Raw genomic sequence first — 288,358 nt, forward strand, 5'->3', positions numbered from 1 at the left:
CCTCCTTTCTCAACTCTTCTGTGTGCCACACACCTCCTTACCCAACTCTTCTGTGTGCCAAACCCCTCCTTACCCAAATCTTCTGTGTGCCAGACCCCTCCTTTCTCAACTCTTCTGTGTGCCACACACCTCCTTACCCAACTCTTCTGTGTGCCAGATCCCTCCTTACTCAACTCTTCTGTGCGCTAGACACCTCCTTACCCAACTCTTCTGTGTGCCACACCCCTCCTTACCCAACTTTTTTGTGTGCCAGACCCCTCCTTACCCAACTCTTCTGTGTGCCAGACACCTCCTTACCCAACTCTTCTTTGTGCCAGACCCCTCCTTACCCAACTCTTCTGTGTGCCAGATCCCTCCTTAACTAACTCATCTGTGTGCCATATCCCTCCTTACCCAACTCTTCTGTGTGCTAGACCCCTCCTTACCCAACTCTTCTGTGTGCCAGACACCTCCTTACCCAACTCTTCTGTGTGCCAGGCCCCTCCTTACCCAACTCTTCTGTGCGCCAGATCCCTCCTTAACCAACTCTTCTGTGTGCTAGACCCCTCCTTACCCAACTCTTTTGTGCGCCAGACCCCTCCTTACCCAACTCTTTTGTGCGCCAGACCCCTCCTTACCCAACTCTTCTGTGTGCTAGACACCTCCTTACCCAACTCTTTTGTGTGCCAGACCCCTCCTTTGGCCTCTTTCACACTTGCTTTGTCCGGAACCGGCGTGTACTCCACTTGCTGGAATTACACGCCGGATCCGGAAAAATGTAAGTGTACTGAAAGCATTTGAAGACGGATCCGTCTTCAAAATGCTTTCAGTGTTACTATGGCACCCAGGACGCTATTAAAGTCCTGGTTGCCATAGTAGAAGCGGGGAGCGGGGTAGCGGTATACTGTACTTACAGTCCGCGCGGCTCCCGGGGCACTCCAGAGTGACGTCAGAGCGCCCCATGCGCATGGATGACGTGCCATGTGATCACGTCATCCATGCGCTTGGGGCGCCCTGATGTCACTCTGGAGCACCCCGGGAGCAGCACGGACGGTAAGTATGCTGCTCCCCCGCTCCCCACTACACTTTACCATGGCTGCCAGGACTTTAGCGTCCCGGCAGCCATGGTAACCATTCAGAAAAAGCTAAACGTCGGATCCGGCAATGCGCCGAAACGACGTTTAGCTTAAGGCCGAAACCGGATCAATGCCTTTCAATGGGCATTAATTCCGGATCCGGCCTTGCGGCAAGTCTTCAGGATTTTTGGCCGGAGCAAAAAGCGCAGCATGCTGCAGTATTTTCTCCGGCCAAAAAACGTTCCGTTCCGGAACTGAAGACATCCTGATGCATCCTGAACGGATTTCTCTCCATTCAGAATGCATGGGGATAAAACTGATCAGGATTCTTCCGGCATAGAGCCCCGACGATGGAACTCTATGCCGGAAGAAAATAACGCAGGTGTGAAAGAGCCCTTACCCAACTCTTTTGTGTGCCAGACCCCTCCTTACCGAACTCTTCTGTGTGCCAGATCCCTCCTTACTCAACTCTTCTGTGTGCCACACACCTCCTTACCGAGCTCTTCTGTGTGCCAGATCCCTCCTTACCCAACTCTTCTGTGCGCTAGACACCTCCTTACTCAACTCTTCTGTGTGCCACACCCCTCCTTACCCAACTCTTCTGTGTGCCAGACCCCTCCTTACCCAACTCTTCTGTGCGCTAGACACCTCCTTACCCAACTCTTCTGTGTGCCACACCCCTCCTTACCCAACTCCTCTGTGTGCCAGACACCTCCTTACCCAACTCTTCTGTGTGCCATATCCCTCCTTACCCAACTCTTCTGTGTGCCAGACCCTTCCTTACCCAATTCTTATGTGTGCCATATCCCTCCTTACCCAACTCATCTGTGTGCCAGACCCCTCCTTACCCAACTCTTCTGTGTACCAGACCCCTCCTTAACCAACGCTTCTGTGTGCCATATCCCTCTTTACCCAACTCTTCTGTGTGCCAAACCCCTCCTTACCCAACTCTTCTGTGTGCTAGACCCCTCCTTACCCAACTCTTCTGTGTGCCAAACCCTTCCTTACCCAACTCTTCTGTGTGCCACACCCCTCCTTACCCAACTCTTCTGTGTGCCAGATCCCTCCTTACTCAACTCTTCTGTGCGCTAGACACCTCCTTACCCAACTCTTCTGTGTGCCACACCCCTCCTTACCCAACTCTTCTGTGTGCCAGACCCCTCCTTACCCAACTCTTCTGTGCGCTAGACACCTCCTTACCCAACTCTTCTGTGTGCCACACCCCTCCTTACCCAACTCTTCTGTGTGCCAGACACCTCCTTACCCAACTCTTCTGTGTGCCATATCCCTCCTTACCCAACTCTTCTGTGTGCCAGACCCTTCCTTACCCAATTCTTATGTGTGCCATATCCCTCCTTACCCAACTCATCTGTGTGCCAGACCCCTCCTTACCCAACTCTTCTGTGTACCAGACCCCTCCTTACCCAACGCTTCTGTGTGCCATATCCCTCTTTACCCAACTCTTCTGTGTGCCAAACCCCTCCTTACCCAACTCTTCTGTGTGCTAGACCCCCTCCTTACCCAACTCTTCTGTGTGCCAAACCCTTCCTTACCCAACTCTTCTGTGTGCCACACCCCTCCTTACCCAACTCTTCTGTGTGCCAGATCTCTCCTTACCCAAATCTTCTGTGTGCCAAACCCCTCCTTACCCAACTCTTCTGTGTGCTAGACCCCTCCTTACCCAACTCTTCTGTGTGCCAAACCCTTCCTTACCCAACTCTTCTGTGTGTCACACCCCTCCTTACCCAATTCTTATGTGTGCCATATCCCTCCTTACCCAACTCATCTGTGTGCCAGACCCCTCCTTACCCAACTCTTCTGTGTACCAGACCCCTCCTTACCCAACGCTTCTGTGTGCCATATCCCTCTTTACCCAACTCTTCTGTGTGCCAAACCCCTCCTTACCCAACTCTTCTGTGTGCTAGACCCCTCCTTACCCAACTCTTCTGTGTGCCAAACCCTTCCTTACCCAACTCTTCTGTGTGCCACACCCCTCCTTACCCAACTCTTCTGTGTGCCAGATCCCTCCTTACTCAACTCTTCTGTGCGCTAGACACCTCCTTACCCAACTCTTCTGTGTGCCACACCCCCCCTTACCCAACTCTTCTGTGTGCCAGACCCCTCCTTACCCAACTCTTCTGTGCGCTAGACACCTCCTTACCCAACTCTTTTGTGTGCCACACCCCTCCTTACCCAACTCTTCTGTGTGCCAGACACCTCCTTACCCAACTCTTCTGTGTGCCAGACCCCTCCTTACCCAACTCTTCTGTGCGCTAGACCCCTCCTTACCCAATTCTTATGTGTGCCATATCCCTCCTTACCCAACTCATCTGTGTACCAGACCCCTTCTTACCCAACGCTTCTGTGTGCCATATCCCTCTTTACCCAACTCTTCTGTGTGCCAAACCCCTCCTTACCCAACTCTTCTGTGTGCTAGACCCCTCCTTACCCAACTCTTCTGTGTGCCAAACCCTTCCTTACCCAACTCTTCTGTGTGCCACACCCCTCCTTACCCAATTCTTATGTGTGCCATATCCCTCCTTACCCAACTCATCTGTGTGCCAGACCCCTCCTTACCCAACTCTTCTGTGTACCAGACCCCTCCTTACCCAACGCTTCTGTGTGCCATATCCCTCTTTACCCAACTCTTCTGTGTGCCAAACCCCTCCTTACCCAACTCTTCTGTGTGCTAGACCCCTCCTTACCCAACTCTTCTGTGTGCCAAACCCCTCCTTACCCAACTCTTCTGTGTGCCACACCCCTCCTTACCCAACTCTTCTGTGTGCCAGATCCCTCCTTACTCAACTCTTCTGTGCGCTAGACACCTCCTTACCCAACTCTTCTGTGTGCCACACCCCTCCTTACCCAACTCTTCTGTGTGCCAGACCCCTCCTTACCCAACTCTTCTGTGCGCTAGACACCTCCTTACCCAACTCTTTTGTGTGCCACACCCCTCCTTACCCAACTCTTCTGTGTGCCAGACACCTCCTTACCCAACTCTTCTGTGTGCCATATCCCTCCTTACCCAACTCTTCTGTGTGCCAGACCCCTCCTTACCCAACTCTTCTGTGCGCTAGACCCCTCCTTACCCAATTCTTATGTGTGCCATATCCCTCCTTACCCAACTCATCTGTGTACCAGACCCCTTCTTACCCAACGCTTCTGTGTGCCATATCCCTCTTTACCCAACTCTTCTGTGTGCCAAACCCCTCCTTACCCAACTCTTCTGTGTGCTAGACCCCTCCTTACCCAACTCTTCTGTGTGCCAAACCCTTCCTTACCCAACTCTTCTGTGTGCCACACCCCTCCTTACCCAACTCTTCTGTGTGCCAGATCTCTCCTTACCCAACTCATCTGTGTGCCAGACCCCTCCTTACTCAACTCTTCTGTGTGCCAGACCCCTCCTTACCCAACTCTTCTGTGTGCCAGATGTGGCGAAACCAACCTCGCCACTGGGTTTTGGAGAGGGCTGTTTAAAAGCCTCTTGCCTCCGGATTATGGCCCATAGTAACTTTAAAGGAGAAGACAGACCGGACGCACAGCTTAAATCTGTCTGTGGAATTGTATTTTATGTTATTATGCGTTTGGTTAAATTTTATGTTATGTGAGGCACCCAGATAGCTAATATTATTGTATTCGTGTATTCTGAGTGCCATTCACCTAATGATATGCATTCAGACTTGAGCTATCTGGGGATATGTTAAATGTCTGTGTTTGCTGTGGGGGTGTGACATTGTGTGTTTAAATGGTGATGTCTGTCCTGTTGTCTCCACATGTGTATTGGCGATCTCCCTTTGTCCTGAGAGATAATTGGATTGCCTTCGGTTGTCTCCGGGACAGAGAGGAGGAAACCATGATGCATTGTGGGGATATGTTGTATCTGTCCTGTGTCGCAGTCTCCCTTCTGGTCCTCTGGGGGCGGGAACGATTGGTTGCTGTATTTACATTGTATGTGTTGTAAATTACTGATTAGTTGGATTTCAAAACCCTGTGGGCAGTACTATGTTTGTTTTTTATGAATAAAAGAGGCTGTATCTGAAGTACAGGCAGACCACTGCTGACCCTCAACACGGAGCCTTGTCTCGTTACTGGGGGGATTCCCTGTATGCTGTTAGAGACTGATTGCCAGGAGTGTAAGCTGATTGTTTGCTTTGACTGTTCGTCTGCTGGCAGCTATTCGCGAGGTTCCAGTTTGGAGTGCTATTTTGTATCCAGTTCGGGAGGTTGGTGTTCTGCAGTAGCTGTGCCTGTCTCTCAGAAAGGGGCATATCGCCTAAACGGATTTTAACCCCTTGTCTGCTGAAACGGTCCGTTACATTGGTGGCAAGCAGCGGGATCGTTCCTACAGCCAGAAGGACAGCTACAGGAGACACCATTTCTGTGGATTCTACAATTTAAGGGCAACGCATGTCCCAGTACAGCAACCCTAAAAGCACCAGGATGGAACCAGCAGTGTTATACGAGGAGGAGGACCTGGATGGCCGGGATGCATTAAGGAAGGGCATCTGGTACCAGGCCCTGGATAATGTACAATACCAGCGGGGTGAGAGTCTCCCCAGTGAAGAGCAGCGGTTGCAGAAGCAAGTGGCCCTGCGGATGCCCTTCCTGGGAGAGCAGCCCCTGGAGGAATGGGTGAAGGAACTAGAGCATCAGGTATGGCAGGAGCTATGGCTGGAGGATGCCTACCAGACGCTCTGGTGGTATATGGCACAGTATATACCCTGGACAGCTGAGCATGACAAGCCAGAGGGAGAGGAGTTTGATGGTCCTGGCTTGTTATGGGAGTCCTTTGCAGAGCCTGACTTCGGGAGCCCTGCACAGTCCAGACTTCAGGACATTTTCTATGAGAGGGAGGCTAGGCATGAGTGGGATGACCCCCATGAGGTAGAGCAAGACCTGGCTCACCTAGCAACCCTGGAGTGGGAACTGGAGCAGGACTACCGAGATCTCTTCCACTCCATTGGGAAGGCTCAGCAGGACAGTAAGGTGACAGACCCAGATCCAGACCCATTCAGCTGGGCAGATATTGTAGAGCGTTACTGGGAAGAACCCCAGGTGGCCAGTAGAGATGGGACCGAGGTCTCTCCACCGGTCCTGCAGGGAATTGGAAGCCCAGTGTCCATTCCCCAGTGGCAAGCTGAGTTACAGGGGGCAGAGGTAGTTGTTCCTGTCCCCCAGCAGCAGAGTGATATGCCGGGAAGGCAGTGTGAAGTGCAGGGAGAGGAGAGCAGCGGCCTCCCTCCCCAGCGGCAGGCTGAGTTACAGGGGGCAGAGGTAGTTGTTCCTGCACCCCAGCAGCAGCATGATTTGTTGGGAACTGGGAGCCTAGTCTCCATTCCCCAGCGGCAGCTTAACGCACCAGGGGGAGACAGTAAGCCCCACAACTGTGCAGATGGGACTGTGGTCTCTGCACTCACAGCACAGGGGGTAGGGACAGTCGGTCCTGTCCCCAGCAACAGGGCTGTTTAGCCAAAGAGGAGACAGTCGGTCTCCCCCTCAAACAACCAGATCTCCAGCCATCTCCGCAGGGATACCAGGAGGAGGAGGTAAGCGAGCCCTCCCCTTCCCAGCTACTTCCCAACCGAGTTCTGGGGGCAGGGGATGAGCCTGCAATACCCACTGATCCCTTCCCAGCGGAAGAGCTGGCATCAGGGCAGAGAGCCGCTAGCCTCTTCTCCACCGACCCCCTTGTTACAAGACTGGCTTTTACCCCCCTCACCCCAGCAGAAGAGCTGGCATCTGGGCAGAGCGCAGTCGGCCTCTGCCCACCAAGTACCTACAGCTCCAAGCTGGAGAACCACAAAGCAAGGAGTAGCAGATGCCCACTCAACAGCTGGGGACATACAGAACAGAGCCAGGCCCTAAGATTCAACAGGTCCAGTATTGGGTTGTGGGTGGGCTGCCAGACTAACTCAGGTACCGACCGGCGTGAGGTCAGGTATCTGGTTAGTCTTCCCTGGGGGGGGGGAGATGTGTGGCGAAACCAACCTCGCCACTGGGCTTTGGAGAGGGCTGTTTAAAAGCCTCTTGCCTCAGGATTATGGCCCCTACTAACTAGCTTAAATCTGTCTGTGGAATTGTATTTTATGTTATTATGCGTTTGGTTAAATTGTATGTTATGTGAGGCACCCAGATAGCTAATAGTATTGTATTCGTGTATTCTAAGTGCCATTCACCTAATGATATGCCCTCAGACTTGAGCTATCTGGGGATATGTTAAATGTCTGTGTTTGCTGTGGGGGTGTGACATTGTGGGCCAGATTTATCATGACTCTGACAGCTCACTCCACTTTCACATATGGCTAAAGTCAGTTTTAGCCAAGTCAGATTTATGATCGCCCCTTTAAGACTGTAATAAATGTGGTTTGACGGTAGCAGTTTATCCGTCAGTAAGCAGCTTTTCAAAAGTCGCACGTTTTTATGAAAAAGTCGCATGTTCTATTAAAAAGTCTCATAAGATAAGCATGGTCCTGACTGGAGTGAAGTTGCGACTTTTTTGCGACTTTTTAAAAAAGTCCCAATAGTAAATCTGTCTAGAGATTCATTTACATACGAAAACGCGCCCACTTTCAGAAAACTGGCGAGCATAGTGCAGAGCAGAAAAAAGTCGCAAATTTGTGCGCAGTTTTAGCCTTTGGGACTTTTTTGCGACTTTTCCACTCCACAAAAGTGACTTTGCCTAATGATATATCTGGCCCTGTGTGTTTAAATGGTGATGTCTGTCCTGTTGTCTCCACATGTGTATTGGCGATCTCCCTTTGTCCTGAGAGATAATTGGATTGCCTTCGGTTGTCTCCGGGACAGAGAGGAGGAAACCATGATGCATTGTGGGGATATGTTGTATCTGTCCTGTGTCGCAGTCTTCCTTCTGGTCCTCTGGGGGCTGGAACGATTGGTTGCTGTATTTACATTGTATGTGTTGTAAATTACTGATTGGTTGGATTTCAAAACCCTGTGGGCAGTACTATGTTTGTTTTTTATGAATAAAAGAGGCTGTATCTGAAGTACAGGCAGACCACTGCTGACCCTCAACACGGAGCCTTGTCTCGTTATTGGGGGGATTCCCTGTATGCTGTTAGAGACTGATTGCCAGGAGTGTAAGCCGATTGTATGCTTTTCCTGTTCGTCTGCCAGCAGCTATTCGCGAGGTTCCAGTTTGGAGTGGTATTTTGTATCCAGTTCGGGAGGTTGGTGTTCTGCAGTAGCTGTGCCTGTCTCTCAGAAAGAGGCATATCGCCTAAACGGATTTTAACCCCTTGTCTGCTAAAACGGTCCGTTACACCAGATCTCTCCTTACCCAACTCTTCTGTGTGCCATATCCCTCCTTACCCAACTCTTCTGTGTGCTAGACCTCTCCTTACCCAACTCTTCTGTGTGCCAGACCCCTCCTTACCCAACTCTTCTGTGCCAGACACCTCCTTACCCAACTCTTCTGTGTACCAGACCCATCCTTACCCAACTCTTCTGTGTGCCAGACCCCTCCTTACCCTACTCTTCTGTGTGCCAGACCCCTCCTTACCCAACTCTTCTGTGTGCCAGACCCCTCCTTACCCAACTCTTCTGTGTGCCAGACACCTCCTTACCCAACTCTTCTGTGTGCCAGACCCCTCCTTACCCAACTCTTCTGTGTGCCAGACCCCTCCTTACCCGACTCTTCTGTGTACCAGACCCCTCCTTACCCAACTCTTCTGTGTGCCACACCCCTCCTTACCCAACTCTTCTGTGTGCCACACCCCTCCTTACCCAACTCTTCTGTGTGCCAGACACCTCCTTACCCAACTCTTCTGTGTGCCAGACCCCTCCTTACCCAACTCTTCTGTGTGCCAGACACCTCCTTACCCAACTCTTCTGTGTGCCAGACCCCTCCTTACCCAACTCTTCTGTGTGTTAGACCCCTCCTTACCCAACTCTTCTGTGCGCCAGACCCCTCCTTACCCAACTCTTCTGTGTGTTAGACCCCTCCTTACCCAACTCTTCTGTGTACCAGACCCCTCCTTACCCGACTCTTCTGTGTGCCATATCCCTCCTTACCCGACTGTTCTTCTACATTTTGTACTCAAAATAGACTGTGATCCTTGAACTAGTGAAAGTGAGTGACAACCTCTGGTGACCCCATGTTTGAAGGTTGTCAGTTTGGGTGCTATGACCTTTGTCTTGTCATGTATGACCTCCAGTAATCTGAACCATGTCCTGGTTTGTTCCTGTCAGATACATTGTATCTCGCATTTTGTACATTATATGGGACGCGGACAAGTTCTAAGCAGAACCTTGGCCTCTGATAATCATCTTCAGAAGGCTGAGAGTTTTTGCCCGGCTTTGTGCGGAGGGTGAGATCATTCCTCTCCCCGGTTTCCTTGTATAACCTTGTGATGCTGATATTAGCCGGTGATTTATGCGCCATTCCGCGAGGTGCTAGCGATACACACATATTCATTCTTTAGCGGATCGCACACACTATTATGTTACAGCTCGGGGGAGGGGGGTTATTACTTCTTCTATTATTATTTTTTTTATCAGAACAAGAGAAGGAACATTTGTAAACCTGAGCGAGGAGAAATATCATTATTGAGAGATCAAGTCCCGGGGCGAGATGCAGATAGAGGAGAATGGAGAGCTTTCCGCTGAGACTGCGAATGTCTTTATTGACGGATGAAGGGTCTATAGAAAGAAATGACTCCGGAAAATCGTCCGTCACTGAGAGCCGCGTCTACCACAGCATAAGAGCGTTACATCGTGTCAGCGAGATGAAAACCAAGAATAAGAGCTCAATGATCAGCAGTATAATAACAAGTTAGCCACACAATACAAAGACCGAGCCGCTATAACATGGGCATGATTATATATGTACACCTGCTGCAATCTGGCATCTCCTGTATATAATGATATATGTACAGCTGGTGTCAGTTATACATCTCCTTGTATATAGCGATATGGAGCATGCTGGTATAACCTGGGCATCTCCTGTATATAATTATATAGGTACAGCTGGTATAAGTTATACATCTTCTGTATATAGTGATATGGACCATGCTGGTATAACCTGGGCATCTCCTGTATATAATTATATATGTACAGCTGGTATAAGTTATACATCTTCTTGTATACAGTGATATGGACCATGCTGGTATAACCTGGGCATCTCCTGTATATAATTATATATGTACAGCTGGTATAACCTGGGCATCTCCTGTATATAATTATATATGTACAGCTGGTGTCAGTTATACATCTCCTTGTATATAGCGATATGGAGCATGCTGGTATAACCTGGGCATCTCCTGTATATAATTATATATGTACAGCTGGTATAAGTTATACATCTTCTTGTATACAGTGATATGGACCATGCTGGTATAACCTGGGCATCTCCTGTATATAATTATATATGTACAGCTGGTATAACCTGGGCATCTCCTGTATATAATTATATATGTACAGCTGGTATAAGTTATACATCTTCTTGTATATAGGGATACGGACCATGCTGGTATAACCTGGGTATCTCCTGTATATAATTATATATGTACAGCTGGTATAAGTTATACATCTTCTTGTATATAGTGATATGGAGCATGCTGGTATAACCTGGGCTTCTCCTGTATATAATTATATATGTACAGCTGGTATAACTTATACATCTTCTTGTACATAGTGATATGGACCATGCTGGTATAACCTGGGCATCTCCTGTATATAATTTGGGTTTTCATGAGCTGTGGCCAAAATCATCAATATTAAAACAATAAAAGGCTTGAACTACTTCAGTTGGTGTGTAATGAATCTAAAATATATGAAAGTCTAATGTTTATCAGCACATTACAGAAAATAATCAACTTTATCACAATATGCTAATTTTTTTTTAGAAGGACCTGTACAAGAAGATGTATAACTTATACCAGCTGTACATATATAATTATATACAGGAGATGCCCAGGTTATACCAGCTGTACATATATAATTATATACAGGAGATGCCCAGGTTATACCAGCTGTACATATATAATTTCCTATCTAAAAAAATTAGCATATTTCATCCGACCAATAAAAGAAAAGTGTTTTTAATACAAAAAAAGTCAACCTTCAAATAATTATGTTCAGTTCTGCACTCAATATTTGGTCGGGAATCCTTTTGCAGAAATGACTGCTTCAATGCGGCGTGGCATGGAGGCAATCAGCCTGTGGCACTGCTGAGGTGTTATGGAGGCCCAGGAGGCTTCAATGCGGCGTGGCATGGAGGCCATCAGCCTGTGGCACTGCTGAGGTGTTATGGAGGCCAGGATGCTTCAATGCGGCGTGGCATGGAGGCAATCAGCCTGTGGCACTGCTGAGGTGTTATGGAGGCCCAGGAGGCTTCAATGCGGCGTGGCATGGAGGCAATCAGTCTGTGGCACTGCTGAGGTGTTATGGAGGCCCAGGATGCTGCAATGCGGCGTGGCATGGAGGCAATCAGCCTGTGGCACTGCTGAGGTGTTATGGAGGCCCAGGAGGCTTCAATGCGGCGTGGCATGGAGGCAATCAGCCTGTGGCACTGCTGAGGTGTTATGGAGGCCCAGGAGGCTTCAATGCGGCGTGGCATGGAGGCCATCAGCCTGTGGCACTGCTGAGGTGTTATGGAGGCCCAGGAGGCTTCAATGCGGCGTGGCATGGAGGCCATCAGCCTGTGGCACTGCTGAGGTGTTATGGAGGCCAGGATGCTTCAATGCGGCGTGGCATGGAGGCAATCAGCCTGTGGCACTGCTGAGGTGTTATGGAGGCCCAGGAGGCTTCAATGCGGCGTGGCATGGAGGCAATCAGTCTGTGGCACTGCTGAGGTGTTATGGAGGCCCAGGATGCTGCAATGCGGCGTGGCATGGAGGCAATCAGCCTGTGGCACTGCTGAGGTGTTATGGAGGCCCAGGAGGCTTCAATGCGGCGTGGCATGGAGGCCATCAGCCTGTGGCACTGCTGAGGTGTTATGGAGGCCCAGGATGCTTCAATGCGGCGTGGCATGGAGGCATCAGCCTGTGGCACTGCTGAGGTGTTATGGAGGCCCAGGAGGCTTCAATGCGGCGTGGCATGGAGGCAATCAGCCTGTGGCACTGCTGAGGTGTTATGGAGGCCCAGGAGGCTTCAATGCGGCGTGGCATGGAGGCAATCAGTCTGTGGCACTGCTGAGGTGTTATGGAGGCCCAGGATGCTGCAATGCGGCGTGGCATGGAGGCAATCAGCCTGTGGCACTGCTGAGGTGTTATGGAGGCCCAGGATGCTTCAATGCGGCGTGGCATGGAGGCAATCAGCCTGTGGCACTGCTGAGGTGTTATGGAGGCCCAGGATGCTTCAATGCGGCGTGGCATGGAGGCAATCAGCCTGTGGCACTGCTGAGGTGTTATGGAGGCCCAGGATGCTTCACTGCGGCGTGGCATGGAGGCAATCAGCCTGTGGCACTGCTGAGGTGTTATGGAGGCCCAGGATGCTTCACTGCGGCGTGGCATGGAGGCAATCAGCCTGTGGCACTGCTGAGGTGTTATGGAGGCCCAGGAGGCTTCAATGCGGCGTGGCATGGAGGCAATCAGCCTGTGGCACTGCTGAGGTGTTATGGAGGCCCAGGAGGCTTCGATAGCGGCCTTAAGCTCATCCAGAGTGTTGGGTCTTGCGTCTCTCAGCTTTCTCTTCCCAATATCCCACAGATTCTCTATGGGGTTCAGGTCAGGAGAGTTGGCAGGCCAGTTGAGCCCAGTAATACCATGGTCAGTAAACCAGTTACCAGTGGTTTTGGCGCTGTGAGCAGGTGCCAGGTCGTGCTGAAAAATGACATCTTCATCTCCATAAAGCTTTTCAGCAGATGGAAGCATGAAGTGCTCCACAATCTCCTGATGGCGGCTGCATTGACCCTGCCCTTGATAAAACACAGTGGACCAACACCAGCAGCTGACATGGCGCCCAGACCATCACTGACTGTGGGGACTGGACACTGGACTTCAGGCATTTTGGCATTTCCCTCTCCTCAGTCTTCCTCCAGACTCTGGCACCTTGATTTCCGAATGACATGTAACAGTCCAGTGCTGCTTCTCTGTAGCCCAGGTCAGGCGCTTCTGCCGCTGTTTCTGGGGAATGCGGCACCTGTAGCCCATTTCCTGCACACGCCTGTACACGGGGGCTCTGGATGTTTCTACTCCAGACTCAGTCCACTGCTTCCGCAGGTCCCCCAAGGTCTGGAATCGCTCCTTCTCCACAATCTTCCTCAGGGTCCGGTCACCTCTTCTCGTTGTGCAGCGTTTTCTGCCACACTTTTTCCTTCCCACAGACTTCCCACTGAGGGGCCTTGATACAGCACTCTGGGAACAGCCTATCCCTTCAGACATGTCTTTCTGTGTCTTACCCTCTTGCTTGAGGGTGTCAATGATGGCCTTCTGGACAGCAGTCAGGTCGGCAGTCTTACCCATGATTGCGGTTTTGAGTAATGAACCAGGCTGGGAGTTTGTAAAAGCCTCAGGAATCTTTTGCAGGTGTTTAGAGTTAATTAGTTGATTCAGATGATTAGGTTAATAGCTCGTTTAGAGAACCTTTTCATGATATGCTAATTTTTTGAGATAGGAATTTGGGGTTTTCATGAGCTGTGGCCAAAATCATCAATATTACAACAATAAAAGGCTTGAACTCCTTCAGTTGTGTGTAATGAATCTAAAATATATGAAAGTCTAATGTTTATCAGCACATTACAGAAAATAATGAACTTTATCACAATATGCTAATTTTTTTAGAAGGACCTGTATATAGTGATATGGAGCATGCTGGTATAACCTGGGCATCTCCTGTATATAATTATATATGTACAGCTGGTATAACCTGGGCATCTCCTGTATATAATTATATATGTACAGCTGGTATAACCTGGGCATCTCCTGTATATAATTATATATGTACAGCTGGTATAACCTGGGTATCTCCTGTATACAATTATATATGTACAGCTGGTATAAGTTATACATCTTCTGTATATAGTGATATGGACCATGCTGGTATAACCTGGGCATCTCCTGTATATAATTATATATGTACAGCTGGTATAAGTTATACATCTTCTGTATATAGTGATATGGACCATGCTGGTATAACCTGGGCATCTCCTGTATATAATTATATATGTACAGCTGGTATAACCTGGGCATCTCCTGTATATAATTATATATGTACAGCTGGTATAACCTGGGCATCTCCTGTATATAATTATATATGTACAGCTGGTATAACCTGGGTATCTCCTGTATACAATTATATATGTACAGCTGGTATAAGTTATACATCTTCTGTATATAGTGATATGGAGCATGCTGGTATAACCTGGGTATCTCCTGTATATAATTATATAGGTACAGCTGGTATAACCTGGGCATCTCCTGTATATAATTATATATGTACAGCTGGTATAAGTTATACATCTTCTTGTATATAGGGATACGGACCATGCTGGTATAACCTGGGCATCTCCTGTATATAATTATATATGTACAGCTGGTATAAGTTATACATCTTCTTGTATATAGGGATACGGACCATGCTGGTATAACCTGGGCATCTCCTGTATATAATTATATATGTACAGCTGGTATAACCTGGGCATCTCCTGTATATAATTATATAGGTACAGCTGGTATAATGTAAGCGTTGTGTGTGCAGAGAATTAGGTGTTGCGATCTGTGTGTCTGCTCCTGTGATTAGCAGATGTTTATGACCCTGTCCTCTGCTCCGTCTTCTCCTGTCCAGTGTCCTCTGCTCCGTCTTCTCCCGTCCAGTGTCCTCTGCTCCGTCTTCTCTCGTCCAGTGTCCTCTGCTCCGTCTTCTCTCGTCCAGTGTCCTCTGCTCCGTCTTCTCTCGTCCAGTGTCCTCTGCTCCGTCTTCTCTCGTCCAGTGTCCTCTGCTCCGTCTTCTCTCGTCCAGTGTCCTCTGCTCCGTCTTCTCTCGTCCAGTGTCCTCTGCTCCGTCTTCTCTCGTCCAGTGTCCTCTGCTCCGTCTTCTCTCGTCCAGTGTCCTCTGCTCCGTCTTCTCTCGTCCAGTGTCCTCTGCTCCGTCTTCTCTCGTCCAGTGTCCTCTGCTCCGTCTTCTCCCGTCCAGTGTCCTCTGCTCCGTCTTCTCCCGTCCAGTGTCCTCTGCTCCGTCTTCTCTCGTCCAGTGTCCTCTGCTCCGTCTTCTCTCGTCCAGTGTCCTCTGCTCCGTCTTCTCTCGTCCAGTGTCCTCTGCTCCGTCTTCTCTCGTCCAGTGTCCTCTGCTCCGTCTTCTCTCGTCCAGTGTCCTCTGCTCCGTCTTCTCTCGTCCAGTGTCCTCTGCTCCGTCTTCTCTCCTCCAGTGTCCTCTGCTCCGTCTTCTCTCGTCCAGTGTCCTCTGCTCCGTCTTCTCTCCTCCAGTGTCCTCTGCTCCGTCTTCTCTCGTCCAGTGTCCTCTGCTCCGTCTTCTCTCCTCCAGTGTCCTCTGCTCCGTCTTCTCTCGTCCAGTGTCCTCTGCTCCGTCTTCTCTCGTCCAGTGTCCTCTGCTCCGTCTTCTCTCGTCCAGTGTCCTCTGCTCCGTCTTCTCTCCTCCAGTGTCCTCTGCTCCGTCTTCTCTCGTCCAGTGTCCTCTGCTCCGTCTTCTCTCGTCCAGTGTCCTCTGCTCCGTCTTCTCTCGTCCAGTGTCCTCTGCTCCGTCTTCTCTCGTCCAGTGTCCTCTGCTCCGTCTTCTCTCCTCCAGTGTCCTCTGCTCCGTCTTCTCTCCTCCAGTGTCCTCTGCTCCGTCTTCTCTCCTCCAGTGTCCTCTGCTCCGTCTTCTCCCGTCCAGTGTCCTCTGCTCCGTCTTCTCTCGTCCAGTGTCCTCTGCTCCGTCTTCTCTCGTCCAGTGTCCTCTGCTCCGTCTTCTCCCGTCCAGTGTCCTCTGCTCCGTCTTCTCCCGTCCAGTGTCCTCTGCTCCGTCTTCTCCCGTCCAGTGTCCTCTGCTCCGTCTTCTCCCGTCCAGTGTCCTCTGCTCCGTCTTCTCTCGTCCAGTGTCCTCTGCTCCGTCTTCTCTCGTCCAGTGTCCTCTGCTCCGTCTTCTCTCCTCCAGTGTCCTCTGCTCCGTCTTCTCTCCTCCAGTGTCCTCTGCTCCGTCTTCTCTCGTCCAGTGTCCTCTGCTCCGTCTTCTCTCGTCCAGTGTCCTCTGCTCCGTCTTCTCTCGTCCAGTGTCCTCTGCTCCGTCTTCTCTCGTCCAGTGTCCTCTGCTCCGTCTTCTCTCGTCCAGTGTCCTCTGCTCCGTCTTCTCTCGTCCAGTGTCCTCTGCTCCGTCTTCTCTCGTCCAGTGTCCTCTGCTCCGTCTTCTCTCGTCCAGTGTCCTCTGCTCCGTCTTCTCTCGTCCAGTGTCCTCTGCTCCGTCTTCTCTCGTCCAGTGTCCTCTGCTCCGTCTTCTCTCGTCCAGTGTCCTCTGCTCCGTCTTCTCCCGTCCAGTGTCCTCTGCTCCGTCTTCTCTCGTCCAGTGTCCTCTGAGCAGCACTTTCTGCCTCCACTTTATTCTGTATTTGCGTTCTGCAGCGTCAGGTGTTGTGCTGCTCCATGAATTCATTATATTTCTGACAGGCACATTAATATCAGCACTCAGCGGACGCTCTCTATATTTAGACGCTCTCATTATATTGGTCACTGTCCGACCCTTCGTGTCTGCTCCCGACTCTGCAGAGAATGCGAGGGGACGTGATGACACCTGCACCGCGTCTTCTCCGAACACAGTCAAAGAGAACGAAATTCTGCTAATGACAGCTCTAACTGTACGTAACTCACCTGAGCTCCCACAAAGCACTGCATTCCCAGTGATGTCACCGCTGATCTCTGGTGAATGGATAGGCGGCATTCCCAGTGATGTCACCGCTGATCTCTAGTGATGGATAGGCGACATTCTCAGTGATGTCACCGCTGATCTCTAGTGATGGATAGGCGACATTCTCAGTGATGTCACCACTGATCTGTAGTGAATGGATAGGCTGCATTCTCAGTGATGTCACCGCTGATCTGTAGTGAATGGATAGGCTGCATTCCCAGTGATGTCACCGCTGATCTCTGGTGATGGATAGGCTGCATTCTCAGTGATGTCACTGCTGATCTCTAGTGAATGGATAGGCGGCATTCTCAGTGATGTCACCACTGATCTCTAGTGAATGGATAGGCTGCATTCTCAGTGATGGCACCGCTGATCTCTAGTGAATGGATAGGCGGCATTCTCAGTGATGTCACCGCTGATCTCTAGTGAATGGATAGGCTGCATTCTCAGTGATGTTACCACTGATCTCTAGTGAATGGATAGGCTGCATTGTCAGTGATGTCACCACTGATCTCTAGTGAATGGATAGGCGGCATTCTCAGTGATGTCACTGCTGATCTCTAGTGAATGGATAGGCTGCATTCTCAGTGATGTCACCGCTGATCTCTAGTGATGGATAGGCTGCATTCTCAGTGATGTCACCGCTGATCTGTAGTGAATGGATAGGCTGCATTCCCAGTGATGTCACCGCTGATCTCTAGTGATGGATAGGCTGCATTCTCAGTGATGTCACCGCTGATCTCTAGTGAATGGATAGGCGGCATTCTCAGTGATGTCACCACTGATCTCTAGTGAATGGATAGGCTGCATTGTCAGTGATGTCACCACTGATCTCTAGTGAATGGATAGGCTGCATTCTCAGTGATGTCACCGCTGATCTCTAGTGAATAGATAGGCGGCATTCTCAGTGATGTCACCGCTGATCTCTAGTGAATGGATAGGCTGCTTTCTCAGTGATGTCACCACTGATCTCTAGAGAACGGATAGGCTGCATTGTCAGTGATGTCACCGCTGATCTCTAGTGAATAGATAGGCGGCATTCTCAGTGATGTCACCGCTGATCTCTAGTGAATAGATAGGCGGCATTCTCAGTGATGTCACCACTGATCTCTAGTGAATGGATAGGCTGCATTCTCAGTGATGTCACCACTGATCTCTAGAGAACGGATAGGCTGCATTGTCAGTGATGTCACCGCTGATCTCTAGTGAATGGATAGGCGGCATTCTCAGTGATGTCACCGCTGATCTCTGGTGAATAGATAGGCTGCATTGTCAGTGATGTCACCGCTGATCTCTAGTGAATGGATAGGCTGCATTCTCAGTGATGTCACCGCTGATCTCTAGTGAATGGATATGCGGCATTCTCAGTGATGTCACCGCTGATCTCTAGTGAATGGATAGGCGGCATTCTCAGTGATGTCACCGCTGATCTCTAGTGATGGATAGGCTGCATTCTCAGTGATGTCACCACTGATCTCTAGTGAATGGATAGGCGGCATTCTCAGTGATGTCACCGCTGATCTCTAGTGAATGGATAGGCGGCATTCTCAGTGATGTCACCACTGATCTCTAGTGAATGGATAGGCTGCATTTTCAGTGATGTCACCGCTGATCTCTAGTGAATAGATAGGCGGCATTCTCAGTGATGTCACCGCTGATCTCTAGTGATGGATAGGCGGCATTCTCTGTGATGTCACCGCTGATCTCTAGTGAATGGACAGGCGGCATTCTCAGTGATGTCACCACTGATCTCTAGTGATGGATAGGATGCATTTTCAGTGATGTCACCGCTGATCTCTAGTCATCGATAGGCTGCATTCTCAGTGATGTTACCACTGATCTCTAGTGATGGATAGGCGGCATTCTCAGTGATGTCACCGCTGATCTCTAGTGATGGATAGGCTGCATTCTCAGTGATGTCACCGCTGATCTCTGGTGATGGATAGGCTGCATTCTCAGTGATGTCACCACTGATCTCTATTGAATGGATAGGCGGCATTCTCAGTGATGTCACTGCTGATCTCTAGTGAATGGATAGGCAGCATTCTCAGTGATGTCACCGCTGATCTCTAGTGAATGGATAGGCTGCATTTTCAGTGATGTCACCGCTGATCTCTAGTGAATAGATAGGCGGCATTCTCAGTGATGTCACCGCTGATCTCTAGTGATGGATAGGCGGCATTCTCTGTGATGTCACCGCTGATCTCTAGTGAATGGATAGGCGGCATTCTCAGTGATGTCACCGCTGATCTCTAGTGATGGATAGGCGGCATTCTCTGTGATGTCACCGCTGATCTCTAGTGAATGGATAGGCGGCATTCTCAGTGATGTCACCACTGATCTCTAGTGATGGATAGGATGCATTTTCAGTGATGTCACCGCTGATCTCTAGTCATCGATAGGCTGCATTCTCAGTGATGTTACCACTGATCTCTAGTGAATGGATAGGCGGCATTCTCAGTGATGTCACCGCTGATCTCTAGTGATGGATAGGCGGCATTCTCAGTGATGTCACCGCTGATCTCTAGTGATGGATAGGCTGCATTCTCAGTGATGTCACCGCTGATCTCTGGTGATGGATAGGCTGCATTCTCAGTGATGTCACCACTGATCTCTAGTGAATGGATAGGCGGCATTCTCAGTGATGTCACTGCTGATCTCTAGTGAATGGATAGGCAGCATTCTCAGTGATGTCACCGCTGATCTCTAGTGAATGGATAGGCTGCATTTTCAGTGATGTCACCGCTGATCTCTAGTGAATGGATAGGCTGCATTTTCAGTGATGTCACCGTTGATCTCTAGTGAATAGATAGGCTGCATTCTCAGTGATGTCACCACTGATCTCTAGTGATGGATAGGCGGCATTCTCAGTGATGTCACCGCTGATCTCTAGTGATGGATAGGCTGCATTTTCAGTGATGTCACCGCTGATCTCTTCTCAGTGATGTCACCACTGATCTCTAGTGATGGATAGGCTGCATTTTCAGTGATGTCACCGCTGATCTCTAGTGATGGAAAGGCGGCATTCTCAGTGATGTCACCACTGATCTCTAGTGATGGATAGGCTGCATTCTCAGTGATGTCATCGCTGATCTATAGTGATGGATAGGCAGCATTCTCTGTGATGTCACCGCTGATCTCTAGTGATCGATAGGCTGCATTCTCAGTGATGTCACCGCTGATCTCTAGTGATCGATAGGCTGCATTCTCAGTGATGTCACCGCTGATCTCTAGTGAATGGATAGGCGGCATTCTCAGTGATGTCACTGCTGATCTCTAGTGAATAGATAGGCTGCATTGTCAGTGATGTCACCGCTGATCTCTAGTGAATGGATAGGCTGCATTCTCAGTGATGTCACCGCTGATCTCTAGTGAATGGATATGCGGCATTCTCAGTGATGTCACCACTGATCTCTAGTGAATGGATAGGCGGCATTCTCAGTGATGTCACCGCTGATCTCTAGTGAATGGATAGGCGGCATTCTCAGTGATGTCACCACTGATCTCTAGTGAATGGATAGGCTGCATTTTCAGTGATGTCACCGCTGATCTCTAGTGAATAGATAGGCGGCATTCTCAGTGATGTCACCGCTGATCTCTAGTGATGGATAGGCGGCATTCTCTGTGATGTCACCGCTGATCTCTAGTGAATGGATAGGCGGCATTCTCAGTGATGTCACCACTGATCTCTAGTGATGGATAGGATGCATTTTCAGTGATGTCACCGCTGATCTCTAGTCATCGATAGGCTGCATTCTCAGTGATGTTACCACTGATCTCTAGTGAATGGATAGGCGGCATTCTCAGTGATGTCACCGCTGATCTCTAGTGATGGATAGGCGGCATTCTCAGTGATGTCACCGCTGATCTCTAGTGATGGATAGGCTGCATTCTCAGTGATGTCACCGCTGATCTCTGGTGATGGATAGGCTGCATTCTCAGTGATGTCACCACTGATCTCTAGTGAATGGATAGGCGGCATTCTCAGTGATGTCACTGCTGATCTCTAGTGAATGGATAGGCAGCATTCTCAGTGATGTCACCGCTGATCTCTAGTGAATGGATAGGCTGCATTTTCAGTGATGTCACCGCTGATCTCTAGTGAATAGATAGGCGGCATTCTCAGTGATGTCACCGCTGATCTCTAGTGATGGATAGGCGGCATTCTCTGTGATGTCACCGCTGATCTCTAGTGAATGGATAGGCGGCATTCTCAGTGATGTTACCACTGATCTCTAGTGATGGATAGGATGCATTTTCAGTGATGTTACCACTGATCTCTAGTGAATGGATAGGCGGCATTCTCAGTGATGTCACCGCTGATCTCTAGTGATGGATAGGCTGCATTCTCAGTGATGTCACCACTGATCTCTAGTGAATGGATAGGCGGCATTCTCAGTGATGTCACCGCTGATCTCTAGTGAATGGATAGGCGGCATTCTCAGTGATGTCACCACTGATCTCTAGTGAATGGATAGGCTGCATTTTCAGTGATGTCACCGCTGATCTCTAGTGAATAGATAGGCGGCATTCTCAGTGATGTCACCGCTGATCTCTAGTGATGGATAGGCGGCATTCTCTGTGATGTCACCGCTGATCTCTAGTGAATGGATAGGCGGCATTCTCAGTGATGTCACCACTGATCTCTAGTGATGGATAGGATGCATTTTCAGTGATGTCACCGCTGATCTCTAGTCATCGATAGGCTGCATTCTCAGTGATGTTACCACTGATCTCTAGTGAATGGATAGGCGGCATTCTCAGTGATGTCACCGCTGATCTCTAGTGATGGATAGGCGGCATTCTCAGTGATGTCACCGCTGATCTCTAGTGATGGATAGGCTGCATTCTCAGTGATGTCACCGCTGATCTCTGGTGATGGATAGGCTGCATTCTCAGTGATGTCACCACTGATCTCTAGTGAATGGATAGGCGGCATTCTCAGTGATGTCACTGCTGATCTCTAGTGAATGGATAGGCAGCATTCTCAGTGATGTCACCGCTGATCTCTAGTGAATGGATAGGCTGCATTTTCAGTGATGTCACCGCTGATCTCTAGTGAATAGATAGGCGGCATTCTCAGTGATGTCACCGCTGATCTCTAGTGATGGATAGGCGGCATTCTCTGTGATGTCACCGCTGATCTCTAGTGAATGGATAGGCGGCATTCTCAGTGATGTTACCACTGATCTCTAGTGATGGATAGGATGCATTTTCAGTGATGTCACCGCTGATCTCTAGTCATCGATAGGCTGCATTCTCAGTGATGTTACCACTGATCTCTAGTGAATGAATAGGCGGCATTCTCAGTGATGTCACCGCTGATCTCTAGTGATGGATAGGCGGCATTCTCAGTGATGTCACCGCTGATCTCTAGTGATGGATAGGCTGCATTCTCAGTGATGTCACCGCTGATCTCTGGTGATGGATAGGCTGCATTCTCAGTGATGTCACCACTGATCTCTAGTGAATGGATAGGCGGCATTCTCAGTGATGTCACCGCTGATCTCTAGTGAATGGATAGGCAGCATTCTCAGTGATGTCACCGCTGATCTCTAGTGAATGGATAGGCTGCATTTTCAGTGATGTCACCGCTGATCTCTAGTGAATGGATAGGCTGCATTTTCAGTGATGTCACCGTTGATCTCTAGTGAATAGATAGGCTGCATTCTCAGTGATGTCACCACTGATCTCTAGTGATGGATAGGCGGCATTCTCAGTGATGTCACCGCTGATCTCTAGTGATGGATAGGCTGCATTTTCAGTGATGTCACCGCTGATCTCTTCTCAGTGATGTCACCACTGATCTCTAGTGATGGATAGGCTGCATTTTCAGTGATGTCACCGCTGATCTCTAGTGATGGAAAGGCGGCATTCTCAGTGATGTCACCGCTGATCTCTAGTGAATAGATAGGCTGCATTCTCAGTGATGTCACCACTGATCTCTAGTGATGGATAGGCGGCATTCTCAGTGATGTAATCGCTGATCTATAGTGATGGATAGGCAGCATTCTCTGTGATGTCACCACTGATCTCTAGTGATGGATAGGCGGCATTCTCAGTGATGTCACCGCTGATCTCTAGTGATGGATAGGCTGCATTTTCAGTGATGTCACCGCTGATCTCTTCTCAGTGATGTCACCACTGATCTCTAGTGATGGATAGGCTGCATTTTCAGTGATGTCACCGCTGATCTCTAGTGATGGAAAGGCGGCATTCTCAGTGATGTCACCGCTGATCTCTAGTGAATAGATAGGCTGCATTCTCAGTGATGTCACCACTGATCTCTAGTGATGGATAGGCTGCATTTTCAGTGATGTAATCGCTGATCTATAGTGATGGATAGGCAGCATTCTCTGTGATGTCACCGCTGATCTCTAGTGATCGATAGGCTGCATTCTCAGTGATGTCACCGCTGATCTCTAGTGATCGATAGGCTGCATTCTCAGTGATGTCACCGCTGATCTCTAGTGAATGGATAGGCTGCAATTTCAGTGATGTCACCGCTGATCTCTAGTGATCGATAGGCTGCATTCTCAGTGATGTCACCGCTGATCTTTGGATACGCCTACACATAGATTCTAGAAGTCCCATCTTTTGTCCAGGGCTGTATTATTTATTTCTGCACACTTATTACCAGTAGTTAATAATGGAGGCGTGAATCTGAGCAGCGGCGCCGGAAGGTGATGTCAGAGGTCGCGCTGCCGTACTGAGATGATTGTGTAATCGGGGTCAGGTGAACTGTGAAATGAACTGCGGACGGTCTGCACTTCACAATCAAGACAAAACATGTCACATAATGACTCCCGGGATCCGAGATTTTCTGGTTCTGTCAGGTGTGAAACAGAAGTGTAAAAATCTGTACAACGGCAGCAAAGAGCCAGGAGACGAGCGGCGCCACTGATTTATTCATACTGATATTAACCACTTCATGTTCTGTCCTGCTGATGAGGACCTGAAAACTGTGAGAACTGATATCTGACATATCAGTACAGGATAAATAATGTATGTACACAGTGACTGCACCAGCAGAATAGTGAGTGCAGCTCTGGAGTATAATGCAGGATGTAACTCAGGATCAGTACAGGATAAGTAATGTATGTACACAGTGACTGCACCAGCAGAATAGTGAGTGCAGCTCTGGAGTATAATACAGGATGTAACTCAGGATCAGTACAGGATAAGTAATGTATGTACACAGTGACTGCACCAGCAGAATAGTGAGTGCAGCTCTGGAGTATAATACAGGATGTATATCAGGATCAGTACAGGATAATTAATGTATGTACACAGTGACTGCACCAGCAGAATAGTGAGTGCAGCTCTGGAGTATAATACAGGATGTAACTCAGGATCAGTACAGGATAAGTAATGTATGTACACAGTGACTGCACCAGCAGAATAGTGAGTGCAGCTCTGGAGTATAATACAGGATGTAACGCAGGATCAGTACAGGATAAGTAATGTATGTACACAGTGACTGCACCAGCAGAATAGTGAGTGCAGCTCTGGAGTATAATGCAGGATGTAACTCAGGATCAGTACAGGATAAGTAATGTATGTACACAGTGACTGCACCAGCAGAATAGTGAGTGCAGCTCTGGAGTATAATACAGGATGTAACTCAGGATCAGTACAGGATAAGTAATGTATGTACACAGTGACTGCACCAGCAGAATAGGGAGTGCAGCTCTGGAGTATATTACAGGATGTAACTAGGTGATTTTCCTAGTCTATGACGTAAAGTCATGGTTTTATTAAAGACACGGAGGCTCCTATTGCTTTCTCCTTCTTTACTGTCCACCAATAGCAGCAAAGAAAAGTTTACATAACATAACGTAACCATAGTAACATCACCCTCCCCTCACAGTCCATATAACAGGCGGCTTCTCCTATAGATCCTCCTCTTTCTTTACGAGCCTGACACCATGACCGGAACCACCGAACACGAAACCGGAACCTCGAATCGGGAAACGACCCGCACGGATCCATCGGAACATCCTAACGAACGCCATCAGTTCAGATCACTGGAACATCTTCATTGAAAGCCAACATGGCCATAACCGGAACAGAGCAACTGAAGCCCTTAGAGATTCAACTTCCTCCTGAAAGTAATAAACATTATATAGCCAGATCAAGCAACGGACAGGAGAATACAGTGCAAGTCATACGCTATCCTGCCAGAAGAAACAGATTAAGTCAACTATGCAAACATAGCATGCAAATCAGACTGAAAACCACAGAAAAATACCAAAATACATCATAAGGGAGGGAACCCTAGGGCGGGCAATACTCGCCTTCGTGTCTTTAATAAAACCATGACTTTCCGTCATAGACTAGGAAAATCACCTAGTTTTACAGCAAGACACGGAGGCTCCTATTGCTAAGTTTAAAGTTGAGAAATAACAGCAGAAAACAAATGTGGAGGCGGTCTAAAATAATACTCCCTGAATGTTGAAGCCGAAGACCAGTCCGCAAGATGTAGAATATCCTCCAACCGTGCCCCCGAAATGGCCAAGGCGGTAGCCGATGCGCCCCTAGCGGAATGAGCGGTAAATATGGAGGTATCAATTCCTGCTAACGACATAACCCACTTTATCCACCGCGCCAAAGTAGGGCTGGACACAGGACCGAACGGATGCCAAATGGACAGGAAGAGCTGAGGAACCGAAGACGACCGGTAAGTACGCGTCCGGGACTCATACTCCCTCAAACAAGCCACCGGGCAAAGAGCCGGTGAAGATGGAAAAGATGGATAAGAGACCGACCTAATGTTGGTCTTCGTACGTCTGGAGATATTGAAGGTGACCCCTTCCGGAGTAAATGACCTGGCGTCGTGATCAATCGCCCGAACATCCGAGACCCGCTTACAGGATATAAGGAAAAAGAGAACCAATAACTTGGCAGACAACTGCCGTAACGTGAGATCCGGGTTACCTGGCCAATTGGATAAAAAAGACAAAACCGAAGACACGTCCCAAGTCGTGGTAAAACGAGGCCGGGGAGGACGAGACATGCGGGAACCGCGAAGTAAACGACACACGGAAGGGTGCTGTCCCGCAGGGACACCATCAAAACCCTGATGCGTAGATGAAATAGCGGACCTGAACAAATTAATCGTCCGATAAGCCTTACCCGCCTCAAAAAGGGAAGTAAGAAAATGTAAAAGATGGGTCACAGGGGCCGAAACGGGATCCAAGTGCCGTTCCACGCACCAACCAGACCAAGATCGCCAGGCTGCCCGATAAGATTTTCTGGTGCCGGGAGCCCACGCGTTGTCCAAAAGGCATCTAGTTGCCTCCGAAATATCGCCGACTTCTCCAGGCGTCCTGAGATTCGGCAAGCTATCAGCCGCAGGGATCCGTCCGACAGGAGCGGGTGGTGCAATCCCTGAGGGTCCTGGAGGAGATCCACCCGAATCGGGAGAAGAAGAGGCACATCTATCAGGAGACCCAGCAGAGACGGAAACCAAGCCTGAGTCCCCCAGAAAGGGACCACCACCACCAATTCGGCCAGCTGACGACGAACGTGTAACATCATCCTCGGGATCATAGCAAATGGCGGGAATGCATACATCAGCGGACCGGACCAGGGTTAAAGGAACGCGTCCACTGCCTCTGCCGCCGGATCCGGGCGCCAGCTGAAAAACCGTGGAAGTTGGGTGTTGAGACGAGAGGCAAATAGGTCTATAGCAAAAGGACCCCAGTTCCTGGATAACTCGGAAAAGGTCTCCGGAGCCAGCATCCAATCGCTGCTGTCCGTAAGGTAGCGAGAGCCCCAATCCGCCCGACTGTTGTGGAGTCCCGGGAGATATTCCGCTTGAACCATGACCTCCCTGGAGAGACAAAAAGACCAGAAATCTTTCGCCAACCGAGCCAAGGTAGCCGAGCGCGTACCTCCCAACCGGTTGATGTAGCACACCGCAGACACGTTGTCCATCCGCAAACGAATGCACGCCTGAGCCATCCCGTTGGTGAAACATCGAATGGCAAAGGAACCGGCAAGAAGTTCCAACGCGTTGATATGAAGTCGTGCCTCTTCTGCGGACCACCGGCCGCCCGTGGAGATCCCGTTGCAGTGGGCACCCCAGCCGTGAAGACTGGCGTCCGACTCGACAGTGAACTCGGGTTGTAAACCGAATATCGCCCTGCCGTTCCAGGTTGTCGATCCACCACGCGATTTCTTCCCGAGATTCCAGGTCCAGGGTCAGAGTGTCTGCGAAAGCAGCGCCAGAGCGGAGGTGCACTATCTTCAAGCGCTGAAGGGCCCTGTAGTGTAAAGGGGCCGGAAACACAGCTTGGATCGAAGAGGCCGATGATCCTGGCCAGATGGCGTAGGGACAACAGAGGCATAGACAGGGCATGTCTGAGTTCCTTGCGTATGGAACGCAGCTTCGTCGCGGGTAGAGAGAGGGATTCTGACACCGAATCCACGGTAAAACCCAAAAACTCCATCCTCTGCGATGGAACCAAGCACGACTTCTCGTGGTTGACGAGAAAACCGAGACGGGAGAGAAGGTCCGTCGTCCAGCGAAGATGTACCAGCAGAGTCGAGGCCGACTGGTGCATGACGAGAATGTCGTCCAGGTATATTATGAGGCGGACCCCACGACTGCGGAGCCAGGCCACAACCGGTCGCATCAGTTTCGTGAAACACCACGGTGCTGAGGGAAGGCCGAAAGGGAGGCAAGAGAACTGCCAGATCTCTCCCTTCCACAGGAAACGCAGCAAGTCCCTGGAGGGGGTGGACACTGGGACTGTCAAGTAAGCGTCCTTGAGATCTAGTTTTACAAACCAATCGCTCGGCATAAGGAGATCTCGGAGTAGATGGATGCCCTCCATCTTGAAGTGGCGATAGCGGACAATCGCATTCAGAGCCCGCAGATTGATAACTGGGTGCATCTGACCCCCTTTCTTCTGGACCAGAAAAATAGAGCTGATGACCCCCCTCGTGCATGGCGGGGCCCTCTCGATCCCCCTGCTTGAGGTAGAGGGAAAGGAGTTCTAGGTCTACCAGCACGGTGTCGGGGCGAGAAAGTAGAGAGGTGGGGGGGGGGGGGAATCAGGTCCGGCGAATCCACGAGTTCCACGTGGAAGCCTTCTATAGTGGATAAAATCCAAGGGTCGGATGTTATTGCCGCCCAAGCAGGGGAAAAATGAAGGAGTCTGCCCCCTATGCAATGATCCAAAGAAACCCCAATCGGGGGAGGACTTACTGAAAGGACGTCGAGAAGACTGATTCCCTCTGTAGGATCTGCCACGCCATTGTCCACCTCTGGCAGGGAAGAAGGGGGATGGAAACCTCTGTTCCTGGAAGGCGGGGCGTTGATGGAAGGAGCCTCTGCCCGCGTTGCGGGCTTGAAAATTGGAACGGCCAGACAGGCGGCCCCTACTACTGCCGACCCTGGCGGAGACCCGTCCCTGGTATACTCTCCTAATGGAAGATTGGGCCTTATCTAGGGCAGTAAATGCTCCCACGAACCGACTCAAATCCTTAATAAAGGAGTCGCCAAATAGATGACCCTGGGCATCTGCGCCTGATTCAGTTAGGGCCAGATTGGCCAATTTCGGATCTATTTTAAATAGAACGGCCTTACTTCTCTCGATTGCTAGAGAGGAGTTGGCGTTGCCAGCGATGCAAATCGCTCTCTGGATCCAGCCTCTCATCTCCTCTGGGTCAATAGGGGACCCATCTGATCTGGCATTCTCAGCCATCTCAAATAATTTGGCCAGAGGACTAAATACATCCAGGAGCTTGTCCTGACAGCTACGCAGAGCTGAGTCTAACCCCTTACAGGGATTCCAGCCGGACTTGGCAAGAAATTGTGTGACTTTGGGATCAACCACAGGGGTGTCACATACCTTATTAGGTACAATGGGTCTGGGGCCTTCCGCCTTCATCTTATTGCGCGCCTCCTTGCTAAGGGGGCGGCGGACCCAGTGCTCCAGGTATTTGCCAACATGGTCCGTCGGCAGCCACTCCGCCGATCTGGGATGGTGGAGGGCGTTAGGGTCAAACATGGGCTCTCCCAAAGGGTCAACAAGGGAAGAAGCCGGAGTAACCACAGAAGAGGAATCCTTCACTTGAGAAGTGGAAGGAGTGGGGCAGTGTGGGGCACTGGGCCCCGAGTGCGTTTCTTCCTCAGAACCTGCACTAGCTTCAGCAAAAGCCTCCTCATCTGACCCGATCTCGGCGTCAGAATCGCTTAATTGTTGCGCTCTAGCGCATTTCCAAGGCCGCGCCCGTTCTGCCTGGCGCGGAAAGGCTCTCTTACGCGATCTATGCGCGTGTTCAAGGGTGGCCGGAGGCGCACCAGTCAATTGTTCCTGTGGCACAGGAATATTCACTGTAGGAGGTTGCTGAGCTGTGGGGACCGCAGGCTGCACAGACCCTGAGACAGGGTGGCCAGCCAGTGCTTGTGCAATAGTCTGCGACAGCACAGAGGACATAGAGTCCATTGCAGCAGTCATTGCGGCTGAGACAGAGCGCTGCAGCGCTACTGCCTGGGTGTCAACTTCAATAAGGGCATCCCTCTCAGGGGATGAAGGTGCAGAGGCCTCAGGGGCTGGATCGGATAGAGGCATGGCTGATGCTAGATACAGGCTAAACTAGGGCTCAGGTGGGGATATAGGGGAACCCAAGTGACCGGATGGAGGCTATATAGTAGGGCAAACTGCGCAAATAAGATAAACAGGGTTAGTCACCCGATACAGAGGAGCGCCGGAGCAGGCGACTGGATCGCAGGACGGATGCGGTGAAACAAGAATGGCCGCCGAAGTCTCGCGAGACCCGGCGGGAAGAAAACAGAAGAAATTAAAATGGCCGCCGAAATCCCACGAGAACAAGCGGGAGACGGCCAAAAGGAGAACCAATATGGCCGCCGAGATCTCGCGAGATCACGCGGCCATAGGAAAAAGACCGGGGAGAGTGCGGGAAGCGATGCGCCGATGGAGGTAAGACGGAACCTGAAAGAAAATACAATAAGGGCGCACAGTGAAACCGCTAGAAGCGGAACCTATGGGGGGGGGGGGAAACAAACAATAACGCTAAGGAAATAAAACCCCAGCAATGCGATGGTCGCAGGGAACTAGTCCCAAGCAATGACCAGCACCATAAACGCTAACAGCAGCGCAGAGAAAGCAAGTGACTAATAAATACAGCAATTAAAATAGAATGCACAATTTAGACACAGGAGCTGCCAAAATGAGTACTTATCTTGGTGGCAGCAGCAAAGAAAGAGGAGGATTGAGAGGAGGAGCCGTCTGTTATATGGACTGTGAGGGGAGGGTGATGTTACTATGGTTACGTTATGTTATGTAAACTTTTCTTTGCTGCTATTGGTGGTTCAGTAAAGAAGGAGAAAGCAATAGGAGCCTCCGTGTCTGGCTGTAAAACTCAGGATCAGTACAGGATAAGTAATGTATGTACACAGTGACTGCACCAGTAGAATAGTGAGTGCAGCTCTGGAGTATAATACAGGATGTAACTCAGGATCAGTACAGGATAAGTAATGTATGTACACAGTGACTGCACCAGCAGAATAGTGAGTGCAGCTCTGGAGTATAATACAGGATGTAACTCAGGATCAGTACAGGATAAGTAATGTATGTACACAGTGACTGCACCAGCAGAATAGTGAGTGCAGCTCTGGAGTATAATACAGGATGTAACTCAGGATCAGTACAGGATAAGTAATGTATGTACACAGTGACTGCACCAGCAGAATAGTGAGTGCAGCTCTGGAGTATAATACAGGATGTAACTCAGGATCAGTACAGGATAAGTAATGTATGCACACAGTGACTGCACCAGCAGAATAGTGAGTACAGCTCTGGAGTATAATACAGGATGTAACTCAGGATCAGTACAGGATAAGTAATGTATGCACACAGTGACTGCACCAGCAGAATAGTGAGTGCAGCTCTGGAGTATAATACAGGATGTAACTCAGGATCAGTACAGGATAAGTAATGTATGTACACAGTGACTGCACCAGCAGAATAGTGAGTGCAGCTCTGGAGTATAATACAGGATGTAACTCAGGATCAGTACAGGATAAGTAATGTATGTACACAGTGACTGCACCAGCAGAATAGTGAGTGCAGCTCTGGAGTATAATACAGGATGTAACTCAGGATCAGTACAGGATAAGTAATGTATGTACACAGTGACTGCACCAGCAGAATAGTGAGTGCAGCTCTGGAGTATAATACAGGATGTAACTCAGGATCAGTACAGGATAAGTAATGTATGTACACAGTGACTGCACCAGCAGAATAGTGAGTGCAGCTCTGGAGTATAATACAGGATGTCACTCAGGATCAGTACAGGATAAGTAATGTATGTGCACAGTGACTGCACCAGCAGAATAGTGAGCGCAGCTCTGCAGTATAATACAGGATGTAACTCAGGATCAGTACAGGATAAGTAATGTATGTACACAGTGTGTAACGGTCACGTCCACACACACACAGGGGGTAGGATAGTAACCACTGCGCTCTACCCTTACCCCTGGCCCTGCCTACTTGCCTCACGAGTCCAGATGACAGGGGACAACTGGACGGCAGTCCCTAACTTAGAATACGTGCGTGAAGGACAGACAAGACAAATAACGGATAGTGAACGGACCGGGTCAAAACCAAGAGGACAACGCGGGGATAAGCAAAGAAAGGTCAGGAGAGTCAAAAAGTACCAAAGGAGTCCGCAAAGAGTAGTCAGGTGGGAGCCGAGGTCAATATACCAGGAAGGATGTGCAGTACAGGAGGAGCAGGCAAAGGATCGTCAGGGAACAGGATCAGGTAAGTACACAGGTATCCAACAACTGCCAGGAACCTAAATTAACAGGCAACCTGTGGCCAGCAGGCTGCCTGCATTTATAGTGGGGAGTGAGGGTCATATTTCCTGACCGACAGACCGACCAGTGATCAGCTCGGCACTCAAGGCAGACCTAGAAGCAGGGAGCCTCCCAGCTAGCAAAGCCGCCCTGGGAACGAGGTCAAACACAGATCCTCGCTCCCGAAGCTAAGCAGCAGGTCTGCGGCTGATGGGAGACTGAGTGCGCCTTCGGAACCCTGTTACAGTACCCCCTCTTTTACGAGGGGCCACCGGACCCAAGACTTCAGGTGATGGGCTTTCAGGGTGTTTTAAATGAAATTTTCGAACAAGTCTAGGAGCATGAACCTCCCTGGCAGGTACCCAAGATCTCTCTTCAGGTCCATACCCCTTCCAGTGAATCAGGTACTGCAAGGAATTACGCACCTTCCTGACATCCACTATTTTAGACACCACATACTCGACAGCATCATTAACAAGAACCGGCAGAGGCGAGGCTTTCGATGGTACTACCGGTTCAAAATATTTTTTAAGTAGAGATTTATGAAATACATTATGAATGTGGAATGACTCGGGCAACTCCAACCTAAATGATACCGGGTTAATCACCTCCGTGATCTTATATGGTCCAATAAAACGAGGAGCAAACTTTTTAGAATCTACCTTAAGAGAGAGATTCTTGGGGGACAACCATACCTTATCCCCAACCTGAAAATTCACCCCCCTTAAACGTCTCCTATCGGCCTTGAGTTTCTGAGAACTTTGAGCCTTTTCTAAGTTCGATTGAAGCCGGGCCCAAACTGTGCACAGTTCAGAGGAGAGCCTATCTGCCTCAGGGTTAGAGGAGGAGACGGATGACCCAGAATGAAAACGGGGATGAAAACCATGGTTACAAAAGAAAGGTGAAACCCCAGCAGAAGAATTGACACGGTTATTCAAAGCAAATTCAGCCAATGGAAGAAATTTCACCCATAATTGCTGGTCATCAGCAACATACAACCTCAAGAATTGTTCCACAGACTGATTAAGGCGTTCAGTCTGCCCATTACTCTCAGGGTGGTAGGCAGAGGAAAAAGACAATGAAATTTGACATTTTTGACAGAAGGCCCTCCAGAATTTGGACACAAACTGCACACCCTTGTCAGAAACAATATTTTCCGGGATACCATGCAATCGAACAATTTCTTTCACAAAAATAGACGCCAGGGTTTTGGCATTCAGGAGTTTAGACAGGGGAATGAAATGGACCATCTTGCTAAACCTATCGACCACTACCCAAACTACAGTCTTACCCTCCGCCGGCGGTAGGTCAGTTATAAAGTCCATTGAGATATGGGACCAGGGTCTACTGGGAATGGGTAGGGGTCGTAGGTTACCAGCAGGGCGAGTCCTAGGTGTCTTGGACCTGGCACAAACCTCACAGGCTGACACGTAGGACTTGACATCCCTAGTTAGAGTGGGCCACCAATAAGACCTAGAAACCAGATCCTTAGTGCCCTCAACACCCAGATGTCCACAAAAGGCAGAATCGTGACACTCACCCAACAGCTGGAGACGAAATTGTACGGGAACAAACAACTTATCTGTTGGGGTGGATACCGGTGCCAGATGTTGTTCAGACCTAATGCGAGCCGAGATATCCTGGGTTAGAGCTGCTATGAAGATTTTTGCTGGTAGGATTAATTCAGGCGGTGCCTCTGTAGGCTGAAAAGCATGGAAGCTCCGAGATAACGCGTCTGCCTTCACATTTTTACTTCCCAGCCTGAACGTAATGGAAAAATCAAAACGAGTAAAAGACAGAGCCCATCTGGCTTGACGGGGATTCAACCTCTTAGCAGACTCGAGAAACATAAGGTTTTTATGGTCAGTGACAACAGTTACACAATGCCTTGCCCCCTCCAGAAAATGCCTCCACTCCTCAAATACCCATTTAATGGCCAGCAGCTCCCTATTCCCTATGTCGTAGTTTCTCTCAGTGGGAGAGAATTTCCTGGAGAAGAAGGCACATGGTCTCAGGTTAGTGAGGCTAGCAGGACCTTGTGAAAGGACTGCTCCTGTGCCGTCCTCGGACGCATCCACCTCCACAATAAAAGGTCTCTCCTGATCAGGCTGGATCAGAATGGGAGCGCTACTGAATGCCTTCTTTAATTTTTCAAATGAAGAAATGGCCTCAGTAGACCAATTCTCCAAATCGGCCCCTTTCTTAGTAAGGTATGTCAACGGTTTAGCAATTACGGAAAAATTCATAATAAATTTACAATAGTAATTGGCGAAACCTAAGAACCGTTGTAAGGCCTTTAAGGATGAAGGTCTTAATTGCTAGTACCTTACCAGGATCCATCTTGAAGGCGTGAGGAGTCAGAACATGCCCTAGAAACAGAATCTCCTGTACACCAAAGACACATTTCTCTTGCTTAGCGGATAGCTGATTCTCCCTCAACACCTCTAATACTTATTTAACATGAGACACATGAGATTCGAAATGAGGAGAGAATATCAAAATGTCGTCAAGATAGACAATAACAAATTTACCTAAGAACTCCCTAAGAATGTCATTCATGAAGTTTAGGAACACAGCTGGGGCATTGCTGAGTCCAAAAGGCATCACCTGATATTCAAAGTGTCCTGCCGGAGTATTGAATGCCGTCTTCCATTCGTCTCCCTCCTTGATTCGGATTAAATTGTATGCCCTTTTCAGGTCAATCTTGGAAAACCAGGTTGCCCCCAAAACCTGGTTAAATAAATCCAGAATCAATGAGAGGGAGTATCTATTCTGGACAGTGATTTTATTTAATCTCCGGTAATGGAAACATGGCCTAAGACCACCATCTTTTTTCTTAACAAAGAAAACCCCCGCCCCCATAGGAGAGACAGAAGGTCTAATATGCCCTTTACCAAGGCTCTCCTTAATATAATCTTCCATGGCCTTGCATTCGGGCTTAGAAAGATTATAAATTCGCCCCTTAGGAAACTTGGCCCCCTCTACTAGCTCTATAGTACAATCATAAGGTCTATGGGGGGGTAGAACCTCCGGGTTGGTGATGAGAATACATCAGAATATTCCCTAATAACAGTGGATAAAGTATCAGACTTTACTGAGACCCCAGCCTGTACCACGGACAAGAACGAGTCACACTTAGGCCCCCATCTCACCAACTTCCCCTTAGACCAATCTTTAGTGGGGTTATGTAGTCGGAGCCAAGGCAACCCTAGTACCACCTCAACCGATAGGTTCTCCAGGACAAAAAGGGAACATCTCTCTGAGTGGCACACACCAACGGTTAGAGAAATCTCTGAGGTACATGAGCTCACCGTACCACCAATAAGAGGAGTAGCATCAATAGCCATGACATGGATAGGAGTTGGTAAAGCAAACATTGGAATACCCAATCTTACAGCGTACTCAGAATCAATAAAGGCCTTACCCGGCCATTTATCTACCCCCAGAGAAATCGTAATGGGTACCAAAAGCTTACATTTAGAAAACTCAGGGTGTACCTGGTCTTTAGGTTGCCTTGTATTAGGAGACTTGACAGAAAGGACCTTCTTAGGACACTGGTTGATCCAATGGTCAGGATCTCCACTGTAAAAGCATTCTCCACGTCTGCGGCGAAGATTCCCTCGGGTCATGCCAACCTGCATGGGTTCCTCAGTGGAGACCTCAGCATTGTCTCTGGGATAGGCCTCTGGCTGGACCACCATCTGGGAAGAGAACTGTCGTTCCTGTCGTCTCTCTCTAACCCGTCGGTCAAGTCGGACAACAAGGGTCATCATCTCCTCTAAGTTGATAACTGACCAGAAGATCCTTTAAATTATCAGACAGACCTGACCTGAACTGACTCTTCAGGGCTGGTTCATTCCATCCTGAGGGGACACACCACCTTCTGAATTGGGTGCAATAATCCTCCGCAGGTAGATTGCCCTGAAACAGTGCCTTTAGAGCCGTCTTGGCTACTAGAGCCCTGTCTGGTTCATCATAGAGGGTACCCAGGGTCTGAAAGAACCCCCCCACAGAAGTTAAACAACTGGCACCAGCAGGTAAAGAGAACGCCCAATCCTAGGGATCACCCTGTAGTCGGGAAATGATAATGCCCACGCGTTGACTCTCGGGGCCAGAGGACACGGGCGCAAACGGAAGTAAAGTCTGCAACTCTCCTTAAAAGAGAGAAACTTCTTCCGGTCTCCAGAAAAGGGTTCTGGGAGCCCTAATCTGGGGCTCAAAATGCGGACTGGAGGCCTGAGGAGTGGAAGAACCTTGCCCTAACTCAAAAGAACTGAGTTTCTCTCCTAGCTCCTGCACCATCTGCGTCAAATTAGAGACATGGTCAGTCAGGGTCACCAGAGGATTCATTATACAGTGGTTATTGGGCCTGTTAATCTGTAACGGTCACGTACACACACACACAGGGGGGAGGATAGTGACCACTGCGCTCCACCCTCACCCCTGGCCCTGCCTACTTGCCTCACGAGTCCTGATGACAGGGGATAACTGGACGGCAGTCCCTAACTTAGAATACGTGCGGGAAGGACAGACAAGACAAATAACGGATAGTGAACGGACCGGGTCAAAACCAAGAGGACAACGCAGTACAGAGGGATAAGCAAAGAAAGGTCAGGAGAGTCGAGAAGTACCAAAGGAGTCCGCAAAGAATAGTCAGGTGGAAGCCGAGGTCAATATACCAGGAAGGATGTGCAGTACAGGAGGAGCAGGCAAAGGATCATCAGGGAACAGGATCAGGTAAGTACAAAGGTATCCAACAACTGCCAGGAACCTAAATTAACAGGCAACCTGTGGCCAGCAGGCTGCCTGTATTTATAGTGGGGAGTGAGGGTCATATGACGTGGCCAGCGTCACATGACCGACAGACCGACCAGTCAAGCACCGAGTGATCAACTCGGCGCTCAAGGCAGACCTAGGAGCAGGGAGCCTCCCAGCTAGCAAAGCCGCCCTGGGAACGAGGCCAAACACAGTTCCTCGCTCCCGAAGCTAAGCAGCGGGTCTGCAGCTGATGGTAGACCAAGTGCGCCTTCGGCACCCCGTTACACAGTGACTGCACCAGCAGAATAGTGAGTGCAGCTCTGGAGTATAATACAGGAAGTAACTAAATGATTTTCCTATTTCATGACGTAAAGTCATAGTTTTATTAAAGACACGGAGGCGAGTATTGCTATCTCCTTCTTTACTTTCCACCAATAGCAGCAAAGAAGAAATTTACATAATCATAACAATAAAGGACCCTCCCCTGACAGATCCTATAATAAGCAGTGTCCTCTTCCTCAACTTCCTCTTTCTTTACATCCGCGACACCAACTGTAACTGTAACTGGAACCGGAACTGGAACCGGAACTGGACCCGAGAACTGCAACCAACGGGACCAACGAACAGCAGAATTAAGCCAACCAGGCTAACACCTCAGGAAACCTGGAACCATGGAACAGACCAAACACCATGGAGAATTCAGCCTGAAACAGAGCAAACAATATAGCCAGTGTAAGAAACGGATCAGGTAATGAACGAAAAGCGACCCTGGAGACAGTAGCACACAGCCAGGTCGGTGAAAACATAGGACAATAAATAATAACATGATATACATTAAATATATAAATATCAACTAAAGACAATGTAACAGTCCAACAATAACACCCCACAAAAAAAAGGGCGGGCAGGAGAAATATCCAGGGCGGGCAATACTCGCCTCCGTGTCTTTAATAAAACTATGACTTTACGTCATGAAATAGGAAAATCATTTAGTTTTACATCAAGACACGGAGGCTTATATTGCAAGTTCAAAGCTGACCAATAATGGAGGAGAACACATGAGGAGGCGGTCGGAAATAAAATTCCCGAAATGTGGAGGCCCTAGACCAATCCGCCAGACGCAAGATGTCCTCCAAACGAGCCCCCGAAACCGCCAGGGCAGTGGCAGCCGCGCCCCTGGCCGAATGAGCGGTAAAGACCGTCGTATCAATCCCAGCAAGGGACATGACCCACTTCATCCAGCGCGCCAAAGTGGGGCTAGACACAGGGCCAAAAGGATGGCGAATAGAGAGGAACAACTGTGGAACGTCCACAGAGCGGTGAGCCCGAGTGCGCATATTGGTCTTGGTGCGCAAGGTAATGTTAAAGGTGACGCCCTCCGGAGAAAAGGACCGAGCATCATGGTCCAGAGCCCTGACGTCAGAAACCCGCTTACAGGAAATAAGGCAAAAGAGGGTCAACAACTTGGCCGAAAGCTGACGGAGGGAAAGAGCTGCGTTCTCAGGCCACGCAGTGAGGAAAGAGAGGACCAGAGAAACGTCCCAAGTGGTAGTGAAGCCCGGCCGAGGAGGCCGAGCCAAGCGAGACCCACGCAGCAAGCGCGACACCAAGGGGTGCTGACCCGCCGGAACACCATCAAAACCCCGGTGGGTTGAAGAAATCGCCGACCGGAACAAATTGATGGTCCGATACGCCTTTCCCGCCTCAAAGAGAGACGTAAGGAACTGCAATAAATGGGTCACAGGCGCCGAAACGGGATCAAGGTTCCGTTCCACGCACCAGCTAACCCAAGATCTCCAAGCTGCCCGGTAAGATTTTCGGGTGCCGGGAGCCCAAGCGTTATCCAGGAGGCGTCTAGTTGCCTCCGAAACTCCCTCAACCTCTCCGGGAGTCCCGAGATCCGGCACGCCAGAAGCTGAAGGGAGCCGTCGACCAGTAGGGGGTGGGTCACACCCAGAGGGCCCTGGAGGAGATCCGTCCGATCCGGGAGGAGGAGAGGTACATCCACCAGGAGTTCCAGGAGGATCGGGTACCAGGCCTGAGTCCCCCAGAAGGGGACCACCACCACCAACTCCGCCATCTGACGACGAGTCTGAAGCAGCATCCTCGGGATCATGGTAAAGGGCGGAAACGCATAGTGTAGAGCCGAAGTCCAGTCCTGGAGAAACGCATCCACTGCCTCCGCTTCCGGGTCCGGGCGCCAGCTGAAGAACCTGGAAAGGTGAGTATTGAGCCGCGACGCAAAGAGGTCTATGGCGCAAGGGCCCCAGATGGTCGAAATCGAGCAGAACGTCTCCGGAGCGAGCCTCCAGTCGCTGCCGTCCGTGAAGTACCGGGAGTTCCAATCCGCTCGGTAGTTGTGAAGACCCGGGAGATATTCCGCCTGCACCATGAGGTCCCTGGAAAGACAGTAGGACCAGAATTCCTTCGCGAGGCGAGCCAGAGTAGCCGACTGAGTGCCGCCCAAGTGATTGACATAGCGGACCGCCGACACATTGTCCATGCGCAAACGGATACACGCATGGGCCATGCCATTGGAGAAACTCCGGATTGCGAACGAACCCGCCAGAAGTTCCAATGCGTTGATGTGAAGACGGCTCTCTTCCTCCGACCATCGACCACCCGTGGAAATGCCTTGGCAGTGGGCACCCCAGCCCTTGAGACTCGCGTCCGATTCCACCACGAAATCCGGTTGGAAACCGAAGATCGCTCTGCCGTTCCACGCCTCCAAGTTGTCTATCCACCAACGGAGCTCCTCCCGAGCCTCCTGATCCATAACCACCAGATCCGCAAAGGTGGCACCGGCTCGAAGATGGGCGATCTTCAGACGTTGTAGGGCCCGATAGTAGAGAGGCGCCGGGAAAACCGCTTGAATCGAAGACGCCAACAGACCAATGATGCGGGCCAGATGGCGCAGCGACAGGGAGGTAGCCGCGAGAGAGTGTCTCAACTCCTTGCGGATCGCCCGCAATTTCTCCATCGGGAGGCTGAGGGACTCCGAAACCGAGTCCACTGTAAAGCCTAGGAACTCCATCTGACGAGATGGCGTGAGGATCGACTTCTCGGGGTTCAGCAGGAAACCGAGGTCCGACAAGAGTTGTGAGGTCCACTGAAGGTGTTGCAGCAGCGTCGACTGACATCGATGCATAATGAGGATGTCGTCCAGATAGATGATTAGACGCACACCCCGATACCGCAGCCAGGCCATGACCGGACGTAACAGTTTGGTAAAGCACCAAGGTGCTGACGACAGGCCGAACGGGAGGCACGTGAAACGCCACACTTCGTCCCCCCAACGGAAACGCAGAAGATCTCTGGATGCCGCGGCAATCGGGACCGTCAGGTACGCATCCTTGAGGTCCAATTTTACCATCCAGTCCCCTGGAACTAATAAGTCCCGAAGGAGGTGGATCCCCTCCATTTTGAAATGGCGATATCGCACCACAGAGTTCAGGGCGCAGAGATTTATCACTGGATGCATCTGGCCGCCCTTTTTCTGGACTAGAAAAATGCTGCTGAGGACACCCCCAGAGGTAGGGGGAGCCCTCTCTATTGCCCTCTTTTGGAAAAGGGACCGGAGCTCGATGTCTACGAGTTCTCTGTGTGGTTGGGCCAGACCCAGTGGCGGGGGAGGAAGGATGAGCCCTGGGGATTCCGTGAGCTCTATGTGAAACCCCTTCACCGTAGTCAGCACCCATGGGTCTGACTTAACCGTGGACCAAACATGGGAATAATGACGGAGTCTGCCCCCGACACAAGGATCCAAAGAAGTCCCCACTGGGGATGGACTTACCGAAGGATTTGCGAGGGTTCTGGTTTCCTCGAAACGACCTTGATCGCCATTGGCCGCCTCTGGCCGGGAAAAACGGAGGAGGAGGGCTTCTCTGCTCCTGGAAGGGTCGTCCTTGTGAATAGGAGCCTCTGCCCGAACTGCGGGCTTGAAATGCGGAACGGCCGGACAGACGGCCCCTACCACTGCCGACCCTAGTGGAGACCCGACCCCGGAACACCCTACGCATGGAGGATTGGGCCTTGTCTAGCGCCGTAAATGCCCCCACATATCTACCGAGGTCCTTGATAAAGGAGTCCCCAAAAAGTAGACCATTAGCGTCCTTTCCTGCCTCGGTAAGAGCCAGATTAGCCAGTTTCGGGTCAATCTTAAAAAGTATGGCTTTACGCCGTTCAATGGCCAGGGATGAGTTAGAGCTGCCCGCGATACAGATGGCTCTCTGTATCCACCCAGAAAGCTCCTCCGGGTCTATTGGAGAGCCGTCAATTCTGGCCGATTCGGCCATCTCAAAAATTTTGGCCAGAGGACCAAAGATCTCTAGGAGCTTGTCCTGGCAACTCCTCAGTGCCGAATCTAACCCCTTACGGGGATTCCAGCCAGTTTTGGCCAGGAACTGGGTCATCTTCGGATCCACCGAAGGCGTCTCACAGACCTTGCTTGGCACTAACGGTCTGGGACATTCGGACCTAAGCTTACTGCGCGCCTCTTTACTGAGAGGACGGCGCACCCAGTGCTCCAGATAGGTGCTCACGTGAGCCGTTGGCAGCCATTCTGATGACCTAGGGTGGTGAAGGGCATCAGGGTCAAATAAGGGGTTGCCAGAGGGATCCACCAGGGAAGGTGCCGCACTAGGGGCGGTGGTGGCAGGACCCACAGACCCAGAGGTGGAAGGCACAGGGTCAGCAGTGCCAGGGATGTCATAATCCATTTCCTCCTCAGAACGGCCGCTCAACTCCGCGTTAGCCTCCGCCTCAGAATCCAACTCTGATTCTATATCACTGTTTTGTGCTCTAGCACATTTCCATGTACGCGCCCTTTCTGCCTGGCGCGGCAAGGCTCTTTTGCGCGATCTATGCGCGCTATCAATGGTGGCTGAGATCACACTGGTCCGTTTCTCCTGTACAGTAGGAGTATCACCAGCGGCAGGCTGCGGATGAGTTACAGGCGTCAGACTAGAGGGGCCAGGAGCATGGGCAGATAAGGCCTGAGATATTGTTTGGGATATCATGGATGACATGGATCCCATGGCCTCAATGATTGCGCTAGACACAGAGCGCTGCAATTCAATGGCCTGTAAGTTCACATCAGCCCTACCGGGGTCCCCAGATGGGGGTGGGGTAGGCCCAGATGGGGATCGGTCAGAAGACATATTTTGATATAAATGCCGATCACACTAAGCACACTATGATCCTAGGGGGAGCCTAATAAGGGCAAAGGAGAGCTTCCCTGAACCTAAAACTACCTAAAGAGGGGTTAATCACCCCAGAAGCCGCAGGGAGAGAAACGCCGCCGTCCGGTGTAGATGCCGATCCGAAATCCCGCGAGCGCATGCGCGGGAGGAAACCCAAAATGGCCGCCGAGATCTCGCGAGATCTCGCGGCCGCGGGAAGCAAGCAGAGACCAGCGCCGGAGCGACGCGATACTGTGGAACGCAGGGGGAGAGGTAAGAGGGGGAGGGAGCACCACCGGACGCAGGACCAGGCCGCAGCAAGCAGGCCAGTGACAAGGGCGAGTCGCCGGACGTCACCCGCAACCGGAAGAAAAACCGGCACGAACGCAGGGCGAACTAAAAGAGGGGAAGAAAAAGGGGGGGGAGACCCCCCAAAGCAGGGAAAAAACGGGGGTTCAGCGGAGCATAAATAATCCACAGGCCCCAATGACAAAAAACAAGGGCCAGGGGAGACAAAAAACCCAAACAACAAAAGCCACAAACATGGTGTCCTGGGCAAACGAAAGCCCAGAGATTAACCCCTCAATCACAGCAACAGACAAAGCATAGATGTTACTTATCTTTGGTGGAGCAGCAAAGAAAGAGGGAGTTGAGGAAGAGGACACTGCTTATTATAGGATCTATCAGGGGAGGGGCCTTTATTGTTATGATTATGTAAATTTCTTCTTTGCTGCTATTGGTGGAAAGTAAAGAAGGAGAAAGCAATAGGAGCCTCCGTGTCTTGCTGTAAAACTCAGGATCAGTACAGGATAAGTAATGTATGTACACAGTGACTGCACCAGCAGAATAGTGAGTGCAGCTCTGGAGTATAATACAGGATGTAACTCAGGATCAGTACAGGATAAGTAATGTATGTACACAGTGAGTCCACCAGCAGAATAGTGAGTGCAGCTCTGGAGTATAATACTGGATGTAACTCAGGATCAGGACAGGATAAGTAATGTAATGTATGTACACAGTGACTGCACCAGCAGAATAGTGAGCGCAGCTCTGGTGTATAATACAGGATGTAACTCAGGATCAGTACAGGATAAGTAATGTATGTACACAGTGACTGCACCAGCAGAATAGTGAGTGCAGCTCTGGGGTATAATACAGGATGTAACTCAGGATCAGTACAGGATAAGTAATGTATGTACACAGTGACTGCACCAGCAGAATAGTGAGTGCAGCTCTGGGGTATAATACAGGATGTAACTCAGGATCAGTACAGGATAAGTAATGTATGTACACAGTGACTGCACCAGCAGAATAGTGAGTGCAGCTCTGGAGTATAATACAGAATGTAACTCAGGATCAGTACAGGATAAGTAATGTATGTGCACAGTGACTGCACCAGCAGAATAGTGAGTGCAGCTCTGGAGTATAATACATGATGTAACTCAGGATCAGTACAGGATAAGTAATGTATGTGCACAGTGACTGCACCAGCAGAATAGTGAGTGCAGCTCTGGAGTATAATACAGGATGTAACTCAGGATCAGTACAGGATAAGTAATGTATGTGCACAGTGACTGCACCAGCAGAATAGTGAGTGCAGCTCTGGGGTATAATACAGGATGTAATTCAGGATCAGTACAGGATAAGTAATGTATGTACACAGTGACTGCACCAGCAGAATAGTGAGTGCAGCTCTGGGGTATAATACAGGATGTAATTCAGGATCAGTACAGGATAAGTAATGTTATATATTTTTGACTCTGCTTTTCATGTCGGTGGCTCTCATTTTCGACAGAAGAAGGCAGAAGTTTTATGAATTGCACGCGATAGGGGGGTCCCTGTAACAGATTTTGGTTTAGGGCCCAGGCTTTTCAGGTTATTCTGTATGATATCCAGCATTACCCGGTCATCACTCGGAAGCAGATTCCTATGTAATTCATCAGTCATCTGCTCGTCACTCTGTGCATGGTGGGCGCTCGTCATCTGTCTCCGAGGCTCTCGCTCGTCGTGTGGTGAAGTTACAGGATAAATCACCTTTTATATGAAACATGGAAGAAATCTGACAGTCTTCTCTATGCTCGCCCCATACACCCCACTAAGCGGTCATGTGACTGACACCATCATGTCGCCTTCTAGAGGGAACCCTGCAGACATCTCCTCTGCTGACACATGATGCAGGATAACATATACAGTGTTCATTTTAGGACATGGTCAGATATTATAGTCAAGTATTAAAATAATGCCAATGTGACATCTGACCCTGACCCTGACTCTGACACCTGACCCTGACCCTGACACCTGACCCTGACACCTGACCCTGACACCTGACCCCGACACCTGACCCTGACACCTGACCCCGACACCTGACCCTGACCCCGACACCTGACCCTGACACCTGAGCCCGACACCTGACCCCGACACCTGACCCTGACCCTGACTCTGACACCTGACCCCGACCTTGACTCTGACACCTGACCCTGACCTTGACTCTGACTCTGACACCTGACCCTGACACCTGACTCTGACACCTGACCCTGACACCTGACCCTGACCCCGACACCTGACCCTGACCCCTGACCCTGACACCTGAGCCCGACACCTGAGCCCGACACCTGACCCCGACACCTGACCCCGACACCTGACCCTGACACCTGACCCTGACTCTGACACCTGACCCCGGCCTTGACTCTGACACCTGACCCCGACACCTGACCCTGACACTTGACCCTGACACCTGACCCCGACACCTGACCCTGACACCTGTCCCCAACACCTGACCCCGACACCTGACCCCGACACCTGACCCCGACACCTGACCCCGACACCTGACCCCGACTCCTGACCCCGACACGTGACCCCGACACCTGACCCTGACTCTCACATCTTTAAAGGTTGTTTGGACGGCACTACGTAAATATGTTCTGGTGCTTGGCGGTAAAACTGATAAACGTATATTGTATAAAACCGCGGCACTCAGGTAAGTAGATGAATAATGCTTTTTTATTCTTTTTTATCCATCCAGGATAATTTATAGACTAAGGCCAACGTTTCAGTCTTGTCCCGAGACCTTGTTCACGGCCTAAAATAAGACAACAATTGTAGTATATGTATCAGCATGATTGTATATCTAGTAGTACAAAATCCTGGATAATAATAAAGATATACATCAACATGCAATGATACGATCAGATATATGAAGTATACAGCAAATTAGAAACTCTCATATGCAGAGATAACTTGTATAAACTCAGGAACGATTGGACGTCACATACCCAAGGGAGGTCATTAGTAATGGAGGTAGGATGCAGAGTAGCACAAAGGTCAGAAGATTCCTAATATGTAAGGTGAACTCGGGACCTGTAAAGAAGTTTATATCTCAATGTAAATATATAGGTTAGTCTTAGGGAAGGTATATACTGTATCTATGTGTATATGTATAAATGTATCCATATTCACATATTGGTGGTAAGCCACTGCAATGGATTATCAAGCTAAGTTCCTGGACATCTACATTATACCCTGTAGTCACTAAACAAAATCTAAACAGAGTGGACCAAGGTGCGCCAAAGTAGTCTATTTATTTTTCTGGATGGATAAAAAAGCATTATTCATCTACTTACCTGAGTGCCGCGGTTTTATACAATATACAGTTTTATATTCAGTTTTACCGCTGAGCACCAGAACATATTTACGGAGTGCCGTCCAAACAACCTTTAAATTGAATCTGCAATTTTGTGACTGAGCACCCTCCCGATGTCTTCTACTACATTCTCTTATGATAACTCTATAGCAGAAGAGATTGTTTCTCAAGTGAACACATCAAGTCATTTCCTACATATACCGCATAGCGAGTTCCGAAGACGAGACTGGGAACGAGAATCAAAGAAACTCATCTCGGCGGAATTACATTGCACAACGCTTGCAGGGTACCACAGACAGAAGAAGATCCCAAGAGGCCTTCGGGTCCACCTTCGTCCAACCCTTTTTCCTTCCAACAGTGACTATTGTAATAAATTCGACATTATCGTCCTGAGCATTGAGTTCCTCTAGAAATCCATCACTGAGTCCAAGGAGAAGTTGGCGGCAATTGAAACCCAATTGGTATCCACCGTCCCTTCAGAAGAATGGACCGAACTTAAATCCAAAACAGAGAAAATTTTGGACGAACACCGAAATTTTTTGGAGAACAATAAATGTAATAAATTTATTCGGGATTCCGAAGACTACCAGCTTCAAAGAGTATACCGTTGGCAATGGCAAAATACTTTGAGGGGCAACGATTTTACCTCCTTCACGGGCTACGCATCATCCTCCTCAGGAAGCGGTCGATCTACTGGATATCGGAACCAACGTTTTTTTCAGCGACGCGGATACTGACCGGGGAGACGACGACCCACCGTATACGCCGAGGAAGGGGCCACCGCCGATCAAAACCAGACGGGATTACAGACACGCTCGCAGGTAGGAATACCGTTGTGAACATTTCATCACGAACACAATCACCTGCAGAACTTACCGTACTTTCAAAAGGCCTGTCATTTTGCCCATATGGCACTCTTCGCTATTTTTCCTTAGAACAAGAGCTAAACGCACTTTTCTCAAGCAGCTGTCTCTGTGCTGCCGCCTACTATGACGACAACCACAGAACTATCAATTAAATCCCTCAACTTGACAAATAAAAGTAACTTCATGCCCCCGCAGAAGCCTTTATTAATCTAGTACAGCAAGACATTAATAAAAATATTAAACAACTTAAAAGTAGGACCATACACCCCCCCCCCCCCCGTAGTTTGAAGAGTGAAGAACACATAGCACTTAATACATTAAGAGAAGATAAAACGATCATTATAAAACCAGCTGACAAGGGTGGGGAATCGTTGTTATGGATACCTCAGCATACTTATCCGAAATTAATAGACAGTTAGCCGATATACTTACCTATGAAAAAGTGGCCTGTAACCCCAAAGAGAAGTAAGTGCCCTACTTGACCAATACCTGTCTGGGGGTACTATTGATAAGGCCACATATACTTTCCTCATAAACGACAGTTTTTTATATATTGCCTAAAATACACAAAAATCTTACCAATCCTCCAGGTAGACCAATTGTAGCTTTAACAGACTCCGTTTCGTCTCCAATTTCAATTTTTCTGGAAAAAGTACTCACTCATCTGGTGAAACAAACACGGTGCTTTTTACTAGATACCAGTCACTTTCTGTCAATTATTTCCAATCTGGTTGATTTCGCCCCCGAGTCCCTTTTAGTCACACTTGATGTTAACAGCCTGTACAGCTCTATCTCTCACGATAGGGGAGTCCCGGCTGTTTTCAGGCACAACCGTTCTGTGTGACATTACTAAAGTATATATTACAAAATAGCTATTGGAGATGACTACTACATTCAAAAACGGGGCACCGCTATGGAGGCAAATGTAGCGCCACCGTATGCAAATACCTTTATGGCTAAATTTGAAGAGGATTTTGTCTATCCCCATCCACTTTTTCAAGCAAATGTTAACACTTGGTATCGATACATAGATGACATCTTCTGTATCTAGAAAGGGGACACCACATCATTTTTAGATTTTCTTGATTATATTAATAGACAGGACCCAGACTTAACTTTCACCTCTCATGTTGATCTACAATCCATCAGCTTTCCCGACAACGTAGTTATTATAACACAGACGGGCAAACTTACCACGGATTTACATAGAAAACCCACGGATCGCAATACCCTACTCCATTATTCCAGTTGCCATCCTAAAAATACCAAATATTCACTTCCTCGCTTCTAGTTTAAACGAGTAGCTAGAATTGTTGAAGATCCTGTGCTTAAGAACCAGCGTCTGACCCCACTACACTTCTCCAACAGGAGCTCTCCCTGGTCCAGTCCAACTCCACCATTATACCCAAATTGCCACCCTCGCCACGTGTTTCCTTGATATTGACCTACCATCCGTTTGCACCAAAAATTCTGTCAATAGTCAAAAAACGTTGGTCCATTTTACATCAATCTTATCCAACTGTCACTGAATTCCAACATCCGGTCCGCATGTGTTACAAGAGACCGGCTTAACCTATAAGACAAATTAGTACATGGCGACATAGGTCCACTTACACCTAGATTGAGACAAACCACTCAAAACACAAATCTGACATCCGGGGCCATAAAACTGAACTTCCTATTCCATGTCACTTCATCTCCGCAAAGCATCACATCAATCAACTTCAATTTCAGGTTTTGGAACATGTCCCGATGGCAGGACGCGGAGGTAATCGGATTGACCTTCAAAACAACGTGAATCCTTTTGGATTTTCGAATTAAATACATTGTCACCACACGGGCTGAATAGGGACTTTGACTTCTGTGTTCTATAAATTCGGCCTGTATAAACTTTTTGGATCAATAATTCTCAAAGTTTTAATTCTAAGTATAACCTTGGAGTAGATTACCTCGATTGATGTGGACTTAGGTTTTAAGTGCTATATGTTAAAATGTGGTTATTACAAGTACAGTGATAAGTATTATTACATCAATAACATTCTCCCCTTTCTTTCCCTTCGCTTTCGACAGACAAAATGATCCCCACAGGCCACAGTACATCTACAGGTGGTACATCTACAGGTGGTACGTCTACAGGTGGTACATCTACAGGTGGTACGTCGTCTTTCCACATAGAATAGTCTGCATTTAAGTGCTTGCATGTCCTCACATATATAATTGTATTGACTGTGTATACTTATATCCATATCCACTCTCCTATTCACTATATTGCCCTGTTGCCCATATCATTTCATGTTCCAATAGGCCTAATAACTACTTTCTCGTCTCTCTATAGCTTATTATGCGAGCGGTAATCCATATTGGCATGATCGGCCCCTTTTTGTTTTCATGCTTTAATCCCACTATTAGCGCCGACTGCCAATGCCCTGTATCGCTCTATTTGAGCTTTCGCGCATGCGCAACGACGTCACACGTTCCGCGACGTCACGTGCACCGGCGCGATGACGTCAGACGCACGGCGATACACGCCGATCGCTTTTTTACTACTTCCCAGGACGCGGTTCACTTTGAACAAGCCATCCAGCGCACCAGAGCGTACCTGTATTCAGGTATAAGCTACAGAGATCAACCTTATGTTTCTACTTTGGCGCACCTTGGTCCACTCTGTTTAGATTTTGTTTAGTGACTTACAGGGTATAATGTAGATGTCCAGGAACTTACTGTAACGGATCACCTGGCACCCCGACTGAGTACCTCCGTTGCTAGATGCTCCTAGTGCTTCCCAAGGACTCCAAGCACTCCACTTGACACCGTACGCACTGCAGACCCCACGAACCGCCGTAGCTTGGTTGAGGTCTCACCGTCTCCTACCCACCCTGGACCTACGACAAGGCTCCAGGCTCCAGTGGGTGAACCTCTCCTACCGCCAGAGAGCAGGAACAGCTCTTACAAGAGCTAGTAGTTATGCAGGGGGAGTATAGCAAATCTTCAGCGTATAGCAATCCCCCAGTTTTGATCAGTTATCCAAACACCAGTCTCAACATGATGAAGGATAAAACAGGAACACTTTATTGAGGGCTACCCGCCCGTATTTATGCAGGTCCCCATCTGGTGGACATGCCCCCAGGGGACCAGAATGGAGACTGCGACACACAGAACAGATACAACACATCCCCACAATGTATCATGGTTTCCTCCTCTCTGCCCCAGAGACAACCGAGGAATAATCCAATTATCTCTCAGGACAAAGGGAAATCGCCAATACACATGTGGAGACAACAGGACAGACATCACCATTTAAACACACAATATCACACCCTCCCAGCAAACACAGACATTTAACATATTCCCAGATAGCTCAAGTCTGAGTGCATATCATTAGGCGAATGACACTCAGACCACACGAATACAATTAAACTAGCCATCTGGGTACCCTCACATAACAAAATACAATTCCAAAGACAGATTTAAGCTGTGCGGCCAGCCTGTCTTCTTTAAAGTCAGTATGGGCCATAATCCTGAGGCAGGAGGCTGGCAACCAGCCCCCTCCAAAACACTGTGGCGAGGTTGGTTTCGTCACACATCTCCCCCTCCCAGGGAAGACTAACCAGATACCTGACCTTACGGTCAGTACCTGAGTTAGTCTGGCAGTCCAACCACAACCCCATACTGGACCTGTTGAATTATGGGGCCTGGCTCTGTTCTGTATGTCCCCAGCTGTTGAGTGGGCATCTGCGACTCCTTGCTGCCTTGTGGTTCTCCAGCTTGGAGCTGTAGGTACTTGGTGGGCAGAGGCCGACTGCGCTCTGCCCAGATGCCAGCTCTTCCGCTGGGGTCGCTTGTGGGGAGTCCGGCTCTGAAGAAGAGGATAGGGGAGGGCAGAGGCCGACTGCGCTCTGCCCAGATGCCAGCTCTTCCGCTGGGGTAGCCTGTGGGAAGTCCGGCTCTGGAGAAGAGGATAGGGGAGGGCAGAGGCCGACTGCGCTCTGCCCAGATGCCAGCTCTTCCACTGGGGTAGCCTGTGGGAAGTCCGGCTCTGGAGTAGAGGGTAGGGGAGGGCAGAGGCCGACTGCGCTCTGCCCAGATGCCAGCTCTTCCGCTGGGATGGGGTCAGGAAATCCTATCCCCAGGACCTTGTTGCAGATCGGCTGTGGAGAGGAGGAATCGCTTACCTCCTCCTCCAGGCATTCCTGCAGGGTTGGAGGGGGATCTGAACCGGCCGTCCAGCATCCCGGTAGGCCTGGTGCAGAGACCGCGGTCCCATCTGCACCATCGAAGTTAGGGGTGCTGTCCCCCTGTGGTTGGGGATAGAGACCGGTTGTCTCTTCTCTTTTTACAACACACTGCTGCTGGGGAGTCAGACCGACTGTCTCAACTCCAGGTAATGCTGGCTGTAGTTGGGGATCTGGGCCGGCTACCCAGCATCCCTGTAGGGCCGGTGGAGAGACTTCGGTCCCATCTCTACCTGCCGTCGGGAGGTCTTCCCAGAACCAGTCAATGAAGTTCCCTACTTTGGGAGTTGGTAGGGAAGCAGGGGGTATCGCCGGCAAGTCTTCCCAGTTGTAGGAGGGCAGATCTGGCTCTACTTGTCGAGTAGGTTGGGGATGAACAGAGCTGAGCAGGTGTTGGTAGGTCTGCTCCAGCTCCCACTCCCTTGTTACCAGGTGGGTCATGTCTTTGCTCACCTCCCTTCCGTCAGCATAATAATGCATGCCCATCCGGTAGTCGTAGATGTCCCAAAACCTAGACTCCTCCGTGTTGCCAAGATCAATGTCCTCCTCCAAGGCATCCCATAGTAACCGAGGTCCATCATAATCCTCACCCTCGGGTCTGTCGTGCTCAGCCATCCAGGGGGAATGTTGAATGACATGCCACCTTAGGGCCTGGTAAGCGTCCTCTAGCCAAAGCTCCTTACATACCAGGTTCTGGAGCTCTGTTACCCAGTCATCCAGGGGCTGCTCTCCCAAGAGACCCATCCGCATCGCCACACGCTTCTGTAGCCGCTGCTCATAACTGGGGAGACTCTCACCTCGCCGCCGCTGGGCATTTTCCAGGGCATCATACCAGACTTCCTTTCTGTCTGCATCCCTGTAGTCCGCGGCTGCCTCCTCCTCGTCATAGAACGCTGTCCGAAGACTAGCCGATTCCATCCTGCTGTAGCCAGAGGCGCTGTACGGATACTAGCGTTGCCCTCAATATACTCCACGAACGGTGTCTCCGAGCTGCTTCTCCTCACACTAGGACGCCATCCCACTGCTGCCACCAATGTAACGCATCGCCTGGCACCCCGACTGAGTACCTCCGTTGCTAGATGCTCCTAGTGCTTTCCGAGGACTCCAAGCACTCCACTTGACACCGTACGCACTGCAGACCCCACGAACCGCCGTAGCTTGGTTGAGGTCTCACCGTCTCCTACCCACCCTGGACCTACGACAAGGCTCCAGGCTCCAGTGGGTGAACCTCTCCTACCGCCAGAGAGCAGGAACAGCTCTTACAAGAGCTAGTAGTTATGCAGGGGGAGTATAGCAAATCTTCAGCGTATAGCAATCCCCCAGTTTTGATCAGTTATCCAAACACCAGTCTCAACATGATGAAGGATAAAACAGGAACACTTTATTGAGGGCTACTTGCCCGTATTTATGCGGGTCCCCATCTGGTGGACACGCCCCCAGGGGACCAGAATGGAGACTGTGACACACAGAACAGATACAACACATCCCCACAATGTATCATGGTTTCCTCCTCTCTGCCCCAGAGACAACCGAGGAATAATCCAATTATCTCTCAGGACAAAGGGAAATCGCCAATACACATGTGGAGACAACAGGACAGAAATCACCATTTAAACACACAATGTCACACCCTTCCAGCAACCACAGACATTTAACATATCCCCAGATAGCTCAAGTCTGAGTGCATATCATTAGGCGAATGGCACTCAGACCACACGAATACAATTAAACTAGCCATCTGGGTGCCCTCACATAACAAAATACAATTCCAAAGACAGAGTTAAGCTGTGCGGCCGGCCTATCTTCTTTAAAGTTAGTATGGGCCATAATCCTGAGGCAGGAGGCTGGCAACCAGCCCCCTCCAAAACACTGTGGCGAGGTTGGTTTCGTCACACTTACCTTGATAATACATTGCAGTGGCTTCCCACCAATATGTGAATATGGATACATTTATACATATACACATAGATACAGTGTATACCTTCCCTAAAACTAACTTATATATTTACATAGAGATATAAACTTCTTTACAGGTCCCGAGTTCACCTTACATAATAGGAATCTTCTGACCTTTGTGCTACTCTGCATCCTACCTCCATTACTAATGACCTCCCTTGGGTATGTGACGTCCAATCAAGTTTATACAAGTTATCTCTGCATATGAGTGTTTCTAATTTGCTGTATACTTCATATATCTGATCGTATCATTGCATGTTGATGTATATCTTTATTATTATCCAGGATTTTGTACTACTAGATATACAATCATGCTAATACATATACTACAATTGTTGTCTTATTTTAGGCCGTGAACAAGGTCTCGGGACAAGACCGAAACGTTGGCCATAGTCTATAAATTTTCCTGGATGGATAAAAAAGAATAAAAAAGCATTATTCATCTACTTACCTGAGTGCCGCGGTTTTATACAATATACGTGACTCTGACATCTGAGTTTGACTTATGCTCTTCATGGGTCAGGGTCAAAGTGAGAAGGAGTTATAGATATACTATGTATTTGTCTGCTAAATCACACAACCAAAGTAGGTCTATTGCTGCGCTTATAGCTCTGCGCCTAAAATGCTGTAAGCTGATACATTACATATATGAGCGCAGAGCTGGTAGCTCAGTGGTAAAGCAGTTGCCTCCTACCCAGTGTTTCTGTGTTCAAAACCCATTTAAGCTGCAATTTTTTTTTTACATTTTATTAAGCCCTAGATAAGACGCAAATTTAAATGATGTGTGACGCTGATATCTGACTTCCTTCACTTGTCAGGGTCACAAACGATTTTAGGTTTACTGTGGTTTTTGGTATACTACATCTCATAGATCCAAAAAATCACCACTTTTGGTGTCTAAAGCTTTAGCTCAGTGGTAAGACACTTGCTTGGCATTTAGTGTTCATGGGTTCAAAACCCTTTTCAGGCTATTAATATTTGATATTTTATTGAGCTCTAGATCAGAGACAAATTCACGCGCTGTGTGATGTAAGTCGTCCTTTTTTATTTTATTAGGAGTACATGGGCAGCACTATAGTAAAGGGGGCCCTAATTTACTGTATCTTCATCTATTTCCAGGTGACTGAGGTTTTATTAGTTTTTTGTTGTCTTGGAACAGTCACTGTACAATATAATAATGTGTTCTTATTTCTTAGGAAGGAGTCTAATTATCAGATCTGTAAATCACTTGATTGCAATTATTTGTCGGCATCCACCCAAACATAAGCTGCAAAGATATGACCACTCGGGGTCTCACTAGTCCGCTGTGGTCAGGCACGGTCCAGCTCTCCCAGCAAATCCCAGCAGGAGGAGGTGCGGGCCTGTTCTGGAGTAGCTGACGAGGAGACTTGCCAGATTCACTGCCTCTTCACAGCAAACCAAATGATCTTACTGTACGTCTGCTCTCCTCCACTACCTTACATGGCTTATACACTGATTCACCTCTCTAGTGTGTACGCAGTTCCATATTAGCTAGAATCACTGTATTTCTGGGACCCCTGAGATAGTTGATTAGTCCCTGTATACAGAGCTGTGTCCTGGATTATACATATCTACTGTATATATGTGTATTATACACACTATGTACTATAGCTTCACCACACTGAGATCTGCTCAGAAAGCTGATCTACATGTCACTGCTTTATCCACAGACACAATATCTGATCACACAGATGGCGGTACTATGTGACAGCTTCTAAGTATAGGAAGCCATGTGTAATGTTATAGCTTGGAGGTCACATTCATGGCTTTGCATGTAGATATCCCAGGATGAAGTCCCCAGAAAGACACATGTTTTTTTCTTTAATAGCATATACTATAATAAATAATATGTCATTAACCCATAGGATACCAGCGCTGTACATGTATATCGCTGGAAACACGGTCACAATTCCCAGTGCGGCACAGGTACAGCGCTCTGATCGTGCGGCCACAGCAGCTACTCCCGCCCGATCAGCTGCAGGGGTCCGGCAGGCACTGATAGTTGGACCCCCGCTGTATGCACCGGCATTGGTGAAAACACTGATGACGGCTCATTAACCCTTGCACTGCCGCGGTCAGCGCTGACGGCTGCACGTGCGGTATCCTGCCGGGTGCAGGGTGTCCATCGGGTCCCCGTGGTGCTGTCACGTCGGCCTGCTGTCTAGCCCTGTCAGTCAATGGCAGAAGGGGGGGTGTGCAGAGCACAGGGGGTGTGCAGAGAACAGGGGGTGTGCAGAGAACAGGGGGTGTGCAGAGCACAGGGGGTGTGCAGAGAACAGGGGGGGTGCAGAGCACAGGGGGTGTGCAGAGAACAGGGGGTGTGCAGAGCACAGGGGGTGTGCAGAGAACAGGGGGTGTGCAGAGAACAGGGGCTGTGCAGAGAACAGGGGGTGTGCAGAGAACAGGGGGTGTGCAGAGAACAGGGGGTGTGCAGAGCACAGGGGGTGTGCAGAGCACAGGGGGTGTGCAGAGAACAGGGGGTGTGCAGAGCACAGGGGGTGTGCAGAGTACAGGGGGTGTGCAGAGAACAGGGGGGGTACAGAGCATTGCTCAGAATATTCAGCCCCTCTGAGGGCTCGAATTGTTTATTTGCATATGAATAAAAACACAGATATCTCTGCAGCTGTTTATCGTACATAATCAGCACAATGAGCCCTACCGGGCAGTACGTGTGGTCTAATAGGGGGATTCTGGTGACAGAGCCTCTTTAACCTCTTACAGACACAGCGAACAGGTACGCCCTATGTATTTTCGATCACCGCTGCGCGGCGGGCGGTGATCGGAACGGTGTGCCTGCTGAGATCATTCAGAAGGCCCCCTGTGACAATGCCAAGGGGGGTCCTGTGACCCCCGTATCGGTGATCGCTGCTAATTGCAGGTCAATTCAGACCTGCGGTTTGCAGCATTTCCAGGTTATTCTGGTCTCTGGTGACCCGATGACCTGGAATAGGAGGGTGATCAGTGGTGTAATATGAAAAAAAAACTAAAAAAGTCATATTCAGTGAAGCCCACTGTGCGAATCTGGATTCCTGGTGGGCCAACAAAGTCAGGAATCGCAGGCTCAAAATGCTCTGGGGTACTCCAGCCAAGTTCACCGGCAGGTGGCTCAGGTGAACTTGCCTGGTGGGCCAGAAAACTAGTACGAGCCCCAGGGCTGCTCATACTAGTGTGGGTCACAGGGTCCCTGGCATGGTGGTCCCCCTGCTCTGCCTGGCGGCGTCTCTGCCGCCTTGGGGGCTCATCATCATGATGATGAGGAGAACGAGGATGACAACAGGAAAGTGGGGTCTTCCTCGTCCTCACTGGGGCTCTCGGAGTCGGAGAGCAGCTGGGCATATGCCTCCTCGGCCGAGAACATCCGGCGGGACATCTTAGACCGCTAAAGGGGAGTGCGTGTGTGTAAAACTTTATTTAGTGTGTGGGGGGGGGGGACGGTGTGTTTTTATGTATACCCTACCCTAACCCACCCTAACCTAACAGAGTCCCCGAAACATTGTTCACACCCAAAAAACTTGCTGATCAGTGGTACGAAACTGATTAGCGGTGGGGTGGGCGATGCACTAACAGTGGCTAAGCGCTTTTTTACGGCTAAGAGTGCCGGCCACAGTCAGCGCACCAACAAAAAGAAAAAAAATCTGCTTGCGCCCCCAAAATATGTGTGTGTGTGTGGGGGGGGCAGCTGCAGCACCCCTGGGGGGACGGGTGTCGCACAAGGTGCTGTGGATCCCAGACACCTTCAGATCCGGGTGCTAAACACAAAAAAACTATTTTTTTTCCCACTATCCCTGCCTAACCTAAAGCTCTCCCTAAATGTTCATATGCCAGATGGCACTTTTTGGGGTCTAAGGGGCCACGGATGGCGGCGGATTGTGTGGGATGCAGAGGGCCCGGCACAGGGCTCCTCTCTCCTTGCTCACATAGAAGTCTGAGCTCCAGGACGTTATCTCCAGGTCAGCCCCTCCAGCCGATCACAGGCGATCCTCACCCTCCGTCACCGCCACCTCACAGGATCTACGGAGGGTGATTGGTGGTGTATATTACACCACCGATCACCCTCCTATTCTGGGTCATTGGGTCACCAGGGACCCGAATAACCTGGAAATGCTGCAAGCTGTAGGTCTGAATTTACCTGCGGTTAGCAGTGATCACCGATACGGGGGTCACAGGACCCCCCTCCGCATTGTCACAGGGGGTCTTCTGAATGATTTCAGCAGGCACACCGTTACGATCACCGCCCGCCGCGTACCTGTTCGCCCGTGTCCGTAAGAGGTTAAAGAGGCTCTGTCACCAGAATCCCCCTATTAGACCACACGTACTGCCCGGTAGGCTCATTGTGCTGATTATGTATGATAAATAGCTGCAGAGATATCTGTGTTTTATTCATATGCAAATAAACAATTCGAGCCCTCAGAGGGGGGGGGACGAATATTCTGAGCAATGCTCTGCACACCCCCCCCCCTGTGCTCTGCACACACCCTGTTCTCTGCACACCCCTTGTGCTCTGCACACCCCCTGTGCTCTGCACCCCCCCTGTGCTCTGCACACACCCTGTGCTCTGCACACCCCCTGTTCTCTGCACACCCCCTGTGCTCTGCACCCCCCCTGTGCTCTGCACACCCCCTGTGCTCTGCACACCCCCTGTTCTCTGCACACCCCCTGTGCTCTGCACACCCCCTGTTCTCTGCACACCCCCTGTGCTCTGCACACCCCCTCCCGCCATTGACTGACAGGGCTAGACAGCAGGCCGACGTGACAGCACCACGGGGACCCGATGGACACCCTGCACCCGGCAGGATACCGCACGTGCAGCCGTCAGCGCTGACCGCGGCAGTGCAAGGGTTAATGAGCCGGCATCAGTGTTTTCACCGATGCCGGTGCATACAGCGGGGGTCCAACTATCAGTGCCTGCCGGACCCCTGCAGCTGATCGGGCGGGAGTAGCTCCTGTGCCGCCCGATCAGAGCCCTGTACCTGTGCCGCACTGGGATTTGTGACTGTGTTTCCAGCGACATACATGTACAGCGCTGGCATCCTACGGGTTAATGACATATTTTGTATTATAGTATATGCTGGGATATCTACATGCGAAGCCACTAATGTAACCTCCAAGCTATGACATTACACATCTATACTTAGAAGCTGTCACATAGTACCGCCATCTGTAGGATCAGATATTGTGTCTGTGGATAAAGCAGTGACATGTATACTAATTAGACTCCTTGCTAAGAAATAAGAACACATTATTATATTGTACAGTGACTGTTTCAAGACAACAACAAAAACCTCAGTCACCTGGAAATAGATGAAGATACAGTAAATTAGGGCCCCCTTTACTATAGTGCTGCCCATGTACTCCTAATAAAATAAAAGAGGACGACTTACATCACACACCGCGTGAATTTGTCTCTGATCTAGAGCTCAATAAAATATCAAATATTAATTTATTAAAAGCCTTAAAGGGGTTTTGAACCCATGAACACTAAATGCTAAGCAAGTGTCTTACCACTGAGCTAAAGCTTTAGACACCAAAGGTGGTGATCTTTTTGATCTATGAGATGTAGTATAGCAAAAACACAGTAAACCTAAAATCGTTTGTGACCCTGACAAGTGAAGGAAGTCAGATATCAGCGTCACACATCATTTAAACTTGCCTCTCATCTAGGGCTTAATAAAATGTAAAAAAAATATAGCGGCTTAAACGGGTTTTGAACACAGAAACACTGGGTATGAGGCAACTGCTTTACCACTGAGCTACCAGCTCTGCGCGCATATAACACGGTAATGTTTTAGCTTACAGCATTTTAGGCGCAGAGCTATAAGCTCAGCAATAGACCTACTTTGGTTGTGTGATTTAGCAGACAAATACATAGTATATCTATAACTCCTTCTCACTTTGACCCTGACCTATGAAAATCATAAGTCAAACTCAGATGTCAGAGTCAGATGTCAAGGGTCAGGTGTCAGGGTCAGGTGTCAGAGTCAGGTGTCACGATCAGGTGTCAGGGTCAGGTGTCAGAGTCAGGTGTCACGATCAGGTGTCAGGGTCAGGTGTCAGGGTCAGGTGTCAGAGTCAGGTGTCACGATCAGGTGTCAGGGTCAGGTGTCACGGTCAGGTGTCAGGGTCAGGCGTCACGGTCAGGTGTCAGGGTCAGGCGTCACGGTCAGGTGTCAGGGTCAGGTGTCACAGTCAGGTGTCACGGTCAGGTGTCAGGGTCAGGTGTCACTGTCAGGTGTCAGGGTCAGGTGTCAGAGTCAGGTGTCAGGGTCAGGTGTCAGAGTCAGGTGTCAGGGTCAGGTGTCAGAGTCAGGTGTCAGGGTCAGGTGTCACAGTCAGGTGTCACGGTCAGGTGTCACGGTCAGGTGTCAGGTGTCACTGTCAGGTGTCAGGGTCAGGTGTCAGAGTCAGGTGTCAGGGTCAGGTGTCAGAGTCAGGTGTCAGGGTCAGGTGTCAGGGTCAGGTGTCAGGGTCATGTGCCAGAGTCGGGGTCAGGTGTCAGTTGTCACATTGGCATTATTTTGATACTTGACTATAATATCTGACCATGTCCTAAAATGAACACTGTAAACATAACTATGTATGCACCGCCTGTGACACCACACATCCCAGCATGTCATGCAGCCTGCCGTGTGCTATCAGTGTTCACATGTATTATGTATGTGCTTTGTATAGATTTTTCTGCTTATGGGGTTCTAGTTAAAGGGATCTTCCCATCTCAAGGATTTGTGGCATAAATGTGTCAGGTGGAGGTGTGCCGTCTCTGGCATCAGTCAGACACTGGCGTCAGGTTGACCAGGTGGGGCAGCAGGATCAGTGGTCATAGTCTGAGCAGGGGCAGCCTCTAACGTGGTCCACGCTGGAGCTGCCATATAGATGTGCCTGGCTGGTCTTTATACAGGCCTGGACTCCTGTATGGCTGCTTTGAGGATGCACTGGCTAGGCCAGACCTCCCAAGTGTCCTGCTTCTGGACCAAAGTCCTCCTTTTTTTGATGTAAGATATAGATTTGTATTATTTCACTTACAATATTGACCAGGAAAGTGTTTCTCTGGTTCCTCTCTGGATATTAGACCCCACCTTGTATATTATTTCATTATTTGATGCAATTTGGATTTTAGACATTTCTATAATTCAGATAATTTTTGCTCAGAACTAATTTTTGCTCAGAACTAAATATACAGGATAAAGTGACTTTCACACAGTGAACCATAAGCGTCCCTCTTTGACTGTCAAAAAGGTTTGTGTGTGTGTAGGGGGGGGGGGTGCTCGGCTGCTCCCTTCAGCCTTTCCACTTCTGCCTCATTTACTCTGCAGCGATAGTGGTGCACCTTGTAGGTAAGTGTCACTCACCTCTACTTCCAGCTAGCTACTTACGGGAATTGCAGCATGTCACCTCCCGCGCTTACCTGGATCTCCTGTGTCAGGCAGAACGCTCCCCTGCCCTGGGATGCCCCATAACTGGAGCATAGCTTTGCCTCTGTTCAGACCACGCATGGACTACTGTGTACAGCACTGGGCAGCTGTGTATACGAAGGACACAGCAGATCTGGACCTAATCACAATGTACAGACATCATCCTAATACCCTGCCTGGCACTATGACAAGATCCTCTGTGTGTGGAGGAGAGGTTTCATCATCATCACCATAGACGGGATTCTTTACTGTAAGAGCTGTGAGGCTATGGATATACAGTATTGTGGTGGGTGATTCATTGTACAAGTTCAGGAGGGGTCTGGAATTTCGAAGTTTCCAAGGGGAAGGTTTTAAGGGGAAGGGGCGATGATCCAGGGATTTATTCTCATTGTCAGAGTTGGAGTCAGGAAATAATTTTCCCTTTAATATGGGGTAATGGGTGTTCACCTCAGAGGGTGGCTATCCTTCCTCTGGATCACACATTAGGAGCATAGTTGGGCCTGTGTCTTTTCCGAACCTTTTCAACTATTTTACCTTTTTAGGGAACGTGCCTCTTTCGCGCCAAAAAGACGGAATGGTGAATTTCTTTCCATGTAAAGCTTCTGGAATCCCTAAAATCAGGCGCACTACCAGTCTCCAGAGACAGGGGGAGTGTGAAATAAAGAACGGCATGGTGGTCGGACTGGGCGCCAGTTAAAGGGGATGTCCCACTAGTAATATTCTACCAGGGGCGTAGCTAGAAATTACTGGGCCCCATAGCAAAAAAAATTTTGGGCCCCCCTCCCAGATCTCCCACCCCCACATACCCTCCAGGACCTCCCACCCAAACATCCCTCCACGACCCCTCCCTAGATCCCCCGTAAGTGTCATCCACTAGATCCCCCTGTAAGTGTCGTCCACAGATCCCCCCGTAAGTGTCGTCCACAGATCCCCCCGTAAGTGTCGTCCACAGATCCCCCCAGTAAGTGTCGTCCACAGATCCCCCCGTAAGTGTCGTCCACAGATCCCCCCGTAAGTGTCGTCCACAGATCTCCCCCGTAAGTGTCGTCCACAGATCCCCCCGTAGTGTCAGTCCACAGATCTCCCCCGTAAGTGTCGTCCACAGATCCCCCTGTATCATCCACAGATCTCCCCCTCAGTGTTATCCACAGATCTCCCCCTCAGTGTCATCCACAGATCTCCCCCTCAGTGTCATCCACAGATCCCCCTGTAAGTGTCATCCACAGATCTCCCCCTCAGTGTCGTCCACAGATCCCCCTGTAAGTGTCATCCACAGACAGATCTCGCCCTCAGTGTCGTCCACAGATCTCCCCCTCAGGCAGGCAGCATCACTTTGCTGCCTGTGCCGTTCGCAGCGCGCCCTGCGGGGGCCGCATGACACAGCTTTGCGGGCTGCATTTGGCCCGTAGGCCGTAGGTTGGGCATCACTGGCCTAGAACATCACACTGCCTCCACCAGCTTGTCTTCTTCTTATAGTGCATCCTGGTGCCATCTCTTCCTCAGGTAAGTGACACGTGCTCTCATAGCCGTCTTTTTTATGTAAAAAAAAAACATTTAGTGGACCAGACTACACTCTTACATTGCTCCATGGTCCAATTCTGATGCTCCTGTGTCCATTGTAGTTGCTTTCAGTGGTGGACAGAGAGTCAGCATTTTTCCTTGACCGGTCTGTGGCTACACAGTCCCATGTGCAGTAAGCTGTGATGCTCTGCATGTACTTTTAAGCAATTTGTGCTGCAGTAGCTTACCTGTGGGATTGGACCAGATGGGCTAGACTTTGACATTGAGTTGTGTTAATGAGCATTAGGTACCATGATTGCTGTCACTGGTTCTTCCCTCTATGGACCACTTTTGGTAGCTGCTAACCTTTGCATACCAGGAATCTAAGACCTTAAGAGCTGCCATTTTGGAGAGGCTCTGACCCAGGCATCTAGCCATCGCAATTTGGCCCTTTCTCAATGCCACTCAGATTCTTACACTTGTCCATTTTTCCTGCTTCCTAAACTTGCAAACCTAAAACCCAGAACTACTGGGCAGACTCCTGTAGTCATTGACCACCGCTTTCATTGTTTTCTTGTCTCGCCAGAAACTATAGCAAGATGAGTTCTTATAAGTTATTATCTCCAGTTCATATGTGGAGGAACCTCTTCCATAATCATTCTCAGGTAGTGTGTCCTCTCTGAGTCTCCACTGACTGACACTGCCGGCTGCCGCCTGCCGCTTCGGTCGGACAGACTCAGACAGTGACAGACTCAGACCCACTCCACTCCCCAGCCAGCCCTCACCTCAGCCACTTGAAGTGTTGAACCGACCGACATCTGACCGAACCATACCTGTACTGCGCGCGCTGAGCCAGCCACCCACACTCCAGCAGCTTCCTTGCATGTGCCGCTCCTAGTCTGCGACTCCGCCTCCTCCACTTCCAGCAAACCGCCGCCCAGACTGCCTCTCTACCTCCGCCCTCCAGCTCCGAGTCAAACCGCCCCCTATCACAGCGCCACCCATGCCCGGCCCACTCGCCACATTTATTTATTTTTTATCCTCAGTCGGCGGCAGGCCCCCAGTGGAGTAGGGCCCCATAGCCATTGCTATGGCTGCTATGGCGATCCCTACGCCACTGTATTCTACCCTTTCCAAGTGAGTCCCTGGATCTGAATAATCTTGCATGTAAATAACAATGTATCATAGCTACTTATTCACTGAAATCTATCTGTGTAGAACCGCTTGATGTTCGCTCTTTTTCTAATTTCTCTGTCCTGCTCGCTGAGGTGGACGCACATGCTCAGTTCTATCCTTCAACTGCCACCAGCTGCTGCAGAGAGGACACGACCTCTGGGAAAGGACACGCCCCCTGAGCTGCCAGATGGAAATAAATCCAGCAGAACAATTGGAGCAATGAATGGAGGTACAGGGCTGCAAGCTGCAAATACATCGCTTCAGCTCAAGGGCTTCTTCCAACACCCCCTTCTGATCCCAATCATCATATCCAACAATATCTCCGTCCTGCCCGACTTGTGCAGTGGTGCTTCCGGGTTTGCATGTATGAATCTCTCAGTAGTGCAGCCTCAAAGGAACTTATATTTTTTTTTTTTCAAATACACTGAACGTGTTCGCCCTGACATTGTGCAAGTGGAATAAGCAAAATTCGTTTTGTCAAAACCCAAGCATAGCCGTCTGCAGCGGCGCCATGATCCGCCAGCCAATGTTTTCTAGGAGCCCTGGAGATGACAGTAATTTACGTGAAACAAGACGAGGGGTTGTTGTTGTTCCAGACGAGTCCCCGGAGCCGGGACATCGTGATTGTGCGTCCGATCTAATAGAGAGCAGCGCGCTGAGCGAGGTATGGCGGTGACGCCTCGTTCCTTTATAGTCCGCATTTACTTCATTACTCCGCTTTTCTCAGTCGTAATCAGCATGCAGATCAGACGCCTGGATCCTTGACAAGTCGGAGGAAAATCTATGCACTTTGAAAGGACGAAGAGACTGTGAATAAGCCGGTGAATGGTGCACGTCTGAGCCTTCCTCCCGCCGCTCCGAGGATTCAACTTGTTTTTAATTTTCAAACAACTTGTCAAAGCCGCCCCGAGAAACACAGAAGAATATGGATTAAGAAGGATCGGCCTGAGCACTTCAATTGATAAGGAGCTAAAGCAGGAGACTGCGGGCGGCTCTGTCTTAACAAAATTATTTTAAAATGGTCGATTGACTTGTGACTTCTGTGAAGAGAATCTCAGCTTCATTTGAGGGTGGAGGACGTGCGCTGATACATTGTAACAATTAGCTGCAGGCCGCCATATTACATCTCACTTCTCATAGACATCAAGGGCGTAAATGTAGATAAAGGCGCTCAACCCCCATTAGGGCCAATTTCCTAGGGAGAACATACAGACCCCGTGGGGATGTTGTCCCTGGTCAGATTCAGACCTCCGATCCTCTGTGATGGAAACACATTGTTACATTTTACTTGCACTGATACATTGTATCAGTCTGGAGATTGAATGTGGATTGTCTGACTGGATGCAACTGTATCAAACCAAGCTAAGGATTCCAGCTTTGGGTTGACAAGAGCTTGTTGACAGCAATCAGAGATCTTGAAATTGGTGAAGAATTTGTCAGAATTATATTATATTATTAAACTCTATTTAAAAAACCCTATTTTAACTGAATTGTTCTTTCACGTGGCGATGAGGAATGATGACTGAAACGCAGATATCTGGCAGACATAGCATCTACAGTATGTAAGATTATACGGGGCATATAGGCCCCTATGCAGCTGCCGGGGGGCCGGGTTTATACTAGTCGGTGGGCTTCCTCTCTGCACAATCAGCAGTGTTAATGGTTAATTGGCCAGAGGGTCATACATTGTGCATCCTCTATAATGTGGGGAGCAATAATAAGGGCCACACCATCCTGTCCTGAGACATCAAGGCCAGAGCATGCAGCAAGCATCATGGAACGCCATAGCTGCTGATATACAGAGGACCAGCTTCACTACATTGTAGTTAGCTAGCAAGTGGAAGTGAGTGACACTCATCAATTGGCGCACTGCCCAAGGGACCTAGGTAGAAGTTGGAGCAGTGACACAAGCAGCAGAAGGGAGTTTTGAGCATTGTCCAAGTCCTTGCAATCACAAACATTTACATGACCTGTGACAAGCCAGGCCCTGAGGAATAGACCAGCCAGCTGAAATGTCGGTGTAAAAAGTGGCAAACTGGAATGTGATAGTAAGGACAGTGGGAGTGTGCAGAGCATTGTGAGTGTGTATGCGCAGATTATCTCCATATCTTCCTTCTGTAGGGTGTTGAACCTCCGGTCCCTTATTTCATCCCATTTCATTCTCCCTATTAGTCATGCAGTGTCAGTGTCCCGCTGACTTCCTCAGATCAATCGACACCCATTGATTTCAGTGGGCAGCGAGCAATGCCTCATTCTCCTTGCAGAAGCAACTACTCCTGAGGACCCCAACCATCAGCTTGTTTCTCAGGGACCAAAGAAGTGGCTGAAGAAAGTGATCAAATCTTCTACAGTAGTAGTTTGATTTCCCACAACAAATCCTCTTTAATGCAACTAATTGGGTTGAAGATCAGAAAAGAAAGATTCAGAAGATCAAACAAGCAGAGAAGAGCAGAGACTGAATGATGGTGGAAGCAGAAGACATGAGATCAGTGGTTTCACATAACAAGACTGCTGACTGGCACTTCAGACTGTGTATACACACACATACCCGCCAACTCCCCTGGAATGTCTGGTCTGGGGTCTGTAAAGAGGGAGGTCTGGTAGGGTGTCTGAAAACAGGTGGGTCAGGAGGCTGTAAAGAGTAAGGTCTGGGGTCTGCAAACATGGGGATCTGGATTCTGTAAACCGGAGTCTGCAGGCTGTAAACAGAAAGGTCTGGGGTCTGTAAACAGGGGTCTGGGGTCTGTAAAAAGAGGGGTCTGGAGGCTGTAAACAGGAAGTTCTTGAATCTGTAAACAGGGGTCTGGAGGCTGTAAACATGGGGGTCTGCAGGTTGTAAACAAAGGTCTGGGGTCTGTAAACAGGGGTCTGGAGTCTGTAAACAGGGGTCAGAAGGCTGTAAACAGAAAGGTCTGGGGTCTGTAAACGGGGGTCAGAAGGCTATAAACAGGAAGTTATGGGGTCTGTAATCTGTAAACGGGGGTCAGGAGGCTGTAAATAGGAAGGTCTGGGGTTTATAAATGGGGGGACTAGGGTCTGTATGGTATGGTCTAGGGTTTGTAATCAGGGCTCTGGTATGGTCTGTAAAGAGTGAGGTCTGGTCTGGGGTTTAGAAACTGGTGGGGTCTGGAGCCTGTAAAGAAAAAAAGTCTGAAACAGCCTGAAGTCTGAAACTAGTGGCTCTGGTCCGGGGATCTGTAAACAGAGGGATTTCGTTTGGGCTCTGGAATCTGTAAATAAAAAAGTCTGGTCTGGGGTCTTTAAACAAGATGTTCTCACCTGGGGTCTATAAGTAGGGGGTCTGGTCTGGAATCTGCAAATGGGAAGATTTGGTCTGGAGTCTTAAAGCAAGTTGGACTCATCTGGGGTCTGTAAATGGGGTGGGTCTTCCTTGGGGTCTGTAAGCAGAGGGGTTCCGGTTTGGGTCCCAGGTCTGTATACAGGGGATCTAGTCTGCGATCTGTATAAAGGATGGTCTGCGGTTTGTATTTTTAGGGGATCAGTTTACAGGGTGTAGAAGAATCAGTATTTATTCATGGATGTGTATATGAGTATGGGGTCTGGTCTGGGGTCTTTATATAGGGAATCTGATATGGCGAACAGGCTGAGCACCTCTTGCATTCCTCTCTGGGTGCTGACCACTTACCGCTACATGGTGAGAGGACCTGCTGTACAGCACACTGCCTCTCCCTGCTGCACAGACTTGTTCTGTGTATCCTTGGTAGCCACACGATATACTAAGAAGGTGTCCATGAGGGCCGTGGCTGCCTCCTCACCTCCTGTCCCGTGGCAGCAGTGCCTCCTACCTCTATGGCCGGTATGCCTCTGTCTCTATGGCTGCAGACAGACACTCGGCTGAGGTTCCCTTTAAGGGGGGACTAGCATTTTACAAAGAAACTTAAAAAAAGCCCATAAAGTAAAATTGCGCCGAACGCCGCACAGCGGAAAGCTATAATTTAGTTTTTATAAAACGTTAATTCATCGTGAGCCACTTCTGTCTGCTTTAAGCTGAAACCTCCTGAATTCTGCAACCAAACACGAAAGAACAATTTGTAGGGGATTATTTGGAATTAAACATTACATTTTGTCAGGATTAGTCTGAGAATTGTGTGGGATGTTTTCTCCTCGCAGTCAATTCTTTCGTCTTGACTTGAAAAGGAGCCACGGGAGGTAAGATGAGGATTTATCTGGTATATACATGTGATACAGCTATATACTATAGAGAGAACCCCCCCCCCGATCACAGGGACTGGGGGATACATGAGGAGTCATCCGGTATATACATGTGATACAGCTATATACTATAGAGAGAACCCCCCCCCCGATCACAGGGACTGGGGGATACATGAGGAGTCATCCGGTATATACATGTGATACAGCTATATACTGTAGAGAGTAACCCCCCCCGATCACAGGGACTGGGGGATACATGAGGAGTCATCCGGTATATACATGTGATACAGCTATATACTGTAGAGAGTAACCCCCCCCCCCCCCGATCACAGGGACTGGGGGATACACGAGGAGTCATCCGGTATATACATGTGATACAGCTATATACTATAGAGAGAACCCCCCCTCCCCCGATCACAGGGACTGGGGGATACATGAGGAGTCACCCGGTATATACATGTGATACAGCTGTATACTGTAGACAATCATCTTCTTGCAATCCAGCTATCCACACCAATGTTGCTCGGGGTCCTTCCGATGGCTCCTGAACAGTAACTTTAAATAATGTGAGAAAGGCCTTTAGTTGCCTAGAGGTTTTCTTGGATTCCTTTGTGACCTCGTGGGCTATAACACGCATTGTTCTTGACATGATCTTTGTTGGCCGACCACTCTTGGGGAGGGTAGTAATAGTCTGGAAGTTCCTCCATTTGCACACAATGTCTGACTGTGAAGTCCAGTCTCTAGAGATTGTTTTATAACCTCTTTCAGTCTGATGAGCATCAACAACTCTTCTCCTGAGGTCCTAAGAAATCTCCTTTCTTCGAGCCATGAGACACGTCCTCAAACATTTGTGTGAAGATCAGACTTTGATAGATCTTTACGTAAAACGTGTCGCCTGCTCACACCGGATTGTCACCCCATTGACTGAAAACGCATGACTATAATTTCACCTCTAAATTATCTTCTACTCTTAATCCTAAAGGTTCACATATTTTTACCACTCACAGACGTGTGATTTCAGAGCATTTTCCTCAATAAATAAATGACCAGGTCTAATATTTGTGAATCGTTTCTTTGATTTGGTTCTTCATCTACTTTTAGCATTTGTGTGAAAATATGATGTCGTTTTAGGTCAAATTTATTCAGAAATATAGAAAATTCTGAAGGGTTCACACACTTTCAAGCAGCATTGTATATACTGTATACAGATTCTGGAGCTCATCGTTATGATTCTGGAGCTCAGCACTAGGATTCTGGAGCTCGGCACTAGGATTCTGGAGCTCGGTACTAGGATTCTGGAGCTCAGCACTAGGATTCTGGAGCTCGACACTAGGATTCTAGAGTTAGCCCCAAGATTCTGCACCATCTGAAGTTCTAGGCCATGATTCTGGAGCTCAGCACTTGGATTCTGGAGCTCAGTGCTATGATTCTAGAGTTAGCCCCAAGATTCTGCACCATCTGAAGTTCTAGGCCATGATTCTGGAGCTCAGCACTTGGATTCTGGAGCTCAGTGCTATGATTCTAGAGTTAGCCCCAAGATTCTGCACCATCTGAAGTTCTAGGCCATGATTCTGGAGCTCAGCATCTTGATTCTTGAAATTAGTACCATCAATTCTAAAGTTTAGGACTATGATTCTGGAGATAAGGCTACTTTCACACTTGTGGCAGTGTGATCTGGCGGGCAGTTCCGACTGGCCGCCGGATCCGCCGATCTGCCGCTGACTGAAAGCATTTGTGAGACGGATCCGGATGCGGATCCGTCTCACAAATGCATTGCAAGGACGGATCCGTCTCTCCGCTTGTCATGCGGACCGACGGATCCGTCTTGTACATTTTTTCTCATTTTTACCGATCTACGCATGCGCATGCCGGAACGACGGATCCGGCATTCAGGCAAGTCTTCAGGTTTTTTGGCCGGAGATAAAACCGTAGCACGCTGCGGTTTTCTCTTTTGCCTGATCAGTCAAAATGATTGAACTGAAGACATCCTGATGCATCCTGAATGGATTACTCTCCATTCAGAATGCATGATGATATGCCTGATCAGTTCTTTTCCAGTATAGAGCCCCTAGGACGGAACTCTATGCCGGAAAAGAAAAACGCAAGTGTGAAAGTGCCCTAAACACTATGGGAGAAATTTATAATCCCCCCTAAACTAAGTTTTTGGTGTTAAAAACACGGTTTTGCAACTTTTTAAATACAATTGCAACTGAATTAAATGCCTCCTTTTGCAGGTCACATCTTGATAAATGCGGGCCTATGATTCTGGTATTCACCAATTAAGTAACAGGATTCTGGAGCTCAGTAGCATAATTTCCAAAGTTTAGAGCTATGAATCTAATGCTCAGCACCATGAACCAGGAGTTCAGAACCATTATTCTGGAATTAAGTGACAGGACTCTAGAGTTCAGTTCTATGATTGTGGAGCTCAGCACCATTTCTGGAGTTCAGCACCATGATTGTGGATCTCATCACTATGGTCCTGGTGCTCAACACTGTGGTTCTGGAACTCATAGCTATGATTCTGGAGTTCAGCACCTTGACATTGAAGTTCAGAGCTATGATTCTGGAGCTCAGCACTGTGATTCTGGAGCTCATCACTAGGATTCTGGAGCTCAGCACTAACATGCTGGAGCTCAACACTATGGTTCTGTAGCTTAGTACTATGATTATGGAGCTCATCGCTAGTAATCTGGAGCTCAGCACTAGGATTCTGGAGCTCAGCACTGTGATTCTGGAGCTCATCGCTAGGATTCTGGAGCTCAGCACTAGGATTCTGGAGCTCAACACTGATTCTGGAGCTTAGCGTTATGATTCTGGAGCTCAGCCTTTGTTGTATTCAATAGATTTTTATTCAGAGTTTTAACAGTATATAGAACAATGAGAAGATGTCCTTGGGAAACAACAGTACATGCAAATTGCTATAGTTGTTAGGTATAGTCCCGATGTAGGTACAAATGTCGGGTCTAATAATAAACAGATTATATAATGTGCACAAATGCACAAAAAGAAACATGGTATGCATGCAGTGACATACATTATAAACTGAAAGATGTTCATATTCACATTAAACAAACTTTATTAAACAAACTTTATTACAAGATACAGTGAGGCCCCGGAGTAGCGTAGTGGCTGGAGAGCCAGAGGAGCCATTGGTTATGAGCTCTGATCTTGGCAGATAGAGTGAAGACCAATTCACATTGCATGGGCACATTGACTGACTGCACCACTTCAGACACTGGTGGATGATGCGCCTGTTTCCATCTACGAGCTATAACGTTTCGAGCTGCACTGAAGATGTGTGCTACCAACCATCTATGACGGGCGGGAACATCTGCAAGGCTTATACCTAGAGTCGCTAGTTCTGGGGAAATGGAGCTCAGCCTTTGTTTCTGGAGCTCATCACTATGATTCTGAAGCTCATCGCTATGGTTCTGGAACTCAGTACCTTGACTCTGAAGTTCAGCATTATGATTCTGGAGCTAATCACTGAGATACTGGAGCTCATCACTATGATTCTGGAACTAATCACTATGTTTCTGGAGCTCAGCGCTATGATTCTGGACCTCACCACTAGGATTCTGGACCTCATCACTAGGATTCTGGAGCTCGGCACTAGGATTCTGGAGCTGAGCACTTGGATTCTGAGCTCATCACTAGGATTCTGGAGTTCATTGCTATGATTCTGGGGCTTAGCACTAGGATTCTGGACCTCATTGGCATAATTCTGGAGCTCAGCAGTATGATTCTGGAGCTCTCTGCTATGACTGAAGCTCATCGCTAGGATTCTGGAGCTCAGCACTATGACTCTGGAACTTAGCGATATGATTCTGGAGATCAGCACTAGGATTCTGGAGCTCAGCACTAGGATCTGGAGATCAGCACTATGACTCTGGAACTCAGAGATATGATTCTGGAGATCAGCACTAGGTTTCTGGAGCTCAGCGACAGGATTCTGGAGCTCAGCACTATGACTCTGGAACTCAGAGCTATGATTCTGGAGATCAGCACTAGGTTTCTGGAGCTCAGCGACAGGATTCTGGAGCTCAGCACTATGATTCAGGAGCTCATTCCTATGTTTCTGGAGCTCAGCACTAGGAATTTGGAACTCAGCACGATGATTCAGGAGCTCATCCCTATGTTTCTGGAGCTCAGCACTAGGATTCTTGAGCTCAGCACTATGATTCAGGAGCTCATCCCTATGTTTCTGGAACTCAGCACAAGGATTCTGGAGCTCAGCACTAGGATTCTGGAGCTCAGCGACAGGATTCTAGAGCTCAGCACCATGATTCTGGAGCTCAGCACCATGATTCTGGAGCTCATCCCTATGCTTCTTTAGCTCAGCACTGTGATTCTGGAGCTCAGCACTAGGATTCTCGAGCTCAGCACTAGGAATCTGGAGGTCAGCGACAGGATTCTGGAGCTCAGCACCATGATTCAGGAGCTCATCCCTATGCTTTTTTAGCTCAGCACTGTGATTCTGGAGATCACCACTAGGATTCTGGAGCTCAGCACTAGGATTCTGGAGCTCAGCACTAGGATTCAGGAGCTCATCCCTATCCTTCTGGAGCTCAGCACTAGGATTCTGGAGATCAGTACTAGGATTCTGGAGCTCAGCACCATGATTCAGGAGCTCATCCCTATGCTTGTTTAGCTTAGCACTATGCTTCTGGAGATCAGCACTAAGATTCTGGAGCTCGGCACCATGATTCAGGAGCTCATCCCTATCCTTCTGGAGCTCAGCACTAGGATTCTAGAGCTCACCCCTATGCTTCTGGAGATTAGCATTAGGATTCTGGAGCTCATCCCTATTCTTCTGGAGCTCAGCACTAGGATTCTAGAGCTCATCCCTATGCTTCTGGAGATCAGCACTAGGATTCTGGAGCTCAGCACCATGATTCAGGAGCTCATCCCTATCCTTCTGGAGCTCAGCACTAGGATTCTGGAGCTCATCCCTATCCTTCTGGAGCTCAGCACTAGGATTCTGGAGCTCATCCCTATCCTTCTGGAGCTCAGCACTAGGATTCTGGAGCTCAGCACTAGGATTCTGGAGCTCATCCCTATCCTTCTGGAGCTCAGCACTAGGATTCTGAAGCTCATCCCTATCCTTCTGGAGCTCAGCACTAGGATTCTGGAGCTCAGCACTAGGATTCTGGAGCTCATCCCTATCCTTCTGGAGCTCAGCACTGGGATTCTGGAGCTCAGCACTAGGATTCTGGAGCTCAGCACTAGGATTCTGAAGCTCATCCCTATCCTTCTGGAGCTCAGCACTAGGATTCTGAAGCTCATCCCTATCCTTCTGGAGCTCAGCACTAGGATTCTGGAGCTCAGCACTAGGATTCTGGAGCTCATCCCTATCCTTCTGGAGCTCAGCACTAGGATTCTGGAGCTCAGCACTAGGATTCTGGAGCTCAGCACTAGGATTCTGAAGCTCATCCCTATCCTTCTGGAGCTCAGCACTAGGATTCTGGAGCTCAGCACCATGATTCTGGAGCTCATCCCTATCCTTCTGGAGCTCAGCACTAGGATTCTGGAGCTCATCCCTATCCTTCTGGAGCTCAGCACTAGGATTCTGGAGCTCAGCACTAGGATTCTGGAGCTCACACCACAGAAGGGGCTGCACTGTGTGCTGGGATTGCACAGAGCTCCTCATTATATCGCTCCTTTCTTCCTTCTAATTGGTCTCATTGATTTTCCCTGATCCCGTCCACTCCGCGGTCTCCGCTTTATTAATACCGATCCTCGGCGGTTTATGGAGAGAATCTCGAAGTCGCTGCATCCGCAAAATGCTTCATTTTTGATCAATAGAAGACGGTAAATCATCCCGGACGTCTCGGCTGCTTCCTCATTTACCTGGAAAGTCAATGTCACGGTTTAATTGGGCCTCTTCCCTCTTCAGGCGGATAATCTGCCAAGTGGCGAGGAGGCTGCTGCTTCATCCGTCTTCATTAGCGCCCGCGCGCTGCCATATTGGTGCCAGGCGAGTTAGTTACGTGATCGCTTGCGATACCTTTTATGATCCATCTTATCAGACTTTGTTTTGCATAAGCTTCTGGGATCGCGGAGGTCTCTTCATCATGAAAATAGCTGAGGGGAGCAAATACAACTCGCAAATCTTCCTGGTGACGTGCGTAATGCCGCCATATCACCGGCCAGAGAGCCGTATAAATCACACGCAGATGGAACAAGAGCGGCGCTTATGAGGTCGGCGCCAGGCAGTGTATATCAGTAACGCCGGGTGACGGGGATTAGTGTCAGGTCTTGTCACAAAGCGTAAAATTTAAGGATAATGGAAGGATTCATATGCACATTACTGGGGGAACGTTCAGCCGCCTCTCCAAAAGCTGACATGTCGGAAGGAGATGAGAGTCGGAAAATGAGAGGCCCCGGCCGCCTCCTCACCACTCATGACATCACATCCATACACGATGACATCACGGCTCATAAACACAGTCAGTGGGCAGCTAGTCTGGTGTCTTTGTTGTATGTCGCTATTATATGGGTACTGTAAGGTACTACGATGCGGACACTGTAGGCGGTATTATATGGGAGCCGTATAGCACTATAATATGGGCATTGGGCAGCACTATAATGTAGGATGAGTATAGCACTATTATCCCGATACTGTATAGCACTATTATCCTGATACTGTACAGCACTATTACAGTGGTACTCTAAGGTACTATGATGCGGACACTGTAGGCGATATTATATGGGAGCCATATAGCACTATAATATGGGCATTGTGCAGCACTATAATGTAGGATGAGTATAGCACTATTATCCCGATACTGTATAGTACTATTACAGTGGTACTGTAAGGTACTACGATGCGGACACTGTAGGCGGTATTATATGGGAGCCATATAGCACTATAATATGGGCATTGTGCAGCACTATAATGTAGGATGAGTATAGTACTATTATCCCGATACTGTAAGGCACTATGATGCGGACACTGTATAGAAGTATTATGTGTGCACAGGGTAGCAGGCCCATCTCCACTCAGACATGGTGGTAAAATGTATATAAGGTCTCATGGAAAATGCTATACGACCCCATCCTAAATGTTACTTCTGCTGTTTGCATTTTTCGGTGCTGTGACATCATATGTGCATTATACTTACATGTGATGTCACTGGTTGCATGATTTCAGTGCACTGTGACATCACTATGTGCATTATGCTAATATTGTAATGTGTGCACGGCCTCTATACTTATGTATGAAGAGAACCAAAAGGCGCGCGCCCAAATAGACGCAAACCAAAAATAATCCCAAATGAATATATATAAGTCTTTATTGGAAACCGTGACAATCCCCAGGAATCCATAATGATAGATACAAACATGGAATATGTAACAGGCCATGATTGCACCGAACTAAAGTGTCACTGGGATCCATCATCAGAGCTGTTAGAGAAGATGATGACTACAAAGTCTGACTCTGATAGGAATCACATCTGCAAATAACGAGAAAACGTGCGGGTGCATCGGAGGCATAGTGTGCACTGGGTAGTCGCCCCGCGCTCCTTCCCTTCTCCAGGCTGGCTGATCCCACTGCCGGAACGTGTAGGAGAAGCCGGGAATCTGCCTGTGCTCCTCCAGTGCGTTCTGTGCCCGCAGGGGAGAGCTGGAGGGGATCTCATCATCAGGAACAGGACAAGGGGAGGAGATACTGTTTGACTTCTTTATTAACACTGAGGGGCACAGAGAGGGCATTACTACTGTGACAGGGGCACAGAGAGGGCATTACTACTGTGGCAGGGGCACAGAGAGGGCATTACTACTGTGGCAGGGGCACAGAGAGGGCATTACTACTGTGACAGGGGCACAGAGAGGGCATTACTACTGTGACAGGGGCACAGAGAGGGCATTACTACTGTGACAGTGGCACAGAGAGGGCATTACTACTGTGACAGGGGCACAGAGAGGGCATTACTACTGTGACAGGGGCACAGAGAGGGCATTACTACTGTGACAGGGGCACAGAGAGGGCATTACTACTGTGACAGGGGCACAGAGAGGGCATTACTACTGTGACAGTGGCACAGAGAGGGCATTACTACTGTGACAGGGGCACAGAGAGGGCATTACTACTGTGACAGGGGCACAGAGAGGGCATTACTACTGTGACAGGGGCACAGAGAGGGCATTACTACTGTGACAGGGGCACAGAGAGGGCATTACTACTGTGACAGTGGCACAGAGAGGGCATTACTACTGTGACAGGGGCACAGAGAGGGCATTACTACTGTGACAGGGGCACAGAGAGGGCATTACTACTGTGACAGGGGCACAGAGAGGGCATTACTACTTTGACAGGGGCACAGAGAGGGCATAAATACTGTGACGGGGGCACAGTGACATCATAACTACTTTGAATGGGGCACAATGAAGGGATGACTGTGAGGCGGGCACAACTACTGTAAAGGGGTGTATTGAGGGCAAATGTAACTACTGTGAAGGGGCGCAATGTTTTAAAGCATAGGGGGATGCCAGAGAAAGGACCCATCCCGAGTGCCAAACACCTTGGGCACCCGCAGCATCATCACTGTGCACATTATTCCATTACAGTGTGCATTGTGTTCTGTGACATCACTGTGTGCATTGTGTTCTGTGACATCACTGTTATGCCTGCACTGTGGCATCACTGTTATCCCTGCACTGTGACATCACTGTTATCCCTGCACTGTGACATCACTGTGTGCATTGTGTTCTGTGACATCACTGTTATCCCTGCACTGTGACATCACTGTTATCCCTGCACTGTGACATCACTGTTATCCCTGCACTGTGACATCACTGTTATGCCTGCACTGTGACATCACTGTTATGCCTGCACTGTGACATCACTGTTATGCCTGCACTGTGACATCACTGTTATCCCTGCACTGTGACATCACTGTTCCTGACTCCTGAGCCCTGTGCTTTAGGGACACCGGTCATCAGCTTTTTCTGAATATATTGCTGAGTAGTTGCGGTGAAGTGGGGCCCCGTGGTGACCGCTGGCTCAGAGAAGACGTTGCGGTTCTTCATCGTATTGACATTTGGCTTCTTCTCTGCATGATACAGATTTAACTTACATTTGTGGATTGTACAGAGAGCTGCGTTCACAGACAACAATTTCCGGACATGAGCCCGTGCAGTGATTTCTGGAGGTGTTCCTGAGCCCGTGCAGTGATTTCTGGAGGTGTTCCTGAGCCCGTGCAGTGATTTCTGGAGGTGTTCCTGAGCCCGTGCAGTGATTTCTGGAGGTGTTCCTGAGCCCGTGCAGTGATTTCTGGAGGTGTTCCTGAGCCCGTGCAGTGATTTCTGGAGGTGTTCCTGAGCCCGTGCAGTGATTTCTGGAATGTTCCTGAGCTCGTGCAGTGATTTCTGGAGGTGTTCCTGAGCCCGTGCAGTGATTTCTGGAATGTTCCTGAGCCCGTGCAGTGATTTCTGTAGGTGTTCCTGAGCCCGTGCAGTGATTTCTGGAGGGTTCCTGAGCCCGTGCAGTGATTTCTGGACTGTTCCTGAGCCCGTGCAGTGATTTCTGGAATGTTCCTGAGCCCGTGCAGTGATTTCTGGACTGTTCCTAAACTCGTGCAGTGATTTCTGGAATGTTCCTGAGCCCGTGCAGTGATTTCTGGAGGTGTTCCTGAGCCCGTGCAGTGATTTCTGGACTGTTCCTGAGCCCGTGCAGTGATTTCTGGAGGTGTTCCTGAGCCCGTGCAGTGATTTCTGGTGGTGTTCCTGAGCCCGTGCAGTGATTTCTGGACTGTTCCTGAGCCCGTGCAGTGATTTCTGGAGGTGTTCCTGAGCCCGTGCAGTGATTTCTGGTGGTGTTCCTGAGCCCGTGCAGTGATTTCTGGACTGTTCCTGAGCCCGTGCAGTGATTTCTGGAGGTGTTCCTGAGCCCGTGCAGTGATTTCTGGAGGTGTTCCTGAGCCCGTGCAGTGATTTCTGGTGGTGTTCCTGAGCCCGTGCAGTGATTTCTGGAGGTGTTCCTGAGCCCTGCAGTGATTTCTGGGGGTGTTCCTGAGCCCGTGCAGTGATTTCTGGAATGTTCCTGAGCCCATGCAGTGATTTCTGGAATGTTCCTGAGCCCGTGCAGTGATTTCTGGAATGTTCCTGAGCCCGTGCAGTGATTTCTGGAGGTGTTCCTGAGCCCGTGCAGTGATTTCTGGAAGTGTTCCTGAGCCCGTGCAGTGATTTCTGGAGGTGTTCCTGAGCCCGTGCAGTGATTTCTGGAATGTTCCTGAGCCCGTGCAGTGATTTCTGGAGGTGTTCCTGAGCCCTGCAGTGATTTCTGGGGGTGTTCCTGAGCCCGTGCAGTGATTTCTGGAGGTGTTTTTGAACCCATTTAGTGATTTCTGCACATGTTCCTGAGCCCGTGCAGTGATTTCTGGAATGTTCCTGAGCCCGTGCAGTGATTTCTGGAATGTTCCTGAGCCCGTGCAGTGATTTCTGCAGGTGTTCCTGAGCCCGTGCAGTGATTTCTGGAATGTTCCTGAGCCCGTGCAGTGATTTCTGGAGGTGTTCCTGAGCCCGTGCAGTGATTTCTGGAGGTGTTCCTGAGCCCGTGCAGTGATTTCTGTAGGTGTTCCTGAGCTCGTGCAGTGATTTTCTGGAGGTGTTCCTGAGCCCGTGCAGTGATTTCTGGACTGTTCCTGAGCCCGTGCAGTTATTTCTGGAATGTTCCTGAGCCCGTGCAGTGATTTCTGGACTGTTCCTGAGCCCTTGCAGTGATTTCTGGAGGTGTTCCTGAGCCCGTGCAGTGATTTCTGGAGGTGTTCCTGAGCCCTGCAGTGATTTCTGGGGGTGTTCCTGAGCCCGTGCAGTGATTTCTGGAATGTTCCTGAGCCCATGCAGTTATTTCTGGAATGTTCCTGAGCCCGTGCAGTGATTTCTGGAATGTTCCTGAGCCCGTGCAGTGATTTCTGGAGGTGTTCCTGAGCCCGTGCAGTGATTTCTGGAGGTGTTCCTGAGCCCGTGCAGTGATTTCTGGAGGTGTTCCTGAGCCCGTGCAGTGATTTCTGGAATGTTCCTGAGCCCGTGCAGTGATTTCTGGAGGTGTTCCTGAGCCCTGCAGTGATTTCTGGGGGTGTTCCTGAGCCCGTGCAGTGATTTCTGGAGGTGTTTTTGAACCCATTTAGTGATTTCTGCACATGTTCCTGAGCCCGTGCAGTGATTTCTGGAATGTTCCTGAGCCCGTGCAGTGATTTCTGGAATGTTCCTGAGCCCGTGCAGTGATTTCTGCAGGTGTTCCTGAGCCCGTGCAGTGATTTCTGGAATGTTCCTGAGCCCGTGCAGTGATTTCTGGAGGTGTTCCTGAGCCCGTGCAGTGATTTCTGGAGGTGTTCCTGAGCCCGTGCAGTGATTTCTGTAGGTGTTCCTGAGCTCGTGCAGTGATTTCTGGAGGTGTTCCTGAGCCCGTGCAGTGATTTCTGGACTGTTCCTGAGCCCGTGCAGTTATTTCTGGAATGTTCCTGAGCCCGTGCAGTGATTTCTGGACTGTTCCTGAGCCCTTGCAGTGATTTCTGGAGGTGTTCCTGAGCCCGTGCAGTGATTTCTGGAGGTGTTCCTGAGCCCGTGCAGTGATTTCTGGACTGTTCCTGAGCCCTTGCAGTGATTTCTGGAGGTGTTCCTGAGCCCGTGCAGTGATTTCTGGAATGTTCCTGAGCCCATGCAGTGATTTCTGGACTGTTTCTGAGCCCGTGCAGTTATTTCTGGAATGTTCCTGAGCTCGTGCAGTTATTTCTGGAATGTTCCGGAGTCCGTGCAGTGATTTCTGCACATGTTCCTGAGCCCGTGCAGTGATTTCTGGAATGTTCCTGAGCCCGTGCAGTGATTTCTGGAATGTTCCTGAGCCCGTGCGGTTATTTCTGGAATGTTCCTGAGCCTGTGCAGTTATTTCTGGAATGTTCCTGAGCCCGTGCAGTGATTTCTGGACTGTTCATGAGCCCGTGCAGTTATTTCTGGAATGTTCCTGAGCCCGTGCAGTGATTTCTGGACTGTTCCTGAGCCCTTGCAGTGATTTCTGGAGGTGTTCCTGAGCCCGTGCAGTGATTTCTGGACTGTTCCTGAGCCCTTGCAGTGATTTCTGGAGGTGTTCCTGAGCCCGTGCAGTGATTTCTGGAGGTGTTCCTGAGCCCATGCAGTGATTTCTGGACTGTTTCTGAGCCTGTGCAGTTATTTCTGGAATGTTCCTGAGCTCGTGCAGTTATTTCTGGAATGTTCCTGAGCCCGTGCAGTGATTTCTGCACATGTTCCTGAGCCCGTGCAGTGATTTCTGGAAGTGTTCCTGAGCCCGTGCAGTGATTTCTGGAATGTTCCTGAGCCCGTGCGGTTATTTCTGGAATGTTCCTGAGCTCGTGCAGTTATTTCTGGAATGTTCCTGAGCCCGTGCAGTGATTTCTGCACATGTTCCTGAGCCCGTGCAGTGATTTCTGGACTGTTCCTGAGCTGTGCAGTGATTTCTGGAATGTTCCTGAGCCCGTGCAGTGATTTCTGGAATGTTCCTGAGCTGTGCAGTGATTTCTGGAATGTTCCTGAGCCCGTGCAGTTATTTCTGGAATGTTCCTGAGCTGTGCAGTGATTTCTGGAATGTTCCTGAGCCCGTGCAGTTATTTCTGGAATGTTCCTGAGCCCGTGCAGTTATTTCTGGAATGTTCCTGAGCCCGTGCAGTTATTTCTGGAATGTTCCTGAGCCTTTTTGGTGATTTCTGGAGGTGTTCCTGAGCCCGTACAGTGATTTCCAGCCCAGTATCTGCCTGTTTTTAACAGAGTTATCTGAGACCAAATCAGACCTCCAGATATGGCCGACCCGCAGGAGTGATGATACTCAACTGGTCCTTCTGCTGGATTTGGTCTGTGTGGCTCCCGGACTAGTACTTCCACTTCCTTCTGTGCCGATATCACCATGCATTGACGGGGGACACATGACTGCTGCAGCCAATCTAAGGCTTCAGTGGTGAGTTGCTCCTCTTGCATCACATGGGCAGTGTAGTGAACTATGATACAAGCACTGTATGGCAACATCATGTCTGCAGTTGATGGTGCTGCTATTCATACACCGTATGGCAGTATTTTATGGGCAGTGTATAATACTATGATGTAGCCACTGTATGAAGATATTATGTGAGCAGCATATGATACTACTATTCAGACCTAATTTGGCAGTACTATGTGGGCACTGTGTGGCACTATTAAGTGTGCACCTTATGGTAGAGACTGTATGGAGGTATTATATGGGCAGCATATGATAATATAATGCAGACACTGTATGGAAATATGTGGACTGTGTATAGTACTACTGTTCAGACACTGTATGGCAGTGTATGATACTATGATGTAGACACTGTATGGCAGTGTATGATACTATGATGTAGACACTGTATGGCAGTGTATGATACTATGATGTAGACACTGTATAGCAGTGTATAATACTATGATGTAGGCAGTGTATGATACTATGATGTAGACACTGTATGGCAGTGTATGATACTATGATGTAGAGACTGTATGGCAGTGTATGATACTATGATGTAGATACTGTATGGCAGTGTATGATACTATGATGTAGACACTGTATGGCAGTGTATGATACTATGATGTAGACACTGTATGGCAGTGTATGATACTATGATGTAGATACTGTATGGCAGTGTATGATACTCTGATGTAGACACTGTATAGCAGTGTATGATACTATGATGTAGAGACTGTATGGCAGTGTATAATACTATGATGTAGACACTGTATGGCAGTATATGATACTATGATGTAGACACTGTATGATACTATGATGTAGACACTGTATGGCAGTGTATGATACTATGATGTAGACACTGTATGGCAGTGTATGATACTATGATGTAGACACTGTATGGCAGTGTATGATACTATGATGTAGACACTGTATAGCAGTGTATGATACTATGATGTAGACACTGTATAGCAGTGTATGATACTATGATGTAGAGACTGTATGGCAGTGTATGATACTATGATGTAGACACTGTATGGCAGTGTATGATACTATGATGTAGACACTGTATGGCAGTGTATGATACTATGATGTAGACACTGTATGGCAGTGTATGATACTATGATGTAGACACTGTATAGGAGTGTATGATACTATGATGTAGACACTGTATAGCAGTGTATGATACTATGATGTAGACACTGTATGGCAGTGTATGATACTATGATGTAGACACTGTATGGCAGTGTATGATACTATGATGTAGACACTGTATAGCAGTGTATAATACTATTATGTAGGCAGTGTAATGATACTAATGATTAGACACTGTATGGCAGTGTATGATACTATGATGTAGAGACTGTATGGCAGTGTATGATACTATGATGTAGATACTGTATGGCAGTGTATGATACTATGATGTAGACACGTATGGCAGTGTATGATACTATGATGTAGACACTGTATGGCAGTGTATGATACTATGATGTAGATACTGTATGGCAGTGTATGATACTCTGATGTAGACACTGTATAGCAGTGTATGATACTATGATGTAGAGCACTGTATGGCAGTGTAATACTATGATTAGACACTGTATGGCAGTATAGATACTATGATGTAGGACACTGTAGATACCTATGATGTAGACACTGTATGGCAGTGTAATGATACTATGATGGAGACACTGTATGGCAGTGTATGATACTATGATGTAGAACTGTATGGCAGTGTATTATACTATGATGTAGACACTGTATAGCAGTGTATGATACTATGATGTAGACACTGTATAGCAGTGTATGATACTGATGTAGAGACTGTATGCAGTGTATAATACTATGATGTAGACACTGTATGGCAGTATATGTACTATGAGTAGACACTGTGATACTATGATGTAGACACTGTATGGCAGTGTATGTACTATGATGTAGACACTGTATGGCAGTTATGATACTATGCTGTAGACACTGTATGGCAGTGTATGATACTATGTAGACACTGTATGGCAGGTATGATATTATGATGTAGACACTGTATAGCAGTGTATAATACTATGATGTAGACACTGTATGGCAGTATATGATACTATGATGTAGACTGTATGATACTATGATGACACTGTATGGCATGTATGATACTATGATGTAGACACTGTATGGCAGTATGATACTATGATGTAGACACTGAATGGCAGTGTATGGTACTATGATGTAGACACTGTATGGCAGTATATGATACTATGATGTAGACACTGTATGGCAGTGTATGATACTATGATGTAGACACTGTATGGCAGTGTATGATACTATGATGTAGACACTGTATGGCAGTGTATAATACTATGATGTAGACACTGTATGGCAGTGTATGATACTATGATGTAGACACTGTATGCAGTGTATGATACTATGATGTAGCACTGTATGATACTATGATGGTAGACACTGTATGGCAGTGTATACTATGATGTAGAGACTGTATGGCAGTGTATAATACTATGATGTAGACACTGTATGGCAGTGTATGATACTATGATGTAGACACTGTATGGCAGTATATGATACTATGATGTAGACACTGTATGATACTATGATGTAGACACGGAATGGCAGTGTATGATACTATGATGTAGACACTGAATGGCAGGTATGATACTATGATGTAGACACTGTATGGCAGTGTATGATACTATGATGTAGAACTGTATGGCAGTGTATGATACTATGATGTAGACACTGTATGGCAGTGTATGATACTATGATAGACACTGTATGATACTATGATGTGACACTGTAGGCAGTGTATGATACTATGATGTAGACATGTACATGTATGATACTATGATGTAGACACTGAATGGCAGTGTATGATACTATGATGTAGACACTGTATGGCAGTGTGATACTATGATGTAGACACTGTTGGCAGTGTGATACTATGAGGTAGACACTGTATGGCAGGTATGATACTATGATGTAGACACTGTATGGCAGTGTATGATACTATGATGTAGACACTGTATGATACTATGATGTAGACACTGTATGGCAGTGTATGATACTATGATATAGACACTGTTTGCAGTGTATGATAACTATGATGTAGACACTGTATGGCAGTGTAATACTATGATGTAGACACTGTATGGCAGTGTATGATACTATGATGTAGACACTGTTGGCAGTGTATGATACTATGATGTAGACATGTATAGCAGTGTATGATACTATGATGTAGACACTGTATGATACTATGATGTAGACACTGTATGCCGTGGTATGATACTATGATGTAGACACTGTATGGCAGTGTATGATACTATGATGTAGACACTGTATGCAGTGTAAGATACTATGATGTAGACACTGTATAGGCAGTGTATGATACTATGATGTAGACACTGTATAGGCAGTGTATGATACTATGATGTAGAACACTGTATGGCAGGTGTATGATACTATGATGTAGACACTGTATGGCAGGTATATACTATGATGTAGACACTGTATAGCAGTGTATAATACTATGATGTAGACCTGATGGCAGTGTATGATACTATGATGTAGACACTGTATGGCAGTGTATGATACTATGATGTAGAGCACTGTATGGCAGTGTATGATACTATGAGTAGATACTGTATGGCAGTGTATGATACTATGATGTAGACACTGATGGCAGTGTATATACTATGATGTAGACACTGTATGGCAGTGTATGAATACTATGATGTAGACACTGTATGGCAGTATGATACTATGATGTAGACACTGTATGATACTATGATGTAGACACTGTATGGCAGTGTATGAACTATGATGTAGACACTGTATGGCAGTGTATGATACTATGATGTAGACACTGTATGGCAGTGTATGATACTATGATGTAGACACTGTATAGCAGTGTATGATACTATGTAGACACTGTATAGCAGTGTATGATACTATGATGTAGACTGTATGGCAGTGTATAATACTATGATGTAGACACTGTATGGCAGTATATGATACTATGATGTAGACACTGTATGATACTATGATGTAGACACTGATGGCAGTGTATGTACTATGATGTAGACACTGTATGGCAGTGTATGATACTATGATGTAGACACTGTAGGCAGTGTATGATACTATGATGTAGACACTGTATGGCAGGGTATGATACTATGATGTAGACACTGTATGGCAGTGTATATACTATGATGTAGACACTGTATGGCAGTATATGATAACTATGATGTAGACACTGTATGATACTATGATGTAGTACACTGTATGGCAGTGTATGATACTATGATGTAGACACTGTATGGCAGTGTATGTACTATGATGTAGACACTGAATGCAGTGTATGGTACTATGATGTAGACACTGTTATGGCAGTATATGCTACTATGATGTAGACACTGTATGGCAGTGTATGATACTATGATGTAGACACTGTATGGCAGTGTATGATACTATGATGTAGAACTGTATGCAGTGTCTATACTATGAGTAGACACTGTATGGCAGGTATGCTACTATGATGTAGACACTGTATAGCAGGTATTATACTATGATGTAGACACTGTATGATACTATGAGGTAGACACTGTATGGCAGTGTCATAGATACTATGATGTAGAGACTGTATGCAGTGTATAATACTATGATGTAGACACTGTATGGCAGTGTATAATACTATGATGTAGACACTGTATGGCAGTATATGATACTATGATGTAGACACTGTATGATACTATGATGTAGACACTGAATGGCAGTGTATGATACTATGATGTAGACACTGTAATGGCAGTGTATGATACTATGATGTAGACACTGTATGGCAGTGTATGATACTATGATGTAGACACTGTATGGCAGTGTATGATACTATGATGTAGACACTGTATGGCAGTGTATGATACTATGATGTAGACACTGTATGGCAGTGTATGATACTATGATGTAGGACACTGTATGGCAGTGTATGATACTATGATGTAGGACACTGTATGGCAGTGTATGATACTATGATGTAGACACTGTATGGCAGTGTATGATACTATGATGTAGACCACTGTATGGCAGTGTTGATACTATGATGTAGACACTGTATGGCAGTGTATGATACTATGATGTAGACACTGTATGCAGGTTACTATGATGTAGACACTGTATGGCAGTGTATGATACTATGATATAGACACTGTATGCAGTTATGATACTATGATGTAGACACTGTATGGCAGTGTATAATACTATGATGTAGACACTGTATGGCAGTGTATGATACTATGATGTAGACACTGTATGGCGTGTATGATACTATGATGTAGACACTGTATGGCAGTGTATGATACTATGATGTAGACACTGTATGATACTATGATGTAGACACTGTATGGCAGTGTATGATACTATGATGTAGGACTGTAGCGTGTATAATACTATGATGTGACACTGTATGGCAGTGTATAATACTATGATGTAGACACTGTATGGCAGTGTATGATACTATGATGTAGACACTGTATGATACTATGATGTAGACACTGAATGGCAGTGTATGATACTATGATGTAGACACTGTATGGCAGTGTATGATACTATGATGTAGACACTGTATGGCAGGTATGATACTATGATGTAGACACTGTATGGCAGGGTTATGATACTAGATGTAGACACTGTATGGCAGTGTATGATACTATGATGTAGACACTGTATGGCAGTGTATGATACTATGATGTAGACACTGTATGGCAGTGTATGATACTATGATGTAGACACTGTATGGCAGTGTATGATACTATGATGTAGACACTGTATGGCAGTGTATGATACTATGATGTAGACACTGTATAGCAGTGTATGATACTATGATGTAGACACTGTATGGCAGTGTATAATACTATGATGTAGACACTGTATGGCATATGATACTATGATGTAGACACATGGCTGTATGATACTATGATGTAGACACTGTATGGCAGTGTATGATACTATGATGTAGACACTGTATGGCAGTGTATGATACTATGATGTAGACACTGTATGGCAGTGTATGATACTATGATGTAGACACTGTATAGCAGTGTATGATACTATGATGTAGACACTGTATAGCAGTGTATGATACTATGATGTAGAGACTGTATGGCAGTGTATAATACTATGATGTAGACACTGTATGGCAGTATATGATACTATGATGTAGACACTGTATGATACTATGATGTAGACACTGTATGGCAGTGTATGGTACTATGATGTAGACACTGTATGGCAGTATGATGGAGGAAGTATACTATGATGTAGACCTGTATGGCAGTGTATGATACTATGATGTAGACACTGTATGGCAGGGTATGATACTATGATGTAGACACTGTATGGCAGTGTATAATACTATGATGTAGACACTGTATGGCAGTATATGATACTATGATGTAGACACTGTATGATACTATGATGTAGACACTGTATGGCAGTGTATGATACTATAAAGTAGACACTGTATGGCAGTGTATGGTACTATGATGTAGACACTGAATTGCAGTGTATGGTACTATGATGTAGACACTGTATGGCAGTATATGATACTATGATGTAGACACTGTATGGCAGTGTATGATACTATGATGTAGATACTGTATGGCAGTGTATAATACTATGATGTAGACACTGTATGGCAGTGTATGATACTATGATGTAGACACTGTATAGCAGTGTATGATACTATGATGTAGACACTGTATGATACTATGATGTAGACACTGTATGGCAGTGTATGATACTATGATGTAGAGACTGTATGGCAGTGTATAATACTATGATGTAGACACTGTATGGCAGTGTATAATACTATGATGTAGACACTGTATGGCAGTATATGATACTATGATGTAGACACTGTATGATACTATGATGTAGACACTGAATGGCAGTGTATGATACTATGATGTAGACACTGTATGGCAGTGTATGATACTATGATGTAGACACTGTATGGCAGGGTATGATACTATGATGTAGACACTATATAGCAGTGTATGATACTATGATGTAGAGACTGTATGGCAGTGTATAATACTATGATGTAGACACTGTATGGCAGTATATGATACTATGATGTAGACACTGTATGATACTATGATGTAGACACTGTATGGCAGTGTATGATACTATGATGTAGACACTGTATGGCAGTGTATGATACTATGATGTAGACACTGTATGGCAGTGTATGATACTATGATGTAGACACTGTATAGGCAGTGTATGATACTATGATGTAGACACTGTATAGCAGTGTATGATACTATGATGTAGAGACTGTATGGCAGTGTATAATACTATGATGTAGACACTGTATGGCAGTATATGATACTATGATGTAGACACTGTATGATACTATGATGTAGACACTGAATGGCAGTGTATGGTACTATGATGTAGACACTGTATGGCAGTATATGATACTATGATGTAGACACTGTATGGCAGTGTATGATACTATGATGTAGACACTGTATGGCAGGGTATGATACTATGATGTAGACACTGTGGAGTGTAATACTATGATGTACACTGTATGGCAGTATGATACTATGATGTAGACACTGTATGATACTATGATGTAGACACTGTATGGCAGTGTATGATACTATGATGTAGACACTGTATGGCAGTGTATGATACTATGATGTAGACACTGAATTGCAGTGTATGGTACTATGATGTAGACACTGTATGGCAGTATATGATACTATGATGTAGACACTGTATGGCAGTGTATGATACTATGATGTAGATACTGTATGGCAGTGTATAATACTATGATGTAGACACTGTATGGCAGTATATACATGATGTAGACACTGATAGCAGTGTATGATACTATGATGTAGACACTGTATGATACTATGATGTAGACACTGATGGCAGTGTATGATACTATGATGTAGACACTGTATGGCAGTGTATGATACTATGATGTAGACACTGTATGGCAGTGTATGATACTATGATGTAGACACTGTATGGCAGTGTATGATACTATGATGTAGCAATGTATGATACTATGATGTAGACACTGTATGGCAGTGTATGATACTATGATATAGACACTGTATTGCAGTGTATAATACTATGATGTAGACACTGTATGGCAGTGTATGATACTGATGTAGACACTGTATGGCAGTGTATGATACTATGATGTAGACACTGTTTGGCAGTGTATGATACTATGATGTAGACACTGTATGGCAGTGTAGATACTATGATGTAGACACGATGTGTATGATACTATGATGTAGACACTGTATGATACTATGATGTAGACACTATGCAGTGTATACATGTATACCTGTATGCATATGATACTATTAGACACTGTATGGCAGTAATACTATGATGTAGACACTGTATGGCAGTGTATGATACTATGATGTAGACACGTATGGCAGTGTATGATACTATGATGTAGACACTGAATGCAGTGTATGATACTATGATGTAGACACTGTATGGCAGTGTATATGATACTATGATGTAGACACTGTATGGCAGTGTATGATACTATGATGTAGACACTGTATGGCAGTGTATATACTATGATGTAGACACTGTATGGCAGTGTATTACTATGATGTAGACACTGTATGGCAGTGTATGATACTATGATGTAGACACTGTATGATACTATGATGTAGACACTGTATGGCAGTGTATGATACTATGATGTAGACACTGTATGGCAGTGTATGATACTATGATGTAGACACTGTATGGCAGTGTATGATACTATGATGTAGACACTGTATGGCAGTGTATGATACTATGATGTAGACAATGTATGATACTATGATGTAGACACTGTATGGCATGTATATACTAGATATAGACACTGTATGGCAGTGTATATACTATGATGTAGACACTGTATGGCAGTGTATGATACTATGATGTAGACACTGTATGGCAGTGTATGATACTATGATGTAGACACTGTATGGCAGTGTATTACTATGATGTAGACACTGTATGGCAGTGTATGATACTATGATGTAGACACTGTATGGCAGTGTATGATACTATGATGTAGACACTGTATGATACTATGATGTAGACACTGTATGGCAGTGTATGATACTATATAGACACTGTATGGCAGTGTATGATACTATGATGTAGACACTGTATGGCAGTGTATATACTATGATGTAGACACTGTATGGCAGTGTATGATACTATGATGTAGACACTGTATGGCAGTGTATGATACTATGATGTAGACACTGTATGGCAGTGTATGATACTATGATGTAGACACTGTATGATACTATGATGTAGACACTGTATGGCAGTGTATGATACTATGATGTAGACACTGTATGGCAGTGTATGATACTATGATGTAGACACTGTATGGCAGTGTATGATACTATGATGTAGACACTGTATGGCAGTGTATGATACTATGATGTAGACACTGTATGGCATGTATGATACTATGATGTAGACACTGTATGGCAGTGTATGATACTATGATGTAGACACTGTATGGCAGTGTATGATACTATGATGTAGACACTGTATGGCAGTGTATGATACTATGATGTAGACACTGTATGGCAGTGTATGATACTATGATGTAGACACTGTATGGCAGTGTATGATACTATGATGTAGACACTGTATGGCAGTGTATGATACTATGATGTAGACACTGTATGATACTATGATGTAGACACTGTATGGCAGTGTATGATACTATGATGTAGACACTGTATGGCAGTGTATGATACTATGATGTAGACACTGTATGGCAGTGTATGATACTATGATGTAGACACTGTATGCAGTCGTATGATACTATGATGTAGACACTGTATGGCAGTGTATGATACTATGATGTAGACACCTGTATGGCAGTGTATGAACGATGATGTAGACACTGTATGGCAGTGTATGATACTATGAGTAGACACTGTATGGCAGTGTATGATACTATGATGTAGACACTGTATTGGCCGTGTATGATAATATGATGTAGACACTGTATGGCAGTGTATGATACTATGATGTAGACACTGTATGGCAGTGTATGATACTATGATGTAGACACTGTATGCAGTGTATGTATACTATGATGTAGACACTGTATGGCAGTGTATGAGACTATGATGTTAGACAGTGTATATACTATGATGTAGACACTGTATGGCAGTGTATGATACTATGATAGTAGACACTGTATGGCAGTGTATGATACTATGAGTAGACCACTGTATGGCAGTGTAGATACTATGATGTAGACACGGTATGGCAGTGTATGATACTATGATGTAGACACTGTATGGCAGTGTATGATACTATGATGTAGACAATGTATGGCAGTGTATGATACATATGATGTAGACACTGTATGGCAGTGTATGATACTATGATGTAGACACTGTATGGCAGTGTATGATACTATGAGTAGACACTGTATGGCAGTGTATGATACTATGATGTAGACACTGTATGGCAGTGTATGATACTATGATGTAGACACTGTATGGCAGTGTATGATACTATGATGTAGACACTGTATGGCAGTGTATGATACTATGATGTAGACACTGTATGGCAGTGTATGATACTATGATGTAGACACTGTATGGCAGTGTATGATACTATGATGTAGACACTGTATGGCAGTGTATGATACTATGATGTAGACACTGTATGGCAGTGTATGATACTATGATGTAGACACTGTATGGCAGTGTATGATCTATGATGTAGACACTGTATGGCAGTGTATGATACTATGATGTAGACACTGTATGGCAGTGTATGATACTATGATGTAGACACTGTATGGCAGTGTATGATACTATGATGTAGACACTGTATGGCAGTGTATGATACTATGATGTAGACACTGTATGGCAGTGTAGATACTATGATGAGACACTGTATGGCAGGGTATGATACTATGATGTAGACACTGTATAGCAGTGTATGATACTATGATGTAGACACTGTATGGCAGTGTATGATACTATGATGTAGACACTGTATGGCAGTGTATAATACTGCCCCTGCCCATTGCTGGCCCAGTAATATAGTTACAGGACATTTTCTCAGAGTTTGTGCCCATGAATCTAATGTTCTCCCATAAAAAATCACAAGGAATCTCAGCCCGAGCGCATCCAAACCCCGTCCACATAGCTGGCGGTATTATACCTTTGGGTGATCTCGTTAGTTGTACTTTGCCAGGCGTCCGTGCTCCTCACACATCTCACAGAAGAAATTCTGAAGCAGAACACAAAGGCGAGCGCCAGGACGGAAGCGTTTGATCCTATATTGATAAATGGCAGAGATCAGTCTGCACATCATTACCCATCATCCTCCTCTCCAGGCCCCGGCCCCGGGCGGCATCTGAAACATCTCCGCATTATATATGTACAGAACATACAGTATACGGCTGAGGGATCCTCCAGGGGTTACACGATTGGTGTGCCCTCCTCCTCCCATCACTCCCATCATGGTCTCTTCATAGTTTGGAGTCCTGAGCACTAACCAGCTACCGGTCTCCAGAAGTTCTTGGCCTCGTCTCCTCTTCTGTATCACAGCTCCTGGAGGAAAACCAAAGCAAGGAAAACACTCCTCAAGGGCGAGACTGGGATCAGGAGGGATTCGAAGGGAATGATGATGCTTATGGGGGTGCAAGTAATGATTACATGGCATTAAAGCTTGATGATTGTACAATGACACATTTGGCTGCTGTGTTTCAGCTTCTCACCAAGATCTCTGCTTGCTGTGAGTTAATGGAAATTTTTTCTCATTTGCATCCAGAGGTTGTTACAATGTATCACGGCTGTTACAATGTATCAACACCTGGTAGGTTTTATCCGCGCTGATACATTGTTGCTGTGTTTAGCTCACAGAGGATTGTCTCCACCGGATACAATTGCAAAGGCAGGATGGCTTTACAAGAATGGCATGCTCAACCTGCGGCCCTCCAGCTGTTGCAAAACTACAACTCCCAGCAATCTCGGACAGCCTACAACTATTAACCTACAGCAGGGCATTGTGGGAGTTGTAGTTTTACAACAGCTGAAGGGGCCGCAGGTTGAGCATCCCTGTTCTAGTTCAACAGCAAGCAGAGATCTTGAAAAGGTTGAGGAAACACAAAGTACATAAGAAAGCAGCAGAAGGTTATTATTATATGGCGGTATTATGCCAGCGATGAATGTATATAGAGATGAGTGACTCGATTCGTAAGTATACATTTGTCTCATCCAGCAGAGTTCTGCTCCTGGGGCAGGGTGACGCTCCCTCTGCTGTTTGATTGACACGGCCACCATGACAATCTTGCGCATGTGCCTCTGCTCAGGGTAGCAGCACATGCGCAGAGGCTCTGCTTCCACTACTGGAGCAGCGACTGCACATGCACCGATACACTTCTGAGGAGTCACTGCCCCGGAGCTCTGCTCGATGAGACGAGTCAATTCTCTCTATGTATTATATGATTGTATCTTGTCACCCTCTGCATTTTGATATCACACCCCGGTGCCACTTGTTTCCCCCATTCAGTGTCACACACGTCTTCTCCGGGCAGCACGGTGGCTCAGTGGCACGTCCTCTCCGGGCAGCACAGTGGCTCAATGGCACGTCCTCTCCGGGCAGCACGGTGGCTCAGTGTCACACACGTCCTCTCCGGGCAGCATGGTGGCTCAGTGGCACGCTCCTCTCCAGGCAGCACGGTGGCTCAGTGGCACGTCCTCTCCGGGCAGCACGGGGCTCAGCTGGCACGTCCTCTCTGGGCAGCACAGTGGCGTCAGTGGCACGTCTTCTCTGGGCAGCACGGTGGCTCAGTGGCACGTCCTCTCCAGGCAGCACGGTGGCTCACTGGCACGTCCTCTCCGGGCAGCACTGTGGCTCAGTGGCACGTCCTCTCCTGGCAGCAAGGTGGCTCAGTGGCACGTCCTCTCCGGGCAGCACGGTGGCTCAGTGGCACGTCCTCTCCGGGCAGCACGGTGGCTCAGTGGCACGTCCTCTCCGGCAGCACGGTGGCTCAGTGGCACGTCCTCTCAGCAGCTCTCAGTGGCAGTCCGTCATCTCTCCGGCACACGGTGGCTCAGTGGCACGTCCTCTCCGGGCAGCACGGTGGCTCAGTGGCACGTCCTCTCCGGGCAGCACGTGGCTCAGTGGCACGTCTTCCTGGCAGCACGGTGGCTCAGTGGCACGTCCTCTCCGGGCACGGTGGCTCAGTGGCACGTCCTCTCCGGGCAGCACGGTGGCTCAGTGGCACGTCCTCTCCGGGCAGCACGGTGGCTCAGTGGCACGTCCTCTCTGGGGCAGCACGGTGGCTCAGTGGCACGTCCTCTCCGGCAGCGGTGTCAGTGGCATCCTCTCCGGGCAGCACGGTGGCTCAGTGGCACGTCCTCTCCGGGCAGCACGGTGGCTCAGTGGCACGTCCTCCCCCCGGGCAGCACGGTGGCTCAGTTGGCACGTCCTCTCCGGGCAGCACGGTGGCTCAGTGGCATGTCCTCTCCAGGCAGCACGGTGGCTCAGTGGCACGTCCTCTCCGGGCAGCACGGTGGCTCAGTGGCACGTCCTCTCTGGGCAGCACGGTGGCTCAGTGGCACGTCTTCTCCGGGCAGCACGGTGGCTCACTGGCATGTCCTCTCCGGGCAGCATGGTGGCTCAGTGGCACGTCCTCTCCAGGCAGCACGGTGGCTCAGTGGCACGTCCTCTCCAGGCAGCACGGTGGCTCAGTGGCACATCCACTCCGGGCAGCACGGTGGCTCAGTGGTTAGCACTGGTGCCTTGCAGCGCTGGGGTCCTCGGTTCAAATCCGACCAAGGACAACATCTGCATGGAGTTTGTATGTTCTCCCCGTGTTTGCGTGGGTTTCCTCCGGGTTCTCCGGTTTCTTACCACAGACTGATCGGGACCTTAGATTGTGAGCCCCATTGGGGACAGTGTGATGCTGATGTCTGTACAGCGCTGCGGAATATAGTAGCGCTATATAAGTGCATAAAATAAATAAATAAATAATCTCCCCGTTCACAGCGTTCTCCATCTAATCATCAAGTGAAAAATGTCTCCATCCTATTAAATCAGACGAGACTGAGGGTCTTTATTCCTGACGCTGCGCACACGTGACTAATCTCCGCCATTATACAGTAATTGGTCTCTGTACATATGGGTTCCAGGACAGCGGCGGAGCATGTATGTGAGGAGGAGAGACGCCTCGGGCCGCGGCGCCATGAATTCACAATGAAGCTCGATGCTTTGAATTGATTAGCCGTCTATCTCCATTACAGAGCGGCGCGGCGCCCTGATATCTGCCTGCTGCACTATATTATCCAAATGGCCTAATTAGGAGACTGTTCTGCTAATGACTTCATACAAATGAGCCTCCAACTTCTCGCAGGTCGCAAAACTTGGAAAGACAAACTCGACTAGAAGAATGGAAGGAAAAAAAATCCTCTGAAGAACAAACAAGATCACGACGTCTCTGATACTGGCGACCGGTCCATTATATTTTATATTAGTCCAGAGGGCTGTTCACCTTTATGATGTATTTTACAGACCCCGCGGCGTGGCCGGGCCCACAGTGGTGATACTTACTGGGTTCCGGCTCCATCGCTGTCCTGCAGATTCTGGGTCTTTCCATCAACGTCCAGTTTGACATGGGGCACATGGCCGCTGCAGCCAATCACTGGTTCCTCCATGCGGCACATCCCTGGGTCCTTTGGCTGAATGCAGATCTGCTGTAAGGTAAGGAGACGGTAACACACAAAGGTACTCCTTTTTTTTTTAGCCCATCTAAAATCATGTACTGACTGCTGTATTTTCACACATCATGGTTGCATTCGATAATGTCCAATGTGCACTTTTTGTTTTTCAATGAAAGCTGTTGCAAAGTGTCCTCAATTAGTAATAAGTGTATCATTCAAATACCCTGTAATCGGGGCAGCCGGTGGTCTCGTCACACTGAAGTTGAAAAAAATTGTCCTCCACAAGTGTAGAAAAACATACATTTGTAAAAATTAATCAGGCACACGGATCCATGAGGATTTTCACACATTTGATGCCAATGAATACACTACGTGCAGAATTATTAGGCAAATGAGTATTTTGACCACATCATCCTCTTTCTGCATGTCCTCTTACTCCAAGCTGTATAGGCTCGAAAGCCTACTACCAATTAAGCATATTAGGTGATGTGCATCTCTGTAATGAGAAGGGGTTTGGTCTAATGACATCAACACCCTATATCAGGTGTGCATAATTATTAGGCAACTTCCTTTCCTTTGGCAAAATGGGTCAAAAGAAGGACTTGACAGGCTCAGAAAAGTCAGAAATAGTGAGATATCTTGCAGAGGGATGCAGCACTCTTAGAATTGCAAAGCTTCTGAAGCGTGATCATCGAACAATCAAGCGTTTCATTCAAAATAGTCAACAGGGTCGCAAGAAGCGTGTGGAAAAACCAAGGCGCAAAATAACTGCCCATGAACTGAGAAAAGTCAAGCGTGCAGCTGCCAAGATGCCACTTGCCACCAGTTTGGCCATATTTCAGAGCTGCAACATCACTGGAGTGCCCAAAAGCACAAGGTGTGCAATACTCAGAGACATGGCCAAGGTAAGAAAGGCTGAAAGACGACCACCACTGAACAAGACACACAAGCTGAAACGTCAAGACTGGGCCAAGAAATATCTCAAGACTGATTTTTCTAAGGTTTTATGGACTGATGAAAAGAGAGTGAGTCTTGATGGGCCAGATGGCTGGATTGGTAAAGGGCAGAGAGCTCCAGTCCGACTCAGACGCCAGCAAGGTGGAGGTGGAGTACTGGTTTGGGCTGGTATCATCAAAGATGAGCTTGTGGGGCCTTTTCGGGTTGAGGATGGAGTCAAGCTCAACTCCCAGTCCTACTGACAGTTTCTGGAAGACTCCTTCTTCAAGCAGTGGTACAGGAAGAAGTCTGCAAGGTAAGAAAAACATGATTTTCATGCAGGACAATGCTCCATCACACGCGTCCAAGTACTCCACAACGTGGCTGGCAAGAAAGGGTATAAAAGAAGAAAATCTAATGACATGGCCTCCTTGTTCACCTGATCTGAACCCCATTGAGAACCTGTGGTCCATCATCAAATGTGAGATTTACAAGGAGGGAAAACAGTCCACCTCTCTGAACAGTGTCTGGGAGGCTGTGGTTGCTGCTGCACGCAATGTTGATGTGAACAGATCAAAACACTGACAGAATCCATGGATGGCGGCTTCTGAGTGTCATTGCAAAGAAAGGTGGCTATATTGGTCACTGATTTGTTTTTGTTTTGTTTTTGAATGTCAGAAATGTATATTTGTGAATGTTGAGATGTTATATTGGTTTCACTGGTAAAAATAAATAATTGAAATGGGTATATATTTGTTTTTTGTTAAGTTGCCTAATAATTATGTACAGTAATAGTCACCTGCACACACAGATATCCCCCTAAAATAGCTAAAACTAAAAACAAACTAAAAACTACTTCCAAAAATATTTAGCTTTGATATTAATGAGTTTTTTGGGTTCATTGAGAACATGGTTGTTGTTCAATAATAAAATTAATCCTCAAAAATACAACTTGCCTAATAATTCTGCACTCCCTGTAGATCTGCCATTGCTGACGGTGGGTATTTAGCACTGGCCCAATGATGCCACTGCTGCTGTCTGTCTGTCCATGATGTTCCATACAGTACTGCTGCCATTGTTACTACTGCCGCTACTACTACCCCTACATAGCCAAGCATCTCCTGCCTTGTGCATCAGGTTCCATACTGTACTGCTGCTGCAGCGGTTACTACTGCCAGACATCTGCTGTCAGGTTTCATACAGTACTGCTACTGCCACTACTACTACCCCTACATAGCCAAGCATCTCCTGCCTTGTGCATCAGGTTCAATATTATGCTGCTGCTGCAGCAGTTACTACTGTCAGACATCTGCTGTCAGGTTTCATACAGTACTGCTACTGCCACTACTACTACCCCTATATAGCTAAGCATCTCCTGCCTTGTGCATCAGGTTCCAGACTTTGGAAAAAACAGAAGTATTGAGCAGCTCTCACCTGCCAAGGATTCCACTGGCATAGCACGAACAGCTCCTTCACCCAAATCAGGAGAAGTACGGAAATGTAGAGAAAAAGAGATTTTGTCCAGCTTATGGTTGTGGTAATCCAAGGCTTCTTTATTGAAAATTCAGTATAAAATCCAGGTACAGAAAGCAGAGTCAAGCAGAGTCTACATGTTTCGGGCACAATGCAATCTTAGCCCTTACTCATGACCACAACCATAAGCTGGACAAAATCTCTTTTTCTCTACATCAGGTTGCATACTGTACTGCTGCTGCTGCGGTTACTACTGCCAGACATCTGCTGTCAGGTTTCATACAGTACTGCTACTGCCACTACTACTACCCCTACACAGCCAAGCATCTCCTGCCTTGTGCATCAGGTTCCATACTGTACTGCTGCTGCAGCGGTTACTACTGTCAGACATCTGCTGTCTGTCAGGTTTCATACAGTACTGCTACTGCCACTACTACTACCCCTACACAGCCAAGCATCTCCTGCCTTGTGCATCAGGTTCCATACTGTACTGCTGCTGCAGCGGTTACTACTGCCAGACATCTGCTGTCTGTCCGGTTTCATACAGTACTGCTACTGCCACTACTACTACCCCTACACAGCCAAGCATCTCCTGCCTTGTGCATCAGGTGCCATACTGTACTGCTGCTGCTGCGGTTACTACTGCCAGACATCTGCTGTCAGGTTTCATACAGTACTGCTACTGCCACTACTACTACCCCTACATAGCCAAGCATCTCCTGCCTTGTGCATCAGGTTCCATACTGTACTGCTGCTGCAGCGGTTACTACTGCCAGACATCTGCTGTCTGTCCGGTTTCATACAGTACTGCTGCTGCCACTACTACTACCCCTACACAGCCAAGCATCTCCTGCCTTGTGCATCAGGTTCCATACTTTACTGCTGCTGCTGCGGTTACTACTGCCAGACATCTGCTGTCTGTTCGGTTTCATACAGTACTGCTACTGCCACTACTATTATGCCTACCCTGCCACACATTTCCCGTTCATCAGTTTCCATACTGTACTACCGCTGCCACAGCTACTGATGTCACTACTACCCCCCCTACACAGGCACACATCTCCTGTCTGACAAGTTTCATACCTAGAACCAAACAATACCTCAGACCATATAAAATAATATCCCAGGGGGTCTAGTCTGTAATACAAGAACACCAATACTCGAATCAACCAATAGCCCCATAGAAATACACGAGACATAATCTATAAAATATAGTACAAAAGTTTATCAGACATATAAATCCATATTAAGGTGAAAACAAACAATGGGGGAAATTTCTATGTATGACATTTTTTTTTTTTAACATGGCAAAACTAATAGACCACAGCACTCTTTCAGAAGCTGGCAAAATTGGGTGCACGTCTAGATTTTGTTCTTAGGCTCCACCTCAAGAACTGTAGAAATCACCCAAGTATGTAGACAGCACTCCGTGATGATGATGAAAAATACGTGATCATTTATTTCATTTCAGCCGGATACAGTGGTACACAAATTGCTGCAACGTTTCGGGCTAACATAAGCCCTTCATCAGGCATTAGCAGGACCACATTCCAAGTCGGCCATACTTGGAATGTGGTCCTGCTAATGCCCGATGAAGGGCTTATGTTAGCCCGAAACGTTGCAGGAATTTGTGTACCACTGTATCCAGCTGAAATGAAATAAATGATCACGTATTTTTCATCATCATCACGGAGTGCTGTCTACATACTTGTGTGATTTTTTTTTCACATGTCACCTTATTCCTTGCACTTTATATTCCTAATCAATTATAGAGTTTTATGTATTTATTTTTAGTAATGTCACTTTGCTGGTTTTAATTGGTATTATTATAAAATCATGAGTCACAATTTTTAAGGTTTTGACATAATCATGGCTGTTAAATGTACACAGATTATATTATTCTGTACACAATTTGTTTATAGTGCACAATATGGGGTAAGATCCATGCTCCGATACTGGTGTAGTCTCAGCAGCATTTTGGCTTTATACCTAAGGTTGGACACTTCCCGCGCATGCGCTGGGCGGCCGCATCGTGTGTCTCGTTCCCATGTTGACAGCATGGGCATTTCCCCGCACCACACGTCATCCATTTCCTGGCTGTACGTGCGGTGGTGCGTTGGAGCGCTCGGCGTCTGCCGCACAATGATGGGTGGCGCGCTTTCATGATGCGGGCTGCCTAATCATGACGGGTAAGCGACCTCATTGACTTCAAGTGTGATTTAGATATAGATATCCCAACAAGCACGAGTATACCGTAGCCTCCCGATAAATGTCAGTGGGTTGGCGAAGACAGGGGTTTGGGTAAGTTTCATACCTTACTGCTATGGCCACGGCTACTATACCACCCCTACACAGCCACATATCTCTTGCCTCATCCATCAGGTTGCATACTGTACTGCTGTTGCAGCTACTACTTCCCCTACCTAGCTACACATCTCCTGTCCGTCAAGTTCCATACTGTACAGCTATGGCCACATCTACTGCTGCCATTACTACACCCCCTACACAACCACATATCACCTACCTTGTCCATCATGTTCCATTATGCACTGCTGTTGTGGCTACTACTGCCACTTCTACTCCCGCTACGCAGCCATACATCTCCTGTCTGTTAACCTACGGCCGCAGCTACTACTGTCATTACTACTACCCCTACACAGCCACATATCATTTACCTTCTCCATCAGGTTCGATACTGTGATGTCGCTGCTCCCATAAATGGGTACGATTTTGGACCGCTTGTTCAGAACAAGCCACTTTTTTTCAGATACCACAGTGTATGTAAACACTGGCAGGCATATGCCTCTAATAAGGGACAATTTTTAGAATATAATATTTTTTTTTTTTTTATTGGATGTCGTGTTGTGTAATTAAACACAGTGTTTGCTAACATCAGTCATGCGGTTACTCATAGCCATATATATCACAGTCACTCTGACATTACTAATGCTCAAGAGATTGAAAGTAGCTGCATACAGTGCTTTGAAGACCACAGAGTTTCCTACAGAACTTTTCAGGGAAAATTGAGCACTTTCGATTCGTGTCGAAATTATTCATGCCTGAATAGAACAGATTTGTTAGACTCGGACTGGAAACAAATTTTTAGATATTCGCCCATCTTTAATTGGGAGGAGTTCCTCCATGACCTTCATGACTCAGGTCTAGACAACGACAGACCAGAACCTCCATGGAGTTCCTTCTCAAACATTATGGCGTAGACTTGCTCTTTTGGTTATCATCACTGTCCTCTGCATGACTCAATCGGGTCATTCTGTGTCTACCAAGGTGTAATACTGTACGTCTATAAGCTGACAATATGGTCTTTGTGGCGAAACCAACCTCGCCACGGTATTTTGGAGGGGGCTGTTTGCCAGCCTCCTGCCCTGGGATTATGGTCCCTTAAGTTATTGGGTCTTAAGGCACTTGGGACTGAGCCCTCTGTCCCTGGATTGCATCATTTGCCTTACTTGCTTGGATTTTACTATTCCCATGGTGAGAACAATGGATGAAGCACATGGTGAGAACAATAGATAGCGGCCATTTTAACTCACAGACCACTGCTTGACCCTCAACACGGAGCCTTGTCTCGTTATTGGGGGGATTCCCTGTATGCTGTTAGAGACTGATTGCCAGGAGTGTAAGCTGATTGTATGCTTTTCCTGTTCGTCTGCTGGCAGCTATTCGCGAGGTTCCAGTTTGGAGTGCTATTTTGTATCCAGTTCGGGAGTTTGGTGTTCTGCAGTAGCTGTGCCTGTCTCTCAGAAAGGGGCATATCGCCTAAACGGATTTTAACCCCTTGTCTGCTGAAACGGTCCGTTACAGTCTTCTATGGTCCCAGGTCCTAGGCAGGACCTAGAGACATATTCTGCATAGTTTGTGCAGTAAGTGTGACATCCGGTCCAATTTCAATGCTTCTCTATTCGAGTTCATATTGTTTGTTACAGCTTCGTAGTAATAAGGATCGGTCGCTCGATAAGTAGCATCCAAGTGTCTGCAATGAGCTAGAGATCCATGAGCTCCTAGATGGATGCATTTCACTAATAGCGCGTTGGAAACTATTACTGCACACTGAATACAAAACTGCACTTAGACTGATGTTGGTGGACCACGGATGAGTTGAAACATCCATGGAAAATGGAAGGAAAATGTTAGGTTCTTTATGGGAACCTTGGACTAAGATTGAGCCAAGAGTTATGTGGAACGTGTGAGAGGTTTTTCTGCCCAATGGTTGTCCTCTCTCAAGTTATACACCGCACATGACTACACCTAGTCCAATACTTGTACAAGGGTTGCCCATTCCTGAATATAAGATGGAGAAGACATACTGTACGTTAAACACAAGTCTAACCATAGTCCAAAACCTCTACTATGTGGACATTTGACCACTTTGGATATTTTTATGGGATCATTGGCTGGTACCTACTTTCTGGTCAATGGTGGTTCATCTCTTCCTAAATACAGATGGAGAAAAGCTTGTAACTGGTTGCTGCCCACTTAACATCTATGTATATCTCAATACTTGTCTACTGAGGAAATGTCATGACCACTGTTAACTCTTGCCCAATGGTTATCCTTTCCTGAAAACAAGATGGAGAAGGTGTAGTAACTCGTAGTATACATCAAGCACAAGCCTACACATAGTCCATTGTTTCTATAATGGTTGCCTCTTCCCAAAACAAATATTGGGAAGACATAATAATTTGTAGTATAAATGAAACCCAAGCTTACACATAGTCCAGAACATCTATACTGTGGAAGTGGCATGATCACCAGGGACCTTTCCATGGGACTCTTGACCACCATTCACCTTCCATACACAGCATGCAGCACCTGTAACAGACATGGACAGTGGTTATGCCCACTAAACAGAAGTCTACATGCATCCCAATATTGTGCACTGAAGATCTACCTTGACCTCCAAGTTCTTCAGGTCAATATCCTCTGTGGATCCAAATGGTTTTCCGCTCAATGGTTTATTCTCAAAGATGGAGGAAATGGTAGCTCATACCGTACCCTGACCACGAGGCTAATCTGTACGCTCCCATTAATCACTCCAGGATCACGATTCTGAGGATAACCTTGACCCCAATGATAGGTTTGGCTGTAATGGTGTCTCTATATATGGACGATGCAGCAATGCATCATTGGACGGTGCAGGACATAATTGCCATTTGTACAGAGATATTGCCGTCTACATAAAATAGATGGTTCCTGCATCCCAGGTCCCCGCATTGATTAAACAGGTATTGATTAGCCGAGTTACAATTCATCCACTTGGGAGCACAGATTGGTTCTTAATAACCTGAAGAAGCTCAAAGACAGAGGAGAAGTGCGAAGGAATGAGATTGCGGATGACAAAATGAACGCTCGCAGGCGCACCTGGGTCCCCATTTGGTTGAGCTCAGCGTGGGCCGGGAGGCCAACACAGATATCGATATTCTGCCCTTTTATGATTATTACATTCATTGGAAAATGATAATAAAAGGACGAAGGGTGAAGGAAACAGAACCCGGCATCTCGAGGAATCGCCCGTCCTGGTTTAATGGGGCGATAAAACAGGAAGATGTCAAATTACAAGGACAAATATATGTCCCGTCTACTGCAAAAGTGCGACACCGTGCAACCAAGGAGACACATCAGAGAAGAGATTGTGTACTATTCAGTGATGTAACAGGGGGCGGGGCTGTGACTACCTCTCAGACATGATGTACAGGCAGGTTGTCAGCAGTAATAGATGTTCCTGTAGTATAAGGTGTGGATCTCATGTCTGATCACATGTCATTATATCAGTGATGTCATCAGCAGGGGTCTGATCACATGTCATTATATCAGTGATGTCATCAGCAGGGGGCGGGGCTGTGACAACCTCTCAGACATGATGTACAGGCAGGTTGTCAGCTGTAATAGATGTTCCTGTAGTATAAGGTGTGGATCTCATGTCTGATCACATGTCATTATATCAGTGATGTCATCAGCAGGGGCGGGGCTGTGACTACCTCTCAGACAGGATATACAGGCAGGTTGTCAGCAGTAATAGATGTTCCTGTAGTATAAGGTGTGTGGATCTCATGTCTGATCACATGTCATTATATCAGTGATGTCATCAGCAGGGGGCGGGGCTGTGACTACCTCTCAGACAGGATATACAGGCAGGTTGTCAGCAGTAATAGATGTTACTGTAGTATAAGGTGTGTGATCTCATGTCTGATCACATGTCATTATATCAGTGATGTCATCAGCAGGGGTCTGATCACATGTCATTATATCAGTGATGTCATCAACAGGGGGCGGGGCTGTGACAACCTCTCTGACAGGATGTACAGGCAGGTTGTCAGCAGTAATAGATGTTACTGTAGTATAAGGTGTGTGATCTCATGTCTGATCACATGCCATTATATCAGTGATGTCATCAGCAGGGGGCGGGGCTGTGACTACCTCTCAGACAGGATATACAGGCAGGTTCTCAGCAGTAATAGATGTTCCTGTAGTATAAGGTGTGTGATCTCATGTCTGATCACATGTCACTATATCAGTGATGTCATCAGCAGGGGGCGGGGCTGTGACTACCTCTCAGAAATAATAAACAGGCAGGTTGTCAGCAGGAATACTGTACAAAGCAACTTAACAAAATTGATTGGGATTAAATTAATTGACAAATGCAAAAAAAAATGGGCTCCTATTCCCTTTCGTAATGCTGCAATATACTTGCCATGTGGCCCAAGCCTTTAAGAGGTTGTCTAGGATTAGAAAAACATGGCTGGTTTCTTCCAGAAACAGCGCCACAGCAGTCTGTAGGGTGTGTGCGGTACTGCACCTCCAGAGACGCACTCGCCAGTGACAGGTAAGGAGCTGCCATGGTTTTCGGGGTTGATCCTCCCTGTCCCTCCTGCCTCATCCCCATCAGTCTGTGAATACACGGCCCGTGCCGCCTCCTGACCCCCACTTGATTAAATGCACATTGATTGTCTGTAGTTACACTGCATCTCTTTGGGAACTGATGCATTTTTAATAATCTGGCTTAGTTCAAAGTGATCGCTGCCTGGATCGATGAGCCTGCAGCTCTGCAAAGTGAAAACACACATAGATTTGGCTCAATTTAGATAAATCTATGATAGGGCGGGGGAGGGGAGAGGCAGAAAATGACAAGTTCAGATAAACATTGATATTGCAGACACTGAGCGCCGATCTCATGTTATATAAATAAATCCATCAATCAGTTCTCCATTTTTCCCCTTAAAAACTAATTACAAGATAAACCCTAAACCCAATATTTCAGATAATCGGTGACAACGGCTCCGAGTTGATTTGTCCCCTCACTATGAGATGAAATAAGAATGGAGAAAATGAATGCAGCAAGTGTTAAATGAGCAGCGCGACAGGAGGAGTAATTACTGGAGAAAGATGCATTCATCTGTTATGTCTTCTGGTGGAAATACTTTCTGCAGATTTAGTGCAGACTCTCTCCTGAGCAAAAGATTTATAATAGGATGCTGCTCCCTTATCCTCGGCTAAAGCCGCACATCAATACAACTGCGCTACACCAGGCAGATAGGGAAATAGTCCGTCCTGATCAGATCCATATTGTAAATACTAATCCTCCCTATAGAGATATAGTTACTATAATAAGGCCCCCATACACAAGAATACTACTACTATAATACTGCTCCTATGTACAAGAATATAACTACTATAATACTGCTCCTATGTACAAGGATATAACTACTATAATACTGCTCCTATGTACAAGAATATAACTACTATAATACTGCTCCTACGTACAAGAATATAACTACTATAATACTGCTCCTACGTACAAGAATATAACTACTATAATACTGCTCCTACGTACAAGAATATAACTACTATAATACTGCTCCTATGTACAAGAATATAACTACTATAATACTGCTCCTATGTACAAGAATATAACTACTATAATACTGCTCCTATGTACAAGAATATAACTACTATAATACTGCTCCTATGTACAAGAATATAACTACTATAATACTGCTCCTATGTACAAGAATATAACTACTATAATACTGCTCCTATGTACAAGAATATAAACTATAATACTGCTCCTATGTACAAGAATATAACTACTATAATACTGCTCCTATGTACAAGAATATAACTACTATAATACTGCTCCTATGTACAAGAATATAACTACTATAATACTGCTCCTATGTACAAGAATATAACTACTATAATACTGCTCCTATGTACAAGAATATAACTACTATAATACTGCTCCTATGTACAAGAATATAACTACTATAATACTGCTCCTATGTACAAGAATATAACTACTATAATACTGCTCCTATGTACAAGAATATAACTACTATAATACTGCTCCTATGTACAAGAATATAACTACTATAATACTGCTCCTATGTACAAGAATATAACTACTATAATACTGCTCCTATGTACAAGAATATAACTACTATAATACTGCTCCTATGTACAAGAATATAACTACTATAATACTGCTCCTATGTACAAGAATATAACTACTATAATACTGCTCCTATGTACAAGAATATAACTACTATAATACTGCTCCTATGTACAAGAATATAACTACTATAATACTGCTCCTATGTACAAGAATATAACTACTATAATACTGCTCCTATGTACAAGAATATAACTACTATAATACTGCTCCTATGTACAAGAATAACTACTATAATACTGCTCCTATGTACAAGAATATAACTACTATAATACTGCTCCTATGTACAAGAATATAACTACTATAATACTGCTCCTATGTACAAGAATATAACTACTATAATACTGCTCCTATGTACAAGAATATAACTACTATAATACTGCTCCTATGTACAAGAATATAACTACTATAATACTGCTCCTATGTACAAGAATATAACTACTATATACTGCTCCTATGTACAAGAATATAACTACTATAATACTGCTCCTATGTACAAGAATATAACTACTATAATACTGCTCCTATGTACAAGAATATAACTACTATAATACTGCTCCTATGTACAAGAATATAACTACTATAATACTGCTCCTATGTACAAGAATATACTATAATACTGCTCCTATGTACAAGAATATAACTACTATAATACTGCTCCTATGTACAAGAATATAACTACTATAATACTGCTCCTATGTACAAGAATATAACTACTATAATACTGCTCCTATGTACAAGAATATAACTACTATAATACTGCTCCTATGTACAAGAATATAACTACTATAATACTGCTCCTATGTACAAGAATATAACTACTATAATACTGCTCCTATGTACAAGAATATAACTACTATAATACTGCTCCTATGTACAAGAATATAACTACTATAATACTGCTCCTATGTACAAGAATATAACTACTATAATACTGCTCCTATGTACAAGAATATAACTACTATAATACTGCTCCTATGTACAAGAATATAACTACTATAATACTGCTCCTATGTACAAGAATATAACTACTATAATACTGCTCCTATGTACAAGAATATAACTACTATAATACTGCTCCTATGTACAAGAATATAACTACTATAATACTGCTCCTATGTACAAGAATATAACTACTATAATACTGCTCCTATGTACAAGAATATAACTACTATAATACTGCTCCTATGTACAAGAATATAACTACTATAATACTGCTCCTATGTACAAGAATATAACTACTATAATACTGCTCCTATGTACAAGAATATAACTACTATAATACTGCTCCTATGTACAAGAATATAACTACTATAATACTGCTCCTATGTACAAGAATATAACTACTATAATACTGCTCCTATGTACAAGAATATAACTACTATAATACTGCTCCTATGTACAGAATATAACTACTATAATACTGCTCCTATGTACAAGAATATAACTACTATAATACTGCTCCTATGTACAAGAATATAACTACTATAATACTGCTCCTATGTACAAGAATATAACTACTATAATACTGCTCCTATGTACAGGAATATCACTACTATAAATACTGCCTCCTATGTACAGGAATATAACTACTATAATACGTGCTTCCTATGTACAAGAGTATAAACTACTAAATACTGCTCCTATGTACAGAATATAACTACTATAATACTGCTCCTATGTACAAGAATATAACTACTATAATACTGCTCCTATGTACAAGAACTATAACTACTATATACTGTTCCTGTACAAGAATAAACTACTTATAATACTGCTCCTATGTACAAGACTATAACTACTATAATACTGCTCTATGTACAAGAATATAACTACCTATAATACTGCCTCCTATGTAAAAGAATATAACTACTATAATACTGCTTCCTATGTACAAGAATATAACCTACTATAATACTGCTCCTATGTACAAGAATATAACTACTATAATACTGCTCCTATGTACAAGAATATAACTACTATAATACAGATATACCTGCCGTCCTATGGACAAGAATATAACTACTATAAGACTGCCTCCTATGTACAGAATATAACTACTATAATACTGCTCCTATGTACAAGAATATAATTACTATAATACTGCCTCCTATGTACAAGAATATAACTACTATAATAGCTGCCATCCTATGTACAAGAATATAAGTACTATAATACTGTGCCTATGTACAGAGAATATAAGTACTATACTACTGCCTCCTATGTACAAAGATATATAGTGGGGGAAATATTATTTGACCCCTCACTGATTTTGTAAGTTTGTCCAATGACAAAGAAATGAAAAAGTCTCAGAACAGTATCATTCAATGGTAGGTTTATTGTAACAGTGGCAGATAGCACATCAAAAGGAAAATCGAAAAAATAACTTTAAATAAAAGATAGCAACTGATTTGCATTTCATTGAGTGAAATAAGTATTTGAACCCCTACCAACCATTAAGAGTTCTGGCTCCCACAGAGTGGTTAGACACTTCTACTCAATTAGTCACCCTCATTAAGGACAGCCCTGTCCACAGAATCAATCATCAAGCAGACTCCAAACTCTCCAACATGGGAAAGACCAAAGAGCTGTCCAAGGATGTCAGAGACAAAATTGTAGACCTGCACAAGGCTGGAATGGGCTACAAAACCATAAGCAAGAAGCTGGGAGAGAAGGTGACAACTGTTGGTGCGATTGTTCGAAAATGGAAGGAGCACAAAATGACCATCAATCGACCTCGCTCTGGGGCTCCACGCAAGATCTCACCTCGTGGGGTGTCAATGGTTCTGAGAAAGGTGAAAAAGCATCCTAGAACTACACGGGAGGAGTTAGTTAATGACCTCAAATTAGCAGGGACCACAGTCACCAAGAAAACCATTGGAAACACATTACACCGCAATGGATTAAAATCCTGCAGGGCTCGCAAGGTCCCCCTGCTCAGGAAGGCACATGTGCAGGCCCGTCTGAAGTTTGCCAATGAACACCTGAATGATTCAGAGAGTGACTGGGAGAAGGTGCTGTGGTCTGATGAGACCAAAATAGAGCTCTTTGGCATTAACTCAACTCGCTGTGTTTGGAGGAAGAAAAATGCTGCCTATGACCCCCAAAACACCGTCCCCACCGTCAAGCATGGGGGTGGAAACATTTTGCTTTGGGGGTGTTTTTCTGCTAAGGGCACAGGACAACTTATTTGCATAAACGGGAAAATGGACGGAGCCATGTATCGTGAAATCCTGAGCGACAACCTCCTTCCCTCTGCCAGGAAACTGAAAATGGGTCGTGGATGGGTGTTCCAGCACGACAATGACCCAAAACATACAGCAAAGGCAACAAAGGAGTGGCTCAAGAAGAAGCACATTAAGGTCATGGAGTGGCCTAGTCAGTCTCCGGACCTTAATCCAATCGAAAACCTATGGAGGGAGCTCAAGCTCAGAGTTGCACAGAGACAGCCTCGAAACCTTAGGGATTTAGAGATGATCTGCAAAGAGGAGTGGACCAACATTCCTCCTAAAATGTGCGCAAACTTGGTCATCAATTACAAGAAACGTTTGACCTCTGTGCTTGCAAACAAGGGTTTTTCCACCAAGTATTAAGTCTTTTTTTGTTAGAGGGTTCAAATACTTATTTCACTCAATGAAATGCAAATCAGTTGCTATCTTTTATTTAAAGTTATTTTTTCGATTTTCCTTTTGATGTGCTATCTGCCACTGTTACAATAAACCTACCATTGAAATGATACTGTTCTGAGACTTTTCATTTCTTTGTCATTGGACAAACTTACAAAATCAGTGAGGGGTCAAATAATTATTTCCTCCACTGTAACTACTATAATACTGCCTCCTATGTACAAGAATATAACTACTATAATACTGCCTCCTATGTACAAGAATATAACTACTATAATACTGCCTCCTATATACAAGAATATAACTACTATAATACTGCTCCTATGTACAAGAATATAACTACTATAATACTGCCTCCTATGTACAAGAATATAACTACTATAAACTGCCTCCTATGTACAAGAATATAACTACTATAATACTGCCTCCTATATACAAGAATATAACTACTATAATACTGCTCCTATGTACAAGACTATAACTACTATAATACTGCTCCTATGTACAAGAATATAACTACTATAATACTGTCTCCTATGGACAAGAATATAACTACTATAATACTGCTCCTATGTACAGGAATATAATTACTATAATACTGCTCCTATGTACAGGGATATAACTACTATAATACTGCTCCTATGTACAGGAATATAACTACTATAATACTGCTCCCATGTACAAGAATATAACTACTATAATACTGCCCCTATGTATAGGAATATAACTACTATAATACTGCTCGTATGTACAAGAATATAACTACTCTAATACTGCCTCCTATGTACAAGAATATAACTACTATAATACTGCTCCTATGTACAAGAATATAACTACTATAATACTGCTCCTATGTACAAGAATATAACTACTATAATACTGCTCCTATGTACAAGAATATAACTACTATAATACTGCCTCCTATGTACAAGAATATAACTACTATAATACTGCTCCTATGTACAAGAATATAACTACTATAATGCTGCCTTCTATGTACAAGAATATAACTACTATAATACTGCTCCTATGTACAAGAATATAACTACTATAATACTGCTCCCATGTACAAAAATATAACTACTATAATACTGCTCCTATGTACAAGAATATAACTACTATAATGCTGCTCCTATGTACAAGAATATAACTACTATAATACTGCTCCTATGTACAAGAATATAACTACTATAATACTGCTCCTATGTACAAGAATATAACTACTATAATACTGCCTCCTATGTACAGGAATATAACTACTATAATACTGTTCCTATGTACAAGAATATAACTACTATAATGCTGCTCCTATGTACAAGAATATAACTACTATAATACTGCTCCTATGTACAAGAATATAACTACTATAATACTGCTCCTATGTACAAGAATATAACTACTATAATACTGCCTCCTATGTACAAGAATATAACTACTATAATACTGCTCCTATGTACAAGAATATAACTACTATAATACTGCTCCTATGTACAAGAATATAACTACTATAATACTGCTCCTATGTACAAGAATATAACTACTATAATACTGCTCCTATATACAAGAATATAACTACTATAATACTGCTCTTATGTACAAGAATATAACTACTATAATACTGCTCTTATGTACAAGAATATAACTACTATAATACTGCTCCTATGTACAAGAATATAACTACTATAATACTGCTCCTATATACAAGAATATAACTACTATAATACTGCCTCCTATGTACAAGGATATAACTACTATAATACTGCTCCTATGTACAGGAATATAACTACTATAATACTGTTCCTATGTACAAGAATATAACTACTATAATACTGCTCCTATGTACAGGAATATAACTACTATAATACTGCTCCTATGTACAAGAATATAACTACTATAATACTGCTCCTATGTACAAGAATATAACTACTATAATACTGCTCCTATGTACAAGAATATAACTACTATAATACTGCTCCTATGTACAAGAATATAACTACTATAATACTGCTCTTATGTACAAGAATATAACTACTATAATACTGCTCCTATGTACAAGAATATAACTACTATAATACTGCTCCTATATACAAGAATATAACTACTATAATACTGCCTCCTATGTACAAGGATATAACTACTATAATACTGCTCCTATGTACAGGAATATAACTACTATAATACTGTTCCTATGTACAAGAATATAACTACTATAATACTGCTCCTATGTACAGGAATATAACTACTATAATACTGCTCCTATGTACAAGAATATAACTACTATAATACTGCTGCTATGTACAAGAATATAACTACTATAATACTGCTCCTATGTACAGGAATATAACTACTATAATACTGCTCCTATGTACAGGAATATAACTACTATAATACTGCCTCCTATGTACAAGAATATAACTACTATAATACTGCTCCTATGTACAAGAATATAACTACTATAATACTGCCTCCTATGTACAAGAATATAACTACTATAATACTGCCTGCTATGTACAAGAATATAACTACTATAATGCTGCTCTTTTGTTCAAGTAACTGCTATAATACTGCCTCGTATGGATATTTACTTGGTTGCGGTCTATGGGGGGTATACATCCAGTATAATACACTATGTGGCAGTATTCTAATGTTTCCCAGTGCAGGTTCTGTTATTGCGGTACAGTTTACGGGCTGCAGAATGATGTCAGCTGCGCAGTGGATATTCGTACAGTGCACAATGTGATCGCTGCGGAGATAATTAGCAGTGCGGTGATTTCTGGATCAGCATTTTCGGCCTCAGTTGGATTCTTGCCGTAATAAATTATGTTCAGGTTTCCTCTCCTTTCGTCCCTTCAGGTCGGAGGACGTTGTGTCTTATGGAAGGGAAATCCTGAGTGGACATTACGGGGCTTGGATTGCGTCTGGAACAGAATTCCTGCCCGGATCCTCCACAGAAATCCCCTTACATTATCTGTATGGACTGACTCATCAGTCCGACCACCACGACAGCAGCAGCGGGGCTGGGGGGAGAGGGTGGCGGGCACCCAGCTTTAGCAGACTCTGGAATAAACCATCTTGTGTTTTGGTTCTATCCTTTTCCGGTTCTATTGATTTGGCCTTCAGTGTAAAGAATGGAGGTTTTCAGTATGGCTGCCCCACGTGTAGATTTGTACTAGAATTCACTCCTGTTCTATGATATTATTCATTTTCATATATCTTTCATATATATTGTTCCCCAAGCTGTGGCTTTTCACAAGGTAAAACTACAACTCCCATCATGCCCAGAGAGCAGCATGCTATGAGTTTTAGTTTCGCAACAGGTAAGGAGTTGCAGTTTGCAGAGTCTAGGTATATTTGCATGTTAATATCACAGTGATGCAACAAGGACACCATACTCTACATTGCATCCAGAGTAACTGTTGAAAAAAAAAAAAAACACGTTACAAAGTAACTTTTCAATCTCACCATGCTTTACACTGCAGGCTACAATATAAGAACTGGGAAAAAAAACTGGTACAAGCCCTAAACTTTTACCGGCAACAGATACACGAGCGGAGTCAATTTATTTTTTATTTCAACCATTTAATTTTTTTCTTTCAGCAGGAAGGGAAAAATAGGAATAAAGTTACCATAATTTTTTTTTTTACAATGTTAAACTAAAACCATCCTAGGCTACATGTGGTAAGTGAATCTAGAACACAAAGAATGGTTAAATAAGATTTTTTCCTCTTTTTTTTTTCTAGGATACAAGAAATTAAAACTTTTCCTTACATTTAACAAACTTCACAGAACAGACACTGCAGTGGAAGAAACCCAGTGATCTACTGCCATGAGGCAACACAATGTTCATGGTAGTCTGCTCTGGTCAGAATCCTGGGGTAAGGACCTTTCTCTTCTCGTTTAGGAGGAATGGGGCTGATAGATGCTGGGAGATACCAATATAAAAATCCCAAAACTTAACTATAAAACAGAAATGAGGTCATGTACAGAAGTGACTACTGCATCATCTGCTGGTGAGTGTGGTGGGACATAGTGGTCTTTTGAAAGATGAACCATCAAAGAAGATCCAATGATCTTCCTTCACTGTTGAGAGAAGTTCGGTTCCTAAAAGAAACTGGGAGTAGAGAGTGGGCTTCATCTAGGGGGTCCAGATATAAATGATGGGTCACAGGATGGGGTCAACACCTGTAGGACATATCACGAGATGCTTCATGCTCAAATGTTTCCATTCATATCATAAGTATAGATTAGATGTGCATAAGTGCCAAGGGACCTGATAGGTCAAGGCAAACACTGTGGATGAGCGAGCTACCAAACAGTCATCAGCTCTTAATATTGAGGTGATTGGAATACAAAGTCAAGATAAAACTGAATTTCTACTGGTTTAAAGTGCAGTTGTAGTTTATGAGGAACCTGGTAAGAAACAGTAGAAGACCTGGAAAGAGTTCATCCGAGCCTTTAAAGACAGAAACAGGTTGTCAAGTAGACATGTGAACACAATATGGTTCTTGAAGGTCTTAAGACCTGAAAAACTGTATACATTTGCTTGGCACCTCTCTAATCCTCCCTTGGGCCTGAGAGCATTTAAGACAGAAGCAAGTAGCCTTAAGGAGGCATGTGAATACCAAATATAGTTCTTGAAGGTCTTAGACTTCAACTAAGGTCTGAGAAATCCTATGAATGTCCAATTTAGCATTCCATCTTTTGGGCTTGCTTGGTTTCACCCCACTGTCTACCTTTCTCATTAAGTGACAATTTATTTTTATTAACCAAACCACAAAGACTTGAGGAGTGTTTATCTTGGCCTTTAAGACAGAAGCAAGGGACCTTAAAGAGCTGCGGAATATGGTGGTGCTAATATAAAGTTTATTATTATTATAGATGCATGTGAACACGCTATATAGTTTTGGAAACTAAGACCTGAGAAACCCTATGCATCGGCAACTTGTCATTCCATTGTTTGGGCTTGCTTGGGTTTCCCCCATTGTCTCTACTTTTCTCATTAGGGGTCATTAGTTTCTTTATTTTAACAAGCCCACAAACACGTGAAGACTTTAAGGAGGCATAAGAGCATTCTCTATAGTTCTCGAAGATCTTAGACCTTAACTAAGGCTGAGAAACTTTACAATGTCCAACTGGCATTCCATCCTTTGAATTTACTTGAGATTCCCCTATTTCTCATACGTTCTACTCAAGAGCAAGGTTTATTGAACTGCCTTTGCAGATGTGAGGACAGTTGAGCCCTAAATTACCTCAAAGAGGCACATAAGCACGCTATATAGTTCCTGAAGGTCTTAGACCTCATATAATGCTGTCAAACCCTACAATGTCCAATTTGGCATTCTATCCCTTGGGCTTATTTGAGTCCCCCACCCCAAATTGTCTATTTTGTCATTAGGGGACAGTTTTTTTTTTATTATGTTTTTTTTTTTTTAAATAAACCAGCTCTTAAAGGTTTTAAGAATGTTCATCTGAGCCTTTAAAACAAAAGCAATTGGCCTCAAGGAGGAATGTGAGTATTTTATATCGTTCTAGAAGGTCTCAGACCTTAAGTAAAGCCCAGAAACCTTACAATATCCAAGTTTCACTCCATTCTTTAGCTTGCCACCCGCCCCCCGTTTATCACACCTCTTACTCAACAGCAAGGTTTCTGAGAACTGTCCTCATACATCTAGAATTAAGCCTTACAGCTTAAGAGACATGTGTGCTTACTACATAGTTCTTGAAGATCTTAGACCTTAACTGAGGCCAAGAAACCCTACAACATCCAACTTGGTATTCCATCTCTTGGCTATGCTTGGGTTCCCCCATTTCTCACACCTCCAACTCAAGTTCAAGGTTTCTTGAAAGTGCTCCTAAAGATCTAGAGAGTTGAGCCTGTAAATGACCTTGTGAGCACGCTATACAGTTCTTGAAGATCTCACACCTCAACTAAGGCCTGAGAAACCCTATACAAGTCCAACATACATATATATGCTATCCATTAGAATTGCTTGGAATCACCCTCAGTCTCTCATTATTAGCTGACCCTTGAAGGTGTGGAGGATCTCCATCTAAGCCTTTAAGACATTAATGACCTTAAGGAGACATGTGTGCACCCTATATAGTTTTTAGACTTCAACTAAGGCCTGAGAAAACCTAAACATGTCTACCTTACAGTTCTCCACAACCATCATTTCTTCATTGAGGGCAAGTTTTTTTTTCTGACCCTGCCCATGAGGATCTCTCATCCCTTTGGCTGCATAGAATCAAGGATGAGGAGCCCCCTTTTTTTTTATTTTTTACACACTAATACTTTGGAGATTTACAAAAATTAGTCTTTGCGGTTGTTCCTCAACACCGTTACAGAGTTCTGTTTGCTACAAAATATTTCGTTTAACCCTTCCCTATCCCAAGTATATATAGCTACAGAAAGTGGGTTTGTAGGCTCCAGCCATGGCGAGTGTGCTGTGAACTAGCCTTATCTGACCAGAAAGACCGTCACTTGGCAAATAGCAAACAAAAGCCAATCAGGTAAATCTAAGTCATCCTGCTAATATTGGGTGAGGTATAATCGGTGACCCCCCGGATTGATTTCTCGAATGAAAAGTGCATTGAGATGATGACAACTGTTGACCGTCTTGGCCGTATATCATGGTCGATGAGTAACAAACCTGACTGGGGGAGGTAAGGGGTGACCCCCTGGCCCAGTGAAATCCCTGATGCTTTTAATATAACACTCAGACACAGGACAAGAGTGACCACTGGGACCTTCACTAGCGAGGTCGAGTGACTTTGGACGAACCCAACTTTTTATTGATAATCGGTGCTTATTATGGGCTAACATCAAAACAATGAGTGAGACGATGGTGAGATGGTCCGACCGGGGAACGGGGTTGGAAGAGAAAGACCAAAACAATTATTATTATTATTACTTAAATCAGTGAAACTGAAAAAAAATAAAAATAAATGAACACAATTATAGATTAAATAAGTTCCTGGAGCTTTCATCATGGACGACAGCCACCGCCCGGCGACTGCCAACGTCGTCTAGGTGAAGTACCTGCGCGGTTCTCGGAAAAACGAAAAAACAGAAGGAACCTGATTGGCTGTAGTCTGTGACTTGCTCAGTAGTGAGAGCCTGCTTGACATTGTCCTAAATAAGGCTAACATTAGTGAACTAATAGAAACAGCATTTGGTTGTAGGAGGTTGGTGGCACTCAGGAGCAGCCCTCGCCGATACGCTGGCAGGACCTGCCCACTTTGCGGTCTAGCTTCACCATTTTCAGGATGGCCTCTTCGCGTCCGCGGCCCATGTGGTCGAACGTGCAATCGTGCTGCTCTGGGAGACGGTGTAACATACAGAAGACGTAACCTGCAAGAAAGGGGAAATACAAAACAGATCTGTGACCCCCAATATAGAATTTTTGAAATATTTCCCTCCCCCCCCCCACACATTCACAGCCAAAAAAATAAAATAAAAAATACAATAGCATGAAGAAACGGTTAATAAAATCTTGGCGGAGAAAGAGAAAACGGCATTTACATATTTCACTTTTATGAGACTCGACTGCCAAGAAAAATAAAAAATACGCGGCCGAGCGGCTGCCAGATAAGAGCGCGGAGGGGTGTGTGAACCGACGGGTGATATATGCGGCTGGTAGGACGATATAACACACAGGTGGACGCTCATCAACCTCTTCATAATCTTGTAGCGTTATATGACAAATTGTTATATACTGATCGTCCAGAACGCGCCAGGAAATCCCTCGGCGCCTCCGAACGACGCTCTCTGTGAAACGCTCTGCGCAGCTGTACAATGCAGGAGGGTTGTACAGCAGAGTACATGTCTGTCGCAATGCAAAAATAGCACGATTCAAAATGTGTGAACACCATCCTATAGTTCAAATTATGCAACTGGGAAGTAGAGCGACTACAGGAATCGCAGGATTCACGTTAAAGCAACCTGCACCCCCACAAACTTCAAAGATGCAGCCGCAAACATGTCCTTCTATTGGAAAATGGCAGCTGAGCCTATGTTCTCCATTCAGGCAGATATTTGGGAATTAGTGATACGAAACGCGTTGCATCATGCAATTAAAGTCTTTCAAGTCCTTCTTCCCCCATGGAAAATGTAGCAGACATTTACTTCCACCACAGTATGATAGCTGACAATACTCTCCATTCTGGCTGAAGTTTGGGAATCAGTGACTCAAAACGCGTTAAAGTTGCATCATGCGATTCAAGCCGTGCAAGTCCCTCCTGTGGAAAATGTAGCAGTAATGTCCTTTTATTGTAGTATGAGAGCGGAGGCTACGTTCTCAATTCATGCTATTTGGGAATCAGTGACTCGAAATGCATTACAGTTGCATGAAGCAATTCCAGTCAAGCAAATAACCCCCTCGTGGAAATGTAGCAGCATCCGCTCCTGCTTTCGGAGTATGACAGCTGACATTCAGGCAGATTAATTAGTGACTTGAAACGCGTGAAAGCTGTATCATGCCATTGTAGTCACCTGAATCCCCACCGCACCCGGAAATGCAGACATATACCATTTCCTTCTATTGGAGTATACCAGCTGATAAAAACATTCTCCATTTTTTGGAATTAGCGACTTGAAATGCATTTCATCATGCAACTCAAGTCATGCAAACCCCCTTGGCCCCATGGCAAATGTAGCAGACATTTCCTTCCGCCAGAGTATGACAGCTGACACAATGCTCTCCATTCTGGCTGATGTCTGGGAATCGGTGACTCGAAACGCATTAAGGTTTCATCACGCATTTCAAGTCACCCGCATCTCCTCCATGGAAATGTAGCAGCATTTATCATTTCATGCTATTGGAGTATGACAGCTGGCACCACGTTCCAGTTCAGGAAGGGGTTTTAGAAATATTGACTCGAAACGCATGAAAGTAGCATCACAAAATTCAAATCATGTAATTCCTCTGCCCCATGTAAAATGCAGCAGCATTTAATATTTCTTACTACTGGAGTATGCAAGTTGACACCAAGTTCACTGTTCAAGCAGGTGTTTGAGAACTCATGGTTTGAAACGCGTGAAAGTTCCATCATGCAATTCTAGTCAGCTGAATACCCCCCAAAGGAAATGCAGAGCATATAGCATTTTCTGATGTATGACCGCTGACTCAAAACGCGTCAAATGCATAATGCGTTTCAAGCCACCCCATGAAAAGGTAGCAGCACTCCTCATTTCCTGGTATTGGAGTAAGACAGCTGACGACATGTTCTGGCTGATGGTTCAGAAAGTGACTTGAAACGCGTGAAAACTGCATCGGGTAATTCCAGTTATGAGAGGCGTGGCTGTGTGACACCACATACATAGGAATCAACGAAAAACTGGACCACATGCCATCAATTGCATTGGTTCGAAACAATTTTGTTGCCACAGACTACTACTCCCAGCAGCCATTCTAGGCTGGATCAAACAAACCACTGGTGCAGACCTGGCTGCTATTCCAACCCCCATCCCCATAACTAGGAATACGTGAGACAGGGGCCATGCTGCTCATCACCCAGCTTTCCAGGACACAGATGAAGTATATCCAGGGAGGGGCCCTCTGATGCACCGCCATTATATCAGTGATGTCATCAGCAGGGGGCGGGGCTGTGACAACCTCTCAGACATGATATACAGGCAGGTTGTCAGCAGTAATAGCTGTGTGTTGCAGGACCGGTGCTGTCATATTTGGAGGGGCCCGGGCCCTTGTATGCAGAATATCTGACTGCACCTTCCCCGTTTCCTCGCTCTGCCGCCAGTGATTGCAGCTCTGGGTAAATTAGACGATTTCTCAGCTTCTCAGATTTACAAGGTTTCGCCGGTTTCCAATTTCTGACTTGTTTTTCTGCAAGAATGAAAATGAGTTTCTGCACCTGGTAATGAAATGCAGGATACGTTATCCCGCTCGCCGTCCCCGCGCACAAAATGTCAGGATGTTAACAGCGGCTGGGGGATAGCGCTCTGCATACACAAGAACTGCTGTGACATAAACACGCCAAGATTCTGTCACATACATGTGAGCAGCAACATGGCCCGGTCTGAACAGGGTCTATATCTGAGCATACAGTGACCTGGCCCGGGGCATGCGACAAAATCCTGAGCCCTATGCATCCTCAGGGTCCTGTCCACTCCTGTGACTCCCTCCTGAGCCCTATGCATCCTCAGGGTCCTGTCCACTCCTGTGACTCCCTCCTGAGCCCTATGCATCCTCAGGGTCCTGTCCACTCCTGTGACTCCCTCCTGAGCCCTATGCATCCTCAGGGTCCTGTCCACTCCTGTGACTCCCTCCTGAGCCCTAAGTGTTCGCAGTGTCCTGTCCACTCCTGTGACTCCCTCCTGAGCCCTATGCGTCCTCAGGGTCCTGTCCACTCCTGTGACTCCCTCCTGAGCCCTATGCGTCCTCAGGGTCCTGTCCACTCCTGTGACTCCCTCCTGAGCCCTATGCATCCTCAGGGTCCTGTCCACTCCTGTGACTCCCTCCTGAGCCCTAAGTGTTCGCAGTGTCCTGTCCACTCCAGTGACTCCCTCCTGAGCCCTATGCATCCTCAGGGTCCTGTCCACTCCTGTGACTCCCCCCTGAGCCCTATGCATCCTCAGGGTCCTGTCCACTCCTGTGACTCCCCCCTGAGCCCTAAGTGTTCGCAGTGCCCTGTCCACTCCTGTGACTCCCTCCTGAGCCCTATGCGTCCTCGGGATCCTGTCCACTCCTGTGACTCCCTCCTGAGCCCTATGCGTCCTCGGGGTCCTGTCCACTCCTGTGACTCCCTCCTGAGCCCTATGCGTCCTCGGGGTCCTGTCCACTCCTGTGACTCCCTCCTGAGCCCTATGCGTCCTCGGGATCCTGTCCACTCCTGTGACTCCCTCCTGAGCCCTATGCGTCCTCGGGATCCTGTCCACTCCTGTGACTCCCTCCTGAGCCCTATGCGTCCTCGGGATCCTGTCCACTCCTGTGACTCCCCCCTGAGCCCTAAGTGTTCGCAGTGCCCTGTCCACTCCTGTGACTCCCTCCTGAGCCCTATGCGTCCTCAGGATCCTGTCCACTCCTGTGACTCCCTCCTGAGCCCTATGCGTCCTCAGGATCCTGTCCACTCCTGTGACTCCCTCCTGAGCCCTATGCGTCCTCGGGGTCCTGTCCACTCCTGTGACTCCCTCCTGAGCCCTATGCGTCCTCGGGGTCCTGTCCACTCCTGTGACTCCCTCCTGAGCCCTATGCGTCCTCGGGATCCTGTCCACTCCTGTGACTCCCTCCTGAGCCCTATGCGTCCTCGGGGTCCTGTCCACTCCTGTGACTTCCTCCTGAGCCCTAAGTGTTCGCAGTGTCCTGTCCACTCCTGTGACTCCCTCCTGAGCCCTATGCGTCCTCGGGGTCCTGTCCACTCCTGTGACTCCCTCCTGAGCCCTATGCGTCCTCGGGATCCTGTCCACTCCTGTGACTCCCTCCTGAGCCCTATGCATCCTCAGGATCCTGTCCACTCCTGTGACTTCCTCCTGAGCCCTTTGTGTCCACAGTGTCCTGTCCACTCCTGTGACTCCCTCCTGAGTCCGCAGTATATAGTGTGTGCAGTGTGCAGTATATAGTGTGTGCAGTATATAATGTCCGCTGTACATAGTGTGTGCAGTATATAGTGTGTGCAGTATATAGCGTCCGCTGTGTGCAGTATATAGTGTGTGCGGTATATAGCGTCCGCTGTGTGCGGTATATAGCGTCCGCTGTGTGCGGTATATAGCGTCCGCTGTGTGCAGTATATAGTGTGTGCGGTATATAGCTTCCGCTGTGTGCGGTATACAGCGTCCGCTGTGTGCGGTATACAGCGTCCGCTCTGTGCGGTATACAGCGTCCGCTCTGTGCGGTATACAGCGTCCGCTCTGTGCGGTATACAGCGTCCGCTCTGTGCGGTATACAGCGTCCGCTCTGTGCGGTATACAGCGTCCGCTCTGTGCGGTATACAGCGTCCGCTGTGTGCGGTATACAGGGTCCGCTGGGTGCGGTATATAGCGTCCGCTGGGTGCGGTATATAGCGTCCGCTGGGTGCGGTATATAGCGTCCGCTGGGTGCGGTATATAGCGTCCGCTGGGTGCGGTATATAGCGTCCGCTGGGTGCGGTATATAGCGTCCGCTGGGTGCGGTATATAGCGTCCGCTGGGTGCGGTATATAGCGTCCGCTGGGTGCGGTATATAGCGTCCGCTGGGTGCGGTATATAGCGTCCGCTGGGTGCGGTATACAGCGTCCGCTCTGTGCGGTATACAGCGTCCGCTCTGTGCGGTATACAGCGTCCGCTCTGTGCGGTATACAGCGTCCGCTCTGTGCGGTATACAGCGTCCGCTCTGTGCGGTATACAGCGTCCGCTCTGTGCGGTATACAGCGTCCGCTCTGTGCGGTATACAGCGTCCGCTCTGTGCGGTATACAGCGTCCGCTCTGTGCGGTATACAGCGTCCGCTGTGTGCTGTATATAGCGTCCGCTGTGTGCGGTATATAGCGTCCGCTGTGTGCTGTATATAGCGTCCGCTGTGTGCAGTATATAGCGTCCGCTGTGTGCAGTATATAGTGTCCGCTGTGTGCAGTATATAGTGTCCGCTGTGTGCAGTATATAGCGTCCGCTGTGTGCAGTATATAGGGTCCGCTGTGTGCAGTATATAGCGTCCGCTGTGTGCAGTATATAGCGTCCGCTGTGTGCAGTATATAGTGTCCGCTGTGTGCAGTATATAGTGTCCGCTGTGTGCAGTATATAGCGTCCGCTGTGTGCAGTATATAGTGTCCGCTGTGTGCTGTATATAGCGTCCGCTGTGTGCAGTATATAGCGTCCGCTGTGTGCAGTATATAGTGTCCGCTCTGTGCGGTATACAGCGTCCGCTGTGTGCGGTATACAGCGTCCGCTGTGTGCAGTATATAGTGTCCGCTCTGTGCGGTATACAGCGTCCGCTGTGTGCGGTATACAGCGTCCGCTGTGTGCTGTATATAGCGTCCGCTGTGTGCAGTATATAGCGTCCGCTGTGTGCAGTATATAGTGTCCGCTCTGTGCGGTATACAGCGTCCGCTGTGTGCGGTATACAGCGTCCGCTGTGTGCAGTATACAGCGTCCGCTGTGTGCGGTATACAGCGTCCGCTGTGTGCGGTATATAGCGTCCGCTGTGTGCGGTATATAGCGTCCGCTGTGTGCGGTATATAGCGTCCGCGCAGGCAGTGGCAGCAGTGCAGGTGGAGCGGTTCTCAGTTCAGTCACGTCCGGCCAGGCGGCAGAGATATTACCCAGACTCTCACTGATCTGTTCTGCGCTGATTTTACAAACAAACCGCCTCTTAACTCTGCTGGTTTCATTTTCTCTTCCAGCTTCAATTTACGGGACGTCTTCGGTGCGCGGCTCGTGGGCGGCTCCTCTGTCTAAAGTCACCTTCCAGCTCGCCGAGAAGGAAAGTAATACTGTCATCGAGACAGGGCCGGGGAAAGCAGCTCCCAGCAACTGCTGGGGGGACTGGTGACCAGCTTACTGCCAGAGACAGCGCCCCTCTTGTCCATAGTGCAGTACTGCAGCTCAGGACCATGCAGGTGAATCAGCTGCAATACCAGCCACTGCCAAGAGACAGGAGGGGCGCTCTTTCTGATCTTTATCTTATAAAACCCCTGTGATCATTTCTTAAAGGGCCAGTCGTGGCATATTCTTAGAGGCAGGTCCCAGCACTGGGATTTTCAGGGCACATCATTGGAGACGTGAAGGATGGGGTTAACGGCACACCACGCCAGCACAAACCAAGGATCCTAAACAATTAGCTATTCCTCTCACCGCCCCGGTCCGCGAAGTGCGGGCGCGCACAACTCATCCTACAAATTGCTCTTTTGAAGATCAAAGCCGAGCGGAATTTGTCTGTGTGCGCTGCAGATGAGATTGTAATTTAATGAATCCCCCCCCACATAGCGGCTCGGGGCTCATGGACGACAGAGCACAAAAAACGGGAGGTGTAAAGATTGGGGGGCTGGTGGCCTCGTCTCTCCTGAGTGCTCTCTTTGGCTTTAATTGGCACCTCATTAAAAAGTAATGAAAGTGACATCTTCTGTTGTCGCAGCTCCCGGCTCCGAGGGGCCGAGCCAAACTCGCAACACGTTCAATTTATAAAGCAAAGCCTCTTAAGAATTATTTATGAGAAGCGATTTCCTGCCGGAGCGTAATAACCTGTAATTGGGGCAGAGCCGCTCCGCCCCACCTCTGTGGCCCCTTGGGCCCTGTTTTGGGCTACCACACAGGGCCCCAATGCATAGTCCCTACCTCCAACCGGCATGCAATGCAACAAAAAGCTCTTTAGTCCAATCATAAAGCCCATCCTGACCCAGTCCTGCTCATACAGCTAAGGGTTTGTTACAATGTATCAGTCGAAGCAGCACAAGTCTCTCTCCTGTCTTGAGATCTGGTTACAATGTATCAGTGCAAGTTCAGGCTTGTTCTGATCACAGAAGACTGCTAGGCAGGATACAACTGTAGCAAACCCTCAGCTATGTGAGCAGGAGAAGGTCAGAGTCAGTCTTATCCTATTCACAAACAGCAAGCAGAGATCTGGAAAAAGGTGAGGAAAAGCTACAGGTGCTCTCATTGTAAAGTGATTTTGCATAAAACTGGACAATTCCTTAAATTGACCCCGACTCCTGTGCATCAAGACCAGATGCAGTTTATGCCCTGACCCTATGGTTGTCATGGTGACCGCGGATCCGAAGCCGCCCCGATGTCCCAGGTGTATATTCCGGTAATGACGGAGAGATGCTGGGGGTTCCTGGGGCTCCTTGACGTCTCAGGGCCACTGCATATTAGCAAATTAATGATGGAAATTTGATTATCTCATTAAAAGAATTTTTAGCTTTGGGGACAATCCTTCTGATTAATGTTTTATGGTAATTTCTAAGCAGAAGAGCAATAATAGTGACCTGGAAAACGAGGCTGGGGGGATAGCAGCTGGGGAGGGGGAGGAGGGGCTGTAAAACGCATCGCTTAATTCCCAGGTTACATTGTATCCACACAAAGTAACTATCTGCACCACACAGGGTTAATGGTGTCCTACATTGTAGTCACCGCTGCAGTAAAAATTCTAGAACCATTTGGATCCACAGTTAAAGGCAGCACTTTTTATGATTGCATTTTACTCATTTTTGGTTAAAAAATTAAATACAAATTTCACTTGGTCTTTATTAAAAATGTTTAGCCGTTTCTGAGAACAGGGGTTCAAAAAATGCTCAGCCGTTTCTGAGAACAGGGGTTCAAAATAAGTCTGTTTCTGTTTCCTTTGAATCCCATCATCTGACGGCTCATGTGTAGCTCTAATCTCTGATCTCCTGACCTCATAAACACTTAAAGGGCTTGTTCGCTTTTTTTATACTGGTGCCCGATCCTCTCACCTTCAATAGGACGGCTCTGTAGCTTGAATGGGGTCAGAGGGGCTGTAATCACATCGCTGCGGTTGTGACGGCGAGCAGGTAAACTGTGAAGAGAAGGCAGCGCTTGCACAAGCGCTGCGTTCTCTTCAAACAGTTGATCGGCGGGCGTTCCGTCAGTCGCCCCCCCCCGCCGATCTCGTACTGATTACCTATCCTAGCAGACAACCCCTTTAAGCCATATTCTTATCGGTATATTATGAACTGGGCTATAACGAGAGTTCATGTGGTCAGGAGTTCAGAGACAAGAGCTACACATGCTCCGTCAGATGATGGGATTCAAAGAAAACAGAAATTGCCAGCCTGCAGACTGATTTTTAGTCTCTGTATCTCAGTAACTGCTGAACAGGAAATCAGCAGAATTCTGAATACTGCTCTGGAGGTGACCAGATGAAAAAGGAAGGTGCGCAGCAGAGGGGCATAGACCCTTTGGCCAAAGCAAGTTTACAACTGGAAAGAAACGCCTAAAATGGCTTCTGCTGTTTTGAAATGCTTGTCATATGGGGATTGATGGGGATGAGACCCACCGCCACTGGTCGAGGATATACACGACCTACAGGAGAAGCCGCCATTGATGAATGCCGGCGCTATAATAAGCGCCTTGTCCCACAGTCCCAGTCATCGCTGGGGGGGCGGGGGAGACATTCGGCTTGTTTGATCCACTCACCACAGCGACAAGACCCCAACTCCTGTTGTACCAGCTCCAGTTTTATTTGGCAGCGGAAGCAGCGGCGTCGACTCTTCTGTTTGGGGCGGTTGCTGTCGGGTCGTTCCTCACTGTCTAGTAGTCGAGGCCGTTTTATAGGGGAAGCGTCATCCTCTGACTGGGAATCTGGAAGAGAAACATTGTCACATTAACGACTTAATAATGAAAGGATATGATACAACGTAACAGCGGATGATGAGGGTGATTGTACACCCACGGTCTGCTATCATGGACCTGGAGCCCACAGAGACCTGTATAGTGCAACATCTAGAGACCAGTCCTTTTCAAGGAGAACCAAGTATTGGGGATTCCAAAGTTATGGGGGTTCTTGTGGCACTGGATCTTAAAGGGCCACTCTCTCGGTGCCCCCGGTCTCAGGCGTGGGCAGGTCTGGTGCCCCCGGTCTCAGGCGTGGGCAGGTCTGGTGCCCCCGGTCTCAGGCGTGGGCAGGTCTGGTGCCCCCGGTCTCAGGCGTGGGCAGGTCTGGTGCCCCCGGTCTCAGGCGTGGGCAGGTCTGGTGCCCCCGGTCTCAGGCGTGGGCAGGTCTGGTGCCCCCGGTCTCAGGCGTGGGCAGGTCTGGTGCCCCCGGTCTCAGGCGTGGGCAGGTCTGGTGCCCCCGGTCTCAGGCGTGGGCAGGTCTGGTGCCCCCGGTCTCAGGCGTGGGCAGGTCTGGTGCCCCCGGTCTCAGGCGTGGGCAGGTCTGGTGCCCCCGGTGTCAGGCGTGGGCAGGTCTGGTGCCCCCGGTGTCAGGCGTGGGCAGGTCTGGTGCCCCCGGTGTCAGGTGTGGGCAGGTCCAGTGCCTTCAGTTTCTGATGTTGGCGGGTCTAGTGCCCCCGGTCCCAGATGTCTGTTAGGGACATCAGGGCCCCCAAGTATCATATATAGTAGTAAAGTGGTAATGGGAAAGCTGGATGCCAGGGGGGCTCTGGGGTTCTGAATGGAGGATGCCAGTGGGGGCCATAAATGGAGAATGCCAGTAGGGGTCCTTGGGATCTGAATGGAGGATGCCAGTGGGGGCCCCTGGGGCTCTGAATGAAGGACACAGTGGGGGCCCTGAATGTTGGTTGCCAGTGGGGGCCCTGGGGCTATGAATGGAGGACACAATGGGGGTCCTGAATGGAGGATGCCAATGAGGGCCCTGAATGGAGGATGCCAGTGGGGGCCCTGGGGCTCTGAATGGAGGACACAGTGGGGGCGCTGAATGAAGAATGCCAGTGCAGGCCCTGGGGCACTGAATGGAGGTTTCCAGTGGGGGCCTTTGGTCTCTGAATGGAGGACACAGTGGGGGCCCTAAATGGAGGATGCCAGTTAAGGCGCTGGGGCTCTGAATTGAGGACACAATGGGGGCCTTGAATGGAGGATGCCAATGGGGGCCCTGAATGGAGGATGCCAGCGGAGGCCCTGGGGCTCCGAATGAAGGACACAGTGGGGGCCCTGAATGTTGGTTGCCAGTGGGGGCCCTGGGGCTATGAATGGCGGACACAATAGGGGCCCTGAATGGAGGATGCCAATGGGGACCCTAAATGGAGGATGCCAGTGGGGGCCCTCGGACTCTGAATGGAGGACACAATAAGGGCCCTGAATGGAGGATGCCAGTGGGGGCCCTGAATGGAGGATGCCAGTGGGGGTCCTGGGGCTCCTAATGGAGGACACAGTGGGGGCCCTGAATGGAGGATGCTAGTGCAGGCCCTGGGGCACTGAATGGAGGTTTCCAGTGGGGGCCCTTGGTCTCTGAATGGAGGACACAATGAGGGCCCTGAATGGAGGATGCCAGTGGGGTTCCTGAATGGAGGATGCCAGTGGGGGCCCTGGGGCTCTAAATGAAGGACACAGTGGGGGCCCTGAATGTTGGTTGCCAGTGGGGGCCCTGGGGCTATGAATGGAGGACACAATGGGGGCCCTGAATGGAGGATGCCAGTGGGGGCCCTGAATGGAGGATGCTAGTGGGGGCCCTTGGACTCTGAATGGAGGACACAATAGGTGCCCCGAATGGAGGATGCCAGTGGGGGCCCTGAATGGAGGATGCCAGTGGGGGCCCTGGGGCTCCTAATGGAGGACACAGTGGGGGCCCTGAATGGAGGATGCCAGTGGGGGTCCTGAATGGAGGATGCCAGTGGGGGCCCTGGGGCCCTGAATGGAGGACACAGTGTTGCAGGAGACGTATCACTGATGATTTCACAAAGATCAGTGTGAGATGCAATGGCAGCCAAATCTTCCGAGGCCCAGCTTTCCCATGGAGTATATATAGAGTCAGATATTTATTGCAGCTTCTTACATGTGAGGGGGACTGGGAGCCCAGCACAACCAGTATATACGGTGCTGTGGGATCATGTCTAGACTACTGGTTTCCGTGGCATGTGACATCCCTGGAGGGATCTGATCAGCACTCTGCACCTCTATTATCCGGCTTTGTACGTGGGCCTCATGTCAGTAATCAGAGGACGACTCTTCCAGCGAAGGTTCTGTCGTCTGCGAGCGTACGCCGAGAACAAAGCACAGTGTGGTGCGGCGGCTGCGGCGCGGATGAAAGTGGCGGGAGATTGTGAGATACACCGCACACTCCTGTGTCTGAGGAGCAATATAAATGTAAATCCACATAGCCCGGAGGCCAGGCGTGCCCCCGCACCGATACGCCCGCGTTCCAAGGCTATTCCTCTCACCATCAAGCACAGCCGGGACCGGCGACGACAGAGGTGCTGATACTAGTTTTATTTCTCATTTGTAAAACATAAGAACATTCTGGCTGCTTTGAAAGACGGCGTGCACCTGTCGCCTACGAGATGCGCTGATGGCGTCCTGGGGACTGGAGCTAAATTTATTATGCCCATCAGATATACAGAGATCTTCCCGAGTAAGCGCCATCGACAGTGTCAGAGGGAAGCGGCTGTGGTGCCTGTAGAGGCGGGCGGCCCGGGCAGGTCCTCCAGAGCTGCCCCCTTACCCCTGCATGGACCCCACAGGAGCCGCAGAAGCTACAACTTTATAATAGACCGCGTTTCAGTTTCTCACCATGTTCAAGATCTCTGCTTGCTGTAAACAAATGGAATCTTTCTTTTTTGCTTACATTCGATCTGGTCTTGATGACATCCAGCTCACATAGGTGCAAGGTTCGTTACGGTGCATCAGAGCGCTTTTTATGTTCCTGTAACCGCTGGCTTTGATTCAGTTGGATTTTCAGCCACTCGAGGAGATGTCTCTGGGACCTTGAGGTAATCTTGGCCATTCCTGGGAAGATTCACTGCTTCTTCAAATTTCCACTGGTTCTCGCTGTGTTTTGGTGGAGTCCTTAAATCAGTCACACAAAGGAGATCATGATCGGCCAACAGCCATCTCTCCCGATGCTCCCATACACATGCATGCTCAGCTGAGCATGCATATGCTGTAAATGGAGAGGGGAGAAAGCTGCTGCTCCTTGGTCCCCTCCAGTCCCTCCTGGCAGCCACTTAGGATCAGGTATATTATAATCCAACATGCTCCCCCAATGGCAGATTTTATGAGGCCCCCATACACACCAGATGGTTGGTGGGTGAACTCAACATACATAGAATGTGTACGGACAGCCTAAAAATGAAAACTCTTGGTGGCAATGGTCAAAATGTTTTTATTTTTCCCCGGGAAATTCCTGGCCAAGAGTTCTTGTAGAAATGGCCATTACTTCAAGGTAAGCTCCACATATAGGTCCAGGATCTGTCCTGTATGCACGACATCTCCTCCCCTGGTAGCAATGCCTCCTGACACCTCCACACAAACATCCAATGTAACCTACGACTTGTAATTATATGACAGAGCAATCCTCCATGTAGATCTGGTTACTCATGGAGGTGCAATGTATTCCTATGGCAGCCGCATACAAAGGGGAGGTGGAAAACATCTGTGTGCACAGGGCTTTGTGCCTCCAGATGCTGTGGACTGCAGCCAGGAAGGACTTTGTTTAATTAGGTGGATCTACGAGAGCAGACCCTGAACTGACAAACCCCAATGAGAACGCTCCACCCATAGCAAACACATCTGCAATAGATGCACTCAAACAAAGCCAATGGACGAGGATTCGAGACGACTGCACAGAGTATCCACTATACCCCTCAAAGAGGCACAGAAACTAAAGGGATTTAAAGACATACTAATCGAACCCAGCTAACACCAGACTAAGCAAGTTGATGGCAGAACCAGCTTCAGGTGTAAGGCGCAGCAGATGCCTCCAACAGAATTAGTGAGAAACAAGCAAGAGATCTGCTGCTCGGCGCAGGCGATAACTTCTGCACAGAGACTGACCCGTGTACGATAACCAGCGACGTGTGTTGCCAGACCCTCTCTTTAAAATTAGGCAAAGAAAACTTCTAAAGTTTTTTAGCTTCATGAACTATGGAGAACATGAAGGACCCTGGGGACTCCTGGGAGAGTCCCTTGTCCCCCTGAGGTAGGAGGCAGCAGTTCCAGTAGTCTGTAATTAATAGCTCCACGTCTTGAAAGTTGCAGCTACCTGGCAAATCGAGGCATCAGTATTCAAAGCAGACTCATTAACGGGATGAGACGTCTGGAGAGGAAGCGCTTGAGATGCTGCTGTGAGGAGTCAAGAGCCTACTGACCCCAAAACTAATCTAATTATGTTTTTCCAAGAAAATACAACGCTTCGCATCAAAAGAGACCATAGCCATGGAGATCATGAGGTCCAGGCCCTAACAAGCTACCGTGTGAACCGCGCCACAATGCTGGGCCGCTCCGTGCAGAACCTCATGAAGCGGTCGGCTGATTAGAAGCACATGGCTCAGGAGACAGTTACAGAGGATATTTATATCTTCTCTACATTCCATCCATTATCTTATATCTAGAATATTTGTATCTACCGCGATGGATACTGCAACCACATATTCCACAGCGCTGTACAAACCCCTGTAGACTCATCTGTCCCCCTCTAGGCTATGCTCCCCCCTCTCCAGGCCCCAATCTCCCCTTCCAAACCTCTCTGGCCCTCTCCAGGCTCCTCTGTCCCCTAACAAACCCCTCTGCCTCCCCCAGAGCACTCTATCCCCTCCTTCAGCCTGCCCCCCTACAGACTTCTCTTTCTCCTCCTCCAGGCTAGCTCTCCCCCATCCTGAGTCCCTCTGACACCCTCCAGACTCCTCTCTTTCTCCTTCTCCAGGCTAGCTCTCCGCCTTCCTTCAGACTTCCCCCCTCCAGACTCCTCTCTCTTTCTCCTCCTCCTCCAGGCTAGCTCTCCCCCCTCCTGAGTCTCTCTGACACCCTCTGGACTCCTCTCTTTCTCCTCCTCCAGGCTAGCTCTCCCCCATCCGGAGTTCCTCTGCCTCCCTCCAGAGCACTCTATCCCCTCCTTCAGTCTGCCCCCTACAGACTCCTCTCTTTCTCCTCCAGGCCAGCTCTCCCCCATCCTGAGTCCCTCTGACACCCTCCAGACTCCTCTCTTTCTCCTCCTCCTCCAGGCTAGCTGTCCCCGATCCTGAGTCCCTCTGACACCCTTCGGACTCCTCTCTTTCTCCTCCTCCAGGCTAGCTCTCCCCGATCCTGAGTCCATCTGACACCCTCCGGACTCCTCTCTCTATCCTCCTCCAGGGTAGCTCTCTCCCATCCTGAGTCCCTCTGACACCCTCCAGACTCCTCTCTTTCTCCTCCTCCAGGCTAGCTCTCCCCCATCCTGTCCCTCTGACACCCTCCAGACTCCTCTCTCTATCCTCCTCCAGGCTAGCTCTCCCCCATCCTGTCCCTCTGACACCCTCTAGACTCCTCTCTCTATCCTCCTCCAGGCTAGCTCTCCCCGATCCTGAGTCCCTCTGACACCCTCCTCTCTTTCTCCTCCTCCAGGCTAGCTCTCCCCCATCCTGTCCCTCTGACACCCTCCAGACTCCTCTCTCTATCCTCCTCCAGGCTAGCTCTCCCCGATCCTGAGTCCCTCTGACACCCTCCAGACTCCTCTCTTTCTCCTCCTCCTCCAGGCTAGCTCTCCCCCATCCTGAGTCCCTCTGACACCCTCCAGACTCCTCTCTTTCTTCTCCTCCTCCAGGCTAGCTCTCCCCCATCCTGAGTCCCTCTGACACCCTCCAGACTCCTCTCTTTCTCCTCCTCCTCCAGGCTAGCTCTCCCCCATCCTGAGTCCCTCTGACACCCTCCAGACTCCTCTCTTTCGCCTCCTCCTCCAGGCTAGCTCTCTCCCATCCTGAGTCCCTCTGACACCCTCCAGACTCCTCTCTTTCGCCTCCTCCTCCAGGCTAGCTCTCTCCCATCCTGAGTCCCTCTGACACCCTCCGGACTCCTCTCTTTCTCCTCCTCCAGGCTAGCTCTCTCCCATCCTGAGTCCCTCTGACACCCTCCAGACTTCTCTTTCTCCTCCTTCAGCCACCCTCCGGTCCCTCTTTCCTCCTCTGGCTCCTCTGGGTGAAGGATTGGGTATTGAAACTCAACATGCCTGATCCATTTCTCCCAGGACATCATCTTATCACATCTTCTCTAATCCCAAGGAATCGCAATCTAATCTCACACAGAACCCCAGATCATCAAGAAAATTCTGTCAGGAAGTTCCTTATTCCATCCCCTCGAGACAGAAATTTGTGCAGAGATGCTATTTTGTTGTTGTCCTTCAAGTAAAGAAAACTCCTGGGTGACCACCTCGTCCCCTCCATGCTAGAGGCAGCCCAGGGACCAGTACATAGTGAGAACAAAGCAAACAGCGCGTCATAGCTCAGCTTCCGAGACCCCTGTGAGACGTGGTGGGAGAAACTCTATTGGCCTCGTTTTTCAGGTCTTTCCACCTTCGGATTGTGAGTCTGCGGTGTTCTAGTACAGACGCCCACGCTGGGTTACCGCATTATGGGGACACAGACGCGCTGAATACACACGGCTTAAATATCGTCAATTAGGAGCGAAATAAAACATCAGTTTGCGGGCAACGTGTAAATGAAATTCAGATGCTGACAGAATCCCGATGCATCCGGCTCATCCTGACTGCGCTGAGCAGCAAGAGCTCACGATGAAATAACAGTCCAAGAGAGCGATGATGGCGCCGAATGTAGCTCAACCTCCACATGACAGCTAACCTAGGAAAAGCAGGGAACCCATGATATTAATGTCAGTCTTCACGGATGGGACAGATGATGGGAATTGTTGTCAGTGCCCGGCCGGTGACTCGTCTCATCATTAATTCATGTGTTTATTTCACTCTTCTCCAGTTCTTCTGCTGCCGCTCAGCTCTGTTTATCTGCCTTTGGACCTACGTGTTCCTTGTTCCCCGATGAGATCCGTGTCTTGTATACAGAAACAGGTCCAGAATGCTGAATGAGAAGTCAGAGGAAATCTGTGTCATCCCAGAAATCAGCCCGGGGACTGAACCGCAAAGAAACAGGATGGCTTCCTTATAACATGCCACCAAGGAGCATTTGAGACAAGCGGAGACCAGAATGTAGATGAAGCCATTAAGAGGACTCCATAAAGAAACGCTCATCTTGTCATCTCACCAAGTCGGGTTTTGAGAATTCAGAAACTCAACCCATCAATGTATGGAGGTCAATGCAGATGGTGAGAAGAAATGAGGAAGGTGAGGGTTACATGAATGAAGGAGGGTTAGGAGCTCCTCAGCTTCCAGTATTTCTCCACCATAGAGATGAACATATGGAGACTTCCTATCCCCCACTTAAGTCACCGCATCCGCCCCCGACAACTTGACTTCGATGAGTTGTAGATTGTCGTTCATGGTAGACAATTCTCAGACATCAAGGCGTCATCTCTGGTCATACCTATTCCATTTCATGAAGTCATTCCTCATCAAGCTTCAGAGGGAGCAAGGGGAATTATCTGCAACCAGGGCCATCCAACCACAAGGAGCTCACAATATGGATTCCATGTACTGAAAGTCCCCAAAATAGATAAGAGTAGTCAGGAACTCAATAGGCCGGCCCCGGAGGCTGCACCGCATCTTTTATAATTTAACTCTTTTCCTGTCTTTGACCATTTTTTTTTAACGCAGACAACCCCTTTCATCAATATGTAAGAAAAGTCCTACAGCTCTCTAATAGATTTTATGTATTAATTATTCACCATTTTTAAAATGTATACTTGCTGTCAGTGAACGAGAGGCAGGAATCCTGCGCACAGCTCCTCCTGTTCTCAGCTGAGACGTGGATACAACTGTATTCTAGACAATGTTCCGCACTCCAGACTGATACATTGTAGCAAACTAGCAGAGAGAAGTGCATGATAAGCTTAGCTCACAGAGCATTGTCTGGACTGGACACAACTAGAACAAACCCTCAGTTTAGGGTGGGGGGGCAGTGACCTTCGCATCAGCTAGAAGATGCAGAGATACAAATATATGTCGTAATAAAGGCTACTCCTGGCTATCGGCTGCAGCGATCTATGTGACCTCTTATGACGCCGCCTCCTCTCCGCTTATAGCGCGGTATTCATTACACACCTCAGCGGGGACCTCTCATATCAGCGCCGCGATGGCGAGCGGATCCTTTATGTGCTAATAAGTGACTGAGACGACATCAACGGCACTGAAATAAGTGTCATCGGGAGGTCGGCGCTAAATTCTGGGCGGGAACCACCTAAATCCCCTCGTTTGATCACATCCATCAATCCGGCCAATTAGACACAGAGCAAAAGATCTCTAGCGAATGGATAGGCTGCATTCTCAGTGATGTCACCGCTGATCTCTAGTGATAGATAGGCTGCATTCTCAGTGATGTCACCGCTGATCTCTAGTGATGGATAGGCGGCATTCTCAGTGATGTCACCGCTGATCTCTATTGATGGATAGGCGGCATTCTCAGTGATGTCACCGCTGATCTCTAGTGAATGGATAGGCGGCATTCTCAGTGATATCACCGCTGATCTCTAGTGATGGATCGGCTGCATTCTCAGTGATGTCACTGCTGATCTCTAGTGATGGATGGGCTGCATTCTCAGTGATGTCACCGCTGATCTCTAGTGAATGGATAGGCGGCATTCTCAGTGATGTCACCGCTGATCTCTAGTGAATGGATATGCTGCATTCTCAGTGATGTCACCGCTGATCTCTAGTGATGGATCGGCTGCATTCTCAGTGATGTCACTGCTGATCTCTAGTGATGGATAGGCTGCATTCTCAGTGATGTCACCGCTGATCTCTAGTGATGGATGGGCTGCATTCTCAGTGATGTCACCGCTGATCTCTAGTGAATGGATAGGCGGCATTCTCAGTGATGTCACCGCTGATCTCTAGTGATGGATAGGCTGCATTCTCAGTGATGTCACAGCTGATCTCTGGTGAATGGATAGGCGGCATTCTCAGAGATGTCACCGCTGATCTCTAGTGATAGATAGGCTGCATTCTCAGTGATGTCACCGCTGATCTCTAGTGATGGATAGGCTGCATTCTCAGTGATGTCACCGCTGATCTCTAGTGAATGGATAGGCGGCATTCTCAGTGATGTCACCGCTGATTTCTAGTGAATGGATAGGCTGCATTCTCAGTGATGTCACCGCTGATCTCTAGTGATAGATAGGCTGCATTCTCAGTGATGTCACCGCTGATCTCTAGTGATAGATAGGCTGCATTCTCAGTGATGTCACCGCTGATCTCTAGTGATAGATAGGCTGCATTCTCAGTGATGTCACCGCTGATCTCTAGTGATGGATAGGCTGCATTCTCAGTGATGTCACCGCTGATCTCTAGTGAATGGATAGGCGGCATTCTCAGTGATGTCACCGCTGATCTCTAGTGAATGGATAGGCTGCATTCTCAGTGATGTCACCGCTGATCTCTAGTGATGGATAGGCTGCATTCTCAGTGATGTCACCGCTGATCTCTAGTGATAGATAGGCTGCATTCTCAGTGATGTCACCGCTGATCTCTAGTGATGGATAGGCTGCATTCTCAGTGATGTCACCGCTGATCTCTAGTGAATGGATAGGCGGCATTCTCAGTGATGTCACCGCTGATCTCTAGTGAATGGATAGGCTGCATTCTCAGTGATGTCACCGCTGATCTCTAGTGATAGATAGGCTGCATTCTCAGTGATGTCACCGCTGATCTCTAGTGATAGATAGGCTGCATTCTCAGTGATGTCACCGCTGATCTCTAGTGATAGATAGGCTGCATTCTCAGTGATGTCACCGCTGATCTCTAGTGATGGATAGGCTGCATTCTCAGTGATGTCACCGCTGATCTCTAGTGAATGGATAGGCGGCATTCTCAGTGATGTCACCGCTGATCTCTAGTGAATGGATAGGCTGCATTCTCAGTGATGTCACCGCTGATCTCTAGTGATGGATAGGCTGCATTCTCAGTGATGTCACCGCTGATCTCTAGTGATAGATAGGCTGCATTCTCAGTGATGTCACCGCTGATCTCTAGTGATGGATAGGCTGCATTCTCAGTGATGTCACCGCTGATCTCTAGTGAATGGATAGGCGGCATTCTCAGTGATGTCACCGCTGATCTCTAGTGAATGGATAGGCTGCATTCTCAGTGATGTCACCGCTGATCTCTAGTGATGGATAGGCGGCATTCTCAGTGATGTCACCGCTGATCTCTAGTGATGGATAGGCGGCATTCTCAGTGATGTCACCGCTGATCTCTAGTGAATGGATAGGCGGCATTCTCAGTGATGTCACCGCTGATCTCTAGTGATGATAGGCTGCATTCTCAGTGATGTCACTGCTGATCTCTAGTGATGGATGGGCTGCATTCTCAGTGATGTCACCGCTGATCTCTAGTGAATGGATAGGCGGCATTCTCAGTGATGTCACCGCTGATTTCTAGTGAATGGATAGGCGGCATTCTCAGTGATATCACCGCTGATCTCTAGTGATGGATCGGCTGCATTCTCAGTGATGTCACTGCTGATCTCTAGTGATGGATAGGCTGCATTCTCAGTGATGTCACCGCTGATCTCTAGTGATGGATGGGCTGCATTCTCAGTGATGTCACCGCTGATCTCTAGTGAATGGATAGGCGGCATTCTCAGTGATGTCACCGCTGATCTCTAGTGATGGATAGGCTGCATTCTCAGTGATGTCACAGCTGATCTCTGGTGAATGGATAGGCGGCATTCTCAGAGATGTCACCGCTGATCTCTAGTGATAGATAGGCTGCATTCTCAGTGATGTCACCGCTGATCTCTAGTGATGGATAGGCTGCATTCTCAGTGATGTCACCGCTGATCTCTAGTGAATGGATAGGCGGCATTCTCAGTGATGTCACCGCTGATTTCTAGTGAATGGATAGGCTGCATTCTCAGTGATGTCACCGCTGATCTCTAGTGATAGATAGGCTGCATTCTCAGTGATGTCACCGCTGATCTCTAGTGATAGATAGGCTGCATTCTCAGTGATGTCACCGCTGATCTCTAGTGATAGATAGGCTGCATTCTCAGTGATGTCACCGCTGATCTCTAGTGATGGATAGGCTGCATTCTCAGTGATGTCACCGCTGATCTCTAGTGAATGGATAGGCGGCATTCTCAGTGATGTCACCGCTGATCTCTAGTGAATGGATAGGCTGCATTCTCAGTGATGTCACCGCTGATCTCTAGTGATGGATAGGCTGCATTCTCAGTGATGTCACCGCTGATCTCTAGTGATAGATAGGCTGCATTCTCAGTGATGTCACCGCTGATCTCTAGTGATGGATAGGCTGCATTCTCAGTGATGTCACCGCTGATCTCTAGTGAATGGATAGGCGGCATTCTCAGTGATGTCACCGCTGATCTCTAGTGAATGGATAGGCTGCATTCTCAGTGATGTCACCGCTGATCTCTAGTGATAGATAGGCTGCATTCTCAGTGATGTCACCGCTGATCTCTAGTGATAGATAGGCTGCATTCTCAGTGATGTCACCGCTGATCTCTAGTGATAGATAGGCTGCATTCTCAGTGATGTCACCGCTGATCTCTAGTGATGGATAGGCTGCATTCTCAGTGATGTCACCGCTGATCTCTAGTGAATGGATAGGCGGCATTCTCAGTGATGTCACCGCTGATCTCTAGTGAATGGATAGGCTGCATTCTCAGTGATGTCACCGCTGATCTCTAGTGATGGATAGGCTGCATTCTCAGTGATGTCACCGCTGATCTCTAGTGATAGATAGGCTGCATTCTCAGTGATGTCACCGCTGATCTCTAGTGATGGATAGGCTGCATTCTCAGTGATGTCACCGCTGATCTCTAGTGAATGGATAGGCGGCATTCTCAGTGATGTCACCGCTGATCTCTAGTGAATGGATAGGCTGCATTCTCAGTGATGTCACCGCTGATCTCTAGTGATGGATAGGCTGCATTCTCAGTGATGTCACCGCTGATCTCTATTGATGGATAGGCGGCATTCTCAGTGATGTCACCGCTGATCTCTAGTGAATGGATAGGCGGCATTCTCAGTGATATCACCGCTGATCTCTAGTGATGGATCGGCTGCATTCTCAGTGATGTCACTGCTGATCTCTAGTGATGGATGGGCTGCATTCTCAGTGATGTCACCGCTGATCTCTAGTGAATGGATAGGCGGCATTCTCAGTGATGTCACCGCTGATTTCTAGTGAATGGATAGGCGGCATTCTCAGTGATATCACCGCTGATCTCTAGTGATGGATCGGCTGCATTCTCAGTGATGTCACTGCTGATCTCTAGTGATGGATAGGCTGCATTCTCAGTGATGTCACCGCTGATCTCTAGTGATGGATGGGCTGCATTCTCAGTGATGTCACCGCTGATCTCTAGTGAATGGATAGGCGGCATTCTCAGTGATGTCACCGCTGATCTCTAGTGATGGATAGGCTGCATTCTCAGTGATGTCACAGCTGATCTCTGGTGAATGGATAGGCTGCATTCTCAGAGATGTCACCGCTGATCTCTAGGGATAGATAGGCTTGCATTCCCAGTGATGTCACCGCTGATCTCTAGTGATGGATAGGCTGCATTCTCAGTGATGTCACCGCTGATCTCTAGTGAATGGATAGGCGGCATTCTCAGTGATGTCACCGCTGATTTCTAGTGAATGGATAGGCTGCATTCTCAGTAATGTCACCGCTGATCTCTAGTGATAGATAGGCTGCATTCTCAGTGATGTCACCGCTGATCTCTAGTGATAGATAGGCTGCATTCTCAGTGATGTCACCGCTGATCTCTAGTGATGGATAGGCTGCATTCTCAGTGATGTCACCGCTGATCTCTAGTGAATGGATAGGCGGCATTCTCAGTGATGTCACCGCTGATCTCTAGTGAATGGATAGGCGGCATTCTCAGTGATGTCACCGCTGATCTCTAGTGAATGGATAGGCTGCATTCTCAGTGATGTCACCGCTGATCTCTAGTGATGGATAGGCTGCATTCTCAGTGATGTCACCGCTGATCTCTAGTGATAGATAGGCTGCATTCTCAGTGATGTCACCGCTGATCTCTAGTGATGGATAGGCTGCATTCTCAGTGATGTCACCGCTGATCTCTAGTGAATGGATAGGCGGCATTCTCAGTGATGTCACCGCTGATCTCTAGTGAATGGATAGGCTGCATTCTCAGTGATGTCACCGCTGATCTCTAGTGATGGATAGGCGGCATTCTCAGTGATATCACCGCTGAGCTCTAGTGATGGATAGGCTGCATTCTCAGTGATGTCACCGCTGATCTCTAGTGAATGGATAGGCGGCATTCTCAGTGATGTCACCGCTGATCTCTAGTGAATGGATAGGCTGCATTCTCAGTGATGTCACCGCTGATCTCTAGTGATGGATAGGCTGCATTCTCAGTGATGTCACCGCTGATCTCTAGTGAATGGATAGGCGGCATTCTCAGTGATGTCACCGCTGATCTCTAGTGAATGGATAGGCTGCATTCTCAGTGATGTCACCGCTGATCTCTAGTGATGGATAGGCTGCATTTTCAGTGATATAATTTTTGAGCATCACTTTCATGAAGCACCTTGCGGTGTCTGGAGCAGGGGGTGCAGATAGTTTACATTCAGCGTCTCGCCCGTGTTTTGGCGCCGCTGTCTGATATCTGGATGGTAGATGGGTTTCTATGGCGGTATATTTTGCAGTGTGATCAGACACAAGGGGATGTAATAGAGGAGCGGAGCAGCTGTAGACCCAGATTCTGCTCCGGAGTGATCACAGTCCGGCCGGCGCAGGCGGTCATCGTACCGCCCTCCGCACAGTACACACGGAGGATGCGGCCCTGGCGGACCTCCAGTTCGGCAGACACTGCATCACAGACCCCATCAGTCTAATCCTAGCACTACTGCACAGAGGTGGGCGAGGACCCCCGCTGCAGATCCATTCATCTGAATGAGGGTATTTCTGCGGTGTGTGAATACATCCCGAGCGGGTGGACAGGACGAGCGGCTGCACAGGTGATTACATCAATCTCTCTCTCTGATCGGCTGCCCTCCGGCGGTTCCCTGCGAGTGCATTAATCTGACGGCTCCCCGCGGGGCAGAGGTCTCGGCCTCTCTAACAAGTCTGCAGAAGCCTCCTGTCTTCAAGTGTTCAGCTGCTGAGACCTCGGATGCCTGCGCCTCGTGCCTCGCAGCTGGTGACAGCACAGATCTGGAAGCCTCACAAGTGGGAAGACGATTTGCGAGTAATTAGTGATTTTCTCCCTGGGGATGAAACGAGCTTCTTGGAAGTCAGAGCGACGGGATCCCCGTGAGTCTCGGCTTCATGTTCGAAAACTGCAGAACGTTTACCGCCAAGAGTCAATGAGAGTTCAGAGATCGGGAACCCGCAGCTTCAGAGATCGGGAACCCTGTCCTCACGCACACTTGGTGCTCAGTGTTCTGCTTTTACTACCGTCCCCCTCCATTGACTTCTATGGGGAAACCCCGTGAGGTGTAATTTCCACATGCCGCTGTGTGGTGGCGCTCAGTCCTTGCGCTGGAGCCTGAGAGCTTCACTGCCTCTTGAAGATACGGGACTTGGGTCTCTAGACATGCCATCACCCGGGTGCAGCTCTTGTAGATGACCGGGGGTAGGTCCAGGGGTGGACTGGACATAGACCATGTACATAACGATCTGATGCTCTCAGTATTAATTAATGCTAGGAGCTTAAGGTATTTTGTGCTGCACTATGGTACTGCAGGCCCCGCCACTTCCGTTGTCCTACCCCACCTTCTGTCAATTTGGGCTTGCCTACAACATGGGCCACTAAGTTCCCAGTCCATCCCTAGGTAGGTCTACCGGACTGCGGGTTACTCCAGAGCAAGAAGTGGTGACTGACAAACAACAGCCCTGAGCGAGGACCAGCTGCCTTAAAAGGGTTTTCCAAGATTTAAATACTGATGCCCTATCCTCAGGGTAGGTCATCAGGATCTGATTGGTGGGGTCCGACACCCGGGACCCCCACGATCAGCTGTTTGAGAAGGCACTGGTGGCCTGCTCTCAAGCTCATCAAGCACAGCACATTGTCCAGAGGATAGGTCAACAGGAAGACCCCATAACCTGCCCCGACCAAGACCGTCCATGGGATGCCAAGCAGGATCACGGTTCTGAACATTATAGATACTGACTCCATCGCTGGTCTTCACATCTTCTCAGGAGGCTCCATTCCTGCTTAGATCAAACCCCAGACTGGAGAAAAGGCAAGGGCTGCCGAAAGATTACGATTGCCCCATGAGCATTTGCTCGTTCATGGGGTGATCGGCAGTAGTATTACACTGCCAGATCATCACTAACGAGTGTTCCTGTAAACGGCTTAAGTCTCCAAATCTGGTGCACCTGCACAACGCTCTGAGCATGCGCAGTGCACAGGCGTACGAGGCGCGCGCTACAGTCAGATAACTCAGCACATACTGCGTAACGCCCCGAGAGGTCCACTGCGGAGGGGTTAGCCGACGTGTCAGTCCTCGCAGGCAGTGCTGTCAGGGCCTCCTCGCTCTCCGCACTTCTCTAATGCAGGTGTTTCTCCATCGGATCACGACCAGGAAGGAGAAGCTGAAGGGTGCAGGATGAGGAGGATGATACTGCGAGACGAGGCTCTAAAGCTTCATCAGCATAGATCACCTAAGAGCGCCGTCGCCTGCGCAGCCCCCTCCGCTGTACCCCGCTTACAACTGCTGATGAGAGGCATTACAGCCTCTATGCTTCAGCTGCTGCCCGCTCCGCTCCGCTGGACGCCAACCGAGTAATAACTGATATTTACAATCACCTCGCTGCCGGCAGATGGGGGCGAAGGGTTAACCCCTAAATGACAACTCCAAGTATTACTAGAGGAAAGGGTTAAAAGGACTGCAAGTGACATCTACTACATTATCTGATACATAGGACTGCAGGTGACATCTACTACATTATCTGTTACATAGGACTGCAGACTACATCTACTACATTATCTGTACTAAGAGAGTTATAACTGTGTTATCTGTGGTGTTACATAGGACTGCAGGTGACATCTACTACATTATCTGTACTCAGAGAGTTATCACTGTGTTATCTGTGGTATTACATAGGACTGCAGGTGACATCTACTACATTATCTGTACTCAGAGAGTTATCACTGTGTTATCTGTGGTATTACATAGGACTGCAGGTAATATCTACTACATTATCTGTACACAGAGAGGTATCACTGTGTTATCTGTGGTGTTACATAGGATTGCAGGTGACATCTACTACATTATCTGTACTCAGAGAGTTATCACTGTGTTATCTGTGGTGTTACATAGGACTGCAGGTGACATCTACTACATTATCTGTACTTCTAGAGTTATCACTGTGTTATCTGTGGTATTACATAGGACTGCAGGTGACATCTACTACATTATCTGTACTCAGACAGTTATCACTGTGTTATCTGTTGTGTTACATAGGACTGCAGGTGACATCTACTACATTATCAGTACTCAGTTATCACTGTGTTATCTGTGGTATTACATAGGACTGCAGGTAATATCTACTACATTATCTGTACACAGAGAGTTATCATTGTGTTATCTGTGGTGTTACATAGGATTGCAGGTGACATCTACTACATTATCTGTACTCAGAGAGATATCACTGTGTTATCTGTGGTGTTACATAGGACTGCAGGTGACATCTACTACATTATCTGTACTCAGAAAGTTATCATTGTGTTATCTGTGGTGTTACATAGGACTGCAGGTGACATCTACTACATTATCTGTACTCAGAGAGTTATCACTGTGTTATCTGTGGTGTTACATAGGACTGCAGGTGACATCTACTACATTATCTGTACTCAGACAGTTATCATTGTGTTATCTGTGGTGTTACATAGGACTGCAGGTGACATCTACTACATTATCTGTACTCAGACAGTAATTGCTGTGTTATCTGTGGTGTTACATAGGATTGCAGGTGACATCTACTACATTATCTGTACTCAGAGAGTTATCACTGTGTTATCTGTGGTGTTACATAGGACTGCAGGTGACATCTACTACATTATCTGTACTTCTAGAGTTATCACTGTGTTATCTGTGGTATTACATAGGACTGCAGGTGACATCTACTACATTATCTGTACTCAGACAGTTATCACTGTGTTATCTGTTGTGTTACATAGGACTGCAGGTGACATCTACTACATTATCTGTACTCAGAGAGTTATCACTGTGTTATCTGTGGTGTTACATAGGACTGCAGGTGACATCTACTACATTATCTGTACTCAGACAGTTATCACTGTGTTATCTGTTGTGTTACATAGGACTGCAGGTGACATATACTACATTATCAGTACTCAGTTATCACGGTGTTATCTGTGGTGTTACATAGGACTGCAGGTAATATCTTTCCACATTACATAGTGCTGGTGTTTGGTGGATCTGTCACATTTTATGCTACTTTTCTGTCTGAACTTGTCCCAATTTTCGCTCTGTCTTGGGGACTCGGAATTCGCTTTAGGCGTAGCGCTGTGTTTTGGACGAGACCTGTACATGTGACGCACCAGTTATATATCATTGGGGGGCATCGCTGCGCAGGATCCTGTCCCCGATTACAATACTGCGGCCCTTACCTGTGTCACAGGATCTTTTGGTTGGTGTGGTTAGAGAGACGTGAGCTGTATCTGTGCAGGGCCCACCTGGAAAGACAAACAAACCAGTCAAAAGAGGAAAATGGCCTAAATAGCAATTACCGAGAAGAACACATCCATCTCATGCCTGCCTCATCAGCTAATCCGTTCCTCCGCTATACTTTAAACTGTAGCTCTGCTCTATTAAGGCACAGCAATAATCAATAACCCCAGCTTAGAGTTTACATTCACCTGAAACCACCTATCATCTTACTGGAGACCCAGAAAGCTGCTCTGCCCACCATGCTTTACATTGCACCTCCAAAAACTTCTGCAAAGATATTAGGGAGTTGCCTTATGAGCAATTTCCTAATAACAGTCACTAGTTCATATTCCTCCACCTATGGATGGCAGTCTTGATAGCAATGTGAAATAAACTAGGCTCATAGCGCAGTTTTCCAACATTTGCGCAAAAAGTTCACGCGCAGACACTTCAGAAGACGTCGTTTTCAGAGATGTATAAAGAGAGCAGAGAATCATCCGTGAAGTTCAGCGCTTCCCTCATTTCATGTGCAGTAAATGCATATGAAAGCAGCCGAGAGATAAAGTCGTAGACAGCGAAGGGAGCGGCGGTGCGAACCGCCGGAGCGGAGCCGGCCCTTAAATAATCGAGAGGATTATCAGGTCTCCAATGGTCCTGAAATGAGAGAAATGCCAGATTTGTAATGCAAATTGCCTAATGAAGCAGCGGGAGTGAACGCGCGGTCTATTTCTGGAGAGGGGCGACTGACGCACTTCATCATTAGCGCTCTCGCTGGGAGATCTGCTCGGCCTTCCCTGAGGTGAACATACCTGGATTCCTCCATCGCCTCAGTCCAGCCGGTGGGACACAAGCATTTTATGTTCTAATTAATGGGGCTGCGCTGGGCTTGGGAAGTCCAATTAATGGAGACTGTTGATGGATCTTCCTCTCCAGAGAACGTGGCTGAGCGTAGCCGCTATACCGTGTAGCAGTGCTGGGAATAGCGCAGCGATCTGAAACAGCGCACTGAATATATACAGCACTGGAACGAAACGTCCTCCTCCAATCTCATCCCTACAGAGAGCTCTACTGTGCGCGGACTTCATTAGTGGGGCAGGAAGCAGCTACGTTCCATCAGCCATATTGTCAGTCATCAGTTTCCCGGTCGTGAGTCTGGGTAGGTAAGGCTTCTTCACGTTCTTGTCAACCAATCATTGTAAGATAATCACTGTCTCAAAGAAGAAGTAATACAAGTCATGGATATCTCCGTTCACGCTAACATGGTTCAATCCGTGGACTACACTCTGCTTCAGGGCTAGGAGGACTATTTATGAGGACCATGGACAGCTCCCCTGCCCCCATTAGTCACTATAGATGAGACTACATATGTATAAGGACCATGGACGGCACCAGTCAGTAAGTATAGAGGACTAAAGATATGTACGAGGACCATGGACAGCACCATTTGCTGGAGATGTCAGATTTAGCTACTAGATTTAGCCCAGGAGCGATGGAGAGCTCCACTTGATCAGAGAACAAATAGCTGGATGAGGATCATGGAGAGCTCCACTTGATCAGGGACTAAATATGTGGATGAGGATCATGGAGAGCTCCACTTGGTCAGGGACTAGATATCTGGATGAGGATCATGGAGAGCTCCACTTGATCAGAGAACAAATAGCTGGATGAGGATCATGGAGAGCTCCACTTGATCAGGGACTAAATATGTGGATGAGGATCATGGAGAGCTCCACTTGATCAGGGACTAAATATGTGGATGAGGATCATGGAGAGCTCCACTTGATCAGGGACTAAATATCTGGATGAGGATCATGGAGAGGTCTACTTGATCAGGGACTAAATATCTGGATGAGGATTATGGAGAGCTCCACTTGATCAGGGACTAGATATCTGGATGAGGATTATGGAGAGCTCCACTTGGTCAGGGACTAGATATCTGGATGAGAATCATGGATGGCTCCACTTGTGAGACAAGATACCTAGATAAGGATTGTGGAGAGCTCAACTTCATTAGGGACTAGCTATCTGGATGAAGATCATAGAGATTTCCACTTGATCAAGGACTAGATATCTGGATGAGTATTATGGAGAGCTCCACTTGGTCAGGGTCCAGGACCAGATATCTGGCTAAGGATCATGGACAGCTCCACTTGATCAGGGAGTAGATATCTGGATGAGGATTATGGAGAGCTCCACTTGTGAGACAAGATACCTGGATGAGGATTGTGGAGAGCTCGACTTCATTAGGGACTAGATATCTGGATGAAGATCATGGAGAACTGGATAAAGATCATCTGGATGAGGAGATGCACACTACCACTTGATCAGGGACTAGATCTGGATGAGGAGATGAGCTCTGCATTGATCAGTTTACTGGCAAACGACTATGGACAGCTCCAATGTCGGGCTAGTCAGTGATAACATAAAAATGGTCAGAGACTATGGGTGCTTATACAAGTTTATAAGTCATTAACATATTAGCCAAAACAACAGACTACCATCAAGCTACTTTGCCTACCATTGAGGAATGCAGACTACCACAACAGACTGTAGACTACCACCAAGGAATGCAGACAACCACTGAAGGACTACCACTGAGTATCACAGTCTACCATACCAGACCCTAGACTCCCACCAAGGGATACACACTACCATTTGAAGACTACCAAAGAGAATGCAGCCAGACACCGAAAAACGCAGCATCACAGAGTACCACACCAGATCATAGACTACCACCAAGGAACGAAGACTACCACACCTGATCGTAAATTACCACACCAAAGAGCACAGACTGAGAACTACAGACTTCCACCAAGGACAGCAGACTATCGCCAAGAAATGTAGTCTACCACTGAGGAACACAGACTACAATACCAGACATATAGTACCACCAAGGAATGCACACTACCACCGAGTACTACAGACTACCACACCAGGCCAGAGACTATCACACAGGAATGCAGACTACAACAGAATGTAGAATACCACCAAGGAATGTAAACTAGCATGAGGAACACAGACTACCACCAATCATTGTAGACGACTACACCAGGCCGTAGACTATCAAGGAGGAATGCAGATTCCCACACCTGATTGTAGACTACCACCAAGTACCACAGACTGCCAGACCATAGACTACTCCTGAGAAATGCTGAATGCCACTGAGAAACATAGACTACCACAGACTTCTTACCAAGAACCATACACCACCACACAGGGTTAAGGGTCCCTATACTCATTTGCGGGGGGCTTCAGATCTAGGACATAACCATGAGACAACTGCAGCCACTAAACATGGTGGATGTTCCTTTTGAAAAACAAAAACCTTGTGTAAAAGCAAAAGCGTTGATGACAGTCACACAGATCGCCCTGCAGACATCTCCGCAGCCGGCACCATCACATGAAGAGACTGTGGCCAAGGGACATTACATAAAGCTCTGGGGTGATTTAACACCTGGTTTTCGTCACCCATTTTGCATTAGCGCGCCAACATCATCTTCCATCCTGACACGGAGATGGCCCATAGATCACCGAAACGTCTCTCCTAAGTAAGAAGCCCACGCCACAAATAACATCCTGCCACTTGTAATGTGCGCTGCGCTCCCAATGATAAAGTCAACCCAATTTGTTTATTACCATCCACTGACGAAGAGATGAAAGGTTCATCAGCTCTTCACAGGTGGAATGTGGCAGGACGGAGAATTTACCGGGATGGATGGTGATAAAAGCTTCTCGAAAAAAGTCTACAAACTCAATTCTCCAGGGATTCGGGCAGTTTTTGTTGGTTGGATTTTTTTCCCTCTCTAAGTAGCAGTATTTTTAAGCTGGTCTGCAAATCAATGCTGGCCTACATCCAGCTCGTCCATCGCTCCCTCGTCACGTAGACGCTCTCAGGAGATCTTGTTAAGCCAACGGGCCAATTCAATGTATTCACTGCATAACCGTGAAGCAGGGATTTTTTTTTCCCCTTTACTGCAGATGGGTTAAGATAAATGGATAGCCCCGGTAACCGCTTCTGTGTTGCAGCTTTGATAATTGGACGCCGTTTCAAACAGGAGACAAATTAAAGCTGCTGTTTAACAACGCGGCACAAGACGGACTCTTTTGTTACCGGCAGAAAGCAATGACCTTCAGATGCTTTATTTCCAAGGAGTAAGAGTAAAACAAAAGACAAAAAAATATGTTTAACTTCTTCAGACAGAAGACGTGTAGACAAAGACATGCTAGAACTGAGGCATCGCCACCACGGGTGACGCTCAGAGCAGGAACCAACTAATCAACACTGATCTTGTAGGACAGGGCAGCAAAGTCCCACCTGGTGGTGAATGAGCTTCACCAGAAAATCTACCGCAAACACACTGCTTGCAAACCGCGCAGTAACGAGAAACTGAAACTCTGTACAATATGTGCACAAATCGCGATCATCATACAAACAACTGTATGGAACCAAATCTAGAACGTGACTGAGAAAACATCAGAGACGAGGAAACAATGAAGCGTCTCCAGGAACCGACTCATCTGAGGACGAACGTTCTTCACAACTTCACCCAAGCCGTCCCCTCCCTGGGGGCTGAAAACTGCCAAGACGGACAATTAAAGACGGACATATTATCACTAGAGATGGCCTTGTGATTTGCTGAACGGGCAAACAGATGGCGATGTCCGCCAGCGCCATATTCTTTTACATTGTGAAGAACTTTGACCCATGACACATCCACCAGGTGGTACAGGACAGTCACTTGAGACGTTTCAGCACACGGACATACCCCCTACCCTATAAATGGACCTGATCTGGCTGCCATTTGCCAGTGTAGGGAGAGGTTGCTGTGTGGAGCAGGGACAGGCTGTTAGCGTCCATTCACACGTTCGCAATTTCGTTCCGCAAATTGCGGACAAATTCATTTCTATGGGGCAGCACGATGTGCTACATGGACACGGAATTGCGGACCCGCACTTCCGGGTCCGCAATTCCGTTCCCGAAAAAAATAGAACATGTCCTATTCTTGTCCGCAATTGTGGACAAGAACAGGCATATTCTATTAGTGCCGGCAAAATGCGGAACGCACATCGCCGCTGTCCGTGTTTTGCGGATCCGCAAAACACGTTGCGGATGTGTGAATAGACCTTTAGGGACACCAAACGCTAGCTAATAGGGCCACAAAAGTCCTTTTAAGGACTGGTATAGGTGTGCTATCGATAGGTGTGATACACAGAGGGGTGCGATATACTTATAATATACTTTCTAACAGACAATATATTATAGTGCATCTGTATTGTGCAGCAGTTGTGTGCGGTTCTGCTGACATACCGCAGCTATAATGAGGGACAAACGCTATTGGAACAAATCATTTCTACTGGTGTAATTAACCAGTTGCCCCCCCCCCAAAAAAAAAGTGATTAAAGCAGCGGTGCTATATACCAATAATATTCGTTCTATATAGTGCATTTAGGTAGTGCAGCATTTGTCTGCGGTTTTGCTGCATTACCGCAGCTACACAGAGTGACAAACGCTATTGGAACAAATAATTTATTTTCTGTCCGTTGAATGCATAATTTTTGGGGCCTGTAGTCCACTGGCCTGCTGTAACATTGATATCCAATGACCGTGTAATCTACCTCCAGCCACATAATCACTTGTTCTTTTCTGTACAGTGAATGTCTAATCGTTGGGGCCTTGGAGGAATTCAACACCAGTGATGACCACATGTTATCGGATTTCAACTATTATCATTAGGGTTTTTTTTCAAGAGGGGGGGCAAAAAAAACTGAAGACTTGCCTGAATGCCGGATCTGGCATTTTTCCCCATAGGAATGTATTAGTGCCGGATCCAGCATTTAAGATACCGGAATGCCGGATCCGTCCTTCCAGCCTGCGCATGCGCAGACCGGTAAAAGTGTGAAAAAAAAAATACAAGACGGATCCGTCTGTCCGCATCCGGATCAGTCTCACAAATGCTTTGAGTCACATCGAAATCAGCGGATCAGGCGGGCAGTTCCAACGACGGAACTGCCCACCGGATCACACTGCCACAAGTGTGAAAGTAGCCTAAGACACATATTTTTTGTTGGAATTTTTGCCATTGATCTCCCTCTGGTCACTGTCCATGTTGTGGGACTATTTGTGCACTTCTACTAAGTATTTGGTGGCTGCAAATATAACCTGAAGATTTTTCAGGAGCGCCTGCTATTAAAGTAAATGGGGCCCGTCGCGAACTTGTGGTTTGCGAACCGTCCCGGCCGATGTTCATTCATCACTAATTATCACATCTGATCAGATACATGTCCCTGACTATGAGCAGCACTATAACAGTTATATTCTTGTACATAGGAGGCAGTATTATAGTAGTTATATTCTTGTACATAGGAGGCAGTATTATAGTAGTTATATTCTTGTACATAGGAGCAGTATTATAGTAGTTATATTCTTGTACATAGGAGCAGTATTATAGTAGTTATATTCTTGTACATAGGAGCAGTATTATAGTAGTTATATTCTTGTACATAGGAGCAGTATTATAGTAGTTATATTCTTGTACATAGGAGCAGTATTATAGTAGTTATATTCTTATACATAGGAGCAGTATTATAGTAGTTATATTCCTGTACATAGGAGGCAGTATTATAGTAGTTATATTCTTGTACATAGGAGCAGATTATAGATAGACTTCTATGTTAGTACGATAGGCGTATTATATAGTTATATTCTGTACATAGGAGCAGTATTATAGTAGTTATATTCTTGTACATAGGAGCAGTATTATAGTAGTTATATTCTTGTACAGTACATGAGCAGTATAAGTGTTATAATTCCTTGTACATAGGAGGCAGTATTATAGTAGTTATATCTCTTGTACATAGGAGCAGTATTATAGTAGTTATACTCTTGTACATAGGAGGCAGTATTATAGTAGTTATATTCTTGTACATAGGAGCAGTATTATAGTAGTTATATTCTTGTACATGGAGAGCAGTATTATAGTAGTTATATTCTTTGTACATAGGAGCAGTATTATAGTAGTTATATTCTGACATAGGAGCAGTATTATAGTAGTTATATTCTTGTACATAGGAGCAGTATTATAGTAGTTATATTCTTAGTACATAGGAGCAGTATTATAGTAGTTAGTTCTTGTACATAGGAGCAGTATTATAGTAGTTATATTCTCTGTACATAGGAGCAGTATTATAGTAGTTATTACTCTTGTACATAGGAGCAGTATTATGTAGTTATATTCTTGTACATAGGAGCAGTATTATAGTAGTTATATTCTTGTACATAGGAGCAGTATTATAGTAGTTATATTCTTGTACATAGGAGCAGTATTATAGTAGTTATATTCTTGTACATAGGAGCAGTATTATAGTAGTTATATTCTTGTACATAGGAGCAGTATTATAGTAGTTATATTCTTGTACATAGGAGCAGTATTATAGTAGTTATATTCTTGTACATAGGAGCAGTATTATAGTAGTTATATTCTTGTACATAGGAGCAGTATTATAGTAGTTATATTCTTGTACATAGGCAGTATATAGTAGTTATTCTTATATACTTGTACATAGGAGCAGTATTATAGTAGTTATATTCTTGTACATAGGAGCAGTATTATAGTAGTTATATTCTTGTACATAGGAGCAGTATTATAGTAGTTATATTCTTGTATAGGAGCAGTATTATAGTAGTTATATTCTTGTACATAGGAGCAGTATTATAGTAGTTATATTCTTGTACATAGGAGCAGTATAAGTATTATATATATCTTGTACATAGGAGCAGTATTATAGTAGTTATATTCTGTACATAGGAGCAGTATTATAGTAGTTATATTCTTGTACATAGGAGCAGTATTATAGTAGTTATATTCTTGTACATAGGAGCAGTATATATAGTTATATTCTTGTACATAGGAGCAGTATTATAGTAGTTATACTTGTACATAGGAGCAGTATTATAGTAGTTATACTCTTGTACATAGGAGCAGTATTATAGTAGTTATATCTTGTACATAGGAGCAGTATTATAGTAGTTATATCTTGTACATAGGAGCAGTATTATAGTAGTTATATCTTGTACATAGGAGCAGTATTATAGTAGTTATATCTTGTACATAGGAGCAGTATTATAGTAGTTATATTCTTACATAGGAGGCAGTATTATAGTAGTTATATTCTTGTACATAGGAGCAGTATTATAGTAGTTATTCTTGTACATAGGAGCAGTATTATAGTAGTTATATTCTTGTACATAGGAGCAGTATTATAGTAGTTATATTCTTGTACATAGGAGCAGTATTATAGTAGTTATATTCTGTACATAGGAGCAGTATTATAGTAGTTATATTCTGTACATAGGAGCAGTATTATAGTAGTTATATTCTTGTACATAGGAGCAGTATTATAGTAGTTATATTCTTGTACATAGGAGCAGTATTATAGTAGTTATATTCTTGTACATAGGAGCAGTATTATAGTAGTTATATTCTTGTACATAGGAGCAGTATTATATAGTTATATTCTTGTACATAGGAGCAGTATTATAGTAGTTATATTCTTGTACATAGGAGCAGTATTATAGTAGTTATATTCTTGTACATAGGAGCAGTATTATAGTAGTTATATTCTTGTACATAGGAGCAGTATTATAGTAGTTATATTCTTGTACATAGGAGCAGTATTATAGTAGTTATATTCTTATACATAGGAGCAGTATTATAATAGTTATAGTCTTGTGCATAGGAGCAGTATTATAGTAGTTATACTCTTGTACATAGGAGCAGTATTATAGTAGTTATACTCTTGTACATAGGAGGCAGTATTATAGTAGTTATATTCTTGTACATAGGAGCAGAATTATAGTAGTTATATTCTTGTACATAGGAGCAGTATTATAGTAGTTATATTCTTGTATATAGGAGGCAGTATTATAGCAGTTATATTCTTATACATAGGAGCAGTATTAGAGTAGTTATATTCTTGTACATAGGAGCAGTATTATAGTAGTTATATTCCTGTACATAGGAGCAGTATTATAGCAGTTATATTCTTGTACATAGGAGCAGTATTATAGTAGTTATATTCCTGTACATAGGAGCAGTATTATAGTAGTTATATTCTTGTACATAGGAGCAGTATTATAGTAGTTATATTCTTGTACATAGGAGACAGTATTATAGTAGTTATATTCTTGTATATAGGAGGCAGTATTATAGTAGTTATATTCTTGTACATAGGAGCAGTATTATAGTAGTTATATTCTTGTACATAGGAGGCAGTATTATAGTAGTTATATTCTTGTACATAGGAGCAGTATTATAGTAGTTATATTCCTGTACATAGGAGCAGTATTATAGTAGTTATATTCTTGTACATAGGAGCAGTATTATAGTAGTTATATTCTTGTACATAGGAGCAGTATTATAGTAGTTATATTCCTGTACATAGGAGCAGTATTATAGTAGTTATATTCCTGTACATAGGAGCAGTATTATAGCAGTTATATTCTTGTACATAGGAGCAGTATTATAGTAGTTATATTCCTGTACATAGGAGCAGTATTATAGTAGTTATATTCTTGTACATAGGAGCAGTATTATAGTAGTTATATTCTTGTACATAGGAGGCAATATTATAGTAGTTATATTCTTGTACATAGGAGCAGTATTATAGTAGTTATATTCCTGTACATAGGAGCAGTATTATAGTAGTTATATTCTTGTACATAGGACCAGTATTATAGCAGTTATATTCTTGTACATAGGAGGCAGTATTATAGTAGTTATATACTTGTACATAGGAGGCAGTATTATAGCAGTTATATTCTTGTACATAGGAGCAGTATTATAGTAGTTATATTCTTGTACATAGGATGCAGTATTATAGTAGTTATATTCTTGTACATAGGAGCAGTATTATAGTAGTTATATTCTTGTACATAGGATGCAGTATTATAGTAGTTATATTCTTGTACATAGGAGCAGTATTATAGTAGTTATATTCTTGTACATAGGAGCAGTATTATAGTAGTTATATTCTTGTACATAGGAGGCAGTATTATAGTAGTTATATTCCTGTACATAGGAGGCAGTATTATAGTAGTTATATTCTTGTACATAGGAGCAGTATTATAGTAGTTATATTCTTGTATATAGGAGGCAGTATTATAGCAGTTATATTCTTATACATAGGAGCAGTATTAGAGTAGTTATATTCTTGTACATAGGAGCAGTATTATAGTAGTTATATTCCTGTACATAGGAGCAGTATTATAGTAGTTATATTCTTGTACATAGGAGGCAGTATTATAGTAGTTATATTTTTGTACATAGAAGCAGTATTATAGCAGTTATATTTTTGTACATAGGAGCAGTATTATAGTAGTTATATTCTTGTACATAGGAGCAGTATTATAGTAGTTATATTCTTGTACATAGGAGGCAGTATTATAGCAGTTATATTTTTGTACATAGGAGGCAGTATTATAGTAGTTCTATTCTTGAACATAGGGGATGGTATTATAGTAGTTTACCATTGAGGTATTTGCACTGTTGCTTATCTTGGATGATGCAGGATTGGTGAGGGTATTACTGATGGTAAGAAGGCTAAATAGTACACATTGCCTATGTAGGTTAGTTTGTATATGAGCCATGCTATGGTATATAAAAAAAACAATGTCATGAAGCATTTAAAATACAGGATTGTAACAGGATTATTTCAGCCAACTGCTTGCAAGTAACAGCCGGATGCTCACACCCTGTTCTGTCTCGTTCCTCTCGTTCCAGAGTATCAGTAATGGACGGTCCGGTCGTCGCTGTCCTTACAGGACCTGTGACTTGAGGCGACACATATCAGCCTCTTGGCGTCTCCAGGCATCTGATTCCTCCGCTAATGAGATCACTTAAGAAAAATGGATTTGTCATTCGTCCGGCTGGGAAGGACCGGCCGTCCTGAAGCTCTCGGAGTGCGCTGTACTCGGCGAGGGCGCTCGTCAGATAGCGGCAGCTTTTCCGGCAGATTTATTGGTCTATCAAGCTTCTCTTAATTAACATGACATTTACATAACAGTAGCTCATTAATTTCAGGCTACGGGCGCCGGGGGCTAATTACTGATGCATTACCCCTTCTCAAACAGGTTGTCAGATTTCTGCTATTATCAACATCATCATCTCCGGAGCGCTAATGATTTACCTTTTTCACATTAAATGTGTCTCTCGGCTGCAGTATTGCAAACTGCAAAAAGGTGCGACCGCCGCGTCTGACGGATCCTTAGTCTCTGCTGCTTAGGGGATGTTTCCAGGATTCGTCCTCCGGGGAATGGCTGATCCTCCCTGATCTCCCACATCCCCAGCACATTTACAGCGCTGCGCAGGTCCGCACATTAATATGGCGGTGAGACCATCCCCCACCGCAGCCGACCGGAATGAATGGAAACATCTTCACTTCTTTACATTCAAGCCTGTTAAAGTCCAAGTCTTCATATGGTTGTTTCTGGTGATCCACGCTGGTAGGGCTGACAACCCCCGAGTGTTAGGCGGATGCTAATTAATTGGTTGTCACCTGATGTTTTATACATATGAATGACTTAACACCTGCTTACTTATATCCCACCAGTCTTTCTTTCTTACTAACTGGTTTGCATGTCAGTCCTTACTGTTACCATGGCATTCTATTCATGCATTAGAAAGCATATGAGGTTAATAGGAGGAACATACTTTAGCATCCAAAGCATGTGGTTGTTGTCAGGGATTTTATTACAAGACCCGGAGGCTCATATTGCTATTCTCCTTCTTTACTCTGACCAATAGCAGCAAAGATAAAAATAAATATTGAACATTTGAACAGCCCCTCCCCCTAGTCCCAGTATAACAGGCCACTCCGCCTGCAAATCCTCCTCTTTCTTTGCTGCTGACCGCAGAGATAAGTACCTGTGATATTTGTCTGATTACTATTACTGTTTCTCTTATTGTAGTTTTTTCCCCCTTTTGGGTTTTATGTGATACTCTATTGTTTGCAGGTTGTTTTATGGGATCTCCCATTGACTTTTGCTGTGTGATTCCTTAGCACAGCTCTGGTGACCTGTGTTCAGGGGTACCCTGTGTGTCCGATTATCCCTTTGGGGGTTATCATCCCCTTCTGTCTGTGCCTCTCCCTATCAGGGTTTGTTACTTCTGTCATCTGACTGAGTTTTTTCTCTCTCCCCGGCTTGCCGTTCGCACTGCGCACCTCCCCTCGCTCTCCCTCCCCCATCCGCTTATCTTTTGCGCCGCGGCTCACCTTTGATCTGGCCGCCGGCGCTCCTGCTTGCCGCGCTTCGCTCCGCCCGAGATCTCGCGAGATCTCGGGCGCTTCCGCTTCCGGGTTCAGTGCGGCGCTCCGTAGTCTCGGCGCGCACGGTCCTGCATCTGCTCCGGCTCCTGTGCTCGGCGGCCTCCCTGCTTACCGGTTCCCGCTTCTTTCTATCAGGTTTCTCCCCCACTCTAGTTCCTCTCCCTGGCTGGGGAAAATCCTCACCAGCGGAGTTCTTAGGGTAGGATTAGTGTTCAGTTTAACCCCTTTCACTACAGATATAGAGGCGGGCTGTGTGATAATGCCCCATACAGATCTCAGTGGGCAGGGCCCTATGGAAGAGGATATGCCTCAGGCTGATTTAACCCCTTCTGGGGATGATTGTGAGATTGGGACACCCTCTGCGGATCCTTCCCTGGTTTTTCAAACTACCTTATCTAATGTGATTGCTGCGGCCATGGGATCAATGACTTCGGTCATTTCCCAGTCTATTGCCCAAGCCCTTGCAACCCATCCAGCTGCCTCTCCCACCCCACAGCCCGCTACGGTATCTAAACCTACCGGGCCAGGGCCTGCCTCCAGAACAAGCTTGACTGGTGACGTTGTCTCCACCAATGTTGGCGCGCTGGGTTCGCGCAAGAGAGCCTGTACGCGTCAGGCAGAACATACGCGCAGTTGGAAAAGTGCTAGAGCACTACAGGATGTAGCGTCCGGCTCTGAAGTCGGTTCGGATGAGGAGGCTTTAGGTGACGCCTTTGAGGAGGCAGAGGACGACCCTTCTGGGGTCATAGATTCAAACCCTTTACCCGGGTGCAGCTCCATGCTTTCGGCAGCAGACGCGTCTTTGACGGACCCGTCAGGGCAACCTCTCTTTGACCCGGATTCCCTACACCACCCTCGGTCTGCGGAATGGTTGCCGTTGGAGCATGTCTCCAAATATTTGGAGGCCCGAGTGCGTTGCCCCCTCTCCAAAGAGGCGCGCAACAAGCTTAGGGCGGAATGCCCCAGACCCGTAATTCCCAACAGGGTGTGCGAGACTCCGGCGGTAGACCCTAAAATGACCCAATTCCTCACCAAATCTGGGTGGAATCCGAGGAAGGGTCTGGAGTCGGCCCTGCGTGCCTGTCAGGACAAGCTCCTGGACATATTTGGCCCCCTGGCAAAGATTTTTGATCTGGCCGAGGCTGCCAAGGCCGAGGGTAAACAGGTAGACCCTCTAGAGCTGCGCGAGTGGGTGCAGCGCGCGATTTGCGTGGCAGGAAACGTCAACACGTCCCTGGCCATTGAACGGCGCAAGGCCATTCTTTTCAAGATTGAGCCTAAACTCTCCAACTTGGCGCTCACGGAAGCCGGTAAGGAGGCCCAGGGCTTGCTGTTTGGCGAGTCCTTTATTAAGGACTTAGGCCGTTTTGTTGGTGCCTTTACAGCACTCGATAAGGCCCAGAGTTCAATGAAACGGGTGTTTCACGGTAGGGTCTCTACCAGGGCCGGCAGTTTCAGGGGCCGTCTGTCCGGCCGTGCCCACTTCCAATCCCGTGCTACAGGCAGAGGCTCCTTCTCCCAGAGACCTGCATTCCAGGAGCAGAGGCGGGAGACATCATCTTTCTTCCCTTCCCAGGGAGGATCCTGGAGACCTAGAGGATACAGAGGAAACCCTGGTTCCAGACGTCCTTATGGTAAGACCGATGCCTCATTTCAATTCTTCAACTGTTTGTGTAGGGGGCAGACTCCAGCTCTTTTCTCGAGCTTGGTCGCGCATCACCTCGGACCAATGGATTCTCTCCACGGTCAGGGGTTTCCACATAGAGTTGACATCTCCTCACCTATCCATCCCGCCCCCACATCCGGCAGTGCTGTCAGTAGAGAGCCGCATACTTGTGGACTCAGAGCTATCCGAGCTCTTCCGCAAAGGGGCCATAGAGCCGGCTCCGGCATCCACTGGTGCGATAATCAGCAACATTTTCTTGGTGGCGAAAAAAGGGGGCCAGCTTCGGCCTGTCATCAATTTACGCGCTCTCAACGCGTTCGCCAGGTACCGCCATTTCAAGATGGAGGGCATCCATCTCCTGCGGGACCTGCTTCAGGTGGGCGATTGGATGGTCAAGTTGGACCTGAAGGACGCGTATCTTACCGTCCCTGTCGAGGGCGCGTCCAGGAACCTTCTATGTTTCCTTTGGAAGGACAGGATTTGGCGGTTTACATGCCTCCCTTTCGGCCTCTCTTCTGCTCCGTGGTGCTTCACCAAGCTGATGCGCCCTGCTATGGCCTGGCTGCGCAGTCGGGGGGTTCGTCTCATCGTCTATCTGGACGACATCCTGATCATGGCACAGGATCATGCAGTATTACTGAATCACCTTCGCTGGACAATGGATCTCCTGTCGGATCTGGGTTTCCTTCTCAATCAGGAGAAGTCCTGTCTCACCCCGGCTCGCGAGATGGAGTTCCTGGGGTTTCTGGTGGATTCCACGGCAGGGACTCTCAGCCTACCGCCGACCAAGGTCCGGTCCATTCGGAAGGAGTTGTGCAGAGCCAGGTTGTCTTCCCAGATCCCGTTGCGTCAACTAGCCAGGATCATAGGCCTTCTGGCTTCTTCCATCCAGGCGGTCTTCCCAGCCCCACTACACTACCGGGCCCTCCAACGACTGAAGATTTTCCACCTCCGGAGGGGGGCTTCCTATGCGGATTGGATTTCCCTGGACGAGGAAACCAAGGAGGAGCTATCCTGGTGGATCCACAATTTACAGGCTTGGAACGGCAAGGCTATTTTCGGTCATCGCCCGGACTTCATGGTGGATTCGGATGCCAGCCTGTCGGGCTGGGGAGCTCACTGCGAGGGGATCTCAACCGGAGGCGGCTGGTCAGCGGACGAAGCGGGATTCCATATCAATGCGCTGGAACTGTTGGCAGGTTCGTTCGCAATCAAGAGTTTCACGAGAGACACGGCCAAGGCTTGCATTCAACTTCGCATGGACAACGTGTCGGCAGTGCGTTACATCAACGGCATGGGCGGTACACGTTCCACCATCCTATCTCGGTTGGCGAAGGATTTCTGGGACTACTGTCTGGACAAGGAGTTGATCGTCTTGGCGGAATATCTTCCGGGCGTCCAGAACATTCGGGCAGATTGGAGCTCTCGATATCTCTCCGACTCCAGCGACTGGCAGTTAGATCCGGCAGTGTTCCGTTCCTTAACGTCTCTTTGGGGGCCTTGCTGTATCGACCTGTTTGCCTCCCGCCTGAACACGCAGCTGCCACGTTTCTACAGTTGGCGCCCGGACCCGGAGGCCGAGGCTGTGGACGCATTCCTACAGGATTGGTCGCGGGGTCTGCTTTACGCATTCCCCCCCTTTCAGCTGATCCCCAGGACCCTGATTCACGTACGCCGTCATTCAGCGGATCTGGTTCTGCTGGTCCCGTTTTGGACTTCCCAGTCGTGGTTTCCTCACCTTCTGGAAATGATGATGGAGACCCCGTACTTGCTCCCGACATCTCAGACTCTCCTCCGAGGTCCGAATCACCAGCTACATCCTCTCCTCCTGGACGGTTCTCTGCGCCTGTTGGCGTGTCGCATTTCAGGGGTCCCTGGGAGGTCCCGGGAGTTTTGGGAACAGCTAGAGTCCTGTTGGAGAACGCTTGGGCCCCAGGGACCAGAAGATCTTACAGATCTGCCTGGGGATCTTGGGATCGCTGGTGCGTGGCTAGGGACTTGGATCCCGTTTCGGCTCCTGTGACGGAGATCTTGGATTTCCTATCTTCTCTTTTCGACCAGGGCAAGGCATATCGCACGATCAGCCTTTTCAGGTCGGCCATTTCTGCGTCCCACCAGGGGTTTGACGGTACTCCTGCGGGGCAACATCCTTTGGTGTGCCGTCTATTGCGTGGCTCTCGGATGTCTCGGCCTCCTAGACCTAGATTTTCGGCTACTTGGGACGTGTCTTGTGTCCTCTCGTTTCTAACTTCTTGGCCTCAGAATTCAGACCTGTCCTTAAGGCAACTGTCGGCGAAGCTGGTCACTCTTTTCTGTCTAATTTCCTGCAAGCGGGTGTCTGACGTCCGGGCTTTGGATTATGATGCCCGCTCGTATACTCCGGAGGGGGTCTCCTTTGACATCTCTAGGAGGACCAAGTCTCACATACGCTCAGTTGCTTATCCGGCTTTCCCGGCCTCGCCTTCTCTCTGTCCGGTGGAATGTCTCAAGGGTATGAAGCTCGCACTTCCATTCATCGATCACGGGAGTTTTCTCATCTTTTCCTCTCTACCATTCGTCCGTTTGCCCCGGTGACCACTCCCACGCTGGCCAGGTGGATGAAGTGGATCATGGAATTGGCGGGCGTGGACACTTCCATTTTTTCGGCGCATTCTGCTAGGGGGGCATCCGCTACCTCTTTGGCGGTGTCTGGCGCCAGGTTGGAGGACATTTTGAAGTTGGCGGACTGGTCCAGAGTGTCCACGTTCAGAGAATTTTACTTCCGTCCAGGTCCTCACGTTTTCTCATCAATCATTGAGAATTTGTCTTAACTTTGAACTCGCAATATGAGCCTCCGGGTCTTGTAATAAAATCAGGTGATTTTCCTATTTCATGACGTAAAGTCATGATTTTATTAAAGACACGGAGGCGAGTATTGCCCACCCTGAGTTCCCTCCCTATAGGTATGTTTATTATTCTGAATGATGTTTATTCTGCAGATAGTATTGATTTGTGTCATACAAATGTTGTTCTTAACTCTATGAGTTTTTTCCTGAGTAGGTTTGTTCGCAACCAGTTGATTTTGGATGCCATGTCCCAATTTTTGTTACTGTCATTTTTCTGTTTTTTCACCTTTTCAGGTTGAGACCGGCCCGGTGTGCGGTGTCTGTTGGTCTACGTCGTCGGCAGTTCGGTTCCGGCCGTTTGGTTGATGTGGACAAATCAAGGAGCATCCTTCGGCGCTGTTTCCGGCTCTTCCCGTTTCGCTTCCGGATGGAAGGCGGTTGTTGTTCCATGATGTTCTGGGACTCTTGGTTTTTCCGGTTCTGTTGGATGTTCGGTCTTGCGTTACAAAGAAAGAGGAGGATTTGCAGGCGGAGTGGCCTGTTATACTGGGACTATGGGGAGGGGCTGTTCAAATGTTCAATATTTATTTTTATCTTTGCTGCTATTGGTCAGAGTAAAGAAGGAGAATAGCAATACTCGCCTCCGTGTCTTTAATAAAATCATGACTTTACGTCATGAAATAGGAAAATCACCTGATTGTCAGGGCCATCACTGCTGCCCCCGGACTTCAACAGGATTACCACACCTACAAGGGTACTGGTAATCTGCTGCTTACCACGAGGTTGGCGCTGCCGTGGGGACAGGTCTATGAGGCCGACACTACAGTGTGGGCACTTCTATGGTTACACACATATGGAGCTGGCACTGCTACATTGACCATTGCACATGACTGGCACCGCTACATTGACCATTGTACAGGACTGGCACTGCTACATTGACCATTGTACATGACCGGCACTGCTACATTGACCATTGTACAGGACTGGCCCTGCTACATTGACCATTGTACATGACCGGCACTGCTACATTGACCATTGTACAGGACTGGCACTGCTACATTGACCATTGTACAGGACTGGCACTGCTACATTGACCATTGTACAGGACTGGCACTGCTACATTGACCATTGTACATGACCGGCACTGCTACATTGACCATTGTACATGACCGGCACTGCTACATTGACCATTGTACATGACTGGCACTGCTACATTGACCATTGTACATGACTGGCACTGCTACATTGACCATTGTACAGGACTGGCACTGCTACATTGACCATTGTACAGGGCCGGCACTGCTACATTGACCATTGTACATGACCGGCACCGCTACATTGACCATTGTACATGACCGGCACTGCTACATTGACCATTGTACATGGCTGGCACTGCTACATTGACCATTGTACAGGGCTGGCACCGCTACATTGACCATTGTACATGACTGGCACTGCTACATTGACCATTGTACAGGGCTGGCACCGCTACATTGACCATTGTACATGACTGGCACTGCTACATTGACCATTGTACATGACCGGCACTGCTACATTGACCATTGCACATGACCGGCACTGCTACATTGACCATTGTACATGACCGGCACTGCTACATTGACCATTGTACATGACTGGCACTGCTACATTGACCATTGTACAGGACTGGCACTACTACATTGACCATTGTACATGACCGGCACTGCTACATTGACCATTGTACATGACCGGCACTGCTACATTGACCATTGTACATGACCGGCACTGCTACATTGACCATTGTACATGGCTGGCACTGCTACATTGACCATTGTACAGGGCTGGCACCGCTACATTGACCATTGTACATGACCGGCACTGCTACATTGACCATTGTACATGACCGGCACTACTACATTGACCATTGCACATGACCGGCACTGCTACATTGACCATTGTACATGACCGGCACTGCTACATTGACCATTGTACATGACTGGCACTGCTACATTGACCATTGTACAGGACTGGCACTACTACATTGACCATTGTACATGACCGGCACTGCTACATTGACCATTGTACATGACCGGCACTGCTACATTGACCATTGTACATGACCGGCACTGCTACATTGACCATTGTACATGACCGGCACTGCTACATTGACCATTGTACATGACCGGCACTGCTACATTGACCATTGTACATGACCGGCACTGCTACATTGACCATTGTACATGACCGGCACTGCTACATTGACCATTGTACATGACTGGCACTGCTACATTGACCATTGTACATGGCTGGCACTGCTACATTGACCATTGTACATGACCGGCACTGCTACATTGACCATTGTACAGGACTGGCACTGCTACATTGACCATTGTACATGACCGGCACTGCTACATTGACCATTGTACAGGACTGGCACTGCTACATTGACCATTGTACAGGACTGGCACCGCTACATTGACCATTATACAGGACCGGCACTGCTACATTGACCATTGTACAGGACTGGCACTGCTACATTGACCATTGTACATGACCGGCACTGCTACATTGACCATTGTACAGGACTGGCACTGCTACATTGACCATTGTACAGGACTGGCACTGCTACATTGACCATTGTACAGGACTGGCACTGTTGCACAGACACTGTGGTTTCTTGGGTTATGTGAGGTCAGGTAGGACACGTGGCGTGTATTCTCGCAGTAGCCATACGTGTATACTGCGTGTGCTGCCTGTAGACCCGATCGTCGTACCCACAGAATATGGTAGAGGAGAACGGTGTAGTGCCGGCTGTGGATCGCCTGCAGGATGAACTGTATGTGCAACCCATTACCCGCCTGTTACATAATTACCCTGTGACTAATTGTGCCGCCTCTGCTCCATCACTGGGCATGGACTGCGACGGCTCCGCAAGCCCTGGACCTGCAAGTCTCTGCACTGGTGCACTCCAGGCTGCCCTGCTGGTTCAGAGGGATTGTGGGAGACAGCAGAGCCGCGCAGGGGGCATTACAGTGCCTGCAGCTCTGGATGTGAGCAGAGTAGAAGGCGTGGTGTGTAGCAGGGACTTACATTCCTCTTCACTGGGAGAAGCTACATTCAGGTCCGTGGAGAGCGGCTGGCTGGGGCTACTGCTCTGCGAGGGTATAGAGGTATTTCCGTTGTCGCTGTTTATCTCGCTGGGGAACAGATCTGATTGGCTGCTGCTTGTGCTGGGGGCGGAGTCTTCGTCCGGCTGTTTCTTCTGGAAATCTTTAGATGAAAAACAGGAAACACAAATTAAGACTTGTTACAGGGAAACCATCATCATGTCCAGTCACAAGGTGTGGGCGTGGCATTCACACGTCTCCGCCCCCTTCTAGCACCCTGCCTATTGTTTCCACCCCCTGTCAACTGTCTCCGCCTGTTAGACCTCTCCTCCCTGGTCCTGGAGATGACGTGACGGTATACATGGCTCCATTCCCCGTCAGTCAGAGGGTGTGATGAGGACCTACTGGCTCAGTGAGGACCTACTGGCTCGGTGAGGACCTACTGGCTCAGTGAGGACCTACTGGCTCAGTGAGGACCTACTGGCTCAGTGAGGACCTACTGGCTCAGTGAGGACCTACTGCTTCAGTGAGGACCTACTGGTTCAGTGAGGACCTACTGGTTCAGTGAGGACCTAGTGGCTCGGTGAGGACCTACTGGCTCGGTGAGGACCTACTGGCTCAGTGAGGACCTACTGGCTCAGTGAGGACCTACTGGCTCAGTGAGGACCTAGTGGCTCAGTGAGGACCTAGTGGTTCAGTGAGGACCTAGTGGTTCAGTGAGGACCTACTGGTTCAGTGAGGACCTACTGGTTCAGTGAGGACCTAGTGGCTCAGTGAGGACCTAGTGGCTCAGTGAGGACCTAGTGGCTCAGTGACGACCTAGTGGTTCAGTGAGGACCTAGTGGTTCAGTGAGGACCTAGTGGCTCAGTGAGGACCTACTGGCTCAGTGAGGACCTACTGGCTCAGTGAGGACCTACTGGCTCAGTGAGGACCTACTGGTTCAGTGCCTTTTCACATCAGTCGAGCACCAGGAGACTACCAGCCTCATCATCCCCAGCATGGGGCTCATGGAGTGCGATGCATTCATTATCGGTGGAGCTGCTGAACTGAGAAACGTTTCAGCTACAAGTGCGTGCAATTAGCGGGGAAGGCGAGAAGCGAGACGTTAGCAGCTCGCCGCCAAACGCAACAAAGAATAATTGACTCCTTTTAATTGATCTGAAAGCGCAACTTCTGTCATGGAGAGGGAGGAAAGAGCGTCCAGCGACGGGGCGTCACCGAGGGGGTACGCGGCGGCACATAGGGTCAATTCACACGGGGCAGATTTGTGTGTAGAAAATCTGCAATAAAGCTGCACCAAAACCGCACAAAAACAAACAAAAACAAAAAAACGCACAGAAATCCGCATTATTCGCGGTGCGGATTTTCTGTGTGTGTAAAAACCCCCACTGATGTCTATGGGGAAACCCACAAACTATTGACATGCGGCAGATTTTAAAGGTCAATTTCTGCACCTAAGAAAAAAGCAAAGTGTGAAAACCTCATCCACTCTGCCGGTATTGTATTACAGCGCGCGAGATCCGCGTAATCTGCATCGTACGCAGCTAGCCTCAGGGTCAGATTGGTTACAGAAATGTCTGCTCCTATTGGGTTTGCAGAAATCCAAGCACATCTCAGTTCAGAAGCATGGGACGGATTTTAGGCGCGTGTGTGTGTGTGTGTAGGGGGTGGCCCTAGAGCAGGGATCAGCAACCTTCGGCACTCCAGATGTTCTGAAACTACAGCTGCCGGAATGCCCCATTCACTGCTGTGTGAGAACGGGCGAGCATGTTTGCATGCTGGGAGTTGTAGTTTCACAGCAGCTGCAGTGCCGAAGGTTGCTGAACCCTGCCTTAGCGTTCCGCTCCAGAAAGGGAGGTCCATGACAGTCTGACTCCATGCACAGAGGTCAGTATTTCTGGAGTGTCCCTTTAATCTATCATTCTGATTGGAATAATTGAGGAATGCGTCAGAGGTTTCCTCTCTGTGGCAACAACCACTTACCTACCCTCCTACTGTCTCCTATAGTGTCCCCGCCCGCCTACCAGATCCTTGACTACGGTCTCCGCTTGTCGCCTCTAGCTTCTATGCGGGTCTGTGCGTCCCTCTGGTACCAGACAACAAACCAAACCTGCATAGTCGGATCTTGACCCAAATTGCCGTTTGCCAACTGACCCAACGGGTGCAAAGCCGTATGGCTGTAGGTCAGACTACACAAGGTCTGCTTGTAGTCTGTTACCATGGAGACACAGCTCTGCACAGCAATGGTAGACACAACATTTCAGGACATTTCCAATGTTGCTTCCTTTTTCAGCTTTGCACGCACTGGAACATTAGAAGACATTGCTTGCACGGACCTTCCCTCTAAATAGGACTAATTGCAAAAATGGTTTGTCTGTGGATGTGGAGTTATCACAGATGTACCTCAATACGTAGATGAACCGAAATTCACAGTAAAGGGACCTTTAAGAACCTGAAAATGGTGGACGCACCGCAAAACTGCGAAACCTACCGCCACCTAACCTAGTGACCTGAAGCAGGCCAGTGCATCACGGCGAGGCAGAGCTTCCTGCGACCACCTCTACACATGGTGGTCACCCAGCTGGTGGGAAGCGGTCGCTGAGTGTTGTAGTGAGGGGATGCAGCGGAGGTCGCCATCTCATAGAAAATCCTGAGCTATCGGAGCAGCGGAGACACTTCTGGTCCCAAACTGTCAGGGAACATTCGTCATCTTCCGACGGCCGCTGAGCGAGGACGAGCAGAAAAATCCGCGAGAAGAAAATTTCCATACGCTCATGAATCAAAATGTCAGCCGTGCGGCGCAGAAAGAGAAACTGACCTATATTTGTGAACCCAAAAGGTCAGAGCTGATAAATTCTTCTTAGGCGGACTGGGGGGTACACAGCAGAGCTGTGCGGGCGCCCGCGTCTTCAGCGTTACATAAATATTCAAAGCGGCGCCTCTTGTCAGGTATAAATGGCGCCCAAAATGAGAAAACGGCGGCGTCTGAGGCGTACATAGAAAATAGCAAAATATGTAATTGTCGCAACCCACGAAGTTCAAATAACTGGTCCGGTACGACATACGTGTCATGTGTTCATACATGTGTTACAATGGTGCGAGTGTCAGGCCACACCCCTTATTTAAAGGAAACTGTCAGCAATGAGGGAAAGCATCAATTCCCCAGCTCCAGTGTACACGGGGCATGCTTCGCTGTGCTGCATTGTGGGACTTGTAGTGTTAACACCAGGCGCTAAACTGTAGTCTGGAATAGACTGCTAGAATCCTAGCCCCAGCCTGCAGAACTGCGAATGCAGCTCTGGAGGTTTACACCAGGAGCAGGCGCAATGACGTGCATAATGGGAGAGTGTAAATTACAAGCAGGATAATGGTCTCCTCCAGTAGATTATATCTGCATGGCGCCAGAGGGCACGCCACCCCCATCTTAGCCGACCCCCAACCAGCCTAAACGGCAAAACTGCTGCAGAACGTCTTCCATCATGAATTAACGGACACTTTATATATATATATTGTTATAGTCCAGCACTGGAGGGGTTAACACGGCAACACTGAGTCTCCCTCCATCTTTGAGGGCCCTCCAGTACATGATGAGGGTGATCCCTCCAGGGGCTCCCAAGCACAGCCCAGAAACCTAATACATACAGTACGTTATTCCCGGGATGCGGAGGGTCTGCGGGGTGCAATCGCAGTGTCTACAAATCGGCTCCACTCCACCTGCAGGGACCTCACATGGGCCCCTCACTCACCATAGGGCCACTTAGACTACATGAATGGCCGTTGATCCTCCTGCATAAATCCAAGCTGCAGTTGAAGGAATGGTGCACCAGCAGGGTCAGATCCGGGGTCACAAAAGTGTACGAAACCATATGAAGCCGACAGCAGAGGTGGCCCGCTTGCTGTCAGTGAATGTGTGTGTGAAGACCTCCCCTGACCTGCTCCTGCATTACAGTTGCTGATACAATTGTAGCCTCTGGAAGGAAAACGGTCGGAACTCCGGGGTGAAACAATGTATCAACACAGGAAGAATGCAACAAACTATCAGAACAGGAGGTTTGTGCTGCACAGATACACTGTAACAAACCCTCCACTGCGGGACACCAAGAGACTGAGAAAGTTCCAGAACTTTCTCTAAAGGAGGTTTATGAATGAACATTCCCCTGCTATACGGACAGGCAGATATTCTACAGGTGTTATACTATGTGATCCGGGGAGGAGACCCCGGCCTGACACTAACCCATCATCCGCATGGCAGATTAAACGCAACAAGAACCTCAATGTGTGAACGACGTCTTAGTCACAACTTTCTGAATGTGACAAACGCCTCAGCCGTTCCCACACACAGACTGCCGCGCTTGTTGTGACGTCTCGTATCGGGCGGGTTGTAACTTACACGGAAATGGAGGCTATAATTATTATTTCCTGAGAAGAAAACCGTTCAGCGGCACAAAGAAAACTCCAGAATCCCATCCAGAGCTGTAATCCCAAATATACTGCCAGCTACAGGGCGGCATGTCAAACACTGTGCACAGATACAGTGCTGCTCATGGTGCACTGTGGGAGTAGTAGTCTATAGACCGCTGTAAGAGAGATATCACATTATTCAATGGGATGTTACTGCAGGTGACATCTACTACATTATCTGTACTCAGAGAGGTATCACTGTGTTATCTGTGGTGTTACATAGGACTGCAGGTGACATCTACTACATTATCTGTACTCAGAGAGGTATCACTGTGTTATCTGTGGTGTTACATAGGACTGCAGGTAACATCTACTACATTATCTGTACTCAAGGAATTATCACTGTGTTACATGTGGTGTTACATAGGACTGCAGGTGACATCTACTACATTATCTGTACCCAGAAAGTTATCACTGTGTTATCTGTGGTGTTACATAGGACTGCAGGTGACATCTACTACATTATCTGTACTCAGAGAGGTATCACTGTGTTACCTGTGGTGTTACATAGGACTGCAGGTGACATCTACTACATTATCTGTACACAGAGAGTTATTACTGTGTTATCTGTGGTGTTACATAGGACTGCAGGTGACATATACTACATTATCTGTACTCAGAGAGTTATCACTTAGGTACTTGTGCTGTACAACCAGTTTGCCCACTAGAGGGACAATGTAGAAATATTCCTATAATTCGTACCCTGGGCTGCTTTGTGTTCGGGCTTCACACTTCTCTTGAGGTCAAACAATAAACAGAAATACGTTTTATAAACCTTCAAACTCTACTGACAGGAGGCGCTCTACCACGTCTTCAAGCAATACCTGTCATATTGTGCCGAGTTAGGAAACTGTTCAAATTCAACCAAGTGAAAAATCTGCTAAGTTTGTATATTCTCCCAGTGATTGCATGGGTTACCTCCCAGACTGCAAAGACAGACTGATGGGGAATTTAGATTGTGAGCTCCAATTGGGACTGCAAATGATAATGTCTGTAAAGCGCTGCAGAATATATTGGTGCTATATAAGGAGCAGAAATCTTATAATACTGCCTCCTATGTACAAGAATATAACTACTATAATACTGCCTCCTATGTACAAGAATATAACTACTATAATACTGCCTCCTATGTACAAGAATATAACTACTATAATACTGCTCCTATGTACAAGAATATAACTACTATAATACTTCTCCTATGTATAAGAATATAACTACTATAATACTGCTCTCATGTACAAGAATATAACTACTATAATACTGCTCTCATGTACAAGAATATAAGTACTATAATACTGCTCCTATGTACAGTAATATAACTACTATAATACTGCTCCTATGTACAGGAATATAACTACTATAATACTGCCTCCTATGTACAGGAATATAACTACTATAATACTGCTCCCATGTACAAGAATATAACTACTATAATACTGCTCCTATATACAAGAATATAACTACTATAATACTGCTCCTATGTACAAGAATATAACTACTATAATACTGCCTCCTATGTACAAGAATATAACTACTATAATACTGCCTCCTATGTACAGGAATATAACTACTATAATACTGCTCCTATGTACAAGAATATAACTGCTATAATACTGCTCCTATATACAAGAATATAACTACTATAATACTGCTCCTATGTACAGGAATATAACTACTATAATACTGCTCCTATGTACAAGACTATAACTACTATAATACTGCCTCCTATGTACAAGAATATAACTACTATAATACTGCCTCCTATGTACAAGAATATAACTACTATAATACTGCCTCCTATGTACAAGAATATAACTACTATAATACTGCTCCTATGTACAGGAATATAACTACTATAATACTGCCTCCTATGTACAAGAATATAACTACTATAATACTGCTCCTATGTACAAGAATATAACTACTATAATACTTCTCCTATGTATAAGAATATAACTACTATAATACTGCTCTCATGTACAAGAATATAACTACTATAATACTGCTCCTATGTACAGGAATATAACTACTATAATACTGCTCCTATGTACAGGAATATAACTACTATAATACTGCCTCCTATGTACAAGAATACAACTACTATAATACTGCTCCTATGTACAGGAATATAACTACTATAATACTGCTCCTATGTACAGGAATATAACTACTATAATACTGCCTCCTATGTACAGGAATATAACTACTATAATACTGCCCCCTATGTACAAGAATATAACTACTATAATACTGCTCCTATGTACAAGAATATATCTACTATAATACTGCTCCTATGTACAAGAATATAACTACTATAATACTGCTCCTATGTACAAGAATATAACTACTATAATACTGCTCCTATGTACAAGAATATAACTACTATAATACTGCCTCCTATGTACAAGAATATAACTACTATAATACTGCCTCCTATGTACAAGAATATAACTACTATAATACTGCCTCCTATGTACAAGAATATTACTCCTATAATACTGCCTGCAATTCGGACAGGTTGGAATGGCTTTCTCATACTCTCTATATTCCGGATACATTCTCTGTGAATATTAGGTTGTATTTCGCTTTCCTTCACGGATCACATTTCAGCCAGTTTTCCGGTTTGGATAAGCGGCGCATACGTTATGGGATGGCTTATCTCTGTTCTGGCAGCTATGGGGATGAATTACATTATACCTTTTACACTGGAAATATTCAGGAACTGGTTGTCTTGCGTTAGAAGGTTACGGTGAGGCCAGGGTGAAATTTCCAACTCTCCAACGCTCTGCGCTAAAAGGCAAGAAATCCAATACCGCGGAATAAATGATGAGGAGATGAAGTGCAGCTCGCGAGGACTCCGCAGATACAGAAGCATCCGCTCAGATGTGAATAACTACATTATCTGTGCTGCCTGCAAGAGACCGGCGTGACCACAGGGGACAGAGGTGCTAATGCTGTGTTAGGAGGTTCTGCAGACGATGGGGCGGGAGTATTATACCGTAATATGATGAGGAAGACAACACCACAAGCTGTTCCACACGATTAGCTCTGCTACATCTGTCTATAGAGCTGTGAGTGATCAGCAGTGAAATTTATCCATTTTCCATCATTACTTGTCTCTTCCAGGTGACGGATTCTCATTCCAAAGCCAATTGTTTGGAGTCAGCGTGGGATTACACTGGATGATAATGAGAACACCAAATGAAGACAGACGAGAGGACCTCATCGCCAGATGAAATGTGACGCTCCCATCTGAGGAGGTGAAATGAGGTCACATGACTGCTCTCACTCCATAAGGAGCCACCAGGAACACTAACCCCTCCAGCCCTTTGGTCCCTGATAATTCCACCCTCTGCTCCTCAGGTCTATGGTTCCATCCTCTGTTTCCCAGGCCTCTGGACGTTCAGTTCCCTTTTCTTAAGGTTTCTGTGCTCTGCTCCTCAGGGCTCTGGTAATTCTACCCCCTGTTCCTCAGGTCTATGGTGTTTCCATCCTCTGTTCCTTAGGCCTCTGGATGTTCAGTTCCCTTTTCTTAAGGTTTCTGTCCTCTGCTCCTCAGGGCTCTGGTAATTCTACCCCCTGTTCCTCAGGTCTATGGTGTTTCCATCCTCTGTTCCTTAGGCCTCTGGATGTTCAGTTCCCTTTTCTTAAGGTTTCTGTCCTCTGCTCTTCAGGGCTCTGGTAATTCTACCCCCTGTTCCTCAGGTTTCTGGTGTTTCTTTAACCTGTTCCACTGGTCGCCGGCGTTTCCTTCCCCTGCTCCTGAGGTCTCTGCCGTTTTCTCTAGTCACTCATTGGGTTTCTAGTATTTCCTCCATCTTTTCCTCAGGCCCTCAATATTTTCTCTCCTCATCCCCAAGTCTCAGTGGATTGGACATATAGGTAAAGGTACTGAATACAGTGGATTGGACAGAGAGGTACAAGTACTGGACATGGTTGGCCAGATGGGTAAGGGTGCAGGAGATGGCTGTTGGATTGGACATATGGGTTAAGGCACAGGAAATGGCTTTTACACAGGTGTGTTAAGGTGCAGGACATGGCTGTTGGACAGATGGGTAATGATGCAGGGTGTGGTTGTTGGATAGATGGGTGAATTTGTAGGACATGGGGGTTAGACAGATAAGTAGAGGTTGAGGACATGGTTGGAAGGGGTGAAGGTAGAGGATATGGGGGTTGAACAGATGGGTGAAAGTGCAGGAGTCACTTTGGGGTTGAACAGGGGGTGAAGGTGTAGGACATGGTGGTTAGACAGATAGGTGAAGTTGGAGGACACAGTGGAAAGGAGAGATGGGGAAGGTTCATTATATGGGGGTAGGACATGGTAGATTGGACAGATGGATGAAAGTTGAGGACACTGTGGTTGGACAGGTGGGTGAAGGTGGAGGATATAGTGGATTGGCTAGATGGGTGAAGGTCTAGCTTTGATTACCCTCCCTCCCACACTTCCTCTTGTTCTCTCTTCCTCATTTGACCCTGTAAAAAGCCTCCAAGCTCCTCTCTTCTTCTTGATGACTTGCAGTAGAGATCTTATTCCCTCACACCTCCTTCAGTCTCTCCACCCAGCTGTCAGTCACCTAACTAAAACATTTATCCTCTCTCTCTTCTGGTATCTTTTGGTCTTCTTTTAAACAAACATTCTGTTATAATGCGACTACTAAAATAAAAACCTCTCGACCCAATCTGTGCTGCTAACTACCGACCTGTGTCTAACCTCCCCTTCATCTCTTTTTTTTTTTTTTTTTTATAAATTTATTTTCCACATATAAAAATACAAGTGAACATGATCAAGATAATCAATAATAGAGCAAAAATATGCTCACACAATTAGTACACAGTTCTCATTTCATATACAAAACATCTATAACCCCAACCTATCCCACCCCCCCCCCTCCCCCCCACCCCTGGTTGTCTTGGTGGTTTCTATAGAGAATTTGATTTCGTGATCCCATATCGGGGATTTGGGTTTTCCAATTTTTAGTCTCTTCCTGCCTTGCATACAGTTAGTTTTCCTATTTCATTTTATTGCAGGCATATTCATATCTCTGCACCCTCTCACTTAACTTCTTCCACTCTACAATATTTGGTGGTCTATCCGCCCCCCACTCTCTGGCTACAACGACCCGCGCCAACATTAGACCCTTTTCCCATTTACTTTCGCTTTTTCTGTCCAACCCAACTTCCTTAATGTAGCCCAGCACCGCTGTCGAAATCTTCAATGGCACACTACACCCAGTTACCCCAGTGAGCTCCTGGAATACCTGGGCCCAATAAACCTGCATTCGAGAGCAGTACCAGATCACATGAATGAAGTCTGCATTGTACATTCTACACTTCCAACATCTAGAATCATTTGTTTTATACATCCTGCTCACCACCCAGGGAGTTATATAGGTTCGATGGAGAATGAAAAACTGTATCAACCGGAAATTACTCGATATAGTACATCTCTTTATACTTTTATAAATAAAACCCCAATCTAAAGTATCAAACTCCACTTCCTGTGCCCATTTACTCTCACTTTTAAATTTAATCACCCCACCTAACCCCCTCTTAATCTTTTTATATATCTGTGAAATTGATATTTTAGTCCCATTACGATAATAACAGAATTCTATAAATTCTGAATATTTTGTGTTTAAATATTTTTTGTTTTTAGTTAACTCAAATGCATGTTTTAATCGATAATATCTAAATCGTGTAAGGGTGTCTACCTCTATACTAAGCCCAATTTCTTCTAGTGTCTTCATCTTTCCTTCCACCTCAATCTGTGAAATAAACTTTATACCGTTTCTTTCCCAAAATAAATAATCATCTAACCTCTGAAACTCAACTAAATATATATTTCCCCATATAGGGGTAATCCTTGATGAGTGAACTATACCCAGTAATTTCTTAACTTTAACCCATATTAAGTATATCATTTTACTAATTGGGCACCTCCTGCCCTTTATTTTTAACATCCCTGTTTCTAAGACGCTAACCATGTTATACTGTGTACCTTCTCTCTTGTCCAACAGAAAGCGACGCAAACTGTCGTCCTCCGTCATTAACCATTGCAGCTGGGATGCATAATAGTAGCCCCGAAAGCATGGAACGGACAAACCACCATCTTCTTCATCTAACCACAAATATTTTTGTTTCAACCTTACCCTTTTTCTCCCCCATATGAGATCATTTATCAATCCCTCCAATGCATTAAAAAAGCGATCGTCTATCCATACAGGGCATGAGGAGAGCACATATAGAATCTGTGGTAGCAAAACCATCTTAACAATAGCAATTCGATCAGCCTGACGAATCAATAACCTTTGCCAAGTGCTTATTTTATTTTTCACCTTTTTAATCAATGGGGTGATATTAAATTCTATATACTCCTGGATCCTGGAACTGATTTTTATTCCGAGATAATCAAATGTTTCTGTGGGTTTCAGAATTTTGATGTTTAAATCCTTTTGCATTATTTCATATCCGATTGGGAGCAGGACAGACTTTGTCCAGTTGACCCTAAAGCCAGAAATCTGTCCAAACTGTTCTACTATCCCCATCAGATATGGGACTATCAACGCATCTCCTTCCAAAAAAAACAAAATGTCGTCCGCATATAAGCATATTTTGTCTGATGCACCCCTTCCCCCAAACCCCCTAATTCTGTCGTCTGCTCTAATCTTACACGCCAACGGTTCAACAAATATGGCAAATAATAATGGGGAGAGTGGGCACCCCTGTCTAGTTCCCCTCTGTAGCATTATTGAATCAGATATATGACCATTAATTTTCACCCTCACTTTCGAATGACGATAAAGCACCTGTACCCACCTAATAAATTTTTCCCCTAAGTTCAATTCATGCATTATCTTCCAGAGATAGGCCCACTCCACCCTGTCAAACGCTTTCTCCGCGTCCAGAGACAGGATGGAGTGGGCACCCTCCTCACTCATCTGGATATTCAGCAAAGTCCTACGAATATTTGTTTGGGCCTGACGTTTTGGCACAAACCCTGATTGATCTGGGTGTATTATTTTTTCTATAACTCTTTTCAAACGGTTTGCCAACAATTTAGCACATATTTTAAAGTCAGTGTTGAGAAGAGAGATGGGGCGATACGACTCCACCTTACTCTCATCCTTACCCTTCTTCCCTATCAGGGTTATTACAGCCTCCGACAGAGAGGCCGGGAGTTCACCCCTATCCATTGACTCGTTAAGAACCTGCAAGAGGACTGGTAGGATAACCTTTCCATATCTTCTATATATCTCAAAGGGGAGGCCATCCAACCCGGGACTGGTATTCCCCTGTATAGATTTCAAAGTTTCCCATAGTTCCTCCAATTTAATAGGACCATTCATCAATTCACTCTCCTCACCGGAGAGTCTAGGGAGCGCTACTCCCTCCAGGAACAGTTCTATATCTCCGGGCCCCCCCACTCCCTCCGAGGAGTAGAGGTCCTTATAATAATTAACGAATTCCTTCTCCATTTCTCCCAAGTTGGACGTCATCCCCCCATCTCTCCTCTCAACACCCTTAATTCTACAGCCCCCCTTTTGGTTCTGTATAAGCGAGGACAACAGTCTCCCGGGTTTTCCCGACTCCCTGAAATATCGTGCCCCCTCGAAAAACACTTTTTGTTGTGCCTTATCCACCAGGTAATCTTTTAGTAAGGTTTTAGCCTCTTCTAACTGGCCCACAGTTTCGGGGAGGTTTTTTTCCAGGAGTGTCTTCTCTATATCCTTTATATTCTCTTCCAACTCTTTCTCCTTTTTAGCAAACTCCCTTTTTAGCCCCTTGATTCTGCCAACAAGGATGCCCCGTAGGTATGCTTTAAATGCATCCCATACATACCCTATTTGTGTAGATCCTAAATTAATTTTCCAGTACTCAGAGATGTCTTCCATAATACTTTCATCCTTGTCTAGCAGATTCAACCAGTGCGGGTTTAACCGAAACTCTCGGCTTTTTAACCCTGCATTCATTTTCAAAGCCACGGTCATAGGCGAGTGATCGGAAATACTATTAGTCTCATACCTCATTCTTTCTATCTGCTCTACCAGTTCCGGGCTGGCTAATGCCATGTCTATTCTTGACATTATTTTACTCCCACGGCTGAAACATGAATACACTCGTTTATCTTCATAGAGATACCTCCACACATCTATTAATAACAATTCCTGGGATATTCGTTTGAGAAGAGTTGGTTGACTTGTATCATATTTATCATTTGAAAGCACAGAATATCTATCCAACCTCCTATTCATAACATTATTAAAATCTCCCATAATAAGTATGGGACATTTACTTCGAGAGTCGGCAACTTCCACCAAACGATGAATTACACATGCGGAAAATGGTGGTGGTATATACACAAAAGCCAAAATGCAGACTAACCCATTCCACTGGCAATGCAAAAAAACATATTTACCCCTTTCATCTATCTTCTGGTCAAGTGGGAGGAAGTCTACTTTATGATGAACATATACACTGACTCCACATGAGTAGGTAGAAAAACATGAATGATACTGGTACTTCGCCCATTTCTTCATATATAGGTTTGTCTTATCCTTTGTGTTATGTGTCTCCAGTAATCCCACAATTGCCGGGAGATGTCTAGTAACCAAGTCAAAAACCATAACCCTCTTAAACCTATCTCCCAGACCTCGTACATTCCATGTCAAAATCCTACTCATGTGTGCCTCCCACCTGCGGTCTCATACTTCCCCCCTCTAGGCCCACCAAGACAACCATCCCACACATCACCCTCCCAACCACCCCTCCCATGCCCCCCCCCTCCTCCCCCAACTGATTGGCGGGATCTAAGATCCCCCCCACCTCTTACACTAAACCCCTTCCCCCCCCCCTCACCTCCCCCCCCTCGTGTGTTTCACTTTAATTCATAATCCTATTCCCTTGGCATCCAACCATTCCACCACCTCCTCTGGGGAGCCAAAAAAGCTAACTTGTTCGCGATATATCACACGCAGCTTAGTAGGATATATCAATGAGTACTGTATCTGTGCAGCTGCTAACCTTTTTTTTACTTCTTTAAACTCACGCCTTTTTATCTGTGTTGCCCTGGAGTAATCTGGATATAGCTCTATATTTGTTCCATTATACTCTATAGTTTGCATCTTCCTTTTGGACCTCATTATTGCATCTCTATCCTTGGAGCATAGTATTCTGGCTAAGATTGCCCTAGGCGGGCTCCCTTTCGGAGGCTGTTTCCCCGGTATCCTATGTGCTCTATCCACTAGGAACCCTGGAGAGAGAATCTCTTTGTCGAAATTTTCCTGAAGCCACTGCTGAATGAATCCCGTCGCATCCTCTCCTTCCACACCCTCTGGGAATCCCACTAATCTAATGTTCGTCCTACGTGCCATATCCTCCATTGCAGTTATTCTGTCTACCAAGATTTTCTTTTCCCCATCTATACCTTCAACTCTTTTCTTTATTCCTTCCATATCCTTTTTCATTCCACCTGTGGAGATCTGCAGCTCTTTCACCTTTTCCCTAACTTTATTCATCTCTTCTTTAATAAGAGAGAGGTCCACCTGTACTGATGCTATCTTTAAGGTCAATTCCTCTAAACTATGATTGGACTGTTTTACTGCCCCCAATATTTCCACCAGCTTCCTGTCCACTGAGTTTATTCTTTCTTCCATCCCCTCTCCACTATCTGCCCCCCTATCCGCCCCCACGCCTTTGTCCGAGATCTGTGCATCACCACCTTCTCTCTGACTTTCCTTGTTTCCCCGAAGTGTAACTTTACTCTTTGGGGGGGATTTGAGGAATTTTTCTAAACCTGTCATTGTGTTATTTCCCTTTCCTCCTCCCGGCGAGGATGTACCCACGGATTTTCTATTATATGCTTTGGGTGGCATAATTACGGCACAGTACCCCCAAGCTATACCAAAATCAACAGGTGGCAGACACAAGAGATAGAGACAACCAAATAGAAATAAGAAAGACAATCACAAAGTACCATGTGTTCCCCAAATAAGAAAAGAAGACAAAAAATAAATAAATAAATAATAGTCAGAGAACCGCCCAGTTGGCCCTCTCTCCCTTTTCTTCCGATCCAGATGGTACTTCTCCGTTATCAGTCAGCGCGTCAACAAAACCAACAGAACCACCAAAAAAAAGAAAACAAACAAATAAACAAATAAATAAATAATAATAAAAAATTCCACTCTTAATCAACCTCCCTCCCAAATCTAATAATACTAAGCGGTCTCTCACTCCCGCGGTGAAAGGGAAGGCAAAAAAAAAAAAAAAACAATAATTTTCCTTTCCCCTTATTTTTTATATTTTTTTTTTCTTCTTTCTTTTCTTTCTTCTCTCCTTCCTTCCCTTTCTCTTTCCTTTTTCTTTTCTTTTTTTTTCTTTTCCTTTCCTTTCCTTCTTAAATTTGTCGACCAAAATGCTGGTACAGAATCCTGAGATGCAGTCAAAATCCTCCCAGTACGGAGCCCAACTCAATCTTCATATATACGTATACCCACGGTTTTTACGTGGGATCAAGGGCAACTCCGCTTTTGTAACTGTGTAAGAGCCTCCCGGATTCACTTTGTGGGCACCCTGTACACCTGCGGTGCTGCGGTGCTACTTATCCACTTAACCCCTTCTTTTCCATCTCAAGTCCACAGCAGTGACCCCAACTTATGGCTCAGAGTATTCCACCAGGGTTAGCCTCCATCACTGCAACTCAGACCCCCTTGCTGGACCCCCCCACCCCAGCGATTTCAACACCTATATGGCTAATTCCCCCCAAACAGAGCCATAGGCAGTCATACACATCACTCGATACAAGCCTGTCGAGGGGCGCCTCCATCCATCTCACAGCCAGCTCCTCGCACCTCCGGCAGGGGGGGGGGGGGGGAGGCAATCAGCACCGGTCTTCTCTTCTCATAGGAAGCGGAGGAGATCACTGCGTATCGCTGCTCACGTCCCGTCCGATCATACAGACCACGGCTGTAACAGGCATCTCACTGCCAAGCACAAGTCCAGGGCGCCCACAGCGAACATCCGCTCCAGCTCCAGCTCGGGCGCTCAGACGCTCAGACGCTCAGACTCGCAAAATGCCGCTACCCATAACACACGAGGTGAGGAGGGAGGAGGGGAGCGCGGCACGTCCTCACGTCATGCCTCTAGCGGAGTCTCCCAGAGCCCCTTCATCTCTAAACTCCTGGAACATCTTGCCTACTGCCGCCTAATAATCCACCCTTCTGCTAACTCTTCCCGACCCCTTACAATCTGGCTTTTGACCTCAAAGTGTCTAGTGATCTATGGACAGTAAAAAAAAGAATGACAACTATTCTCTGCTCATTCTTCTGGATCTCTCTGCTGGATTTGATACTGTAGACCACCATCTCCTCATCACCATGATCCAATCTATTGGCCTTAAAGGGGTATTCCCATCCTGGACATTGGGGGCATATCGCTAGGTTGGCTCTACCTCCCCTCCTCCCTGTCTTGCTGTTGGGGTTCCTAAGGTTTCAGTCCTAGGTGCTCTCCTCTTTTTCTCTGTACACAGACCGTATTTGACAGACCATCAGCAGATTTGGTTTTCACTATCATCTCTATGCCAATGACACCCAATTATATACCTCATCTCATGACCTCACCCTTGCTGTACTTCAGAGCACCAGTGCCTGTCTCTAACATCATGTCCTGACTCTGAAACTGAATCTCTCAATCTACTTTACCCATCTACTAACCTACCTAAACCTGATAGCTCACTCTCAGTTTGTGGCACTACAAGAAACCCGTGGCTGCACATCTGGTGTCTTGGGGTTATGTTTGACTGAGATCTTTCCTTTGCTTCTCAAATTTAATCACTTGCACACTCATGTTGTCTGCACCTCAAGAACGTCCCCAGAATTGCTTTATAGTGGAAATGGCCAAATCTCTCTCTGCAGGACACGAGTTGGATAAATGAGTGAAAGTGCACGACATGGGGGTTGGACAGATGGGGAAAGGTGCATTACATGAGGGTTGGATAGCGGGGTGAAGGTACATGACGTGGGGGTTGGACAGCAGGGTGAAGGTGCAGGACGTGGGGGTTGAACAGAGGGGTGAAGGTGCATGACATGGGGGTTGAACAGAGGGGTGAAGGTGCAGGACGTTGGGGTTGGACAGAGGGGTGAAGGTACATGACGTGGGTTTTGGAAAGCAGGGTGAGGGTGCAGGAGGTGGGGGTTGGACAGCGGGGTTAAGGTGAAAGACGTGGAGGTTGGACAGCAGGGTGAGGTTGCAGGATGTGGGGGTTGGACAGCGGGGTTAAGGTGAAAGACGTGGGGGTTGGACAGCAGGGTGAAGGTGCAGGACGTGGGGGTTGGATAGCGAGGTGAAGGTGCAAGACGTGGGGGTTGGACAGCAGGGTGAGGTTGCAGGATGTGGGGGTTGGACAGCGGGGTGACGGTGCAAGATGGAGGTTGGACAGCGGGGTGACAGTGCAAGATGGAGGTTGGACAGCAGGGTGAAGGTGCAGGACGTGGGGGTTGGATAGCGAGGTGAAGGTGCAAGACGTGGGGGTTGGACAGCAGGGTGAGGTTGCAGGATGTGGGGGTTGGACAGCAGGGTGAAGGTGCAAGATGGAGGTTGGACAGCGGGGTGAAGGTGCAGGACTTATTTCTGTATAATACTTAGTGGATCGGGGAGGTGCGGCGCTCGCTGTTTTTGCTGCTGGGAACATTAGATGATTGAATTCCATACTGTAAGACCCTGAGATGCTGATGAGCAATGTAATTATTACACCTTCACTAATTTTTCTGTAATTAATTACAGCGCCTGGTGGTGGCTTCACACAAACACTGCAGCTATTTAGACGTGAGGAAAGTGCGATTTCTCACTTTTTTATGGAGCCATTAGTGGGTTCGGTACAACATATAGCAGATGGCCCATGTCACTCCACTTCACAGTCAGCCACTAATAGACGGAAGCCAGCGAGAACAGGAATGAAGACAAAAAAACCTTCTGAATGTGGGGGAGGGGGCGCCGTCTACACTGGATAGCGGCTCAGCTGCTGCGATATGGCGATACCCCCATCATTTCACTGCACCAGGTAACGTCTGGTTCTCACGGCCCTTCCCTTGATTGACTACGTATGGCGGGGGAGGGGGTTAAATAAATACATCATTGTAATATTAGGTTCTGAAACTTATATTTTTTGTTACATTTCCTTAGTTTTCAAGATCTCTGCTTGATGTGAGTGAACAGAAACATTGTCTTCAAACTCCCCATAGCTAAGAGTTGGTTACAGATGTATCCAGGGAGCTCGACACATCAGCAACACAAACCTCTGTACTTTGTTACAATGTATCAGAGGATTGTGTGGACTGGATACAAATGTAGCAGCGGATGGAACCTTCTCCAGACATCACACACCTCACGGGTTTTATTTTTTAGATCAATGATGATTCTTTTCACTGACAGTAAGCAAAGATCTCGATAATGGTGAAGAACTGCAACTCAAACGACTTGTATCGATGCTGTGCCATATTATTATGTGGATTTCTGGCAGCAGACGACAGGCACATGCAGGTAATGACCAGCTGTATATCTGAGGAGCGCGATGCGTTGGATTTATTATGTCAAGCATCGTTTTGATAATTATGTTGCACGTGCTGAGGTAAATGATCCTCGTCAATGGCCAGGAGCTGAAGCTTACTGGCAGGACCCTGCACTGCTGCTGCTGGACACCAGAGGGCGCTGAGAAGAGGTAGAATGAATTAGAGCCACATTCAGCACTGAGGCTCCAGCCATAGTCATTATACATTCATATATGGGACGTTACACATTTATGTCATTTATATATGGCTCATTATACATTTATCTGACATACCGTACATAAAAATAAATAATAATAAATCAAACATGGCAGACTGATAATCCTATTACTGAACTAAAATAAATTATTCCTAAGATGCGATTCTACAGTTTCAGACGGGTGGCCTACCATAATGTTCTGGGCGGAGGGTCCTTTAAAATGTCGCCCCCTAAACTTAACCAGCTTAAGGAATTAAACATCAGGGCAGCGGGGTGGATTTGTCTTTGGGTGCAACATGTACATGCCGCCCAATGGGCAACCTTGAGTGCCATCTGTATACCGCTATGATGACCCCCGCCCCACCATGCTTTATGCTACAGGTAGCTGAAGGACCCGGCTTCGCTCGGGTATATTTAATCTATTTCATGTCTTTTAATCAAATAATGTGGATAATAAAATGTTAAGGATAACCCCCACATAAACTGATTATTCTTAGGTTAAATAAATGCCCACAAAAGAAAGTAGTGTGGCTGGAAAGTATATAGCTGATACATTGGCATGACAATACAATGTATACACAATGTGGGTCACTTGGTCAGATTAGTGCCCACCAGAGTATGCTGTAACCAGAGAAGCGAGGTGTTGTCGGGAGATGACCTATCCCTGGGTATCCCATTTGGCTATCCCTGCCTAAGAGCGGAGTACCTGCCCCGAAAGGGGCGACCCCTTTAACAGTGACCTCCACAGCATCCCGAACCCTTAACTGTGACCTCCACAGCAGCCTGCCTGCAGGGCCTGGACGGACACAGGGATGTCCTTTTGAACAGCTCACTCTCAGACAGCAGCACTGTGCTGTCTGAGAGTGAGCTGCAGGGAGAACGTCACCCTTCCTCCCGCCTCTGCAGCTGACAGAAGTTGATTTTTACCTTCATTTTTTCAATCCCCGTTTGAAGAGGGGGCGTAGCTTAGCGGAACCTGTGGGTGGGCTTAGCGGAACCTGAATGGCCACCCTACCTGCCCCCTGAACTGAGACCTCCACAGCACTCCGCTCCCTTAACAGTGTCATCCACAGGGCCCTGCCCCTTTAAAGCTGACCTGCAGCAGTGAAGATAAATGGCTGGGTTGTTATGGAAACCTGGTGTAAAACTGTGTGTATGTGGAGACTAAGGGCCTGCGAGATTCTATTGGCTGATAAGTGACATGTGACCGTGTATATGGCAGTTGGGATATGAAGAGAAAGACCTGCAGGCTTCTATTGGCTAAAGTAGGTCATGTGATGTGCCATATTTAAATTTTTTTGTGAATATCTCAGGAACGGTACCTGCTAGAGAGTCGAGACCCGGTCTAAAACCTTCCCGGACACCTGATGTACCTGTGCGCCAAATGTCGCGATTGTAAATGCGACGGTGCGGATTCCTTTAGCGGACACACACACATCTTTATATATTGGATATAATACTCAGATACTTACTTTTGTGCTCGGATCCCATGACAGGAATGCCCGCCATGATGGCGTGTCAGAATTAATTAGAAGGGAGATGACGAATGGCTGAATATCGCCGCTGCAGGATTAATCTGGTCCCATAGATCAAGAAACCTGAAAACGCTTGACAAGTCCATTCAGAAAAGAGCCGTATATTACCGCTAACGGGACGCGTCACGGAGGGGGGAAGATGATGACTCTAATCAAGCTGGAGACGCATACAAATTAATATGGAGGGGCCGGCCGCCCCGCAACAAAATAACCATCGGTCTTCGTACGCCGATCATCACTACAGACGAGAGGCGGCGCAGGAATTGACAGGTTCTAATGGGCGACTGGCGGGAGCTCGACTACTGCAGGCAGATATTACTGAGTGATGGATGCTTCACAGGAACATGGCGTGCACTGTATACATATGTGCATACAGAGCTGCAGCAGGCGGGACAGGTCCTCCCTGCATGAACTCATCACCCCACCATATATTCTGCATATTAACAGGCCCCTCAATTACCTGTTAGGCCCTGCCTACTGAGCAGAGTAATGGCTGCCACTTCCCAAGCTTGTGCAGTGTATGGGAGACGAGTGGCTGCCTGAAGAAGGCATCACTCGGCTTACCAAGGATATCAGACCGGAGGGATGGGATTCACATTGTGCTGGGAGTTCCTGCTCTGAGACTAGCTGCTAGCTGCTTCACTGGTATCACATCTTTAGTTTAAGTGCATCATAATAAGGTATCAAAGTGCAAAATAAAATACCCCTCCTGCATATGCATTAAAAATCTTTTGGAACCTGCAGAGTGGGCGGGCTCTTCCTGGTGTGATGTCAGAGCTCCGCTGTATGCTCTGAGCCAATCAGATCTCTCACCCTGCTCCTCCCTCTCCCCTCTCTCTGCCAAGTGGGCGGGCTCTTCCTGGTGTGATGTCAGAGCTCTGCTGTATGCTCTGAGCCAATCAGATATCTCACCCTGCTCCTCCCTCTCCCCTCTCTCTCTGCCAAGTGGGTGGGCTCTTCCTGGTGTGATGTCAGAGCTCCGCTGTATGCTCTGAGCCAATCAGATCTCTCACCCTGCTCCTCCCTCTCCCCTCTCTCTGCCAAGTGGGCAGGCTCTTCCTGCTGTGAAGTCAGAGCTCCTGTGTATGCTCTGAGCCAATCAGATCTCTCACCCTGCTCCTCCCTCTCCCCTCTGCCAAGTGGGCGGGCTCTTCCTGGTGTGATGTCAGAGCTCCGCTGTATGCTCTGAGCCAATCAGATCTCTCACCCTGCTCCTCCCTCTCCCCTCTCTCTGCCAAGTGGGCGGGCTCTTCCTGCTGTGAAGTCAGAGCTCCTGTGTATGCTCTGAGTCAATCCGATATCTCACCTTGCTCCTCCCTCTCCCCTCTGCCAAGTGGGCGGGCTCTTCCTGGTGTGATGTCAGAGCTCTGCTGTATGCTCTGAGCCAATCAGATCTCTCACCCTGCTCCTCCCTCTCCCCTCTCTCTGCCAAGTGGGCGGGCTCTTCCTGCTGTGACGTCAGAGCTCCTGTGTATGCTCTGAGCCAATCAGATATCTCACCCTGCTCCTCCCTCTCCCCTCTCTCTGCCAAGTGGTCGGGCTCTTCCTGCTGTGACGTCAGAGCTCCTGTGTATGCTCTGAGCCAATCAGATATCTCACCCTGCTCCTCCCTCTCCCCTCTCTCTGCCAAGTGGGCGGGCTCTTCCTGCTGTGACGTCAGAGCTCTGCTGTATGCTCTGAGCCAATCAGATATCTCACCCTGCTCCTCCCTCTCCCCTCTCTCTGCCAAGTGGGCAGGCTCTTCCTGCTGTGATGTCAGAGCTCTGCTGTATGCTCTGAGCCAATCAGATATATCACCCTTACAGCCAATCCTATATCTCACCTTGCTCCTCCCTCTGCCAAGTGGGCGGGCTCTTCCTGGTGTGATGTCAGAGCTCCTCTCTATGCTCTTAGCCAATCCTAAATCTCACCCTGCTCCTCCCACTGGTGTGATGTCAGAGCTGTATTCTCTGAACCAATCAGATATCTCTCCCTGCTCCTCCCTTTCCCCTCTCACAGCGTAAGTGAAAGGCAGAAAGAAAGATTCTGCAGCGGCATCCCCCTCCTCCCTCTTCTCTATTCACAACTTCACATTTGATGTTTGTTTTTTTGTTTCTAAGAAGTGAGAAGACAACACTTTCCTTCCATTACATGTACAGACTTTTATAAGCATACAACAGCTTTATGTTTTTTTTTTTTTTTTTTTTTTAGAGTGACTTCAGGTGCAATTTAAAGAAACAGTACAGACTAATTTAATTGGGAGATAAAATAAATTCTATGGTGTGACTTAACTAGCACCACACCTAACCACAGGTTGTATGTGGTACTGCAGCTTGGCTGAAATTCACTTCAGGGAGCTGAGCTGCAATACCAGACACAACCCTTCGGACAGGTGTGGCGCTATTTCTGGAAAAAGGCGGCCATGTTTCTCTTCACATTTTGTTAATTGAATATTTGTAATGAAACTACAGATTTCTGGTTTCCTTGATTACTGTAGACAGATGAAAGTCACGCGTTCTCAGCTTCCATGGGGGAGGGGGACACCCTGATTTATGACATATTGGACCTCCCGCCCAAGGTTTATCATCCGAGGTCAGCAAGGTCTGATGATCAGTACTGGACTATTTCCAGGTTTCCTTAAGAATTAAAAAAGTTATGAAGTAACAAAATCAGTTTCTCTCGAAAAATCAATGGTATTAAAATTGCGTCTGAGAGCGCGGCCTAAGAGCGCGGCTTCTCCGCAGTCATCAGTCATCGTGACGAGCGGCGAGAAGAGAAAAAGAGGAGCCAAAAACTGCCTTATCAATCTTGTCTGCAGGCAAAAAACGTCACTGCGAACTCTGAGGGACGGCACGAGGAACAAACACGAGGTCTGAGAGTGGGGGGGGGGGGGGGGGGGGGCGGGGGGTAATGAAATGGGAATAATATGGGATCTACATGTTACTGAGTAAGAGCATAGGAAGACGCAGTGAAATTTAGAGTTGCTTGATCATCATGTGCTGATGGCTTTGCACTGTGTCAGTCTTCACTGTCTGGAATTACATTTATGAAATATAGAACTGGAAAACAGGGGTCTGTGATCCCATCAATAAGTCAAAATGTGCACAATGCCAGGTAGATTGCTGCAGCCTGTAATTCTAGCGGATGCAGGGGCCTCAGTTCAAAAGCCCCCATCACTGCCATATATCCTGTTACTGATGGTATTACATGGCTGTAATGTAAAGGGGGACACCAGCTGAATGAATTATTGAATCTTAATATAAGAACATTATATTAGGAATTTGCTACTGAGGCAATTACCTAAAAGCAGCTTCCAGAAAGGTGAAAATATTAAGACACCTCAGTATCGGTCTACAGTTCGGAAGCTGCACCTCACGATACTATCAGGAGGGACATCGGAACACGGCACACAGGTGGAAGCTCCTCACCATCTATGAGAACGTGGCCCCCGGGGACGGGGCAAAGCTTCATTAACAGCACACAAAGCCTCGCTTACTATTCATAGAATATTCAAATCCTCGTCTTGTGTTATTCACAGAAACAATGGAGATTTGGCTAATGATGGATTCTGCCTTTCAAATAACAGACGGAGCCCCGAGGAGAAAGTGGAAGAACAAAGAAAAGTCAAAGAACAGTCCTAAAAAAAAAATAGGTGTGTGGATTTATGTGGCCATGGAGGATGAAATGCCAAAAAGCCCAAACCCACAAGGAGTCCAGAAGACCCCAGAGTAACCGACCATAAATGTAAAGTAGAAACTGGACACATGGGAACACGAAGATGAAGAACCAATAAACTTATGTAAAAAAAAAAAAAAAAAAAATGAAAAACAATCTGATTAATACTGTCATGTCCAAACCATCAATGTACAAGAATATAACTACTATAATACTGCTCCTATGTACAAGAATATAACTACTATAATACTGCCTCCTATGTACAAGAATATAACTACTATAATACTGCTCCTATGTACAAGAATCTATCTACTATAATACTGCCTCCTATGTACAAGAATATAACTACTATAATACTGCCTCCTATATACAGGAATATAACTACTATAATACTGTCTCCTATGTACAAGAATATAACTACTATAATACCGCTCCTATGTACAAGAATATAACTACTATAATACTGCTCCTATGTACAAGAATCTATCTACTATAATACTGCCTCCTATGTACAAGAATATAACTACTATAATACTGCTCCTATGTACAAGAATATAACTACTATAATACTGCTCCTATGTACAAGAATATAACTACTATAATACTGCTCCTATGTACAAGAATCTATCTACTATAATACTGCCTCCTATGTACAAGAATATAACTACTATAATACTGCCTCCTATATACAGGAATATAACTACTATAATACTGTCTCCTATGTACAAGAATATAACTACTATAATACCGCTCCTATGTACAAGAATATAACTACTATAATACTGCTCCTATGTACAAGAATCTATCTACTATAATACTGCCTCCTATGTACAAGAATATAACTACTATAATACTGCTCCTATGTACAAGAATATAACTACTATAATACTGCTCCTATGTACAAGAATATAACTACTATAATACTGCTCCTATGTACAAGAATATAACTACTATAATACTGCCTCCTATGTACAAGAATATAACTACTATAATACTACTCCTATGTACAAGAATATAACTACTATAATACTGCTCCTATGTACAAGAGTATAACTACTATAATACTGCCTCCTATGTACAAGAATATAACTACTATAATACTGCTCTTATGTACAAGAATATAACTACTATAATACTGCTGCTATGTACAAGAATATAACTACTATAATACTGCTCCTATGTACAGGAATATAACTACTATAATACTGCTCCTATGTACAAGAATATAACTACTATAATACTGCTCCTATGTACAGGAATATAACTACTATAATACTGCTCCAATGTACAAGAATATAACTACTATAATACTGCCTCCTATGTACAGGAATATAACTACTATAATACTGCTCCTATGTACAAGAATATAACTACTATAATACTGCTCCTATGTACAGGAATATAACTGCTATAATACTGCTCCTATGTACAAGAATATAACTACTATAATACTGCTCCTATGTACAAGAATATAACTACTATAATACTGCTCCTATGTACAAGACTATAACTACTATAATGCTGCTCCTATGTACAAGAATATAACTACTATAATACTGCTCCTATGTACAAGAATATAACTACTATAATATAACTACTATAATACTGCTCTTATGTACAAGAATATAACTACTATAATACTGCTGCTATGTACAAGAATATAACTACTATAATACTGCTCCTATGTACAGGAATATAACTACTATAATACTGCTCCTATGTACAAGAATATAACTACTATAATACTGCCTCCTATGTACAGGAATATAACTACTATAATACTGCTCCTATGTACAGGAATATAACTACTATAATACTGCCTCCTATGTACAGGAATATAACTACTATAATACTGCTCCTATGTACAAGGATATAACTACTATAATACTGCCCATATGTACAGGAATATAACTACTATAATACTGCTCCTATGTACAAGGATATAACTACCATAATACTGCTCCTATGTACAAGAAACTAACTACTATAATACTGCCTCCTATGTACAAGAATATAACTACTATAATACTGCTCCTATGTACAAGAATATAACTACTATAATACTGCTCCTATGTACAATAATATAACTACTATAATACTGCCTCCTATGTACAGGAATATAACTACTATAATACTGCCTCTTATGGATGAAGCCATTGAATCCTGAGGGGCCACATTACTACTACAGCCTTTGTCTGATGTGGTTTCATACTACACCTGACCCATTTCTGGGCTATAGCAGTAATCTGGTGCACAGTGGTTGCGGTGCATCGTGCTGTGTATTACTTCCATGGCTGGTGATGTGTGTCCCCTTGTTCCTGTGACTGGTGAGGGCAGGGAAGGGTTAACGTAGCGGCTGCCTGCACTCTCTGGGGGCGGCGGTGGCACTCACAGATGCCATGTTTTATTTAAAACACACTCTCTCAGTAACCACTTGTTCTAATTGGTGAAGCAAAGCCATGTCCCCAAAGCACACGGCTCATTACATTCAACGTGGATTATGGCGAAAAAAACACCACGAAACAAACTGCATTGCAATCTACAAATTAAGGGCTCAGGCGTGCGCGACACGGACACGGAATTAGATTGTAATATGGAGTACAGTCCGCAGGGAAAGAAAACCTGGAGCTACCTGAGCGATCCGCCGCTCCGGCCTCCAGCACACAAACTCAATCCAAAAATAAAACCAAAGCCGCAAAATAAAGGTCACCGTGACCAGAGCCGCGAAAGAAACGCGGAAAAGAAGGATTGTCTGACAGCTATACATGGAAGAGAGAAGAGATTAAGGGTCCATTCACACGTCCGCAAAATGGGTCCAGATCCGTTCTGCAAAGTTGGATCAGGTCCCATTCATATTAAATGGGGCAGCAAAAGATGTGGACAGCACACAGTGTGCCGTCCGTATCCGCACTTCGGTTCATAGACACGTACAAGAAAAGGCATTTCTATTTAAAGTAGGGATCGACCGGTATTGATTTTATAGGGCCGATACCGATAATTTGTGAACTTTCAGGCCGATAGCCGATAATTTATACCGATATTCTGGGATTTTTCATTTTTGAAAAAAAAAATTAAAAATACAATTCCTACACAAATCTGCTGAAAATTTATGTTTATTGTTAATGTGTATTTTTTATTTTTTTGTAAATCTTTTTTTTCATTTATACTTAATATTTTGGTGTTTTATTAGAATTTTTTAAACTTTTTTTTTTTTTTTACTAACTTTTAGCCCCCTTAGGGACTAGAACCCTTGTCCTATTAAGCCTTATAGAGATCTATCAGGGTGAATAGGAGCTCTCACTGTCCCTGCTGCTCTGTGCTTTGTGCACACAGCAGCATGGAGCTTACCATGGCAGCCAGGGCTTCAATAGCGTCCTGGCTGCCATGGTAACCGATCGGAGCCCCAGCAGGGGAAAGAGGATCCTGGGGGGGGGGGGGGGCGCACTGCGCCACCAATGTTTTTAATACTGGTGTGGGGGGGGGGGGGGAACTGCACCACCAATGTCTAATACTGGGCTTGGGGGGGCGCCACCAATGAAGATAACTCACTCATTTATTCATATACAGGAGGCGGGAGCTGCAGAATCACATAGCCGGCTCCCGACCTCTATGACAAGTAGCTGCGATCCGCTGCACCTGAGGGGTTAACTACCGCAGATCGCAGCTATTGCTCATAGAGGTCGGGAGCCAGCGATGTGATCCTGCAGCTCCCGCCTCCTGTTCAATTTGAAATTAGAATGAATGAGAGATTTCTCTTCATTGGTGGCGCAGTGGCCACAGCCCCTCCCCTTCTCTTGTCCCCTGTCCTCCCATTGGCTGCAGCAGCAGCACAGGGGGAGGAGACACTGCTCCTTCTCCCCTGTGCTGCAGAGGGAACACGGAGAGCGCTGACAGCAGCGCGATCTGTGTTCCCCATACGCTATCGGAATATCAGCAAAATAGATGCCGATACCGATAGCGGTCAAAATCCTAAATATCGGCCGATAATATCGGTAAAACCGATAATCGGTCGATCCCTAATTTAAAAGTGCCGGCCATGTGCGGTCCACAAAATGCGGAACGCACATGGCCAGTGTCCGTGTTTTGCAGAGCTGCAATTTGCAGACCGCAAAACACTTGCAGACGTATGAATGGACCCTTATACTGAGAATCTGAACAGGACGCAGGAATCATATTCCCAAGGATTGGGATGAAAGCAAAGTTTGAACCCAATACCACAAAAAAAAAAAAAGGATATAAAAAAAAAACACCTCTAACAAAGTTTGTAAATGCATTGCTTTACTAACTCCGAGTTACATCCTGTATTATACTCCAGAGCTGCACTCACTATTCTGCTGGTGCAGTCACTGTGTACATACATTACTTATCCTGTACTGATCCTGAGTTACATCCTGTATTATACTCCAGAGCTGCACTCACTATTCTGCTGGTGCAGTCACTGTGTACATACACTACTTATCCTGTACTGATCCTGAGTTACATCCTGTATTATACTCCAGAGCTGCACTCACTATTCTGCTGCTGCAGTCACTGTGTACATACATTACTTATCCTGTACTGATCCTGAGTTATATCCTGTATTATACTCCAGAGCTGCACTCACTATTCTGCTGGTGCAGTCACTGTGTACATACATTACTTATCCTGTACTGATCCTGAGTTACATCCTGTATTATACTCCAGAGCTGCACTCACTATTCTGCTGGTGCATTCACTGTGTATATACATAACTTATCCTGTACTGATCCTGAGTTACATCCTGTACTATACTCCAGAGCTGCACTCACTATTCTGCTGGTGCAGTCACTGTGTACATACATTACTTATCCTGTACTGATCCTGAGTTACATCCTGTATTATACTCCGGAGCTGCACTCACTATTCTGCTGGTGCAGTCACTGTGTACATACATTACTTATCCTGTACTGATCCTGAGTTACATCCTGTATTATACTCCAGAGCTGCACTCACTATTCTGCTGGTGCAGTCACTGTGTACATACATTACTTATCCTGTACTGATCCTGAGTTACATCCTGTATTATACTCCAGAGATACACTCACTATTCTGCTGGTGCAGTCACTGTGTACATACATTACTTATCCTGTACTGATCCTGAGTTACATCCTGTATTATACTCCAGAGCTGCACTCACTATTCTGCTGGTGCAGTCACTGTGTACATACATTACTTATCCTGTACTGACCCTGAGTTACATCCTGTATTATACTCCAGAGCTGCACTCACTATTCTGCTGGTGCAGTCACTGTGTACATACATTACTTATCCTGTACTGATCCTGAGTTACATCCTGCATTATACTCCAGAGCTGCACTCACTATTCTGCTGGTGCAGTTACTGTGTACATACATTACTTACCCTGTACTGATCCTGAGTTACATCCTGTATTATACCCCAGAGCTGCACTCACTGTTCTCCCAAGAAGAGATGTCCACATCTTGTGTTGATCAGTGAGGTATCTCCTGCATTAAGGTTGGAGGAGGCGGGGGGGGTATATGATATAAGGATATCCTGTATTATTATAAGAGACTAGCAGAAGGACTAGCACGGGTATATTTAATCTATTTCATTTTATGTTTGTGTGTGTCATAAAAAGATAGACAGTTTCCTCCACAGCGGCCGCCCCTTTAACATTGACCTCCACAGTGCCTGCCCCTTTAACATTGACCTTCACAATGCCCGGCCCTTTAACAATGACCTTCACAATGCCCGCCCCTTTAACAGTGACTTTCACAGTAACCACCCCTTTTACAGTGAATTTCACGGTGACCGCCCCTTTAGCAGTGACTTTCACAGTGCCCGCCCCTTTACAGTAACCGCCCCTTTAACAGTGACTTTCACAGTGGGCACCCCTTTAACAGGGACCTTTATAGTGCCCACCCATATAATAACAGTCACCTCCACAGTGCCTGCCCCTTTAATAACAGTGACCTCACTGTACCCACCCCTTTAATAACAGTGACCTCCACAGTGCCCGCCCCTTTATGCAGTAAAGAAAAATGGAGTTGTAGAAACCTGGAGTAAAACTGTGTTTATGGCAGTTGGGATTTGAAGAGAAAGACTTGCAGGCTTGTATTGGCTAATGTGGGGGTCATTTTTTGGGAATATCTCAGGAACGGTACATCGTAGAGAGCTGAGACCCGCCCTAAAACCTTCCCGGACACCTGATGTACCTGTGTGCAAAATTTGGTGAAGATCGGTACAGTCGTTTGGTCGCGCATAAAGAACGTCCAGACAGACAGACGTCTAGACAGACAGACAAACTCATTTTTAGATATATAAGAGATATCACAATCTGTGACAGCGAAGAGCGATATCATGAGAGCGCTGGGTGGGCGGTCAGAGGTCTCTGAGCACAGAGCAGACATCTCACGTCCTGACACAATGTCACATCCATAACAATCACAGCTTAATTTGGCGTGCCGTCAGTGTGACCCGCCTCGATCTGCTGCATCCTGGGGTTTATTGGTGACAATGGCGCCTGTCGGGTGGAATAGATCAGGTTTACAGGTGAATGAACCGGGTCATATGAATCAAATTCCTTCAAAAGCCAGCCTCCTCGAGCAGTGAGGGGCGGCCCTCTGGAGCCCCCCTACCTGAGCAGTGCAGATCCTGGCTGTGCTTGAGCCCCCTACTCGGAGCTACGGCGCAGACGCGAGATTGACAGGGCAAGTGAGATGCCTGGCTCCATCAATCATGGGAGCGATTCGTACAGATCCCAGCCTCTGAGCAGTGAGGGTCTCGCCCCACTGATTGAGAATCCCCCCCAGTCTCAATCAGTGGGGCAAGACCCTCACTGCTCAGAGGCTGGGATCTGTACGAATCGAGTCGCTCTTCTCTAGTTAGGATGCGTCACGCAGCAGTGAAGAGTCAGTGTCTGAAGCTGATGAACTGGCCTAAGAATCTGAGCAGCTCCGACCAAGGCTCATTGATATGTGGTCTGGCCTGATCCCCACAAAATAACTGCTATAGAGCAAACTGCTGACAACCTTATGGTTTGCAAGGACAGAAAGGTGTCAGGACACGCAGGACATCTAAGCTTGCTGTGTATGGGGCAGAGAAGCCATAGACCGGTCAGAGCGCTCATAATGATGATTCACGGTCAAAAGTGTCCATCAGCACACAATCATCAGAACTGGGGTATGTAGCAATGGAAGAAGACGGCCTGGTCTGATGAATCAGGTTACATCAGGTGGACGGCCAGGTTTGTGCATCACTTACCTGGAGAAGAGATGGCACCAGGTGCACTATGGGAAGAAGGTGGCCTGGTCTGATGAATCAGGTTACATCACGTGGCCAGCCGGGTGTCTGGGCGTCACTTACCTGGAGAAGAAATGCCACCAGGTGCACTATGGGAAGAAGGTGGCCTGGTCTGATGAATCAGGTTAAATCACGTGGCCAGCCGGGTGTGCGCGTCACTTACCATGGGAAGAAGACTAGCTGGCGGATGCAGAGTGATGCTCTGGGCAATGTTCTGCTTGAAACCTTGTGTTCTGGCATCATGTAGATGTGCCACGTACCACCTACCTAACCAGACAAGTACCCCCCTTCATGGTAGCAGTGCCCCCTGCTGGCAGTGCCCTGCACAAACTGTTCACGAATGAGGAACATGACAAAAAGATGAACGTGATGACTCCAAATTCGCAATCGTCATCTATGGGACCAACCTACAGGATCTCCTGCCAGATACCACGGGAAAGGTCAGTGGTCAGGTAGAGTCCCTGACAGGTCAGAGAGGGGGAGATACAGAATACCAGGCTGGTGGTCTTCATGTTATGGCTTCTGGGTGTATATACAAGGCCCCCCATGGTTGTATCACATATATACCGAGTACATGTGACCAAATCAATCCTGTCAAGGTCTCATATGAGGTCTCCCCTGAAGCTGCACCATTCATGGGTTGAAGCAGAGGACGCCCCCAGTCACTGCCCCTATTACTATACAGCACTGTGTTACCCTCCATTATATCATTTCAGGGACCCCTTTAAGTGGTGCACCTCTCCCTAACTAATTTATGTTGTGCTTTCCTGGCCTGGCACGTCATACAAGACACAGCGGGCACACTGGGGGTAGAGTAGGTATTGGGGCGCACAGGTACTCACCCGCAAAACATTTCGAGCACAGATTCATCGTCTTACTGGACCTGGAAGAGAAAGGAGACAGAAGAAAGTTATAAGTCTGCGAGGACGGGGCTGATTCACATCATCATACACTGCATCCTAGTACTGATCCGTACAGACTCTGAACCCGCAGGGGCTGCAGGTGCCCGAGAGCCAACAGAAGTATGAATGCAGCTCTGGATGGGACCAGAGTATCAGATGAATGACTTCACAATATGCAAACATTTGCAAAACTCAACCACATTTTGGATTTCCAACCTATACCCGCTGGCGCAGTTTGCAGCAACGACTCGCAAGTCACGTGACCAGATATGAAGGGCGGCCATAGAAAAATAGCAGAGCCATACAAAGTTCCTCTAGTCGCAGCCATTATTCTCAGCTCAGTAAAGGAAGCATTATTTTATAGAGCCATAGTGAGGTCAGTGAGGCATAAAGCGCCTCAGGCCTCAGGGATTTCTGCCAATCCTACAGCAGTAATTCCACCCCTGGGGTCAGGTCACCAGAGAAGAGATTTTGCGCTCGTCTCGATGCTGCCCCTTTAATCCGACAATATGGCGTCCCCTGCGCTGCGCCCACACGACCCTTTAAGGATGATCCTCCTCCGTAAGCGACGACCGCGCTCAGCAGCCGAATCTCCGCTTACTGCAAACATGAAATTAACGAAAATACATTTGGGGGAAACCGCTGTTTCATATAAACCTCCCTGCGCTTCAATTACACGGCGTGCGAGGAGAGACGCTAAATAACCGAAGAGCGCGCTCTGCTCCCCGCCGCTTCTGATTATCACTACGGGCCCGCGGCAGACGCCGCTAGACGAGGCTTTCGTGACGGCGCTTTAAACAAACAGCGAAATAAAAAAATAATAACATAAAAAGCTTCATTTCTCAAATCTCTCTGAACAAGCCTCACACTGAGCCAAATGGCTGCTCTCTGCCGCCGCTCCGTCCCTGGCACCGCGCCGCCGCATACACAACATCACCATAAATATTTAGAGCGTTCGCCCGGGCGGAGGGGCTGAGCAGCCAGATTCATCATCGTGCCAACCCGAATACATCACCCCGCGCAGAGAACCGACTAAAAAATACGACGTGCACCTCTCAGGACCAACCCCAAATAACGTCGCTGCAAAAATGATACAAAGTATCGAATGTTACCTAAAATGTTACGTTTAACAAAAAGAAAATAAGTCACTGAATTTTCTATCATTTCTTATCTAATATTGGTGAAAAAGGCGCTGGTTTATGCCACAACCACAGCCTTACCCAGGACCCTCTGCTGGCACATTCACATTGGGCCCCACGTCTCCTTCCGAGCGGTCAGTACCACGCACGGAGGAGCTGCTGAGCCTGTCGTGGCATTCACAGAAGCATGGGGCCCCCTTCATTTTGTCATGGGGGTCCCGGAGGTCAGATATCCACTGGGCACATACAGCATCTCACCTATAGGGGCCCCCCATGGACACTCGAAGAGGAGTCCTGAGCCCCCGTGGTAAGCAGTATGAATGGAGCGGCGGTCAAACATGGCAGCAGATCCTGTGATCGGTGGGGGGTCCCAGCGGTGGGGGTCTTATACAAAGAAAATCTGATAAATGTAGGTGATAAATAACTAACGATTCTCAATGCCAAGCGGCAGCCGGACAGTAGTAAAGCCCCCACACTGGAGCAGTGAAGGAATGGGTGGCACTTCTCCCCATAGATGGTGAACATGTCCTGCTCGACTGTGGAGGGTCCTTAGCTCCTTGAATGTGCCGGCTATCAGAGGCTACACCCGCTGCGACCTGGTCCGGCTCCCCCAGTAACAGCACACCTCTCTCCTGAGCGTTACAGTGTATCAGTGCAGGTCTGCTGACCGAATACACTGCAACAAAACCTCGTTTGTCAGATTTAGAAGGTTTATAGCTCTTGCATGTAAACAAGAATGTGTCCATTCACTGACAGTAAGCAGAGATTTTGAAAATGATAAAGGAATCAAAATGAAAACATATTAATTGCAGAACTTTTCTGGACCAGCACAGTGAATTGCGGTACTAATATGTGGATTCGGTGACATTTGGGTCTCGGATGTACAGGACACACGTACCGCGCGGCAGCGGAGCGCCGACGGAAGGATTAATCCTCCTCCTGCCCAGAACAAAGAGCCTTTCTTGTGGGCAGTCACAAGCACACAGAACAATAAGACGAAACAGAAAACAATAAAGCGGAAGGATTATGCGTTCCCAGGGCCGCGCCGCGAGAAGGCGAAAAGTTTGGATGTAATTGTTCGGAGGGAAGGATTTGTTATTAACAGCACTTCCATCTTCTCATATTAGCGGCGGCGGCTTTAGAAGCAGCAAATTACAGCAACCCACCGGTGGATAGACCAAAGACGAGAACTGCGCCGCCGAAAGATCGCCGGGAACACGGTGATAAATGCCACGACTCCTCAATTATATCCATTACAACGTAGGATCTGACCCTGCAAACTCCGGCTATTGGGAAACTACAACTCCTAGCATGGCCTGACACACAGAGGTTGTAGTTTGATAACCGCCATCACAACAAAGATTGCAGAAGAGTAAAGGAGCAAAGATACTTAAAGGGGTTGTCCAGAACTAGAAAAACATGGCTGCTTTCCTTCGAACACAGCGCCACGCCTCTGCAGCTCAGTTCCAGTCACTTCGATGCCGAACCCCTCGGCAGGGTTGACGCCGATTTCGGAGGAAAGCAGCCATGGTTTTCTGCTAGTGGACAACCCCTTTAATTACACTATATAGCACCTAGTCCTGGAACCTACACACATATTAAAGAATTGCATGAAAAACAAATCCCCAAAAAGTCCTACCCTGTGCCTGGAGATCTCCGAGAACATGCAGCCCGCCGACAGATTCCTGGGTCGACGGTGGAGAAAGGGAATCCCCTCCAAGATCGGAAAAGGACTATTGAGAAATTACTACTTAAAGGGGTATTCCGGTTAAGGTATAACTAGTGCAATGGTAAAAAGTTCCATCAAGTAATTGGAAGCGTTGTCATTATAAAGCAGTTTCCTGATACAAAACCAGGTCCACACTACAACCCTGGATGAGCCCCTCATCTAGAAACCGAATATCCGCACAGATTTTCAAGCCGATTTCTCTTCTTTTCCAAAATCCACCTTTGTTACTTGCAGTTTGCGTTGCAGATTTGAGGCGGATTTGCCGCATTTCTCACCCTTTGTACTGAAAAGGGTAAAATCCACACACAAAACAAAAAGTTGCACAACTACAGGCTGCAGTTTTCAAAATCTACTCTGCAGGTCAATGTCTACAACGACAAAAAAAATAAAGGATCGTACGTGAGATTTGTCTGATCTCATTCGCTTTGCTTGTAGTGTTCTACGCTGCGGTTTTTCCCGCGCGCACCGCAACGTGTGCAGCCAGCCTGAACCGTCTCAGGAACTGACCTGACTACAAGGTCACCCCCCCCCCCCCCCCAGCCTATAATAACAGGACGGAGCATTAGGAAGAGCCAAGAGGGACCTTCACATCACGAATCAGCAGCTTAATATTCCAGGCAGCGCTCGGCGACCGCTCTCGGCGACATTTGCATATCCTGAGCGCTGATTACAAAACATCCAGCTGCGTTATTATAATTTTGCTGGAGAATTTTATATTTCCTCAATGGGAGTCGAGTGGCGTCCGGGCTCCGTAGGAAGGACAAAGAGGAGAGAGCCGGACACGGACCACTTTATTAACCCCTTGAGAACACCACATTTGCAGTGTTTTCAACTTCTGAATTAAAAGGACTGTCAGCAGTTTTCACCATGGAAACTATACTAGGCAGGTGCTAGGGAGAGCATCTGGGAGCTTTACTCATCAGGAGTAGTGTGAATATAACATTGTATTCTACCTAATTCTGCTCCTGCAAGTGTCCAGAAGGTGGAGCTTCACCATTAAGTGCTCTCTGTATTGAGCTGCTTCCCAGCCGCTCCCCCCAGTAATACACGCTGGATGTGAGGTCTGTGTGTCCCCCCCCCCCCCCAGTAATACATGCTGGATGTGAGGTCTGTGTCCCCCAGTAATACATGCTGGATGTGAGGTCTGTCCCCCCCCCCAGTAATACATGCTGGATGTGAGGTCTGTGTGTCCGTCCGTCCCCCAGTAATACATGCTGGATGTGAGGTCTGTGCGCGCCCCCCCCCCCCAGTAATACATGCCGGATGTGAGGTCTGTGTGTCCCCCCCAGTAATACATGCTGGATGTGAGGTCTGTGTGTCCTCCCAGTAATACATGCTGGATGTGAGGTCTGTGTCCCCCCCCAGTAATACATGCTGGACGTGAGGTCTGTGTGTCCCCTCAGTAATACATGCTGGATGTGAGGTCTGTGTGTCCCCTCAGTAATACATGCTGGATGTGAGGTCTGTGTCCCCCCCCAGTAATACATGCTGGACGTGAGGTCTGTGTCCCCCCCCAGTAATACATGCTGGACGTGAGGTCTATGTGTCCCCCAGTAATACATGCTGGATGTGAGGTCTGTGTGTCCCCCAGTAATACATGCTGGATGTGAGGTCTATGTGTCCCCCAGTAATACATGCTGGATGTGAGGTCTGTGTGTCCCCCAGTAATACATGCTGGATGTGAGGTCTGTGTCCCCCAGTAATACATGCTGGACGTGAGGTCTGTGTGTCCCCTCAGTAATACATGCTGGATGTGAGGTCTGTGTGTCCTCCAGTAATACATGCTGGATGTGAGGTCTGTGTGTCCCCTCAGTAATACATGCTGGATGTGAGGTCTATGTGTCCCCTCAGTAATACATGCTGGATGTGAGGTCTGTGTCCCCCAGTAATACATGCTGGATGTGAGGTCTGTGTGTCCCCCAGTAATACATGCTGGATGTGAGGTCTATGTGTCCCCCAGTAATACATGCTGGATGTGAGGTCTGTGTGTCCCCCAGTAATACATGCTGGATGTGAGGTCTGTGTCCCCCAGTAATACATGCTGGACGTGAGGTCTATGTGTCCCCCAGTAATACATGCTGGATGTGAGGTCTGTGTGTCCCCCAGTAATACATGCTGGATGTGAGGTCTATGTGTCCCCCAGTAATACATGCTGGATGTGAGGTCTGTGTGTCCCCCAGTAATACATGCTGGATGTGAGGTCTGTGTCCCCCAGTAATACATGCTGGACGTGAGGTCTGTGTGTCCCCTCAGTAATACATGCTGGATGTGAGGTCTGTGTGTCCTCCAGTAATACATGCTGGATGTGAGGTCTGTGTGTCCCCTCAGTAATACATGCTGGATGTGAGGTCTATGTGTCCCCTCAGTAATACATGCTGGATGTGAGGTCTGTGTCCCCCAGTAATACATGCTGGATGTGAGGTCTGTGTGTCCCCCAGTAATACATGCTGGATGTGAGGTCTGTGTGTCCCCTCAGTAATACATGCTGGATGTGAGGTCTGTGTGTCCCCCAGTAATACATGCTGGATGTGAGGTCTGTGTCCCCCAGTAATACATGCTGGACGTGAGGTCTGTGTGTCCCCTCAGTAATACATGCTGGATGTGAGGTCTGTGTGTCCTCCAGTAATACATGCTGGATGTGAGGTCTGTGTGTCCCCTCAGTAATACATGCTGGATGTGAGGTCTATGTGTCCCCTCAGTAATACATGCTGGATGTGAGGTCTGTGTCCCCCAGTAATACATGCTGGATGTGAGGTCTGTGTCTCCCCCAGTAATACATGCTGGATGTGAGGTCTGTGTGTCCCCCCAGTAATACATGGTGGATGTGAGGTCTGTGTGCCCCCCAGTAATACATGCTGGATGTGAGGTCTATGTGTCCCCCAGTAATACATGCTGGATGTGAGGTCTGTGTCCCCCAGTAATACATGCTGGATGTGAGGTCTGTGTCTCCCCCAGTAATACATGCTGGATGTGAGGTCTGTGTGTCCCCCCAGTAATACATGCTGGACGTGAGGTCTGTGTGTCCCCTCAGTAATACATGCTGGATGGGAGGTCTGTGTGTCCCCCAGTAATACATGCTGGATGTGAGGTCTATGTGTCCCCCCAGTAATACATGCTGGATGTGAGGTCTAGTCCCCCAGTAATACATGATGGATGTGAGGTCTATGTTCCCCCAGTAATACATGCTGGATGTGAGGTCTGTGTCCCCCAGTAATACATGCTGGATGTGAGGTCTGTGTGTCCCCCCAGTAATACATGGTGGATGTGAGGTCTGTGGTCCCCCAGTAATACATGCTGGATGTGAGGTCTATGTGTCCCCAGTAATACATGGTGGATGTGAGGTCTGTGTGCCCCCCAGTAATACATGCTGGATGTGAGGTCTATGTGTCCCCCAGTAATACATGCTGGATGTGAGGTCTGTGTCCCCCAGTAATACATGCTGGATGTGAGGTCTGTGTCTCCCCCAGTAATACATGCTGGATGTGAGGTCTGTGTGTCCCCCCAGTAATACATGCTGGACGTGAGGTCTGTGTGTCCTCTCAGTAATACATGCTGGATGGGAGGTCTGTGTGTCCCCTCAGTAATACATGCTGGATGGGAGGTCTGTGTGTCCCCTCAGTAATACATGCTGGATGTGAGGTCTATGTGTCCCCCAGTAATACATGCTGGATGTGAGGTCTATGTCCCCCAGTAATACATGCTGGATGTGAGGTCTATGTCCCCCAGTAATACATGCTGGATGTGAGGTCTGTGTGTCCCCCCAGTAATACATGCTGGATGTGAGGTCTGTGTGTCCCCCAGTAATACATGCTGGATGTGAGGTCTGTGTGTCCCCCCAGTAATACATGCTGGATGTGAGGTCTGTGTGTCCCCCCCAGTAATACATGCTGGATGTGAGGTCTGTGTGTCCCCCCAGTAATACATACTGAATGTGAGGTCTGTGTGTCCCCCAGTAAAACATACTGGATGTGAGGTCTGTGTGTCCCCCCAGTAATACATACTGGATGTGAGGTCTGTGTGTCCCCCCAGTAATACATACTGGATGTGAGGTCTGTGTGTGTCCTCCAGTAATACATGCTGGATGTGAGGTCTGTGTCCTCCAGTAATACATGCTGGATGTGAGGTCTGTGTGTCCCCCAGTAATACATGCCGGATGTGAGGTCTGTGTCCCCCAGTAATACATGCTGGATGTGAGGTCTGTGTGTCCTCCAGTAATACATGCTGGATGTGAGGTCTGTGTCCCCCCCAGTAATACATGCTGGATGTGAGGTCTGTGTGTCCCCCAGTAATACATACTGGATGTGAGGTCTGTGTGTCCTCCAGTAATACATGCTGGATGTGAGGTCTGTGTCCCCCCCAGTAATACATGCTGGATGTGAGGTCTGTGTGTCCCCCAGTAATACATGCTGGATGTGAGGTCTGTGTGTCCTCCAGTAATACATGCTGACCTTGACAGGAGCGGCAGGAGGTAGAACTTCCCCTTTAAGAGCGGAGCGGTTCGGTATCCGCACAGCCATATTTACTTCACGTCCTGTCATAGCTTCTCGCTGATTACAAGCTCCTGATTTATACGAGTCTATAAAAGAACCTAATTACAAAGCATACGAAGTCTCTGGATGCTGGATGGGCCCCTGTAGGGCGATACGTTACCGGCCGAAACGCAGACGTTAGGTAAACCAAGGGCGGCGAGACGCAAAACCTAAACTGGACGACTGAAAATCTTTAAGGTGTCCCTTAGAGGACTTATGAATAAGGCGGAGAGCACTGTACCTTCTTCTGACCTCAGGACATCGCAGTTAAAGGGACGGCGCCCCCATTTCATCCTCACCTGTAACCCATCTATGATGCAGAGGGCAGCAAGCTCCAAGTCCATCGATTCTATACACCCCGTTCTTTCATAAAACATACAGATATACTACAATGCAGACTCAATATGAAGGCAGATAAAGAATCAGATCTATAGGTGAGGACACATGGGGAGCGCCGCACTGCAGGGAACAACGAGAGTCCCCAAAAATAGTGACTGTAAGAAAAGATGTAGGATCAACCTCTGCATGTGCATGTCCCTTTAACAGCAGGCGACATATGCCGCTGTATTTAGTGATGTGGGGCCTTTATCTCTCACTTTACACAGCAATCCCTCTGATTTATGAGGAGATCAATGTCACGTACTCTAAGTATAGAAAGAGATGCTTCAAATGCCACCATATTGTTCATCCGCCTTCAGGTATTCTTCACTGAAGAGCCCGAGAGGCTTCCCCCCATTTACACTCAGACTGGGCAAAATACAGAGAACTAGTAACCTTTACCGAACAAAAGCCGGCAGCTTTAGGGAGGGACGGGCCGGCTCTGCTGGACCACGGACCGGGGTCTGCGCTCATTCAGCTGCTCACAAAAGATCCTGTCGATATGTTTGTGTGGAAAGGCTGCGGACTCCGCTGAGTGAATGAGGCCAAAAGCTGCTGCAGTCAATAGAAGGAAATCTCTCAGAACGGACGTTTCCAAAAGAGACTTCAAAAGTCAATTCTAATATGTGGTCAGATCAAAGAACATGAGAATAGCCGAGAATATGTAATAATCCAGCACAAAACACTACTAAAAAATCGTGCAAAACAAAAGCTTCAAACTTGTGAAATCTACAAAATAAAGTAATACTGCCCTCTATGTGGAGAAAAATATTATGAAAATATTATAAAACTGCCGCTTTGTACAATAAAAAATCTATTATAATACTTCCCTCTATGTACAATATATAAACTACTATAATACTGCTCCTATGTACTAGAATATAACTACTATAATACTGCTCCTATGTACAAGAATATAACTACTATAATACTGCTCCTATGTACAGGAATATAACTACTATAATACTGCTCCTATGTACAGGAATATAACTACTATAATACTGCCTCCCATGTACAGGAATATAACTACTATAATACTGCCTCCTATGTACAGGAATATAACTACTATAATACTGCCTCCTATGTACAGGAATATAACTACTATAATACTGCCTCCTATGTAACTCCTCCCTATGTACAGGAATATAACTACTATAATACTGCCTCCTATGTACAGGAATATAACTACTATACTACTGCCTCCTATGTACAGTAATATAACTACTATAATACTGCCTCCTATGTACAAGAATATAACTACTATAATACTGCCTCCTATGTACAAGAATATAACTAGCTATAATACTGCTCCTATGTACAAGAATATAACTACTATATACTGCTCCTATGTACAAGAATATAACTACTATAATACTGCTCCTATGTACAAGACTATAACTACTATAATACTGCTCCTATGTACAAGAATATAACTACTAATACTGCTCCTATGTACAAGAATATAACTACTATAATACTGCTCCTATGTACAAGAATTCAACTACTATAATACTGCTCCTATGTACAAGAATATAACTACTATAATACTGCTCCTATGTACAAGATATAACTACTATAATACTGCTCCTATGTACAGAGATACTCTATAATACTGCTCACTAGGTAGCTACTATAATACTGCCTCCTATGTACAAGATATAACTACTATAATACTGCTCCTATGTACAAGAATATAACTACTATAATACTGCTCCTATGTACAAGAATATAACTACTATAATACTGCTCCTATGTACAAGAATATAACTACTATAATACTGCTCCTATGTACAAGGAATATACCTACTATAATACTGCTCCTATATACAAGAATATAACTACTATAATACTGCTCCTATGTACAAGAATATAACTACTATAATACTGCTCCTATGTACAGGAATATAACTACTATAATACTGCTCCTATGCAAGAATAGCAACTACTATAATACTGCTCCTATGTACAAGGAATATAACTACTATAATACTGCTCCTATGTACAAGAATATAACTACTATAATACTGCTCCTATGTACAAGAATATAACTACTATAATACTGCCTCCTATGTACAAGAATATAACTACTATAATACTGCTCCTATGTACAAGGAATATAACTACTATAATACTGCCTCCTATGTACAAGAATATAACTACTATAATACTGCTCCTATGTACAAGAATATAACTACTATAATACTGCTCCTATGTACAAGAATATAACTACTATAATACTGCTCCTATGTACAGGAATATAACTACTATAATACTGCTCCTATGTACAAGGAATATAACTACTATAATACTGCTCCTATGTACAAGAATATAACTACTATAATACTGCTCCTATGTACAGAATATAACTACTATAATACTGCTCCTATGTACAGGAATATAACTACTATAATACTGCTCCTATGTACAAGAATATAACTACTATAATACTGCTCCTATGTACAAGAATATAACTACTATAATACTGCTCCTATGTACAGAATATAACTTCTATAATAACTGCCTCCTATGTACAAGAATATAACTACTATAATACTGCTCCTATGTACAAGAATATAACTACTATAATACTGCTCCTATGTAAGGAATATAACTACTATAATACTGCTCCTATGTACAAGGAATATAACTACTATAATACTGCTCCTATGTACAAGGAATATAACTACTATAATACTGCTCCTATGTACAGGAATATAACTACTATAATACTACTGCTCCTATGTACAGGAATATAACTACTATAATACTGCTCCTATGTACAGGAATATAACTACTATAATACTGCCTCCTATGTACAGGAATATAACTACTATAATACTGCCCTCCTATGTACAAGAATATAACTACTATAATACTGCCTCCTATGTACAGGAATATAACTACTATAATACTGTCTCCTATGTACAAGAATATAACTACTATAATACTGCTCCTATGTGCAAGAATATAACTACTATAATACTGCTCCTATGTACAAGAATATAACTACTATAATACTGCCTCCTATGTACAAGAATTTAACTACTATAATACTGCTCCTATGTGCAAGAATATAACTACTATAATACTGCTCCTATGTACAAGAATATAACTACTATAATACTGCACCTATGTACAAGAATATAACTACTATAATACTGCCTCCCAGGGCTGAGGAGGTTTGCTTAGATCCGAGAGCTCCCTGTCTATTGAATACAGTCAGTGTCCTTCTAATGCTGGTGTCTTTTACATTTGACTTTGTGGGTCTCCCGCGCTTTATTGCGCCGTTCAGCCATGCAGAGAATCTAATTTATGTACTTTCCATTTTCTGCAGCTGATTTTCAGTACCCGGAGTGATAAAGTCCCTGAGAATAATTCAGAGTTCTTTATTTTTAGAGACATTACCGCTGACGATTTATCAGGTGACCTTTCTGTTTCTCTGATCTCATCAAATAATTTTTATACGTTGGGATGATAGAAATTCCTTTCCTGAACCTTACACTGTGTTCAGAGCCAAGTAGTTTTGTTCCAGTGTTTTACGACCCCTCCTAGACGCAACGACCACCCCACTGAGTCCAAGAGGGAAAACCTCCGATCACTGCAAGGTTCAGAGAGAAAAACCGTAAACAGAAGCAGAAACTGCTCAAGAATCGGCAGGAATCAAAGTACAAATACAAGAGACTTTTTTTTTATTGGAGACCGTATTATAGTAGTTATATTCTTGTACATAGGAGCAGTATTATAGTAGTTATATTCCTGTACATAGGAGCAGTATTATAGTAGTTATATTCTTGTACATAGGAGCAGTATTATAGTAGTTATATTCTTGTACATAGGAGGCAGTATTATAGTAGTTATATTCCTGTATATAGGAGGCAGTATTATAGTAGTTATATTCTTGTACATAGGAGGCAGTATTATAGTACTTATATTCTTGTACATAGGAGCAGTATTATAGAAGTTATATTCTTGTACATAGGAGGCAGTATTATAGTACTTATATTCTTGTACATAGGAGGCAGTATTATAGTAGTTATATTCTTGTACATAGGAGCAGTATTATAGTACTTATATTCTTGTACATAGGAGGCAGTATTATAGTAGTTATATTCTTGCACATAGGAGCAGTATTATAGTAGTTATATTCTTGTACATAGGAGGCAGTATTATAGTAGTTATATTCCTGTATATAGGAGGCAGTATTATAGTAGTTATATTCTTGTACATAGGAGGCAGTATTATAGTACTTATATTCTTGTACATAGGAGCAGTATTATAGAAGTTATATTCTTGTACATAGGAGGCAGTATTATAGTACTTATATTCTTGTACATAGGAGCAGTATTATAGAAGTTATATTCTTGTACATAGGAGGCAGTATTATAGTACTTATATTCTTGTACATAGGAGGCAGTATTATAGTAGTTATATTCTTGTACATAGGAGCAGTATTATAGTACTTATATTCTTGTACATAGGAGGCAGTATTATAGTAGTTATATTCTTGCACATAGGAGCAGTATTATAGTAGTTATATTCTTGTACATAGGAGGCAGTATTATAGTAGTTATATTCTTGTACATAGGAGCAGTATTATAGTACTTATATTCTTGTACATAGGAGGTAGTATTATAATAGTTATATTCTGGTACATAGGAGCAGTATTATAGTAGTTATATTCTGGTAGATAGGAGCAGTATTATAGTAGTTATATTCTTGTACATAGGAGGCAGTATTATAGTAGTTATATTCTTGTACATAGGAGCAGTATTATAGTACTTATATTCTTGTACATAGGAGGTAGTATTATAATAGTTATATTCTGGTACATAGGAGCAGTATTATAGTAGTTATATTCTGGTAGATAGGAGCAGTATTATAGTAGTTATATTCTTGTACATAGGAGGCAGTATTATAGTAGTTATATTCTTGTACATAGGCACAGTATTATAGTAGTTATATTCTTGTACATAGGCACAGTATTATAGTACTTATATTCTTGTACATAGGCACAGTATTATAGTACTTATATTCTTGTACATAGGAGGCAGTATTATAGTACTTATATTCTTGTACATAGGAGGCAGTATTATAGTAGTTATATTCTTGTACATAGGAGCAGTATTATAGTACTTATATTCTTGTACATAGGAGGCAGTATTATAGTAGTTATATTCTTGCACATAGGAGCAGTATTATAGTAGTTATATTCTTGTACATAGGAGGCAGTATTATAGTAGTTATATTCTTGTACATAGGAGCAGTAATATAGTAGTTATATTCTTGTACATAGGAGCAGTATTATAGTACTTATATTCTTGTACATAGGAGGTAGTATTATAATAGTTATATTCTGGTACATAGGAGCAGTATTATAGTAGTTATATTCTGGTAGATAGGAGCAGTATTATAGTAGTTATATTCTTGTACATAGGAGGCAGTATTATAGTAGTTATATTCTTGTACATAGGAGCAGTATTATAGTAGTTATATTCTTGTACATAGGAGCAGTATTATAGTAGTTATATTCCTGTACATAGGAGCAGTATTATAGTAGTTATATTCCTGTACATAGGAGCAGTATTATAGTAGTTATATTCTTGTACATAGGAGCAGTATTATAGTAGTTATATTCTTGTACATAGGAGGCAGTATTATAGTAGTTATATTCTTGTACATAGGAGCAGTATTATAGTAGTTATATTCTTGTACATAGGAGGCAGTATTATAGTAGTTATATCCATGTACATAGGAGCAGTATTATAGTAGTTATATTCCTGTACATAGGAGCAGTATTATAGTAGTTATATTCTTGTACATAGGAGCAGTATTATAGTAGTTATATTCTTGTACATAGGAGCAGTATTATAGCAGTTATATTCTTGTAAGTAGGAGCAGTATTATAGCAGTTATATTCTTGTACATAGGAGCAGTATTATAGCAGTTATATTCTTGTACATAGAGGGCAGTATTATAGTAGTTATATTCTTGTACATAGGAGGCAGTATTATAGCAGTTATATTCTTGTAAGTAGGAGCAGTATTATAGTAGTTATATTCTTGTACATAGGAGGCAGTATTATAGCAGTTATATTCTTGTACTTAGGAGCAGTATTATAGTAGTTATATTCCTGCAGATAGAGGGCAGTATTAGTTGTTAGATCACCTGTAAACTTAGCTCACATTATAAAACCTCCACCGTGTTGCTGATGATGAATATTTATATTGTTCACGTCTCTGCTATTGTCCTGTAATGATAATGCACCTGATCACCCGGCAGCTTCTGTTTCTCAGCCCTGTTGTGCCCATTATTCACCAGTTGATGCCCGCCATCTCTCTGCATGTGATTCTACGTTGATGATGGAGCAGGTCGGATCACATGTAGATGGACAGTGAGGAACACAGATGGCAGAGACATTTTTTAGTTTGATATTATGTATATCTGGAAAGTAATTGGGGCCACGTGGCGAGGGGCTGTAAAACAGCGAGTTATTTAGCCTCATGAGCGCACAGTTCGGCGCTGCGCGCACATCTTGATTCGATAATCCTGCAACAACAGCGGCCGATAGAAAGGTTCTGCCCGGGCCGCCCGCACTCAGGTTCTGCCCTCTTACTTACCTCTGCTGAGAGAGCAGAACAGAACAATACGGCTGCAGAGCTACAGGTAATAGCTTAAAAAGCAAAAGCATTAACTCCGACGCTCCACGGAGCCCATTGAACCGGCCCTTAGGTCGCCTGGAATAAATCCATAAAAACCGCTTTGGAAAAAAAAATATTGTACAATGAAAAACAAACAAAAATCAAAAGCTTTTACTGCGAGGCAAATCAGCAAATGAAAAGCCCCCCGTCCTCGCCAGCCGCACAGATACGAGGAAAACGACAAAAAAACTAAATGGAATTTGCAGGGCAAATATTTTGAGAGAAAAAGGCACAGAGGACAACTACTCCCAGAATCCACCAAACAAATGAGTCGCATTTGTGGGGGCGATCAGACCCCAATATGTAATATGGTGCGTTCTACAAATAACACACAATAGAAGTGAGTGGATAAAATCAATTAAAACCTATTAAATAACGGATTCAGCGTGAACACGAAATCAAAGACTGAAAAAAGAAAGAAAATAAAAAAAATTGCACAACTTGTCCAACAGATATAAATAATGGATATATGTGAGCGCACCCTATAGAGCAGTCTAATTGCAAATGAGACCTCTCAGCTCGTGGATGGCGTTCATTAGTGATGCTCATCTGACCAGAAGGCGTCTCCTTACAAGTGCTGTTCGTTTAAAACTGAACTTTTATTTTGATTCTCATTAAATCATCTACATCTACAAAACGTGCCCTACAAAAACACAGAGTAAATAAAAGTCTCAGTAATAGGCAGATACCCTCCATCTGTGTGAGGAGTCACTGTTTATTTCCTTCACACTCTGCTATTAGTAACAATGTAGCATAGTCAGTGCGGGCTATGAGCGGCTACAGATCACTTCTTTTGTATCCACTACTTCCCACTCACTGCCTATGACCGGGTGCACTGCCTCCTACTGAACGAAACCACCACACTGCCACCCGACATGCGTCTCCGGCAAACCAGCGTCCTCAGGGCAGGCATCACTGCCTGATCACTACCCGCCCGGTCCCCGAGGACGCCGTTGTGTCTGTAAATCTACTTCTTATCATCCTGGGAGAAAAATAGAAAATTCTCTTATATATATATAAAAATGAGTTTCTGTCTGTCTGTTCTTTATGCGCGACCAAACGACTGGACCGATCTTCACCACATTTGGCGCACAGGTACATCAGGTGTCCGGGAAGGTTTTAGACCGGGTCTCAGCTCTCTAGGACGTACCGTTCCTGAGATATTCCCCAAAAATTACCTCCATTAGCCAATACAAGCCTGCAGGTCTTTCTCTTCGTGTCCCAACTGCCATACACACGGTCACATGACCCTTATCAGCCAATAGCAGTTCACAGGCCCTTAGTCTCCACATACACACAGTTTTACTCCAGGTTTCCATAACAACCCAGCAATTATTAGCAATAAAGGGGTTCTCCCCTGATTAATGTAAAAAATTACAATCAAATAGTAGGTGACAATCTCTAACAAAGCTGGATCCAGCCCTGCACCTCACATGGATCCAGAGATCTCCACATTCATTGCTCTGCTACATTTATATCAAGCCGACAGCTCAAGTGGCGTGCCCTTTCCGCTGCAGCCCAGGGGGCGTGTCCTTTCTGCTGCAGCCCAGGGGGACGTGTCCTTTCTGCTGCAGCCCAGGGGGACGTGTCCTTTCTGCTGCAGCCCAGGGGGACGTGTCCTTTCTGCTGCAGCCCAGGGGGCGTGCCCTTTCTGCTGCAGTCCATGGGGCGTGCCCTTTCTGCTGCAGCCCAGGGGGCGTGCCCTTTCTGATGCAGCCCAGGGGCGTTCCTGTCCGGACACAGAACGCAACAAACCGGAACGGAAACATTCTGCTGAGCGCGCTTCCGGTTTGTTCAGTTTTGTAGTGGGACAAAACTAAAGATTTTTCCTCCAGTTTTGAGATTCTCTGCCGGATCTCAAAACCAGAAAGAAAACGGCATATGTGAAAGTTGCCTGAGGAGGACGAGGCAGAGGTGAGAAACCTGGAAGAGGAGGAGAAATAAAGAGGAAGAGAAGGGGAAAAAGAAGGAGGAAAAACTGCTTGCATCCAAGGAAAACGACCACCCTGCAGTCCAGCAGCGGTGGCCGTGCTTGCATACTATAGGAAAAATGCTGGCCTACGTGTACTCCACCAGAGAGGCCAGCACATTTTACTATAGTGTGTAAGCACAACCACCGCTGCTGAACTGCAGGGTGGTCATAACCATGGAAACGAGCCGTGTACAATGTGATGGAAAAATGAATCAAGCCAGCAAAGGAGGCGATATGGCCAATCAGAATACATTAGTAAGTGCCTTGTTATCCATTGTCCACTTCCTACATTACAGACATTTACACCGAGAGCAGAGACGACACGCCGGTCCTCAGACTCTGGAGAAGATCTGGTCCTTTCAACAGAAACCACAAAGACAAGAGACGCAATCAACACGAGATGAGCGGAGAGAACACGAGAAGCTACAAGACTGCAGATCGGCGGGAGACCGAACACCGCACACGACCGACTGATTTACTACGAGAGGAGAAACTGATCAGATCCTCGACTCAGGACCCTGAAATCACACTGTGGACAAAAACAACTTATCTGCTGGAAACAAACTTCATGATCGTAAATGTCAATGTAATAAAGCAGTGAAAATTCATTTTCTCCAGAACTTCTAAATAAGCTAGGACTTCTGACAGACGACAACCTGTGTAAGAAAGCAGCTGGTACTACTGACCTGCTGAAGAGGGACACTATGGATTCCCAATATAAAACTACTACTATTATAATACTGCCCCCTATGTACAAGAATAAAACTACCATAATACTGCTCCTATCTACAGGAATATAACTACTATAATACTGCTCCTATGTAAAAGAATATAACTACTATAATACTGCCCCCTATGTACAAGAATACAACTACCATAATACTGCTCCTATGTACAAGAATATAACTACTATAATACTGCCTCCTATGTACAAGAATATAACTACTATAATACTGTTCCTATGTACAAGAATATATCTACTATAATACTGCTCCTATGTACAGGAATATAACTACTATAATACTGCTCCTATGTACTGGAATATAACTACTATAATACTGCTCCTATGTACAAGAATATAACTACTATAACACTGCTCCTATGTACAAGACTATAACTACTATAATACTGCTCCTATGTACAAGAATATAACTACTATAATACTGCTCCTATGTACAGGAATATAACTACTATAACACTGCTCCTATGTACAAGACTATAACTACTATAATACTGCTCCTATGTACAAGAATATAACTACTATAATACTGCTCCTATGTACAGGAATATAACTACTATAACACTGCTCCTATGTACAGGAATATAACTACTATAATACTGCTCCTATGTACAAGAGTATAACTACTATAATACTGCCTCCTATGTACAAGAATATAACTACTATAATACTGCTCCTATGTACAAGAGTATAACTACTATAATACTGCTCCTATGTACAAGAGTATAACTACTATAATACTGCTCGTATGTACAAGAGTATAACTACTATAATACTGCTCGTATGTACAAGAGTATAACTACTATAATACTGCTCCTATGTACAGGAATATAACTACTATAATACTGCTCCTATGTACAAGAATATAACTGCTATAATACTGCTCCTATGTACAAGAATATAACTACTATAATACTGCTCCTATGTACAAGAATATATCTACTATAATACTGCCTCTTATGTACAAGAATATAACTACTATAATACTGCTCCTATGTACAAGAATATATCTACTATAATACTGCCTCCTATGTACAAGAATATAACTACTATAATACTGTCTCCTATGTACAATAATACAACTACTATAATACTGCTCCTATGTACAAGAATATATCTACTATAATACTGCTCCTATGTACAAGAATATAACTACTATAATACTGCTCCTATGTACAAGAATATAACTGCTATAATACTGCTCCTATGTACAATAATACAACTACTATAATACTGCTCCTATGTACAAGAATATAACTACTATAATACTGCTCCTATGTACAAGAATATAACTGCTATAATACTGCTCCTATGTACAATTATACAACTACTATAATACTGCTCCTATGTACAAGAATATATCTACTATAATACTGCCTCCTATGTACAGGAATATAACTACTATAATACTGCCTCCTATGTACAGGAATATAACTACTATAATACTGCCTCCTATGTACAGGAATATAACTACTATAATACTGCTCCTATGTACAAGAATATAACTACTATAACACTGCTCCTATGTATAAGACTATAACTACTATAATACTGCTCCTATGTACAAGAATATAACTACTATAATACTGCTCCTATGTACAGGAATATAACTACTATAATACTGCTCCTATGTACAAGAGTATAACTACTATAATACTGCTCCTATGTACAGGAATATAACTACTATAACACTGCTCCTATGTACAGGAATATAACTACTATAATACTGCTCCTATGTACAAGAGTATAACTACTATAATACTGCCTCCTATGTACAAGAATATAACTACTATAATACTGCTCCTATGTACAAGAGTATAACTACTATAATACTGCTCATATGTACAAGAGTATAACTACTATAATACTGCTCCTATGTACAGGAATATAACTACTATAATACTGCTCCTATGTACAAGAATATAACTGCTATAATACTGCTCCTATGTACAAGAATATAACTACTATAATACTGCTCCTATGTACAAGAATATATCTACTATAATACTGCCTCCTATGTACAAGAATATAACTACTATAATACTGCTCCTATGTACAAGAATAGATCTACTATAATACTGCCTCCTATGTACAAGAATATAACTACTATAATACTGTCTCCTATGTACAATAATACAACTACTATAATACTGCTCCTATGTACAAGAATATATCTACTATAATACTGCTCCTATGTACAAGAATATATCTACTATAATACTGCTCCTATGTACAAGAATATAACTGCTATAATACTGCTCCTATGTACAAGAATATAACTGCTATAATACTGCCTCCTATGTACAGGAATATAACTACTATAATACTGCTCCTATACAATATACAATCTCTGAGCCGCAGTGAACGTGTTTCCATTCTGCACACAGTCTTTCGTCTCACATGATGGCGGATGATACAATATGTCACTTCTTGTGTCTCGATGACTGCCCTGTGAATATCGTCATCAGTAGCACGGTGACACATTAGAGAGCAGCCACCCCGGCTGCGGCACAGTGCTGAATACCTACGAGTCACCGCTCGGTGACACTTAATTATTTTGTATGGCGGCTGTAAAATGAATTGTACTGAGGAATAAACAGCGCTGAATGCGCAGTCACATCTCAAGTGGAGCCGCCGAGATTTTACAGCCCTAATAAGAATAGGAGCAACATAAAGCCGAGCCGCCGCTGCAGCAAACACGTTACTGCTGCCGACGAGGACACGCAGAGAGAGCACGAAACCCAGCGCTCGGGGTCTTGTCTAATCAGCCATCACTTTGTTAAATCTGCTCCGACCACTATGGCCGGAGCGGCGGGGTCATCCTGCAAGTTGTTTCACTACATAACAGGTCAGAAATATCCATCAGGAGCTGGGAAAGGAGGGGAGAGCATGCGCAGGAGGGGAGGGGAGAGCATGCGCAGGAGGGGAGGGGAGGGCATGCGCAGGAGGGGAGGGGAGAGCATGCGCAGGAGGGGAGGGGAGGGCATGCGCAGGAGGGGAGGGGAGAGCATGCGCAGGAGGGGAGGGGAGAGCATGCGCAGGAGGGGAGAGCATGCGCAGGAGGGGAGAGCATGCGCAGGAGGGGAGAGCATGCGCAGGAGGGGAGAGCATGCGCAGGAGGGGGGTGGGAGAGCATGCGCAGGAGGGGGGTGGGAGAGCATGCGCAGGAGGGGGGCGGGAGAGCATGCGCAGGAGGGGGGCGGGAGAGCATGCGCAGGAGGGGGGCGGGAGAGCATGCGCAGGAGGGGGGCGGGAGAGCATGCGCAGGAGGGGGGCGGGAGAGCATGCGCAGGAGGGGGGCGGGGAGAGCATGCGCAGGAGGGGGGCGGGAGAGCATGCGCAGGAGGGGGCGGGAGAGCATGCGCAGGAGGGGGCGGGAGAGCATGCGCAGGAGGGGCGGGAGAGTCGGCATGCTGCAGCAGCCTGTGTTTGGCGGAGTCAGCCAATTATGGATCGTCCTGCTATATTATCATGACGCAGGTCATCGCAACTGACTACAATTTACCAGTTGCTCCAGAATTCTGGTCTAATTTCCACCACATTTATTAAGCACTTTAGACTGACAGAGGGGACGTGGCTTAACGAGCTGTGCGCTGCGATTGGCCAGCACTGCAGCAAGGGACACGCCTCCTACAAAAAGTCAGTCAGAGGGAGCGCAGACACCGGAGCCTATACCGGGCGAACGGAGCGGCGCCCAGGCATACTAGTAAGTGCAGGGGGACCCCTGGGCGCCGCTCTGCCCACTGATAGAGTTAGTTTTTAGTTTATACAGTAGTGAAAGGTCCTCTTTAACCCCTTAATCACATAAAGGTACATCATTAGCTTTAAGGGGTTGCATGCAGTGAGCTCACACATGGTGGATGCTGGCTGTACAATACAGAAGAACCGGTTGCAATGACCGGGATCGGTGTCATCGCTGATTATACTCCATCAAATCCTCAGATGCAGCCGTCAATAGCAATGGTGTCATCTGTGGGGTTAGGCAGAGGGACGGGCCCTCCTTTACCTTCGGATCAGAGCCCCTGCGACGAAATTGTTGGTTGCTGTGACAGCCTGGGGCCTTGTAAGAGTTGGCAGCCTGTCCCATAGACTGCAATAGTATTCTACTGCAGTCCATGAGTCAAAAAGTCATACATACCCCAAAATGGTACCTAATGAGGGAAGTTATAGTAAAAAGAAATATAAAAATTCTATGGCTATGGTGATGTTTTTCGGGCTCCGTTAGAGATAGATGTGGAGTCGCACCTATCAGGTATTGGGGCATATCCTAGTGCTAGTTCACCAATGCTTGTGATGACAATACCCCTTTAAGAGCTGTTAAAGGGTATAGGCCAGCATTCTCTGACCGGAGGGTCCGACCCCCGCACCCCCAATGATCAGCTATTCCAGGGTAGTCCTTTTCGGTTGTATAGTGCAGAGATCACCAACCTCCGGCACTCCAACTGCTGTGGAACTACAACTCCCAGCATGCACACATTTGGCTGTTCTTGTAATTGTCATAGAAGTGAAAGGAGGATTCTGGGAGTTGTAGTTTCAGAACCAAGTAATTTTATACCGTTATCTTTCTTTGGCCTCCTACTCCACCTCTAAAAGGACCCCTCTCGTTCGATGGGAACCGAATTTGCACCATCATATGCAAGTCTTTTCATGGGGGTTTTTGAGGATAATTTGGGTCTGCTGTCACACCCCAGAATCAAGTTTTATCGTAGATTTATCGACGATATCATTTTTGTTTGGCAGGGAGAAGCTGATGAACCGTGTCAGTTCATCAAGATGATTCATTTAAATGACTGGAACCTGCCATTGACCCTTGGGTACGATCCCACAGGGGTAAGACTTTTTGGATTTACACCTTACCATTGAGAATAGAGAGACAATTACTAAGACTCATTTCAAGGGCGTGAACGCCAATAGTTACTTAGACTATAAGAGCCGTCACCAATGAAGAGGATCAGAAGGAATTGTTCTGACGATCGAACTACGAAAAATCGGATAGATTTACAAAAAAAACTGGTTTCGAGAAAAGGGATATCGCAGGAGACCATTGGAAGATTCAACTAGGAGAATCTCCAAAGTTTCCCAAAAAGAAAGTCTATGACCTAAAACTAAAACGCCCGAGAGTCCACTTCACCACCTCGGTATGGTCACTAGATTTAACCCCCAACATACCTGGATTAGAAAAACCTTGACAAAGAATTGGTCGATTTTAATGAAAGACCCCCATCCGGGGCAAAATAATCCCAACAGCCCCCATTATTATCATCTTTCGAAAAGCAAAGACCCTGAAAAACCTGTTGGCCCCTTCATGCCCCAAACTAAATAAAGAATCAGGAAAAACTGTGGGGCAAAAAGATCCAGGGATTTCGAAGTGTAAAGCAGATGCAAAGGCTGTAATACGACTACGCGCGGCGTAAAGGGGACCGCAACTCCCTACAGCGAAGACGGCTTCACCATCAAACATAGAATGGACAGGTACCTCCTGCAGCGCCCCTGTAATCTCCTTTACGTTGGTCGCACAACTCAACCCTTACGTGAAAGGATGAACGAACAGCGTTCTAATAGGAAAGTAACAGCCCACAGTGTTTCCATCTCGTGGTGGAGACCCTTCGCCCCTACGGGTGACACACGATCCCATCCATCCCTGGGTCGCACAGAAATGTATTGGATTTTTCGCTTTAATACCCCGACGCCTTATGGCCTTAATGAATCATTAGAATACACCTTGGTCTATACGAAAAATCCTGACCCCTAATAGGAATGGGCAGCATAGTGGAGGCTGAGCTACATGTGCCACATATCATCCGTTATTGTAGCAGAAGCCTATACATTTTATACTCATTCTATTCTATTATGCTATGGCTAGTTATATTTTCATCTATGTAGATTTATATTTTTTTGATGTTATTTCTAGTTTTAGATGTGTATACCCCCTTAGCGTCATTAGGTTTTGACGTATGGTATACCTAGGAGTAAATTAAAAAAAATTCTGTGTGGGACCCCGATAGACAGTCCCTTGCCCCACATATTTAATAAAAGAATAGGGCAGTTTTGTATTATGTGTAGGTGTAAACTGGTTTATTGGGGTATGTATGTGCAGGGCTGTGTGTATATGGGATCAGCCTTGTGTCTATGAAGAGACGGGCTATCCTGGTTATTGGGGTATGTATGTGCAGGGCTGTGTGTATATGGGACCAGCCTCCTGCCTGTGTCTATGAAGAGACGGGCTATCCTGGTTATTGGGGTATGTATGTGCAGGGTTGTGTGTATATGGGACCAGCCTCCTGCCTGTGTCTATGAAGAGACGGGCTATCCTGGTTATTGGGGTATGTATGTGCAGGGCTGTGTGTATATGGGATCAGCCTCCTGCCTTTGTCTATGAAGAGACGGGCTATCCTGGTTATTGGGGTATGTATGTGCAGGGCTGTGTGTATATGGGATCAGCCTTGTGTCTATAAAGAGACGGGCTATCCTGGTTATTGGGGTATGTATGTGCAGAGCTGTGTGTATATGGGACCAGCCTTGTGTCTATGAAGAGACGGGCTATCCTGGTTATTGGGGTATGTATGTGCAGGGCTGTGTGTATATGGGACCAGCCTCCTGCCTGTGTCTATGAAGAGACGGGCTATCCTGGTTATTGGGGTATGTATGTGCAGGGCTGTGTGTATATGGGACCAGCCTCCTGCCTGTGTCTATAAAGAGACGGGCTATCCTGGTTATTGGGGTATGTATGTGCAGGGCTGTGTGTATATGGGACCAGCCTCCTGCCTGTGTCTATGAAGAGACGGGCTATCCTGGTTATTGGGGTATGTATGTGCAGGGCTGTGTGTATATGGGATCAGTCTTGTGTCTATGAAGAGACGGGCTATCCTGGTTATTGGGGTATGTATGTGCAGGGCTGTGTGTATATGGGACCAGCCTCCTGCCTGTGTCTATGAAGAGACGGGCTATCCTGGTTATTGGGGTATGTATGTGCAGGGCTGTGTGTATATGGGACCAGCCTCCTGCCTGTGTCTATAAAGAGACGGGCTATCCTGGTTATTGGGGTATGTATGTGCAGGGCTGTGTGTATATGGGACCAGCCTCCTGCCTGTGTCTATGAAGAGACGGGCTATCCTGGTTATTGGGGTATGTATGTATATGGGATCAGCCTCCTGCCTGTGTCTATAAAGAGACGGGCTATCCTGGTTATTGGGGTATGTATGTGCAGGGCTGTGTGTATATGGGACCAGCCTCCTGCCTGTGTCTATGAAGAGACGGGCTATCCTGGTTATTGGGGTATGTATGTATATGGGATCAGCCTCCTGCCTGTGTCTATGAAGAGACGGGCTATCCTGGTTATTGGGGTATGTATGTGCAGGGCTGTGTGTATATGGGATCAGCCTCCTGCCTGTGTCTATGAAGAGACGGGCTATCCTGGTTATTGGGGTATGTATGTATATGGGATCAGCCTCCTGCCTGTGTCTATGAAGAGACGGGCTATCCTGGTTATTGGGGTATGTATGTGCAGAGCTGTGTGTATATGGGATCAGCCTTGTGTCTATGAAGAGACGGACTATCCTGGTTATTGGGGTATGTATGTGCAGGGCTGTGTGTATATGGGATCAGCCTTGTGTCTATGAAGAGACGGGCTATCCTGGTTAGAGTTTTTCCTTCCACATATTTATTACCTTACAGTTATAACTAATATCCCCTCCTTTAATATTAGAGGTGGAGTAGGCGGCCAAAGAAAGCTACTGGTATGAGCGACGCGTTCCCCGCTGGATGACAATGTGAGGGTGGCGGTCTTGAGCTCACCCTGTTGACGACCCCCCTGTGAAGCGAGAGTGCGCCGATTTCAATTTTCCTTGGTTTTATCATATTTTAACCCTATCTTGTACTGATGCCTATTCTACCATCCGATACTGTTCAACAATTTACATTTATTAGGGAGTGGCGCCTTATTGTGCGTTTCCGTTATTTCTTGACGGCCCACGGGTGAGATTTTACCGGATTCCACCTGTGCCCGTCTCCCCCCTTTCTATCTAGACAGTGATAGGCCATGAACAGTAAAATCCGGGAATACCCCCTTAAGATGCGACACTGTTCGCAAAGTAAAGCCTCATGCAGACGTCTGTGGAACGCGGTCCGCGAGATACCGGACTGGCATAGCAACCAATGACGCCGCGCGCTCCTGCAATGCCAGTTCGGTGTTCCACGGACGTCTGCATGAGGCCTAACAGGTGGTGTGAACGTGGACCAGACCGCGCGGCGGATGGGTAGACAGTCCTGTTTACGCTGTCTGCAATTCTGTATTAGTAAATTAGCACCCACGTCTTTTGGCGAGCACTGAGCGCCATTAATAACGCGCTGCCAGGGTGACAGATGGCGGGATTATTTTGGGACTGTGTTTGTGATTCCTGGTTTCGACAATAAATGGAGTGTGAAGCTGAAAATCGTCACTGAAGACACCGGCTGCTGAAAATCCGCAACAGACCCGCACGCCCCGGGAAATAAGAGAGGCCTGCAGCCAGCGGCCAACTCCGACAACCAGGGCGGTCACTAATACACCGAGGCCTGACCCCTACTGAGGGCGAGAACAAAGGATGCGGGCAGGAAGTGCACTTCACCAACTATACCCCGAAACAGAACAACAGCAGCACAGAGCATCTCAGGAGAGAGCTGATTATGTGTGAAGTTACATAGAGGAAGGAGCATGGTCCTCAGCAGCACAGAGGATTTCAGGAGAAGAGTGTGCTGATCTTGTGGGGGTCATAGGATGAGAATTACATAGTAGAAGGAGCAGGGTCCCAGCAGTACAGAGGATTTCAGGAGAGCAGTGTGCTGATCCTGTGGAGGTGACAGGGTGAGAATTACATAGTGGAAGGAGCAGGGTCCCCAGCAGCACAGAGGATTTCAGGAGAGCAGTGTGCTGATCCTGTGGAGGTGACAGGATGAGAGTTACATAGTGGAAGGGGCAGGGTCCCCAGCAGCACAGAGGATTTCAGGAGAGGAGTGTGCTGATCTTGTGGGGGTCATAGGATGAGAATTACATAGTGGAAGGAGCAGGGTCCCCAGCAGCACAGAGGATTTCAGGAGAGCAGTGTGCTGATCCTGTGGAGGCGACAGGGTGAGAATTACATAGTGGAAGGAGCAGGGTCCCCAGCAGCACAGAGGATTTCAGGAGAGATGTCTATCTATATATTGTAATGCATTCTCTGGTAACAGAATGGAGGCCACATATAAGCACACGAGACGGGAGAATATACATATGGCGTTATTAGAGCGCTCCGTGTTGGGTCCCCAGACGCCTGTAGGAGATTTAAATGCGCGGAGCCGAGACCCCCACGGCGTTTACCTGGCCTAATTCTGTCCCCGGATGCAGTCCTCCGACTAATGAAGTGTCTCTGAAGGAAAATAAATCGGAACATTTTGCGAGGCCTGACACAACAGACGGCACCGCCGCCGCCTCGCTGGAGGAGGGTCCTTACATTCTGCGGAGTCCTGCGCCTGGAAAATGGGCCACGCATTTCGGGAAGCGTTAATTAGGCAACGTGTAACAGTCCAAAGCCTTAAAAATACGAGACGGGAAGCAAGGGACGTCAGGACGAGCCAACGCTGCAGCCGGAGAGCAGCACAAGCCTGGGGTGTACCGTTTCAATTCCTCGCTATTTCATGATCTCTGATTGCTGTCAGTGAACATCACTCAAAACCTGTACAGACCAATACTTCTCAGACCTGAAGGCTTGCTACAATGTGTCCAAACATCCTGGACTCAGACTGATACATTGTAACACCGGGGGTCAGCAGCCTCCAGCTATACTGAAACTACAACTCCCAGAATGCCCCATTCATTCTTTCTATGGGAGTTACAAGAGTAGCAAAGCAAGTGTGCATGCTGGGAGTTGTAGTAGCTGGACTGCTTATTATATACCCAAACACGATGATCGCCTGAGACGGAATCCATGACACAATCGCGGTCATGTGACTCATCCGCGCGGATGTTTTCTTTTACAGATCCAATACTACTATTGGAGTCTAGAAAATGCCGGCCAGGTCATGTTCGAGATGTCAGCTCTGAAGGAGTCGGCGACAATCTAGCTGGGCGCCATGAGGAGCGGCGCTGGCTCCGCCCCGGTCACAACGGTCAGATATGAACCCATAAAGGCCGCCATCTGCATATGGATCGCTCGGCTAAGCGCTATTAACTCCCCGTCATCACGGGGCGCGGCCGCTTTACACACAAATCGCTCCAATCCCAATAAAACAGCTCGTTAGCTACAAGATGCTTGCGGTCCTCGCGGCGCAGTTATTGCTTTAACCGTTTCACGGCCGCGCACCAGAGCTCAATATAACCCGTCACGTTCAGCTCTAATCACAGCGGTGGTAGGCTGACGGGCGTCTCCTATAGTGGGCGTCACACTGGGTCTGCTCCCTCTCTCCTACTGCTCTGTGTCAGTCTTCACCGTCTTCACCATTCTATTCTTAAACCAAAATACTGCAGGCCATTGAGGGTGCAGCTTTCATAGGGAGCTAATTAGGTGGCGGTTTGTTAGTTCGGTACCTGATGGTCTGGTAATCTGGCACAGGATGGAAATGATCCCATGACAGCTGCTCCGGATGTGGGGTCAATAGCATCTCATTGTGACAACACCGATGGGCGATGAGGGCACGCTCCCGCTGATGCCCGCCGTCTTCGGGAACATATGTTTGGGTTGTAACGGAGTGCCGCGCTACCATCCACCTCGTGGAATCCTATTTCCGCCACGCTCTGATTTACGCAGCAGTTTTCCCGCCGCCGCAGACGTGTTAAGGGCAGCGGCTAATTGGCAGGAAAGTTTTATGGTGGTCAATCGTATGAATAAATAAAAAAGCGCAGAGACGGAGTTCTGCATCTCAGACGAGATGGACGGGGGCAGCAACTTACAGACGGCTTCCTGCACATCCAGGAGGCATTCGCGAGCACAGGCCTCATTACTACAGGGGTTCACAAACTTCCGGATCAGGACCACTCCCTGGGACCATGCAGAAGACGCCCTAGTCTTGAGCTTCCGAGCCGTCTTACATTTAGACTTTTTAAAGCCCGAAACCTGCCACGCCCACAATTTTAGACCTGGCGACTGGGACGATCCTCCCGACCATCGCGGGTGACGTTGGGAGGCTGGTCCCCAGTCGCGGCCTGCTATTGGCTGCGCCACCCGTCGTTGGACCGTTCCCCTATTTCCCAGGCTCCTCCTGGTCCACAGCTGGGATGGGAGGAAGCTCCCATCTCTTAACCCATGGATTCCCATGGTCCGCGAACAGCATGGGGGTTGGGAGGAGGAAATAGTAGCGGCGCTGGAGTAACCAGACACGGTCAGTCTACGGCGTACGGGGCAGTGTGGTTCTGATGCCGGGAAGTCGGACCCCTGCCCTTCTGATGTTGCAGTATTTTTGCGCACACGTTACGTAAACCCTACACGTTATTTATCTACATAACTGTAATAACGAGAAGAATTCAATGAACAGGAGTAAATTCTAGGATTGCGGCCCGCTTGGCGGTGTGCATAGACGCTGCAGGCCAGGGGGCGGACTGCTGCAATAATCCTGCGACGGTCATCTCATCTTGTGCAGGTCTCTCCACCTCGGAGTGCGGAGGGATCATATCCCATATTCACCGTCTCCACCGCGTGCGCAGCATCAAGCCTACAACCAATTCAACACGCACCGCGATTAATTCACGGACCCGACGAACTTTGCGACTCTCATAAAGGAGAAGGTAATATTTGCCGTCAGGTGTCATTTGCATAATTACTCATCACTAGGAAAATGGCGCGGCGATAAAATGCAGTGAGGTGTAAAACGCCACCTCCGGGGCACAATACTCCCCGTAAAATAAGATTGGTCTATAACGTTCCCGCTCCATCAATAATACCGCCGCACGGGAATCAGAGCCAGACGCTCTGGCAGAATGATACCATCCGGAAAGTCCCCATAAAAGCCGCAGAGCGTGCTGGGAAGTGAAGGTTTACTGCAGGGCGGAGCTATAGGGCGCCAAAACGGCACAGCAGTCGGCATTCATTCTGACAGAACAGGACGCCACTTTAGGATGGCAATGAGAAGAGGGTCTGAGGCCAGCTGGACAGTTTTAGGGTACGTCCACACGGGTTTATCCACAGGATATGCAATAAATGTCCAGAGGGGACAATCCCTTTAAGTTCTGCACTGCAGGTCAAGTTGTTAGATGGCGGGTGTGGATCCGCGGTGTGTCTTGAACAGATTTGGCTTGGGGCTACTCCCAAGAGCATTATTTAAGTGGTCCTTTAACCCCTATACAGAGATCTGGACTCTGCTGCAGGGGAACCACCAGGCCACTACCTCCCGGAGTACACCAGGATCAGGCTAAACTGTAATGGGGACAGGCAGGGAGCTGACACAGGTCTGGCACAATCCGCAGATGGGTACACGGGCAAACAAACGTAAAGCAGCACCCCATAGCAGCAACTAGCAAGCCAGAACCTATTGCTCAGGCACTATCCTACAGGGGAAGGTGCCTTAAAGGAAATGCATCACCAGAAATTACTATACATCTGCTCAGCTCCTCCTGCTCTATAACATGCTGCTTGTAGCTTACATCACATTTTCATGGGGATAGGTCCCCTTTAGGAAAATATCTTTACGGCAGCCCCATGGGCCATAGACACAATGGTCAGGAGGGGACACTATTGACTTCTATGGGAGAGTCTTCTAGGCATGATCTGCGACCTGTGCAGAGGTCATTGTACAGGGAGGGAATAGATAAGCTCTGACAATCCCCTATTGTGAATGGTGGATCCTGCCTTACCCGTACACAGGGGTGATATCATTACAGGCAGGATTAGAATGACAGATAAGCAGGTAACTGCAGTAAAAGAGATCTGTACAGACCAAAAAGTGGCGCCTATGGCTGTTTTTAGTGGAATGTGCGAAAACTGCAGGATTTTATGGTCTTTGTTGAAACACAAATATTAAAATGGAAAATTAAAAACATCAAAAATTCTTTAAAAATAAAATCATGACAAACAATAGGTTATTTTCTGACAATACACTCCCTTTAACCCATTCCCTACTGTCTAATGCAGCAGTTGGGTATTTAAAGATGGCGCTCACGCATGAGTGCGGGGGGAGCCATAGATGTCAGGAGGCTGCTGTTTAAACAGTAATGTATGTGATCAATGATGACGTCGATCGCACACATTTTACCCTTCAGATGCTGCGGTAAAATCCAGCGAGGATAGTGGGAGCCGGATGTAGTGTGCGGCAGCCTCTGTGCTCCTGTGTGCTACATGGCTGCTGCACATTAGTTCCCATGGGGAGCCTGCCTGCCTCGCGAGACTTTGGAGATAACGAATGTCACCTCCACGGAGCCCATACATTTGAATGCTGTACAGAGACGGATCTCCGCACAGCATTCAAAGTTTTGACCGAAGGGACACTGGACCTACGATCGGAAGTTCGCTTCACTCAACACTAGTGTCTATGACATAAGCAATCTAATGACTGCTTGCTCAAGCTCCTTAGAGGAAATATTAAAAAGTGCAAAAAAATAAAATAATAATCACCCCTTTTGCCCAAGATTAAAATAAAAATACATAAACAATTAAAAAATTAAACATCATAAGCATCGCCCTGTGCAAAAACACCCATACTATCAAATATGTATCTCATACGGAAAACAGTAAAACAGAAAAAAGTCAAAATGGCCAATTTGCAGTTTTTTTTTACATAGTTACATACGGTTGAAAAAAAAAAGAAGTCCATCAAATTCAACCAAGGGATCGGTGGGGACGCGAATCCCAGAAGGAAGTGACTGAGACTCTACACGTTTCCATAAGCATTAATGTTGTTTACGTTTAAGAATTTGTCTAAATCCTTTATAAACCCGTCCCCTGTTCCTGCTGTGACCACGTCCTGAGGTGACTATTCCACAGATTCACAGTTCTTACAGTAAAGAAGCTTTGACGCTTCCGGAGACTGAACTTTTTCCTCTCCAGTCGGAGGCAGCGCCCCTTGTCTTTTGAGGGCATTTTACATGGAACGGTTTTTTACAGTATTTTTTGTACGGCTCATTTATATATTTGTACAGGTTAATCATGTCCCCCCTTAGACGTCTCTTCTCATGACTAAATAAATTAAATTCATGTAATCTTTCTTCATAACTCAGACCCTCCAGCCCCTTATCAGTTTAGTCGCTCTCCTCTGTACTCTCTCCAGCTCCAGGGCATCCTTTCTATGGTCTGGTGCCCAGAACTAACTGCATATTCCAGATGAGGCTGCACCAACGCTTTGTAAAGTGGTAATATCACATCCCTCCCCCGCGAGTCCATGCCTCGTATAATGCATGACAATATCCTGGTGGCCTTAGAAGCAGCTGATTGACATTGTGCTGTTATTCAATCTATGATCTACAAGGACCCCCAAATCCTTCTCTATAAGTGACTCTCCCAGTGTTACATCCCCTAGGATATATGAAGCACGGAGATTATTACTACCAAGATGCAGAACTTTACATTTGTCCACATTGAACCTCATTTACCAAGTTGATGCCCAATCACTCAGTGTCCCAATCAGCTTGTAGTGTATGGACATCTTCCATAGACCGTACAGTTCTACACAGCTCAGTGTCATCTGCAGAAATAGAAATGGTGCTATTAATCCGGTCCTCGATATCATTAATAATAGAGGGCCCAGCACTGACCCTTGGGGTCACCACTTATAACCCGGGACCGTTCTGAATAGGAATCACTGACCACAACTGTCTGGACACGATCCTTCAGCCAGTTCTCAATCCAATTACAGACTATACTTTCCAAGCCAATAGACCTTACTTTACCTATAAACATCTATGAGGGACTGCTCCCAGTCTATGCCCTGAAATGCTCCCCTCAACCCAGGGAAATTAGCCTTTTTAAAATTCTGTGTCTTTGCTTCTTATAGTTCAGGGGGAATATAATTATATTGTGGTCACTATTACCTAGTATTTCTCGAACAGTAACATTTCCAACAAGCTCTGCATCATTAGAAATGACCAGATCCAGCAGAGCATCGCACCTAGTGGGGGCTTCTACAGACTGGCCCATAAAGTGGTCCTGCAGCAAGATTAGGAATCTTCTCCCCTTTGCGGTTGAGGCAGAACCATGACCCCAGTCAATGTCTGGGAGGTTAACATCTCCCATTATGACCACTGAACCCGCCAGTGCAGCCGCTCTGGTTATACAGATGCGTTTCTATCTCCTCTGTGATGTTAGGGGTCTATAGATTACACCAAGTATTATTTTTCAGTGTTTATATCCCTTTGAACTTCCACCCTTACGGTTTCCACATCCTGACCATCCTCATGCACAATTGTCTCTTTCACACTTGTCCTCAGACCACTCCTCACATATAGACACACATCGCCACCTTTACTATTGACCCGGTCTTTCCTAAATTGTGTACAACCCTCAATATTAACAGCCCAGTCATGTGAAGAGTCCACCATCCATCAGCCACACCAACTACATCTATGTGGTCTTCTAGTACCAGAACCTCCAGCTCCCCCAATACTCTACCTAGACTTCTGGCCTTTGTGAAAATACATTTTAAATTACTATTACCTGTAAAGTAAATATCTGGGATTTTTGGTTACTTTGGTTGATGTTTGTATGTAACAGGTTCTTGTCACCAGCAGTTCTAGATTTCATCTGTATATAGTTTTGCCCAGTCTTCTCCCTACTTTCCTCACCTAAACCGCACTGAACATTTTCAGCGCATGTGCAGTAGAAGTTGCAGTCGCCATCTTCGAAAGTCTATGGGTGACGTTGATACCCTGGGGTGCTGGACGACAACTCCACACGAGTCTGGAGGAATTTACATACAAAGAAGACAATTCCTTTAAATACACAGGGAGTCGATATATGCAGTGACGTCCACCGCGGATTTCACCCTTTCCGATGCACAAAGTGAACACGTAGCAAATCTGAGGGAAAGTCTGCAGCAAATCTGCACAGGACTCATCGCAGATCTGCAGCAGATTTTTCTATTGCACTTTATGTCCTTTGTGAACACACTCTTAACATTATCCACAAAAAAGAGCCGTAAAATACACTAAAACCATTGTGCAGTGCATCGATACCTGCCTGGAGGAGCTGGAAGGAAGCGAGTAAAACAGACCATGTGAGTCGTGCCACATTTACGATTCGATATGTTCCATTTCAACAAATTGAGTGCAATTTGCACCAATATTACTGCAGCCCAAAGACACAGCGGATAATACTCCGTATGCACGCAAACCAATACCAAGGGGGAGGGGCAAAATCCATCCACCCCCAATACTAGGTAGGAGGGGCATAATCTATCCAAACCCAATACCAAGAGGGAGGGGTGCAACCCATCCAAACCCAATACCAAGAGGGAGGGGTGCAACCCATCCAAACCCAATACCAAGAGGGAGGGGTGCAACCCATCCAAACCCAATACCAAGAGGGAGGGGGGTAATCCATCCAAACCCAATACCAAGGGGGAGGGGTGTAACCCATCCAAACCCAATACCAAGGGGGAGGGGTGTAACCCATCTAAACCCAATACCAAGAGGGAGGGGTGTTACCCATCTAAACCCAATACCAAGAGGGAGGGGTGTTACCCATCTAAACCCAATACCAAGAGGGAGGGGTGTTACCCATCTAAACCCAATACCAAGAGGGAGGGGTGCAACCCATCCAAACCCAATACCAAGAGGGAGGGGGGTAATCCATCCAAACCCAATACCAAGGGGGAGGGGTGTAACCCATCCGAACCCAATACCAAGGGGGAGGGGTGTAACCCATCTAAACCCAATACCAAGAGGGAGGGGTGTTACCCATCTAAACCCAATACCAAGAGGGAGGGGTGTTACCCATCTAAACCCAATACCAAGAGGGAGGGGTGCAACCCATCCAAACCCAATACCAAGAGGGAGGGGTGTAACCCATCCAAACCCAATACCAAGAGGGAGGGGTGTTACCCATCTAAACCCAATACCAAGAGGGAGGGGTGTTACCCATCTAAACCCAATACTAAGAGGGAGGGGTGCAACCCATCCAAACCCAATACCAAGAGGGAGGGGTGTAACCCATCTAAACCCAATACCAAGAGGGAGGGGTGTTACCCATCTAAACCCAATACCAAGAGGGAGGGGTGTTACCCATCTAAACCCAATACTAAGAGGGAGGGGTGTAACCCATCCAAACCCAATACCAAGGGGGAGGGGTGTAACCCATCCGAACCCAATACCATAGGGGAGGGGTGTAACCCATCCGAACCCAATACCAAGGTGTGGAAATATAACACATGGGTATAATCCATCCAAACTCAATACCAAACAGCTGGCAGCGCGCAGTGCAGCTCCGGCGGTGTGTACACAGCCCTATGCACGGTATTGCAGCACTGGATTCATATCATTTGCTCTCCCCATAGATCAGAATGCAGACAAATTAAAAGTAGAGTCCTGGCTGCATAATGGGGAGGGCAGAGGCCCCGGCGGCCTCCCCGCACTTACGTGAATAATAAAGCCGCCATTTAGAGTGGATGTAATTTACCGGCCGCGATGATTACAGCAGGTATCTTGCAGGATATCGCCATCTGCATTTCACATTTACTCGGAAAAATAATTGGAGCTTAAAGTCATCGCCGCTGTGCACTTGAAAGAGTCTGGAGGTCTGTTCATTTCAGGAGGCTTCAATCCCTCAAGTTTGGAAAATTGCTTCTCGTGCCGCTGGGTTTTATTCTAATTGTCTGCGCTTGTTTGCAGTGGATTTAAAACTTCCTGCGTTACGCCGCCCGCGAGAGACTTAAAATACACGAAACGCGAGCTCTCCGATTTCCTGATAAGTGGTTGACCTGTAAGATATTCACGATGCAACCCTCAAATCGAGGCGGCCGCTGTGACAACTGAAGGAAGAAAGACGGGAGTTGTCAAATGCGCCACTTACATCTAATTGCACTGCTATAGAGAACAATAAAACTGCTACATGTCTGGGCATCGGAGGGCAACAAAACAGCTACATGTGTGTGTATTAGGAAGAGGCAACACAATCGCTTCATGTCTGTGTAAGGAAAGACAATAAAACTGCTACATGTGGGTGCAGTCACTGTGTGCATACAGTACATTACTTATCCTGTGTTACATCCTGTATTATACTCAGAGCTGCACTCACTATTCTGCTGGTGTAGTCACTGTGTATATACATTACTTATCCTGTACTGATCCTGAGTTACATCCTGTATTATACTCAGAGCTGCACTCACTATTCTGCTGGTGTAGTCACTGTGTATATACATTACTTATCCTGTACTGATCCTGAGTTACATCCTGTATTATACTCCAGAGCTGCACTCACTATTCTGCTGGTGGAGTCACTGTGTACATACATTACTTATCCTGTGCTGATCCTGAGTTACATCCTGTATTATACTCCAGAGCTGCACTCACTATTCTGCTGGTGCAGTCACTGTGTACATACATTACTTATCCTGTACTGATCCTGAGTTACATCCTGCATTATACTCCAGAGCTGTACTCACTATTCTGCTGGTGCAGTCACTGTGTACATACATTACTTATCCTGTACTGATCCCGAGTTACATCCTGTATTATACTCCAGAGCTGCACTCACTATTCTGCTGGTGCAGTCACTGTGTACATACATTACTTATCCTGTACTGATCCTGAGTTACATCCTGTATTATACTCCAGAGCTGCACTCAGTATTCTGCTGGTGCAGTCACTGTGTACATACATTACTTATCCTGTACTGATCCTGAGTTACATCTTGTATTATACTCCAGAGCTGCACTCACTATTCTGCTGGTGGAGTCACTGTGTACATACATTACTTATCCTGTGCTGATCCTGAGTTACATCCTGTATTATACTCCAGAGCTGCACTCACTATTCTGCTGGTGCAGTCACTGTGTACATACATTACTTATCCTATACTGATCCTGAGTTACATCCTGCATTATACTCCAGAGCTGCACTCACTATTCTGCTGGTGCAGTCACTCTGTACATACATTACTTATCCTGTACTGATCCTGAGTTACATTCTGTATTATACCCCAGAGCTGCACTCACTATTCTGCTGGTGCAGTCACTGTGTACATACAGTACTTATCCTGTCCTGATCCTGAGTTACATCCTGCATTATACTCCAGAGCTGCACTCACTATTCTGCTGGTGCAGTCACTGTGTACATACATTACTTATCCTGTACTGATCCTGAGTTACATTCTGTATTATACTCCAGAGCTGCACTCACTATTCTGCTGGTGCAGTCACTGTGTACATACATTACTTATCCTTTACTGATCCTGAGTTACATCCTGTATTATACTCCAGAGCTGCACTCACTATTCTGCTGGTGCAGTCACTGTGTACATACATTACTTATCCTGTACTGATCCTGAGTTACATCCTGTATTATACTCCAGAGCTGCACTCACTATTCTGCTGGTACAGCCACTGTGCACATACATTACTTATCCTGTACTGATCCTGAGTTACATCCTGTATTATACTCCAGAGCTGCACTCACTATTCTGCTGGTGCAGTCACTGTGTACATACATTACTTATCCTGTACTGATCCTGAGTTACATCCTGTATTATACTCCAGAGCTGCGCTCACTATTCTGCTGGTGAAGTCACTGTGTACATACATTACTTATCCTGTACTGATCCTGAGTTACATCCTGTATTATACTGCAGAGCTGCACTCACTATTCTGCTGGTGCAGTCACTGTGTACATACATTACTTATCCTATACTGATCCTGAGTTACATCCTGCATTATACTCCAGAGCTGCACTCACTATTCTGCTGGTGCAGTCACTGTGCACATACATTACTTATCCTGTACTGATCCTGAGTTACATCCTGTATTATACTCCAGAGCTGCACTCACTATTCTGCTGGTACAGTCACTCAATGTGTACATTACATTACTTATCCTGTACTGATCCTGAGTTACATCCTGTATTATACTCCAGAGCTGCACTCACTATTCTGCTGGTGCAGTCACTGTGTACATACATTACTTATCCTGTGTTACATCCTGTATTATATTCCAGAGCTGCACTCACTATTCTGCTGGTACAGTCACTCAATGTGTACATTACATTACTTATCCTGTACTGATCCTGAGTTACATCCTGTATTATACTCCAGAGCTGCACTCACTATTCTGCTGGTGCAGGAAATTCCCTTTACATATTGTACATATTAATTACAGAAACTCGCCCCAAACATTCACTGACCAGAGATATACACACCGTACACTATGAGGTCTGATAACGGACTCTGGGCGGCTCATATATACCCCGTGTACCGCACGTGTGGGCAGGCAGCTGGTGATTCAGCACCGCCATACCGTACATCAGACCTCAATTTGCAATAACCTGGGGGTTTGCAGCATTTATTGCATTGGGGCAGTGGGGTTCAGGAGTGCGCCCCAATACTGCAGTGAAGAGGCAATGAAAGGTGCCTGGGCCCATCTGGGGGCATCAGATGGCATCAGTATACGTAATGGGCAATTGATCAACATCTCACAATATCATAAAGCGGCAGCAGGAGTCACCACGTACCCAAGATCTGCAGCAATGGGCATTATATAGCATTATGCTGCGTGGACACGGTGGGCACTGGGGTACCTGGCATGGCAGAGCCTCATTGCCAAGGCCTTATAGATCACACATAAAAATATGAACATAAGAACATCTTCACCGCAGTCAGAGAGGATTATGGGAAATAAAACATGCACACACAGTGACGAGTCAGGGGGGCGGGAGTGGGCACTGACCCCCAGCCATTACAGCTGTGGGGGGAGGTGCTGGGGTTATCAGATGCCCTCTATCATACAGGTGACATGTGGGGCCCCTGACATGTTGGCACTGGGAATGAGCAGGACTAATATTGGGGGGGGGGGGGGGGGGGGGGGGGGCACTGTGGTGAAAGGGCTAAGTGTATTCATAGGGAATATTCATAGGTTGAAAAGACCTTTGTGTAAAGTGGATACAATAATAACAACCTCATGTTGACACATTTTATCCACACTGATACATTGTAACAAACTATTAGAACAGGAGGGACAATCATATATCTGCTTTTTGTATTCACTCTATTAGTACATCAGATGCCCACACCTGGATACACCTGTGCGGGCTATACAGGGTCAGGGTGGCACAGTGCGATGCTATACAGGGTCAGGGTGGCACAGTGCGATGCTATACAAGGTCAGGGTGGCACAGGGCGATGCTATACAGGGTCAGGGTGGCACAGGGTGATGCTATACAGGGTCAGGGAGGCACAGGGCGATGCTATACAGGGTCAGGGAGGCACAGGGCGATGCTATACAGGGTCAGGGTGGCACAGTGCGATGTATACAGGGTCAGGGTGGCACAGTGCGATGCTATACAAGGTCAGGGTGGCACAGTGCAATGGTATACAGGGTCAGGGTGGCACAGTGCGATGGTATACAGGGTCAGGGTGGCACAGAGAGGTGCTATACAGGGTCAGGGTGGCACAGGGCGATGCTATACAGGGTCAGGGTGGCACAGGGCGATGCTATACAGGGTCAGGGAGGCACAGGGCGATGCTATACAGGGTCAGGGAGGCACAGGGCGATGCTATACAGGGTCAGGGAGGCACAGGGCGATGCTATACAGGGTCAGGGTGGCACAGGGCGATGCTATACAGGGTCAGGGTGGCACAGTGCGATGGTATACAGGGTCAGGGTGGCACAGTGCGATGCTATACAAGGTCAGGGTGGCACAGGGCGATGCTATACAGGGTCAGGGTGGCACAGGGCGATGCTATACAGGGTCAGGGAGGCACAGGGCGATGCTATACAGGGTCAGGGTGGCACAGTGCGATGCTATACAGGGTCAGGGTGGCACAGTGCGATGGTATACAGGGTCAGGGTGGCACAGTGCGATGCTATACAAGGTCAGGGTGGCACAGGGCGATGCTATACAGGGTCAGGGTGGCACAGTGCGATGGTATACAGGGTCAGGGTGGCACAGTGCGATGGTATACAGGGTCAGGGTGGCACAGAGTGGTGCTATACAGGGTCAGGGTGGCACAGTGCGGTGCTATACAGGGTCAGGGTGGCACAGTGCGGTGCTATACAGGGTCAGGGTGGCACAGTGCGGTGCTATACAGGGTCAGGGTGGCACAGTGCGGTGCTATACAGGGTCAGGGTGGCACAGTGCGGTGCTATACAGGGTCAGGGTGGCACAGTGCGGTGCTATACAGGGTCAGGGTGGCACAGTGTGGTGCTATACAGGGTCAGTGTGGTGCTATACAGGGTCAGGGTGGCACAGTGTGGTGCTATACAGGGTCAGGGTGGCACAGTGAGGTGCTATACAGGGTCAGGGTGGCACAGTGTGGTGCTATACAGGGTCAGGGTGGCACAGTGTGGTGCTATACAGGGTCAGGGTGGCACAGTGTGGTGCTATACAGGGTCAGGGTGGCACAGTGTGGTGCTATACAGGGTCAGGGTGGCACAGTGCGGTGCTATACAGGGTCAGGGTGGCACAGTGTGGTGCTATACAGGGTCAGGGTGGCACCGTGTGGTGCTATACAGGGTCAGGGTGGCACAGTGTGGTGCTATACAGGGTCAGGGTGGCACAGTGTGGTGCTATACAGGGTCAGGGTGGCACAGTGTGGTGCTATACAGGGTCAGGGTGGCACAGTGTGGTGCTATACAGGGTCAGGGTGGCACAGTGTGGTGCTATACAGGGTCAGGGTGGCACAGTGTGGTGCTATACAGGGTCAGGGTGGCACAGTGTGGTGCTATACAGGGTCAGGGTGGCACAGTGTGGTGCTATACAGGGTCAGGGTGGTGGTATACAGGGTCAGGGTGGCACAGTGTGGTGCTATACAGGGTCAGGGTGGTGCTATACAGGGTCAGGGTGGCACAGTGTGCTGCTATACAGGGCCAGGGTGGCACAGTGTGGTGCTATACAGGGTCAGGGTGGCACAGTGTGGTGCTATACAGGGTCAGGGTGGCACAGTGTGGTGCTATACAGGGTCAGGGTGGCACAGCGTGGTGCTATACAGGGTCAGGGTGGTGGTATACAGGGTCAGGGTGGCACAGTGCGGTGGTATACAGGGTCAGGGTGGCACAGTGTGGTGCTATACAGGGTCAGGGTGGCACAGTGTGGTGCTATACAGGGTCAGGGTGGCACAGTGTGGTGCTATACAGGGTCAGTGTGGTGCTATACAGGGTCAGGGTGGCACAGTGTGGTGGTATACGGGGTCAGGGTGGCACCCCTCGGTGCCCTGCAGGTTTGGGGGGCTCTGGGGGTCAGGCTGCGCCCCCCTGCTCTCAGCACACTCTCAGGGCACTCTGCCCGGGTCTCTTACCCCCAGAATCCGCAGGGGCAGCGCGGGGGGAGGCTTGGCGGTTTGCTGCGCTCGCTGCCGGTGTCTCCCATGTCTGACAGGGCCTGGGCCGCTCTCTACACACCAAGGCCGGGGCCTCCGCGCCGCTCACACTCCCTGCTGCCCCTGAGCTGTCCGAGACCCTCACAGGATAGCGGCCGGGGACAGGCCCGACGGAACACGGCGACTCCGGGCGAGCAGTCCGAGGCTCCAAACCGTGATTCCAGGCCGGTCAGCTGGAGGCGGGGCGTACCAAGAGCGAAACGGGGGAGCAGCCGCCCTAGGGCGCTGAGAAGGTCAGCAATGTCGGCGACTAATGGCGGATGTCGCAGTCCTTACGATATACACGATGATAACCGCGGTACATCTGTGTAATAACGGCCACTTCACACCGGCAGCGGCTCTAACACATGCACTACCAGTCCGGACACCCCTATTCAGTTAGTGGTGCAGTCCTCTCTGGAGTCTTGGTTCAGGCGAAGAGGCACAGACCTGAAATCAGCTGGAAAAGGACGAAACCATTCAGCTGCTGGGGGGGAGGAAGAATTTACTACAGGTACTCTGCACAGACAGGTGTCAATGTTCTGAACGATCCGGACAAAAACGCGAGAAAATAATGGAAAACATTAGAGATATGATATAAATAAGCCCCTGCCACATAATATAGCTATAATACACTCTGGCTGTCAAGAGGGAACCCCCCGACAACCAGTGGTACAGGCGGGAGAGGGTGCTGTTTGGTTTAAGTTGGACCAGAGCCAAAATAGAAGAGGAAATACACAGAACACAACATGATACAATGTATCCAGCACTGTACACCCCTATATTACTGATACAATGTATCCAGCACTGTACACCCCTCATACTACTGATACAATGTATCCAGCACGGTACACCCCCTATATTACTGATACAGTGTATCCAGCACTGTACACCCCTCATACTACTGATACAATGTATCCAGCACTGTACACCCCCTATACTACTGATACAATGTATCCAGCACTGTACACACCCTATACTACTGATACAATGTATCCAGCACTGTACACCCCCTATACTACTGATACAATGTATCCAGCACTGTACACCCCTCATACTACTGATACAATGTATCCAGCACTGTACACCCCCTATACTACTGATACAATGTATCCAGCACTGTACACACCCCTATACTACTGATACAATGTATCCAGCACCGTACACCCCCCTATACTACTGATACAATGTATCCAGCACTGTACACCCCCCATACTACTGATACAATGTATCCAGCACTGTACCCCCCCCCTATACTACTGATACAATGTATCCAGCACTGTACACCCCCCATACTACTGATACAATGTATCCAGCACTGTACACCCCCATATACTACTGATACAATGTATCCAGCACTGTACCCCCCCCTATACTACTGATACAATGTATCCAGCACTGTACACCCCCCATACTACTGATACAATGTATCCAGCACTGTACACCCCCATACTACTGATACAATGTATCCAGCACTGTACACCCCCTATACTACTGATACAATGTATCCAGCACTGTACACCCCCTATACTACTGATACAATGTATCCAGCACTGTACACCCCCTATACTACTGATACAATGTATACATCACTATCTATATACCCCTCTACGCTACTGACACAATGTGTCCAACACTATATATTCCCCATATACTACTGATACAATGTATCCAGCACTGATCAACCACCATATCCTACTGATACAATGTATACATCACTATCTATATACCCCATATACTACTGATACAATGTATACATTGCTATATTCTCACATAGTTACATAGTTAATACGGTTGAAAAAAGACATAAGTCCATCAAGTTCCACCAAGAGATCGGTGGGGACACGAATCCCAGAAGGAAGTGAGACTCAGATTTCTACATGTTTCCATAAGAATAAATGTCATTTACTTTTAAGAATTCATCTAAACCCTTTATAAACCCGTCCCCTGTTCCTGCTGTGACCACGTCCTGAGGTGACTATTCCACAGATTCCCAGTTCTTACAGTAAAGAAGCTTTGACGCTTCCGGAGACTGAACTTTTTCTTCCCCAGTCGGAGGCAGTGCCCCCTTGTCTTTTGAGGGCATTTTACATGGAACAGTTTTTCACCATATTTTTTGTATGGCCCATTTATATATTAGTACAGGTTAATCATGTTCCTCCTTAGACGTCTCTTCTCATGACTAAATAATCTTTCTAAATAACTCAGACCCTCCAGGCCCCTTATCAGTTTAGTCGCTCTCCTCTGTACTCTCTCCAGCTCCAGGGCATCCTTTCTATGGTCTGGTGCCCAGTACTAACTGCATATTCCAGATGAGGCCGCACCAACGCTTTGTAAAGTGGTAATATTACATCCCTGCCCCGCGAGTCCATGCCTCGTTTAATGCATGACAATATCTTGGCCTTAGAAGCAGCTGATTGACATTGTGCTGTTATTTAATCTATGATCCACAAAGACACCCAAATCCTTCTCTACAAGTGACTCTCCCAGTGTTACATCCACTAGGACAGTGACGGTGAACCGTTTAGAGGCCGAGTGCCCAAACTGCAACCCAAAACCCACTTATTTATCGCAAAGTGCCAACACAGCAATTTACCCTAAATACTACAGTCCAATATAGTCTATCTTCCATGTACTTTATCATTTAGCTATACTAGCCTGCCTACATTCAGTGCGCTGTCTGTGCTGTTCATAGTGCGCCCTGCGCTGATGAATGGCAGGAAAAGTCTAAGGCATATTGGTATGCCATAGACTTTTTCCAGGGTGCGGGTGCCCACAGAGAGGGCTCTGAGTGCCGCCTCTGGCACCCGTGCCATAGGTTCGCCACCACTGCCCTAGTACATATGAAGCACGGAGATTATTACTACCAAAATGCAGAACTTTACATTTGTCCACATTGAACCTCATTTGCCAAGTTGATGCCCAATCACTCAGAGTGTCCCAGTCAGCTTTTAGTTTATGGACATCTTCCATAGACCGTACAGTTCTACACAGCTCAGTGTCATCTGCAGAAATAGAAATGGTGCTATTAATCCGGCCCTCAATATAATGATAAATAAATAAAATAATAGAGGATCCAGCACTGAACTTTGGGGTCACCACTTATAACCCGAGACCGTTCTGAATAGGAATCACTGACCCCAACTCTCTGGACACGATCCTTCAGCCAGTTCTCAATCTAATTACAGAATATACTTTCCAAGCCTATAGACCTTACTTTACCTATTAAGCATCTATGAGGGACAGGATCAAATGCCTCAGCAAGATCCAGAAACACTACATCCACAGCCGCCCCTCTGCCCAGGCTTCTACTCACCTCACTACATCCACAGCCACCCCTCTGTCCAGGCTACTACTCACTGCACTGCATCCACAGCCGCCCCTCTGTCCAGGCTTCTACTCACCTCACTACATCCACAGCTGCCCCTCTGTCCAGGCTACTACTCACCTCACTACATCCACAGCCGCCCCTCTGTCCAGGCTACTACTCACCTCACTACATCCACAGCCGTCCCTCTGTCCAGGCTTCTACTCACCTCACTACATCCACAGCCGCCCCTCTGTCCAGGCTTCTACTCACCTCACTACATCCACAGCCACCCCTCTGTCCAGGCTTCTACTCACCTCACTACATCCACAGCCGCCCCTCTGTCCAGGTTACTACTCACCTCATTACATCCACAGCCGCCCCTCTGTCCAGGCTTCTACTCACCTCACTACATCCACAGCCGCCCCTCTGTCCAGGCTACTACTCACTGCACTGCATCCACAGCCGCCCCTCTGTCCAGGCTTCTACTCACCTCACTACATCCACAGCCGCCCCTCTGTCCAGGCTACTACTCACCACACTGCATCCACAGCCGCCCCTCTGTCCAGGCTACTACTCACCTCACTACATCCACAGCCGCCCCTCTGTCCAGGCTTCTACTCACCTCACTACATCCACAGCCGCCCCTCTGTCCAGGCTTCTACTCACCTCACTACATCCACAGCCGCCCCTCTGTCCAGGCTACTACTCACTGCACTGCATCCACAGCCGCCCCTCTGTCCAGGCTACTACTCACCTCACTACATCCACAGCCGCCCCACTGTCCAGGCTACTAGTCACCTCACTACATCGACAGCCGCCCCTCTGTCCAGGCTACTACTCACCTCACTACATCCACAGCCGCCCCACTGTCCAGGCTACTACTCACCTCACTACATCCACAGCCGCCCCTCTGTCCAGGCTTCTACTGACCTCACTACATCCACAGCCGCCCCACTGTCCAGGCTACTACTCAACACACTGCATCCACAGCCGCCCCTCTGTCCAGGCTACTACTCACCTCACTACATCCACAGCCGCCCCACTGTCCAGGCTACTACTCACCTCACTACATCCACAGCCGCCCCTCTGTCCAGGCTACTACTCACCTCACTACATCCACTGCCGCCCCACTGTCCAGGCTACTACTCACCTCACTACATCCACAGCCGCCCATCTGTCCAGGCTTCTACTGACCTCACTACATCCATAGCCGCCCCACTGTCCAGGCTACTACTCACCTCACTACATCCACAGCCGCCCCACTGTCCAGGCTACTACTCACCTCACTACATCCACAGCCGCCCCACTGTCCAGGCTACTACTCACCTCACTACATCCACAGCCGCCCCTCTGTCCAGGCTACTACTCACCTCACTATATCCACAGCCGCCCCACTGTCCAGGCTACTACTCACCGCACTGCATCCAAAGCTGTCCCTCTGTCCAGGCTACTACTCACCGCACTGCATCCACAGCCGCCCCTCTGTCCAGGCTTCTACTGACCTCACTACATCCACAGCCGCCCCTCTGTCCAGGCTTCTACTGACCATACTACATCTACAGCCGCCCCTCTGTCCAGGCTTCTACTTACCTCACTATATCCACAGCCGCAGCGATGTCCAGGCTTCTACTCACCTCACTACATCCAAAGCCGCCCCTCTGTCCAGGATTTTGCTCACCTCACTACATCCACAGCCGCCCCTCTGTCCAGGCTTCTACCTACCTCACTACATCCACAGCCGCCCCTCTGTCAAGGCTTCTACTCACCTCACTACATCCACAGCCGCCCCTCTATCCAGGTTTCTACTCACCTCACTACATCCACAGCCGCCCCTCTGTCCAGGCTTCTACTTACCTCACTACATTCACAGCCGCAGCTATGTCCAGGCTTCTACTCACCTCACTACATCCAAAGCCGCCCCTCTGTCCAGGTTTCTACTCACCTCACTTCATCCACAGCCGCCCCTCTGTCCAGGCTTTTTCTCTCCTCACTACATCCACAGCCGCTCCTCTGTCCAGGCTTCTATTGACCTCACTGCATCCACAGCGGCCCCTCTGTCCAGGTTTCTACTCACCTCACTTCATCCACAGCCGCCCCTCTGTCCAGGCTTTTTCTCTCCTCACTACATCCACAGCCGCTCCTCTGTCCAGGCTTCTATTGACCTCACTGCATCCACAGCGGCCCCTCTGTCCAGGCTTCTACTCACCTCACTACATCCACAGCCTCCCCTCTGTCCAGGCTTTCTACTCGCCTCACTACATCCACAGCCGCCCCTCTGTTCAGGCTTCTACTCATCTCACTACATCCACGGCCGCCCCTCTGTCCAGGCTACTACTCACCTCACTACATCCACAGCTACTCCTCTGTCCAGGCGTCTACTCACCTCACTACATCCACAGCCGTAGCTTTGTCCAGGCTTCTACTCACCTCACTACATCCAAAGCCGCCCCTCTGTCCAGGTTTCTACTCACCTTACTCCATCTTCAGCCGCCCCTCTGTCCAGGCTTCTACTTACCTCACTACATTCACAGCCGCAGCTATGTCCAGGCTTCTACTCACCTCACTACATCCAAAGCCGCCCCTCTGTCCAGGCTTCTACTCAACTCACTACATCCACAGCCACCCCTCTGTCCAGGCTTCTACTCACCTCACTACATCCACAGCTACTCCTCTGTCCAGGCTTCTACTCACCTCACTACATCCACAGCTACTCCTCTGTCCAGGCTTCTACTCACCTCACTACATACACAGCTTCCCCTCTGTCCAGGCTTCTACTGACGTCACTGCATCCCCAGCCGCCCGTCTGTCCAGGCTTCTACTTACCTCACTACATCCATAGCCGCCCCTCTGTCCAGGCTACTACTTACCTCACTACATCCACAGCCGCCCCTCTCTCCAGGCTTCTACTCACCTCACTACATCTACAGCCACTCCTCTGTCCAGGCTTCTACCTACCTCACTACATCCACAGCCTCCCCTCTGTCCAGGCTTCTACTTACTTCACTACATCCACAGCCGCCCCTCCAGTGGCGTAGGGATCGCCATAGCAACCATAGCAGTTGCTATGGGGCCCTACGCCACTGGGGGCCCGGCCCTTCCTGACCGCATAATTTTATTTATTTTTTTATTAATACACTCAGGCAGCCAGGCCCGACCGACCGCCCGCCCAGTGTAGTGGGCGGGGCGCGGGCGGTCCGCGGCTCGGGCCTGGCTGGGGGGGGGGGCGGAAGCCGGAGTCACACAGGCAGCCAGCAGCCAGGCCCGGGACCGCCCGCCCAGTGTAGTGGGCGGGGCGCGGGCGGTCCGGGCTCTGGCCTGGCTGGGGCCCGGGGAAGGAAGCCGGAAGCCGGAAGGAGGAGAGGAGGAGGACAGGACGGAGTCGGACGGCAAGTTGGTACGTACTACTAGGCTGGCGGTCGGCGCGGTGGAGGGGGCCGGAACGGCTTCTTGGTTCAGACACAGACATGAATATTCATGATGCAGCCAGACAACGACCGCATCAAGGGGCACAGCATACCCGGTGAGCCTCTCCACTCTGAACGCTTGGCTGGTTTTATTGGTACAGGAGTCTGGTGGAGGTCAGAAGTTGTCCGTAATGATGCTTGGCGGTGACTCCATCTCATTTGTTTAGAAAGTTTCTCATAAACTTCTGCATTTTCCTCCTCACACCTCTATGCACAATAAAATACACAGCTAGGTTCACCTAATCTGAGCGTTTTAGACCGCTCAGATCAGGTTATAGACTCTTTAACCCTCATTAGGATCATACCTGTCTCTTATGTGTCCCTCGCCCAGATAATGAAAATAACACTTTTTAAACTTATGCAAATTACCTTCTGAAGGTGCCCAGGGGCGGCGTTACTGGGCGATGTGCCCAGAAAAACACACCTCCAGCTGGCGGACGTCACGAGCGGCACCAGAGGACGGCGGGCTGGGAACTGGCCCGCACCTGCGCACTGCTCTGCCCATTATGGGCAGATGAACAGATTTTCATATTGCGCATGCGCCGGCCAACTAAAGACAGCCGGCCGGCGCATGCAGTGGCACCAGCAGGCAGTGGCACCAGCGCCGCAGAGCAGACCCAGTGTAGGAATTAGGAAGGAATGAATTTCCTCCGGCTCCTAACTAGAGGGACTGAGACTGAGTGAGTGGGAGGACTCAGGCGGTGGAGGGGGCGGGGCCAGGCCGGGGGGGGGGGGGGGTATGAACTTATGACCTACCTGACCTGTCCTGCTGTGGAGTGAGTGGGACTATGAGGCAGGCGCTATCTAAATCTGATATCCTGGGGGCCCATAAAATTTTTTTGCTATGGGGCCCATGCATTTCTAGCTACGCCCCTGCGCCCCTCTGTCCAGGCTTCTACTCACCTCACTACATCCAAAGCCTCCCCTCTGTCCAGGCTTCTACTCACCTCATTACATCCACAGCCGCCCCTCTGTCCAGGCTTCTACTCACCTCACTACATCCACAGCCGCCCCTCTGTCCAGGCTTCTACTCACCTCACTACATCCACAGCCGCCCCTCTGTCCAGGCTTCTACTCACCTCACTACATCCAAAGCCTCCCCTCTATCCAGGCTACTACTCACCTCACTACATCCACAGCCGCCCCTCTGTCCAGGCTTCTACTCACCTCATTACATCCACAGCTACTCCTCTGTCCAGGCTTCTACTCACCTCACTACATCCACAGCCGCCCCTCTGTCCAGGCTTCTACTCACCTCACTACATCCACAGCCGTCCCTCTGTCCAGGCTTCTACTCACCTCACTACATCCACAGCCGCCCCTCTGTCCAGGCTTCTACTCACCTCATTACATCCACAGCTACTCCTCTGTCCAGGCTTCTACTCACCTCACTACATCCACAGCCGCCCCTCTGTCCAGGCTTCTACTCACCTCACTACATCCACAGTCGCCCCTCTGTCCAGGCTTCTACTCACCTCACTACATCCACAGCCGCCCCTCTGTCCAGGCTTCTACTCACCTCACTACATCCACAGCCGTCCCTCTGTCCAGGCTTCTACTCACCTCACTACATCCACAGTCGCCCCTCTGTCCAGGCTTCTACTCACCTCACTATATACTCACCTCACTACATCCACAGCCGCCCCTCTGTCCAGGCTTCTACTCACCTCACTACATCCACAGCCGCCCCTCTGTCCAGGCTTCTACTCACCTCACTATATACTCACCTCACTACATCCACAGCCGCCCCTCTGTCCAGGCTTCTACTCACCTCATTACATCCACAGCCGCCTCTCTGTCCAGGCTTCTACTTACCTTCCCATAAAAACAAATCAGGGTAGTCTGACAACTTCTGTCCTTGGTAAACATATACAGGTGAAACTCGAAAAATTATTAGAATATTGTGCAAAGTTCATTTATTTCAGTAATGCAACTTAAAAGGTAAAACTAACATATGACATATACTCATTACAGGCAAAGCAAGATATTTCAAGCTTTTATTTGTTATAATTTGGATGATTATGGCTTACAGTTTATGAAACCCCAAAGTCACAATTTTAGGGTACCCTTTGCTCAGGGGTTATGGAGTAATTAGCGGACTAGAGTCTGACACTTTGAGCCGAGAATATTGAACCTTTTCACAAAATTCAAATTTTAAGCTGCATTAATGCAATTCCTTTTGATTTGCATTACTGAAATAAATGGACTTTTGCACGATATTCAAATTTTTCGAGCTTCACCTGTATCTACTGATGCCATATTTCCAGCACCATATTCCCCGATATACTACTTATACATTGTATACATCACTATATACTCCCATATACTACCAAACATTGTGGCTATCTGCCTTTTTATGCTGTAGATAGGGTTCCCAGCCCTGTTATCTTTAAAATCATAAATCACAGCTTTATATCTACTCCTTTTTTTACCAAAGATGGCCGGACTATTGTATAAAACAAGCGCTTTTACCTTTTGTGTCACCCCTTTTCCCGTATAGATTGTAAGCTCTTGCGAGCACAGCACTCATTCCTCTTGTTTTAATTATTGACTTGTCTGTTGCTCTGTTATTGATGACTTTTTGTACATGAACCCTGAACTGTAAAGTGCTGCGGAAGATGTTGGTGTTATATAAAGATTATTGTTATATGGGGTATATAGTGATGAATACATTGTATCAGTCATCAAAATCATAAATCACAGCAGTAGGTTTCTTTCATTTATTTTATTTGCAATGGATTTGCGGCAAAAGTTGTGCAAACGTTTTCGGCCGTGTCTGGCCTTCGTCTGGCACTGTGCCGCTGGAGGTAAAATTAGATGCTGGTGCAGTGATGGGAGCCTATGGCCGCCGGGATGTGCATACTTAAATCATAAATCCTGAAGTGGCGGTTACCCATTCCGCTGGCCAGTCGGCCTCTGGTTCCCAGGGTTCTGGTCTCCCCCCTGAGCCAAGCCACTCTGCTGAAATTACCCCTGACCCAGGGGCATCAACAACTCTCACAGCTGGCCACAGGGCCAGGAAGTCCGGAAAGTCTCTTCCTTTTATCAGTTCATAAGGTAAAGTGGTGGCAACGGCCACTCCGTGGGTCCACTTGCCGACTCCTGTGGATAGAGACACCAGGGCAGTGGGATAGTCCTTTAAATCCCCATGTATGCACACGACCCTGATTTTTCGGCGAATATACTCGTAGCTCTTACCAGGGGACACCAGACTCCTTGAGTCCAACAAAGCCACTGCCAGAGTGTCTCCCACTTCTACCTGGCACAGGTGGTTACTGTCTATAGTCTCTGGGATAGCTGATGCACACAGCTTCCTGGTGTACAACGAGTTGAGGTATCCATAGATAGTCTCCATGGGTTCACCCCGATGGGCACAGTCGGCCCTTATGTGGCCAGACTCCTGACACCGCCAGCATAAGTCTCTGTGTCTGGGATGGAGATTGCTGGGGTTTGGCTGCCCCCTCCCAAACTAACCCCCTTTCAAATTCCTGGTAGCCTCATAGCGTTGAACCAGGTCCACCATCTCAAGGGCATTACCAGAAGACACCTGGCCGATCCAGTGCTGGAGGGGGTACGGCAAAGCCCTCCAGAACATCAGCCAACAGACAGTCTAACATAGCAGTGGGACTCAGCACGTCAGGTTGCAGCCATTTTTGCAACAGGTGTAATAGGGTATAATACTGGGGCCTCACAGGCTCAGCCGGGTTAAACTCCCACTGATGCACCCGTTGGGCCCGGACTAATGCATTCACCCCAAGTCTCGCCAGGATCTCACCCTTTACTGTCGGGTAATCATCCGGTAAGTCAAAATACACCTGCTGGGGTCCAGATGCCAGGAACGGAGCGACAACCTCAGTCCATTGCTCCCGGGGTAGCTTCTCTCTCACGGCTACCTTCTCCAAGATCGACAAATAGGTCTCGACGTCGTCTGCGGGGGTCATCTTGGGGATCGCCGCCCGGACCGCTTTCCGGTCATCGTGGATGCTCTGGGATTCTCCTGCTGCTTGTTAAGCCATCACATGTTGTAACAGCAGCTGGTTGGTTTCCTGCTGTTGCTTATTGGCCTCCAGCTGTTGCAGGTTAGCCTCCACGAGGGCCTTCACGACAGCCTCCATTTTGTTGAGGGACACGGGTTGTAATCTCGCTGGTTTGATGTAAGACACACACCCGTGCCCGGAAAATATTTCTGCCTTCATGCCAGCCTCCCTGCAATGCCCGCATCTTCCACCAATTGTGGGGGTTCGCTCTGATAGGCAGGTTAGCAGACACAGTACAGAGGCAACAACAAAGTCTTTAAATTAAACAGTTCAGTGTTTATTCACACATTAAGTAAGTGACAAAACAAAAGGTCAGTTTCACGGAAAACAGTCACCTTGTGATTCTGGTGTTCGTTCACACCATGCAGCAAAGAAGAAGTCTGTGGACAAAGCAGAATCCACCTGCTTTCACACCAACAAGGTAGCAGGCCTTAATCCCGGCCCAAACTCCCAGGTCCTAACAAAGAGACTGACAGAGAGGAGTAATCCACCCCCCCTGACAGTGCTGAGTTTTATAGCCCAAAACCAAGACCCAGCCTGGAACGTGGGGAGTAGTCACCCACCCATCACTTTGACTACTCCCAATAAGAGCCGTCCCGGATCAGCTATACAGCCATACTAAAATAGTAAAGTGTCAATCAGCATTAGCTGCCGCTGACACCTGAAAATGCCGGCTCTTACTTCACCGAGGCCAGGAACCTAAGTGACACATACCTTCCGTCAACGATGGACCCTTGCGCCTTCCTACATCACCTATAATACTGATACAATGGATACATTACTATTTACCTCTATATACTACTGATACAATGTATACATCACTATATACCTCTATATACTACTGATACAATGTATACATCACTATATACACCTCTATATACTACTGATACAATGTATACATCACTATATACCCCAATATACTACTGATACAATGTATACATCACTATATGCCCCAATATACTACTGATACAATGTATACATCACTATATACCCCAATATACTACTGATACAATGTATACATCACTATATGCCCCCAATATACTAATGATACAATGTATACATCACTATATACCCACCTATACTACTGATACAATGTATACATCACTATATGCCCCAATATACTACTGATACAATGTATACATCACTATATGCCCCAATATACTATTGATACAATGTATACATCACTATATGCCCCAATATACTACTGATACAATGTATACATCACTATATACCCCAATATACTAATGATACAATTTATACATCACTATATACCCCCCAATATACTAATGATACAATGTATACATCACTATATACCCACCTATACTACTGATACAATGTATACATCACTATATACCCCATATACCACTGATGCAATGTATACATCACTATATACCCACCTATACTACTGATACAATGTATACATCACTATGTACCCCATATGCTAATGATACAGGCCCTATATATCATATCAGTACAGTACACATGATTCATTGTATTCATCACTATGTATCTGCATATACTATTGACAAGTTTGCCTGTCCACATGCTTGCTGATTGTTTCCAATGCCAACCAGCATCTATGGGGAAACTCAGGATCAGTACATGATGAGTTAGGTAACATATGTAAGGGCGTCCGTTCTTACAGAAGGATCTTGTGAATGGTACTTCACACTCAAGGTTTGCAGAAGAACAAGCGGACAAAGATGTCACACAGAACTGAGGGTTTTATTGTCTCGTGTGGCAACAAGCTCAGTGGTTACAGTCTAGTATAGTATGAATACAGGTGGAAAATGAGGGCACAGGCTTAGGGTCCATTCAGATGTCCGTAGCAGACTGCAAAACACTGACACCGCACATCGCCGGCACTACATAGAGGATTCCTATTCCTGTCCGCAGCTGCAGGCAAGAATAGGACATGCTCTATTCTTTTGCGTAGCTGGACCCTTAGTCAGAGGCATATAGTATAAGAGGACGAGGAGGGGAGCAACTCCAATCCTGCCCTGGGAACGGACTTCCAGAGAGCCGGAATACTACTGTAGTCTACCTGTGACGTCAGCAAACAGCAATGACACCGTGGCCAGAGCGTACAGGGCGTCTAAGGCTGAGTTCACACCAGCGTTCAGCCTTTCCGTTCTCCTGCTCCGTTATAGGAGCAGGAGAACGGAAAGGACGGATTGGGCATATAACTGAGACGAGCGGAGCCTACGGACCCCATAGACTATAATGGAGTCCGTTAGGTTTACGCTCAGAAAATGATTTTGGAGCGGAGACAAAAGTCCTGCATGCATAGTCTATGGGGTCCGTAGGCTCCGCTCGTCTCAGTTATGTGCCCAATCCGTCCTTTCCGTTCTCCTGCTCCTATAACGGAGCAGGAGAACAGAAAGGCTGAACGCTGATGTGAACGAGGCCTAACCCACAATTGTGCACTCACAGTTACCACCTCCTCACTGGATTCTCACTGTGGCTTAAAATCACATAATGTGAAATAATACATTCTGCTGTTTACAATAAAGTGCGGGGAGATATCACAGCATGTAATAAACTTACCAGTGTAAATATGACTGCCCCAGCAGAATAGTGAGTGCAGCTCTGGAGTATAATACAGGATGTAACTCAGGATCAGTACAGGGTAAGTAATGTATGTACACAGTGACTGCACCAGCAGAATAGTGAGTGCAGCTCTGGAGTATAATACAGGATGTAACTCAGGATCAGTACAGGATAAGTAATGTATGTACACAGTGATTGCACCAGCAGAATAGTGAGTGCAGCTCTGGAGGATAATACAGGATGTAACTCTGGATCAGTACAGGATAAGTAATGTATGTACACAGTGACTGCACCAGCAGAATAGTGAGTGCAGCTCTGGAGTATAATACAGGATGTAACTCAGGATCAGTACAGGATAAGTAATGTATGTACACAGTGACTGCACCAGCAGAATAGTGAGTGCAGCTCTGGAGTATAATACAGGATGTAACTCAGGATCAGTACAGGGTAAGTAATGTATGTACACAGTGGCCCAGATTCAGGTAGATTTGCCCATTACTTACACCTGAGCCGCTCAGCTGAATTTCTCTGCGCTGGAGCAATTTTGCCAAATTGCCACCTGATTCAGGAATCGTTTGTTCATTTAATTTGCTCCTGTTTAAGGCAAAGCTGAGGGCGCAAGGCCGTGCAAGTCAAAGTGGGTGTGCCCCTATGTAAATGAGGAATTTTCGGCTCAGCAGAGGTTTGCTAGCATAATTTCAGGGCAAATCCTGCTCAGCTGCTTGCACTGAGCAAATAAATAGGAGCAGACTTGCGCAGGTTCTTTGCTGAATTTCATCCTGCTTTTTCCTACCCCCCCCTGAGCAAGGAAATTCAGCCCTTTTGCAAGACATGGCACCTCCCAAAGGGACCAAAATAAGGAAGGCCAACTTTGTGGCTGCAGAGATGGACATCCTGATTGCTGCACTCCAGCAGCATAAGGAAGTCCTATATGGTGCCCAGCGGGCAAACACCACCATTGCCCAAAGGAGGGCTATATATGAAGCCATTGCCCTGGACATCAATGCCCTGGGTAATGAAGTGCGCTCCTTCAGATGACATTTGGCCATCTTTTGCTAACTTGCCCCTGCTTTTAACAGGAGCAAGTTTGCCCAGGGAAAAAAGCTTGCACGCTTCCAGCGCAAGATGCGCATCACACGCGCATGTTTCTGAATCATCGGCAGTACCTAATTTGCATATTCGCTGAGGGAATTCCATGAAGGCGCAACTTACACCCCGCGCAAAATTGCACGAAAATTGCGCAGGAACAGCTAGGCTGCGTGCGCGGGAAAATGGCCGCATTTCAGGCTTAACTGGTTTACAGAATCAGCCGCAAATTTGCATAGGAGCAAATCAGTACTTGCGCGGCGCAAATCACACTTGTTCCCGCGCAAGTGCTTCTTGAATCTGGGCCAGTGACTGCACCAGCAGAATAGTGAGTGCAGCTCTGGAGTATAATACAAGATGTAACTCAGGATCAGTACAGGATAAGTAATGTATGTACACAGTGACTGCACCAGCAGAATAGTGAGTGCAGCTCTAGAGTATAATACAAGATGTAACTCAGGATCAGTACAGGATAAGTAATGTATGTACACAGTGACTGCACCAGCAGAACATTGAGTGCAGCTCTGGAGTATAATACAAGATGTAACTAAATGATTTTCCTATTTCATGACGTAAAGTCATAGTTTTATTAAAGACACGGAGGCGAGTATTGCTTTCTCCTTCTTTACTTTCCACCAATAGCAGCAAAGAAGAAATTTACATAATCATAACAATAAAGGACCCTCCCCTGACAGATCCTATAATAAGCAGTGTCCTCTTAGCAACTTCCTCTTTCTTTGGAACCGAAACACCAACTGCATAACCGGAACTGGAACCGAAACCGGAAACTGGAACTGGACCCGAGAACGATAAACAAACTGGTCCATCACACTGTAGAATTCAAGCCAACATGGCCAACACCTCCGGAAACCCGGAACAACGCAGAAGTCCATACGTCGTGGAACCTTCAACCTGAAACAAAGCAAATAATATAGCCAGTGTAAGAGGCAGGCAGAAACTGAACAAAACCGACCCAGGAAAACGGTCGTACATTAAAAGGTCGCTGAAAACAGAACCATAAACAGTCAGTAATGCAACTATGCAGGTATACGTAATAAATAACCATAAACGACAATGTAAACAGTCCAATAAATTAAAACCACAAAAGGGCGGGCAGGAACAACCCAGGGCGGGCAATACTCGCCTCCGTGTCTTTAATAAAACTATGACTTTACGTCATGAAATAGGAAAATCATTTAGTTTTACATCAAGACACGGAGGCTCATATTGCAAGTTCAAAGCTGAGCAATAATCGATGAAAACACATGAGGGGGCGGACGAAAATAAAATTCTCTGAACGTTGTGGCCCTAGACCAGTCCGCCAAACGCAAAATGGCCTCCAAACGAGCCCCCCGAAACGGCCAGGGCAGTGGCAGCCGCGCCCCTGGCCGAATGAGCGGTAAAGACCGCCGCATCAATCCCAGACAGGGACATGACCCACTTCATCCAACGCGCCAATGTGGGACTAGACACCGGGCCAAAAGGATGGCGAATGGAGAGGAACAGTTGCGGAACGTCCGCAGAGCGGTGAGTCCGAGTACGCGACTCATACTCCCGCAAACAGGCCACCGGACAGAGCGCCAGGGAAGACGAGAAACAGGGATAAGAGACAGACCGAATATCAGTCTTAGTGCGCCGCGTAATGTTAAATGTGACGCCCTAGGGAGAAAAGGACCTAGCGACATGATCAAAAGCCCTGACGGCAGAAACCCTCTTACAAGAAATGAGACAAAAGAGGGTTAACCACTTGGTAGACAGTTGTCGGAGAGAAAGAGCCGTGTTCTCAGGCCACGCAGAGAGAAAAGAGAGGACCAGGGAAACGTCCTACGTAGTGGTGAAGCGTGGCCGAGGAGGCCGAGCCAAGCGCGATCCACATAGCAGGCGTGACACCGAAGGGTGTTGACCCGCCGGAACGCCATCAAAACCTTGATGAGTTGAAGAAATCGCCGAACGGAACAAAGTAATTGTCCGATAAGCCTTTCCCGCCTCAAAAAGGGATGTAAGGAACCGCAGTAAGTGGGTCACAGGCGCCGAAACGGGATCCAGGTTGCGGTCCACTCACCAGCTAACCCAAGATCCCCAAGCTGCCCGGTAAGATTTTCGGGTGCCGGGAGCCCAAGCGTTGTACAGGAGGCGTCTAGTTGCCTCCGAAATGCCCTCGACCTCTCCGGGAGTCCGGAGATCCGGCACGCTAGAAGTTGAAGGGAACCGTCGAGCAGCAGGGGGTGAGGAACACCCAGAGGGCCCTGGAGGAGATCCGTCTGACCCGGAAGGAGGAGAGGCACGTCCGCCAGGAGTTCCAGGAGGATCGGGTACCATGCTTGAGTCCCCCAGAAGGGGATCACCACCACCAATTCCGCAACTTGACGACGAGCCTGCAGCAGCATCCTCGGGCTCATGGCAAAAGTTGGAAATGCGTAGTGTAGAGCCGACGACCAGTCCTGAAGAAACGCATCCACCGCCTCCGCCTCCGGATCCGGGCGCCAGCTGAAGAACCTGGGAAGGTGAGTATTGGGCCGCGACGCGAAGAGGTCTATGGCGCAAGGACCCCAGGTGTCCGAGATCGTGGAGAACATTTCCGGTGCTAGCCTCCAGTCGCCGCCGTCCGCGAAGCATCGGGAACTCCGATCCGCCCGGACGTTGTGTAGGCCCGGAAGGTACTCCGCCTGCACCATGATGTCCCTGGAAAGACAGCAAGACCAGAACTCTTTTGCCAGTCGAGCCAAGGTAGCCGATTGGGTGCCGCCCAGGTGATAGACCTAGCGGACCTCCGACACATTGTCCATGCGTAGTCGGATGCATGCATGCGCTATGCCATTGGAGAAACTGCGGATGGCAAACGAGCCCGCCAGGAGTACCAGAGCGTTGATGTAAGGATGGCTCTCTGCCTCCGACCAACGACCCCCTGTGGAGACACCTTCGCAGTGGGCACCCCAGCCCTGGAGACTCGCGTCCGACTCTATCGTGAATTCTGGTTGAAATCCGAAGATCGCTCTGCCGTTCCAGGCTTCCAAGTTGTCTATCCAACAACGAAGTTCCTCCCGAGCCTCTTGATCCAGAACCACCGTGTCCGCGAATGAGACCCCAGCAAGAAGATGGGCAATCTTCAGGCGCTGTAGAGTTCGATAATGGAGAGGGGCGGGAAAACACCGCCTGGATAGAGGAGGCCAGCAGGCCAAAGATGCGAGCCAGGTGGCGTAGGGATAGGGATGTAGCCGAGAGAGCATGTCTCAATTCCTTGCGGAGCGCCCGCAACTCCTCCGATGGGAGACTGAGAGATTCCGCCACAGAGTCCACCGCGAAGCCCAGCAACTCCATCCGTCGAGACGGAATGAGGCAGGACTTCTCGGGGTTCAGCAGAAAACAAGAGCTGAAAGGAGGGTCGAGGCCCACTGGAGGAGCTGAAGCAGTGTCGTCCGACATTGATGCCTAATGAGGATGTCGTCTAAATAGATGACTAGACGTACACCCCGACTCCGCAGCCAGGCCACGACCGGGCGCAGGAGCTTGGTAAAGCACCATGGCGCCGAACGGGAGGCAAGTGAAGCGGCACACTTCGCCCCTCCACAGGAAACGCAAGAGATCCCTGGACGAGCAGGCAATCGGGACCGTCAGATAGGCATCCTTGAGGTCCAGTTTCACCATCCAGTCCCCTGGGATCAGTAAGTCCCGAATGAGGTGAATACCCTCCATCTTGAAGTGGCGATAGCGCACCACGGAGTTCAGGGCCCGGAGAGTTATAACCGGACGCATTTGTCCACCTTTCTTCTGAACCAGAAAGATGTTGCTGAGCACGCCCCCCGGAGTGGGAGGGGCCCTTTCTATCGCCCTTTTTTGAAAAAGGGAATATAGCTCTAAGTCCACAAGCTCCCTGTCTGGCAGGGCTAGGGGCAGTGTCGGGTGAGACGGGATGCGATTTGGCGATTCCGTGAGCTCTATGTGGAATCCCTGCACAGTGGTCAGCACCCATGGGTCTGATGTAATGCTGGACCAAACGTGGACACAAAGACGGAGTCTGCCCCCTACACAAGGAACCAAAGAAGTCCCCACTGGTGAAGGACTTACCGAAGGACTTTCGGAAATTGGGATTTCCTCGAACGGATCTCGACCGCCATTGACCGCCTCTGGTCGGGAAGAACGGAGGAGGATCCCTTTGGTCCTGGAAGGGTGGTCTCCGGGAGTGGAGACCCGTCCCTGAAAGACCCTACGCATGGAGGACTGGGCCTTGTGCAGGGCAGTAAATGCTCCCACTTACGCCGTTCAATGGCCAGGGAGGAGTTGGTACTGCCAGCAATGCAAATGGCTCTCTGAATCCAGCCCGTAAGCTCTTCCGGATCTATTGGAGAGCCGTCCGCTCTGGCCGATTCGGCCATTTCAAAGATCTTGGCGAGAGGGCCAAAAATGTCAAGGAGTTTATCCTGACAACTCTTAAGTGCGGAATCCCACCCCTAACGGGGGTTCCGGCCGGTGTTAGCCAAAACTGTGTCATCTTGGGATCCACAGATGGCGTTTTACAGACCTTGTTGGGGGATCAATGGTCTGGGGCATTCAGATCGGAGCTTGCTGCGCGCCTCTTTGCTTAGAGGACGGCGCACCCAATGCTCAAGGTAATTGCTCACATGAGCCACCGGCAGCCGCTCCGCCGACCAGGGGTGGTGGAGGGCGTCAGGGTCAAATAACGGGTTACCTGAGGGGTCCACCAAGGTAGAAGCCGTGGTAGGGGCAGTGGCGGATGCGCCCACGGACCCAGAGGTGGAAGGCCTAGGGCCAGAGGTACCCGGAAGACCAGATTCCATCTCCATCTCTATCTCTCCCTCCGAGTGGCCGCTCGCCTCCGCACAAGCCTCCATATCGGATTCTATTTCCGAATCCACATCGCTATTTTGTGCTCTAGCACATTTCCACGTTCGCGCCCTTTCTGCCTGGCGCGGCAAGGCTCTTTTGCGCGATCTCAGCGCGCTATCCTGGGTGGCTTGAATCACACCAATCATAGTCTCCTGGGGTGCAGGAGGTTCAATGGCAGGCTGCGGTCTATTAACTACAGGCGACTGAGTAGAGGGGTCAGGGGCATGGGTAGCTATGGCCTGAGAGATGGTTTGGGAGATCATGGAGGACATGGATCCCATTGCCTCAATAATGGCGCTAGAGACCGAGCGTTGTAGCTCCAGGGCCTGCGCATTAATGGCTAGTGAACTGGGGTCCCCAGTGGATGGGGGGGGATTAGGCCCAGAGGGGGAGCGGTCAGAAGACATGATCCAAGAGTACTAATAATATATATATATATATAAACTCTAGGGCAGAGAACCTAATAGGGATGCCTATTAAATAAGGGTAATATAGCTGGGCGGGAAGCTAACCTAACGAGGGGTTAATCACCCCAAAGGTCGCAGGGTAGGAGCCGATCCGGAGCCGAAACGAACTGAGGTGCACGGCAGTATCCTCTGAAATCCCGCGAGAGGACGGGCGGGAGCTCCCCAAGATGGCCGCCGAGATCTCGCGAGATCTCGCGAGATCTCGGAGCCGCGGGAAGCGAAGCGGGACCTGCCGCGGACACCTGAACCGCCGAGAACAAGCAGAGAGGAACGGAGCAGTGAGCGAAGGTAACGCAAGGGGAGGAAAGAGGGGAGACGCAGAGCGCACCCCAAGGGAAAAGGCGGCGACATACAATGGGAACAAACGCAGGGGACGAAGAACGGAGGGCAGGGGGAGAACGGGGGGGAGGTGAAAGACCCCCAAACGATAAGCGCAATAGGCGTGGGGGCAATTAAACCGCAAATAAGAAAATACCCACAATGAGGGGAAAAAGGAAAAAACACCCTGCAGGAGGGCAGAAGGCTATGAGTATAGACGAGCCCTACTAAAACCCAGGGGAATAACATTACTGGGATTAATAAAACATGCGATAACACAGACCACAAAATACAGAAACAACTTATCTTTGGTGAAGCAGCAAAGAAAGAGGAAGTTACTAAGAGGACACTGCTTATTATAGGATCTATCAGGGGAGGGTCCTTTATTGTTATGATTATGTAAATTTCTTCTTTGCTGCTATTGGTGGAAAGTAAAGAAGGAGAAAGCAATAGGAGCCTCCGTGTCTTGATGTAAAACTCAGGATCAGTACAGGATAAGTAATGTATGTACACAGTGACTGCACCAGCAGAATAGTGAGTGCAGCTCTGGAGTATAATACAGGATGTAACTCAGGATCAGTACAGGATAAATAATGTATGTACACAGTGACTGCACCAGCAGAATAGTGAGTGCAGCTCTGGAGTATAATACAGGATGTAACTCTGGATCAGTACAGGGGAGGTTGCTGTACGGATTCTGTCAGATTGGTGGGGGTCTGACTGCTGGGTCAATCACCAATCACAAGACAGGAGTTTGTGCATATCTGCTGCTCTGCCCGTCCATCACCTTAGTCCCATATAACTGAATAGAACAGCAACTGAGATGTACCACACTGTTGAAACATGGATCATGGGACCCGTGTTCTTGTCATTGACACTCAGACGCCTACCATTCAGACACATATTTGGTTCTTCGTCTACTTTTAGGATTTGTTTGGAAATCTAATGTAATTCTAGGTCAAATTTATGAAGAAATCTAGAAAAGTCTGAAGAGTTAACAAACTTTCAAGCTAAGCTGTATTGAGTCCTGTGGATCTTGTGGGTATATAAGGTGTGATAGGCTGTCTACACACCTATCCAACAGTTGGTATATAAGGTGTGTGGTAGGCTGTCTGCACACATATCCCTCGGTGGGTATATAAGGTGTGATAGGCTGTCTGCACACATATCCCTCGGTGGGTATATAAGGTGTGATAGGCTGTCTGCACACATATCCCTCAGTGGGTATATAAGGTGTGACAGACTGTCTGCACACATATCCCTTGGTGGGTATATAAGGTGTACGATAGGCTGTCTGCTCACATATCCAACAGTGGGTATAAAGGGTGTGTGATAGTCTGTCTGCACACATATCCCTCGGTGGGTATATAAGGTGTGTGATAGGCTATCTGCACACATATCCCTCGGTGGGTATATAAGGTGTGATAGGCTGTCTGCACACATATTCCTTGGTGGGTATATAAGGTGTGTGGTAGGCTGTCTGCACACATATCCCTCGGTGGGTATATAAGGTGTGTGGTAGGCTGTCTGCACACATATCCCTCGTGGGTATATAAGGTGTGTGATAGTCTGTCTGCACACATATCCCTCGTGGGTATATAAGGTGTGCGATAGGCTATCTGCACACATATTCCTTGGTGGGTATATAAGGTGTGTGGTAGGCTGTCTGCACACATATCCCTCGGTGGGTATATAAGGTGTGATAGGCTGTCTGCACACATATCCCTCGGTGGGTATATAAGGTGTGTGGTAGGCTGTCTGCACACATATTCCTTGGTGGGTATATAAGGTGTATGATAGGCTGTCTGCACACATATCCCTCGGTGGGTATATAAGGTGTGATAGGCTGTCTGCACACATATCCCTCGGTGGGTATATAAGGTGTGTGGTAGGCTGTCTGCACACATATCCCTCGGTGGGTATATAAGTTATGTGATAGGCTGTCTGCACACATATCTCTTGGTGGGTATATAAGGTGTGATAGGCTGTCTGCACACATATCCCTCGGTGGGTATATAAGGTGTGTGATAGGCTATCTGCACACATATTCCTTGGTGGGTATATAAGGTGTTTGGTAGGCTGTCTGCACACATATCCCTCGGTGGGTATATAAGGTGTGATAGTCTGTCTGCACACATATCCCTCGGTGGGTATATAAGGTGTGTGGTAGGCTGTCTGCACACATATTCCTTGGTGGGTATATAAGGTGTGTAATAGGCTGTCTGCACACATATCCCTCGGTGGGTTTATAAGGTGTGATAGGCTGTCTGCACACATATCCCTCGGTGGGTATATAAGGTGTGTGGTAGGCTGTCTGCACACATATCCCTCGGTGGGTATATAAGTTATGTGATAGGCTGTCTGCACACATATCCCTCGGTGGGTATATAAGGTGTGAAAGTCTGTCTGCACACATATCCCTCGGTGGGTATATAAGGTGTGATAGGCTGTCTGCACACATATCCCTCGGTGGGTATATAAGGTGTGATAGGCTGTCTGCACACATATCCCTCGGTGGGTATATAAGGTGTGATAGGCTGTCTGCACACATATCCCTCAGTGGGTATATAAGGTGTGACAGACTGTCTGCACACATATCCCTTGGTGGGTATATAAGGTGTACGATAGGCTGTCTGCTCACATATCCAACAGTGGGTATAAAGGGTGTGTGATAGTCTGTCTGCACACATATCCCTCGGTGGGTATATAAGGTGTGTGATAGGCTATCTGCACACATATCCCTCGGTGGGTATATAAGGTGTGATAGGCTGTCTGCACACATATTCCTTGGTGGGTATATAAGGTGTGTGGTAGGCTGTCTGCACACATATCCCTCGGTGGGTATATAAGGTGTGATAGGCTGTCTGCACACATATCCCTCGGTGGGTATATAAGGTGTGTGGTAGGCTGTCTGCACACATATCCCTCGTGGGTATATAAGGTGTGTGATAGTCTGTCTGCACACATATCCCTCGGTGGGTATATAAGGTGTGTGATAGGCTATCTGCACACATATTCCTTGGTGGGTATATAAGGTGTGTGGTAGGCTGTCTGCACACATATCCCTCGGTGGGTATATAAGGTGTGATAGGCTGTCTGCACACATATCCCTCGGTGGGTATATAAGGTGTGTGGTAGGCTGTCTGCACACATATTCCTTGGTGGGTATATAAGGTGTGTGATAGGCTGTCTGCACACATATCCCTCGGTGGGTATATAAGGTGTGATAGGCTGTCTGCACACATATCCCTCGGTGGGTATATAAGGTGTGTGGTAGGCTGTCTGCACACATATCCCTCGGTGGGTATATAAGTTATGTGATAGGCTGTCTGCACACATATCTCTTGGTGGGTATATAAGGTGTGATAGGCTGTCTGCACACATATCCCTCGGTGGGTATATAAGGTGTGTGATAGGCTATCTGCACACATATTCCTTGGTGGGTATATAAGGTGTTTGGTAGGCTGTCTGCACACATATCCCTCGGTGGGTATATAAGGTGTGATAGTCTGTCTGCACACATATCCCTCGGTGGGTATATAAGGTGTGTGGTAGGCTGTCTGCACACATATTCCTTGGTGGGTATATAAGGTGTGTGATAGGCTGTCTGCACACATATCCCTCGGTGGGTTTATAAGGTGTGATAGGCTGTCTGCACACATATCCCTCGGTGGGTATATAAGGTGTGTGGTAGGCTGTCTGCACACATATCCCTCGGTGGGTATATAAGTTTTGTGATAGGCTGTCTGCACACATATCCCTCGGTGGGTATATAAGGTGTGAAAGTCTGTCTGCACACATATCCCTCGGTGGGTATATAAGGTGTGATAGGCTGTCTGCACACATATCCCTCGGTGGGTATATAAGGTGTGATAGGCTGTCTGCACACATATCCCTCGGTGGGTATATAAGGTGTGATAGGCTGTCTGCACACATATCCCTCAGTGGGTATATAAGGTGTGACAGACTGTCTGCACACATATCCCTTGGTGGGTATATAAGGTGTACGATAGGCTGTCTGCTCACATATCCAACAGTGGGTATAAAGGGTGTGTGATAGGCTGTCTGCACACATATCCCTCGTTAGGTATATAAGGTGTGTGATAGGCTGTTTGCACACTTATCCCTCGGTGGGTATATAAGGTGTGATAGGCTGTCTGCGCACATATCCCTCGGTGGGTATATAAGGTGTGTGATAGGCTGTCTGCACACATATCCCTCGGTGGGTATATAAGGTGTGATAGGCTGTCTGCACACATATCCAACAGTGGGTATATAAGGTGTGTGATAGGCTGTCTGCACACATATCCCTCGGTGGGTATATAAGGGGTGTGATAGGCTGTCTGCACAGATATCCCTCGTGTGTATATAAGGTGTGATAGGCTGTCTGCACACATATCCCTCAGTGGGTATATAAGGGGTGTGATAGCCTCTCTCCACACATAGCCCTCTTTGCTGTCATGGGTAAAAGGGGTGATCTATCAGGTTTGCAAGCAGGGCTGATTATTGGCTTTCGGGCCCTGGTGGTGTTATTTTTGACATTGCACAGTGTGAACTGTTCTCCTGCTGTTGTGGTGAAAGTGTATAGTGAGTGGACAAATGGCACCATTGTGAATAAGCGATGTGGAAACTGTGGAGAACCCCGTGCCAGTAATGTTAGAGGTGATAGATACAATCAAGGTCACATAAGAACCATTAGTATTTAATGTCCTCAGAGGCAGTCTATATGAACAATAGCGATGTAAGACCTGCTTGTGACGTACCAGATGTCCTCAGAGGCAGTCCATAAAAGCAAAGAAGTAAGGTGCTGACTATCTGGCTAAGGGTATAAAGTTCATAGTCCATACAAAAAGTACATAGGTCACATTGTGGCACCTGCAAAAGAACACACAATGGGTACACTTAAAAGTACACTTTTAAAGGTTAGTGCAGAAATAGTGCAAAATAGATAAGGCAATAATTTAAGGCACATATTCAACGCAATCAGGTAGTGCAATAATCGAATAAAATCACATTTGAGTCCTTTCTTTAGTGCTTGTAGATAAAGTGCACGGAACTGGAACTTTAAGTGCAACAGAGTCCTTTGTAATCAATGGGAAATAACGTAATGTCATTATTTGTAATCCACATGGGGTAATAAAGTCATTTGTAATCTACATGAGGTAGCAATAGAATATCTGTAATCCACATGGGTATAAGAATAGCAGCACAGGTAATGAGAACCTATTTTGCAAAGGGGCTCCCAAATAACCTGAAAAGGGGGGAAAAGGGAATTGGTGCACAACCGTACGCAACTTGGATTTAGCTGATAATTGGGGGGAGTCCTGACTAACATGGCCATCCGGGTGAGGGCAAAAACAAGGGCAACCTGAAAAGTAAAAACAGATAAAACGCCAACAGGCCCTCACCCTTCAGTTCCAATCCACGAAGTGGCTCCCAGAAGTCACTGGTTCTTTAGATAAAGATGATGCTGAAAGAGGCTCCTTAGAGGAAGGACCTCAGATCCTCCTCGCTGCTAGAGCTTCTGCTGAGGTGAATGGGAGGTCTGTGGTGACACTCCTCATCGCCGCCATGACCTTTTTCTTCACAGGGGCGGATGCTCCTACCATCACGAAGGGGGCGAGGATCACCGGCCGGATGGGGGCCGGTAGGTAGGTCTCCTCTCCAGGTGGTCTTGAGGATAGCTCCGGGTTGACCCTCCTCAACAGTGGCTGTGACTTCCACGGCAGCTGGTATGACACCACTGTAGGGCTAAAGACAAAGGAAGAGGTGGCCATACCTGCCATCTGCTGACACATTGTTGGGGGTGCAGGCAGTCCCCGCATTAGAGGCTCCGGTTGAGGTTTTTCTCTGAAGCGCAGTGCTCCGTCCACCGCATCCTGCAGACCGTACACCCGTCCAGTTGCAGCTGGGTTATCTGGCCATGTCTCCAGTGCTGTCAGAGGTCCCAGGGGCTTTTCCATTAGGACCACAGCGACGTCAAGTGGCCCTTGGAGAGACTCCATGGGGGTGTATTCCACCACGTCCATCTTGTAGAGGCTGTGTCTTGCCTGTGGTAGGTAGTGACGCTTCACGGAGCAACGTCCCACAAAGAGCTCTCTACCAGTTTTTTCATCCAGGAGGAAACCACTGCCTCGCTGGACCGAGAACCACACCACTGAGCCCTTCCTCCGCTCTAGGAGAGGATCTTGAGGCTGCGGCCTGTCCCACACTCGGATGGCCCAGTCCTCGATGGCTCGCCTGTATTCCTACATGTTTATAGCATGGGCCGTCGCCTCTTTAGGCACAACCGGGTTGAGGCCTTTAAACGTACCTCGCTTCCTGGGCGGCGGAGTGGTAACTCCTGCCGCCTCTGCCGCGCCAGCACAGAGAAAGCTCCGGACCCCAGCTTGGATCTCCGGATGATCTGTGATACCCATACTTCGGTCTCGGTAACACGCAACTCTGGCAGTTCATTGCCGCAGCACATGTTGCAGTCTGGCTTCAGGAGCCCCATCTTGTTCTTGCTCTCATTGGCCATGTCGACTGGTGATGAAGGAGGGGCTTTAAGGTAGCAGCTTCCACTTCCTCTCCTTGTACTGTAACATCGCTCCCTGTGGGCAGGGCTAGACTTTCCCGCTCTAGATAGGGGCATTCCTCTACTTTCCTGCGCTGACTGGGCTAGAAGAAACTGCACCATTGCTGGAAAAAATGGCGGATTAACCCTTCGGAAACAGGTGCGCACATTTTTGCGCCTGCTGCTTCGTAACAAACGTATTAAAGTCATTTTAAAAGGGATTTTGGTACATCCGGTAGGCTATATAATCAAAAGGCACACAGATTTATCCTGTTCGTGACTCCAAATGCAGCGGAGGAGGTGTCCGCCAGAGATAAGTGTTGGTTGTCGTGACGCCAGTTGCCATGAAGCAACAAGGGCACAGGGCCCCTTTTAGTGATGTAGTATATGGTATACAGGTGTAGGAATGCCAGAGTGGGGTAGGGTAGCCTACAATATCCCCCAAGGAGTTGTGCTTTTCATTTAAAGGGCCTTTCCGAGTCTTTTATACTGTCCTACGTCCAGGACCGCCGCCAATCAGCTGTTTGAGAAGGCACCGGTGCTCGCAGTAGAGCCGTGGCCTTCTCTCAGCTGACTAAGCACAGCTGCTATCAGATGGACGGTTGCTGTGCTTGGTGATCGGAGAGAAGGCCGAGCTGAGCTGCACCTAGGTCAGAGCTAGTTTTATGACTTTTTTAATGCCTTGGAACATGTTGCATGGGCATTTTTCTGCCATTCTGGTCATTTGGGAGTGTCGAGAGAGAGGTGGGGATGTGTCAGGGGTCAGGCCGGGGCCGTACCAGTCCCCGCTGCATATTTACTTGCATTTACACCAGTTTTAGATCTAAAAGTAGTTGAAAAATGTGCTCGGAATAGAGTCACTTTTTGCTAATGTTATCGCTCTTCCCCATACACTCGTTGTTACCCGGCAGAAGGTCGTGTTTACACAGCGCTATCTGCTGTCAGGAAACAAGGATTTTTGTGCTGCACTAACGATCCACTTACCCAATGAATGAGCATTTTGCTGGTTCATCGGGTAATTGGCGGTGCATTTACACCACCAGATCATCACTAATGCGCGTTCATATGAATCTTTTAAATTCTCAGCCAGTGTAAAGGGCCCTGAAGGAAAACCCCTGGTGAGGGGGGTGGGCTATCTGTAACAGTAAGCAGTGATGGTGAGCACACATACTCTCCTTCGAAAGGTAAGGACGGTATAACTCCTAGCACTCAGCTTACTGTACCCTACTGTCTAACAATTAACCCAGTCTAAACAATGGGGCCTGATTGCAGAAAAAGTTGGCGCGCTAATGTTGGTGCACTTATGATTGTCCTGCCCAAGAACCAGCTGGGGGCTGCAGCGTTCAGAAGCTTGGATGGTAGTGGAGTCAGGGGCAAGATCCTCCTGAGATGCAGGCTTGGCTGTAGGGTTAATGCAGCAGCTGAGCTTTCTCTTCTCATACAGGGACTGTCTGGGCTGTACTGTAGGGTTAATGCAGCAGCTGAGCTTTCACTTCTCATACAGGAGCTGTCTGTGCTGTGCTGTAGGGTTAATGCAGCAGCTGAGCTTTTCCTTCTCATACAGGAGCCGTCTGGGCTGTGCTGTAGGGTAAATGCAGCAGCGGAGCTTTCTCTTCTCATACAGGAGCTGTCTGGGCTGTGCTGTAGGGGTAATGCAGCAGCGGAGCTTTGTCTTCTCATACAGGAGCTGTCTGGGCTGTGCTGTAGGGTTAATGCAGCATCTGAGCTTTCTCTTCTCATACAGGAGCTGTCTGGGCTGTGCTGTAGGGGTAATGCAGCAGCGGAGCTTTCCCTTCTCATACAGGAGCTGTCTGGGCTGTGCTGTAGGGTAATGCAGCAGCGGAGCTTTCTCTTCTCATACAGGAGCTGTCTGGGCTGTAGGGGAAATGCAGCAGCTGAGCTTTCACTTCTCATACAGGAGCTGTCTGGGCTGTGCTGTAGGGTTAATGCAGCATCTGAGCTTTCTCTTCTCATACAGGAGCTGTCTGGGCTGTGCTGTAGGGTAATGCAGCAGCTGAGCTTTCCCTTCTCATACAGGAGCTGTCTGGACTGTGCTGTAGGGGTAATGCAGCAGCTGAGCTCTCTCTTCTCATACAGGAGCTGTCTGGGCTGTGCTGTAGGGTTAATGCAGCGGCTGAGCTTTCCCTTCTCATACAGGAGCTGTCTGGGCTGTGCTGTAGGGTTAATGCAGCAGCTGAGCTTTCTCTTCTCATACAGGAGCTGTCTGGGCTGTGCTGTAGGGTTAATGCAGCAGCTTAGCTTTCACTTCTCATACAGGAGCTGTCTGGGCTGTGCTGTAGGGTTAATGCAGCAGCTGAGCTTTTCCTTCTCATACAGGAGCTGTCTGGGCTGTGCTGTAGGGTTAATGCAGCAGCTGAGCTTTCTCTTCTCATACAGGGACTGTCTGAACTGCGCTGTAGGGTTAATACAGCAGCTGAGCTTTTCCTTCTCATACAGGAGCTGTCTGGGCTGTACTGTAGGGTTAATGCAGCATCTGAGCTTTTCCTTCTCATACAGGAGCTGTCTGTGCTGTGCTGTAGGGTTAATGCAGCATCTGAGCTCTCTCTTCTCATACAGGAGCTGTCTGGGCTGTGCTGTAGGGTTAATGCAGCATCTGAGCTTTCTCTTCTCATACAGGAGCTGTCTGGGCTGTGCTGTAGGGTTAATGCAGCAGCTGAGCTTTCTCTTCTCATACAGGAGCTGTCTGTGCTGTGCTGTAGGGTTAATACAGCAGCTGAGCTATCTCTTCTCATACAGGAGCTGTCTGAACTGTGCTGTAGGGGTAATGCAGCAGCTGAGCTTTCTCTTCTCATACAGGGACTTTCTGTGCTGTGCTGTAGGGTTAATGCAGCAACTGAGCTTTCTCTTCTCATACAGGGACTGTCTGGACTGTACTGTAGGGTTAATGCAGCAGCCGAGCTTTCTCTTCTCATACAGGGACTGTCTGTGCTGTGCTGTAGGGTTAATACAGCATCTGAGCTTTTTCTTCTCATACAGGAGCTGTCTGGGCTGTGCTGTAGGGTAAATGCAGCAGCTGAGCTTTCTCTTCTCATACAGGAGCTGTCTGGGCTGTGCTGTAGAGGTAATGCAGCAGCTGAGCTTTCCCTTCTCATACAGGAGCTGTCTGGGCTGTGCTGTAGGGTTAATGCAGCATCTGAGCTCTCTCTTCTCATACAGGAGCTGTCTGGGCTGTGCTGTAGGGTTAATACAGCAGCTGAGCTTTTCCTTCTCATACAGGAGCTGTCTGGGCTGTACTGTAGGGGTAATGCAGCAGCTGAGCTTTCACTTCTCATACAGGGACTGTCTGTGCTGTGCTGTAGGGTTAATACAGCATCTGAGCTTTTTCTTCTCATACAGGAGCTGTCTGGGCTGTGCTGTAGGTTAAATGCAGCAGCTGAGCTTTCTCTTCTCATACAGGAGCTGTCTGGGCTGTGCTGTAGAGGTAATGCAGCAGCTGAGCTTTCCCTTCTCATACAGGAGCTGTCTGGGCTGTGCTGTAGGGTTAATGCAGCATCTGAGCTCTCTCTTCTCATACAGGAGCTGTCTGGGCTGTGCTGTAGGGTTAATACAGCAGCTGAGCTTTTCCTTCTCATACAGGAGCTGTCTGGGCTGTACTGTAGGGGTAATGCAGCAGCTGAGCTTTCTCTTCTCATACAGGAGCTGTCTGGGCTGTGCTGTAGGGTTAATGCAGCAGCTGAGCTTTCTCTTCTCATACAGGAGCTGTCTGGGCTGTGCTGTAGGGTTAATACAGCAGCTGAGCTTTTCCTTCTCATACAGGAGCTGTCTGGGCTGTACTGTAGGGTTAATGCAGCATCTGAGCTCTCTCTTCTCATACAGGAGCTGTCTGGGCTGTGCTGTAGGGTTAATGCAGCATCTGAGCTTTCTCTTCTCATACAGGAGCTGTCTGGGCTGTGCTGTAGGGTTAATGCAGCAGCTGAGCTTTCTCTTCTCATACAGGAGCTGTCTGGGCTGTGCTGTAGGGTTAATGCAACACCTGAGCTTTCTCTTTTCATACAGGAGCTGTCTGGGCTGTGCTGTAGGGTTAATGCAGCAGCTGAGCTTTCCCTTCTCATACAGGAGCTGTCTGGACTGGTCTGTAGGGTTAATGCAGCAGCTGAGCTCTCTCTTCTCATACAGGAACTGTCTGGGCTGTACTGTAGGGTTTATGCAGCAGCTGAGCTTTTCCTTCCCACATTGGAAACACAGGAGCTGTCTGGTTTGTGCTGTAGGGGGTAATGCAGCAGCTGAGCTTTCCCTTCTCATACAGGAGCTGTCTGGACTGGTCTGTAGGGTTAATGCAGCAGCTGAGCTCTCTCTTCTCATACAGGAGCTGTCTGGGCTGTGCTGTAGGGGTAATGCAGCAGCTGAGCTCTCTCTCCTCATACAGGAGCTGTCTGGGCTGTGCTGTAGAGGTAATGCAGCAGCTCAGCTCTCTCTTTTCATACAGGAGCTGTCTGGGCTGTACTGTAGGGGTAATGCAGCAGCTGAGCTTTCTCTTCTCATACAGGAGCTGTCTGGGCTGTGCTGTAGGGTTAATGCAGCAGCTGAGCTTTCTCTTCTCATACAGGAGCTGTCTGGGCTGTGCTCTAGGGTTAATGCAGCATCTGAGCTCTCTCTTCTCATACAGGAGCTGTCTGGGCTGTACTGTAGGGTTAATGCAACAGCTGAGCTTTTCCTTCCCACACTGTAAACAAAGGAGCTTTCTGGTTTGTGCTGTAGGGTTAATGCAGCAGCTGAGCTTTCGCTTCTCATACAGGAGCTGTCTGGGCTGTGCTGTAGGGTTAATGCAGCAGCTGAGCTTTCACTTCTCATACAGGAGCTGTCTGGGCTGTGCTGTAGGGTTAATGCAGCAGCTGAGCTTTCCCTTCTAATACAGGAGCTGTCTGGGCTGTGCTGTAGGGTTAATGCAGCAGCTGAGCTTTTCCTTCTCATACAGGAGCTGTCTGGGCTGTGCTGTAGGGTTAATGCAGCAGCTGAGCTCTCTCTTCTCATACAGGAGCTGTCTGGGCTGTACTGTAGAGTTAATGCAACAGCTGAGCTTTTCCTTTTCACACTGTAAACAAAGGAGCTTTCTGGTTTGTTCTGTAGGGGTAATGCAGAAGCTGAGCTTTCCCTTCTCATACAGGAGCTGTCTGGACTGGTCTGTAGGGTTAATGCAGCAGCTGAGCTCTCTCTTCTCATACAGGGACTGCCTGTGCTGTGCTGTAGGGTTAATGCAGCAGCTAAGCTTTCTATTCTCATACAGGAGCTGTCTGGGCTGTACTGTAGGGTAATGCAGCAGCTGAGCTTGCCCTTCTCATACAGGAGCTGTCTGGGCTGTACTGTAGGGTAATGCAGCAGCTGAGCTCTCTCTTCTCATACAGGAGCTGTCTGGGCTGTGCCGTCGGGTTAATGCAGCAGCTGAGCTTTCTCTTCTCATACAGGAGCTGTCTGTGCTGTGCTTCAGGGGTAATGCAGCAGCTGAGCTTTCTCTTCTCATACAGGGACTGTCTGTGCTGTTGGGTTAATGCAGCAGCTGAGCTTTCCCTTCTCATACAGGAGCTGTCTGGGCTATGCTGTAGGGGTAATGTAGCAGCTGAGCTTTCTCTTCTTATACAGGAGCTGTCTGGGCTGTGCTTTAGGGTTAATGCATCATCTGTGCTTGCCCTTCTCATACAGGAGCTGTCTGGGCTGTACTGTAGGGTTAATGCAGCAGCTGAACTTTCCTTTCTCATACACAAGATGTCTGGTTTGTGCTGCAGGGTTAATACAGCAGCTGAGCTTTCTCTTCTCATACAGGAGCTGTCTGGACTGTACTGTAGGGGTAATGCAGCAGCTGAGCTTGCCCTTCTCATACAGGAGCTGTCTGGGCTGTGCTGTAGGGGTAATGCAGCAGCTGAGCTTTCTATTCTCATACAGGAGCTGTCTGGGCTGTACTGTAGGGTAATGCAGCAGCTGAGCTTGCCCTTCTCATACAGGAGCTGTCTGGGCTGTGCTTCAGGGGTAATGCAGCAGCTGAGCTTTCTCTTCTCATACAGGGACTGTCTGTGCTGTTGGGTTAATGCAGCAGCTGAGCTTTCCCTTCTCATACAGGAGCTGTCTGGGCTGTGCTGTAGGGGTAATGTAGCAGCTCAGCTTTCTCTTCTTAAACAGGAGCTGTCTGGGCTGTACTGTAGGGTTAATGCAGCATCTGTGCTTGCCCTTCTCATACAGGAGCTGTCTGGGCTGTACTGTAGGGGTAATGCAGCAGCTGAGCTTTCTCTTCTCATACAGGAGCTGTCTGGGCTGTGCTGCAGGGGTAATGCAGCAGCTAAGCTTTCTCTTCTCATACAGGAGCTGTCTGGGCTGTGCTGCAGGGGTAATGCAGCAGCTGAGCTTTCTCTTCTCATACAGGAGCTGTCTGGGCTGTGCTGTTGGATTAATGCAGCAGCTGAGCTTTCTCTTCTCATACAGGGACTGCCTGGGCTGTGCTGTAGAGTTAATGCAGCAGCTGAGCTCTCTCTTCTCATACAGGAGCTGTCTGGGCTGTGCTGTAGGGTTAATGCAGCAGCTGAGCTTTCTCTTCACATACAGGAGCTGTCTGGGTTGTGCTGTAGGGGTAATGCAGCAGCTGAGCTCTCTCTTCTCATACAGGAGCTGTCTGGGCTGTACTGTAGGGGTAATGCAGCAGCTGAGCTTTCTCTTCTCATACAGGAGCTGTCTGGGCTGTGCTGTAGGGTTAATGCAGCATCTGAGCTCTCTCTTCTCATACAGGAGCTGTCTGGGCTGTACTGTAGGGTTAATGCAACAGCTGAGCTTTTCCTTCCCACACTGTAAACACAGGAGCTGTCTGGTTTGTGCTGTAGGGGTAATGCAGCAGCTGAGCTTTCTCTTCTCATACAGGAGATGTCTGGGCTGTGCTGTAGGGTTAATGCAGCAGCTGAGCTTTCTCTTCTCATACAGGGACTGCCTGTGCTGTGCTGTAGGGTTAATGCAGCAGCTGAGCTTTCTATTCTCATACAGGAGCTGTCTGGGCTGTACTGTAGGGTAATACAGCAGCTGAGCTTTCTCTTCTCACACAGGAGCTGTCTGGGCTGTGCTGCAGGGGTAATGCAGCAGCTGAGCTTTCTCTTCTCACACAGGAGCTGTCTGGGCTGTGCTGTTGGGTTAATGCAGCAGCTGAGCTTTCTCTTCTTATACAGGAGCTGTCTGGGCTGTGCTGTAGGGGTAATGCAGCAGCTGAGCTTTCTATTCTCATACAGGAGCTGTCTGGGCTGTGCTGTTGGGGTAATGCAGCAGCTGAGCTTTCCCTTTTCATACAGGAGCTGTCTGGGCTGTGCTGTAGGGGTAATGCAGCAGCTGAGCTTTCTATTCTCATACAGGAGCTGTCTGGGCTGTGCTGTTGGGGTAATCTATCATCTGTGCTTGCCCTTCTCATACAGGAGCTGTCTGGGCTGTACTGTAGGGTTAATGCAGCAGCTGAACTTTCTCTTCTCATACATGAGATGTCTGGTTTGTGCTGTAGGGTTAATGGAGCAGCTGAACTTTCTCTTCTCATACACGAGATGTCTGGTTTGTGCTGTAGGGGTAATGCAGCAGCTGAGCTTTCTATTCTCATGCAGGAGCTGTCTGGACTGTGCTGTAGGGGTAATGCAGCAGCGGAGCTTTCTCTTCTCATACACGAGATGTCTGGGCTGTACTGTAGGGTTAATGGAGCAGCGGAGCTTTCTCTTCTCATACACAAGATGTCTGGGCTGTACTGTAGGGGTTGTAACGGACCGTTTCAGCAGACAAGGGGTTAAAATCCGTTTAGGCGATATGCCCCTTTCTGAGAGACAGGCACAGCTACTGCAGAACACCAACCTCCTGAACTGGATACAAAATAGCACTCCAAACTGGAACCTCGCAAATAGCTGCTGGCAGACGAACAGGAAAAGCATACAATTGGCTTACACTCCTGGCAATCAGTCTCTAACAGCATACAGTGAATCCCCCCAATAACGAGACAAGGCTCCGTGTTGAGGGTCAGCAGTGGTCTGACTGTACTTCAGATACAGCCTCTTTTATTCAAAAAAAACAAACACAGTACTGCCCACAGGGTTTTGAAATCCAACCAATCAATACCTTACAACACACACAATGCAAGTACAGCAACCAATCGTTCCCGCCCCCTAGAGGACCAGAAGGGAGACTGCGACACAGAACAGATACAACACATCCCCACAATGCATCATGGTTTCCTCCTCTCTGTCCCAGAGACAACCGAGGGCAATCCAATTATCTCTCAGGACAAAGGGGAGATCGCCAATACACATGTGGAGACAACAGGACAGACATCACCATTTAAACACACAATGGGACAATGGGACAATAGAACCACACCCAGCATATTCCTCCCAAGCTGACAAGTTACACTTATTATAAATTGTTACAACTTTGTGAGGTTACATTGTCTATACATATAACTTACATCAATTTAAACAGTATAACTTGGGGACAAACCTATCCAAAATTCAATTGAATAGGTTCAGGGGTTCAAAAGTTAGTATGGGCCATAATCCTGAGGCAAGAGGCCTTCAACCAGCCCCCTCCAAAACACTGTGGCGAGGTTGGTTTCGCCACAGGGGTAATATAGCAGCTGAGCTTTTCCTTCTCACACTGGAAACACAGGAGCTGTCTGGTTTGTGCTGTAGGGTTAATGCATCATATGTGCTTGCCCTTCTCATACAGGAGCTGTCTGGGCTGTGCTGAAGGGTTAATGCAGCAGCTGAACTTTCTATTCTTATACAGAAGCTGTCAGGACTGTGCTGTTGCTGTAAGTCCCTTGTAATTGGCAGCAGCAGCAGCATCCACTCGAACCACTGATTTATCTGCAGGGGCTTCACTGTACACCTAGTGAGTCACAACTGGTGGCCAAGCACCACATAAAGACATCTGAAATGCAACCATGCGTGAAAGCACCCTGACTACCACCACAACCAGTCACACACACACACACCATATAGGCCAGAATATAGGGAGAAGCACATGTTAATGAAATTTGGATGTAGCACTCTGGGGACCTTAGTAACATGCCCCATTCATTTATAGGTTATCATTATTGGGGCCTAGTTATCATTATTGGGGCCTAGGATCCTGTCTGGGATGAATGTGTACTATGGAAGCATCCTCCTTGACCCCTGGTTCTTGACTCCACCATGGCTATTTCTTCATCTGGAGGCTGCATTTCCTCTGAATTCTCCCCCAAATGGGGACAGGGCGAGCTGAATTTTGGACTGGATTCTTCTAGATAGTCGACATCAAGTGACTGATCCAGACTGTCCTGAACAAACAGCCTGGGGCTGCGTCCCCATCCATAGTCTAGACGACCCCATTCATTATTTGAATCACTCACTTCCTTCGGGAGGAACACTTGGATTAATCCCTCAGTGGTGGCCATGACTCCTCCTCGGTGGCTGAGGGGTTGACTTAGATCCATCTGTTTGTAACTGTTGCCATCGGACAGTCTGACCCACAAGTAACAGGTGCTCTCGATAGTCCTAACTCCACTCTCAGGCTTCACTATGTATGCTGGAACACCAGGAAGCTTTTCCACCACCACATAGGGTTCTGGACGCTACCGATCAGCAAGCTTGTATTTTCTGTGAAGGCTTGGCTGTTGAATGAGGACCCTATCCTCAGGCTTCAGAACCTGCTATCTGACTTTGCGGTCATACCGGTTCTTGTTTCGCCTGCCTGATTGACCAGAAGCCTGGTCAGCCAATCTGTAAGCCTCCTTCAATACCTCCTTTAACTGAGACACATACTTCAGATAGGTCTTCCCAGATGATTGGTCAGGTGATACTGTGAAACTAATATCTACTGGTAGTCATGCTTCCCTCCCGAACATGAAGAAATAAAGGGAGTACCCAGTCAACTTATTTTTGGTGCATTTGTAAGCATGAACTAGCTGATTTATGTGCTGGCTCCAGAGTTCTTTCTGCTTGGGGTCTAGATTGCCCAACATGTTGAGAAGAGTATGCTTAAACCTTTCTGATTGAGGATCCCCTTGAGGGTAGAAAAGTGTGGTTCTAGATGTCTTGATACTGCAGATCTTACACAACTCCTTAAGGAGCGGGCTCTCAAAGTTTCTTCCTTGATTATTGTGGATGTGGGCTGGCAGTCCATAATGTACAAAGAACTTCCCCCACAATGTTTTAGCCACAGTGACTGCCCGCTGATCTTTGGTGGAATAGGCTTGGGCATAACGAGTGACTTTTCAATGACCACCAATACATTAGTGACATTACCCTCGTCAGGCTCAATAGAGAGGAAATCAATGCACACTAGATCTAATGTGCCCTCACTGGTGATGTTGACAAGAGGGGCTGATCGACTGGGCAGAGTCTTTCACTGTGCACAGAACTTGAAGTAACCCTCAATGTCGGCTTCCATTCTTGGCCAGTTTAATCTGTCTGCCACATGAGCAGTTATCTTCTCAACCCCAAGATGTGTGTGGTCATCATGCAGAACCTTCGGGACCATAACCCTGAAACAAGCGGAAAGCAACAGCTGTCTTCAGATCTCTCCAGTCCGCCATTTGGTGAGCCCATTCCTCACTTCCGGGAACTCAACGTGGTGGGCAAGCAAGATGGACTCTTCTTTCTTTGGAGCACTCCTCTCAGGCCCCTTTTTACCGACCAATGGACCACCCCCACAGATGGATGTGCCTGATGGGCCTTCTCTATTTGGTCTTTGGTCAATTGAGGCAGGAACTCAGCATTCACCTGAGTAACATGGGATAACAAGGGTGGAAGGGCTTTCGCTGAAACACCTAAGAATCTGACACTGCCATGTTTGATTTGATGTTGGCAACTCATGGCTTTCCCTTCAGGGGCTGGAACCTCTATCCATTTGGCAGATGGGACAGGGGCAGATGGGATAGGGAATCAACATCGATGTTGGTGGCTCCTGGACGGTACTTCAAGTTGAAATCATACACCGCCAGTGAGGCAAGCTACTGGTGTCTCATAGCATCCAGCGTGGCTGTGGTTCTCATGTTGGTCAGGGGATTGCTGTCGGTAGTCATGCAGCTTGTCCACTACTGCCCACTCAGCGCTAGGAACTACAGCTTATGCGCTAGGTAGTTGCGCTTACCGGGAGTCAGATCTCGACTAATGTAGTAGACTGGACGCAGAGAGCCATTATGTTCCTGTCACGGAAGGTGTACAGGAAACAAGACAATGCAAAATGAATATATGACTCACTGGATCCAAAACTAAGGAACAAAAGGGAGACCCCTGCATAAAACCTGGCACTCTCCCTGACTCTGCTCAGCCTATGCGAACACCCCAATGGTGGATGATCGCATATCCACGTACCTCGACTATATAACACCTGAACACCCTACAATAGTGAGGGGACACGACCACCGGCTCCCTACACTAGACACGGAGGGAGTCAGGGTTACCTGGGATCCAGCAAACATAAAATCACAAATGAATGTACAACACTTAACTTGTAGAAGACTGGGAAATAGGATCAGCATGCACACACACTCCAGGAAGTTGTATAAACTGCACACTAATGCATTATGGGGAGGAATTTAAAGGGATGCAATCAGTCCAACTACAAGACAGCTGAGAGAGACTAACGAGATAAGGAACTGAAAACCAAAACAAAGAAAAGCTCAAGGATGAGGTTCTGAAAGGCATCTGTCAGAGCTTCTCAGATGTCTGGTTGTGACAGTACCCCTCCCTCTACGAGTGGACTCCGGACACTCAGAGCCCACCTTCTCAGGATGGGACCTATGGAAAGCCCTGATGAGACGAGTGGCCTTAATGTCCGTCACTGGGACCCACATCCTCTCTTCAGGACCATAACCCTCCCAATGAACGAGGTACTGGAGAGAATCGCGGACAACACGAGAATCCACAATCCTAGAGACCTGAAATTCAAGATTCCCATCAACCATAATCGGAGGAGGAGGCAAAGGCGAGGGTACAATGGGTTGAACATAAGGTTTTAATAAAGACTTATGAAAAACATTATGGATCTTCCAAGTCTGAGGAAGATCAAGACGGTAGGCAACAGGATTGATGACAGACAGGATTTTGTAAGGCCCAATAAACTTAGGACCCAACCTCCAGGAGGGAACCTTCAATTTGATATTCTTGGTAGACAACCACACCAGATCACCAACATTCAGGTCCGGACCAGGCACACGTCTCTTATCTGCCACACGCTTATATCTCTCACTCATGCTCTTTAGATTATCCTGAATCTTTTGCCAAATCGATGACAAAGATGAGGAGAATCTGTCCTCATCAGGTAAACCAGAAGACCCCTCTCCCGAGAATGTCCCAAACTGCGGATGAAACCCATATGCACCAAAAAATGGTGACTTATCAGAGGACTCCTGACGACAGTTATTTAAAGCAAACTCGGCAAGGGACAAAAAAGAACACCAATCCTCCTGATTCTCTGCCACAAAACAACGCAGATATGTCTCCAGATTCTGATTGACGCGTTCTGTCTGGCCATTCGACTGCGGGTGGAAAGCAGAAGAGAATGACAACCGAACCCCCAAGCGAGAACAGAAAGCCTTCCAGAATCTGGAAACAAACTGCGTGCCCCTATCAGAGACTATGTCTGAAGGAATACCGTGCAATTTGACAATGTGATCAATAAATGCCTGCGCCAGCGTCTTAGCATTGGGCAAACCAGGAAAAGGGATGAAATGCACCATTTTGCTAAAACGGTCCACCACCACCAGAATCACAATCTTCCCCGAGGAACGAGGCAGGTCCGTAATGAAGTCAATGGACAGATGTGTCCAAGGACGGGAAGGAATGGGTAAGGGAAGGAGAGGACCTGATGGCCGTGAATGAGGGACTTTGGCACGAGCGCAAGTCTCGCAGGCTGCCACAAAACCCTCAACCGACTTACGAAGCGCAGGACACCAGAATCTCTGAACGATGAGATCCACTGTGGCTCTTGCCCCCGGGTGCCCAGCAAGGACCGTATCATGGTGTTCCTTAAAAATCTTGTGTCTTAAAGCGAGAGGCACAAACAACCTCCCAGGAGGACAAAGATCAGGAGCCTCTGACTGGGCTGCCTGCACCTCTGCCTCCAATTCAGAAAAAAGAGCAGAGACCACCACACCTTCAGCCAAAATGGGACCCGGGTCTTCAAAATTCCCACCTCCAGGAAAACAACGTGACAGGGCATCTGCCTTCACATTCTTAACCCCAGGGCGGAACGTGACAACAAAATTAAACCTTGAAAAGAACAAAGACCATCTGGCCTGTCTCGGGTTCAGACGCTTGGCTGACTCCAAGTAGGCCAGATTTTTATGGTCAGTAAACACGGTAATAGGGTGTCTGGCTCCCTCTAGCCAATGGCGCCATTCCTCAAAAGCCAACTTGATGGCCAACAATTCCCTATCTCCCACATCGTAATTTCTCTCTGCGGAGGAGAGTTTCTTCGAGAAAAAGGCACACGGTCGCCATTTGGCAGGAGAGGAACCCTGAGACAAGACCGCACCCACACCCACCTCAGAAGCATCAACCTCAACTATGAAGGGTAACGAAACATCAGGTTGTACCAAGATGGGAGCGGAAGCAAAACTCTCCTTGATATTAGAAAAGGCCTTACGCGCCTCTACCGACCAGGAAGAAAAATCTACCCCCGTTCTGGTCATTTCAGTGAGTGGTTTAACAATAGAGGAATAATTCAAAATAAACTTCCTGTAGTAATTGGCAAAGCCCAAAAAACGTATCAGCTCCTTCTGATTCTCAGGAAGCTCCCACTCAAGCACAGCGCGGACCTTCTCGGGGTCCATGCGAAAACCAGAAGCGGAGAGAAGAAACCCCAGAAATTGAATTTCTGGAACCGCAAACACACATTTTTCCAGTTTCGCATATAATTTATTCTCCCGCAGGATGAGCAAGACCTGTAAGACGTAAATGTTCCTTATGATTTTTGAAATCAGGAGAAAAAATCAAAATGAATGTACAACACTTATCTTGTAGAAGACTGGGAAATAGGATCAGCATGCACACACACTCCAGGAAGTTGTATAAACCGCACACTAATGCATTATGGGGAGGAATTTAAAGGGATGCAATCAGTCCAACTACAAGACAGCTGAGAGAGACTAACAAGATAAGGAACTGAAAACCTAAACAAAGAAAAGCTCAAGGAGGAGGTTCTGAAAGGCATCTGTCAGAGCTTCTCAGATGTCTGGTTGTGACAGTTCCTTATATAGGACAGCTCCAAGACCCTTAAAGGAAGAATCCAGATACAGTACATATGGCTTGTTGGGTCGGCATAAGCCAACACCGGGGCCTCTGTTGGCTAGGACTTCAGCTTCTCAAAACCTTCATCGCAAGCAGGGATAACTTGAGCCCAGGTTTTTTTTTAGCCGATCCAGCACCTTGAAGTCTCTGGTTGTGCTCTTCCAGGGTTTGCCCAAATACGATCAAGTCATCTTAGTAGACGAGTACTTCCAGGAGGTTCATGTCTCCCATCACCTTATCTATGCACCTTTGGATAGTGTTGGGAGCAGCCTTAACTCCTTGGGGCATCCTCTGGTACTGGTAGAACCCAGTACCGGTCTTCTCTTGATCCTCTTTACTCATAGATATCTTCTAGTAGCCACTCCGGATATCCAATAAACCACTGGCTGCCCTGTAAGCAATCCAAAGCTTCATCAATCTTGGGTATGGTTTAGTTGTCAGGGACCGTGTGTTTGTTCAGAGTCCCGTAATCCACAGACAGTCGGATATGTCCATTCTTCTTCCGAGCGATTACCATGGGAGAAGCATATGGGTTGCTTGACTCGATGATAACTCCAGTGTTCAACAGGCCTCTTAGGTGCTTCCTGCCATCTTCAATGTCTGTGGGAGCTAGCCTTTGGGATCTCTCTCGGAATTGCTTCTCATCATTCATCTGGAGGTGATATGGCTATGAAAGCACATCCGCGCTGCAGCAAAGTTGCAGACAAGTCACGCGTTGTTTATGTTGGCTATGTCTCATGTGACTTGCGACCTACCACGAATAATCCAAGTGTTGGATTTTTTGTACCCGATGTATTGTGGCTGCATTGTGCCACTTGTCCCAATCATTGCGATCTTCACGTCGCTGTCTAGCCCCAACCTAACTGGCAGATTCTACTTCTGTTTTGTGAATCCACAACTGGTTTTAGCTCCAAAACGACATCAGAAAACCTGAACAAAACCTGAGCGTGTACAGAAGGCCTTACGGCGCCTCAGTCCTGCAGAGTTACATTGTGCCTGGTGCGATGTTAGATGATACATTGTGTCTTGTATATAAATGGTCTTCATGGAAACGTCATCATTAAAGGGGTCCTATCACTTCAGCAAATAGCATTTATTATGTAGAGGAGGTTAATACAAGCCACCTCCTAATGTGCTGTGAGTACCTATATTGCTTCCTTTGCTGGCTAGACTCATTTTTCTATCACATTATACACTGCTTGTTTGTTATGACCACCGTACAATCCTGCAGCGGTGGTCATGCTTGCACACGCTTTTTCCTACAGTGTGCAAGCATGACCACCGCTGATGGATTGCAGGGTGGTCATAACCATGGAAACGAGCTGTGTATAATGTGATTTAAAAAAAAATATTATTCTAGCCACCAAAGGAAGCAATATGGACAATCACGATACGTTAGATAAATGCCACTGGCTGAAGTGAGAGGACCCCTTTAAGGGCCTAAAACCCATCTGGTCTTATGGTGACCACATGAGAATCAGGAAGGTTTTCATATAGATTATATATATAATGGGATTATATACACTGAGCAGCCATAACATTAAAACCAATAATGTTGTTTACTACAAGACCCCACAGCCCTACACAATCGGCGCCGTCCTGTGTCCTGACATCTTTCAGAGCCCACAGTAACGTCAACTGCAATATGCCCTGCATTAGTCCTTCTACGGGGTCGGACCAGACTTGGGTCCCCTGTTGTCTCTCCTTGGACCGTATTTGGTAAGTACTTACCACTACAAACTGTGGACACCCCACAAGATGCTGAGAAGCTCTGACCCAGTCGTCTACACATCAGAATTTGGCGCCTGTCAGAGTCGCTCCGATCCTTACGCTTGCCCATGTTTCCTGCTTCCACCATCAACTGTTCACTTGCTGACCGCCTAAGTTCAGGAAGACCCCTTTACATGGCAGTGTGATGGTAGGTGATCCCAGGTTCTTGCCTCCTGAGTAGACTTGTAACTCAGTGAGGCTGCTGCAGTCTCTGCTTCCTTGGATCTCTGCTACCTGTCAGCTGCTTGTACACAGGAGAGATCTGGGAAGCTTCCAGAAGATGATTACAGCACAGATGACATCTTGGGATCCGGCCACCGATAGAGATAATTAATTCAATCATGTGAAGAGCCCCTTCTTGTAGATTGCCTCTTATCCTCCATAGTGGAGCAGCCTCTTATCCTCCATAGTGGAGCAGCCTCTTATCCTCCATAGTGGAGCAGCGGGTTGGAAGAGAAGCAGAGGATGAGCATTCGTCACATCTTCTGATCCTCTTCAGGTTTGAGGGGCCCCAGCCTGTGTAGATGACAGCAGGTGACGCTTATCTCCTGTGCCGCTGTGCACACAGAAAGCACAGTGGAGCCGGGACTGTCACCGACAATGAAGAACAGATGAAGAGACCGCTATCACTGCACCATTAACCAGCACTGGTCTCTGGAGCAGGAGGATGGATGGCACTTAAAGGGGTCACCCGCACCCATGAAGAGTCACCTGGGGAGAATCTATAGGATGACTATTCACATATGGGGTGCAGAATCCATGAGTATTTCTCTTCCTGCAGCTCATCCTTGGGTCGTTTTGCAGGGTATGTTCATTCACCTTACCATGTTACGCAGACCGAGGCATCATGAGGCGAGAAGATGAGAGGGTGAGACACAAGAAAGGTTGGGCAATGTAGGAAAGGGCCACGGGCTGCTCTCTGGCATCTGGGTTCAGACTTCTTCAGGAGGTTCAGCAATTCATAGCTGGGCTTAGAGATTAGCAAACTGGAGGATTGCCCAGAACACCTGCATCTCTGTCTACCATCCTACTCATGCTCTCCACAGTGTTGCACCCCCTACATCTCCTCCTCATCTCTGTCTATCATCCTACCCGTGTTCTCCACAGTGCTGCATCCCCTACATCTCCTCCTTATCTCTGTCTACCATCCTACCTGTGCTCTCCACTGTGCTGCACCCCCTACATCTCCTCCTCATCTCTGTCTATCATCCTACCCGTGTTCTCCACAGTGCTGCATCCCCTACATCTCCTCCTTATCTCTGTCTACCATCCTACCCGTGCTCTCAATAGTGCTGCACCCCTACATCTCCTCCTCATCTCTGTCTATCATCCTACCCGTGTTCTCCACAGTGCTGCATCCCCTACATCTCCTCCTCATCTCTGTCTACCATCCTACCCGTGTTCTCCACAGTGCTGCACCCCTACATCGCCTCCTCATCTCTGTCTACCATCCTACCCGTACTCTCCACAGTGCTGTACCCCCTACATCTCCTCCTCATCTCTGTCTACCATCCTACCCATGCTCTCCACAGTGCTGTACCCCCTACATCGCATCCTCATCTCTGTCTACCTGTAACAGACCGCCTAAACGGATTTTAACCCCTTGTCTGCTGAAACGGTCCGTTACACTACCATCCTACCAGTGCTCTCCACAGTGCTGCACCTCCTACATCTCCTCCTCATCTCGGTCTACCATCCTACCCATGCTCTCCACAGTGCTGCACCTCCTACATCTCCTCCTTGTCTCTGTCTACCATCCTACCTGTGCTCTCCACAGTGCTACACCTCTACATCTCCTCCTCATCTCTGTCTACCATCCTACCCATGCTCTCCACAGTGCTGTACCCCGTACATCGCCTCCTCATCTCTGTCTACCATCCTACCCGTGCTCTCCACAGTGCTGCACCTCCTACATCTCCTCCTCATCTCTGTCTACCATCCTACCTGTGTTCTCCACAGGGCTGCATCTCCTACATCTCCTCCTCATCTCTGTCTACGATCCTACCCGTGCTCTCCACAGTGTTGTACCCCCTACATCGCCTCCTCATCTCTGTCTACCATACTACCCGTGCTCTCTACAGTGCTGTACCCCCTAAATCTCCTCCTCATCTCTGTCTACCATCCTACCCGTGCGCTCCACAGTGCTGCACCTCCTACATCTCCTCCCTCATCTCTGTCTACCATTCTACCTGTGCTCTCCACAGTGCTGCACCCCCTAAATCTCCTCCTCATCTCTGTCTACATCCTACCTGTGCTCTCCACAGTGCTGCACCTCCTACATCTCCTCCTCATCTCTGTCTACCATCCTACCCGTGCTCTCCACAGTGCTGCACCCCCTACATCTCCTCCTCATCTCTGTCTATCATCCTACCATGTGCTCTCCACAGTGCTGCACCTCCTACATCTCCTCCTCATCTCTGTCTACCATCCTACCCGTGCTCTCCACAGTGCTGCACCCCCTACATCTCCTCCTCATCTCTGTCTACCATCCTACCCGTGCTCTCCACAATGCTGTACCCCCTACATCGCCTCCTCATCTCTGTCTACCATCCTACCCGTGCTCTCCACAGTGCTGTACCCCCTACATCGCCTCCTCATCTCTGTCTACCATCCTACCCGTGCTCTCCACAGTGCTGCACCCCTACATCTCCTCCTTGTCTCTGTCTACCATCCTACCTGTGCTCTCCACAGTGCTGCACCTCTACATCTCCTCCTCATCTCTGTCTACCATCCTACCCGTGCTCTCCACAGTGCTGCACCCCTACATCTCCTACTCATCTCTGTCTACCATCCTACCTGTGCTCTCCACAGTGCTGCACCTCCTACATCTCCTCCTCATCTCTGTCTACCATCCTACCCTGTGCTCTCCACAGTGCTGCAACCCCCTACATCTCCTCCTCATCTCTGTCTACATCCTACCATGTGCTCTCCACAGTGCTGCACCTCCTACATCTCCTCCTCATCTCTGTTTACCATCCTACCCGTGCTCTCCACAGTGCTGCACCCCCTACATCTCCTCCTCAACTCTGTCTACCATCCTACCCGTGCGCTCCACAGTGCTGTACCCCTACATCGCCTCCTCATCTCTGTCTACCATCCTACCCGTGCTCTCCACAGTGCTGTACCCCCTACATCGCCTCCTCATCTCTGTCTACCATACTACCCATGCTCTCTACAGTGCTGTACCCCCTAAATCTCCTCCTCATCTCTGTCTACCATCCTACCCGTGCGCTCCACAGTGCTGCACCTCCTACATCTCCTCCCTCATCTCTGTCTACCATTCTACCTGTACTCTCCACAGTGCTGCACCCCCTAATTCTCCTCCTCATCTCTGTCTACATCCTACCTGTGCTCTCCACAGTGCTGCACCTCCTACATCTCCTCCTCATCTCTGTCTACCATCCTAACCCGTGCTCTCCACAGTGCTGCACCCCCTACATCTCCTCCTCATCTCTGTCTATCATCCTACCATGTGCTCTCCACAGTGCTGCACCTCCCTACATCTCCTCCTCATCTCTGTCTACCATCCTACCCGTGGCTCTCCACAGTGCTGCACCCCCTACATCGCCTCCTCATCTCTGTCTACCATCCTACCCGTGCTCTCCACAATGCTGTACCCCCTACATCGCCCTCCTCATCTCTGTCTACCATCCTACCCGTGCTCTCCACAGTGCTGTACCCCCTACATCGCCTCCTCATCTCTGTCTACCATCCTACCCGTGCTCTCCACAGTGCTGCACCCCCTACATCTCCTCCTTGTCTCTGTCTACCATCCTACCATGTGCTCTCCACAGTGCTGCACCTCTACATCTCCTCCTCATCTCTGTCTACCATCCTACCCGTGCTCTCCACAGTGCTGCACCCCTACATCTCCTACTCATCTCTGTCTACATCCTACCCTGTGCTCTCCACAGTGCTGCACCTCCTACATCTCCTCCTCATCTCTGTCTACCATCCTACCATGCTCTCCACAGTGCTGCACCCCCTACATCTCCTCCTCATCTCTGTCTATCATCCTACCATGTGCTCTCCACAGTGCTGCACCTCCTACATCTCCTCCTCATCTCTTTTTATCATCCTACCCGTGCTCTCCACAGTGCTGCACCCCTACATCTCCTCCTCATCTCTGTCTACCATCCTACCCGTGCGCTCCACAGTGCTGCACCCCCCTACATCTCCTCCTCATCTCTGTCTACCATCCTACCTGTGCTCTCCACAGTGCTGCACTCCCCTACATCTCCTCCTCATCTCTGTCTACCATCCTACCGTGCTCTCCACAGTTCTGCACCCCTACATCTCCTCCTTCTCTGTCTACCATCCTACCTGTGCTCTCCACAGTGCTGCACCTCCTACATCTCCTCCTCATCTCTGTCTATACCATCCTACCCGTGCTCTCCACAGTGCTGCACCCCCTACATCTCCTACTCATCTCTGTCTACCTCATACCTGTGCTCTCCACAGTGCTGCACCTCCTACATCTCCCCTCATCTCTGTCTACCATCCTACCCTGTACTCTCCACAGTGCTGCACCCCCTACATCTCCTCCTCATCTCTGTCTATCATCCTACCATGTGCTCTCCACAGTGCTGCACCTCCTACATCTCCTCCTCATCTCTTGTCTACCATCCTACCCGTGCTCTCACAGTGCTGCACCCCCTACATCTCCTCCTCATCTCTGTCTACCATCCTACCCCGTGCTCGCCACAGTGCCTGCACCCCCTAGCAATCGCCTCCGGCATCTCTGTCTAACCATCCTACCTGTGCTCTCCCACAGTGCCTGTCACCCCTACAACATCGCCGCCTCATCGCTGTCTACAATCCTACCGTGCTCTCCACAGTGGCTGCACCCCTACAGCTCCTCCTTCAGTCTCTGTCTACCATCCTAGCCTGTGCGCGTCCACAGTGCTGCACCTCTACATCTCCTCCGCATCTCTGTCTACCATCCTACCCTGTAGCTCTCAACAGTGCTGCCCTCCTACATCTCCCAGTACTCATCTCTGTCCTACCACCCTACCTGGTACGCGCCTATAGTGCCTGTACCTACCCCCTAAATCTCCTCCTCATGCTCTGTCTACATCCTAACCCTGGACTCTCCACAGTGCTGCACTCCCTACATCTCCTCCTTGCATCTCTGTCTACCATCCTTCCATAGTGCTCTTCTCACAGGTGTACCCCTAAATCTCCTCCTCATCTCTGTCTACCATCCTACCTGTATGCTCTCTACAGTGCTGTACCCCTAAATCCTCCTCATCTTCGTGCTAACCATCCTTACCTAGTAGGCGTCTCCACAGTGCTGCACCTCCTACATCTCCTCCTCATCTCTGTCTACCATCCTAACCTGTGCTCTCCACAGTGCTGCACCCCCTACATCTCCTCCTCATCTCTGTCTACCATCCTACCTGTGCTCTCCACAGTGCTGCACCCCCTACATATCCTCCTCATCTCTGTCCTACCATCCTACCCATGCTCTCCACAGTGCTGCACCCCCTACATCTCCTCCTCATCTCTGTCTACCATCCTACCCTGTAGCTCTCCACAGTGCTGCACCCTCCTACATCTCCTCCTCATCTCTGTCTATCATCCTACCGTGCTCTCCACAGTGCTGCACCCCCACATCTCCTCCTCATCTCTGTCTACCATCCTACCTTGCTCTCCACAGTGCTGCACCCCCTACATCTCCTTCCTTCATCTCTGTCTACCATCCTACCCGTGCTCTCCACAGTGCTGCACCCCCTACATCTCTCCTCATCTCCTGTCTACCATCCGACCCGTGCTCTCCACAGTGCTGCACCCCCTACATCTCCTCTATCTCTGTCTACCATCTACCTGTGCTCTCCACAGTGCTGCACCCCCTACATCTCCTCCTCATCTCTGTCTACCATCCTACCCGTGCTCTCCACAGTGCTGCACCCCCTACATCTCCTCCTCATCTCTGTCTACCATCCTACCCTGTGCTCTCCACAGTGCTGCTACCCCCTACATCTTCTCCTCATCTCTGTCTACCATCCTACCCGTGCTCTCCACAGTGCTGCACCCCCTACATCTCCTCCTCATCTCTGTCTACCATCCTACCCGTGCTCTCCACAGTGCTGTACCCCCTAAATCTCCTCCTCATCTCTGTCTACCATCCTACCGTGCTCTCCACAGTGCTGCACCCCTACATCTCCTCCTCATCTCTGTCTACCATCCTACCTGTGCTCTCCACAGTGCTGCACCCCCTAAATCTCCTCCTCATCTCTGTCTACCATCCTACCTAGTGCTCTCCACAGTGCTGCTACCCCTACATCTCCTCCTCATCTCTGTCTACCATCCTACCTGTGCTCTCCACAGTGCTGTACCCCCTACATCTCCTCCTTCATCTCTGTCTACCATCCTACCTGTGCTCTCCACAGTGCTGCACCTCTACATCTCCTCCTCATCTCTGTCTACCATCCTAACCCGTGCTCTCCACAGTGCTGCACCCCCTAATCTCCTCCTCATCTCTGTCTACCATCCTACCTCGTGCTCTCTACAGTGCTGTACCCCTAAATCTCCTCCTTATCTCTGTCTACCATCCTACCCGTGCTCTCCACAGTGCTGCACCCCTACATCTCCTCCTCATCTCTGTCTACCATCCTACCTATGCTCTCTACAGTGCTGTACCCCCTAAATCTCCTCCTCATCTCTGTCTACCATCCTACCTATGCTCTCTACAGTGCTGTACCCCCTAAATCTCCTCCTCATCTCTGTCTACCATCCTACCCGTAGCTCTCACAGTGCTGCACCCCCTACATCTCCGCCTCATCTCTGTCTACCATCCTACCTATGCTCTCTACAGTGCTGTACCCCCTACATCTCCTCCTCATCTCTGTCTACCATCCTACCCGTGCACTCCACAGTGCTGCACCTCCTACATCTCCTCCCTCATCTCTGTCTACCATCCTACCTGTGCTCTCACAGTGCTGCACCCCCTAAATCTCCTCCTCATCTCTGTCTACATCCTACCTGTGCTCTCCACAGTGCTGCACCTCCTACATCTCCTCCTCATCTCTGTCTACCATCCTACCTGTGCTCTCCACAGTGCTGCACCCCCTACATCTCCTCCTCATCTCTGTCTACCATCCTACCTGTGCTCTCCACAGTGCTGCACCCCCTACATCTCCCCCTTATCTCTGTCTACCATCCTACCTGTGCTCTCTACAGTGCTGTACCCCCTACATCTCCTCCTCATCTCTGTCTACCATCCTACCGTGCTCTCTCACAGTGCTGCACCCCCTACATATCCTCCTCATCTCCATCTCCCATCCTACCCGTGCTGTCCACAGTGCTGCAACCCCTACATCTTCTCCTCATCTCTGTCTACCATCCTACCCGTGCTATCCACAGTGCTGCACCCCTTACATCTCCTCCTCATCTCTGTCTACCATCCTACCCGTACTCTCCACAGTGCTGCACCCCCTACATATCCTCCTCATCTCTGTCTACCATCCTACCTGTGCTCTCCACATGCTGCACCCCCTACATCTTCTTCTCATCTCTGTCTACTATCCTACCCGTGCTCTATACAGTGTTGCACCCCCTACATCTTCTTCCTTATCTCTTTCCCTTACGTCCAGTGGCACAGATGGGGTATTCTACCCCTGTGGACTGGTTAGGACAGGTGGAAGTTTTAATGACATTAAACACATACACACACCCTCCCTCCCCCAATAAAGAGGGGGCGTGAACCCCAGGCCCTGGTGTTTTTTTCTGTCCTTTGGACTGTTAGGATGGCTGGTCCCTTCCTCCGTTTCGGCGGAGGAGTTTTTTTTATTGCTGGCTGGCTCGGATCGTTTTGATTCGAATCCGGTCCAGGATGGGGCCATAGGTCGGGCACTCACCTGTTGCTGTGCCCCGGCATCGGCTTTCCCTTGTGGCTGCAGCGGTGTCTGCATGGTCTGCTGGGCGCCGCCATCTTGGGGAAGTGACGTCATGTGACGTCACTTCCTCCTCAGCCCTGCCGATAGCAGGTCTCTTTTAAACTTCTCCCATTAGGATTTATGCGGTGCATTTTTCATTTTTAGCTTTGGGGCCCTACAACTTTTTGTCATATAGGGGCCTGTATAAGGCAATTTTATTTAAGTTTTATCATAAGGATAACCCTGCCCATTCCGGGGGCGGAGCCTATTGTGTTTGGCGCCAAACAAAGCTATTTAAAGCTGATGTTGCACCAAGCTCAGTCTCCTGGAGCGCAGATTTATCTGTTTAACCTTGAGACTTTTGTGATCACTTGCAGGTTTTGCTTTCTTGCAAGTTTCTTGCGTGTTGCGATTTGCAATTCAAATCTTAGGATCTTCTGGGTAAAGATCCTGAAGCTTGCTGTTAATTGTCAGTTTTTTCCTCAGAATTTTACGGTTTATCCCTTCTTTTGTATTGCAGCCATGTCTTCTACCGGAGACGGTGACCGGGAGCCCACCAGAAAGAGTGCTGGCAAGAGGCGTCATCTACAGTGCCATTACTGCCTAGATTGTGCTGGAGGACAGCTACGCTTTTTCCAGATGCCCTCCCTGTAGGGCCAAAGCACTCCCCCAGCAAGAACCGACGGTCCATGATGTCGTCGACTGGGTTAAGGGCTACATGGAGACCAACCTTAGCCAGATGAACGCTTCTATAGAGGAATTGAAGCATGCCTTTGTCTACAACCTTAGTTTATTCTTCAGCGTCTGCCTCTGCCTCAGTCGCTATTGCATCTGCAGAAGTGGCGAATTTTCTTAGGTCAAGGTTCACCCAGATACAGTCTGACCTGGACCAGGGGGTTTCCAGGGATGACATATTGGCCTCCTGTAAGACAGCCAGTTTAGCCATCGACTTCTTGTGTGACTCGGTTCTGCAACAATTAAAGTTGGCGTCCAAGTCCATGGCGCTTTCAACCGCGGGTAGACGTCCGCTCTGGTTGGAGCCATGGAAGGCCGATACTACCTCTAAACATAACCTGTGCGCGATGGCTTATGAACCCGGCAAACTTTTTGGACCAGAGCTAGACCACATAATGGAGGGGCTGTCGGACAAGAAGGGCAAGTCCCTTCCCCAGCAGTCCTTTCGTGGTCGGGGCAAGAGGTTTGGTTCCAGGCCGGAACCTCAACCTAGAACCCAGAGAGATTGGGGTTCCCGTAGAGGAGGAAAATCCTCTAGGGGATCTAGACCCCCCAAGAAGTCCTCGTCTCTCTGATTGCGGTCCTCCTCGAGGCTCTTGGTATTTAACCGGTCTGACTGGATGTCCAATGCTCCCTGCTCCCCATATTCCTGTAGGCGGGCGCCTACAACATTTTCTAGATTTTTGGCAGGATAATTTCCAGGACCAATGGGTCCTTCGCATTATTTCTCAAGTTTACCTTGTGGACTTGAGCAGTCCGCCCTCGGACATATTCGTCCAGACAAGGTTACTTCCCTGCAGCAAGCAAAGAGTTCTAGAGAGCTATGTTCTAGAATATCTTCAGAAGGGGGCTCTAGAGGAGGTCCCCCTCCAAGAGAAGGGAGCAGGTATCTATTCCCCAGTGTTTCTGCTACCCAAGAATACCGGAGGATGGAGGATGATTATAGATCTGAGGTACTTCAATCGTATCAAACGAAAGAAATTCCGTATGGAAACTATCCAGTCAGTGACCAATCTTCTCATGCCGGGGGATTTCCTGGCAACCTTGGACCTCAAGGATGCTTATCTCCATATTCCCATCCACCCTGGGTCCAGAAGATTCTTAAGGATCGCGGTACAGATCGGGGGGGGGGGGGGGGTCTTTAAACATTTCCAGTTTGTGGCCCTCCCGTTTGGGATTTCTTCAGCCCCACACACTTTTACCAAGGTGGTGGTCTCTGTGGTGGCCGCTCTAAGGCTTCAGGGTCTGAGCATAGTTCCTTACCTGGACGATTGGCTCCTCAGAGCCCCTTCCCAAGCGATCCTGTCCCAACACATTCAACAGGCTGTCGCCTTCCTTCATCAGCTAGGATGAATAGTCAACTGGGACAAGTCTCAACTTCTGCCATCCACCTCGGTAAGGTTCTTGGGGTTCGTGGTGGATTCAGTAAAGATGACTATTCATCTCACTCCCGAGAGAAGGCAATCCTTTCAACTAACAGCCTGTTCTCTCTTAGTACCACGAGAGGTAACAATTCGAACATTGATGAAGATGTTGGGACTAATGTCATCAACCGCAGAGGCGGTTTCTTGGGCATTATGGCATCTGCATCCGCTTCAGTCGGAGGTACTAGCCAAGTGGAATCGCGGTCCGGGGGGACTCAATTCCGTGCACTCCCTGTCTTACCATGCCCGATCCTCTCTAGGATGGTGGTCTCACCTCGAGGACGGCAAGTCCCTGATCCAGCCCTCTTGGATCATACTTACTTCAGATGCGTCCCTAGTAGGCTGGGGAGCTCATTTTCTGGACAAGACAGTCCAAGAAACTTGGACACCACAGGAGAAATCATTGTCATCGAATCTCCCGGAGATCAGAGAAATCAGACTAGCTCTTTTTCATTTTGCTCCCTTCATTCGAGGGAAAGCAGTGAAGGTACAGTCAGACAGCATGACCGCTGTGCTGTATATCAACAAGCAGGGAGGCACGAGGTCACAAAGTCTCCTGAGAGAGATAGGGGTGATATTGGATTGGGCAGAACTGAACCTCACCCACTTATCAGCCGTTCACATTCGCGAAGTTCACAATGTGATTGC

At 47.3% G+C, this 288,358-nt stretch overlaps 1 protein-coding gene across 1 annotated transcript; it reads right to left on the bottom strand.

Moving 5' to 3' along the window:
* Positions 1-115,542: 115,542 nt before the first annotated feature.
* Positions 115,543-235,306, bottom strand: ZFAND3 (zinc finger AN1-type containing 3). Its single transcript, XM_044292211.1, has 6 exons — positions 234,975-235,306; positions 194,356-194,396; positions 162,807-162,986; positions 142,883-142,948; positions 124,893-125,057; positions 115,543-116,164 (listed from the first exon to the last, which is right to left on the bottom strand). Exons 1-6 carry the CDS (start codon positions 235,043-235,045, stop codon positions 116,010-116,012), a joined length of 678 nt encoding a protein of 225 aa, XP_044148146.1. The 5' UTR covers positions 235,046-235,306; the 3' UTR covers positions 115,543-116,009.
* Positions 235,307-288,358: the final 53,052 nt, after the last annotated feature.

Source organism: Bufo gargarizans, chromosome 4 (assembly GCF_014858855.1).
Source record: "Bufo gargarizans isolate SCDJY-AF-19 chromosome 4, ASM1485885v1, whole genome shotgun sequence".
Classification (NCBI taxonomy): domain Eukaryota; kingdom Metazoa; phylum Chordata; class Amphibia; order Anura; family Bufonidae; genus Bufo; species Bufo gargarizans.

Coding starts and splice junctions, on each gene's coding strand:
- ZFAND3 (XM_044292211.1), bottom strand. CDS start 235,045: ATGGGAGACACCGGCAGCGAGCGCAGCAAACCGCCAAGCCTCCCCCCG. Junction 142,949..162,806: donor TTCTCCCAGTGAAGAGGAAT/GTAAGTCCCTGC, acceptor TTGTCTTTCCAG/GTGGGCCCTGCACAGATACA. Junction 125,058..142,882: donor CAAAAGATCCTGTGACACAG/GTAAGGGCCGCA, acceptor TTTCTCTTCCAG/ATTCCCAGTCAGAGGATGAC.